Raw genomic sequence first — 288,358 nt, 5'->3', positions numbered from 1 at the left:
ATAAAGAGGGGATCGGTACCTTGAAATTCCACCTGGTCTACCGAGGGCTCAGATTCTGATGATTCGTGGCGGTGTAGACGAAATCGGTCTTTGACTGAGATGAAAGTAACAGTTTTAGTGGAGGTCAGTGGTTGGTGAAAAAAAAAAGGGGGCTGTGTGAGGACGAGACGTGGCCTGACTGGCGCAAACAGGCGGGAGACGTATGCGACAGACGTGGGCTGAGTGATGAAGGCAGGCGTGAGACGTAAATGACTGAGATGGCCTGAATAACGAAAACAGGTGAAGACGTGACTGATGGTGTGATCAGATCATAAAACAGGCGTGGTACATGACGGACGGACAGAAACATTGAAGACAGATGGGAGCTGGATGATGTGGAGCGTTGGCAGACGTAGGCAGAATGATGGCAACAAGCGGGAAACGTGAATGAAGGACGCGGCCTGAATGATGAAAACAGGCGTGAAACATAAAGACAGACGTGGCCTGAATAACGAAAACAGGCGTGGGACATGAAGACAGACGTGGCCTGAATAACGAAAAACAGGCGTAGGACGTGAAGACGGACGTGGCCTGAATAACGAAAATAGGCGTGGGACATGAAGACAGACTTGGCCTGAATAACGAAAACAGGCGTGGGACGTGAAGACAGACGTAGCCTGAATGACAAAAAACAGGCGTGAGACAAGAAGACAGACGCGGCCTGGGGTTGAAAACAGGCTAGGACAAGGGAGACGTGAAACCGGACGCGTATGACAAACAATGTTGTAACCATGAGATAGGCATGGATGTGGACGAGCAAACGTGAAATATCATAACAAACACGAAATACCAACCTGCAGAAGAGGAGTTGATGGACAAAAGAAAAAATGGGACAGGTAAATCCGTAAAAACGGTTGACTTATAATGGCTCTTGTCAGAAGGAACCGCAAGGTAGCTCTGTAACATGAAAGGGGTGGACAATATATATATGCTTTTTTTTGTTAGCAAATGTGTGGCGGTGTTTTTCTTTTTTTTTTTGCAAATGTGTGGCGGGTTTATAATACTTATTAATTTTTTATTTATTTAGTTTTTTGCAAATGTGTGGCGGGTTTATAATACTTATTACCCTTTTTTTTTTTTTTATTAATGTGTGGCGGGTTTATGTATATATTTTTTGCTGGTGGGGTAGAAAGACCGTATCTGTGACTTCCTCCAGCAGCCTGCTGGGGAGCATGCGCAGAGAGATCTTGCTGAGAGAAGGGGCGTGGATGAGGAGTAGCCGGCCCCGCCCCCCCCCCGCCGGGATTGCGAGGAAGCCGAACGGAGGGGGAACGTGAGGGAGGGAATGGAGGGGCGCTGTACTTGGGGTGGCTGGGTGTTGACGAGGAGCGGAGCTGTGTGAAGGAGGGCGGAGAGAAGGGGCGTGGATGAGGAGGAGCCGGCCCCGTCCCCCACCGGGACTGCGAGTAGAGTTGAGCGAACACCTGGATGTTCGGGTTCGAGAAGTTCGGCCGAACATCCCGGAAATGTTCGGGTTCGGGATCCGAACCCGATCCGAACTTCGTCCCGAACCCGAACCCCATTGAAGTCAATGGGGACCCGAACTTTTCGGCACTAAAAAGGCTGTAAAACAGCCCAGGAAAGAGCTAGAGGGCTGCAAAAGGCAGCAACATGTAGGTAAATCCCCTGCAAACAAATGTGGATAGGGAAATGAATTAAAATAAAAATTAAATAAATAAAAATTAACCAAAATCAATTGGAGAGAGGTTCCATAGCAGAGAATCTGGCTTCCCGTCACCCACCACTGGAACAGTCCATTCTCAGATATTTAGGCCCCGGCACCCAGGCAGAGGAGAGAGGTCCCGTAACAGAGAATCTGTCTTCATGTCAGCAGAGAATTAGTCTGCATGTCATAGCAGAGAATGAGGCTTCACGTCAGCCACCACTGCAACAGTCCATTGGCATATATTTAGGCCCAGCACCCAGGCAGAGGAGGGAGGTCCCGTAACAGAGAATCTGTCTTCATGTCAGCAGAGAATCAGTCTGCATGTCATAGCAGAGAATCAGGCTTCACGTCAGCCACCACTGCAACAGTCCATTGGCATATATTTAGGCCCAGCACCCAGGCAGAGGAGGGAGGTCCCGTAACAGAGAATCTGTCTTCATGTCAGCAGAGAATTAGTCTGCATGTCATAGCAGAGAATGAGGCTTCACGTCAGCCACCACTGCAACAGTCCATTGGCATATATTTAGGCCCAGCACACACACAGGCAGAGGAGAGAGGTCCCGTAACAGAGAATCTGGCTTCATGTCAGCAGAGAATCAGTCTGCATGTCATAGCAGAGAATGAGGCTTCACGTCAGCCACCACTGCAACAGTCCATTGGCATATATTTAGGCCCAGCACACACACAGGCAGACGAGAGAGGTCCCGTAACAGAGAATCTGGCTTCATGTCAGCAGAGAATCAGTCTGCATGTCATAGCAGAGAATCAGGCTTCACGTCAGCCACCACTGTAACAGTCCATTGTCATATATTTAGGCCCAGGCACCCAGGCAGAGGAGAGAGGTCCCGTAACAGACAATCTGGCTTCAAGTCAGCAGAGAATCAGTCTTCATATCATAGCAGAGAATCAGGCTTCACGTCAGCCACCAATGCAACAGTCCATTGTCAGATATTTAGGCCCAGCACCCAGGCAGAGGAGAGAGGTCCCGTAACAGACAATCAGGCTTCACGTCAGCCACCACTGCAACAGTCCATTGGCATATATTTAGGCCCAGCACCCAGGCAGAGGAGAGAGGTCCCGTAACAGAGAATCTGGCTTCATGTCAGCAGAGAATCAGTCTGCATGTCATAGCAGAGAATGAGGCTTCACGTCAGCCACCACTGCAACAGTCCATTGGCATATATTTAGGCCCAGCACACACACAGGCAGAGGAGAGAGGTCCCGTAACAGAGAATCTGGCTTCATGTCAGCAGAGAATCAGTCTGCATGTCATAGCAGAGAATGAGGCTTCACGTCAGCCACCACTGCAACAGTCCATTGGCATATATTTAGGCCCAGCACCCAGGCAGAGGAGGGAGGTCCCGTAACAGAGAATCTGGCTTCATGTCAGCAGAGAATCAGTCTGCATGTCATAGCAGAGAATGAGGCTTCACGTCAGCCACCACTGCAACAGTCCATTGGCATATATTTAGGCCCAGCACACACACAGGCAGAGGAGAGAGGTCCTGTAACAGAGAATCTGTCTTCATGTCAGCAGAGAATTAGTCTGCATGTCATAGCAGAGAATGAGGCTTCACGTCACCCACCACTGCAACAGTCCATTGGCATATATTTAGGCCTAGCACACAGGCAGAGGAGAGAGGTCCCGTAACAGACAATCTGGCTTCATGTCAGCAGAGAATCAGTCTGCATGTCATAGCAGAGAATGAGGCTTCACGTCACCCACCACTGCAACAGTCCATTGGCATATATTTAGGCCTAGCACACAGGCAGAGCAGAGAGGTCCCGTAACAGACGATCTGGCTTCATGTCAGCAGAGAATCAGTCTGCATGTCATAGCAGAGAATGAGGCTTCACGTCACCCACCACTGCAACAGTCCATTGGCATATATTTAGGCCTAGCACACAGGCAGAGCAGAGAGGTCCCGTAACAGACAATCTGGCTTCATGACAGCAGAGAATCAGTCTGCATGTCATAGCAGAGAATGAGGCTTCACGTCACCCACCACTGCAACAGTCCATTGGCATATATTTAGGCCTAGCACACAGGCAGAGCAGAGAGGTCCCGTAACAGACAATCTGGCTTCATGTCAGCAGAGAATCAGTCTGCATGTCATAGCAGAGAATGAGGCTTCACGTCAGCCACCACTGCAACAGTCCATTAGCATATATTTAGGCCCAGCACACACACAGGCAGAGGAGAGAGGTCCCGTAACAGAGAATCTGGCTTCATGTCAGCAGAGAATCAGTCTGCATGTCATAGCAGAGAATGAGGCTTCACGTCAACCACCACTGCAACAGTCCATTGGCATATATTTAGGCCTAGCACACAGGCAGAGCAGAGAGGTCCCGTAACAGACAATCTGGCTTCATGACAGCAGAGAATCAGTCTGCATGTCATAGCAGAGAATGAGGCTTCACGTCAGCCACCACTGCAACAGTCCATTGGCATATATTTAGGCCTAGCACACAGGCAGAGCAGAGAGGTCCCGTAACAGACAATCTGGCTTCATGACAGCAGAGAATCAGTCTGCATGTCATAGCAGAGAATGAGGCTTCACGTCACCCACCACTGCAACAGTCCATTGGCATATATTTAGGCCTTGCACACAGGCAGAGCAGAGAGGTCCCGTAACAGACAATCTGGCTTCATGTGAGCAGAGAATCAGTCTGCATGTCATAGCAGAGAATGAGGCTTCACGTCAGCCACCACTGCAACAGTCCATTGGCATATATTTAGGCCTAGCACACAGGCAGAGCAGAGAGGTCCCGTAACAGACAATCTGGCTTCATGTCAGCAGAGAATCAGTCTGCATGTCATAGCAGAGAATGAGGCTTCACGTCAGCCACCACTGCAACAGTCCATTGGCATATATTTAGGCCCAGCACACAGGCAGAGCAGAGAGGTCCCGTAACAGACAATCTGGCTTCATGTCAGCAGAGAATCAGTCTGCATGTCATAGCAGAGAATCAGGCTTCACGTCAGCCACCACTGCAACAGTCCATTGTCATAAATTTAGGCCCAGCACCCAGGCAGAGGAGAGAGGTCCCGTAACAGACAATCTGGCTTCATGTCAGCAGAGAATTAGTCTGCATGTCATAGCAGAGAATCAGGCTTCATGTCAGCCACCACTGCAACAGTCCATTGGCATATATTTAGGCCTAGCACACAGGCAGAGGAGAGGTTCATTCAACTTTGGGTAGCCTCGCAATATAATGGTAAAATGAAAATAAAAATAGGATTGAATGAGGAAGTGCCCTGGAGTCCAATAATATATGGTTATGGGGAGGTAGTTAATGTCTAATCTGGACAAGGGACGGACAGGTCCTGTGGGATCCATGCCTGGTTCATTTTTATGAACGTCAGCTTGTCCACATTGGCTGTAGACAGGCGGCTGCGTTTGTCTGTAATGACGCCCCCTGCCGTGCTGAATACACGTTCAGACAAAACGCTGGCTGCCGGGCAGGCCAGCACCTCCAAGGCATAAAAGGCTAGCTCTGGCCACGTGGACAATTTAGAGACCCAGAAGTTGAATGGGGCCGAACCATCAGTCAGTACGTGGAGGGGTGTGCACACGTACTGTTCCACCATGTTAGTGAAATGTTGCCTCCTGCTAACACGTTGCGTATCAGGTGGTGGTGCAGTTAGCTGTGGCGTGTTGACAAAAGTTTTCCACATCTCTGCCATGCTAACCCTGCCCTCAGAGGAGCTGGCCGTGACACAGCTGCCTTGGCGACCTCTTGCTCCTCCTCTGCCTTGGCCTTGGGCTTCCACTTGTTCCCCTGTGACATTTGGGAATGCTCTCAGTAGCGCGTCTACCAACGTGCGCTTGTACTCGCGCATCTTCCTATCACGCTCCAGTGCAGGAAGTAAGGTGGGCACATTGTCTTTGTAGCGTGGATCCAGCAGGGTGGCAACCCAGTAGTCCGCACAGGTTAAAATGTGGGCAACTCTGCTGTCGTTGCGCAGGCACTGCAGCATGTAGTCGCTCATGTGTGTCAGGCTGCCCAGGGATAAGGACAAGCTGTCCTCTGTGGGAGGCGTATCGTCATCGTCCTGCCTTTCCCCCCAGCCACGCACCAGTGATGGACCCGAGCTGCGTTGGGTGCCACCCCGCTGTGACCATGCTTCATCCTCATCCTCCTCCACCTCCTCCTCATCCTCGTCCTCCTCGTCCTCCAGTAGTGGGCCCTGGCTGGCCACATTTGTACCTGGCCTCTGCTGTTGCCAAAAACCTCCCTCTGAGTCACTTCGAAGAGACTGGCCTGAAAGTGCTAAAAATGACCCCTCTTCCTCCTCCTCCTCCTCCTCCTCCTCCTGGGCCACCTCCTCTTCCATCATCGCCCTAAGTGTTTTCTCAAGGAGACATAGAAGTGGTATTGTAACGCTGATAACGGTGTCATCGCCACTGGCCATGTTGGTGGAGTACTCGAAACAGCGCAACAGGGCACACAGGTCTCGCATGGAGGCCCAGTCATTGGTGGTGAAGTGGTGCTGTTCTGTAGTGCGACTGACCCGTGCGTGCTGCAGCTGAAACTCCACTATGGCCTGCTGCTGCTCGCACAGTCTGTCCAGCATGTGCAAGGTGGAGTTCCACCTGGTGGGCACGTCGCATATGAGGCGGTGAGCGGGAAGGCCGAAGTTACGCTGTAGCGCAGACAGGCGAGCAGCAGCAGGATGTGAACGCCGGAAGCGCGAACAGACGGCCCGCACTTTATGCAGCAGCTCTGACATGTCGGGGTAGTTGTGAATGAACTTCTGCACCACCAAATTCAGCACATGCGCCAAGCAAGGGATGTGCGTCAAATTGGCTAGTCCCAGAGCTGCAACGAGATTTCGCCCATTATCACACACCACCAGGCCGGGCTTGAGGCTCACCGGCAGCAACCACTCGTCGGTCTGTTGTTCTATACCCCGCCACAACTCCTGTGCGGTGTGGGGCCTGTCCCCCAAACATATGAGTTTCAGAATGGCCTGCTGACGTTTACCCCGGGCTGTGCTGAAGTTGGTGGTGAAGGTGTGTGGCTGACTGGATGAGCAGGTGGAAGAAGAGGAGGAGGAAGCCGAGAAGGAGGAGGTGGCAACAGGAGGCAAAGAATGTTGCCCTGCGATCCTTGGCGGCGGAAGGACGTGCGCCAAACAGCTCTCCGCCTGGGGCCCAGCTGCCACTACATTTACCCAGTGTGCAGTTAGGGAGATATAGCGTCCCTGGCCGTGCTTACTGGTCCACGTATCTGTGGTTAGGTGGACCTTGCCACAGATGGCGTTGCGCAGTGCACACTTGATTTTATCGGATACTTGGTTGTGCAGGGAAGGCACGGCTCTCTTGGAGAAGTAGTGCCGGCTGGGAACAACATACTGTGGGACAGCAAGCGACATGAGCTGTTTGAAGCTGTCTGTGTCCACCAGCCTAAATGACAGCATTTCATAGGCCAGTAGTTTAGAAATGCTGGCATTCAGGGCCAGGGATCGAGGGTGGCTAGGTGGGAATTTACGCTTTCTATCAAATGTTTGTGAGATGGAGAGCTGAACGCTGGCGTGTGACATGGTTGAGACGCTTGGTGACGGAGGTGGTGGTGGTGGTGTTGGTGGTACATCCCCTGTTTGCTGGGCGGCAGGTGCCAACGTTCCTCCAGAGGCGGAGGAAGAGGCCGAGGCGGCAGCAGCAGAATAGGCCGAGGCGGCAGCAGCAGAAGAGGTAGCAGGGGGAGCCTGAGTGACTTCCTTGGTTTTAAGGTGTTTACTCCACTGCAGTTCATGCTTTGCATGCAGGTGCCTGGTCATGCAGGTTGTGCTCAGGTTCAGAACGTTAATGCCTCGCTTCAGGCTCTGATGGCACAGCGTGCAAACCACTCGGGTCTTGTCGTCAGCACATTGTTTGAAGAAGTGCCATGCCAGGGAACTCCTTGAAGCTGCCTTTGGGGTGCTCGGTCCCAGATGGCGGCGGTCAGTAGCAGGCGGAGTCTCTTGGCGGCGGGTGTTCTGCTTTTGCCCACTGCTCCCTCTTTTGCTACGCTGTTGGCTCGGTCTCACCACTGCCTCTTCCTCCGAACTGTGAAAGTCAGTGGCACGACCTTCATTCCATGTGGGGTCTAGGACCTCATCGTCCCCTGCATCGTCTTCCACCCAGTCTTGATCCCTGACCTCCTGTTCAGTCTGCACACTGCAGAAAGACGCAGCAGTTGGCACCTGTGTTTCGTCATCATCAGAGACATGCTGAGGTGGTATTCCCATGTCCTCATCATCAGGAAACATAAGTGGTTGTGCGTCAGTGCATTCTATGTCTTTCACCGCTGGGGAAGGGCTAGGTGGATGCCCTTGGGAAACCCTGCCAGCGGAGTCTTCAAACAGCATAAGAGACTGCTGCATAACTTGAGGCTGAGACAGTTTCCCTGGTATGCATGGGGGTGATGTGACAGACTGATGGGGTTGGTTTTCAGGCGCCATCTGTGCGCTTTCTGCAGAAGACTGGGTGGGAGATAATGTGAACGTGCTGGATCCACTGTCGGCCACCCAATTGACTAATGCCTGTACCTGCTCAGGCCTTACCATCCTTAGAACGGCATTGGGCCCCACCATATATCGCTGTAAATTCTGGCGGCTACTGGGACCTGAGGTAGTTGGTACACTAGGACGTGTGGATGTGGCAGAACGACCACGTCCTCTCCCAGCACCAGAGGGTCCACTAACACCACCACGACCATGTCCACGTCCGCGTCCCTTACTAGATGTTTTTCTCATTGTTATGGTTCACCACAACAACAAATATATTATTTGGCCCAATGTATTGTATTCAAATTCAGCGGGATATAAATTTGAGGCCTAGTATTTAGGCGCTGGGTGACCGGTATGGATTTAGTGACAGAATTAGACTTGGAAATGCACAGAAGCGTGTGTGTGAAGTTATTCTGAATGACCCTATGTGCACCTTGAATATTATATACCCTTTTAGGGATAGATTTCAAATAGCTCTGATATAGCAGAAACCACTAAATTATGAAATTGCTAAATTGGGAATTGTATTTCAACCCAGAACAAGAAATGTGCTTGAACGGACACTAAATAACTCGCCCAGCTACAGCACTAAGGACAGATTTAGCTGGATATAAATTTGAGGCCTAGTATTTAGGCGCTGGGTGACCGGTATGGATTTAGTGACAGAATTAGACTTGGAAATGCACAGTAGCGGGTGTGTGTGAAGTTATTCTGAATGACCCTATGTGCACCTTGAATATTATATACCCTTTTAGGGATAGATTTCAAATAGCTCTGATATAGCAGAAACCACTAAATTATGAAATTGCTAAATTGGGAATTGTATTTCAACCCAAAACAAGAAATGTGCTTGAACGGACACTAAATAACTCGCCCAGCTACAGCACTAGGGACAGATTTAGCTGGATATAAATTTGAGGCCTAGTATTTAGGCGCTGGGTGACAGGTATGGGTTTAGTGACAGAATTAGACTTGGAAATACACAGTAGCGGGTGTGTGTGAAGTTATTCTGAATGACCCAATGTGCACCTTGAATATTATATACCCTTTTAGGGATAGATTTCAAATAGCTCTGATATAGCAGAAACCACTAAATTATGAAATTGCTAAATTGGGAATTGTATTTCAACCCAGAACAAGAAATGTGCTTGAACGGACACTAAATAACTCGCCCAGCTACAGCACTAAGGACAGATTTAGCTGGATATAAATTTGAGGCCTAGTATTTAGGCGCTGGGTGACAGGTATGGGTTTAGTGACAGAATTAGACTTGGAAATACACAGTAGCGGGTGTGTGTGAAGTTATTCTGAATGACCCAATGTGCACCTTGAATATTATATACCCTTTTAGGGATAGATTTCAAATAGCTCTGATATAGCAGAAACCACTAAATTATGAAATTGCTAAATTGGGAATTGTATTTCAACCCAGAACAAGAAATGTGCTTGAACGGACACTAAATAACTCGCCCAGCTACAGCACTAGGGACAGATTTAGCTGGATATAAATTTGAGGCCTAGTATTTAGGCGCTGGGTGACAGGTATGGGTTTAGTGACAGAATTAGACTTGGAAATACACAGTAGCGGGTGTGTGTGAAGTTATTCTGAATGACCCAATGTGCACCTTGAATATTATATACCCTTTTAGGGATAGATTTCAAATAGCTCTGATATAGCAGAAACCACTAAATTATGAAATTGCTAAATTGGGAATTGTATTTCAACCCAGAACAAGAAATGTGCTTGAACGGACACTAAATAACTCGCCCAGCTACAGCACTAAGGACAGATTTAGCTGGATATAAATTTGAGGCCTAGTATTTAGGCGCTGGGTGACAGGTATGGGTTTAGTGACAGAATTAGACTTAGAAATACACAGTAGCGGGTGTGTGTGAAGTTATTCTGAATGACCCAATGTGCACCTTGAATATTATATACCCTTTTAGGGATAGATTTCAAATAGCTCTGATATAGCAGAAACCACTAAATTATGAAATTGCTAAATTGGGAATTGTATTTCAACCCAGAACAAGAAATGTGCTTGAACGGACACTAAATAACTCGCCCAGCTACAGCACTAAGGACAGATTTAGCGGGATATAAATTTGAGGCCTAGTATTTAGGCGCTGGGTGACCGGTATGGATTTAGTGACAGAATTAGACTGGGATATGGCCAAAAAATAAACAGACTATTGCTGGTTAAATGCACTTGGTGTGACAGCTTCACCCTGATGTAGGCTTTAGCCAAAAAACAACAACACCATTGAGGGTTAAATGCACTTGGTGACAGGCGCAGCTTGCCCCTGATTTAGTATATGGCCAAAAAATGAACAGACTATTGCTGGTTAAATGCACTTGGTGTGACAGCTTCACCCTGATGTAGGCTTTAGCCAAAAAACAACCACACCATTGAGGGTTAAATGCACTTGGTCGCAGCTTGTGCTGGCGCACCACAAGACACAAAATGGCCGCCGATCACCCCAGAAAAATGTGACTGACAAACGGTCTGGGCAGCCTAAAAACAGTGAGCAATTGAGGATCAGCAGCTCAATGATCCACAGCTGCAGATCGATCAGTTAATCAAGTCCTTTGGAGGAGTTAATCTGCCTAATCTCGCCCTACTGTCGCAGCCGCAACCTCTCCCTACGCTAATCAGAGCAGAGTGACGGGCGGCGCTATGTGACTCCAGCTTAAATAGAGGCTGGGTCACATGGTGCTCTGGCCAATCACAGCCATGCCAATAGTAGGCATGGCTGTGATGGCCTCTTGGGGCAAGTAGTATGACGCTTGTTGATTGGCTGCTTTGCAGCCTTTCAAAAAGCGCCAAGAAAGCGTCACAAAAGCGCGAAGAAAGCGACGAACACCGAACCCGAACCCGGACTTTTACGAAAATGTCCGGGTTCGGGTCCGTGTCACGGACACCCCAAAATTCGGTACGAACCCGAACTATACAGTTCGAGTTCGCTCATCCCTAACTGCGAGGAAGCCGGACGGTAGAGAGGCCGACCGCGCCGTCTGCCGGGCGGCCCCTGGAGCGCTCCGGTCGAGGTGAGAGCTGAAGTGTGGAGGGGGGCCGGTGTGCTTAGGACAGGAGGCGCTGGGTGAAGGAGGGCGGGAGGAGGGTGGAAACGGGGGTCGGTGCCGGACCACTCTCCCCTGGAGACCGTGGAGCAGCAATGGCAGCGAGAATGAGGGTGGAAAGTGCCCGTGGCCGGCAGGAGGTGGCGGAAGCAGCCGGTAATGTTGTGAGGAGCGTGGGTGGCGCGAGTACTTGAGGTCGGACGGCCTACAGAATTAGCCGTGATGGCGAGTGGCGCGTGTGGGGTCCAAACATATTTACCTGGCCGGAGCAGCGATCGTACAGGACTGGCGAAACCAAAGTGGGAAGCATGAGATGACCCCAGCGTCGGATGACCGTGGGAGGGGGGCTTATAAAGCCTATGCCCCTCCCACAATCACAGGCTGCAACAGCCTTGATAAATATCATAGCCCTGTCTGTCTAGGAGGTTTATTACTGCCAGGATGTTGCCTGGCAGGAAGCTTATCTGGGTACACAACATCTCTCTGACCACACACCATCTGTCAGGTAGATCTTCTTTTGCGTCTTTATGTCTAAACCTAACAACCTTCCTTCTCTTAAAGGCCTGGCCTGTGTATCTGGTGTTGGACGGAAATGATAGCGAACCCTGACTTCAAGCATTCCTGGATGTCTGACCAGTACTGATGTCCTGCAGGGGGCGATGTGTGGCCTGCTGACCTCCCTTACTATGGGCCTCTGCTGCCTGTTGTGTAACTAAAGGGGGGAACTCCTCAGCCTGAGACGGCACTGCCCACTCCCCACCATCAGTACCAAGGTTCTCTATGTTGCCAGCTGCCATAGATGACTCCTCAGCTGGGACATTATCACTCACAGAGACATCAGCAACATCAGACATATCAGCAGAATTACAGTCCTCAGTATTAAACCCCTGTACATCACTGTCCTGAGGGTCCTGCTCATATACACCCTGAGGTGCTGTTACAGTGTTACCTGCAGGTGTCAGTCCACAGTCCTCCTGCAGTGCACTGCCTCCTGGGACTAGAGATGAGCGAACTTCTGTTTTAAAGGGAACCTGTCACCCAAAAATCGTCTATCAAGCTGTTTACAGTACCTTATAGTGCTGTGTCCTCGTTTCTTGATGCACTTTTTGTTAGTTTTGCAGCATGTCTGCTCATTCAGAAATCGTAGTTATATTCAGCTGCTGCCCCGTGCTTCAAGTCAGGCTTGAAGTCACGGGGGCAGCGGCCTCGGCGTCTTCCATGGCCCTCTCCCCGCCCCCTGCCTCTGTGACTGACACCCGAACATCCGAATCCGGGACCGCGCTCAACGGCCGCATGCGCAGTAAAGGGCGGCAGGAGCGCGGTCCCGGCTGCCGCGCGTACTACGCGCCGTCTTACTTTCGCCGCACTGCGCATGCGCCCGACATGCTGAATGCGCCCGACATGCGCGTTTGATTCAGCATGTCGGGCGCATGCGCAGTGCGGCGAAAGTAAGACGGCGCGTAGTACGCGCGGCAGCCGGGACCGCGCTCCTGCCGCCCTTTACTGCGCATGCGGCCGTTGAGCGCGGTCCCGGATTCGGATGTTCGGGTGTCAGTCACAGAGGCAGGGGGCGGGGAGAGGGCCATGGAAGACGCCGAGGCCGCTGCCCCCGTGACTTCAAGCCTGACTTGAAGCACGGGGCAGCAGCTGAATATAACTACGATTTCTGAATGAGCAGACATGCGGCAAAACGAACAAAAAGTGCATCAAGAAACGAGGACACAGCACTATAAGGTACTGTAAACAGCTTGATAGACGATTTTTGGGTGACAGGTTCCCTTTAAGTTCGGCGTCTAAAGTTCGGCTTCTGGTTAGCGGAGAATCCCGATCTGGATCCGGATATGGATTCCGACTTCCGTTGTGGTCTGTGGTAGCGGAATCAATAATGGCCGATTATTGATTCCGCTACCACGGACCACAACGGAAGTCGGAATCCATATCCGGATCCAGATCGGGATTCTCCGCTAACCGGAAGCCGAACTTTAGACGCCGAACTTAAAACAGAAGTTCGCTCATCTCTACCTGGGACTTGTGGTGTCTGTACTGCCACTTCACTGCTGTCATCAGGTAAGAGTCCACAGTTTACATTTTGTGCAGTACTTACTGCTAGGACTTGTAGTACCTCACCGAGGGGCTGATGCAGGACTTGGCTGTTGTTGCTCAGATGTTCTTTTCTTTTACAACTCTCTCTCCTCAAAACAAAGAGTTTCTGGATGTAATATAGGTCTTACGTGGGACTGCAGGGTTTCAGACCTAGATGTTGATGTAGTCTCAGAGCTCTTGTCATTCTCAAACCTCCGCTGGTTCCTGTATGTCTCTCCCACTGGTCCCATTTTCTCCAAGACAGAGTCAATCTCCTGCACATTGTCAGCAAGTTCCTTGGCCAGTGAGTCCAGCTTCTTGTCCAGTAAGACCTGCTGCCCTGGGTTTGGAGCCTTCAGTTTGTATGTGCATTTTAAGTTTCTTTAGTGTCTCCATTCTTCTCACCAGTATTGGGATCTGATCAGCCAGGTGGTGCTCAGGTGATTGCTTTGGAGCCCTCTGATTGCTGTTGGAGAGTTTTGCGGGCTGTTTGCTTACAGTACAGGTTCCTGTAGGTACATTTTCTCCATTCTTTCCTGGCACAAGACTCTGCATTTTTGGCGCAGAACCTTGCGCTCCCTGGAGTTTTGCGGCTGCTGTCACTGCTCTTGGGTCACAATCTCCTGATGGGAGACTCGATCCTGGATGTGTATGGTATTGCAATTTATGCGATTCTCATCTTCTTTATGTGGTGGCAAATCAGTTAGAAGTATAATTATGTACGTATCATACTGCTTTCATAATGAGACCAGACACACCAGTTGGTTTCATTGAAGCATCTTCTCATCATCCTGAGCCAGAACAAGAGACCTTTATTCAAGTTACATTGACTTAAATAGCAGACATGACATCACAAATGGGGTGTTCCTTAAGAAGAGACTATTGGCTCCTTAACCTGATAGGAGTGGTTCAGCAACTTCAACTCTGAGTTCATAGGTAGATTTGAAAACGGCAACCTAATCCTCCCTTCCCCCTCCCCAATTGACAATAAGACAAAGGAATGCACACATGGCTCATACATCTAGTTTGCTGCCATCTAGTGGACCAAAAATGTTTAGTATAGAATTTTCACATTACATAGAGAGAGAAATAAAATCTCTCACATGTAGCAGAAACGGCACTGGTGGCACCTTGAGGTCTTCCTCCATTGCTGCCTTTGATTTCCTCCACAGCAGGCATGCCCCCAGAAATTCTGAGCTCAGATTCTATCACCACACACTGCTGAAGAATCTCCTGGATGGTTTGCTTTTCCAGAGATGTCCTCCTCTGCCTTCCTGGGGTGGAGGTAGATTGTCCACCTGAGTCCGGTAATGGAGATTGTCTTATTTCCTGCACACTCTGCATGGTTCTTCCTTCTGGACTCTCCAACAGTTTAGTCTTGCATAGAGGTGACCCTTCATTCACATTGGCATGTGGTTTCACCAGGCACTTACTTCTTGTTTCTTCTGGTCTTACACTGTAACGGGTACTGCTGACATACTTCCCATACATAGAAACTTTGGGTTTTACATCCCCTGACTGAGTTGTCTGGGAATTGTTTCCCAGACTTGGCCTAGAAGCCTGGGCCTTTGTCACGACAGTGACTGATCCAGACAGGTCTGGGAGGAGAAGGTCGCAGCGACTTGCTACTCGCGATAGCTTGTGAGTTTGCTCCGTGGTTCAGGGTATGTCATCCGGGTTTTGCCTTGTGAACCTTTTTGTCCTGACTGGGAGTTTGTAGGCATCCTTCTCAGGTGAGTCCTGTCTGCCACTCCCAGCTACTATATTAGTTTCAGTTTCACTTGCAGTCATTGCCAGATATAGTCCTTACTTCCAGTGCTATTCTGACCTTTGAAGGAGATCGTTTGACGGTATCGCTGTGGAGCTCTTTCGTGGACTGTCGTTATTGGGATCACCTTCTCTGCTCGTGACTGGATAAGTCTATCTCTGTTATAGATTGTTTGTTGCTGTCTTCCCCTGTTGTTCTCCTAGACATGAGTGATGGTGACTAGTGCTCCCATCTGCCTTTCCCCAGTCTAGTCTTGCTAGGGTGACTGAGGGTTTAGGCATACTGCTCGCCGCACGGGTTCACACCCCGTCTAGGGTATCAGGGCAGACAGGTGCCAGCTTAGGGTTAGTCAGGGGTGGCCGTTCTATCTCCCATCCATAGATAAGGGTCCCCCTTCACCCCCGTCTGGTACGAAACGACTGCTGCTGGGATAGCGGTCGTGACAGCCTTGCTTGGGGAGCTTCCCCTCCCCGGGCTTTCTCCAGACATCTAAAGACTTAGGAGAGCTACATCTTAGCAAGGAAGCAGTGTTATAGTAGTTATATTCCTGTACATAGGATCAGTATTATAGTAATTATATTCTTGTACATAGGAGCAGTTTTATAGTAGTTATATTATTGTAAATAGGAGCAGTATTATAGTAGTTATATTCTTGTACATAGGAGCAGTATTATAGTAGTTATATTCTTGTATATAGGAGCAGTATTATAGTAGTTATATTCTTGTACATAGGAGGCAGTATAATAGTAGTTATATTCTTGTACATAGCAGGCAGTATTATAGTAGTTATATTCTTGTACATAGGAGACAGTATTATAGTAGTTATATTCTTGTACATAGGAGACAGTATTATTGTAGTTATATTCTTGTACATAGGAGCAGTATTATAGTAGTTATATTCTTTTATATAGGAGCAGTATTATAGTAGTTATATTCTTGTACATAGGAGCAGTATTATAGTAGTTATATTCTTGTACATAGGAACAGTATTATAGTAGTTATATTCTTGTACATAGGAGGCAGTATTATAGTAGTTATATTCTTGTACATAGGAGGCAGTATTAGAGTAGTTATATTCTTGTACATAGGAGCAGTATCATCATTGTCATATTCCTGTAAATAGAAGCAGTATTATAGCAGTTATATACTTGTACATAGGAGGCAGTATTCTAATAGTTTTGCTTCTGGTACATAAGAGGCAGCAGTAATTTTTCTTTTTGTACTGTACATAGGAGGCCGTATTATAGTATTTATATTCTAGAACATAGGAGACAGTATTATAGTAGTTATATTCTTGTACATAGAAGGCAGTATTACAGTAGTTATATTGTTGTGCATATGAGCAGTATTATGGTAGTTATACTCTTGTACATAGGAGGCAGTATTATAGTTGTCATATTCTTGTACATAGTAGCAGTATTATAGTAGTTATATTTTTGTACATAGGAGACTTTATAATAGTAGTTATATTCTTGTACATAGAGGCAGTATTATAGTAGTTATATTCTTGTACATAGGAGCAGTATTATAGTAGTTATATTCTTGAACATAGAGGCAGTATTATAGTAGTTATATTCTTGTACATTGGAGGCAGTTTATGTAGTAGTTATTTTCTTGTACATAGGAGGCAGTATCCCCCATTACATCCGATATATCAAGGCAAAGTCTAGAAAAGATATTAACATATCTCTATACATATCCATGGGTTATGTGAAATTATATCTTCCAATAGCTGATGTAATAGGTGTTATATGCTTTAACCACCTCCCCTAGCTTAAACCCCCTTAATGACCATACCACTTTTTACAATTCTGCACTACACTACTTTCACGGTTTATTGCTCGGTCATACAATTTACCACCCAAATGAATTTTACCTCCTTTTTTCTCACTAATAGAGCTTTCATTTGGTGGTATTTCATTGCTGCTGACATTTTTACTTTTTTTCATATTAATCGAAATTGACCAAAATGTTTGCAAAAAAACGTCATTTTTCACTTTCGGTTGTAAAATTTTTCAATTAAAATTACATTTCTATATAAATTCTTCTCTAACTTTGATGTTCTACATGTCTTTGATAAAAAAAATGCAATAAGTGTATATTTATTGGTTTGGATAAAGTTATAGCGTTTACAAACTATGGTGCAAAAATGCGAATTTCCGCATTTTGAAGCAGCTCTGACTTTCTGAGCACCTGTCATGTTTCCTGAGATTCTACAATGCCCAGACAGTAGAAAAACCCCACAAATGACTCCATTTCGGAAAGTAGAGACCCTAAGGTATTCGCTGATGGGTATAGTGAGTTCATGGAAGTTTTTATTTTTTGTCACAAGTTAGCGGAATATGATTATTTTTTTTTTTTTTTTTTTACAAAGTCTCATATTCCACTAACATGGCGAGTTCCTAGAATATTTTTTTTTTGGCACAAGTTAGGGGAAAATGATTATTTTTAATTTTTTTTCTCTTACAAAATCATTTTCCGCTAACTTGCGCCAAAAAAAAGAATATTCTAGGAACTCGCCATGCCCCTCATGGAATACCTTGGGGTGTCTTCTTTCCAAAATGGGGTCACTTGTGGGGTATTTATACTGCCCTGGCATTTTCGGGGCCCTAAAGCCTGAGATGTAGTTTGGAATCCAAATTCGTAAAAATGCCCTGTGAAATCCTGAAAGTACTCATTGGAAATTGGGCCCCTTTATGCATCTTGGCTGCAAAAAAGTGTCATACATGTGGTATCGCCGTACTCGGAAGAAGTAGGGCAATGTGTTTTGGGGTGTATTTTTACATATACCCATGCTGGGTGAGAGAAATATCTCTCTAAAATACAACTTTTCCCATTTTTTTATACAAAGTTGTCATTTGACAGAGATATTTCTCTCACCCAGCATGGGTATATGTAAAAATACACCCCAAAACACATTGCCCTACTTCTCCCCAGTACGGCGATACCACATGTGTGACACTTTTTTGCAGCCAAGATGCGCAAAGAGGCCCAAATTCCAATGAGTACCTTTTAGGAGGGCATTTTTAGGCATGTGGATTCCAGACTTCTTCTCACGCTTTAGGGCCCCTAAAATGCCAGGGCAGTATAAATACCCCACAAGTGACCCCATTTTGGAAAGAAGACACCCCAAGGTATTCCGTGAGGGGCATGGCGAGTTCCTAGAATATATTTTTTTTTTGGGCACAAGTTAGCGGAAAATGATTTTGTAAGAGAAAAAAAAAATAATAATAATTTTCCCCCAACTTGTGCGAAAAAAAAAAAATATTCTAGGAACTCACCATGCCCCTCACGGAATACCTTGGGGTGTCTTCTTTCCAAAATGGGGTCACTTGTGGGGTATTTAAACTGCCCTGGCATTTTAGGGGCCCTAAAGCGTGAGAAGAAGTCTGGAATATAAATGTCTAAAAATGTTTACGCATTTAGATTCCGTGAGGGGTATGGTGAGTTCATGTGAGATTTTATTTTTTGTCACATGTTAATGGAATATGAGACTTTGTAAGAAAAAAAAAAGAAAAAATTTCCGCTAACTTGTGCCATAAAAAAAATTCTTCTATGAACTCACCATGCCCCTCAAAAGTGATCTTTTTATAGCGCTGCAGCGATTTTACAGTGTTTTTGCAGTGATCAGAAAAAAAAATTCTGTCGGACTGAATGCAAGTGTGCGCACAAGATCAGGCCTAATCGGGCGAACATTGCGTTTTTTGTAGAGCCTATAGAACATGTCCTATTCTTGTCCGCAATTGCGGACAAGAAAAGGCATTTTCTATATAGTTCTGGCAATGTGCAGATCCGCAAAATGCAGAAAGCACATTGCCGGTGTCCGTGTTTTGCAGATCCGCGGTGTTCGTGTTTTGTGGATCCGCGGATCCGCAAAACACATACGGACGTCTGAATGGAGCCCTACAGGGGGGTGATTAATGACAGGGGGGTGATCAGGGAGTCTATATGGGGTGATCACCCCCTGTCATTGATCACCCCCCTGTAAGGCTCCATTCAGATGTCCGTATGTGTTTTGCGGATCCGTGGATCCGCAAAACACATACGGACGTCTGACTGTAGCTTTACAGAGGGGGGGTGATCAATGACAGGGGGGTGATCAGGGAGTCTATATGGGGTGATCAGGGGTTAATAAGGGGTTAATAAGTGACAGGGGGTGGGGTGTAGTGTAGTGGTGTTTGGTGCTACTTACAGAGATGCCTGTGTCCTCTGGTGGTCAATCCAAGCAAAAGGGACCACCAGAGGACCAGATAGTAGGTATATCAGACGCTGTTAATAAAACAGCGTCTGATATACCTTTCAAGGGTTAAAAAAATCGCATCTACAGCCTGCCAGCGAATGATCGCTACTGGCAGGCTGTAGATGCACTTGTTTACCTGCCGTTTCCTGTGAACGCGCGCTCCTGTGTGTGCGCGTTCACAGGAAATCTCGTGTCTCGCGAGATGACGCGCCCGCGCGTCGAAGAGGAATAAACCGGCCGCCTCCGGACCGCAATCCTGCGTTAGGCGGTCTGGAGGCCGTTAAAGAGGTTTTCCGATATTTTAATACTGATGACCTGTTCTTTGGATTAGTCATCAGTATCTGATCAGTGGGGGTCTGACACCAGGGACCTGTGATGATCAGCTCTTTGAGAAAGCACTAACGATCCTGTGACCACTGCAGCCTTCTCTCTGCTTTTCCTAGGTCGTGTGCCGACATGCTCATGTGTAACATGGCCTAGGAGCCACTCATATGAGCATGATACCAAACATAGCCACTATACAATGTATGACGCTGTGCTTGGTGTGCTTCTAGTAGGCAGCGTTGCTTATAGTGCATTGGTGCCTTATAAAAACATCTTATCAGTGGGGGTCATGGAGGTCGTGCCCCCACCAATCATACTGGCGTCCTATCCAGACAATAGATCATCAGTATAAAAATATTGGAAAACCCTTTTAATTCCTATAACTCTCTATTAACCCAGACCATTGTGTTAGCTTTTCCTGATGACTACAGAGATTGTTAGATAATTAAGAAAATGTAGCCCTTCAGAAGGTGGCATAAAGTCTTCAATACTTTATTCAAAAGACATCAGCACGGATACAATGTTGCATAACTTGCTTACACGTTTCAATCAGACATGATATTAATCATAGCATTTACTATGATAATGTCTGATCGAAACATGTCAACAAGTTGAATAAATCCATGCAAGATTGTACCTGTGTTGATTACTTTGGAATAAAGTATTGAAGATGTTAGACCACCTTCTAGATCACTGGATTTTCTTGATTATCTTCCAGCTTCTCTGTGCACTTCGTAAATCTTATACACTGGCGAATCAAAGGGTAAAAATGTTTTGCACTTTTGACTTTCAGGCTCCATATCTCACCATCCACTACAGCTTCGAACATGAGACTACCATCATTTTATAGACAATCATCTTGGCTATCTCTTATACTAATTGGACTTGCAGCTATTTAGAATATGATTAGTTATGTCGATTTGTGTTATGTTAACTGCATTGTTACTGTTTTGCTTCAAAAATTTTAAATGTTTATTTAATTGTTAGTATTTTGTAAAATTACCTTTGGCTTTCAAAACTGCCTGAATCATTCTGGTCGTGCTCTCCTTCAGATTCAAGGATGTTCCCAGGTCACTTCTACACGTTACCAATGTTGGTGCACACTGGTCGACTGACTTGGGTATGAATATAGCTTTTTTCATACCCAAGTGGTGGATTGGGTTGAGGTCTGGGGACTGTGGGGGGCAATCCAGCACCTCTGCTTCATTGTCATTGAATCATTTCTTCACCAATCTCAACCTATGCTTCGGGTCGTTGTCCTGCTGGAACACAGTGTCGTCCTTTTCGGATTTTTCCAGCTGTCATGGCACTCATATGATGCAGTTTGGCAATTTCCTTGGCCGAGATACCGCTATCGATGAGCTGGATGATACCGTTTCTCTTTTCTTGGGAAATCTTCTGCATTCGAACCAGTGACCTTTTGCTTGGGAATTAACCTCATAACACACTGAGCTATTAGGTAATATGAGAACAGGTTGCAATTTGTAGTAAACAAGAAGAAAAAGATTGTTCCACCACCAGGCGCAAAACAGTAACAATGCAGTTACACAAGAAGAATCTGCAGAACTAATCATATGCTAAATAGTGTAGCAATGTGAACATTGAAGTGTTTTCCCCAGGCTCCGGTCCGGGACTTAGGGCATGCTCATGTCCAGGGATCCTATTTAATCCTGCTACTTGTTCTTGGGTGTGTCTCACTCTGGAGAGTGTGCAGACAGAGGCCTGGTGAGGCTCTGTCAGTGTGGTCTCAGATAAGCCAGGCTGAGGGGCCACGAGGCTATGCAATAGCCTGGACTTTGGGGGACTTGCACACAGAAGGCTGGAGTGGCTCTGTGTGGTCTGAGCCAGAAGGGCTGAGAGACCACGATTCCCCAAGAGACACTGGTGTGGGAGCAGCCTGGAGGCTGCTGAAGGTTGGGCTGGGAAAGCCGCATCTCATCACGGGTGTGAACTGTGCTACGCTTTAGGTGAGTCAGGGAAACCTATGTGTTTAGTTAGGGCCCAGACGGGCAAGGTATTTTATTTTGGCTTTGTGTGTTTTTGCATTATGCCGTGTGCCACAATAAAGCACAGTTTGGCCCCTAAATCCTGGTTTCTGTGAAGAAGTGTGTGTTTGCAACCCCTGGAAAAGAGCTAATCCCCTACAATAGTTACAAGTAGAGTTGAGCGAACACCTGGATATTCGGGTTCGAGAAGTTCGGCCGAACTTCCCGGAAATGATCGGGTTCGGGATCCGAACCCGATCCGAACTTCGTCCCGAACCCGAACCCCATTGAAGTCAATGGGGACCCGAACTTTTCGGCACTAAAAAGGCTGTAAAACAGCCCAGGAAAGGGCTAGAGGGCTGCAAAAGGCAGCAACATGTAGGTAAATCCCCTGCAAACAAATGTGGATAGGGAAATGAATTAAAATAAAAATTAAATAAATAAAAATTAACCAAAATCAATTGGAGAGAGGTCCCATAGCAGAGAATCTGGCTTCACGTCACCCACCACTGTAACAGTCCATTCTCAGATATTTAGGCCCCGGCACCCAGGCAGAGGAGAGAGGTCCCGTAACAGAGAATCTGTCTTCATGTCAGCAGAGAATTAGTCTGCATGTCATAGCAGAGAATGAGGCTTCACGTCAGCCACCACTGCAACAGTCCATTGGCATATATTTAGGCCCAGCACACACACAGGCAGAGGAGAGAGGTCCCGTAACAGACAATCTGGCTTCATGTCAGCAGAGAATTAGTCTGCATGTCATAGCAGAGAATGAGGCTTCACGTCAGCCACCACTGCAACAGTCCATTGGCATATATTTAGGCCCAGCACACAGGCAGAGGAGAGAGGTCCCGTAACAGACAATCTGGCTTCATGTCAGCAGAGAATCAGTCTGCATGTCATAGCAGAGAATCAGGCTTCACGTCACCCACCACTGCAACAGTCCATTGTCATAAATTTAGGCCCAGCACCCAGGCAGAGGAGAGAGGTCCCGTAACAGACAATCTGGCTTCATGTCAGCAGAGAATCAGTCTGCATGTCATAGCAGAGAATCAGGCTTCACGTCACCCAACATTGGAACAGTCCATTGGCATATATTTAGGCCCCGGCACCCAGACAGAGGAGAGGTTCATTCAACTTTGGGTAGCCTCGCAATATAATGGTAAAATGAAAATAAAAATAGGATTGAATGAGGAAGTGCCCTGGAGTCCAATAATATATGGTTAAGGGGAGGTAGTTAATGTCTAATCTGGACAAGGGACGGACAGATCCTGTGGGATCCATGCCTGGTTCATTTTTATGAACGTCAGCTTGTCCACATTGGCTGTAGACAGGCGGCTGCGTTTGTCTGTAATGACGCCCCCTGCCGTGCTGAATACACGTTCAGACAAAACGCTGGCCGCCGGGCAGGCCAGCACCTCCAAGGCATAAAAGGCTAGCTCTGGCCACGTGGACAATTTAGAGACCCAGAAGTTGAATAGGGCCGAACCATCAGTCAGTACGTGGAGGGGTGTGCACATGTACTGTTCCACCATGTTAGTGAAATGTTGCCTCCTGCTAACACGTTGCGTATCAGGTGGTGGTGCAGTTAGCTGTGGCGTGTTGACAAAAGTTTTCCACATCTCTGCCATGCTAACCCTGCCCTCAAAGGAGCTGGCATTGACACAGCTGCCTTGGCGACCTCTTGCTCCTCCTCTGCCTTGGCCTTGGGCTTCCACTTGTTCCCCTGTGACATTTGGGAATGCTCTCAGTAGCGCGTCTACCAACGTGCGCTTGTACTCGCGCATCTTCCTATCACGCTCCAGTGCAGGAAGTAAGGTGGGCACATTGTCTTTGTAGCGTGGATCCAGCAGCGTGGCAACCCAGTAGTCCGCACAGGTTAAAATGTGGGCAACTCTGCTGTCGTTGCGCAGGCACTGCAGCATGTAGTCGCTCATGTGTGCCAGGCTGCCCAGGGGTAAGGACAAGCTGTCCTCTGTGGGAGGCGTATCGTCATCGTCCTGCCTTTCCCCCCAGCCACGCACCAGTGATGGACCCGAGCTGCGTTGGGTGCCACCCCGCTGTGACCATGCTTCATCCTCATCCTCCTCCACCTCCTCCTCATCCTCGTCCTCCTCGTCCTCCAGTAGTGGGCCCTGTCTGGCCACATTTGTACCTGGCCTCTGCTGTTGCCAAAAACCTCCCTCTGAGTCACTTCGAAGAGACTGGCCTGAAAGTGCTAAAAATGACCCCTCTTCCTCCTCCTCCTCCTCCTCCTCCTCCTGGGCCACCTCCTCTTGCATCATCGCCCTAAGTGTTTTCTCAAGGAGACATAGAAGTGGTATTGTAACGCTGATAACGGCGTCATCGCCACTGGCCATGTTGGTGGAGTACTCGAAACAGCGCAACAGGGCACACAGGTCTCGCATGGAGGCCCAGTCATTGGTGGTGAAGTGGTGCTGTTCTGTAGTGCGACTGACCCGTGCGTGCTGCAGCTGAAACTCCACTATGGCCTGCTGCTGCTCGCACAGTCTGTCCAGCATGTGCAAGGTGGAGTTCCACCTGGTGGGCACGTCGCATATGAGGCGGTGAGCGGGAAGGCCGAAGTTACGCTGTAGCGCAGACAGGCGAGCAGCAGCAGGATGTAAACGCCGGAAGCGCGAACAGACGGCCCGCACTTTATGCAGCAGCTCTGACATGTCGGGGTAGTTGTGAATGAACTTCTGCACCACCAAATTCAGCACATGCGCCAAGCAAGGGATGTGCGTCAAATTGGCTAGTCCCAGAGCTGCAACGAGATTTCGCCCATTATCACACACCACCAGGCCGGGCTTGAGGCTCACCGGCAGCAACCACTCGTCGGTCTGTTGTTCTATACCCCGCCACAACTCCTGTGCGGTGTGGGGCCTGTCCCCCAAACATATGAGTTTCAGAATGGCCTGCTGACGTTTACCCCGGGCTGTGCTGAAGTTGGTGGTGAAGGTGTGTGGCTGACTGGATGAGCAGGTGGAAGAAGAGGAGGAGGAAGCCGAGAAGGAGGAGGTGGCAACAGGAGGCAAAGAATGTTGCCCTGCGATCCTTGGCGGCGGAAGGACGTGCGCCAAACAGCTCTCCGCCTGGGGCCCAGCTGCCACTACATTTACCCAGTGTGCAGTTAGGGATATATAGCTTACCTGGCCGTGCTTACTGGTCCACGTATCTGTGGTTAGGTGGACCTTGCCACAGATGGCGTTGCGCAGTGCACACTTGATTTTATCGGATACTTGGTTGTGCAGGGAAGGCACGGCTCTCTTGGAGAAGTAGTGGCGGCTGGGAACAACATACTGTGGGACAGCAAGCGACATGAGCTGTTTGAAGCTGTCTGTGTCCACCAGCCTAAATGACAGCATTTCATAGGCCAGTAGTTTAGAAATGCTGGCATTCAGGGCCAGGGATCGAGGGTGGCTAGGTGGGAATTTACGCTTTCTCTCAAATGTTTGTGAGATGGAGAGCTGAACGCTGGCGTGTGACATGGTTGAGACACTTGGTGACGGAGGTGGTGGTGGTGGTGTTGGTGGTACATCCCCTGTTTGCTGGGCGGCAGGTGCCAACGTTCCTCCAGAGGCGGAGGAAGAGGCCGAGGCGGCAGCAGCAGAAGAGGCCGAGGCGGCAGCAGCATAAGAGGGAGCAGGGGGAGCCTGAGTGACTTCCTTGGTTTTAAGGTGTTTACTCCACTGCAGTTCATGCTTTGCATGCAGGTGCCTGGTCATGCAGGTTGTGCTCAGGTTCAGAACGTTAATGCCTCGCTTCAGGCTCTGATGGCACAGCGTGCAAACCACTCGGGTCTTGTCGTCAGCACATTGTTTGAAGAAGTGCCATGCCAGGGAACTCCTTGAAGCTGCCTTTGGGGTGCTCGGTCCCAGATGGCGGCGGTCAGTAGCAGACGGAGTCTCTTGGCGGCGGGTGTTCTGCTTTTGCCCACTGCTCCCTCTTTTGCTACGCTGTTGGCTCGGTCTCACCACTGCCTCTTCCTCCGAACTGTGAAAGTCAGTGGCACGACCTTCATTCCATGTGGGGTCTAGGACCTCATTGTCCCCTGCATCGTCTTCCACCCAGTCTTGATCTCTGACCTCCTGTTCAGTCTGCACACTGCAGAAAGACGCAGCAGTTGGCACCTGTGTTTCGTCATCATCAGAGACATGCTGAGGTGGTATTCCCATGTCCTCATCATCAGGAAACATAAGTGGTTGTGCGTCAGTGCATTCTATGTCTTTCACCGCTGGGGAAGGGCTAGGTGGATGCCCTTGGGAAACCCTGCCAGCGGAGTCTTCAAACAGCATAAGAGACTGCTGCATAACTTGAGGCTGAGACAGTTTCCCTGGTATGCATGGGGGTGATGTGACAGACTGATGGGGTTGGTTTTCAGGCGCCATCTGTGCGCTTTCTGCAGAAGACTGGGTGGGAGATAATGTGAACGTGCTGGATCCACTGTCGGCCACCCAATTGACTAATGCCTGTACCTGCTCAGGCCTTACCATCCTTAGAACGGCATTGGGCCCCACCATATATTGCTGTAAATTCTGGCGGCTACTGGGACCTGAGGTAGTTGGTACACTAGGACGTGTGGATGTGGCAGAACGGCCACGTCCTCTCCCAGCACCAGAGGGTCCACTAACACCACCACGACCATGTCCACGTCCGCGTCCCTTACTAGATATTTTCCTCATTGTTATCGTTCACCACAACAACAAAAATATTATTTGGCCCAATGTATTGTATTCAAATTCAGCGGGATATAAATTTGAGGCCTAGTATTTAGGCGCTGGGTGACCGGTATGGATTTAGTGACAGAATTAGACTGGGATATGCACAGTAGCGTGTGTGTGTGAAGTTATTCTGAATGACCCTATGTGCACCTTGAATATTATATACCCTTTTAGGGATAGATTTCAAATAGCTCTGATATAGCAGAAACCACTAAATTATGAAATTGCTAAATTGGGAATTGTATTTCAACCCAGAACAAAAAATGTGCTTTGGCGGACACTAAATAACTTGCCCATCCACAACAGGACAGCGGTAACGAGAGATTTAGCGGGATATAAATTTGAGGCCTAGTATTTAGGCGCTGGGTGACCGGTATGGATTTAGTGACAGAATTAGACTGGGATATGCACAGTAGCGTGTGTGTGAAGTTATTCTGAATGACCCTATGTGCACCTTGAATATTATATACCCTTTTAGGGATAGATTTCAAATAGCTCTGATATAGCAGAAACCACTAAATTATGAAATTGCTAAATTGGGAATTGTATTTCAACCCAGAACAAAAAATGTGCTTTGGCGGACACTAAATAACTTGCCCATCCACAACAGGACAGCGGTAACGAGAGATTTAGCGGGATATAAATTTGAGGCCTAGTATTTAGGCGCTGGGTGACAGGTATGGGTTTAGTGACAGAATTAGACTGGGATATGGCCAAAAAATAACCACACTATTGCTGGTTAAATGCACTTGGTGACGGGCGCAGCTTGCCCCTGATGTAGTATATGGCCAAAAAATGAACAGACTATTGCTGGTTAAATGCACTTGGTGTCACAGCTTGACCAACCACACTACTGAGGGTTAAATGCACTTGGTGACGGGCGCAGCTTGCCCCTGATGTAGTATATGGCCAAAAAATGAACAGACTATTGCTGGTTAAATGCACTTGGTGTGACAGCTTGACCAACCACACTACTGAGGGTTAAATGCACTTGGTGACGGGCGCAGCTTGCCCCTGATGTAGTATATGGCCAAAAAATGAACAGACTATTGCTGGTTAAATGCACTTGGTGACGGGCGCAGCTTGCCCCTGATGTAGTATATGGCCAAAAAATAAACAGACTATTGCTGGTTAAATGCACTTGGTGTGACAGCTTCACCCTGATGTAGGCTTTAGCCAAAAAACAAACGCACCATTGAGGGTTAAATGCACTTGGTGACAGGCGCAGCTTGCCCCTGATGTAGTATATGGCCAAAAAATAAACAGACTATTGCTGGTTAAATGCACTTGGTGTGACAGCTTCACCCTGATGTAGGCTTTAGCCAAAAAACAACCACACCATTGAGGGTTAATTGCACTTGGTCGCAGCTTGTGCTGGCGCACCACAAGACACAAAATGGCCGCCGATCACCCCAGAAAAATGTGACTGACAAACGGTCTGGGCAGCCTAAAAACAGTGAGCAATTGAGGATCAGCAGCTCAATGATCCACAGCTGCAGATCGATCAGTTAATCAAGTCCTTTGGAGGAGTTAATCTGCCTAATCTCGCCCTACTGTCGCAGCCGCAACCTCTCCCTACGCTAATCAGAGCAGAGTAACGGGCGGCGCTATGTGACTCCAGCTTAAATAGAGGCTGGGTCACATGGTACTCTGGCCAATCACAGCCATGCCAATAGTAGGCATGGCTGTGATGGCCTCTTGGGGCAAGTAGTATGACGCTTGTTGATTGGCTGCTTTGCAGCCTTTCAAAAAGCGCCAAGAAAGCGTCACAAAAGCGCCAAGAAAGCGACGAACACCGAACCCGAACCCGGACTTTTACGAAAATGTCCGGGTTCGGGTCCGTGTCACGGACACCCCAAAATTCGGTACGAACCCGAACTATACAGTTCGAGTTCGCTCATCCCTAGTTACAAGTCCAATTTATGTATGACATAGCCAAGACGATTGTCTATAGCATATTGGGAGTCTCATCTTTGAAGCTTTAGTGGACGGTGAGATATGGAGCCTGAAATTCAAATGTTCAATACATTGTTACCCTTTTTCTCATCAGTGTATATAGGAGTGGGTTAGTCAACAGTTATTTGTGTCTCTACAGAGATTGGTACTCTCAAATCTTTGACCCATCACTTCTGTACCTATCTACAGAATGTAAAACAATACAAGTTAACCAAGACTCCAGAGAACACTACCAGTCTACAGATCTGCTTGTCATTATTTGAGAATATTCCACAGAATGATTACCTGTGGTAAATTCTGATCACACTAATTATATCACCTGCTCAATAAAGAAATGTAGTCCACAGGTGGGAACCTAGGACTGGAGTTTGGACCAGATCTCAAAATTAATCCAGGTTCCAAACAATACCATTAAATAAATTAAAAAATGCCCCTTATTAATACAGACCTCAGACCAAACCATTGAATAAATTCAGATCCCCTTGAATTAATCTAGATCCAAGTTATGCTCATCACCACACACTACATCTTGACACCAAACAGAATTAGTTCAGCGGGAGCTTCTAGAACTGAAAAGACGTGATCTAAGAGCAAGGTGGGTATCTATCACTATTCAATTATCTATTAGATCATTCAAATTTCTCAGTTATATTGACATGAATGAGATGAATGTAAAGCTTTTAGACAGGTATGGCACTGGAAGAAGGCAGCCATGTCTATTAAACGAAGACATTCATTTTTTGCTATCTACCATATTTTCTAGCGCTCTCATTCCTAAGGTACCTGGTATATTGCATTTTGTATCTTTACTACAGTTTTTTCTGCTACTATGTGCTTTTGACTGGTACAACTAGCATCGTATATCATGGAGCATGATGCTGGCATCTACATCTTCTATAATTGTAATAATTTTTACCTAGATTTGTGTTAAAATTTATGTTAGATGTTCATTTTTGAATGATACCGAAAAATACAGCTTCCATCCTGGGAAACTTGTCATACTCAGATGATAAATTACAGTAGTCACTTTTTTCAGACTGAGCAGTACTGATGAGAGAACACCCTGAATAGTGGGAGGCGTAAAAGAACAATATCCTGCAAATTGGACTGATTCAACGTAGTCACGGCTCGAAAAATAGAACAGCGTCCTTGATGCTAAAAAAAATGCAGAAAGCAAGAAGAAAATAAAAAGATTAGAAATTCTTTCCGTGATTGTACTATTACTTTTGAAATTGATGCCGAATATTTTCTTTGGTTTAATTTATGCTCTTTGGATTTCCACACAAAAGAGCATTGTGAACATTTAAATAACTGCTAATGTTACGAGGAAGTGCTGTAGGTGGCTTCGTCTTACAAATTCAGACTCTTAATTAATAGTTTCCAAATTAGCAGGTTATTTGAAATCCGTTCCATGTCACTTGCCAAATCTTTAATGAATTTGAAAGGCATGAAGGTGTTAGGTGTCAGAAAATGTATATTTTCTTGTTATCTGCAATTATTCTGCTTTGCAGGTACAAACAACAGTGACAAAGAAAAAGAACAAAAGAAGTGAAGTATTATCAGATGTCGGTATTCAGAAAGACATACCATCGTGAATTGTAAAGTAAGTAAAATTGCATGTACTGAAGGCGCTATTGGATTTTGGCAATGGAATAATTAATGGTACGTCAGAAATGATTGACAATACTTCTTGCTATGGCACCTAACCAGTGCCAAAACAATTGTAGTCAACAGTCTATAACTCAACAATGGTGCTTAGAGGCCACAAGATCAACCAAAGGACTCAGAAGAAAGGGTCTGTAATTTTGCCCCCCCCCCCAAAAAAAAGGGAACAATGGCATGGAAGAACTGCTGCATCGACCTTGCCTGTAATAAGACATGTAAAAGACAAACAACAGACCGCGAGCACTTCCTTAGTGTCATATCTCGGGTACCAAAGTCAGACCTCTAAAGTGATAAACTCCTTACCCATTCCTGAGCACAACACCAGATAAAAGCATAAACCCGCTAGTTTGGAGGAAACCCAGCTGCTGCACCTCTCCCGCCAGACATGCCCTCAGGTGGAGTAGTCCTGCTGTGTAGGATGCAAGTGGAATACTGTAGTCTAATGTTTGTGTTACAATGCTCCTACCTTCAAGCTGTCGGTTCCTGGGGGTCAGTTAAAAATTGAGTTGGAAAATAAACTGAAGTCCAGACTTGGGAATGTTTCAATTGTGTTTACTTGAATAACTTGAACTTGACAATACAATGGGTTTAAAAGGGTTTAGTGCAATTATCCTTTACTTGGTTCCAGCAGGATGCAATATGGTGGCCGCCCTTAGTACTCTGCTCTCTTTGCTGTGCCAATCTCAGTCTTCAGGCTGGTTACTGGACTTTCTAGAGGTTCTGGTACTGTAGGGTGGGGTGCCTTTGGTCGTTGAGCCTCTCGTAATACTCAATGTATTAAATTTAAGAGGTCTCTGAGCTGCTTCCACTGAAAGACTCCTGCTGCAGGAGCGGAAAACACTCCCTCACTGTGCCATGTTGTCTGGTCTCATTCTAAGTCTAACTTCAACTGAATACGTTCTCAGTAACCCCTCCCTTGGTGGGAAGCAGGGCTGCCACTCCTGCACAAAGGGGGAAAAGAATGGAATGGTTAGTTCCATTTTTGTCAAAGGATCTGTCAGAGAATATGCCACCTGCTAGAAAACCGGGTACATTACATATCACAACAGTTGCATAAACACATCACCAAGGCAAAGTATGAGAGGACCTGAAAAATAATACAAAGATTAAATTCTCTACTAGACATTAGAGACAATAGTTAGGGGTAGAAATGGTAGTCCCCTACTCCAGGGTAGTACAGATCCACCAGAGACTGGAAGCAAACTTGAGACCAGAAGAGAGCGAAAATTGGGATAAATAGCACTGCACCAGAAATTCTTCCCAATTTTTATTTTAATTAAATAAATAAAAATGCTTTAAAAGGAGAACATTAAGCTAACATCTAACAGTAACATCCACCCATGTGTGCTAAATGAACTAAGTTGAATATGTTTAGGATGCAAGCAGAACTATCAGTTACAGTGCTGCCCATAATTATACATACCTGCTATGCCCAGCTCTGACTATGTGCGGAGGTCGGCCAGAATAGCAGCACGTGTTTAGTGTTTGTTTTGGAGTCGTGCTGGATCCGCCTCCCATCAGGTGCACTGGGTGGGGTCATTAGTTCAAATGGCTCTCAATTCCAGTGCTCTGAGCGGGTTATAGAAATCAGTTTGGCCTAGGAAGCAAGCAAGCAAGGAAGGAAGGTTTTCTGTCCCAGCTCTGATAAGTTAAGTGTGGTTTCTGTTCTTGTTGTTTGCTGTTTTAGTTGTGTTGGTATCTTCTCTCCCATCAAGGTTCTGTGCGAGCAGACTGCTCCTATTTCCCCTTTTCACCATCTCAGGGAATTTAGGGTTTATTAGCCCAGGCACGAGGACACAGCATTCCTACAACCAAGGTCTGCCTGTGGGCTGAGCAGTGCAGGGAGAGAGGTCAGGGATTAGCTAGGAGGTGACCCCTGCTTCTCGCTCAGAGCCTGGTTGTTGGTTTTTCTGTGTGTCTGAGTGCTTGTCCGCCGTGACAATACCCCTGTCAAATTTTGACTCAAAGTAACTTTTATTTAACCAGCAAGTAATTTTTTTAAGGGAAATTACATAGGTGTCTCCCAAAAGATAATAAGACGATGTACAAGAGGCATTATTGTAGGGGCAAAAAACATTTCTCAGCTTTTATTTACATTTGAGCAAAAAGTGTCCGGTCCAAAATTATTCATACCCCTCTCAATATTCAATAGAAAAGCCTTTATTGGCTATTACAGCAATCAAACGCTTAATATAATTGCAGACCAGCTTTTTGCATGTCTCCACAGGTATCTTTGCCCATTCATCTTTAGCAATGAGCTCCAAATCTTTCAAGTTGGAGGGTCTTCTTGCCATCACCCTGATCTTTAGCTCCCTCCACAGATTCTCAATTGGATTCAAGTCTGGACTCTGGCTGGGCCACTCCAAAACGTTAATGTTGTTGTCTGCTAACCATTTCTTCACCACTTTTGCTGTGTGTTTTGGGTCATTGTCATGCTGAAATGTCCACTGGTGTCCAAGGTCAAGTTTCTCTGCAGACTGCCTGATGTTGTCGTTGAGAATCCTCATGTATTGCTCTTTTTTCATGGAGCCATTTACTGTGATTAGGTTCCCTGGTCCAATGGCTGAAAAACCCCCCCAAAGCATTAGGTTCCCACCACCATGTTTGATAGTGGGGATGGTGTTCTTTGGGTTGAAGGCTTCTCCTTTTTTACACCAAATTAAGGAAACATCGTTGTAACCAAAGAATTCAATTTTTGTGTCATATGACCATAACACAGAAGACCAGAAGTCTTCTTCTTTGTCCAGATGAGCTTTTGCAAAGGCCAAGCAAGCTTTTGTGTGCCTTATCTGGAGAAGTGGCGTCCTCCTTGGTCTGCATTGTGCAATGTCCGTTGGATTGTCTGCCTTGAGACATTGCCACCAGCAGAGCCCAGATTCACCAGGACGGCCTTGGTGGTGATCCCTGGATTCTTTTCACCTCTCTAACTATCCTCCTGGCCAGCACAGGTGTCACCTTTGGCTTCCGACCACGTCCTCTGTGATTTTCCACAGTGCGCAACATCTTGTATTTTTTGCTCAAATGTAAATAAAAGCTGAGAAATTTATTTTTTCCACAATAATGCCTCTTGTACATCGTCTTATTATCTTTTGGGAGACACCTATGTCATTTCCTATCAAAAAATTACTTGCTGGTTAAATAAAAGTAACTTTAAGTCAAAATTTGCCAGGGGTATGAATAATTATGGGCAGCACTGTAAGTTGCATTTTTCCCTATCTGACATTTTCACAGCTTCCCGGCTAGACTATATCTACTGTATGTTTGTAGATGCAAACGCTTTCCTTCATTTAGAATTTTCTGTGAAACTCTGAAACTGAATTGAGATGAAGAGGACAATATACATTTATGATCCTTCTCTTGATCAGTGCAATATTAATAAAGCCTAGCTCAAGATTATATGTATAATGTAGATTTAGACAGCAAAATCTGTTCTGTTTACAGTGCAACAGACTGCGGTAATATCCTTCCTTCACTAGTTATTTTGCGCTGTCAGAGTCCGTCAAGGCTCCTTCATATGGCAGTGATCCGTAATAAAGCATAATTTTAAAGACAAAATATCCAGCTCTAAACTTTCCACAGGCGGTTTTAGTTGCCATGGAGCATATTAGCGCAATTTGTTTTGGAACGCTGAACAAAATGAGAATAGACTATTTGTCTAGCATAAGTTGAAAAAGGTGTGGGAAGATGGAAAGTAACGTCAACTACAGAAGAACACAGGGAAACATATGAGATGAGGAGACAGCTGTATAATGTTTAACCCATCCATGTCATTGTTATTATAAACGTAATGATGATAATTAATGCATTAACAAACCCGAATGTTTGGGCTTTAAGATCAAGCTCTTTTTTTTCCCCCCATTGTAGTATAAAATGTATCATAACACATTCCGTCAATGTAGCTCTGAGCATTGGATACCAAAAATCTTTCATTGTTTTTTGGTCCAATTTATAGTAGGCAGGATGAACACTGTAAGGCCCCCATCAGAATACCCCATAAAAATATCACAAGGATGAGAGAGGAAGATCCCTCCCTCTTTCTAATTATTTAGATGCCATTGAACAGATGGGATCAGAGTTATCTCCCATCCCGGCCTTTGCGGCAGCAGCTAAGATGTGCATCACAGCCCTACAGTCCTGCTGCTGATAAGGCAGGTAATGTAACTGTGCCATGTCTTGGAGCACTAAGCACACCTACCAGCATCAGGCAAGAAGGCTGCTGGTAATAGTAATTATTATATCTTCCCTCAAGTGCTTTATTCACATCTATACTGTACAGTACTCCTCTACAATATCCTTATATCCCAATATCCTATATGGTGCTTCTGAGTGATACATTATGAGAGATAGAGAGCAGAAACTTCTGCTTTCTCCGTGTTCTGTCGATGGGAGGCATCCTAGGAGTTAGTCTATACCCACTAACTCAGGGAGAGCTGGAAATTAGAGGCGTAGCCTGCAGAGGTAAAGTGGTAAACAACAGCGTGTTCCAGGGGAGTTCTAACAAGCCAATGCATTCCCAGACCTGTCATACAATGGATACCAACAGTGCCCAATGGAACCTTTTGCCCATTGTCTTTTAAAAAAAAACATGGTGGGTCATTTATCAAGCCGAAATATGCCTAAATTAGCCGTATTTTAGGCACAGATTGCGGCACAACGATTAGTTCTATAATTGTGGGCGGGGAAGGGGACGGGCCACCCGGCCCGTCTCATTCATAATTTTCTACGTAGAAAAAGGTCTAAATGTAAGACAGCTAGGAAGCAGTCTTACATTTAGAACTGGGGCTGAGATTTCTATTAGAGGCTCCGAAGACATGTGAAGAGAGCCTTAAGGGAGCTAGGGCACACCAAAAGTTCTAGCTTCAGTACCATATGTGATGTATTGTATCCCAAATTAATCTCAACTTGCACACTTTCACCGAGCCAGTTACAAAGTGAATAAAATAATATTATATTGTGTTCATGCTTTTATTGTTCTGTAAGGTTAGCCATTATATTTCAGAGGGAAAAAGTAAATTACATATTCCATGGTTCTCACTGTTTATTAGAATACACTCATACAAAAGAAAAGCAATGAATACAAAGAGCTCTCATACAACAAGGGAAAACGTCCCATTCTGCGTTGGTGATTATAATAGAAGGCTGTTCAATAAATAGGACTTTGTGTCAGAATGGGTTGGGAGTGACATATACGCATTAATGTTTGATTGGAAAAAAATAGCTGTACAGAATGTACAGCACTTAGGACTAATGAAATAGTTGACTGCTTATGAGCTAAACAGAAATGTCAAGGTTGCCCATACTGAGAGAAGCCTTTGTTGTTTAAGAGCTTTATATTGTAATTACTACTGTACTTCAGATAATGTATTACAGGTATAAATGAGGAAGTTGTAGCAACAGATTCATTTCAATATTGAAAATATGACAATCAAAGCTGCAGGAGGTCAATCGGTATAGGCAAATCACAACATGCAAATGAGCCTTATGGTGGCACCTGGGGCAAATTGCACTAAGTGCTCTAGCGGCCTCCACCACCCACTAAGTTAAGGCAGTTTGATGATCATATCAAGAAGACTACAAAAGGGTGGAAGAGTGGATTTGCAACTCCTACAGACTGCAGTGCAGCCACCATTCCAACCATGTCTTTGAAAGTTGCTGAAGGTCTACTGGCATGGGCTATCAACCGATCACACCATGGGAAAGTAACACCTCCGAAACTTTATGGTCGCAAACTGAGTCCTTACGAGACTGTAGGGGCTCAGTTTAGCGGTATGGTGGATGATCATCTTATAAGCACATGGAGCACAGATGTGTTCAACCTTAAATTGGATAGAGACTCCAATTTCTCATGAAAACACTTAAATACAACATTGCAATATACAAACCGGATTCCCAAAAAGTTGGGACACTATACAAATCGTGAATAAATACTGAATGCAATGATGTGGAGGTGCCAACTTCTAATATTTTATTCAGAATAGAACATAAATCACGGAACAAAAGTTTAAACTGAGAAAATGTACCATTTTAAGGGAAAAATATGTTGAATCAGAATTTCATGGTGTCAACAAATCCCCAAAAAGTTGGGACAAGGCCATTTTCACCACTGTGTGGCATCTCCCCTTCTTCTTACAACACTCAACAGACGTCTGGGGACCGAGGAGACCAGTTTCTCAAGTTTAGAAATAGGAATGCTCTCCCATTCTTGTCTAATACAGGCCTCTAACTGTTCAATCGTCTTGGGCCTTCTTTGTTGCACCTTCCTCTTTATGATGCGCCAAATGTTCTCTATAGGTGAAAGATCTGGACTGCAGACTGGCCATTTCAGTACCCGGATCCTTCTCCTACGCAGCCATGATGTTGTGATTGATGCAGAATGTGGTCTGGCATTATCTTGTTGAAAAATGCAGGGTCTTCCCTGAAAGAGATGACGTCTGGATGGGAGCATATGTTGTTCTAGAACCTGAATATATTTTTCTGCATTGATGGTGCCTTTCCAGACATGCAAGCTGCCCATGCCACACGCACTCATGCAACCCCATACCATCAGAGATGCAGGCTTCTGAACTGAGCGTTGATAACAACTTGGGTTGTCCTTGTCCTCTTTGGTCCGGATGACATGGCGTCCCAGATTTCCAAAAAGAACTTCGAATCGTGACTCGTCTGACCACAGAACAGTCTTCCATTTTGCCACACTCCATTTTAAATGATCCCTGGCCCAGTGAAAACGCCTGAGCTTGTGGATCTTGCTTAGAAATGGCTTCTTCTTTGCACTGTAGAGTTTCAGCTGGCAACGGCGGATGGCACGGTGGATTGTGTTCACTGACAATGGTTTCTGGAAGTATTCCTGAGCCCATTCTGTGATTTCCTTTACAGTAGCATTCCTGTTTGTGGTGCAGTGTCGTTTAAGGGCCCGGAGATCACGGGCATCCAGTATGGTTTTACGGCCTTGACCCTTACGCACAGAGATTGTTCCAGATTCTCTGAATCTTCGGATGATGTTATGCACAGTTGATGATGATAGATGCGAAAGTCTTTGCAATTTTTCGCTGGGTAACACCTTTCTGATATTGCTCCACTATCTTTCTGCGCAACATTGTGGGAATTGGTGATCCTCTACCCATCTTGGCTTCTGAGAGACACTGCCACTCTGAGAAGCTCTTTTTATACCCAATCATGTTGCCAATTGACCTAATTAGTGTTAATTGGTCTTCCAGCTCTTCGTTATGCTCAAATTACTTTTTCCAGCCTCTTATTGCTACTTGTCCCAACTTTTTGGGGATTTGTTGACACCGTGAAATTTTGAATCAATGTATTTTTCCTTTAAAATGATACATTTACTCGGATTAAACGTTTGATCTGTCATCTACGTTCTATTACAAATAAAATATTGACATTTGCCATCTCCACATCATTGCATTCAGTTTTTATTCACGATTTGTATAGTGTCCCAACTTTTTTGGAATCCGGTTTGTAGTAGCAATACGCTTGACGGGCTTAAATTCATAATACAACCACTGGTGGCGGCCTATAGACGCATATAGGATGGTTATCTTGTGACACACTATCGCAAAATCATATTCTTTCAAAATGCTGGTCATGACACATATATGAGGACCAGCAAATAGAAAATTGAAGGAAGGACACTTTTGTATTTGATCTGGGGCCTCAGCCACCTTTTGTGATTCTTCCATTATAATATCCAGAGTTTTAGGGTCCATTCACACATCTTTGCGGATCTGCAATACACCCGGCCAGCACCCCCCATAGAGCTGCCTATCCTTGTCCGCAATTGCGGACAAGAATAGGACATGTTCTATTTTTTTGCGCAGCGTCCCGGAAGTTCAAGGCCGAAGCCCGGAAGTTCGGGCCCGCACTCCGGAAATACGGATGCTGAGAGCACATTGTGTGCTCTCCGCATCGATTCCTTCCCCATTGAGAATGAATGGGTCCGCACCCGTTGCCGATATTGCGGAAAGGATGTGGACCCATTTGAGGACGTGTGAATGGACCCTTAGTGTTACTCTCCTGGTCCTCAGTTCAGAATCTGGAACAAACCCCCTGTTAGGACCGAAGGATGTAGATCTGCTGGGTCAGCGGACACCGGTGTCACCGGTCACCCAGAAAGCAGCTTACTGCAGGAGTGTGCACGGAGTCCAACAAAGGTAGAATAATGGATCAGATGATGGCAGAAGGAAGACAAAAGGTAAAATAAAGTTCAGAGCAATATGAGCAGTTTATGGGTCAGGTGGACTTGTAGTCAGGTAGTGGAAGGTCAGAAGTCCAGATGAACTTACAGATGACAGCAGGCAGAATCAAAGTCAGGCAATGCAGGGGTCAATAGTCCAGGTAATCCAAGTAGCAGATGGCAGGCATAATTGTAGTCAGGCAATGCAGGTGTCAAGGCTGGAGGCAGACAGGCAGAGAAGGTCCGCTACACAGCAGGGCAGAGCAGCACAGGTATTACCAACCACGCCCTAAATACCAATAACCCCACCTCTGGGCAGGGACAGTAATCAGGAAGGGTGCTCTCCTCTCATATAACTAAGGCCTCTTTCACACGACCGTTTTTTTTTTCCGTTTTGCGGGCCGTTTTTTGCGGTCCGTATACGGTCCGTATACGGAACCATTCATTTCAATGGTTCCGCAAAAAAAACGGAATGTACTCCGTGTGCATTCCGTTTCCGTATTTCCATTTTTCCGTTCCGTTTAAAGATAGAACATGTCCTATATTTGGCCGCAAATCACGTTCCGTGGCTCCATTAAAGTCTATGGGTCCGCAAAAAAACGGAATGCATACGGAAATGCATCCGTATGTCTTCCGTATCCGTTCCGTTTTTTGCGGAACCATCTATTGAAAAAGTTATGCCCAGCCCAATTTTTAATATGAAATTACTGTATACTGTATTTGCCATACGGAAAAACGGAACGGAACAACGGAACGGAAACGGAACCACAACGGAAGCAAAACACGGAACAACGGATCCGTGAAAAACGGACCGCAAAACACTGAAATGGACATACTGTCGTGTGAAAGAGGCCTAAGGGAGAGACGCACGCGCATGCACTATAGCGCACAAGGTGGGAGCTGGCAGTGAGAACGGGTGCGGCGGTATGCTGGCGGGCACCTGCCCTGCTGGCGAGGTAGGCCAGAGCTGGGAACCATAGCACATGATTTTTATATTTGCCTTTAATAAATATTAACATTTTATCAATATATTGAAATGATGATGTCTGCTTTCTGTTTATGGTTATTTCTGACTCATCTCATGACTTTTCTATTATGTTTTTGGTAATCACTTTCAGATAACCCCCCCCCCCCCCCCCATTGCACAGTTTGCCTATACTATACAGTTTTATATTTAGGGCTCATTCTGACGACCGAATATTTGTGTCCGCAATTTTGTTGAACGGATGCGGAGCCATTCAATTCAATGGGACTACAAAAGATGTACTTCCGTTCCCTCGGCCCCGCAAGAAAGATAGATATCTGTAAAGAATAAATCAAGGCCACTGGACGTACTGTAGATTTCTTGAAAACATTTCACTCGTTCTTCCAACGAACGAGGAGTGAAACGTTTTCAAGAAATCTACAGTACGTCCAGTTGCCTTGATTTATTCTCTACAGATATATACCATGACCTGGATAAATGAGAACCTTCACAGACAAGAAAGAGAGAGCACGTCCTATTCTTGTCTGTTTTTGTGGACAAGGATAGGCATATTCTGGCCATTCCATTCCGCAAAATGCAACACGCACACAGCTGGTATCCGTGTTTTGCAGATCCGCAATTTGCAGACCGCAAAATGGATACGGTCATCTGAATGACCCCTTATAGTGATCTCTCTTTGTTTTGGGATATTCTATATCTTTCTTAATTTCCATTATTAAAAGGATTTGTCCACTTTTTATATGTGTTTGGCAAAACTTTAGATGTAGTTGTAATAGATATACGGTATCTGCTTAGAGTAAATCAGTGGGAATTATTAAAGGGGTTATCAGAGACTAAAAAATGTCCCGCTCCTGGTCCCCACAACGCCGCTACAGCTTCTCCCCATGTGCGGATGAAAATATCCAGTGTCGGGGGGAGAAGCTTATGGCAGCCGGGGACGAGCATCGCTGGTGATGCTAGGGAGGCTTGTCCCCGACACCACCTGTCATTGGCTTCCCCCACAACACCAGATGAAACCGCACACGGGGAGAAGCTGCAGCAGCCGTGCGGGGACCAGGAGCGGCACAGGGAGCCAGGTAAGTATATTCAGTGTGAGGGGCCCGGGCATATGGGGGACATTTTTTTTGTCTCAGATAACCCCTTTAATATAGCTGCCATAACAGCTCCTATAGTCATAGAAATACTGCTACACCAGAATTGGAATATGTCCCAGACTGTTAGAATTTGATGCCACACAGATAGGCAGTTTTTCATATTTAAAGCGATCTTGTTTCTTACAGCTTCTTTTATTTGTGGTAGGAGCTAATCGAGGAACAGAGTAGGCATGCCTATGTACTGCCCTGAACCAACTGGCTGGAGTGTGCCTGGTGCCAGTGACGAGGTAAGGCCTAGATAAGTGGGCAAAGAGAACCGGCCCGGAGTAGGGTGCAATGTATTATTGGAGCATCATGGAACCCATAAAGCCCAAAGAACGAAAGGCTCTGACAATCTCAACTCGCGGATTGGGAATGTACCTAGCGTAGCTGTCACAACCAGACAGCTGAGAAGCTCTGACAGAGGCCTTTCAGAACCTCCCCCTTGAGTTCTGTGTTGTGGTATTCAGCTCCTCCTCTCATTAGCATCTCTCAGCTGTTATGTGTTGGACTAATTGTTTCCCTTTAAATTCTTTCCCAGAATGCTTTTCTGGGCGGCTTATATTTCTTCCTGGAGTATGTGTGCTTGCCCATCTGGTTCTCCTCTCCTCCACAAAGTTAAGTGTTACACTGTTATCTGTTATTTTCTGTTTGCTGGATCCCAGGTGACCCTGACTCCCTCCGTGTCTGGTGTAGGGAGCCGGTGGTCGTGTCCCCTCACTAATGTAGGGTGCTCAGGGCTTTATAGTCAAGGTTCGTGGATATGCATACCTCCACCATTTGGATCTATGCATAGGCTGAGCAGCCAGGGAAAGTGCCAGGTCTTCTACAGGGGTCTCCCTTTCGTTCCTTAGCTTTTGGATCCAGCGAGACATTTATGCATGTTGTTTTGCCTTGTTACCTGTACACATTCCGTGACAGTAGCAGGACGACCGCTAACGACCCACCTTGCGGATGACGTGTGCCGGTACCTGATGACTGGATGCTGCGGAAGCGGCCCCTACGTGAGAGGAGTGCCCGGATACCGTGCTAGGGTTGAACCCCAACCCAGCCGCCAGGGTGCGGATATTGGAGACAACTGGGCCGAAGAAGGGGGGCCTACCGTTAATCGGGAGCAACGGGTCGTCTAACGCAGGAGACTGGAGTGAGGCCAGAAGCTCTTGGAGCGCCTTGACGGGACACCAACAGTTGGCCGTAGGGAAGAACTCTACCTCGGTGGGAGGACCAGCCTGATTGGACTTGGTGGCTGGGATGGACAGTAAGGTGGACCGAATGCCAGGCGAGATGTCGCCCGAGCAGGGTCGCTCGGTTGACCGTGTCGCAGGTGAACTCCCCAGGTCTAAGAACTCATAGAACCCTAGGTACATGGCTGCTTTGGTGATGATGCTTGCTGAGTGCCCAAAAGGGAGACCGTCTAGGGCTACGGACAATCTGCGGAAAAGCTCGCCTGACACGGGTTGCCTACGCACCTGGACCGCCGCGCTAACCCTGAGGGTGGCTTTGAGGCCTGATGGCCTTGTCCACCTCCCCCCGAGAATGGGTGTTTTTTTTTGTTTTTTTGGAGACTGAGGAGCCGGGAAGTGACAGACCTGCCCTGGGCATGATCGTAAATGCACAGTTGAGGAACCCTAACAGGGACTGGAGCTCCCACTGGACAGGACCCTGGAAGAAGCCGCGGAAGAAACGGCGGCCTGGATCTTAGCCAGCTTGGCGGCCGCCACGGGGGCCTCAAGCCTGGCGAAAAGCTGGAGCAACTAGCCCAGCCCGAGGGGACGCCCTGAGGTCCCTTGATGACCAGGAATCAGGGTGCAGACTGCACAGGTGAGACTGAGCAAAACCATGACGTAGCAAAGAACAGGAGAATGCCGCTTGAGTGGGAGCAGAGTATAATACCTGATGTAACAACAATTGTCGAGATAATGGATGACCATGTCCAAACCCCCGTGATGCACCCGGATCCAATGCAATTAGGGATTCAAACATGCGGAACCCGAAGCGGGTAAACAGGAACCACTGGATACTGCTGGAAAAAAAAAAAACCTGAGCGTTTCAGGCAAATATAACAATGCCAGAGTGATTCAGGCAAATGTGTACCACCAGTGGGAAAAGACCTGAGCGATTCAGGCAAATGTGAACAACCTGTGGGAAAAAGACCTGAGCGATTCAGGCAAATGTGTACAACATGTGGGAAAAAGAACTGAGCGAATCAGGCAAATGCGAACAACCTGCGGGAAAAAGACCTGAGTGATTCAGGCAAATGCGAACAACCTGCGGGAAAAAGAGCTGAGCGATTCAGGGAATACGTAACCTGAGTGAATCAAGAAAATACACACAACCTGGAAATACCGGCAACCTGAAAGAGACAGGAAAATACAAAACCTGAGTGATTCAGGGAAATACGTAACCTGGGTGAATCAGGAAAAACATACCACCTGGAAATACCGGCAACCTGAAAGAGACAGGAAAATACTAAACCTGAGCGATTCAGGGAAATACCTGACCTGAGTGAATCAGGGAAAACGTAAACCTGAGTGACTTGGGCACCTACATAAACCTGAGCGATCCAGAAAACATGAACCCGGGCGATTTTCGAAACATAAAACCCGAGTGATTCAGGTAAATACATGAACCTGAGCGATTCATGGAAATGCATGTACCCGAGCGATCCAGGAAACATGTAAAACCCGCGCGACTCTGGGGAATTAGACCTGGGTGAATGGGTAAATACGTGATTTTTTTAGCTAATCCAGGAAATACATGAAAACTGAGAATCAGAAGGAAACAGGAATGAACATGGTATAGAAAGGATCGCAACCTAACCGAATCAACGGACAGCGCTGCCAACTCTCCGGCGATACTGAAGACCTAGGAATGGCGGCTCATGATGAACGAAGGAAGGCTCTGAGCTGCGGAGAAGCGTCACGCCGCTACTCGGCTGGAACTTACCTGAAACCCGGCCCCGTGGAGTGACCGGGCATGGAGGAGCCCTGCGACACAATTGAGGATGGATCAAAATTCCGGTGGCCTGAGGCCCTGCTTACATGAAAAATAAGCTTGCGTTAGTACGAGACCCGGAGACAGGTGCGATCTGGTGGCACTGGAAAGAGGCGACGGAGAACCGGGATGCAGCCTGGGCACCATGGCCAACTGCTGGGTGACCCTGGACAGCCAGAATAAGAGCCCGAAGTCGCGCCGCATGCAACAAACCTGCGGAAACAGGAATCCAGGGAACACACAAGACCTGAGCGATTCAGGAAACACACAAGACCCGAGCGATCCAGGGAACATTACCCCTAAGTGACTAAGGGGAGGCCTAACACAAGAGCAATCCAGGGGACCTGGCCCCCGAGTCACCTAGGGAAGACATGACACATGCAATTTTGGGAACATGACACCTGTGAATTGGAGAAAACATAACCCTGAGCGATTCAGGGAAGACATGACACATGCGATTCTTGGGTAAATGACACCTGCAATTTGGAGAAAACATAACCCTGAGCGATTATGGGAAGACATGACACATGCGATTTTTGGGAACATGACACCTGCGATTTGGAGAAAAACATGACGCCTGAGCGAATCAGGGAAGAAAACCACGCTACTGACTTCTGCAGTGAGATGAAGACCTATGAACGGGAGCTTGTGAAGACGAATACTTAACGCAGTGACAGGGTGTAACAGCAGCCTCGTGGCTGGATCTTACCTGGACAAGGAGGAAACTTTGGCGCAACGATAGTGGCTTGCTTGCAGCTCTGGTGGCCGAGGCCCTGTTTATGTGAAGAAATAGGCTGTGTTTGGACCGATACCCGGCGAGGGATGCGAACAGCTAGTCCCTCACGCAGCGAAAGGGTGCGTGACCCTGACCCATACGAACCTGGACCGGAACCGTGCCCGAGTGACTCAGGGAACACATGACACCCGGGTTTATACTGCACATGACACCTGACCAACACGGGGAACACATGACTCCTGAATGAACAGGGAACACATGACCCCCCGAACGCAACAGGAAACACCAGACTCCCGGCCAACCAAGGGGATCCATGATACTCGAGCGAACAGGGAACACATGTCCCCCGAATGAACAAGGGACACATGACCCCCGAGTGACCCAGTGAACACGTAACACCAACACGAAGCCGGGCGGACACCGCACCTGAATGACTTGAGGGATAACCTGATATCTGAGCGAATCAGGGCAGATACCACCTGAGTAAACCAGAGAAGACATTGCACCTGAGCGATTCAGGGAGACATTGCACCTGAGCGATTCAGTGAGACATTGCACCTGAGCGATTCAGTGAGACATTGCACCTGAGCGATTCAGTGAGACATTGCACCTGAGCGATTCAGGGAGACATTACACCTGAGCGATTCAGGGAGACATTACACCTGAGCGATTCAGGGAGACATTACACTTGAGCGAATCAGGGAGACATTACACCTGAGCGATTCAGGGAGACATTACACCTGAGCGATTCAGGGAGACATTGACGCCAGAGCGATTCAGGGAGACATTACACCTGAGCGATTCAAGGAGACATTACACCTGAGCGATTCAGGGAGACATTACACCTGAGCGATTCAAGGAGACATTACACTTGAGCGAATCAGGGAGACATTACACCTGAGCGATTCAGGAAAGACATTATACCTGAGCGATTCAAGGAAGACATTACAACTGAGCGATTCAGGGAAGACATTACACCTGAGCGATTCAGGAAAGACATTATACCTGAGCGATTCAAGGAAGACATTACAACTGAGCGATTCAGGGAAGACATTACACCTGAGCGATTCAGGGAAGACATTACACCTGAGCGATTCAGGAAAGACATTATATCTGAGCAATTCAGGGAAGACATCTACCAGTGAGAATCAGGAAGTCATTTCCACCTGAGCGTTTCAGGGGAGACCCTCACACCTGAGTACTTCGGTAAGACATTGTACCTGAGTGATTCAGGGAAGACATGACACCTGGGTGGTACAGGGAAAACATTGCAATAGAACGGTTTGGGGACCTCATTTCATTTGAGCGGATCAGCGAATACTTGCACCTGAGCGATTCAGGGAGTACATTATACCTGAGTGAATCGGGAACGACATTACACCTGAGCGATTCAGGGGACAAATGACACCTGGTGGTTGCAGGGATGACATGACAACTTGTGCGGACCGGGAAACACATGATACTTGGGCGGTACCACGAATGACGTTACCCTGAGCGATTCAGGGAAAGCGGGACCCCTGGGTGACCTAAGGGCAGCCGCACCGGACGCGAGGCCCAGGTACCAGACCCCTGACCTCAAGGAACGACTGCCCTCACTCACCCAGGGGGTGAAGATCAGTCAACGCAATGGCGTGGTTGGAAGGCGCCCAGCCTGGCAGTAAATCACGATTCCCCCCTTTTTTTTTATTTATTTTTTCACAGCAGTGCGGGGGTTAACGGGCAGCAGGCCAACAGCCAGTATTCAGCCGGCAATTCGTTCATAGGAGAACGGAGCCCCCCGGAGGCAGGGCTGCTGCGCTGCTAGTCCTGGCGCTCGGGACCCCCGCACTGGGAATATGGCAGGAAGACGGTATGGATGCCATGGTGCCGCTGCTAACATTAACTAAGTGGGAACACCCCCTGACTGGAATGAACCATGGCCCGATATGCAGCTGTGTGAGTCCCCCCCCTGCCCCCCTCTCTCTCAGTGAGGCGCGCCGCCCCAATTTGCGGCGCATGCGCCGGAGGGACCGGTACCTGGAGGCGGGGGAGGCGTCGCGATGTGCACGCACCGGCCGCAGTCGCGGTGGCGGGCAGTGCGGGGGTTAACTGGCAGCTGCTGCGCTGCTAATCCTGGACCCTACGGAGCTTCAGGCCGGCTTGAAACGGGGAACACGAGGTGCCGGTGGCAGGCGCGTCCGGCCGGGGCGCGAAGCGGTAATGCTTACAGGAGACGACGCGGCTGGCTGCACGAACCGGGATGCGGGGTGACGAAACGACGGAAGACGCGACCGGAAGTGACATCAGGCGCTGATGCTGCTGAGGCAAAGAACGGGCGCCCTCCTGCTTGTACCAGAGGGTTTAAATAGGGTAGGTCGCTCCACCCACAATTATAGGCTGCACGCAGCCTTAACTATTTGTTTTATACATTATTATTTTTTCATTATTTTGTAATTTATTGTTCTTTAGGCTACTTTCACACCTGCGTTTAGGTGCGGATTCGTCTGATATCTGCACAGACGGATCCGCACCTATAATGCAAACGCTGGTATCGGTTCAGAACGGATCCGTTTGCATTACTCGGTAAAAAAATAAAATCTAAGTGTAAGTCAAACGGATCCGTCCTGACTTACGTTGAAAGTCAACGGGGGACGAATCCGTTTACAATTGCACCATATTGTGTCAGTGGAAACGGATCCGTCCCCATTGACTTACATTGTAAGACAGGACAGATCCGTTTGGCTCCGCATCGCCAGGCGGACACCAAAACGCTGCAAGAGCGGAATGGAGGCAGAACGGAGGGAAACTGATGCATTCTGAACGGATGCTTATCCATTCAGAATGCATTGGGGCTAAACTGATCCGTTTTGGGCCGCTTGTGAGAGCCTTGAAACGGATTTCACAAGCGGACCCAGAAACGCCAGTGTGAAAGTAGCCTTACTAGGTTTACTTTAGTTTTTATATATTTGAGCTTACAAAGAAAACTGGACACTTTATTGACAATTGCTGCACCTAGCATTCCTTTAATCCTTTGTGTGTGGGGAACATTGATGTTTTTTTATCTAGCTGAATGACAAAGATACCTCATTGTGCAGTTACCTGTATGTTTACAAGATTTTCTTAAAATATTTAAATTTTTATATATTTAACAGATACTGTATATAAAATGACACATTTCTTTCTGCAGCTCATTTATAACTTTGCTGTGTAGACTGGGACAGTGTCAGCAGAGTCATCTTTGTCTTATTTGAGGAAGTGGGATTTTATGACAGTTCTATTGTGCAGTTGGAGGCCTAGATAAGCCAGGACAATAGTATGTTATACGATCTACATTTAATGGTCATCTGTCAGCACCTTTGTACCTATGACACTGGCTGACCTGTTACATGTGCGCTTGGCAGCTGAAGGCGTCTGTGTTGGTCCCATGTCCATATGTGCCGCATCGATGATAAATATGAAGTTTTAATATAAGCAAATGAGCCTCTAGGAGCAACGGGGGCGTTGTCGTTACACCTAGAGGCTAAGCTCTCTCTGCAACTGCCGCGCCCCCTGCATGAAGGGGATATATTCCATTACTTCCTGGTTTTAGTCTATGACCATCAAAGGTTGTGCTAAGTTTTTAACTTCTCATTTATCCATCAGATAGGCAATATGTGTTAACTCAGTGGGAGTGAGACCGCTGGGACCCCAAATTATTATGAGAAGGGGAGTTTCTGCCCCCCCCCCCCCCCAAATGAATGGAGAGGGGATTGAGCATAAGAGCTGCAGTTCCAGTCATCTATGTGAGTCTGCTGAAGATCTTCTGCAGTTTCCATTCATACACACTTATACAGGACCCCTGTTCTCGTGATCGGGGGAGGTTCCTGCAGTTGGCCCCTAACCAATCAGACACTTATCCTATATTCCTTTAACCCCATTAATTGCCACTGCAGTAAAGCACACACCTGGTTGCACTGTCTATACAGACAGTACAGGTAGGATATGCCTCCAATATGGCCGCCACAGGGAGGCTTTTTCTTAGAAATAAAAAGAAAAAAAAAACACAAAATTAAGTAAAAATTTTGAATGTATTTATTCTCTTCTACATACTAAAATACAATGATATTAAATAGGGATCGACCGATTATCGGAGTTACCGGGCGATATTCTTGATTTTCAAAGTTATCGGTATCGGCATCTAACCTTGCCGATAGGCGCGCTATCACAGAACAGGGTGCCGGCTGTGTGATTCTGCTGCTGACACACCCGCCTCCTGAATTAAACGTTAATTGTCATTGGTGGCGCAGTGCACCCTACCCCCAACCCCAGTATTAAAATCATTGGTGGCAGTGGCTCCCCTCCTCTTCATTGGTGGCAGTGGCAGCTTCTGATCGGAGCCCCAACAGTGTAATCTCGGGCTCCGATCGGTTACCATGGCTGCCAGGACGCCACTTGCCCTGGCTGCCATGTTGAGCTCCCTGCTGCTGTGTGTACAGGGCAGCAGGGAGACTGTAAAGTCCTATTCACCCTAATAGAGCTCTATCAGGGTGAATAGGACAAGGGATTAAGGCCCCTTTCACACGGGCGAGTATTCTGCACGGATGCAATGCGTGAGGTGAACACATTGCACCCGCACTGAATCCTGACCCATTTATTTCTATGGGGCTGTGCACATGAGCGGTGATTTTCACGCATCACTTGTGCGTTGCGTTAAAATCGCAGCATGCTCTATATTCTGCGTTTTTCACCAACGCAGGCCCCATAGAAGTGAATAGAGCTGCGTGAAAATCGCAAGCAAGTGCGGATGCGGTGCGATTTTCACGCATGGTTGCTAGGTGACGATCGGGCTGGGGACCCGATCTGTATTATTTTCCCTTATAACATGGTTATAAGGGAAAATAATAGCATTCTGAATACAGAATGCAAAGTAAAATAGTGATGGAGGGGTTAAAAATAAAAAAAATTAACTCACTGAGTCCACTTGATCGCGTAGTTGCGGATCTCTGTCTTCTTCTGTAATGTTGAGCTGCCGGCTAAGGACCTGTGGTGACGTCACATCACATGATCCAATCACATGGTCCCACACCATGGTGATGAACCATGTGATTGGACCATAGTGACGTCACCACAGGTCTTTTGCCAGGTCCTGAAGATAGAACAGAGACCAGCAGCTATGGAGCAGGTAAGTTAACTTTTTATTTTATTTTTTTAACCCCTCCATCCCTAATTTACTTTGCATTCTGTATTAAGAATGCTATTATTTCCTCTTATAACAATGTTATAAGGGAAAATAATAAAATCTACACAACACCTAACCCAAACCTGAACTTCAGTGATAAAGTCCGGGTTTGGGTCTGGGTACCAAACATGGCGATTTTTCTCACGCTCATTAAAACGCTTTGCACTCGCGTGAAAAAATAGCGCATTTTACCGCAACGCACCCGCATCTTATCGGGCCCTCACACGCCATGCTCATGTTAAAGATGCCTAAAAGATCCCAGGTTCTAGCCCCTAAGGGGGAAATAGTTATTAAATAAATAAAAAATAAAAAAAAGTAAAAAAAAAACACCAAAATACTAAGTATAAATCACGCGCTTTCCCAATATTACATATAAAGTATATAAACAATAAATACATAAATATATCACATATTGCCACGTCCGAAAAGTCCAAAAAATCAATATTGGTTGATCCCTATTAAATATAAGACATTCCAATTATTTTAAAATGTATTTTCTTTATTCTTTATGCTGAAAATGCTCCTCTTGATAAAACTGTGTGTCTCCTAAATTTTTAGCTTTCCTTAGAAAAAAAAAGTTAAATGAGCTTTTCTACTGTATGTCGCTAAGGCCGTTTTGTAAATTTATTTTCTTCAATCCGCACCTAAGATTGACTGAGAAAATCAATGGAGGTGCTCTGCCCGGACCGACTCATCAATATTCAAGATTTTCATAAGAAGGCTGTCAAATTTAGATCAGGCATCGGTCTACGTACAGGTCTCGTCTCATGAAGCCTCCATGTTGTGATTTCAGTAGTAATAAAATTAATGATTAGATGCGAGTGATTGATGTAAGGAGCTAAATGAGCAGTTTGATCAACGCAATTTGAGAAAAAGGCATTAAATGGGGCAGAAAAACAATTGAAGCTTTTAGATGGCAACAATTCTGCAATGAAAAATAACCCGTCAGTTCAGCGTGAGGCTGAATAATTCCTCCTAGTACAGGATTGTGTAGTTCAGGGTGTGATTATTTATGTTAATTGTTTTTCAGTTCATTTTCTGATCTCATATTATTTTTATTTTTCATCTCACCTTTTTCATTTTTTATTTTGCATTTTTCTATTCATTTTTTATTTGAATTTTTTACTTAATTTTTTTAGTCTAGCTTTTTATTTATGTCATCATTGTATTTACCTGTCCTCCTATTACTCCAAGGTGGAGTACAGGTGACAGTGTCCGTACTAGGAATACACTGGCAGACATTGACGTTGCTATTTTGTGGCCTGAGCCCCTATGAAAAGCAAGGAGTCGGTCCTCCGGTTGATTAGTCGTATCCGTTATGACATATGAATATGTTACCAGTCATTAGCTGCAGAAGCAGGTACCACTATCACCAACACTTGTCAACCTTTGCTTCAATTTTTTTTTATATAATATATATTTTATTTCCATCTGACATCGCGCTGTATGGGATTTATGAAAATTTCATGTATTCATTTACATGCACAAAAATTATTCTAGAAATGTTGTTGCATATTGGCCTTGCTGCCATGTCTTGATCGTCCTGAAACTATTAAAGGCGTTTAATCATTATTCCAATTTTATTTTTATTTTTTAAGTCACCAGCAATATTTCAGCAGGGCAAATTGTTCATCCCAGTTCAGTTGCATGAATACATTTTGTACCCTTTCACTATGGGCAGCTGTGTTGACCACAAGTCGAGAGAAGGCTGTTCTGTGTAGACAGGAGATCAGTCTCTCCTGTGCTGCCGACTTTCTGTAAACTACAGGATTGCATCCTGATCTATCCAATCAATCCTAGCAACTCTCAGACATGACACCTCCCCACCCAGCTCCACCCTGCTCTTTTCTCTTAGGCTGGGTTCACACCTGAGCGTATTCGATAAGCGCTGTTTACAGGCGTTTTTATCGGGCGTTTTTGAGGCATATTTAGGGGCGTTTTTGAGGCATATTTAGGGGCGTTTTTGTATTTTGGAAACGTGCGTCGTACGCACGTTCTTGCTATTGACCACAATGAAAAACAGAGGTGTTACGCGCGACAATATGCCCCAAAGAAGCTCCTGTACTTCTTTGGGCATATGGCATTTTACAGCGCGTTCGTACGCGCTGTAAAACGCTCAGGTGAGAACCATGCCCATAGGGAAACATTGGTTTTTGCCTGTTGAGCATTTTACAGGGTGTAGGAACACGCTGTAAAACGCTCAGGTGTGAACCCAGCCTTATGTCCCTGTAGGATTTAGCAGATATAATTTCTGCCCTTTGGGGGCTATTATCTAGATGAGTGTTCCTAGGAATGACTAATTGCCCCGTGTCAAGGTGTTGCTGATCACAAAGCAAATGAGCAAATTCTCATTTATTGGGTGATGAAATCTTTTACGTAAAATCATCACCATCATTCCCGGCATCATTACGGGAAATGTGCTGCCAGAAAACAATGCATCGGCTCATGTAAATGGACCTTAAAAGACCAGGAGACTCCTAGGACTCTCACATAAAAAATATTATCTCTATATACATATATCTATATATAAATACATATATAAATTTATCTTTGTCTCTCTCGAAAATTCTGATTCATCTAAAATCTTTACAAAATTCAGGTCGAATTTGATTAGTTTATAAGCGATTCTCTCTTAGGGGTGACTCTACTGAGCCCCTCTCCCCATTCAAGAATCACAAGTCAACGCTAGCCTTGCCCTCCATCTTTAACCCATTGTACATTTAAACCTGAATGTATAATGCCAAAAATAGAAAAGCAAACTAAATTTATAGAAAGATTTAAGAGGTTATCTAGGAATTTGATGTCGGTTGCCTGTTCTCAGGACAGGTCATCAAGATCAGATTGGCCAGGATTCGACCCCCGACAGTCAGCTGTTAGAGGAGGACTCAGCCTCCTGTGAGCACTTATGCCTCTTCCTAGGCCAGTGACGTCACCGAACATCGGTCACAGCTCAGGCCCATGAGCTACAATATCAATGTATGGCACTGTACTGGAATAACTATGAAGAGGCGGCAGCGTTCACTGGAGTGCCACAGCCACTTGAAGCAGCTGATTGGCGAGGGTGCCAGGAGTTGGGTAGTGATGAGCGGCAGGGGCAATATTCGAATTCGCGATATTTCGCGAATATTTGGGCGAATATTCGCTATATATTCGAGAATTCGCGAATTCATGATGTCCAGGTATTAGTTTCTTGATTGCGAAAATTTGCATAAAATTTGCATACAGTTTTTCGCATAAAAATTCGCATGAACTGGTATTTTCACAAAAAACGAATATTCGTAATTACGAATATATTTTGCGAAATTCGAAATATTCGTGAATTCTCGAAGTGCCGATATTCGCGATTAAAATTCGCAATTCGAATATTCGTGATCAACACTAGAGTTGGACCCCTACAGATCTATTATCTAATTTTCCACAAAAGATGGTGGAGACAGCACTCCAAATGAAGTTGCTATTGAAGTTTTATTCGTACAGTACTACACACGATTACATTTACGGCTAATGCAACGTTTCGGGTCCTAATGCGGTACACTTTGTCAAGCTATAAATGTAAAAATAATAATATTATATACTAGAAATAAATATCACAATACATAATTATCTCATGTTACAAAAACTTCATCATGAAAATAGTACATAAGGTACTAAAGTGAGTAAGCAAGAAAGTATACATACAGGACCAAAAAATAGAAAAAAAGGGTTAAATCAAGTCAGATAAACCAGGTCAGAGTACATCGAAAAAAGGGGCAGAAGAAAAGAAACACAATAGATAGATGTGAGTGTCCGATAGGTTCCACCAGCTACATCTTAAACATAAAGGTGACCAATTATAGCTAAGGGCTCTTTCACACTTGCGTTGTCTGGATCCGGCGTGCAGGGCCGGTGCAAGGATTTTTGCCAACACAAGCGAAGCTACATTTTGGCGCCCCGCGCGCACCGGTCCACTGGCCCATAAGACGCACCTAGGTTTTAGAGGAGGATAATATGAAAAAAATATATTCCATTACACCTCAGGTCAGACCAGCCAGCAATCAGACCCCCAATGTTAATCAGACCCCCAATGCCTCAGATCAGCCCCCCCATGTCAGCCATCAGCCCCCCATGTCAGCCATCAGCCCCCCATGTCACATTTCTCCCCCTCAAGGCCTCCATGTTAACACCTGAGTGGGGCTGTGACTGTCTGACTTCTGCTGCTGGCCGCGTCTTTAGTCTGGCTGACGACTGTGTCTGTTAGTCAGACGAGACACAAGTTATGGTACGTTCACTCTTGCCATATTGATTGCAACTCAGCTTTCCCAGGAACAGATATGCCTAGGTGAGGGCCCAATAGAATGAGAATAGAAGCAGAATAAAACAAATCAAGGAATCATTGTCATCTTCCGGTCTATTCTGAATCTTAAGAAGATGGCCGAGATGAGTTTCTCCGGGGTTGTATAGACCTCTAGCTGCCATCATAGACGCTCAGTATGATGATGTTTACTGATGACACTTATAAATGGACATTAGTGATCTCACCTTCCTCCCCCGTAAGTATAATCACTCATCCCACAACTCTGAATGCTTCCATATCTGCCTCTCCACACGGAGCGTGACTCAGACGGTCAAACCTTTCCCCTTAATTTAATTCCATTAATAAAGTACTAACCGCACCATGGGGCTGATGCAACAGATCATGAATATTCTCATCCCTGTTACAGGAAGATGAAATATTACATATTCATTTACAGCAATGAACCCAGAAAGCAACATTGCAATTATATCTCTACTCTTGACTCATTCGGTGTATGAAATAAGGGGCCACAAGGGACGTAACACGTGGCCTACTGTATAGCGTTCTCACATGAGGACCCCTCACAGTCACTAATTATCTGACGGGACCTCAAATGCATTACTGGGATTCTCCCCTGCAGGTGATGACTTCCTGCAGTGCTCAGCTCCTTTCTTAATGAACCCAGGACGCCGGACGGTGAGCGCAAACACAACACAGACACAGTCAGCTCGCCTCACCTCTAGTCCCTGCTTCAATGTCTTGGTCCCACACCTCGGATTCAATTTCTTGGCGGGCGCAGGCCGCGGCTGCCTGTGTCTACTCACGCCCCCCCTGTGCAGGTGACTTGTCAGTTGTCACTAGTGGCAGCCAGAGCGGCGCGCTGAGCCAATGAATGAATATGATTCATCTATCTATGATCATCTATCTCTGCCTAAGTGCCTAGCTAGCTATGTTGCCCTGACTACGAGTCCGGCCGGGCGGCCCGGCACACAGCCGCACACGCAGGCTCGGGGGGGGGGGGCGGGCCTTTGATATCTGTTGCCCTGAGTCCCTGACTACTCTAGACTAGACGATCGCCGCGGCTGGCACATGCAGGGCTGGCACGGCGGGTTCAATAAGTCAAGTAAAAAAAAAAAAAAAAGCATTCATTCATTCTTCCATTTTTCCGCCCTGCGCAGGGCGCGCCCTAAGGCGGCCGCTTGGTCTGCCTTATGGTAGCGCCGGCCTTGCCGGCGGGTGCTCCATTTTCCGGAATTACACGCCGGATCCGGAAAAACGCAAGTGAACTGAAAGCATTTGAATACGGATCCGTCTTCAAAATGCGTTCAGTGTTACTATGGCAGCCAGGACGCTATTAAAGTCCTGGTTGCCATAGTAGGAGCGGGGAGCAGTATACTTACAGTCCGCGCGGCTCCCGGGGCGGTCCAGAATGACGTCAGAGTGCCCCATGCGCATGGATGACGTGCCATGCGATCACGTGATCCATGCGCTTGGGGCGCCCTGACGTAAGTATGCTGCTCCCCGCTCCCCACTACACTTTACCATGGCTGCCAGGACTTTAGCGTCCCGGCAGCCATGGTAACCATTCAGAAAAAGCTAAACGTCGGATCCGGCAATGCGCCAAAACGACGTTTAGCTTAAGGCCGGATCCGGATCAATGCCTTTCAATGGGCATTAATTCCGGATCCAGCCTTGCGGCAAGTGTTCAGGATTTTTGGCCGGAGCAAAAAGCGCAGCATGCTGCGGTATTTTCTCTGGCCAAAAAACGTTCCGGTCCTGAACTGAAGACATCCTGATGCATCCTGAACGGATTTCTCTCCATTCAGAATGCATGGGGATAAAACTGATCAGGATTCTTCCGGCATAGAGCCCCGACGACGGAACTCTATGCCGGAAGAAAAGAACGCAAGTGTGAAAGAGCCCTAACAAGACTGCAATAATAGATGGACAGCAACACATAGAGCATAATAAGTACGTCCTGTGAACCAATTATGGAAGGAAAACCACAGGTGACATGTGCACTGTTAACCATAGACGAGATACAGTGTTGAATGGCAAATGTAAAAGATATACCTTAAGCCTGGGTTGTGACAGGTATGGCGTGGTGCAGTTTGGACGCTGTATGACCGCAATTTATAGCGTGCACTACATGAACTACATGGGCGTGACAGCGCCTTGAGGTGATGCGCTATTGGCTGATTGGGTTGCGTCATAGAAGGGCGTCTACAGCGCAGGACGCGTCCAATGAATAAGGACCTAGAAAGCGAGGGAGGCGTGGACCTTCCGTGCGTAAATATAAAAGCGCGCATGCGCCTATAACATCAAAGAGCGCACAATGATGACGACGTGCCTAAGTCATGTGACGGCTACGTCGCAACTGGGTGTAATGAAAAGGGCGCATGCGCACTAGGGAAAAAGGATACCAAAGCGCCATATTGAAAAACGGCACGGCAGGAGGGCAACTGGTTATTTAAATATATTTGAAACCATGTAGGTACAGCGACCACTAAGCCCACCTCTGGATTGCCGTGCTTCAGTCATAGAACAACTACATCTCAGCTAGACATGCGCACTAGGCAGTAAGTGTATTAAGGCGCCATTTTGGAAACCGGCAAGGAAACGTACATAGCAAGATAAATGGACCGCTAGTTATACAATAGGGACAGTCTATTGCGGACAACATACAAGGGGACAAAACTTCAGGATGACCAAGACACCAACGGAGACAATATAGACCCGGTGTGGAAGAACCAAAGATGAGATGACGGAAATAAGGATGAAGAGGTGGAAAATTCGGGAGACAATGGATTGCAGAACTGAGATCTATGAGAATCTAAAAAATAAATGAAATAAATAGGGTTAGAATCATAACGCCATACTTAGCAGAACAATGGGTACATATCTAAGCAAATATATAATCCTTATTGAGGCCACCAGGGCCATGTGTATCAAGACGGCAGATCCATTGCATTTCCCTACGGTGCAACAATTCTTCACGGTTGCCTCCTTGCCGCAATGGGGGCACCCAATCAATTATTTGAAATCTGAGTTGACTAGGAGTGTGTTTGAATTCCATGTAATGTTGGACCAACGGAGCCTCCTGTTTATTAGTTAATACGGTCTTTAATCTTTTGCTTAGTTTCGCCTACATAACCTAGGCCACATGGGCATTTGATCAATTAGATCACGAAGTTGGTAAGGCAAGAAAAATGTCCCCTTATGAAATATTTTTTGCCAGTCGAAGGGTGCGTAAAGGAGTTGCCTTTGGTGACATTGCCACATTGTGCGCAACTTAAGCAAGGATATGTGCCTGGGTTAGGTGAGCCTGTAATAGTATGTTGTGGGTCTTGTTTAGAAGTACCTAGGTCAGAATGGACAAAACCTTATGTACTATTTTCATGATGAATTTTTTGTAACATGAGATAATTATGTATCGTGATATTTATTTCTAGTATATAATATTATTATTTTTACATTTATAGCTTGACAAAGGGTACCGCATTAGGACCCGAAACATTGCATTAGCTGTAAATGTAATTGTGTGTACTACTGTACGAATAAAACTTCAATATCAACTTCATTTGGTGTGCTATCTCCACCATCTTTTGTGGAAAATTGTATACAAGACTCCTGGGGTGGAAGGAATCGATTGGAGACGGTCACCCACGAAAGCCCCATACACGAGTGCTGTGGTTACTTTTGATTGGAATATTACTGTATCCACCCGTCTACTCCTCTCAATGTCGCTTTTTAACTCTCAACGTGATAACAGTGGTACCTTTTTCTACACTGAAGAAGATGCAAGAAGGATCACTGCTACAGTGACGGCATCGAATGAATTCTTATCCAACACAGGATCTAACGTTTCTATTTCCACATTGGAGAAAATCTACAAGAAGGCTATTGCCTTAGAATTACACATTGTTACCTTAGCAGAATATTACAAGACCCGACGTATACCGAGGGGCTTATGGTGCAATTTGCGCCCCACATTATTCTTAGAAGACCCAGAGTTTTGTTAGAGCTTTGAGAAAATATTGAACAAGGCTTCGTTCGATATCATCCGTTTAGTACTAGAACGTGTGGATCGCGAAATTAAAAAGACCAAAGAGGAGATTTCTACATTGGAGAATAATCTCTTCAGTAACATTTCCTCTGAATAAATCAATACAATCAAAACCAACCTGACACAAAAAATATACTTTTTTAAAAGAAATTTGGAAGACAGAAAACGCATGAAATTTCTACGTGATATTCAGGATTACGAGTCAGGCTACGTTTACAGCACCCCACCGACTAACTCCTCAATCCGTCGACAGGCCTCCCCCAGGGCTTCTGGCTCATCTAGCACAAGTGATACAGATTTTTTTAGAAAATCCACGCCCTCGCAGAGGAAGACGCCGAGGAGGGCTGGGCGCAAACACCAGAAGAAATACTGCCACAATCTACAGATACAGGGATCCAATCCAAACCAGGTCAAGCAACAGGGGCAGATAAATATCCAAAATACTATGCCGATGATAGAGAAGAACCTTGTGGTGAATCTCTCACGTGTACAACTTGATAAATCATCAATCATTCTTCTAAATAAAGGTCTTGGTTTTGCCAGATTTCAAATAATTGATTGGGTGCCCCCATTGCGGTGAGGCCACCGTGAAGAATTGTTGCACCGTAGGGAAATGCAATGGATCCACCGTCTTGATACACATGGCCCTGGTGGCCTCAATAAGGATTATATATTTGCTTAGATATGTACCCATTGTTCTGCTAAGTAGGGCGTTATGATTCTAACCTTATTTATTTCATTTATTTTTTAGGTTCTCATAGATCTCAGTTCTGCAATCCATTGTCTCCCGAATTTTACATCTCTTCATCCTTATTTCCATCATCTCATCTTTGGTTCTTCCACACCGGGTCTATATTGTCTCCATTGGTGTCTTGGTCATCCTGGAGTTTTGTCCCCTTGTATGTTGTCCGCAATAGACTGTCCCTATTGTATGTTGTCCACAATAGACTACTCTTATTGTCATACCAGCTGCGAGATCAGTGTCCTACCTGTCATACACTACTTATATTAATACGCTTGGTGATTCAGAGGTGGGTATAGTGGTAGCTGTACCCACCTAATTCTGAATATACTTGTATAACTAGTTGTCCATTTGTCTTGCTATGTACATTTCCTTGCTGGTTTCCAAAATGGCGCCTTAATACACTTACTGCCTAGTGCTCATGTCTAGCTGAGATGTAGTTGTTCTATGACTGAAGCACGGCAATCCAGAGGTGGGCTTAGTGGTCGCTGTACCTACTTGGTTTCAAATATATTTGAATAACCAGTTGCCCTCCTGCCGTGCCGTTTTTCAATATGGCGCTTTGGTATCCTTTTTCCCTAGTGCGCATGCGCCCTTTTCATTACACCCAGTTTCTTTTCTTCTGCCCCTTTTTTCGATGTACTCTGACCTGGTTTATCTGACTTGATTTAACCCTTTTTTCAAATGTTTTCTATTTTTCGGTCCTGTATATATACTTTCTTGCCTACTCACTTTAGTACCTTATGTACTATTTTCATGATTAAGTTTTTGTAACATGAGATAATTATGTATCGTGATATTTATTTCTAGTATATAATATTATTATTTTTACATTTATAGCTTGACAAAGGGTACCGCATTAGGACCCGAAACGTTGCATTAGCCGCAAATGTAATCGTGTGTACTACTGTACGAATAAAACTTCAATATCAACTTCATTTGGTGTGCTGTCTCCACCATCTTTTGTGGAAAATTGTATACAAGACTCCTGGGGTGGAAGGAATCGATTGGAGACGGGCACCCACGAAAGCCCCATACACGAGTGCTATGGTTATTTTTAATTGGAATATTAATTATCTATCCTGAGGATATTCCATCATTATCAAATTTTTATAGAATCCCTTTAATTTACAGTCAATTGGGTAATACTAGTGCCATAATGGTTTTTCCCATGTATACATTTATGGCACAGTGACGGGGCTGAGCAGCCTTGTATATAGTTTTATGGGAAAAGACTCATCTATATCCTTGCTCTTTCTATGTGAGTCCGGTAGGTGGTTCTTTCAGTGACTGACATCTATCTTTGCGTGAACACTTATACAGGGAAGGTCAATCACTAACTAGGACTGCTACTGGACTCCTTACTCTAGAAAGATCAGGAATATACATTAATAAAGTACAAGTTATACAGAAACTTGCTCAGTTCCTCCTGCTCTATATCATGCTACCTGACTGCATGTGCAATGTGACAGGGTCCCTTTAAAGAGGGTTACATAGGTTCGGAACCCCTCACAATTATTAATTAGGAACCAGTTTGACTGAAATAACACAAGAGAAATTTGGGAGGATCATAACGTATAGGACAGGGGTAGGCAACCTCCGGCTCCCAGCTGTTGTGAAACTACAATTCCCAGCATGCTCCATTCATTTATATGAGAGTTCTTAGAAGAGCAGAGCAAGTATGCATACTGGGAGTTGTAGTTTCACAACAGCTGGGAGCCGGAGGTTGCCTACCCCTGGTATGGGAAATGCAAACCAGTCAATTGAATGTCCATATAGTGGTACTTAGGCTGACAGTATAGCCCCAGACAGAGGAGCAGGTGTATTGGCAGGGTACATGCTGGTGCCAGGTGAGTTCCAACAAGCCTTTGCTAGAATATTGAGATAAAAAAGTAGGGCTGTGTATTAAATATTTATCCTGAGTATAGGATGACCAAGCTACAGCTCCAGAATTGTCAAGGAACCATGAACCAGACGTACAACAAGAGATAAGTGGAAAAGAAGAAGGTTTTATTGAAGAGCAAGCCGTAAGCAAAGTCCAAACGGATGGCTAAACCGAAGCAGGGTCTTGCGGAGACAGAGGTCAGGAACCAGAAGGGTAGTCAGACGTAGCCAGGATCAGGAACCAACGGGGTAGTCAGACGAAGCCGGAATCAGGAACCAACGGGGTAGTCAGACGAGGCCAGGATCAGGAACCAACGGGGTAGTCAGACGAAGCCGGAATCAGGAACCAACGGGGTAGTCAGACGAGGCCAGGATCAGGAACCAGAAGCAGCAGCAGTCTTGGAAGCATGTGAACACAGGAGGACCAAGCAAGGAACTGAAGCCACAGACCTCCTATATATCTGAGCTAGGCATCCAGCTCCTCCCAGTGGGAAGGAGGAGCCACAGGGTGGGAGGCTACAAGAAAACCCAGAAACCAAGATGGCCGCCAGCACATGTCAAACGAAGGGAACAGCAAGGAGGTAAGACCATGACAGTACCTCCCCCTCAAGGGCCCCTCCTCCGCGGAGTAAGGAACGGTTTCTGAGGGAAGCGTGCGTGGAAGGCTCGGAGCAAGACAGGAGCATGGACATCTGCGGAGGGAACCCAGGAACGCTCCTCTGGACCATAACCACGCCAATGGACCAAAAACTGCACCCGGCCGCGGACCAGGCGTGAGTCCAGGATATTGCTCACCTCATACTCCTCACGATTGCCCACTTGGACCGGACGAGGCCGAGGAATCGAGGAAGTGAAACGATTACACACCAGTGGCTTCAACAGGGAGACATGAAACACGTTGGAGATCCGCATGCCAGGAGGAAGCGCAAGGGCATAGGCTACCGGGTTTACCCTGCGAAGCACTCGGAAGGGACCAACAAAGCGAGGCGCCAGCTTGGGAGTGGGCACTCGAAGGTTGAGGTTGCGGGTGGACAACCATACGCGGTCTCCGACCTGGTAGGAAGGAGCGGGCGCTCGTCTGCGATCAGCCTGGAGTTTCTGGCGCTGCGCAGAGACCTCAAGGGACCTCTGGATCTGTACCCAAGAAGCACGTAGGACGGAAAGGTGATCCTCCACAGCCGGAATATCCTGGGGAGAGAATACCTCCGGTAACACGGCAGGTTGGAACCCATAATTGGCCATGAAGGGAGACGTCCCAGAGGAAGAGTTCACCGCCGTGTTCCTGGCAAACTCAGCCCAAGGCAGGAGGTCAACCCAATTGTCTTGGTGATCGGAGACATAGCAACGAAGGAATTGCTCCAAGGCCTGATTGGATCGTTCTGCGGCCCCATTGGACTGAGGGTGGTAGGCCGAGGAGAAAGAGAGATGAATCCCCAACTGGGAGCAAAAGGCGCGCCAGAACCTGGACACAAACTGACTCCCCCGATCCGACACAATCTCCTTGGGCAAACCGTGCAACCGGAAGACCTCCCTGGCAAAAATCGAGGCCAACTCTTGTGCAGAGGGTAACTTCTTGAGAGGAACACAGTGGCACATTTTGGAAAACCGATCCACTATCATGAGAATGACCGTATGGCCTCGGGATGCAGGGAGGTCCACAATGAAATCCATCCCCAGGTGTGACCATGGACGCTCCCCGGTGGCTATGGGTTGCAAAAGGCCCAACGAAAGGTGCCGAGGGGACTTACTCTGGGCACAAACGGAGCATGCCGCTACATATGCGGCGATGTCGGAACGTAGGGAAGGCCACCAGAACAGACGTGAAACAGCCCAGGACAGCTGATTCTTTCCAGGATGCCCCGCGGCCTTGGAGTTATGGTAGGTTCGCAACAACCGAGTGCGCAACTTCTCAGGCACAAAACACCTGCCGTTGGGTCTCCCAGAGGGAGCACCAGATTGAGCCGCCAAAATCTGCTCACCCAGGGGAGAGGTCAGGCTGGTGCGAATGGCGGCCAGGATCTGATTCGGAGGTATGACCGAAGTCGGAATCGACTCCTCCCCGGACCGCTCGGAGTACTGCCGTGATAAGGCATCCGCTCTGATGTTCTTGGAACCGGGTAGGTAGGAGACCACGTACTTAAAACGTGACAAGAACAGAGCCCATCTGGCCTGACGTGGTGTCAATCTCTTGGCCTCAGAGAGGTAGGTCAGATTCTTGTGGTCCGTCAGGATGAGAACCGGAACCACCGATCCCTCGAGCAAGTGCCTCCATTCTTTAAGGGCCTGCACGATGGCCAATAACTCCCTGTCACCAATCTGATAGTTGCACTCCGCGGAAGACAGTTTCCGGGAGTAAAACCCACAAGGAAGCAGAGGACCCTCCGGTGTTCTACGCTGAGACAGGAGGGCGCCTACTCCCGTCTCAGACGCGTCCACCTCGAGGACAAACGGCAACCCAGGGTTGGGATGCGACAGAATCGGAGCCGACACAAATGCGGACTTTAGAGCCTCAAAAGCTCGGATGGCCTCGGGCGGCCAGACCTGGGGATTACTTCCCTTCCTGGTCAGATCCGTGAGAGGCTTGGCTAGCATGGAAAAGTCCCTGATGAACTTCCGATAATAATTGGCGAAGCCCAAAAAGCGCTGCAGGGCACGAAGACCACTGGGCTGGGGCCAATGTAAGACAGCCGAAACCTTCTCAGGATCCATGGAGAACCCCTCAGCGGAAATGATGTAACCTAAGAAGGTTACCTGGGATCGGTGAAATTCACATTTCTCAAGCTTACCGAACAGCTTGTTCTCTCGTAACCTTTGCAACACTCGTCTGACATCCAGAATGTGGGCCTCCATGGATTCAGAATATACCAAGATGTCATCCAAATAGACCACCACACACTGCTGCAACAGGTCACGGAAAACATCGTTGATGAATTCCTGGAAGACTGCGGGCGCATTGCACAACCCAAAGGGCATAACCAAGGATTCATAATGACCGGTCCTGGTGTTAAACGCGGTCTTCCACTCATCGCCCGCCTTGATCCTTACCAGGTTATATGCCGCCCTCAGGTCGAGTTTGGTAAAGACCGTGGCCCCTTTGAGGCGATCGAACAGCTCGGAAATCAAGGGTATCGGGTAAGCGTTCTTGATCGTGATGCGATTGAGACCCCTGTAATCGATGCAAGGCCTCAACTCACCGCCCTTTTTTTTCACAAAGAAAAATCCAGCCCCTGCCGGGGACGAGGATTTGCGAATGTGTCCGCGTGAAAGCGCCTCTCTCACGTACTCCTCCATGGCCTCATTCTCCGCTACCGACAGTGGATAGACTTTGCCACGAGGAGGAACGGCACCAGATTGTAACTCTATGGCACAATCGTATGGGCGGTGCGGAGGTAGGGCAACCGCACGCACCTTATCGAATACATCCCGGTACTCCTCGTATTCAGGAGGCAACAGAGAGTCCGAGGAAGTACTCAGCAACTTGACAGGCCCATGGATGCAACTAGCCCCACACTGCGGTGACCACGAGAGGATCTCGGCCGATTTCCAATCGAAAGTCGGATTATGCTTCTGGAGCCAGGGGTACCCCAAGACCACCGAGTAGTGTGGAGACGAAATCACCTGGAGACAGACCGACTCTCTGTGAACGGCACCAATGACCATCCCCACTGGAAGGGTCTCATGAGTCACGTGTGGCGGCAGAAGGGGTCTGCCGTCTATCGCCTCAAGAGCCAGTGGGGAACCTCGAGGCTGCAGAGGAATGGAATTGGCGGCAGCGAACACACTATCAATGAACAAACCACCAGCACCAGAGTCCACCAACGCCTGGGTCGTCACCGAGCCCCCGACCCAGGAGAGGACAACAGTAATCAGTGGTTTGTCAACACGGGAAACCGGGGACGAGGAGACTCCACCCAAGATCTGCCCCCGACAGGACCTCAGGTGCGAGCGTTCTCCCGGACGGTTCGGACATGCCAACCGAAAATGCCCACCGAGACCACAGTACATGCATCGGCCCTCGCGTCTCCGGAGTGCCCTCTCCCCCTCGGACAGGCGAGCAAACCCCCGCTGCATGGGTTCACCCCCAGACAAGTCATCCCCAGGAGGCGTGGGAGGAGAGGGAGGCACGGGTGGGACAGCAAACGTGGGCGCCAATCTGTTAGGAGACCTCCGCAGGCTCTCCTTAAAGGAAGGTCTCTCCCTGAGTCTGGTGTCAATCAAAATCAGGAAAGAAATAAGAGACTCGAGCTCCACTGGTAGGTCCTTAGCTGCAACCTCATCCTTCAAGGCATCCGAGAGACCATGAGAGAAAGCAGCGACCAGAGCCTCATTATTCCAGCCCACCTCTGCTGCCAGGGTACGAAACTCAATGGCGTATTCAGCTACGGATCGTGAACCCTGTCTGATGGACATAAGGAGCTTCGCAGCAGAGGCAGCACGAGCCGGCACATCGAATACCTTCCGAAGAGAAGCAACAAAACCGGAAAACTCGGCAACCACCGGATTGTTGTTCTCCCATAAAGGGCTGGCCCAGGCCAAGGCCTTGTCCGAGAGCAGCGAGATCAAGAAGCCCACCTTTGATCTCTCAGTAGGAAAGGCATGTGGCAGCAACTCGAAGTAAATGCCCACCTGGTTAAGGAAACCTCGGCACTGAGTTGGCTCTCCCCCAAAGCGCTGTGGAAGGGGGGCAGAACCGGTCATACCCCGAAACACCACAGGCGCAGCAACAGGTGTCGGGGTAGACTCTGGCGCAACAACCGGAGCGGCAGTAGGAGCGGGCCCAGGAGCGACAACCGACCCATCGGCAACGGAAGCTAAATGAGCCGTGCGTTCAAGCAGGGTTTTCAACGCCACAGCGAACCGACCCAACAGGTGATCCTGCTGATCAAGTCTGGCAACCAGCGTAGGTAGCGAGGGTGGCCCTGTACCGTCAGAACTCATGGCTTGGTCCTAATGTCAAGGAACCATGAACCAGACGTACAACAAGAGATAAGTGGAAAAGAAGAAGGTTTTATTGAAGAGCAAGCCGTAAGCAAAGTCCAAACGGATGGCTAAACCGAAGCAGGGTCTTGCGGAGACAGAGGTCAGGAACCAGAAGGGTAGTCAGACGTAGCCAGGATCAGGAACCAACGGGGTAGTCAGACGAAGCCGGAATCAGGAACCAACGGGGTAGTCAGACGAGGCCAGGATCAGGAACCAACGGGGTAGTCAGACGAAGCCGGAATCAGGAACCAACGGGGTAGTCAGACGAGGCCAGGATCAGGAACCAGAAGCAGCAGCAGTCTTGGAAGCATGTGAACACAGGAGGACCAAGCAAGGAACTGAAGCCACAGACCTCCTATATATCTGAGCTAGGCATCCAGCTCCTCCCAGTGGGAAGGAGGAGCCGCAGGGTGGGAGGCTACAAGAAAACCCAGAAACCAAGATGGCCGCCAGCACATGTCAAACGAAGGGAACAGCAAGGAGGTAAGACCATGACAAGAATATTATGCTTCCACTTCATATACCAGACACCTAAGATCACCATCAGGAGCACTGTCAGGAACCAAGCTAAAATGTGACAAAGGGCTGCCACTGTCACCGTTGCTGTCCACCGCCCTTTCTTCCATCCATCTACAACTAAGAAAAGTGAAAAAGGGCCCTGAGCAAAGTCTGGTCCCCCATGGAAGCAAGGTCAGGCTGCTCTTGGGTACAGGCAGTAGCTTCAGCTGAATGTTGATTTTTTTTGTTATGGTCCTCACTTCTGTTCCCCCTTAATCCACAATACCCCTACCACTTTGTGTCCTCCAAGCCCCCTCTAATTTCCACAGAGCCTCCATCACATTGTGTTCTCCTGATACTGTGCCTTCATAGATATTCTACCACCTTGTGTCTTTCCTCCTCCCATAAAAGAGCCCCTGACACCTTCTGTATCTCAGCCCCCTTCCCCAAAGAGTTCCTATACATTGTGACTAGTGTTGAGTGCGAATATTCGAATATCGAATTTTTTTCGCGAATATCGGCACTTCGCTAATTCGCGAATATTTCGAATATAGAGATATAAATTCGATATTTCGAATATTCTTTTTTTTTTTTTTTATTGTTATATTTTTTTCTTTCCCACTTCCCTAAAGTTGTTCTTACCTGTCCTTTTGGATTCCTGGCTTCCTGGCTGCTCCAGTCAGTGCCCGTTGCCGCTTCTGCCGACTTCCGTGCTCATGGAGCGTCCCCATCACCATGGGAACGTCTCCATATACTAGAATGTACTGTCGGATTTGAGAATTACGTTGAAATCGCAATTCGATTTTTTCAAGTTATAATAATCGAATTTCGATTTTAACTTAAAGGCTACTCTCCTATTGAAATAGCAATGCGATTAATTCGTTATAATAATCGAATTTCGATTTTAACTTAGCACTGCTATATTCCATATTCTAGCCTAATATGGAATATAGCAGTGCTAAGTTAAAATCGAAATTCGATTATTATAACTTGAATTAATCGCATTGCTATTTCAATAGGAGAGTAGCCTTTAAGTGAAAATCGAAATTCGATTATTATAACTTGAAATAATCGAATTGCGATTTCAACGTGGACCTGGTTTACTATGGTTGGCTTGGTAGAATTAGCGAATATGACTAGGGATGAGCGAACCCGAACTGTATAGTTCGGGTTCGTACCGAATTTTGGGGTGTCCGTGACACGGACCCGAACCCGGACATTTTCGTAAAAGTCCGGGTTCGGGTTCGGTGTTCGTCGCTTTCTTCGCGCTTTTGTGACGCTTTCTTGGCGCTTTTTGAAAGGCTGCAAAGCAGCCAATCAACAAGCGTCATACTACTTGCCCCAAGAGGCCATCACAGCCATGCCTACTATTGGCATGGCTGTGATTGGCCAGAGCACCATGTGACCCAGCCTCTATTTAAGCTGGAGTCACATAGCGCCGCCCGTCACTCTGCTCTGATTAGCGTAGGGAGAGGTTGCGGCTGCGACAGTAGGGCGAGATTAGGCAGATTAACTCCTCCAAAGGACTTGATTAACTGATCGATCTGCAGCTGTGGATCATTGAGCTGCTGATCCTCAATTGCTCACTGTTTTTAGGCTGCACAGACCGTTTGTCAGTCTCATTTTTCTGGGGTGATCGGCGGCCATTTTGTGTCTTGTGGTGCGCCAGCACAAGCTGCGACCAAGTGCATTTAACCCTCAATGGTGTGGTTGTTTTTTGGCTAAAGCCTACATCAGGGTGAAGCTGTGACACCAAGTGCATTTAACCAGCAATAGTCTGTTCATTTTTTGGCCATATACAAAATCAGGGGCAAGCTGCGCCTGTCACCAAGTGCATTTAACCCTCAATGGTGTGGTTGTTTTTTGGCTAAAGCCTACATCAGGGTGAAGCTGTCACACCAAGTGCATTTAACCAGCAATAGTCTGTTCATTTTTTGGCCATATACAAAATCAGGGGCAAGCTGCGCCTGTCACCAAGTGCATTTAACCCTCAATGGTGTGGTTGTTTTTTGGCTAAAGCCTACATCAGGGTGAAGCTGTCACACCAAGTGCATTTAACCAGCAATAGTCTGTTCATTTTTTGGCCATATACAAAATCAGGGGCAAGCTGCGCCTGTCACCAAGTGCATTTAACCCTCAATGGTGTGGTTGTTTTTTGGCTAAAGCCTACATCAGGGTGAAGCTGTCACACCAAGTGCATTTAACCAGCAATAGTCTGTTCATTTTTTGGCCATATCCCAGTCTAATTCTGTCACTAAATCCATACCGGTCACCCAGCGCCTAAATACTAGGCCTCAAATTTATATCCAGCTAAATCTGTCCCTAGTGCTGTAGCTGGGCGAGTTATTTAGTGTCCGTTCAAGCACATTTCTTGTTCTGGGTTGAAATACAATTCCCAATTTAGCAATTTCATAATTTAGTGGTTCCTGCTATATCAGAGCTCTTTGAAATCTATCCCAAAAAGGGTATATAATATTGAAGGTGCACATAGGGTCATTCAGAGTAACTTCACACACACCCGCTACTGTGTATTTCCAAGTCTAATTCTGTCACTAAATCCATACCGGTGACCCAGCGCCTAAATACTAGGCCTCAAATTTAATTCCCTCTAAATCTCTCGTTACCCACCGCTGTACTGTTGTTGCTGGGCAAGATATTTAGTGTCCGTCAAAGCACATTTTTTGTTCTGGGTTGAAGTACAATTCCCAATTTAGCAATTTCATAATTTAGTGGTTTCTGCTATATCAGAGCTATTTGAAATCTATCCCAAAAAGGGTATATAATATTGAAGGTGCACATAGGGTCATTCAGAATAACTTCACACACACCCGCTACTGTGTATTTCCAAGTCTAATTCTGTCACTAAACCCATACCTGTCACCCAGCGCCTAAATACTAGGCCTCAAATTTAAATCCCTCTAAATCTCTCGTTACCGTTGTCCTGTTGTAGCTGGGAAAGTTATTTAGTGCCCGTCAAAGCACATTTTTTGTTCTGGGTTGAAGTACAATTCCCAATTTAGCAATTTCATAATTTAGTGGTTCCTGCTATATCAGAGCTATTTGAAATCTATCCCAAAAAGGGTATATAATATTGAAGGTGCACATAGGGTCATTCAGAATAACTTCACACACACCCGCTACTGTGTATTTCCAAGTCTAATTCTGTCACTAAATCCATACCGGTGACCCAGCGCCTAAATACTAGGCCTCAAATTTAATTCCCTCTAAATCTCTCGTTACCCACCGCTGTACTGTTGTTGCTGGGCAAGATATTTAGTGTCCGTCAAAGCACATTTTTTGTTCTGGGTTGAAGTACAATTCCCAATTTAGCAATTTCATAATTTAGTGGTTTCTGCTATATCAGAGCTATTTGAAATCTATCCCTAAAAGGGTATATAATATTGAAGGTGCACATAGGGTCATTCAGAATAACTTCACACACACCCGCTACTGTGTATTTCCAAGTCTAATTCTGTCACTAAACCCATACCTGTCACCCAGCGCCTAAATACTAGGCCTCAAATTTATATCCAGCTAAATCTGTCCCTAGTGCTGTAGCTGGGCGAGTTATTTAGTGTCCGTTCAAGCACATTTCTTGTTCTGGGTTGAAATACAATTCCCAATTTAGCAATTTCATAATTTAGTGGTTCCTGCTATATCAGAGCTCTTTGAAATCTATCCCAAAAAGGGTATATAATATTGAAGGTGCACATAGGGTCATTCAGAGTAACTTCACACACACCCGCTACTGTGTATTTCCAAGTCTAATTCTGTCACTAAATCCATACCGGTGACCCAGCGCCTAAATACTAGGCCTCAAATTTAATTCCCTCTAAATCTCTCGTTACCCACCGGTGTACTGTTGTTGCTGGGCAAGATATTTAGTGTCCGTCAAAGCACATTTTTTGTTCTGGGTTGAAGTACAATTCCCAATTTAGCAATTTCATAATTTAGTGGTTTCTGCTATATCAGAGCTATTTGAAATCTATCCCTAAAAGGGTATATAATATTGAAGGTGCACATAGGGTCATTCAGAATAACTTCACACACACCCGCTACTGTGTATTTCCAAGTCTAATTCTGTCACTAAACCCATACCTGTCACCCAGCGCCTAAATACTAGGCCTCAAATTTAAATCCCTCTAAATCTCTCGTTACCGTTGTCCTGTTGTAGCTGGGAAAGTTATTTAGTGCCCGTCAAAGCACATTTTTGTTCTGGGTTGAAGTACAATTCCCAATTTAGCAATTTCATAATTTAGTGGTTCCTGCTATATCAGAGCTATTTGAAATCTATCCCAAAAAGGGTATATAATATTGAAGGTGCACATTGGGTCATTCAGAATAACTTCACACACACGCTTCTGTGCATTTCCAAGTCTAATTCTGTCACTAAATCCATACCGGTGACCCAGCGCCTAAATACTAGGCCTCAAATTTAATTCCCTCTAAATCTCTCGTTACCCACCGCTGTACTGTTGTTGCTGGGCAAGATATTTAGTGTCCGTCAAAGCACATTTTTTGTTCTGGGTTGAAGTACAATTCCCAATTTAGCAATTTCATAATTTAGTGGTTTCTGCTATATCAGAGCTATTTGAAATCTATCCCTAAAAGGGTATATAATATTCAAGGTGCACATTGGGTCATTCAGAATAACTTCACACACACACGCTTCTGTGCATTTCCAAGTCTAATTCTGTCACTAAATCCATACCGGTCACCCAGCGCCTAAATACTAGGCCTCAAATTTATATCCCGCTGAATTTGAATACAATACATTGGGCCAAATAATATATTTGTTGTTGTGGTGAACCATAACAATGAGAAAAACATCTAGTAAGGGACGCGGACGTGGACATGGTCGTGGTGGTGTTAGTGGACCCTCTGGTGCTGGGAGAGGACGTGGCCGTTCTGCCACATCCACACGTCCTAGTGTACCAACTACCTCAGGTCCCAGTAGCCGCCAGAATTTACAGCGATATATGGTGGGGCCCAATGCCGTTCTAAGGATGGTAAGGCCTGAGCAGGTACAGGCATTAGTCAATTGGGTGGCCGACAGTGGATCCAGCACGTTCACATTATCTCCCACCCAGTCTTCTGCAGAAAGCGCACAGATGGCGCCTGAAAACCAACCCCATCAGTCTGTCACATCACCCCCATGCATACCAGGGAAACTGTCTCAGCCTCAAGTTATGCAGCAGTCTCTTATGCTGTTTGAAGACTCCGCTGGCAGGGTTTCCCAAGGGCATCCACCTAGCCCTTCCCCAGCGGTGAAAGACATAGAATGCACTGACGCACAACCACTTATGTTTCCTGATGATGAGGACATGGGAATACCACCTCAGCATGTCTCTGATGATGACGAAACACAGGTGCCAACTGCTGCGTCTTTCTGCAGTGTGCAGACTGAACAGGAGGTCAGGGATCAAGACTGGGTGGAAGACGATGCAGGGGACGATGAGGTCCTAGACCCCACATGGAATGAAGGTCGTGCCACTGACTTTCACAGTTCGGAGGAAGAGGCAGTGGTGAGACCGAGCCAACAGCGTAGCAAAAGAGGGAGCAGTGGGCAAAAGCAGAACACCCGCCGCCAAGAGACTCCGCCTGCTACTGACCGCCGCCATCTGGGACCGAGCACCCCAAAGGCAGCTTCAAGGAGTTCCCTGGCATGGCACTTCTTCAAACAATGTGCTGACGACAAGACCCGAGTGGTTTGCACGCTGTGCCATCAGAGCCTGAAGCGAGGCATTAACGTTCTGAACCTGAGCACAACCTGCATGACCAGGCACCTGCATGCAAAGCATGAACTGCAGTGGAGTAAACACCTTAAAACCAAGGAAGTCACTCAGGCTCCCCCTGCTACCTCTTCTGCTGCTGCCGCCTCGGCCTATTCTGCTGCTGCCGCCTCGGCCTCTTCCTCCGCCTCTGGAGGAACGTTGGCACCTGCCGCCCAGCAAACAGGGGATGTACCACCAACACCACCACCACCACCTCCGTCACCAAGCGTCTCAACCATGTCACACGCCAGCGTTCAGCTCTCCATCTCACAAACATTTGATAGAAAGCGTAAATTCCCACCTAGCCACCCTCGATCCCTGGCCCTGAATGCCAGCATTTCTAAACTACTGGCCTATGAAATGCTGTCATTTAGGCTGGTGGACACAGACAGCTTCAAACAGCTCATGTCGCTTGCTGTCCCACAGTATGTTGTTCCCAGCCGGCACTACTTCTCCAAGAGAGCCGTGCCTTCCCTGCACAACCAAGTATCCGATAAAATCAAGTGTGCACTGCGCAACGCCATCTGTAGCAAGGTCCACCTAACCACAGATACGTGGACCAGTAAGCACGGCCAGGGACGCTATATCTCCCTAACTGCACACTGGGTAAATGTAGTGGCAGCTGGGCCCCAGGCGGAGAGCTGTTTGGCGCACGTCCTTCCGCCGCCAAGGATCGCAGGGCAACATTCTTTGCCTCCTGTTGCCACCTCCTCCTTCTCGGCTTCCTCCTCCTCTTCTTCCACCTGCTCATCCAGTCAGCCACACACCTTCACCACCAACTTCAGCACAGCCCGGGGTAAACGTCAGCAGGCCATTCTGAAACTCATATGTTTGGGGGACAGGCCCCACACCGCACAGGAGTTGTGGCGGGGTATAGAACAACAGACCGACGAGTGGTTGCTGCCGGTGAGCCTCAAGCCCGGCCTGGTGGTGTGTGATAATGGGCGAAATCTCGTTGCAGCTCTGGGACTAGCCAATTTGACGCACATCCCTTGCTTGGCGCATGTGCTGAATTTGGTGGTGCAGAAGTTCATTCACAACTACCCCGACATGTCAGAGCTGCTGCATAAAGTGCGGGCCGTCTGTTCGCGCTTCCGGCGTTCACATCCTGCTGCTGCTCGCCTGTCTGCGCTACAGCGTAACTTCGGCCTTCCCGCTCACCGCCTCATATGCGACGTGCCCACCAGGTGGAACTCCACCTTGCACATGCTGGACAGACTGTGCGAGCAGCAGCAGGCCATAGTGGAGTTTCAGCTGCAGCACGCACGGGTCAGTCGCACTACAGAACAGCACCACTTCACCACCAATGACTGGGCCTCCATGCGAGACCTGTGTGCCCTGTTGCGCTGTTTCGAGTACTCCACCAACATGGCCAGTGGCGATGACACCGTTATCAGCGTTACAATACCACTTCTATGTCTCCTTGAGAAAACACTTAGGGCGATGATGGAAGAGGAGGTGGCCCAGGAGGAGGAGGAGGAGGAGGAAGAGGGGTCATTTTTAGCACTTTCAGGCCAGTCTCTTCGAAGTGACTCAGAGGGAGGTTTTTGGCAACAGCAGAGGCCAGGTACAAATGTGGCCAGCCAGGGCCCACTACTGGAGGACGAGGAGGACGAGGATGAGGAGGAGGTGGAGGAGGATGAGGATGAAGCATGGTCACAGCGGGGTGGCACCCAACGCAGCTCGGGTCCATCACTGGTGCGTGGCTGGGGGGAAAGGCAGGACGATGACGATACGCCTCCCACAGAGGACAGCTTGTCCTTACCCCTGGGCAGCCTGGCACACATGAGCGACTACATGCTGCAGTGCCTGCGCAACGACAGCAGAGTTGCCCACATTTTAACCTGTGCGGACTACTGGGTTGCCACCCTGCTGGATCCACGCTACAAAGACAATGTGCCCACCTTACTTCCTGCACTGGAGCGTGATAGGAAGATGCGCGAGTACAAGCGCACGTTGGTAGACGCGCTACTGAGAGCATTCCCAAATGTCACAGGGGAACAAGTGGAAGCCCAAGGCCAAGGCAGAGGAGGAGCAAGAGGTCGCCAAGGCAGCTGTGTCACGGCCAGCTCCTCTGAGGGCAGGGTTAGCATGGCAGAGATGTGGAAAACTTTTGTCAACACGCCACAGCTAACTGCACCACCACCTGATACGCAACGTGTTAGCAGGAGGCAACATTTCACTAACATGGTGGAACAGTACGTGTGCACACCCCTCCACGTACTGACTGATGGTTCGGCCCCATTCAACTTCTGGGTCTCTAAATTGTCCACGTGGCCAGAGCTAGCCTTTTATGCCTTGGAGGTGCTGGCCTGCCCGGCGGCCAGCGTTTTGTCTGAACGTGTATTCAGCACGGCAGGGGGTGTCATTACAGACAAACGCAGCCGCCTGTCTACAGCCAATGTGGACAAGCTGACGTTCATAAAAATGAACCAGGCATGGATCCCACAGGACCTGTCCGTCCCTTGTCCGTCCCTTGTCCAGATTAGACATTAACTACCTCCCCTTAACCATATATTATTGGACTCCAGGGCACTTCCTCATTCAATCCTATTTTTATTTTCATTTTACCATTATATTGCGAGGCTACCCAAAGTTGAATGAACCTCTCCTCTGTCTGGGTGCCGGGGCCTAAATATATGCCAATGGACTGTTCCAATGTTGGGTGACGTGAAGCCTGATTCTCTGCTATGACATGCAGACTAATTCTCTGCTGACATGAAGACAGATCCTCTGTTACGGGACCTCTCTCCTCTGCCTGGGTGCTGGGCCTAAATATCTGACAATGGACTGTTGCAGTGGTGGCTGACGTGAAGCCTGATTTTCTGCTATGACATGCAGACTAATTCTCTGCTGACATGAAGCCAGATTGTCTGTTACTGGACCTCTCTCCTCTGCCTGGGTGCTGGGCCTAAATTTATGATAATGGACTGTTGCAGTGGTGGGTGACGTGAAGCCTGATTCTCTGCTATGACATGAAGACTGATTCTCTGCTGACATGAAGCCAGATTGTCTGTTAAGGGACCTCTCTCCTCTGCCTGGGTGCTGGGCCTAAATTTATGAAAATGGACTCTTACAGTGGTGGCTGACGTGAAGTCTGATTTTCTGCTATGACATGCAGACTGATTCTCTGCTGACATGAAGCCAGATCCTCTGTTACGGGACCTCTCTCCTCTGCCTGTGTGCTGGGCCTAAATATATGCCAATGGACTGTTGCACTGGTGGCTGACGTGAAGCCTGATTCTCTGCTATGATATGAAGACTGATTCTCTGCTGACATGAAGCCAGATTGTCTGTTACGGGACCTCTCTCCTCTGCCTGGGTGCCGGGGCCTAAATATCTGAGAATGGACTGTTCCAGTGGTGGGTGACGGGAAGCCAGATTCTCTGCTATGGGACCTCTCTCCAATTGATTTTGGTTAATTTTTATTTATTAAATTTTTATTTTAATTCATTTCCCTATCCACATTTGTTTGCAGGGGATTTACCTACATGTTGCTGCCTTTTGCAGCCCTCTAGCCCTTTCCTGGGCTGTTTTACAGCCGTTTTAGTGCCGAAAAGTTTGGGTCCCCATTGACTTCAATGGGGTTCGGGTTCGGGACGAAGTTCGGATCGGGTTCGGATCCCGAACCCGAACATTTCCGGGAAGTTCGGCCGAACTTCTCGAACCCGAACATCCAGGTGTTCGCTCAACTCTACTCATTTGCAATGGACTTGGTTAAAACAACTGAACTCAATTATTAAGAGGGCGTCCAAAGACTTTTGGCCATATGGTGTATCATCATATTTTATCCACTCTTTGGGAAATGTCACAAGTGTTTTAAAAAATGTCACTTGTGAGTTTTTAGTTTTTTTCACATTTAGTTATGTAGGGACTCATGACAAAGTGAAAACAAAATGTTTGGAATCTTGGCTAATTTTTCTGAAAAATAAAAATATTGTATTGACATTCCATACCGTATTTTTTGCTTTATAAGACGCATCAGATTATAAGACGCACCTCAGGTTTAGACAACAGAATATTCAAAAATATTCAAAAATATTTTCTAGGTCCTCTTTGAAAGGAATGTGGTTTACTGAAGTGGCAGGGTCAAGGTAAGTAACTTTAGGGTGTAGCGTGGAGGGAGGATAGTTTTGGTCAGCTCCTAGTACCCTAAGTGCATTATCTGCCGACCATTGTAAACACCAGCAATGGTGCATGTGGTCACCTCATTAAATGTACCTATTCAAATAACTATGTCTCCTGTCATTGCTTTGTTGTGTCCAGCCATGCTTCTTGTTCTGCTAGGTTATTTTAAGGTATTTGTCTGCGACGCACACACACACACACATACACACATAGTTCTGGTACACACAGAGCTCTGCTATATACACACATCGTTGACATACACACATATGCAGTGTCCCACATAGGTGTGAAAAAGGGACACTTCAAACATCTGAATATCTGTACTTATTGTAATTGTAATGTATAATATTCTTTATTTTCTGGCTGGCAATGTCATTTCATTCATTCGCCCCTAGGTGGTGCTGGCACCACATAGTATATATAGAGGGGGTATCTAGCTTAGCTCTGCTAGAGTAAAAAAGTTGTAGTCAGAGTAAGAAGCAAGGCCATGGAGGAAGGGGACAGGCCTAATTCACCATGTAGCTGATTCATTTTCCTCTGGGCCCTGATCAAGCCTGGAGAAAATATCTATGGAGGACCAGCACCAGACAGTGAGTCTATACACAGAGATACAAGGAGACTATTGAGGGTAACAGCTAACCAAGTATTGGTTAAACTGTATCAACTGTCCAGAGAATATTGATTCTTCAGTAAATGTTCAACTGGTTTACAATTACTGACTCCTCATTCTTACAACTACTACTCTCAACATTTACACCTAACGGTTCTGGCATCATGAACCAGGGGCCCAGCCACCACAAGCACCCTAAACATCACCACCATCAAGGGCACCTCAACCAACATCTGGCTGGTGTTCCCTGCAACATAGAGTGCCCCGGAGGATTTCGTGCTGTCTTCCCATCCACTGCACTGCTGGCCCAGGGAGGCATCTGCTAACCGTGAGTACATGAACTATTGCACCCATCGGCCCACCGCGAGCCTCAAGTGTTTTCCCCTGCGGTCCAGCACGCTGCACATACAGCTCTGCTACACACAGATATAGCTCTGCTATACATATACAGCCCTAATAGACACATACACAGCTCTGCTACACACATACAGTTCCATTATATACATACAGATCTGCTACACCAATACAGCTCTGTTACACACATACACAGCTATGCTACACACACATACAGTTCTGTTATATACATGCTCTGCTATACACATACAGCCCTGATACATCTATACAGTTCTAGTACACACAGTTCCAGTACATACAGCTCTTCTACCCCCATACATACAGCTCTGAAACACCCATACAGCCCTGCTACACCCATACAGCACTACTACACACATACAGCTCTGCTACCCCCATACATACTGCTCTGCTACACCCATACAGCTCTACTACACACATAGGGGCACATTTATTAAGACTGGTGTCTTAATAAACCTCTGTGCTGGTGGTGGTTCTGCTGAAGTTATGTAGAAGCGCCAGCCTTTTAATAACTTCAGCAGATCCCCTGCCAGTACTAAATGTAAGACAGCTTCCTTGCTGTCTTACATTTAGAACTTTTTCCACGCCTGAAATGGGCGCAGAAAATGGTGAACAAGATGGGCCTAACGGCCCCTCCCCTTCCACACCCACGCCATGCCCACTTATTTAGACCTGGCGTGAGCGTGGAGAAGTCAAGGAGACGTCGCTAATATGGGAATATTTCAGCATCATAAATGACCCCATAGTTTTTCCTTTTCAATAAATTATCTAAAATTTCTAAAATGTTGTTTTTACTTCTACTTTTTTTTATATTTTAGCACAAGGCCAAAAAATGTTTATATGACACTCTAAGGTCTCATAGGACTCTTAGTCTTACTTTTTTTTTTAAATGTTATGCTTTTTTTTTTCTCACTCTCTCTTTATCCCTGCCTCTCCCTCTCTGTTTCTCTCCAAATTTTTTCCAAATCAAATCACCAAAAATGTGGATTCAGATGCAGCTCAAATATTTACAAAAATGTCTTGAATTCAATTTGTGTTTAATTTATTCACTCATCTCTAGTCCCTATAATAATCTATGCAATGTATTATTTCTTTCATGAACCCAACAGAGAACATGGGGCCACTGCTTACTGTTAAAGGAAGTGCAACTCCAACACCAAATTTTAAAATATTACTGTTCATCAGTGGCATACATAGAGAAGTTAGAGCCCCATAGCAAGGATCAGACCAGGCCCTGCATACAGGACAGAAGGGTTTCTGCCTAAACCCTTTTCAATGGCCCTTGGGCCATTTTTCCACTGCTTCATTTGCTAAAAGTTGTTCCTTTAGAGGGTAGAGTGCTGACCAAGTTTTCACCTCCAGTAGAAGAGGATATAATACCAACTAAGACTGGGCCCCCTCCTGCCCTGGGCCCCATAGCAGTTGCATGGTCTGCCACTATGGTAGTTAGACCCCTGCTGTTCATGCTATAAAGTTATGGCACATGCTGCCGCAAGAGATGGTAATGGTTGAAAGTATGGATAGCTTTAAAGCATACCTGAGTTTTGAAAAACAAGTTTGCATAATGGCTGTGCTTTTTTCTACAATCATAACTGTTAAGGAAATTAGGTTTTTGGGCTCCCCTGAAATCTCTTTAAGACATACTATTCCCTGTTTCGGCTGCACAGCTAGATGCATTTCTCTCAGAAACAGAAGACATCTCACTTCTGCCAGTACTGTATGCAGTGACCTCACTTACCTTATTTATCACTATGTTTGTTTTCTTCTAGGGAGCTCAGAAAGCTGAAAAGGAGAGAGAGGGAGGCTCCTGTGATGTTCAGAAGCTGTTGTTTTATCAGGCTCAGGATCTCAGCTAGCTCTGATGCTTCCCCACTTCTTGATACCAAGGAAACATGCCTGACAACTAGAGATGAGCAAATTTCTCAAAAATTTGGTTCGCCGAATTTTCCGAAAAGATTTGATTGAATCCAAATTTATTTGTGGCGAATTGCATTAAAAAAACTGCTATTTCCTGGCTGCAGAGAGCCTTTATAGTGGTGTAGAACACTGTGCCTTGCAGAAACACACATAGGGAGTCTGCTGTGGTAGTAAAACAGTACTGTGAGTCAGTATGACATGCACATGACAGGCGTCGCTCTTAGAATCACTGCACACTTCACTTATTTGGGCAGTTATGTGGCTAAAACTGACCAAATAACTCAGCCTTTAGGTCAATGTTAGCACCAGGTATAAAGAATCATGCATAGGCCCAAGATCCTACTATACTGTGAAAGAGTGCACTCCTTTTACACCGTCGTCAGCTGATTCCACATAGATGTCTACAGAACCTGTTCTATTAAACGCTTATACAAGTAGAACCCCCCTGAGAGAGTCAAGAGGGTGTCAGTAGTAAGTTTGTGTTGACGTCACAAATTATTTTTCCCTTCCTCTGATCCGTCAGAACAATAACCCCCAAAAAACGTATCCTGTCTGTTGAGCATCTGCCTTCACTCGGTCAGCATTTGGTCAGTAATCCATCAGTATTGCTAAAGCCAAAACAGGAGTGGATCCAAAACAGAGGTGACACATGAATAGAATATTTGCATGTCTTCTGTGTTTTGTACCCACTCCTGCTTTTGGCTACCAAATCATAAGCCAATTCTGATGCAAAATAGGGACCATATCTCACAGGCCCTTCAGCTGCTACATAAACAGGATCCGTTGTGCGTCTCATTTTTCCTTCCAGTGACAGTGACATAGTGTTGATGTAGCAGCAGCATGAGGAGACCACAGAGTGGCCCATTGACAGAGTGGGGAGGTGGGGGCCAATACTAGTACCAGCTGAAGATGGTGGCTGGCAGTAGAAGCACCTGGCATCAGTTGTGGCCTCAGGCAGGTGGCAGCATCAGAATGGTAGTTGAAGAAGGTAGCCTTTGTCAAAGTGTAGGCGTGGCATCATGGATGATCTAGCCTGATGCATCAGGGACTGGTATTTGAAAATCCTGGCTGATCCTCGCCTGATTCATCTTCACAAAGGTCGGTTTCTTCACTTTTTAGGTGGACAGATGAGTTCTCCTTGAGGTAACTATAGCCCCCACTGCACTAAACACCCGCTCTGATGCAACACTGCTGGCTTGGCAGGAAAGGTTGCCCAAGGCAAACTCAGCCAGTTGCAGCCACAAATCAAGTTTGGCTGCCCAGTAGTCCAGGAAAGCTTTGATGTGGGTTGGCAGGGTGCTCTCCAAGTATGCCACAACCTGCTGGTTCAGGTTCTGCTCTATGTCTACCTGCTGCTGCTGGTGAGTAGTTTCTTCAGTAGGCGGGTGAAGAAAACTGCTCATCAACTACTTTAGACTTAAGTTGCTGCTGATGTAGCTGGTACTGCTCATGCCCCCCATCCCCCTTAGTGGAACAAGCGCAGAGGGCCCCACCGGGTAGACCTGCATGAGGATGGGCGATGGCGCACATAGGCAGCGCCCAACTGACTACATTGGATGTCTCGATAGTAGCTCAGTTTGTCATCCCTCTCAGCGGGTGTAAAAAAAAGGCCCCCATTTTGGAGCAATAGTGAGGGTCTAATATGGTGGAGAGACAGTAGTCATCCCTCTGGCAAATGGTGACAATTTGGCTGTCACTATGGAAGCAAGTAAGCATGCATCAGGCCATTTGTGCAAGTGACTCTGAGGGACTCCTTGCCTCCATCTCCACTGCATAGTGCCACGGTGTGTCTGGGCCCTCTGACTCATCTTCCTTAGCACCCTGTAGCATCTCTGGATGCTCCTTCTCCTCCTCTTGTGTCACCTGTGTGAAAAAAATAACATTTCTCTACACATTGCTTGTGCTTGAATGTTCCCCTCCTCTTCTTCTAGTTCAGCCCTCACAGGGCTCATGTGGCCGTGTGATGTAGTCGCCATGTCTCCAGTCCCCTAGCCAGCCAGATTTACCAGCATCTGTTCCAGGACATGAATCAGTAGAATGACGTTGTTTATCCCGAAGTCTTGGCGACTGACAAATAAAGTGGCCTCCTCCTCAATGGCCCCAAGCAAAAGGCAGGTGTCATGCATGAGCTGCCACTGACTAACATCGACATTACAAAGGGGAGTACCTCCGTCCGCTTAGATCATCAAGAAATCGTTTATGGCCTTTCTCTGTTCATATAATCGGTCCAACATATGTAGGGTGGAATTCCCCAGTTGGGCGTTGCCATTCTGACGCTGAAGCTTCAGGGGGTGTGCTTCGCGGTGTACAAGTGGCTGAAGTGCATGCAAAGTTTCCTGGCCATTTTCAGGATGTCTTGCAGATGGGCAGAAGACTTAAGGAACCGCTTTACAACCAGATTGAACACATGCGCCATGCAGGGAGCATGGCTCAGTCTCCTTGACACATAGCAAACCACCATGTTCGTCACGTAGTTGGTCACTATGGTTCCGATTTTGAGTTGTCGAAGAAAAAGGCAGTATTCGATTTCTTGATGAAGGACGTGGAGCAGTTGCTCCCCTGTGTGACTCCGTTCGCCCTGGCAAACTAGGTGCAGAACAGAGGGACACTGCCATGCCCTGCACATGTGGTATGCTGGAGGGGCACTGTGAATTGCCCCTGCAGTGGAGGCTGAGTACACGCTGGAGGATGAGGAGGCAGAGGCGGACATTGTTGCAGGACCAATGGCATGAGAACGCGGAGGTGGAAGCGGCGTCACCTGGCCAAGTTTCTGGTGTGGCTGGGCAGGAACCACATTTACCCAGTGGGCCATAAAGGACATACTGTATATTGTCCTTGACCGTAGTTACAGCTCCACACGTTGGCACTGCCGTGCACTTTGGCAGACACCGACAGGCTCGAAGACTGGCCCACCTTTTATTCTACATATGTGTGCAGGGCTGGTACTTCCGTTTTGGCTGCAGCACCAGAAACGTAGCCAGGAGCACGTTCAGCTTCTGAATCGTTGGATGAGTGCATGCATACTGTTGTCTCTTGGCAATCGCTTCGGTGATCCATTACTGGCGGAATGACTGATGAGGAGGAGCAGCAGGAGCATCAGGACCAGTAGATGATGGGAAGGAGAGACAGCTCCCTTCAGCTGAGGTGGTGGAGACTTGACTGCATGAAATTGGGTGTATGCCACTGGGTGATGCAGGGGTTGCTGCGGCAGGCTGGACCACGACATCGGAGTTACAGTTCTCCCAAATAAGACGTACTTTTTATACTATTAAAAAACACAAAAAAAGATGTGTAGAACACTTATACACCCCAAAAAAGGCTAAAGTACAATGTAACTGCACCACATAATGGCAAATAAGATGTACTGCTTTTACATTTATACACTTCAAAAAAGGCTTTAGTAGACTATAATTGCACCGCAGAACGGCAAAAAAGATGTCCTTTTTTTACACTAATACACAAAAAAAAAAGAGCTTTAGTACAATGTATCTGCGCTGCAGATCGGCAAATAAGATATATATTTTTTACACTTATACACCCCAAAAAAGGCTATAGTAAAATGTAACTGCACAGCAGAACGGCAAATAAGACATACTGCTTTTACATTTATACACTCCCAAAATAGCTTTAGTAGAATATAATTGCACCGCAGAACGGCAAATAAGATGTCCATTTTTTACACTAATACACCCAAAAAAAAGGGCTTTAATACAATGTAAATGCACCGCACAACGGCAAATAAGATGTACTTTTATTTACATTTATTCACCCCAAAAAAGGCTGTAATACAATGTATCTGCACCGCAGAAACGCAAATACAATGTCCTTTTTTTTTACACTTATACACCACAAAAAAGGCTGTAGTACAATGAAACTGCACCGCAGAACGGCAAATAAGAGGTCCTTTTTTTATACTAATACACCAAAAAAGGGCCTTAGTACAATGTATCTGCACCACAGAACGGCAATTAAGATAAAATAATTTTACACTTTTCCACCCCAAAAAAGGCTGTAGTAAAATGTAACTGCACCGCAGAATGGTAAATAAGATGTCCTTTTTTTTACACTTATACACCCCAAAAAAGGCTGTAGTACAATGTGAAACTGCATCGCAGAACGGCAAATACGATGTCCTTTTTTACACTAATACACCCATAGAAAAGGGCTATAGTACAATGTAAATACACCGCAGAACGGCAAATAAGATGTCCTTTTTTTATACTAATACACAAAAAAATGGCTTTAGTACAATGTATCTGCACCGCAGAACGGCAAATAAGATTATTTTTTTTACACTTATACACCCCAAAAAAGGCTATAGTAAAATGTAACTGCACCGCAGAATGGCAAATAAAATGTCCACGTTTTACACTAATACACCCCAAAAAAAGGCTGTAGTACAATGTATTTGAACCGCAGAATGGCAAATAAGATGTACTTTTCTTTATTTCACTTATACACCCTAAAAAGACTGTAATACAATGTAACTACACTGCAGAATTATGAATAAGATGTACTTTTTTTTACCCTAATACACACAAAAAAGGGCTTTAGTACAATGTAACTGCACTGCAGAACAGCAAGTAAGATGTGCTTTTTATACTATTAAAACACCCCCCAAAAAAGATGTGTAGAACAATGTAACTGCACCGCACAATGGTAAATAAGATGTACTTTTTTTATACTTATACACCCCAAAAAATCCTGCAATACAAAGTAACTGCACCGCAGAACGGCAAATAAAATGCGCTTTTTATACTATTAAAACACCACTAAAAAGTGTGCAGTACAAAGTAACTACACCGCAGAACTGTAAATTAAACGTCCTTTTTTTTTTACAATAATACAACACAAAAGAAACTGTAGAACAATTTAAATGCACCGCAGAACAGTTAATATGACGAACTTGTATTTCCTATAAAAATACACCCTGCAATACAGCACTTGCACCCCAATAACAAGCAAGGTTTGCTGGAATTACAGAGGTATCAGCTATTGCAAACCTAAAAGCAGCAGTGTAATAGCAATTTGGATCCCCAATTAGTGCAGCAAGTTGTAATAGGATTGTTCCTATTACCCAGACTGTACACTCTCCTATTGCACCCTGTTCTCCTTTTATAGTGTAGATGATGCCTCCCTGTCATTTCGCTACACCAGGAATGGCCAACCTGTGCCTCTCCAGCTGTTGCAAAACTACAACTCCCAGCATGCCTAGACTGCTTACAGCTTTCAGCCTACAGCAGGGCATGGTGAGAATTGTAGTTTTACAACAGCTGGAGAGCCGCAGGTTGGCCATCCCTGCCCTACACCTTGAATTATCTTTCCCTGAACTTGTAAATAGTTTTTTTCAGCACAATGAAGTCTTTCCTAGCACTGTCCCTAGCGCCTGCAGACGTCTCTCCCTGCACTAAGTACACTGAAAAATGGCAGAATCCAAAATGGCTGAGGGTATTTATAGGGCTGTGACATCACAGGGCTGGCTGGCTGCTGATTGGCTGCATGCATGGCATTTCCCAGAGTTCTTTGTTCCATGTCCTAACACGAGCAGCAGCCATTTTAGGAAAAAATGTGATTCGTTACCACGAAGCGTGAGAAAATTTGGATTCGGTGCGAATCAAATTTTTTCTGAAATTCGGATCAAATTCCACTTTGTCAACTTCAATTCGCTCATCTCTACTGACAACATGCAAGTTAGGTATAAGTGAGGCCCTTAAAGTCCATGACTTCACAGATTTTTTTTCATGTGGATGCAGGCAAATTTTTTTAATGAAGTAATTTAGAAATTTGCTAGTTACACCATTCTTTATTAAATTAAATTAAATTGTGTGAAATTACAGCGACTCTTTAAAAAGAGGTTAGATATCATTCTTGTAAAACACGTTACTGGTATTAAAATAGAATGTGAATCCAGGCACCTGTCCAATTTGCCATCGAGGGTCTCGAAGAAATATTTTCCACTGTATGACGATTTGGGTAGCTTTCATCTGGATCAGCTTGGGTTTGTAGACTAGGTATTAAACTCTTGAACTTGATGGACTTCCAGGTAGGTCTTTTTCAGCCCACATTATGTGAATCAAACATTCCTGAGAACTTTAATGCACAGTGTTATAATTAGGGATGAGCGAATCGACTTCAGATGAAACATCCAAAGTTGATTCGCATAATACTTTGTTTGAATACTATACGGAGTGAGTGCTCTGTACAGCATTAGAATGTATTGGCTCCTATGAGCCGAAGTTAGACGCGAAACTTTGGGTAATAACTTCATAAATTAATTTCTACTGTAAAAAAAAAACATTTCCCGAACTTGGGTTCGGTTCCAAGTGGTACCTTGGAATTGAACCCGAGTTCGAGAAATGTTTTTTTTACAGTGAAAATAAATTTATGAAGTTATTATGTGAAGTCTCGCAAGACTTCGCAAAGTAATAACTTCGGATCATAGGAGCCAATACATTCTAATACTGTATGAAGAGCTCGCTCCGTACAGTATTCAAACTAAGTATTATGCGAATTAACAGCCGATTCGCTCAACCCTAATTATAATGCCAGGAATTTATATTCTCATAATACATATGTCTCTGTTATTTGGTTTTCAAGGTCTCTAAAACTAAAAAGCTTCCACGATAATAGAGAATCAGGAAGCAAAGCTGAAGTGAGTACCTGTATTATATTCTTCCAATATCAACTACATTAACTTTAGTTCATATCTGAAGTACTTCAGAATTGATGCATTCTTAAGTGCCGCCACATACAGAGGATTTACTTGCAGAATGAAGTATTTACTTAATATTAAGAGGGATTGTCCATCTACATTTTAAGGTTAAGTAGTAAACATGATTCACAGCGTGTGTACTGTAATCTCAGGATTAATTGTATAAAGATGCCGGCACTGTGCCATCAGATCAAGTGGCATTATTTTATAGTCACTAGGGATACATGTAGGATTTTATGCATAGAGTTCTAGCATAAAGGTCCACTGCACAGTGCCAGCTCAGAGCCTTAATACAAGACGAGCATAGTGGTCCACTCTAACATGCCAGCTGAAAGAGTTTATACAGTACTACTTGGAGACCCCCCTTAAGCTTCAGTAGTAAGCTCCATATAGTACCAACTGCAGGGTGCCCTTATATAGTACCAGCCATGGAGCACCCATACAATGTCAGTTACAGAAAGCCCCAATACAGTGCCCTACACAAAAAGTGCTCATACAGTGCCACCCATGGAAACTCCTCACACAATGTCAGAGCACAGAGAGCGTCCATACAGTGCCAACACAGAGAGTGTCGATACAGTGCCAGTGCAGAGAGTGTCGATACAATGCCAGCACAGAGAGTGTCATTACAGTGCCAGTGCAGAGTGTCAATACAGTGCCAGCACAGAGAGTGTCGTTACGGTGCCAGTGCAGAGTGTCAATACAGTGCCAGCGCAGAGTGTCGTTACAGTGCCAGAGCAAATAGTGTTGTTAAAGTGACAGCACAGAGAGAGTCAATACAGTGCCAACACAGAGAGTGTCGATACAGTGTCAGCATAGAAAGTGTCGATACAGTGCCAGCGCAGAGAGTGTTGATACAGTGCCAGCGCAGAGAGCATCCATACAGTGCCAGCATAGAGAGTGCCAACACAGATAGTGGCGATACAATGCCAGCACAGAGAGTGTCGATACAATGCCAGCTCAAACAGTGTAGTTACAGTGCCAGCGCAGAGAGTGTCATTACAGTGAGAGGACAGAGAAATTCGATACAGTGTCAGCACAGAGAGAGTCGATACAGTGCCAGCGCAGAAAGTGTCGATACAGTGCCAGCGAAGAGAGTGTCGATACAGTGCCAGCGAAGAGAGTGTCGTTACTGTGCCAGCGCAGAGAGTGTCGATACAGTGCCAGCGCAGAGAGTGTCAATACAGTGCCAGCGCAGAGAGTGTCGATACAGTGCCTGCGCAGAGAGTGTTGATACAGTGCCAGCGTAGAGAGTGTCCATACAGTGCCAGCATAGAGAGTGCCAACACAGATAGTGTCGATACAGTGCCCAGACAGTGTCGATACAGTGCCAGCGCAGAGAGTGTCGATACAGTGCCAGCGCAGAGAGTGTCAATACAGTGCCAGCACAGAGAGTGTCCATACAGTCCCAGAGCAGAGAGCGTCCATACAGTGCCAGCATAGAGAGTGTCCATACAGTGTCAGCGCAGAAAGCGTCCATACAGTGCCAGCGCAGAGAGCATCCATACAGTGCCAGCGCAGAGGGGCGTCCATGCAGTGCCAGGGCAGAGAGTGCCCATACAGTGCCAGCACAAAGGAGCCCTGTTACAATGCTGGTGCTGTGGTGGAACCTCTAAGTCTTATGCCAATTGACACAAGCAGGGGGTGAAGGGGTAGCAGTCGCTACCGGGCCCACGAGCCTGAGGGGGCCCAAAGACCCTTGTGCCGCATAAGAAGACACTGGTATGATAGAAAGTGCATGCTGTTATGGTTCTGTTATAGATTTTGCACTTGGGCCCAGAATGTTTAAGTTAGGGTGGGTTCACATCTGCATTCTGGATTCTATTATGGCTTTCCGTTATAACATGGTTCTAACGGAAAATAACGGAATCCATAAGACGTCAGTCAAAACGGAAGCCTTTAACGGGGTATTCTCATCTTAATGATCACTGTTAAATCTGTTAATGATTTAACAGTGATCATTTTTCTAAATATATTTAATTAACTAATTCCCACCCCTTAGAACAAAGTAAACATATACTTACCTGACTATTGTCTTCCGTCTCCCCTGGTTACGGCCACTGCTCTTCTCAGGATTCGCGGTGGCCGCGCTTGCGCAGACGACTTCTTCTCTTCTCCCGGCCGGCCGCGCGCAGTCCCGAAAGCGCACGCCGAGGCCGCGCATGCGCTATGGTAATTTCTTCCTGGCCAGTATAGTATAATTGCCAGGAAGAAGTCACCAGGGCGCATGCGCGGCCTCGGCGTACGCGTTCAGTCCAACGCGTGGCCCGGCTGGGAGAAGACTTCAATCAAGATGGAGCCCGTCCCCTGCCGAGTGCCGAAACCAGGAAGTGGACAGCGCACCGGGAGCAGGTAGGTATTAAACGGCGTGTTGATAATACCCCTTTAAGAGGCATCCCCTTTTCATCTGTCTTAATAGAAGTCTATCTGCAATCATAACGGATCCGTCTGGTTCCCGTTATGTAAGACGGAAAACAAAGTCCTGTCGACAGGACTTTTTTCTCTGTTTTGCATAACGGAAACGGGAACCGTTATGATTCCTATAGACTACTATTAGGACGGAATGCCTTTTAAAGGCTTCTGTTTTGCATTTCGTCATAATACAAGTCTATGGGCAGCAGAACGAATCCGTCCTTCCATCCTATGGATTACGTTATTTTCCGTCATAACCATGTTATAACGGAAGCCACAAAAGGAATCCAGAACCCAGATGTGAACCCACTCTTAGTCCTCTTGTTCAAGGGGACAGGTTAGGTCAAGATTTTGGCATGGGTGGGTGTGCTGTTTCAATTTTGAGGGAAGGGGGGCCCAAACTAAACTCTTGCACTAGGGCCCATGAGCCTTTAGCTACGCCCCTGGACACAGACTAATTTGGGGTGTAAAGTCTAAGCAGTTGTGTGTTCTTCAATTTATTCCCCCATCAAGGAAGGATGAGGTATCCCAAAATAAATACACAGGTTACACTCACCACTCTTTTCTATCCTTTTCTATCCTTTTCAGACTATGCAGCAATTTCCTTTTATGTACCTGCTGATGTCATTTAATTATACATTCGCAATAGACGTTTTTTTATAATGCAGGTCATTGCCGCATAGTATATATATATATATATATATTTTTTTTTTTGTGCTGGAACTAATCTTTATTGTTCATGATCGGAGGTTCTACCTGTTTTGCTCCGTGTACGAGGGGTTACGAGTATAAGGTGAGCTGGATTTTCACACATGAATCTGACTCAACCAGAGTAGTCTCAGATTAATTCCCCTTTTTTCAGCATCCTCCCCAGTGAATCTCTGGATCTCCAGCTCTGGCGGGTAGGCAAGCAACAGCAAGCCTCGTGTTATCTACAGGCTGTTTTGGGTCACTGTGCACCCAGCACATAGATCCCTGGTGAGGGGCTCTCTCTTGATTTCCCCTTCACTACTGCTCTCCCAAACAATGGCAGAGGAAAATCCTCATACAGTGCCAGCCACAGCCCCTTATAATGCCAACTAGAGACGAGCGAATTTCATATTTTGAAATTCGTCTACGCATAGTTTGGTGGTAAAAGGTGAATTGCGTTGTGGATTCCGTTACCACGACAATTCTATGACGGAATGCATAACGGAATGCCTTTAGAGGCATTCCGTTATTCATTATGTCATAATAGAAGTCTATCCGTCCTGTTTCCGTTATGCAATGAAGACCTTTTACTCATAACAGAAACGGGACTGATCCGTTATGAAGACCATAGACTTCTATTATGATGGAATGAGGCATTCCGTTATGCATTCCATCATAGAATTGCGTTATGGTCCGTGGTAACGGAATCCATAACGCAATTCGCCTTTTAGCACCAAACGAAGCGTGAACGAATTTCAAAATATGAAATTCGCTCATTTCTAGTGCCAACCATAGAGACTCTGCACTGTGCCAGCCACACAGCCCTTCACACTGCATATTTTGGCGCTGATTTTGGTGCTTTTCCCCCCTCAAAATCAACTCTAAAAACCCTCAAAACACCCTCCTATTCATTTAAAAATCCACACTGAATCTGCCATTGAAATAGATGAGAAGCGTAAAAAAAACACTCCATACTTGTCCTAGCTGGAAATGAAGTTTTGTATTGAAGTAAACATCTCATAAAAAACATCTAAAAACAAACAGATTCCACTCTAAATTTTGCAGGTTGATTTTCAAAATCCATCTTGTGAACATACCCTTATAGTGCCAGCCACAGAGTCCTTTAACCGCTTAAGGACCTGCGCCGTACATGTACGGCACAACTGGATATGACTTAAAGGGAACCTGTCACCTCCAAAACACATTAAACCGACATCATTACCTTACAGTAGCCCCCAGTGTGTTCCTAATCATGCTTTTTATTCCTCCACTGGTTGTTGTATACTTTATAAAAACGCTGTTTTAATCTGTGTTTTCGCTATCCTCAGAGTCAACTTGAAGTCAAGGGAGCAGCGACCTCCTTGCTTCAAGTCAAGCTAAGCCGCCCCTTACCCGTCCTCCCTTCACTGTGATTGACATCCTGCTGTGAGGCCGGGATTGTGCAAGCCTCACGCATGCACGGTGAGCTCCTTGTCACTGCGCGATCCCGTCTCCTGCACTAAGCCGGCCGCTTACCTCTCTGCGCATGCGCCGGGTTTTTACATCGTGCACGCGCACCCGGCGCATGCGTAGAGAGAGTTAAGCAGACGGCTTAGTCCGGGAGCTGGAGACGGGATCGTGCAGTGACAAGGAGCTCACCGTGCATGCGGGAGACTTGCACGATCCCGGCCTCACAGCAGGATGTCAATCACAGTGAAGGGAGGACGGGTAAGGGGCGGCTTAGCTTGACTTGAAGCAAGGAGGTCGCTGCTCCCTTGACTTCAAGCGGACTCTGAGGATAGCGAAAACACCAATTATTTTATAAAGTATACAACAACCAGTGGAGGAATGAAAAACATGATTAGGAACCCACTGGGGGCTACTGTAAGGTAATGATGTCGGTTTAAAATGTGTTTTGGAGGTGACAGGTTCCCTTTAAGGACCAGCGCCATACATGTACGGCGCAAGGTCCGCCGGGTGCTGGGGGAGGATCGCAGGGGAATCGGTGCACCATGGCTGCTTTTAACATCAGGCATCCATGCCTGGTAAGGGTAGCATGGTGCAGCACCGCCCCCCTGAAGATCCAAGCGCTGCGATTGGCCTGTCAATGAAGACCGGCACATCGCAGCGCAGGAAGCGGAAAAAAGCTGCGGGCGGGTCAGGTGAGTGGGGAAAGGGGGGAGGTGAGGCAGGGGATACCAGTGTTTGGCGTCCCCTGCCAGCATTGCGATTGGCTGGAACAACGCTCCAGGGAATGGCAGTGCTATAACTGCACAGGAAAGGGCTGAACCTCCCTGCAAGCAGCCATTCTAGCTGGTGACTACATGCAGAGAGGTTCTGTGCTTTTCTGTGCTGCTTTTGGCTTGCTGACACTTTTGGTGCACCACCACTGCGATTTAACACTTTCCTGCTGAAGCAACAGAAAGACACAGGCAGTCACGTACCTCCAGAGCATTGAATAAGGAGAGGAGGTTAGAAATCCAGCAGCTGTGCCTACCAGGAGAAGAGGAATACTGACGGGCATGGACCACTGTCATCACAGGTTAGCAATGTGGCTGTACAGTGGCTTTACATTTCAGAGCCTCGATAAGACCATCTGAAGTATCTGACGCATGGGTCAAAGATGCAACAGATTTGTTAAGAGGCCCGGTTAAGTCTTTAGTGAATTACCCCCAATGTACCGTACAGAGGAGACATGCTGTTTTTCTTTAACATACAATTATACTTCCATTAAGTCGAGTGAGAACGCTAACGGAAATGGCTTCTATATTCAGAAAATAAAACCAACCAAAAGTAATCATTTTTATTCTTTCCAATTATCTAACTCAGATTCAAGACATAAACAATGGGGAAAAAAATCAGCAGGATGAACGCACTTTATTCTCACGGAGGAAATGTCTTTGTCAAACTGATCATTTTCCTCTAATTACTGAAAGTGGAAGCCATGAGCCAGCCATAACAATGAGCTTATGCTAAATATACAGTATTAATGCAACAGGGGCCTCCGCCCAGGGCCCTCTATATAACGCATTCCAGGTGTAGGAATGCCAGGTGTTATAATGTGGACTAAAATGTCTATTTATGTGTGTCATGGTGCTCCTACCTGGATACTGCTGAACCCCAGGCTTTGGCTCTGAAGCAATAAAAGAATAACTTGAGTCCAGACCTTGAGATTAAGTTTAATGGCAGCTTTACTTGAATAAACATTTCTTCAAACAGTTTTCAGGCTTTGTCTTGGCTCCAGCAGGCTTTAGCATGAAACTGGCAGGCAAACTTAACTCTGCTCAATCCTTCTCTCACTCTGCTGTACTGACAAGCTGACTTGGTAACTTGGCTTCTTCTTTACACTGCACTAGTTTGGTTTGACTTAACTTTAGCCAAGCAATAGGTTAGAATCCTGGCAGCTCCAACAGGGAGTCTCAACCAGCACAAACCAGAACTGCCCCACCTACTTCTGGTAGCAAGCAGGACTGGCCCACTTCTGACCGGGAAGGGGGGGATGGAATGGCGAGTTCCATTCTATCTAACTAGAGCTCTGCCATGTTTGCTGCACCTGCTGGTGAGCCAGGTAAATTACATTTATAACAGTTCAATAACAATATTATACATTGCGGTGAACCTGGAACAGAATACATAGATGACATTGTGTTAGCCCAATAAAGACAGTAGCAGGGTGCAGGAGTGGGAACACCACTCTGGGGTGTTACATTAATAGGACGGCGTTGATATTTACCAAGGAGTAAGCCTGAAAATGTAGAGAACTATCACCGAAAGATGACTTCCATGAAATTTCTAGTAAGCGAATGTCATGATATCAAATGTGTTCAGCTCGAGCATCGCGATGCTCGGCCAAATATTGCGTGTGCTCGAGCGCGATGCTCGAGTCAGTGTATTTAAATCAAATTTAGCCTCTATTTCTGAAAAGTTTCTGGTGGGATTCAAACTCACAACCTTCAACATTACAGGCAAGAATGTTAACCACTACACTATAGGGCTGCATGGCCAAGTACTAAAAAAAATAATAATAAGATTTCTGCTGTATAGGAATACATTTATATATATATTATTTTTTTGTAATTGTAAAAAATGTGTATATATATTGTAAGGGATCGCCTCTTATTCGGGGGTCATTCTCACAATGATCTTCATAACCACTGGGTTTCAGGTCCAAACAGTGCAATTTATTTTACACTCTTCATACACAACATGGCATAAAACAAAAGCCTGCCCGTCTGGGCTCTACCTAAACATAATAAATATTGTATCCCTAACTCGGCTATACGATAGCGTTCCCACATGGAACCAGGTGTGGCTTACGCCAGACAGACAGTCCACCAGCCCTCAGGCTGTAACAAATGCAGTACCTTTGGAGGGGGTTGTGGTCTAGCAGTCCTCCTGACTCTGACCTTTCAATGCTTGATCCCGGGTGTCGCTGAGTCCCCCAAAGTCCAGGATATTGCATAGCCTCATGGCCCCTCAGCCTTGCCTATCTGAGACCACACTGACAGAGCCTCACCAGGCCTCTGTCTGCACACTCTCCAGAGTGAGACACACCCAAGATCCAGTAGCAGGATTAAATAGGATCCCTGGACATGAGCATGCCCTAAGTCCCGGACTGAAACCTGGGGAAACAACACCTCAATGTTCACATTGCCACAATATACAGTACAGACCAAAAGTTTGGACACACCTTCTCATTTAAAGAGTTTTCTTTATTTTTATGACTATGAAAATTGTAGATTCACACTGAAGGCATCAAAACTATTAATTAACACATGTGGAATTATATACATAACAAAAAAGTGTAAAACAACTGAAAATATGTCATATTCTAGGTTCTTCAAAGTAGCGACCTTTTGCTTTGATTACTGCTTTGCACACTCTTGGCATTCTCTTGATGAGCTTCAAGAGGTAGTCACCTGAAATGGTTTTCACTTCACAGGTGTGCCCTGTCAGGTTTAATAAGTGGGATTTCTTGCCTTATAAATGGGGTTGGGACCATCAGTTGTGTTGTGGTGAAGTCAGGTGGATACACAGCTGATAGTCCTACTGAATAGACTGTTAGAATTTGTATTATGGCAAGAAAAAAGCAGCTAAGTAAAGAAAAACGAGTGGCCATCATTACTTTAAGAAATGAAGGTCAGTCAGTCCGAAAAATTGGGAAAACTTTGAAAGTGTCATAAGTTTATCCGAGTCACCAGCCTCAGAAATCGCAGGTTAACAGCAGCTCAGATTAGAGACCAGGTCAATGCCACACAGAGTTCTAGCAGCAGAAACATCTCTAGAACAACTGTTAAGAGGAGACTGTGTGAATCAGGCCTTCATGGTAGCAGGCAACAAGCAGAAGAGACTTGTTTGGGCTAAAGAACACAAGGAATGGACATTAGACCAGTGGAAATCTGTGCTTTGGTCTGATGAGTCCAAATTTGAGATCTTTGGTTCCAACCACCGTGTCTTTGTGCGACGCAGAAAAGGTGAACGGATGGACTCTACATGCCTGGTTCCCACCATTAAGCATGGAGGAGGAGGTGTGATGGTGTTAGGGTGCTTTGCTGGTGACACTGTTGGGGATTTATTCAAAATTGAAGGTATACTGAACCAGCATGGCTACCACAGCATCTTGCAGCGGCATGCTATTCCATCCGGTTTGCGTTTAGTTGGACCATCATTTATTTTTCAACAGGACAATGACCCCAAACACACCTCCAAGCTGTGTAAGGGCTATTTGACCATGAAGGAGAGTGATGGGGTGCTGCACCAGATGACCTGGCCTCCACAGTCACCGGACCTGAACCCAATCGAGATGGTTTGGGGTGAGCTGGACTGCAGAGTGAAGGCAAAAGGGCCAACAAGTGCTAAGCATCTCTGGGAACTCCTTCAAGACTGTTGGAAGACCATTTCAGGTGACTACCTCTTGAAGCTCATCAAGAGAATGCCAAGAGTGTGCAAAGCAGTAATCAAAGCAAAAGGTGGCTACTTTGAAGAACCTAGAATATGACATATTTTCAGTTGTTTCACACTTTTTTGTTAAGTATATAATTCCACGTGTGTTAATTCATAGTTTTGATGCCTTCAGTGTGAATCTACAATTTTCATAGTCATGAAAATAAAGAAAACTCTTTGAATGAGAAGGTGTGTCCAAACTTTTGGTCTGTACTGTACATATATATATATATATATATATATATATATAATCATACTTCTGATATATATGAGTGCATAATATGTGGGAAACTACTACTGATGTTTAGTGATGGACGAACATCGGCCGAGACAATTCGCAAACACAAACACGTGTCCACGATCAAATGTTCGCGAAGCGCGCGTTCGCGGCGGGCCCCAGTCACTTTAATGGCAGGCGAACCTGAAAAACCTTCAGGTAATATTTGCAGCCAGCAAACACTTACTAGAAGTACACGAATAGTCCCACAACATGGACAGTGATATACCAGAGGGGGATCATTGGCAAAAATTTCCACAAAAAATATGTATTTTAATCAGGGGCCATTTTTATGCGTCTTAACTGGAAACTCTCAAAATGTGCTCTGCTGGAGCTTATAAAAAAATAATTTTAGGCCACGGGTGTACGGGTTCCAAAAATTAGGCATTCACCTGACAGAAAAGAACTTGTGATGATGTGGCTGGAGGTACTTTAGACGGTCACTGGATAAAAATAGAACTGTAGGCCACTGGAGTAGAGGACCCATAAATTAGGCATTCACCTGACACAAAAGAACTTGTAATTCTGTGGCTGGAGGTATATTAGGTGGTCACTGGATAAAAATGTTAATGTAGGACACTGAAGTACAGGCCCCAAAAATTTTGCATTCACCGGACAGAAAATAAGTTTGGCTGATGTGGCTGGAGGTAGATTAGGCGTTCACTGGATAAAAATTTTACTGTAGGCCACTGGAGTACAGATCCCCAAAATTTGGCATTCACCGGACAGAAAAGAACTTGTGATTCTGTGGCTGAAGGTGTATTAGGGAGTCACTGGATAAAAATGTTACTATAGGCCACTGGAGTACTGGCCCCAAAAATTTGGCATTCATCGGACAGAAAAGTATTTTGGCTGATGTGGCTGGAGGTACATTAGGCGTTCACTGGATAAAAATTTTACTGTAGGCCACTGGAGTACAGATCCCCAAAGTTTGGCATTCACCGGACAGAAAAGAACTTGTGATTCTGTGGCTGAAGGTGTATTAGGGAGTCACTGGATAAAAATAGAACTGTAGACCACTAGAGTACAGGCCCCAAAAATTAGGCATTCACCTGACACAAAAGAACTTGTGATTCTGTGGCTGGGGGTACATTAGGCGGTCACTGGATACAATTTTTACTGTTGGCCAGTATAGGCCCCAAAAATTAGGCATTCACCTGACAGAAAAGGCCTTTTATGCCGCTGTATATACATAAGACAAGGACCATTCTTTGTTCTGTGTGGTGGCGGATATGTGTGGACTGGCATTAGGAAATTCAATTACACGTGGTCGTCACAGGTGTTGAATTCCTAAGAGATCCATGCCTGATTCATTTTTAGAAATGTGAGGTAGTCCACACTGTCGTGAGCTAGGCGAGTGCTGCGCTGAACGTCCTTTCGGACAGGACACTCGACGTGGGGCAAGCCAAGAGTTCCATGGCAAATTTTGCTAGCTCTGGCCTCAGGTCAAGCCTGCACACCCAGTAGTCCAGGGGTTCCTCGCGCTCAGAGTGTCCATCGGACACCTGTTTGTCTAGGTGTTCCCTGAGGCTGGATCCGGAGGGCGGCTGTTGATAGGTTGGCTGCAAGTAGTGATGAACAAACATCTGCCGGGACGGTTTGCGAACGTGATAGCGCAAACGCGATCAAATGTTTGCGAACCGCAAGTTCGTGGCGGATCCCATTCATTTTAATGGCAGGCGAACCTGAAAAACCTTCAGCTCATATTTGCAGCCAAGAAATAATTACTAGAAGTGCACAAATAATCCCACAACATGGACAGTGACATACAAGATGTATTATTCCACGGACACCGGCAATGTGCATTCCGCAATTTGTGGACCGCACTTCGCCGGCACTATAATGGAAAATGCCTAATCTTGTCTGCATCTTCGGACAAGAATAGGATATGTTCTATTTTTTTGCGGAAACGGAAGCACAGATGCGGAAGTGTGGATATCCGCAAATGCGGATGCGGACAGCACATTCCGGCCCCATTGAACATGAATGGGTCTGCACCCGTTCCGCAAAATTGCGGAACAGATGCGGACCCATTTTGCAGACGTCTGAATGGAAAAGATATCCCTTAAAATTAAAATAAATTAAATTATTAAAGTTAAAGGGGTTCTGCACTTTGTTTTAATTGATGATCTATCCTCTGGATAGATCATCAGCATCTGATCGGCGGGAGTCCGACACCCAGGCCCAGGACCCCGCCGATCAGCTGTTTGAGAAAGCATCGACGCTCCAGCAGTGGCGCTGCCTTCTCACTGTTTACCGCTGGTCCAGTGACATCACAACTAGTATCAACTAGCGTGGGCGTGGCTAAGGTCCATTCAAGTGAACAGAGCTTAGCCCCGCCCACGCTATATAGCTGCCATATCGCAGCAGAACCGCACAGAACTGCTGCACAGTTCAAATGCACTATATAGAAAGTATATTATAGGTATATCACACCCCTTCCCCAATCAGTTTTTTGGGGGTCTACAGGTATATTACACCCGTTGCAATTAGATACCATTTGAACCTCTATATAGCTATGGTATCACAGCAGAGCCGCACACAACTGCCACACAGTTCAAATGCACTATATAGAAAGTATATTATAGGTATATCACACCCCTGCCTCAATCAGTTTTTTTAGGAGGCAACTGGTATGTCACACCCGTTGCAGTTAGTTGTTCCAATAGCGATTGTCCCTCTATATAGCTGCGGTATCACAGCAGAACCGCACACAACTGCTGCACAGTACAAATGCACTATATAGAAAGTATATTATAGGTATATAACACCCCTGCCTCAATCAGTTTTTTGGGGGGGTAACTGGTATATGACACCCGTTGCAATTAGTTGTTCCAATAGTGTTTGTTCCTCTATATAGCTGCGGTATCGCAGCAGAACCGCACACAACTACTGCACAGTTCAAATGCACTATTTCGAAAGTATATTATAGGTATATCACACCCCTGCCTCAATCAATTTTTTGGGGGGGCAACTAGTATATCACACCCATTGCAATTAGTTGTTCCAATAGCGTTTGTCTCTCTATCTAGCTGCAGTATCGCAGCAGAACCGCACACAACTGCTGCACAATACAAATGCACTATAATATACTGTCTAACATAGAAATTATATTATAAGTATATCACACCCCTCTGTATATCACACCTATCGATAGCACACCTATACCAGTCCTTACAAGGAATTTTCTAGCCATATTAGCTAGCGTTTGATGTCCCTAACAGCCTGTCCCTGCTCCATACAGCAACCTCTCCCTACACCAACAAAATACAGAATGTAAAATGGCAGCCAGATTGGGTTCTGTTATAGGGTGGGGGTGTGTCTATGTGCTGAAACGTCTTAATTGGCTTTCCTGTCCCACCTGATGGATGTGTCATGGGTCAAAATTCGGCACAATGCAAAAGAACATGGTGCCCGCAAACATCGCCATATTTTCGCATGTTCGGCGGATCACGAACGCTCAAAGTTCGCCGCGAACTTTTTTTTTTTAAAGTAACTGGCCATGCAGCTCTATAGTGTAGTGTTTTAGTTTCTTGGTTGTAATGTAGAAGGTTGTGAGTTTGAATCCCGCCAGAAACTTTTCAGAAATAGAGGCTAAATTAGATTTAAATACACTGGGTCACCCCAAGCACTGACTCCATATATGGACATAGCTATATATGGAGTCAGAGCAGGAACTCCTATGCTGAACTAGAGTCTCGACACCCTCCCCTCTTCAGAGCAGGAGGTGCCTGATTTAATGCTCGGGTTCTCCCATTGACTTCCATTGTGCTCAGGTGCTCTGTAGAGCACCCGAGCATCGGGAAGTGTTCTACTCAAGCACCAGAGAATTTTGGTGCTTGACCAACACCTGCAAATACCTGTGTTACATTAGCCTAGACCAGCAATTAAAACGCAAAGCTCAGAAATTCCATAACCCTTTCACGGACTAGAGCGCTTCAGAACATTCTCATAGTGATTTTTTGCTCCGGTTGCTCCGTTCTCAATCGGCACTAATGATCCGAATATTTTGCCGCAATACGTGCGACTTCACATTTTAACAGGTCTGATTACTTATTAGGGATTGGGGCACTAAGTATTGTTGTGAACTTGTGACATCACAGCATTATGTACAGTGGATATAAAAAGTCTAGAGCGCTTCAGAACATTCTCATAGTGATGCCTCCAATTTTTCTACCAGATACCAAACAAATCCTATGTTCCATCACATCAAGTATGAAGAAGAAGAAGAAGAAGAAAATCCCTTTATTGTCCCCCAGTGGGGAAGTTTTGGCATAACAGCAGCAATCACATTCACAACCGGAGCAAAAATATGAGTAATTAGAAATTAAAGAGTAAAAATACAAAAACAACATAACACAGAATTTACTTAAGAAATTCACTACTGGGTTCCTGGTAACAGTGGTGGTTATAAATCCTAACCGCTGCTGGGAGAAAGGACCTACGATAAGTATGCAGCATCTTCTTAAGTATCTTCTTAAGGCCTTTTTCCCACGGGCGTGTGCGCCCCGTGGTTGTGCTGCGGCCCGCATTGCACGAGCACAGTGGGGCAGCCGCAGTGGATCGCGGACCCATTCACTTGAATGGGTCCGCAATACGGCCGTTCTGCAAAAAGATAGGACATGTTCTATCTTTTTGCGGAACGGAAGTACGGGACGAAACCCCACGGAAGCACTCCGTAGTGCTTCCGTAGAGTTCCGTTCCGTGCTTCTGTTCTGCACCATTCCGTATCTCCAGATTTGCAAACCCATGGAAGTGAATGGGTCCTCATCCGTGATGCGGAATGCCCACAGAACGGCACCCGTGTATTGCGTATCCGCAAATGCGGTCCGAAATACGGCAACGGGGCGCACACCCCCGTGAGAAAGAGGCCTAAGTATGCAGGGAGGTTTGAGAAGCTATTGCTTCTAGGGGACATGTTTCTATCATGCTGTGTCCTAAGAAGCCTGTACAGCAGTGCCTGGAGGTTGTGCAACTATTAGTGTTAAACAAATCGAAGTCGATCCGAATTTCAGGATAAATTTCATTTGTCGCAAAGCCGAATCTCCTCATCTTGCGCGGTAGCAAAAAAAATTACAGGCCGTGCGAGATTTCGCACAAGATCGTCATTCGAGATGGCATCGGTTGGCCCGTCGTGAGCAAATGGATGATGTAAGTATGATTTAATTTTTTCAATTAACACTCTTTTATTAATATCAGATGCCGCAATAAACGCGGCATCTGATGAGTACAATTACGGGGAGCCGCACCCACTATTTACAAAGAAATGTGCTACGTGACGAAGTAATTCATCACAAAGCAAATTTTGGGGGAAAATTTGTCAAAGCAGCAGAATCTAATTTTTCAGTGTTTTGCTCATCTCTAGCAACTATGTACTAATTTGTAGAAATTAGCGAATTATTTCTAACTAATCGAATTAGACCCAAATTTTTAAAAAATTCTGATCTAATCCAACTATTGGGAAATTCAGGTGAATGTCTCAAAATGACAACAGCCATTTTTAAGCTCGGAAGACAAGAAAGATGAAGAAGGTGGACCACATGGTCCCATGAGTGAACTGTGTGTGTTAGAGGCAAGCGAACTGATTCTAAACAAATCGAATTCATTGAGAATTTCGCTAAAATTCTGCCCTAAACCAATCCAATGTTTAGGTGTTTTGTTTCAGAGTAATCATGCAAAAAGGTGCCATTTTAGTGTGGAGGTTAGCAGGAAACGGGGCAGGATGGATGAAGATGGAGGAGGGAGGCTTGCCCTGATTGGCTCAGAGGATGACAGACAGTATGTGAGCCGATCCGGGGGCAGGATTTTGGCAGGTCCTTCACTCTCTGGTCTTGCTCAGAAGCCACTGACACCATTCTGAAGCTTAGCTTGTGAGAAGAAGACGTGTGTTGGATGTGTCTGGCAGAAAGCGATTACAGTCACAAGCCAGCATGCTTAAAGTGTTGTAGGGACAGTTTAGGGACATATTTATTTAGGTAGATTAAATCAATAGGTAGAAAAGGCAGCGTTTTATCAGCGAACTAATAGGGTTACTGTGTGTGTTTTATACTAAGGGCAGCTGCTGGCAAATGGAAAGCTTCATTAAATGCACTGCAAATACCAAAATCCTGCAACATAATTTTTTCAGCAGCCAGTATTTTTTTATATTTAATTGAAGTTTCTACAGGTCATAAGTGTTTTTTACGCGTATTCCCAGACCATCCTAGCACAATTCTTTAAAAAAAAAAAAAAAGCTGCAAAATTGCTACTGTTAAAAATTGTGCAGTTCAATGCATGGTACTGCTGGTCTAATGTACCAATTTAATCAAAAGAAAAAGGAAAAATTAGTGCTCTCATTAAGAGAAATAAAATAAGAGTCTGGCAGGTATGATACACATAATGGCTAATAAAAATAGATACAATGAAGCGGGCTTTCGAGACATCACCCTACAAGATTTAAAGAGTCTGCTATAGACACAGAGGGGGCACCAGGTCTCTGAGATAACATCAATTTACAGACTATAAAACTTTCGCACGGCTTATCTGTAAGGGTAAAAGCGTTAAAGCTTTCCGGTATTGAGTTCCGTTCAGTATGCTTCAGGATGTCTTCAGTTCAGTCACTCCTACAGTATTTGGATGGAGAAAATAGCGCAGCATGCTGCAGTATTTTTTCCGGCCAAAGTTCTGGAACACTTGCGGGAATGCCTGATCCGGTACCAAGTATTCAAAAAAAACGGATCCTGTTTCCCTGTCTGCGTTTTTCCGGATGACAACGGAGAGAAGGATTCGGTATTTCAATGCATTTGTCACATCAGGATCCAGAATCAAATGCTATCCGTTTGCATACAGATTTCTGTATCCAGCAGGCAGTTCTGGCGACGGAACTGCCTGCCGGAATCCTCCAATCCTTTAGGGTGTGAAAGTACCCTAAAATAAGTAACCATTCATTCTTAAGAAGATTTTTGATATTCTGTTGTTTTTCAATAGTGATGAGCGGCAGGGGCAATATTCGAATTTGCACTATTTTGCGAATACTTGGTAGAATATTCGTCATATATTCGCGAATTTGCGAATTCGAGATTATGTTCTCGATTGCGAAAAATCGGCAATGTAATATTCACGTAATGCGTGCGAAATACAGCTACATTTCAAGCTGCTAGAAGTTTCCTGAGATTGGAGAAAATGGTTGGCCCGGCAGAACATTACAATAGCTTCATATGCAAATAGAGTGCTCCAATATATTCGCAATTGCGAAATCGGCACTAATGATCCGAATATTTTGCCGCAATACGTGCGACTTCACATTTTAACAGGTCTGACTACTTATTAGGGATTGGGGCACTAAGTATTGTTGTGAACTTGTGACATCACAGCACTATGTACAGTAAATATAAAAAGTCTACACACCCCTGGTAAAATGTCAGGTTTCTGTGATTTTTCCACCTTTACTTTAATGTGACCTATAAACTGTACAACTCAATTGAAAAACAAACTGAAATCTTTTAGGTAGAGGGAGGAAAAAATATAAAAATAAAATAATGTGGTTGCATAAGTGTGCACACCCTTAAACTAATACTTTGTTGAAGCACCTTTTGATTTTATTACAGCACTCAGTCTTTTTGGGTAGGAGTCTATCAGCATGGCACATTTTGACTTGGCAAGATTTGCCCAGTCTTCTTTGCAAAAACACTCCAAATCTGTCAGATTGCGAGGGCATCTCCTGGGCACAGCCCTCTTCAGATCACCCCACAGATTTTCAATCGGATTCAGGTCTGGGCTCTGGCTGGGCCATTCCAAATCGTTAACCTTCTTCTGCTGAAGCCATTCCTTTGTTGATTTGGATGTATGCTTTGGGTCGTTGTCATGCTGAAAGATGAAGTTCCTCTTCATGTTCAGCTTTCTAGCAGAAGCCTGAAGGTTTTGTGCCAATATTGACTGGTATTTGGAACTCTTCATAATTCCCTCTAGCTTAAAGGGCTTCTGTCACCCCACTAAACCGTTTATTTTTTTTTGTTTACTTATAATCCCTATAGTGCGATTTCTGCATACATAAGCTAAATAATCATTTTGGTTCAGTAGAATTAGTTAAAAATGTAATTTTAAAATATGCAAATTACCTTGCTACCAGCAAGTAGGACGGCTACTTGCTGGTATCAGCCGCATCCTCAGATCTTAAAGACGCCCCCTCCGCATGTTGATTGACAGGGCCAGGGAACGGGATCGTTCTCTGCTGGCCCTGTTTGAATTCAAAATCTTGCGCCTGCGCCGTACCTGTCTTTAATCGGAGCAGGTGCACTGAGAGGCGGCCGCTCGCTCGTCCGCTCCATCCTCAATGCGCCTGCGCCGGGTGTAGATGTGGCGCCTGCGCCGATTGAAGACAGGTACGGCGCAGGCGCGAGATTTTGAATTCAAACAGGGCCAGCAGAGAACGATCCCGTTCCCTGGCCCTGTCAATCAACATGCGGAGGGGGCGTCTTTAGGATCGGAGGATGCGGCTGCTACCAGCAAGTAGCCGCCCTACTTGCTGGTAGCAAGGTAATTTGCATATTTTAAAATTACGTTTTTAACTAATTCTACTAAACTGAAATGATTATTTAGCTTATGTATGCAGAAATCGCACTATAGGGATTATAAGTAAACAAAAAAAAAAAAATGGTTTAGTGGGGTGACAGAAGCCCTTTAACTAAGGCCCCAGTTCCAGCTGAAGAAAAAAAGCCCCTTGGCATGATGCTGCCACCATACTTCACTGTGGGTATAGTGTTCTTTTGGTGATGTGCAGTGCTGTTTTTGCTCCAAACATATCTTTTGGAATTATGGCCAACAAGTTCAACCATGGTTTTATCAGACCATAACACCTTTTCCCACATGCTTTTGGGAGACTTCAGATGTGTTTTTGAGAAAATGTAACCTGGCTAGGATGTATTTCTTCGTAAGAAAAGGCTTTCGTCTTGCCACTCTACCCCATAGCCCAGAAATATGAAAAATACAGGAAATTGTTGTCACATGTACCACACAGCCAGTACTTGCCAGATATTCCTGCAGCTCCTTTAATGTTGCTGTAGGCCTCTTGGTAGCCTCCCAGACCAGTTTTCTTCTCGTCTTTTCATAAATTTTGGAGAGACGTCCAGTTCTTGGTGATGTCACTGTTGTGCCATATTTTCTCCACTTGATGACTGTCTTCACTGTGTTCCATGGTATATCTAATGCCTTGGAAATTATTTTGTACCCTTCTCCTGACTGATACCTTTTAACAATGAGATCCCTCTGATGCTTTGGAAGCTCTCTGTGGACCATGGGTTTTGCTGTGGGATGCGACTAAGAAAGTTTCAGGAAAGACCAACTAGAGCAGCTGAACTTTATTTGGGGTTAATCAGAGCCACTTTAAATTATGGCAGGTGTATGCTGACTCTTATTTAACATGATTTTGAATGTGATTGCTTACTTTTGAACACAGCTACATTCCCAGTTATAAGAGGGCGTGTACACTTATGCAACCACATTGTTTTCTTCCCTCCACCCGAAAGATTTCAGTTTGTTTTTCAATTGAGTGGTACAGTTTATATGTCACATTAAAGGTGGAAAAAGTTCTGAAACGATTTATCTTTGTCTCATTATTTTACATCAAAGAAACTTGACATTTTCAGAGGGGTGTGTAGACTTTTTATATCCACTGTATGTATGTATGTATGGACAGCAGAACCTAACACCCTGTACAGCAATAACACTGCTCTCTCTCTCTCTCTCTTTCAGATCTGCAAAATACTACATACAAGGGCTGATGGGGAGGTTCTTATACAGTAAGGGGCAGGCAACTTTCCTATTGGTTGCTAGGGATGTTCCTAAGCTCAGACAAAGACATTGCAGGAAGGGAGGTTACTGATAATAAAAAAAAATCTAGAATATTCGAAATTACGAGCATATCACTATATTCTAAATATTTGCGAATTCTCGAAGTGCCGATATTGGCGATTAGGGTTGAGCGAACCCGAACTGTAAAGTTCGGGCTCGTACCGAACTTTAGAATTTTTGGACCCCAGACCCGAACCCGAACATTTTTGTAAAAGTTCGGGTTCGGTGTTCGACACTTTCTTGGCGCTTTTTGAAAGGTTGCAGAGCAGCCAATTAACAAGCATTTAACTGTGTGCCCTCAGAAGCCATCACAGCCATGCCTACTAATGGTATGGCTGTGATTGGCCAGTGCAGCATGTGACCCAGCCTCTATATAAGCTGGAGTCACGTAGCACTGCATGTCACTCTGCTGTTACTAGTGTAGGGAGAGGATGCGGCTGGTGATTTCAGGGAGAGAATAGGAGAGAATCTTTGTTCAGAACTGGAATCTAACTCAGTGATCGACATACATTTAGTTGTGTGGGTGCAGTGCACAATCTTTTTACCCTGCCCTGAGCCCAGTGACCGAAAAAAATTACTTTTATCCGTCTGTTAGTTAGGTGGGTGGCGGCGGCGGCCATTTTATGCAAGCTCAGTGCGCCAGAACTGCATCTGAGCTTTTGTGACATTGAAATCCAATCTTGGAAAACTGCACTAATAATCTGGTTGTAAAAAAATCACCCTTTTTTGGCAATATACAACATCTGGTGCATTTGCAGGATTAGTCAGTGTGCAATTTAAGCTAGAAATACAGCCATAATTTTCATTTTTTTTTAAAACACCCTTTTTGTGCAAAATACACTATTTTACATCCCTAGCTGCATCTGAACGTGTGAAATTCAAACGTTATATACAGCTTTCATATTCTGTTAGTAAAAAAAACACCTTTCTTTGGCAATATACAACATCTGGATTAGTCAGTGTGCAATTTAAGCTAGAAATACAGCCATCATTTTCTGGGTTTTTAAAAACACACTTTTTTTGCCAAAATACACTATTTTACAGATCTGCAAGTGTGAAATTCAAGTTCAATATATACAGCTTTCATATTCTGTTAATAAAAAAAAACACTCTTTTGGCAATATACAACATCTGGATTAGTCAGTGTGCAATTTAAGCTAGAAATACAGCCATAATTTTCTGGTTTTTTAAAAACACACTTTTTTACCAAAATACACAATTTTTCCGCCCTTGCAGCATCAAGAAGTTTGAAATTCCAGGGTTATATACTGCTGTCATATTCAGTTATTAAACAAACACCCATTTGGGCAAAAAATAATTATTTGGCAGCCTTTGCTACAGATGTCATTGTGAGATACACCCTTTATATACAGGGGTTATATTCAGTTAATTGAAATACAGCCACTTTGGGCATAAATCTTTAATTGCGGCCTATCTGGATCAGGGCGTGTGAGATACACCCTTTATATACAGGGGTTCTTTTCAGGTATTTGAAAGGAAGCCATTTTTAGCAAATTTAATTGAGGCTTAGTCTGGTTCAGGGCGTGTGAGATACACCCTGTACATACTGTCGTTCTATACTACCTTTAATTAAACACCCATTTAGGGCAAGATCCTAAATTCGAGAAATATGAGGAGAGCGTCAAATAAGGGACGTGGCCCAGGTCGTGGTGCTGCTGGTGGAGCTCCTGTTGCAGGGAGAGGACGTGGTCGATCTGTGACAGCTACATGCACAAGTGAAACCCCTTCCTCAGGTGCGAGTAGGCGACAGAACCTGCAGCGGTATTTTGTCGGGCCTAATGCTTCTCTACGAATGGTGAGGCCTGAACAAGTACAGGCGATAGTAAATTGGGTTGCTGACAGTGCCTCCAGTTCCTTCACATTGTCTCCTACCCAGTCTCCTGCTGAAAGATCACCTGCAGCCCATGTCCATCATTCTTTCACCCCTTGCAAATCAGCCAAGCAGTCTGAGCCCCAAGTCATGCTGGGTCTCTTCTGCTTTTTGATGACTCTGATAGCAGGGTTTCCCAGGGCCATCCACCTAGCCCTGCCCCAGAAGTGGAAGAGATTGAGTGCACCGATGCCCAACCACTTATGTTTAAGGATGAGTACATGGGAGGACCATCGCAGCACGTCTCGGATAATGATGAAACACAGTGGGGCAGGGGTGAAGATTGGGTGGAAGATGATGTGGAGGACGATGAGATCCTCGACCCCACATGGAATCAAGGTCATGCGAGTGAGCTATGTAGTTCGGAGGAAGAGCACAGAGCCACCAGCACAGCAAAAGAGGGAGAAGGGTGCAAAAGCGTAGCGGCCATCCTCTCGACAGAATGCCTGCTACTGCCCACCGCAGCAAGGGACCGAACACACCAAAGCCAGCTCCAAGGAGTTCCCTGGCGTGGCAATTCTTCAGACAATATGCTGACGACAAGACACGAGTGGTTTACACGCTGTGCAATCAGAGCCTGAAGCGAGGCATTAACGTTCTGAACCTGAGCACAACAGTGCCCCCTGCCACCCCGCAAACAGTGGATCTTCCAGCAACACCACCCCCTGGGTCACCAAGCATCTCCATAATGTCCCACGGAAGCATTAAGCTCTCCATCTCCCAAACACTGGAGAGGAAGTGCCCCCCTGCCCACCCGCGATCCCTAGCCCTGAATGCCAGCATTTCTAAATTACTGGCCTTTGAAATGCTGTCATTCCGTCTGGTGGAGACGGATAGTTTTAAAGGCCTTATGGCGGTGGCTGTCCCACAGTACGTCGTGCCCAGCCGCCACTACTTTTCCAGGCGAGCCATTCCTTCCCTGCACAACCAAGTAGGGGACAAAATCAGGTGTGGCAAGGTGCGCCATCTGTGGCAAGGTGCACCTCACTACGAATACGTGGACCAGTAAGCCTGGTCAGGGCCGTTATATCTCCATAACAGCACACTGGGTAATTACAGTGGTGGCTGGGCCTGAGGCGGATAGCAGTTTGGCGCATGTCCTTCCACCACTGAGGATTGCAGGGCGCTTCAGTTTGCCTCCTGTTGCTTCCTCCTCCTACTCTGCTTCCTCATCCTCTACCGGCTTCAGCACAGCCAGGGGTAAACAACAGCAGGCAAACCCCACACCACGCAGGAGCTTTGGACGGGCCTTGAACAACAGACCGATGAGTGGTTGTTGCCAGTGAGCCTCAAGCCCGGTCTGGTGGTGTGCAATAATGGGCGAAATCTCGTAGCAGCTCTGGAACTAGCCGGTTTGATGCACATCCCTTGCCTGGCGTATATGCTGAATTTGGTAGTGCAAAGATTCCTTAAAAATGACCCCGATATGTCAGAGCTGCTGCATAAAGAGCGGGCTGTCTGTGCGTGCTTTCGGCGTTCTCACCCTGCTGCTGCTCGCCTGTCAGCGCTGCAGCGTAACTTCCCGCTCACCGCCTCATATGCGACGTGCCCACAAGTTGGAACTCCACCTTGCACATGCTGGCTAGACTGTGTGAGCAGCAGCAGGCGATAGTGGAGTTTCAGCTGCAGCACGCACGGGTGAGTCGCTCTGCAGAACAGCACCACTTCACCACCAATGACTGAGCCTCCATGCGAGACCTGTGTTCCTTGTTGTGCTGTTTCGAGTACTCCACCAACATGGCCAGTGCCGATAATGCTGTTCTCAGCGTACCTATCTAACTTCTATGCCTCTATGAAAAAACGCTGCTGGCGATGATGGAAGAGGATGTGGCACAGGAGGAGGAGGAGGAAGAGGGATCATTTCGTAGGGTTTCCGGGCAGTCATTCACAAGTGGACGCCAGGTACACTTTTGTCCAGCCAGGGCACAGTTCCGGAGGATGACGAGGTGGAGGATGAGGAGAAGGAGATGGAGGAGGAGGAACCATGTTCTCAGCAGGGTGGCACCCAGACCAGCTCATGGGCATCACTGGTGCGTGGCTGGGGGGATACAGAGGACACAGATGATACACCTCCCACAGAGGACAGCTTTTAGTTGCCTCTAGGCAGCCTGGCACATATGAGCGATTACATGCTGCAGTGTCTCCGCAACGACCGCCGAGTTGCCCACATTATAACTTGTGCTGATTACTGGGTGGCCACGCTGCTGGATCCCTGTTACAAGGACAACGTACCGTCCTTAATTCCCTCACTGGAGCGTGATCGTAAGATGCGCGAGTACAAGCACATGCTGGTAGACGCGCTGCTGGTGGCATTCCCACCTGACAGCGGGGGCACAGTGGAAGCACAAGGCGAAGGCAGAGGAAGAGGTCGCCAACGCAGCTGGGCACCGCCAGCACCACAGAAGGCTTAGCATGGCCGAAATGTGGAAAATCTTTGTCAGCACACCACAACAACAAGCACCACCAGCTGATATGGAACGTCTTAGCAGGAGGCAGCATTTCAGCAACATGGTGGAGCAGTATGTGTGCACACGCCTACACGTACTGACTGATGGGTCTGCCCCCTTCAACTTCTGGGTCTCCAAATTGGGCACATGGCCTGAGCTTGCCCTTTACGCCTTGGAGGTGCTGGCCTGCCCTGCAGCCAGTGTATTATCTGAACGTGTGTTTAGCACGGCAGGGGGCGTCATCACAGACAAGCGCAGCCGCCTGTCCACAGCCAAAGTGGAGAAGCTCACGTTCATTAAAATGAGGCATGGATCCCACAGGACTTGTTCGTACCTTGTGCAGAATAGACATGTATACCTGTGCTAACCAGCTATTGTCATACTGCAGCACAATTGCTCATTGTTGTATTTTGGATATTTCACACTCTTTTGGAGTGTACCCTAGTTAAAAAAAAATATATATTAAAACCAAAAAACAGTGTTGGCTACCTCGTCCTCCTGCACCCCCGCTTCCACCTAAGTCCACCGCCTCCTCAAACTCCTACTCCATATGGAACTCCACCTCATAAATCAAATTTTAATTTTTTTATTTGAACCTATTTTATTTTATGTCATTTCACTACTTTGTCAGTTACATTTTATGGTGAAATTCACCAATTTTTGGGTGTGAAGTACCACTGTTATACCTAGTAGACAGGTTAAAAAAATAAAATTTCATTTTCGGTTGAAATTAATTTTTTTTTTAGTCACATACAGTAAATCCAAGTAATAACTCCACAAGAAGACCACACATCCCGACGCGCGTATCGGTAGAAACCTTCCTCTGGGTGAAGAGGAAGGTTTCCACCGAAACGCGCGTCGGGGTGTGAGGTCTTTCTGTGGAGTTATTACTTTGATTTACGGTATGTGACTATTTACATTTACATTGAGTCTACAATATATATTACTCATGAGCCTTCGAGCAGGATAGTGCTATGATTCTTGCTATTTACATGTGGCTTGCGCATGCATTTCATTATGGCACTTTTGCACATTGATTAGATGTCTACTTAATAGATGTATTTGCGAGCTCTGTAGTAGGGCAGAGCCGTGACTTTCTTTGCCGCTTATCTGTGGTCTGCACTTGCACTTTACATATATGGTATCTCTTGTATTTCACTGATTAGATGCCTACTTTTTAGATTCATCTGTATTCTACCCTCAGGCTTTGTTTTATGTCACACCTCTTACCAATTTCTCCCAGGGTTGTACCGCACCTTTGATATTGATTTGTTTGTCATCTCCCATTGTATGCTTTAATTATGTATTTCAATAAAAAAAAATTTTATAGCTTATCAATCTCAGTGTTCGATTATAGGTTTTCACTGCTATACCTAGTAGACAGGTAAAAAATAAATAAATTGTCAGTTACATTTTTGGTGTGAAATTTACCAATTTTTGGGTGTGAAGTACCACTGCTATACCTAGAAGACAGGTAAAAAAAAAAATTGTCAGTTACATTTTCGGTTGAAATTAAAAAAAATTTGGGTGTGATGTACCACTGCTATACCTAGTAGACAGGTAAAAAAATAAATATATTGTCAGTTACATTTTCTGGTGAAATTCACCAATTTTTGGGTGTGATGTACCACTACTATACCTATTTTACCGGTAAAAAAAAGAAATTGTCAGTTACATTTTCTGGTGAAATTCACAATTTTTTATGTATGATGTACCACTGCTATATTACACTGGTAAAAATAAATAAATAATTGTCAGTTACATTTTCGGTTGAAATTAAACAATTTTTGGGTGTGATGTACCACTGCTATACCTATTAGACCGGTAAAAAAGAAATTATCAGTTACATTCTCTGGTAAAATTCACCAATTTTTGGGTGTGAAGTGCCACTGCTATACCTAGTAGACAGGTAAAAAAAAAAATTGTCAGTTTCATTTTCTGGTGAAATTCACCAATTTGTATGTGTGATGTACCACTGCTATACCTATTAGACCGGTAAAAAATAAAAAATAAAATTGTCAGTTACATTTTCGGTTGAAATTAAACAACTTTTGGGTGTGAAGTACCACTGCTATACCTAGTAGATAGGTTAAAAAATTATAAAATTGTCAGTTACATTTTCTGGTGAAATTAACCAATTTTTGGGTGTGATGTACCACTGCTATACCTATTAGACCGGTAAAAAAAGAAATTCACAAAATTTTGGGTGTAATATACCTCTCCTCTACCTAGTTGACAGCTTAATAAATTTAAATAATTTTTCTTTTACATTTTCGGGTGACAATAAACAATTGTTTTCTGTCATAGACCCCTGCTCTAACAAGTAGACAGGTTAATACATTTCTGTAATTTTTCTGTTACATTTTTGGGTTGACATTTTACAATTTTAGACGTGACAGGGAATACATTTTCAGGAATTCTTCTGTAATTGATGCGTGCCACCTCCTTTCATTCAATGCTTAAACTTTAACAAGTTGTCCCACATTTGCGCTTCAATAATTTGTCCCACATTTCCGCTTTACTAATTTGTACAACATTTGAGCTTCAATAACTTTTCCCACATTTGCGCTTCTGTGGGAAAAGTTACATAGGTGACAGGAACATAAATTTTAAAAAATCGTCAATTACATTGTCAGGTGACATTTTTAAAATTTTGCCAGATAGAAACCCCTGCTCTGCATAGTTGACAGGGAATAAAATGTAATAAATTCTTCATTAATTGATGCACGCCACATCCTTTCATTCAATGCTTAAACTTTAAAAAGTTGTCCCACTTTTACGCTTTAATAATTTGTCCCATATTTCCGCTCTATCATTTTAAATTTGAAAAAATGAATCCTCCCTTGGATGTGGTCTCTCTTTCTCATGCTCCCTCTCCGGCGTGGAACCCTGATTCGCCGATAACCGTGATCAGCATGGTAGGCTCAAAAAAGAACATCGAAAGTTGATAGAGAAGGTATCCAAATGGATGGTGGACGTCACGGGGACGTGCGATCAGGCAGAAGTTATCTAGAGTCAACAAAGCGGCAGCAGGGCCTCTCCTGGCTAACGTTTACAAATCCAAAATACCACAGTGACATTCCCGAGAATTTTTTATTAATCATTCCAATAACAGTTCGGGTCCCGAGCTCAAACTTTTTTGTGAAGTTTGGCCGAACCCGTCAAACTCTATTCGCGATTAATATTCGCTATTTGAATATTCGCACCAACACTATTTTTCAAATGTCCATTTATCACACCAAGACCTTGCTCTTTTTGTATATAAATATTACTGTTTCTTTATATATTCTTGTAGTAAGCCTGACGAAGAGACTGAAGTTGTCTCGAAAGCTCACTAGATAGCATCATTGCATCTATTTTTATTAGCCATTATATGTATCATACCTGAAAGACTCTTATTTTGCTTCTCTTAATGAGAGCACTATACTAGTTAAATGTAATGCATTATACTGTGGCGTGAATAAAGCCGTTTTTTGAGTGCTATGACCATAGGCGTGCGCACGGGGTGTGCCGGGTGTGCCTGGGCACACCCTAATCAAGCCGACTTGAGGTTTGCAATGTGCGCTGAGCCGCCGATTTCACTGTTCATTAGCACATTGAGCGCTGTGAACGGCACTGCAGGCAGCAGAGCAATACAGCTGATGCCTGAAATCTCCAATAACAGAGCTCTGTACATTACAGAGCTTTGTTATTAGGGAGGAGGCTGCTGATTGGCCAGTATTAGCTGGCTGCCCTGCCATTGGCTGATCCTCTCACACCCCCTTCTCATGGGAGCTGAACACAGCAGCAGCAGTAGCTTCCTTTTCAGTTATGAAAACAGGAAGCGCGCCACCTCTGCTGCTGAAGTGCCAGGGACAGCATAAGAATGGAGCCATCACCATGTGCCCAGGTGATGTGACAAGGTGAAGTGTCCTGCAGGCTTCTATCTACTGCTGGGTGGGAGCTCAATGTGGAGCTTTATGAATGGAAAAACTAATAGCCAAGACAGAGGCAAAAAAAAACCTGCTTCTGACCCTTATGTTAAAACATAACTTTCATTTGATTGCCTAAAGGAAAAAAAAATATTTAAAAAACCTGCTGTTTCTCTAGATGACCTTAAAGTAGTGGTAATAGAGTCTCAAGGGTCTATAAAAACAGCTACACTATTTTTACAGACCTTTGAGACTCTATTAACACTACATAAGGTCATCTAGAGAAAAAGCAGGTTTTTTTAAATTCTTTATTTTTCCTTTAGTTGTTTAGGTGTTAGAGCAATTTAATGAAAGTTATGTTTTAACATAAGGGTCAGAAACAGAGCTTTGTTTAGCCTCTTGGTTATTAGTTTTTCTATGTAAGATATGTATATTGTACGGGATGGTGCAGGTGTTATACTGTATTATATGGGATGGCGCAGTGGTTTGTATGCTCTTTGTTGTGACAATTATCTTAGGTTTTCCTATCACCCACCTTTGATGGCGCTGTGCCCAGCTCTGAGCCGATCCCGCTCAGCAGCTGCCAAGGCTTAGAGGGAACACTGGTTCTGCCAACCCTGTGCTGCACTGATTAGTACCAGAGGGCCAGGAAGCGCTGAAAGCGCTATACTCACCTCTTCCTGGTCCTCATGTGCTCCACTGTGAAGGCTGCGCAAAGTGTGAGGCCGCGCTGTGACCTCACACTGTGCACGCCCACACAGCAGACTGTACAAGAGAATTACCGAGCGCGGGCGGTGAGGAGCGGCAGCGTCTGGAGCAGGAAAGGTGTTTTTTTTTATTTTATATGGGGGCACGGGGGGTTGATATGAGGCACTAGGGGCTGATATGAGGCACTAGGGGCTCTTATCTGAGGTCTGATTGGGGGTCATTTAAATTGGGGTCTGATCTGAGGTCTTCCTGCCTGGTTCCTTATCTGTTCATCTGCCTATGCTCCATGTTTTCTGCCATGCCTGTGTCTCTGGTGTATTTACAGGTGTCTCGGACCTCAGTAAGTCAGCTTCCAAGTACACTAAGGCCACCCCAGGAGGTAGAGGTCTGAGGTCTGATAGCTAACCTGCAGTGAAGTCCACATCCCTGTACAGGAGTTAAAGGGCACCTGTCAGCAGATTTGTACCTATGACACTGGCTGACCTGTTCCATGTACTCTTGGAAGAAACAGATTCCTTCAGCTGCCAAGTGCACATAATCAACAAGTCAGACAGTTTCATAGGTACAAATCTGCTGACAGGTGCCCTTTAAACCCTTAAGGACCCGCGCCGTACATGTACTGCGCAACTGGACGTGACTTAAGGACCAGCGCCAAACATGTATGGCGCAAGGTCCGCCGTGTGCTGGGGGAGGATCTCGAGGAAATCGGGGCACCATGGCTGCTTTTACCGGCAGGCATCCATGCCGGGTAAGGGCAGCATGGTGCAGCACCGCCCCCCTGCAGCTCCAAGCACTGGGATTGGCCGGTCAATGAAAACCGGCACATTGCAGAGCCGAAAACTGAAAAAAGCTGCGGGGTGGGTCGGGATTTGGTGACCGGTGCTAAACTGAACTCCTCAGAGGTGAGGCAGGGGACACCGGTGTTTGGCGTCCCCTGCGAGTGCTGCGATTGTCTGGAACAATGCTCCAGCCAATGGCAGTTCTATAGCTGCACAGGAAAGGGCTAAACCTCCCTGCATGCAACCATTCTAGCTGGTAACTGCATGCAGAGAGGTTCTGTGCTTCTCAGTGCTGCTTGTTGGCTTGCTGGGACTTGTGGTGCACCACCACTACGATTTAACACTTTCCTGCTGTAAAAAAAACGGATGAGACCCGTATGCCATGCGTTTTTTTGCGGATCCATTGTAACAATGTCTAAAACGGACAAGAATAGGACATGTTCTATTTTTTTTTGCGGGGCTACGGAACGGACATACTGATGCGGACAGCAAACGGTGTGCTGTCCGTATTTTTTACGGATCCATTGAAATGAATGGGTCCGCATCGTATCCGCAAAAAAAATGGAACGGACACGGAAACAAACAACGTTCGTGTGCATGTAGCCATCTGCATATGTGCATTTTGCAGCCACTGAGCACCGATCAGTAGTGGTTATTACTGATCGCGTCTTCTCTGGGGTTTTTTTGTGCAGAAATTTTTTATTTTTGCCGAAAATACTTTTTTTTATTTACAGAAAATACATTCTTTTTACAATTTTTTTTCCTCCTTTTTTTTCTTCTAAATTTAATTTCAAATTTATTACAAGCCCCTTCAAGAGTGAAATCGCAACATACATACCTCTCAAATGAAATTAAGGTTTACACATTTCACACCCCAATAAATAAAAAATGGCCTATTCATCCCAACGAGTATACTCAGGTGAAGAGGCATACGCCATGCTTGACTCCAATACTGAGTCTGCCAGTAAGGGAGAAGAGGATGCCACTTTCCTCTAGTCTTCTACCCCCTCAACATCATCATTATCCGCTGATCAGGGACCCTCCAGAAGGTGCCTCAGGGTAGCAGCGGAGTGAACCCTTATGGAACCCACCCCCTGACGATTATCAGCCCCAAATTCCGGATTTTGAGGGCAGGTCCTAGATACAGATAGATAGTGCGGGCCTCACTGAACAAGATTTTTTCAAAATCTTCTTCTCTGAAGATTTTGTAAATTTTATGGTGGCCCAAACCAATTTATACGCCCAACAATTCATTAATCAGAACCCTACATCGGCATACACTAGACCCCTAGGTTGGACCCCAGTAAGTGCAGCAGAGATGATGAAGTTTGGGGGACTCGTGCTGCATATGGGCATTGTAAAGAAGCCAAACTTTAGACATATTGGAGTTCGGACATTTTCTACCAGACTCCAATTTACAGTGAGACCATGGCCCGGAAACTATTTGAGTCAATTAGGAAATTCCTACACTACAACGACAATGGACAGTGCCCACCCCAAAACGACATGACATTTGACCGTCTGCTTCAAGGTTAGGCCTGTCCTTGACCACTTTAACACCAAGTTTGCTGAGGTGTACAACCCAGATAACAATGTATGTGTAGATGAGTCCCTATTACTTTTCAAAGAGAGGATTAGATTCCGCCAGTACCTGCCTAGCAAACTGGCAAGGTACGGCATAAAGATATACAAACTTTGTGAGAGTAGCTCCGGGCACACCCACAAGTTCTGCATTTACGAAGGGAAAAATTCCCGGATAGAACCCCCAGAATGCCCCCCTATCCAAAAAGTTAGTGGGAAGATCGTCTGGGAATTACTGCACCCACTGCTGGATAAGTGTTACCACCTCTATGTGGTAACCCTTATACCAGCATACCCCTATTTATGTCCCTAACTGCCAAAGGTACTGTGGCTTGCGGCACAGTGCGCAAAAACCAGAGAGGCCTCCCTAGATCCCTGATAGGGCAACAACTGAGAATGGGTGAAAGTAGGGCTCTCCTCCATGAGAAAATGTGGTGGTTAAGTACAAGGACAAGAGGGACGTCCTTATACTGACCACCATTCACACTAACGCCATCTCCCCTGCTCCTGTACAAGGTACCACAACCACTACCCGCAAACCAGTTTGTATCCTGAGCTACAACAGACACATGGGAGGGATGGATCTTTTAGATCAACTTCTGAAGCCCTACAGTGTCACACGAAAAACAAAAGTGTGGTACAAAAAGCTGGCCATACACATTGTACAGATGCCAATGTGCAATGCATACGTGCTACTTCAATCTGCAGGCCACACAGGAACTTTCCTTTAGTTCCAAGAAGGTGGTTATCAAGACCCTAATATTTCAAAGCCAGGCCAGAAAGGGTCCCAGTACTTCTGGAAGTCATGGTGCCCACAGGGCCGGCGCTTTCCATAGAGGCAAGGGGGGCAATTGCCCCCGGGCCCCCGACTCCTTAGGGGCCCCCAGCGCCGGCCCGGCCGCAACTACTACTATCTATATTTCTATTCTGTGTGTGTACCTGTGGCCGGGTGGCTCCGGCGGTCCGGTCTGGTGACGGCGCCGTAATGTAATTAAAACTGGACTGAATGGAGTGGAGGGGCCCCCCGCCGGGCGCCAGCGGCCTCTGTGCCTGAGCTGCGCTGCTTGTCTCTTTAAGAGATTCGAGAATGGAGCAGCGGCATGCACGGCACAGGCAGGCACGTCTAGCGTCTGGCTGACTGTTGCCACAGGCTCCGCCCCCCCTGCCCAGAGCAGAAACTTGGTCTTGATTGAAGAAGGAGCAAGCGCCATTGGCAGCCAGCCAGCCAGCCACAGCCCAGTCTGACTCTGTCAACGCCAGGGTAGGCCCGCGGCCCACCGCCCACAGTCAGAAGGCAGCTAGCCAAGTTCCACTGAAATTCCAAGAATCCAAGTGTACAGTCTACAGAACACAGTCAGTCACAGACCAGTTACAGTGGTAGGTTGGTTATATTGTTGTTAATTAAACTGGATCGGATCCATGATCCCTCCATTCCCATTTTTCCACTCACTGACTTACTTTGTCCCAGGCACAATCTTACCCGTCCGGGCCGTCCCAGTGTACTACTAGCCCACCCTGCAGCCCTGGTTCTGTTTGTTCTGGAGAAATGTGCATGCCCCCCCCCCCCCCCCCCAATGCACATTTCTCCAGTCCAACTGTCCAAACAGAACCAGAACCAGGGCGGGCTAGTATACTGGCACTGGGACGGGTGAGATGGTGCCTGGGATGGATCCGATCCAGTTTAATCAACCAACCTACCAGTAACTGGTTGGTTGATTAAACTGGATCAGGATCCATCCCAGTCTGGTAGGTTGGTTGATTAAACTGGATCGGATCCATCCCAGGCACCATCTCACCCATCCCAGTGCCAGTATACTAGCCCGCCCTGGTTCTGTTTGGACAGTTGGACTGGAGAAATGTGCATTTGAGGGGGAGGGGGCCAGTTACTGGTAGATTGTTTGCTTAAACTGGGTCGGATCCACCCCAGGCACCATCTCACCCATCCCAGTGCCAGTATACTAGCTCGCCCTGGTTCTGTTTGGACAGTTGGACTGTGCATTTGGGGGAGAAGGGGGGGGGTGAGGGTGGGAAGTGTGCTGCCATGATCGAGGCGGGGGGATAATGTGACGCGAATGGGGTTATGACGTGACATGGAGGGGGAGAAATGTGACATTGAGGCTCGGGGGGCATCATTGGGGGCACTTTTTACTGGCACATTATTAGGTTGCACTATAGGGGCACTTTTTACTGGCACATTATTGGGGGCATCTATGAGGGAACTTACTACTGGCACAATTTTGGGGGCAATTTTTAGTGGCACATTATTAGGTGGCACTATGGGGGCACTTGCTGGCACATTATTGGTGGGCACTTTTGGGGCATCTACTGGGGCTACAAAGAAGTGGTATGTTATATGGAGGGCTCTGTACAGTGGAATTTTATACTGGGACACATTATGGTGGGTACTATGGGGAAGGGGGGAGAGGAATACTATGGGGTCATCTATGGGGGGCACTAAGAAAGGGTATTTTATGGGGGACACTGAGGGCATCTACTGGGGCACTATATAGGGGCATTTTATACTGGTACATTATGGGGGCACTAGGAGGAAGGGGGGAGAGGAGCACTATGCAGCATTTACTGGGGGCACTATATAGGGGTATTTTGTACTGGCACATTATGGGGGCACTATGGGAACATTAGCTCAACTGGGGGCATTACAAGGGGGTATTTGTTGCACTGTCACATTATAAGGATAATTATTTCTACTGGGGGGCATTATGGTGGGCTTTATTACTCCCCCATGGTATGAGCCCCCTAGTAGCAGCACCAGCCTCTCCCTGCTCTGCTATCCCTCTGCCCTTTCTCCAAATCCTTATTATGAAATCTTTCTCATTAGGATAAAACACAACATCAGCTCCGCCGAGCCCTCGGCCAAAGTGTTGAAGTGGCGTCCGAGATCCCCAAGGGCCAAGCCAAGTAATTGTAAGTTTTCATATGAAATATGTTTATGTTATACACATATAGCATACACTGTGCCCCACAATATACAGTTTCTTCTGTAAAAGTCATTGTGTCATGGGGGGGAGGGGCCCCTTATTGTTTTTCGCCCCAGGGCCCCATTTCACCTAGAACCGGCCCTGGGTGCCCATGTTGTACCAGGGCAGCATTTTCCTGGTCAAGTCCCCCAGACAGCAAGGAAGGGAAGGACCCAAAAAAAGATACAGGGTGTGTTCCAAAAGGAGGATAAGGAAAGACACCATTTCCCACAGCAAAACCTGCCCTGAAAAACCTGGCCTGTGCATGCAGGAGTGTTTTAAAATCCACCACTCATCCATGGAGTTTTAATTAAATTTTATCCATGATGTACCCTGTAGTTTTACCACCTTATATCTCTGATTTAGTCTGCATAGCTTACAGATCCGCTTTTCACCAACCACTACATATTCATTTCTCGGAAACACCTGTTAGGTCAAAAGTGCCCTTTCCACCCCTTAAAATTATTGTACGGGGGTGCTCTTTCCAAAATGAAGTCACTTCTTGGGGTTTTTAATTTCTGGGGACTTCAAGAATATTTTAAATGCGACATGGCACCTAAAATCCATGTCTGCCAAATCAGGCCTGCTGTCACGATCATGTTTATGGCCGTGACTCCTTGGGAGCCGCATACAGTTGCCCGCGGTTTGGTTTGTTGTGTCAACCGCAGCTGGGGGCACTTTGCTGTCTGCCTCAAGTGCGGTTGCCGCGGACAACAGGTATGTGTGCGGTTGCCTTTGGTTTGTGTGGGTGTATGTATGCACTCTGAATGTCTGGTGTGCACTCTGTTTTATGTTTGGTGTGCACTCTGACGTTTTCCTTTCATCTGTGGCTGCCCGTGGCAACGTTTGGTGTTAGTACATGTGGTGGCAGTGTCTCGGCCTTTTGGCCGGCTCCCAGGACACGTTTGCCACACATGTCGTTGTCAACGGTAACAGCTGCAGTGAGTATTTGTGTGTATTTCCCTTTATGTGGTCTCACTACACTTCCTGGTGTTGGAAGGGTTAATTCCCTTCTGTGTGTGTGAACACTGGGTGTGTCTGTGTGGGTGTGACTACTTGGGCCTATAAAGCCTCAGTGTTTATCTCCAGTCTGAGGGGCACTTCAGCCATGGCTAGCTGGAGTAGCCTCCTGTGTTATATCACCTGCCAGTGGGGGCCACCCTTGTGGTCATAAGTTTAAGTTTGTGTGATGTTCAGTTTATGTTTTCCTTTGTTTTTTGGTGCAGCTATGGATCTGGGTTCCTGTGTGTGTGCTGACTTCTGTTTGTATTGTTGTGGACTTCAGCTTGCCTACACACGTATCCAGTCAGCAAGGCTGTGGCAGGTGGCTGGAACTAGTGCAGTTCACCTGCCATATCCATAGGCCTGTTTCTGTTCCCCTTTTTCCTGCAGCTTGGCCAGTGAGACTCCTGTTCCTCCGTGTCCAGAAGGAACAGGTCGTCTTACCCTTCACTCCTAGTTCAGGGACCGGCGGAGGGTGAGTAGGGATCCGAGGTTCCTGAGCATGGGCCCTCCTACCTTCAAGGTCGGCCCATGCAGCTAGGAGTTAGGGACGGATTAGGGATGCGTTAGGAGGTGACCTGCTCCCTAATTCTCTCGTCCTGGTCGAGCAGTGGTTTACATCTTCTGGCATCTCACAGCTGAGGATTTTCCCCATCCTCAGCCGTGACACCTGCCAGCAAAATCAATATTTTGCTGTTTGCCTGCTGTGTGCCAATACAGCAGGCTAAAAGCACATATGGGGTATTTCCTGAATGGGGAGAAAATGGGGAATACATACTGGGGTGCATTTTCTCATTTAACCGTTTGTGAAAGAGATAAATTTGGGTCTGCTAGTAATTTTTCATTTTCACAAATGTGTGCTTTAAAATCCTTTAACAAGTGTTTCTGCCTTCTGTGAGACACCTGTTTGCTGAAAAGAACCCTTTCCACCACTTAAAATGTTCATACGGGGGTGCTCTTTTCAAAATGGGGTCAATTCATGTTTTTTTTAATTTCTGGGGACCTCAGGAATCTTTTAAATGCGACATGGCACCAAAAATCTATGTCTGCCAATTCAGGTCAGCAAAATCCATATTTTGCTGGATTTGACTCTAGAGCCCTGCTGTGCCCCCATACATCATTTTTGAGCACATATGGGGTGTTGCTGTATTCAGGGGGGGGGGGGAATCAGGAACAAAATGTGTGGTGCATTTTGTCCTGTTACCCTTTGGGAAAGTGAAAAATGTGGGTGCAAAGCAACTTTTTTGTGGAAAAAAATGCACTTTTTCTTTTTCACTGCCAAGTGTTTCCCAATTCTAGTGCTCACTACACACCTTCAAAGATTCATTGAGTGGTGTAGTTTCCAAAATGCAATCACTTTTTCGGGGTTTCCACTGTATGGCCACCTCAGGGTGTCTTCATATGCGACATAGCTCCCAATTACCATTCCAACTAAATCCGCTCTCTGAAAGCTATATGGTGCTCCTTCCACTCTGAAGCCTGCTGTGCATCCATACAACATTTTTTGAACACATATAGGGTTTTACTGTATTCGGGGGGAAATGGGGAACAAAATGTGGGGTGTTATTTGTCCTGTTATCTTTTGGAAAAGTGAAAAATGTGGGTATAAAGCAACTTTTTGTGAAAACATTCTAGGAAACACCTTTGAGATTAAAGTGCTCACTACACACCTTGAAAGATTTCTTGAGGGGTGTAGTTTCCAAAATAGGGTCACTTTTTGGGGGATTTCTACTGTATGGCCACCTCAGGGTGTCTTCATATGCGACATAGCTCCCAATTACCACTCCAGCTAAATCCGCTCTCCAAAAGCCATATGGTGCTCCTTCCACTCTGAAGCCTGTTTTGCGCACATACATTAGTTTTTGAGCACATATAGGGTGTTGCCGTATTCGGGGGGAAATGGTAAACAAAATGTTGTGTGCATTTTGTCCTGTTGCTCTTTGGGAAAGTGGAAAGTGAAAAATGTGGGTGTAAAGCAACTTTTTTGTGAAAAAAATGCAATTTTTCTTTTTCACTGCCAAGTGTTTACTTTTTCTAGGAAACACCTTTGAGGTAAAAGTGCTCACTTCACACCTTGAAAGATTCCTTAAGGGGAGTATTTTACAAAATGGGGACTACATTTTGGAGGTTTCCACTGTAGGGCCACCTCATGGTGTCTTCATGTGCGACATAGCTCCCAATTACCATTCCAGCTAAATCCGCTCTCCAAAATCCATGTGGTGCTCCTTCCACTCTGAAGCGTACTGTGCAGCCATACGTCATTTTTTGAGCACACATGGGGTGTTGCCGTATTCGGGGGGAAATTGGGAACAAAATGTGGTGTGCATTTGATCCTGTTACCCTTTGGGAAAGTGAAAAATGTGGGTATAAAGGAACTTTTTGTGGAAAAAAATGCAATTTTCTTTTTTACTGCCAAGTGTTTCCTAATTCTAGGAAACACCTTTGAGGTCAAAGTGCTCACTACACACCTTCAAATAATCCTTGATGGGTTTAGTTTCCAAAATGGGATTACCTTTTGGGGGTTTCCACTGTAGGGACACTTCAGGGTGTCTTAATATGTGACATAGCTCCCAATTACCATTCCAGCTAAATCCGCTCTCCGAAAGCCATAGGCCCCTTTCACACGGGGGTGCAATGCGTGAGGTGAACGCATTGCACCTGCACTGAATCTGGACCCATTCATTTCTATAGGGCTGTGCACATGAAGCTGTGATTTTCACACATCACTTGTGCGTTGCGTGAAAATCGCATCACGCTCTATATTCTGCGTTTTTCACGCAACACAGGCCCCATAGAAGTGAATTGGGCCGCGTGAAAATCGCAAGCATCCGCAAGCAAGTGCGGATGCGGTGGGATTTTCACGCATGGTTGCTAGGTGACGATGGGGCTGGGGAGCCGATCTGTATTATTTTCCCTTATAACATGGTTATAAGGGAAAATAATAGCATTCTGAATACAGAATGCAAAGTAAAATAGTGATGGAGGGGTTAAAAATAAAAATAAATTAACTAACCGAGTCCACTTGATCGCGTAGTTGCGGATCTCTGTCTTCTTCTGTAATGTTGAGCTGCCGGCTAATGGACCTGTGGTGACGTCACATCACATGATCCAATCACATGGTCCCTCACCATGGTGATGAACCATTTGATTGGACGATGTGATGAGCACAGTGACGTCATCAAAGGTCCTATTCCTGTGCACAGCAAAGAAGAAGACAGAAGAGATGCCGGCTGCGCGATCAAGTGGATTAAGGTGAGTTAATTTTTTTTTTAACCCCTCCAGCCCTATTTTACTAAGCATTCTGTATTAAGAATGCTATTATTATCCCTTATAACCATGTTATAAGGGAAAATAATACAATCTACAGAACACCTAACCCAAACCCGAACTTCTGTGAAGAAGTTCCGGTTTGGGTACCAAACATGCCGATTTTTCTCACGCGCATGCAAAACGCATTACAATGCTTTGCACTCGTGCGGAAAAATCGCGCATTTTCCCACAACGCACCCGCATCTTATCCAGGCAAAAAACATGACGCCCGTGTGAAAGAGGCCATATGGTGCTCCTTCCACTCTGAAGCCTGCTGTGCCTCCATACAACATTTTTTTAGCAAATATGGGGTGTTTCTGTAAACTCCATATTCAGGGTAATAGATTTTGAGTTTTGTTTGGCTGTTAACCCTTGATGTGTTGCAAAAAAATAGATTAAAATTCAAAATATGCAAAAAAAAAATGAAATTTTGAATTTTCTCTCCCATTTTCCTCCCCGCTCCCTGCTCAGACATTTCCACTGCGCCTGCGCCGGATGCCGCCGAATGCAGAGACGAACGGCGCAGGCGCGAGATTTCGGCCGCCAGAAGCAGGGGGAGGATCGATTTCACTAGGAGATGGGCGTGCTGGAGCGAGGAGCTGGGCGGCAGTTTATGAAGGTAGACGGAGCCTCTAGGTGCTGAAAAGACGCCCGCATAGCACCTAGAGGCTCATTTGCATAAATATAAAAGTGCTTTTTTAAACAAAACGGCAGAACGGAGGAATATAATACTTAGCTTGTATGGTACATCAGACACTAGCGGATCGCTAGTGTCTGAAAACGAAATGTGTGCAAAGCAAGTGGTAGAAACCCTTTAATTCTTGTGGAACACCTAAAGGGTTAACAGAGTTTGTAAAATCAGTTTTGAATACCTTAAGGGGTGTAGTTTCTAAAATGGGGTCATTTTTGGGTGGTTTCAATTATGTAAGCCTCACAAAGTGACTTCAGACCTGAACTCGTCCTTAAAAAGTGAGTTTTGGAAATTTTCTGAAAAATTTCAAGATTTGCTTCTATATTTCTAAGCCTTCTAACGTCCCCAAAAATAAATGGCATTCACAAAATGATCCAAACATGAAGTAGACATATGGGGAATGTAAAATAATAACTATTTTTGGAGGTATTGCTATCTTTTATAAAAGTAGAGAAATTGACATTTGGAAATTTTCTAATTTTTCAAAATTGTGGGTAAAATTGGCTATTTTTTTTACTAAATTTTACCACTGTCATGAAGTACAATATGTGATGAGAAAACAGTCACAGGATGGCCTGGATAAGTAAAAGCATTTTAAAGTTATCACCACATAAAGTGACACATGTCAGATTTGCAAAAAATTGCCTGGTTCTTAAGGTGAAAAATGGCAGGGTCCTGAAAGGGTTAAATCTGCAGCTCAACTATTGACCGTTTTTGTTTTTTTGCAACCTGGTGCTCTCTCCTGGTGAGATTAAATTTTGATCTCTTCTTTCTGATCCGGCTTTGACTTTGATCATACTTCTGGATTACCCTCTAATGCCTGAACTGTGTTTGATCCTGAACTGTCTGACTATCCATTTGCCTGGAACTTGTAGTATTACTGCTGGATTTTGACTTCGCTGTGCCTCTGACCCTAATTATCTGTTACTTTGACATTTCTCTCTGATAATTTGGCATTGACCCCCGGTTTGTTTATTGAGACATGATTGTGACACCAGTTAGCAACTCTGCAACCAGAGAAGTCCAAGCAATGGAGACTGCATCACAGACTACATAGTCCTTAAACAGGTTGTCCAGGAATTTACTATTGATGTCCTATCCTCAGGATAGGCAGTCAATATCTGAATGGCAGGGTTCTGACACCCCTCAGATCAGCTGTCCTGTAGTAGATCTGGAGGTCAGCGTCGGAACTATAAAGCTTGACCCATTGTGTCTAGTGGTCGGTACTGCATTCACTTCCATGGGAGCAGCGATGCAGTTACAAACTCTGTCCTCTACACAACGGACGGAGCTGTGTAGTTCTGGCACCAGAGCTACCCGGAAACAGCAGACCATCAGGGGTTAGACCGCTGCCAATCTGATATTGACCTTGCGTGAGCAAAATCCTGGACAAGCCCCTTAATACATACTATGTTCGCTTTTCGAAAGCTTCTACCATTTTACTTCCAGCCCCAGCCAAGCACATACACATGCATGCATATGCTGTCCTAATTCAACCCCTTCTGTCCCACTCATCATCTCATCGCTCTATGTCAAAGTAAACATAAATATTATGCTGACCACTTAGGTTGAAACCGTTTTAATGGCCGTCAAACACACATTGTGTATGGACACAATTACATTTCTGGCCACTTCTATCTAACTCCTATTTATTTACATTTGAAAGCAACCTGCAATGCTTTCTGAGCCCATGAATGATGCCTCTTGTGCAGGCAGAAAATGGCTAACCTCCAAAGAGAGATCACATTTCACAGTTGCCAGCTGAGAAAAAAAAGCACTCAAATCAATTGCTCTTCCTTTTGGTGGACAGAAAGTGCATTCAATTCCGAGTTCTTTTCTAGCAATTATATCATGAAACAAACAAAAACCCTCAAAGGCCTCCATTTGTGAGGTTATCTCTCTGAAACAGTGTTGGTTTATGGTTGCCTCTAAATGCTATGTGTTATTTTGTTGTTGTTGTTGTTTTTTCACTCTTGTCTTTGGTAGGTCTTCCAGCCGACACCATTCATAACATTGCATTACCCAGAGGTTCTCTTTTTAAGGCTTTCTTGATTAATTACACACCGCAGAACCTTAGATCTTTTTTTCTTCCGGACCGTTATATTTCACCAAACAACGTTAGGCCCTCTTTTAGAGGCTTCTACATTTTGTTTGCAGTTAATAACCTTTGCTACATTTACAGCAGAAAGCCTCACGTATTAGTGAAAGATCAATATCCCTGCTAATAGCCTAAGATATATAAAACAAGCTCAAAAAGTAACAAGGAGGAAATGAGAATGTTGTCGGAAAGAAGAACGAGCACGAGCCCCTGGACAAATGTCTTTAGCGATTTCTCCAGAGTTTTTAGTAAACAGAGAGCAGACGAGTCCTTCTTCCTTTACGTTGTTCCCACAGAGGAGAATGGCATTGTTATTTTGTGAGCATCCTATACCACTGACAGCAACGAGCTTCTGTGAATCATGCTGAGCGGTTCAGGGTAAAGGGAGAAAAAAAAAGAACATTCAGTCTATTTAGCCATAAAACTTTTTGGTTGCTGCAAATTTTTGTTATTTATACGCTGTGTTGAATGCATTTTGTCCTAGCGAGAGGCAAAGTTCTATAAAATAAAATGGTCAGCAAGCAATTTAGGTTGATTAAATTAAAAGAATGATGTTCTTTCCAGGATTAGAAAATGATATGGGCAAATGCCAGAGTGTTTAAATCACTTCTACAAGCACAAGATGTTTTCCAGCTAAAGAGAATTGAATAGCGTCGTGTGAATAATTTTTGCTATTGATCCAAGCAACCTTACAGCTACGGGCTTTTGAGAATATCGATAGCATTGATATACAGTAATCAAATAAGTAACTAAGAAGTGTCACTTTCTCACGAAGAAAACATTAAGGAATTCTTCTTTCCTTGTCACAAGATGGTTGTTCTTGAGTTTCGACTCCCATGGTGTTCATCTAGATTCTATGTAGATATCCTCGCTTGGCTATAAATTCAAATACTGGATGTCAACTCGATGGGGAGCTTTATATCATGCAACCAAAAAGTTCACAAATACAGAAGAAGAAGGTAATTTTTTTTTTATATATATCGTACACATGGGTCTAAGTTCTAAAGTTTGGAGTTGTATTGTTGCCAGACTATCTGAGGAAGCCAAGACCTAGGTCAAGAGAAGGAACTACAGCCATTGTGTTGTAAGATGTTTCATTATTAAGCAGGGCCATTTTAACACATTGGTTGTCCTATTGCAACGATCTCATGAGTGGGCACTCTTACTGTTAACCCCCCCCCCCCCCTTCCCTTCTTAACACTGTTGATTACCTTCCAATGTCTTCATCACAGTCAATTAAACAGGTAGTGCCCCAGTAGATAATAAGCTCCAAAATGGGACCCTTTACAGTGAAACAGCCCTCTTCTCTGCTCCACACAGCAATAATACCCCTTTCAGACATGCACAGACCAATAGTGCCTCTAGACCCCACACTCTAAAAGTATTCATCTTTGTAATATTGTCTCCTTTGTGTCCCAGATAATTGTGTCTACAAAAACCATCACAAGATGCTTGAATGACATCGGGCTACAAGACAGATGTCCAGCTACTGGTGTTCCACTTGAGTTCCACTGACCTCACGCCACTGCTCCCAAAGACATTCATGGTACACAGCAAGATGTCAGAGTAGGTTGGAATGGAGATCTATCCTCTTCAGCGATGAACACGAGATGAGCTAATCGAAGCTGATGAAGTGGAATTCGATCTGAATTTTCAGGAAAAATTTGATTCGAACCGAAGTCGAATTTCCTCACGCTTCGTGGTAACAAATCAAATTTTTTCCTAAAATGGCTGCTGCACATGTTAGGACATGGAGTAAGAAACTCTGGGAAGGCGGGATCACCCATAATGCCATGTATGCAGACAATCAGAAGCCAGCCAGCCCTTTGATGTCACAGCCCTATAAATAGTGTCAACCATCTTAGATTCTGCCATTTACCAGCGTACTTAGTGCAGGGAGAGACGCCTGCAGGCGCTAGGGACAGTGCTAGGTTGATTGTGGTGAAATTTTTTTTTATAAGTGCAGGGAAAGGATAGGGAGGAATCGTTCCACAGCATTTATGTAGAACAGGGTTCAGTAGGGGAGGTTACAGACTGGGTAATAGGAACAATACTGTTGCCTCTTGCTGCACTGACTGGGGATCCAAATTGCCAATATACAGCTCTGTCATTCTAGCAAACCGTTCTTGTTATTGGGGTGCAAGTGCTGTTTAATACAGCCATTACCAGGGTTTATTACAAGGAAATATTTCTACAGTACGTCTTATTTGCCCTTATGCAGTGCAGTTATATGTTGTAAAGCCCTTTTTGCCGTGTATTAGTGGCAAAAGAAAAATATATTTGCCCTTGTGCGGTGCAGTGATATATTCTAAAGCTTTGTTTGCTGTGTATTAGTGGCAAAATAAAAAAATATTTGCTGTTCAGCGTTGCACTTATCTGTTGAAAAGCCTTTTGTGTAGTGGAAAACTGGAAAAAATTAGGGCCCTATTGCCATTAGGCGGTGATATATTCTAAAGCCCTGTTTGCTGTGTATTAGTGGCAAAATAAAAAATATTTGATCTAACATTTGATTATTTCTTATATCTAACAGTATGCCAGACAGAGAAGTTCCAGGCTCTGCACAGGGGAGTGGCAGAGGCCTAAATGTTTATTGCGCAGGCAGAGGTCGCAGCAGAGTAAGGGGCCATGGCAGAAGGGGTCACTTCGAGAGGCCTGAGCTCCCAGTGTCATCTAGCGGTCGTGTCGTGACCAGCAACACAGCGGTTCGTGAATGGTTGACTCGATCTTCGACTTCGTCGCAAGTGACATCAGACACCCCAAGCCAAGAGTCAGTGGGTTCGTCAGACACAACCCTTAGTTGTGCCCTCACCTGTCCTTAACATGCTTCTGTCCTTTTCTGTTCCCTCAGCCAGAGAAGTATTGTATGTTGTGGGCTCAGCTCCACTATACAGTGAGGACGAGCTACTAGAAGACAGTCAGCAGCTACTGGCAAGCCAAGATGTGGAGGAGACATCCGCCGCTTCCTCCACTAGGTGGGCAAGTAGTGATGAGGATAGTGGCGTAGGAGCTGGTATTGCGAGCGGTCTGACGCAGAGATGGTTGAGGAGGACATCAATGACGTGCAGACAGTACTTGATGATGATTATGTAGCTGATCGCACTTGGGAGCCGGTGACAAAGGGGCTTCATTTTTTTCTTTTTTTCTTTTTTTCTTTATATAATAATGTAATATTATAAAATCTGGTGTCTCCATGATAAATCTTCAGCGTTGGGGCCCTGTGTGGCTTCTACACACTTTCAAAATAATCCTTCAGCGGGTTGAATAGATGCCAGATGATCGGGACGCTCCATGACATTCCCAGGAGCTTCTTTCGGGAGCAGGTGTTCATTTCTGAGTCGTCTGGATAGTATGGGGGGAATCCAAAGACCCTCTCCATCTCTGTGCACCACAGGATGTCCTCCTTCCCATCCATGATGACTGGGAACTCAGAATTTTTTCGCTGACGAAGAGACCAGGGGCAGGTAGTTATGGTTTGAATCTTGATGAACTTTGCGACTTTTCCGTGCTCCAAGCAATCTTGAAGCTTTGTCTTCTCATTGTCTGTAGCTACCAGAGGCCTGTTCATGCCAGGCAGGTTCCCCCAGAAGTATCTGGCTTGATGAGCATCCGATACTGCACTTGCATCAATCTTGAAAGGATTCCTCTCCAGGTGGAGAGAAATAGTTTTTTGGAACGCTTTCTCTATCGCAACCAGGTTCTGGAATAACCAGAAGACTGCCCGATTCTCTACTGTCTTAGGCTTAATTGAGTAATTGCAGAAAGTAAAAAAACAGTTGTCCACTGCCCCCATAAAGGCCTTTCCCTTGCGGGTTAACCACAGATAAGCCATTACAAGGACTGTGTCACAACCAGACAGCTGAGAAGCTCTGACAGAGGCCTTTCAGAACCTCCTCCTTGAATTTCTGTGTTGTGGTATTCAGCTCCTCCTCTCGTCAGCCTCTCTCAGCTGTCATGTCTTAATTGCTTCCCTTTAAATGCCTCCTCAGAATGCTTTTCTGAGCGGCTTATATTTCCTCCTGGAGTGTGTGTGCACGCTGATCTGTCCTCCTCTTTGCTTCAAAGCTAAGTGTACTTTTATATGTTTATATCTGTTTGCTGGATCCCAGATGACCCTGACTCCCTCCGTGTCTTGTGTAGGGAGCCGGTGGTCGTGTCCCCTCACTATTGTAGGGTGCTCAGGGCTTTATAGTCAAGGTTCGTGGATATGCAAACCTCCACCATTAGGATCTTTGCATAGGCTGAGCAGCCAGGGAAAGTGCCAGGTCTTCTGCAGGGGTCTCCCTTGGTTCCTTAGTTTTTGGATCCAGCGAGTCGTTTATACATGTTGCTTTGCCTTGTTACCTGTACACATTCCGTGACATTATAAGCCGCCAAAACCGTCTTAAGCATGGATCCGGTTTCACTTTTGGCTGAACGCTTCCAGGGTCTTTCATTGGAGGTAGCTGACCTCCGTAAGACTTTGTCTCAGCTTCAAGTGACCGGTTCAGCTTGCGTTCATGGAGCTTGTTCTGAGCCTAAGATCTCGCTCCCGGATACGTTCTCCGGGGGTAGTGAGAATTTTGTGCGTTTTAGAGAGGCTTGCAAACTCCATTTTCGCCTTCTTCCCCATTCTTCTGGTGATGAGGAACGGAGGGTGGGGATCATTATATCGCTGCTCAGGGGTAACGCTCAGTCCTGGGCCTTTTCGCTGCCGGAGGGGGCACGGCCCCTCCGTTCAGTGGATGAATTCTTTTTAGCCCTGGGTCAGATATATGATGATCCGGATCGTATTGCTCTGGCGGAGTCTAGACTACGTCTCCTATGCCAGGGTAAACAATCCGCAGAAATATACTGCTCAGAATTTCGGAGTTGGGCAGCTGATACTGGTTGGAATGATGCTGCACTCCGAAGTCAATTTTGCCATGGTCTTTCAGAGGGATTGAAAGATGCATTTGCCTTTCATGAAAGGCCTATTTCTTTGGACTCTGCTATGTCTCAGGCCGTTCGTATTGACAGGCGTCTTAGAGAGAGAGGAGAGATCTCTCCTTCCTGTCATACTTGGTCCCAGGACTGTGCAGCGGTCCCATTCTCTGCGCAGGGGTCTCAGTCGCTGTCAGCCCCTTCTGAGCAGGAGCCCATGCAGCTGGGGTTGATTGCTTCTGACAATAGAAGATTCAGCCCGCATGAGAGGGTTTGTTTTTGTTGTGGAGGTATTAATCATTTGGCAAATATTTGTCCCTCTAGGAGATTCAGGCAGTTCTCTGGGTATAATAAAGAAACAAAGAGGAAAAAATCTTTGAAAAATGTTCCGTCTGTTACTATTGGCAGGATTGAGGCGGAAATTGAAGATTTTCCGTTTGCTTGTAGTTCCCGTTTTGTCCTGCCGGCTAGGGTGGCGCTAGAGAGCAAGAACATTTTTTGTGAGATTTTTGTGGATAGTGGAGCAGCGGTTAATCTCATTGATAATCACTTTGCGATAACTCATGGTTTCCAGGTGTGCGCTTTGAGAAAGGATATTCCTGTGTTTTCTATCGATTCCGCTCCACTTTCTCAGAAGTCATTAAAGGGCATAGTTCACAATATCCGTTTAATTGTGAGTGATGCTCATGTTGAGGATGTGTCATGTTTCGTCCTTAGCGGTTTGCCGACTCCTCTAGTGTTGGGGCTACCCTGGCTCACTAAACATAACCCCACCATTGATTGGCAAGCAAGGCAAATAAATGGTTGGAGTGACTTTTGCAGAGAGAATTGCCTCACGACATCTGTTTCTGAGGTTGCTACTAAGACTGTACCATCTTTTCTCTCTGAATTTTCGGATGTCTTCTCTGAGAGTGGAGTTCAGGATTTGCCCCCGCACAGGGAGTACGATTGCCCTATTAATCTCATCCCAGACGCCAAGCTGCCTAAATCTCGTTTATACAATCTTTCCCAACCTGAGAGGATCGCTATGCGTACTTATATCTCTGAGAGTCTGAGAAAGGGACACATACGACCCTCAAAGTCACCTGTTGCCGCTGGTTTTTTCTTTGTTAAGAAAAAAGATGGTTCTTTAAGACCTTGTCTGGATTTCAGGGAGCTGAACAATATCACAATTCGTGACCCTTATCCGCTTCCTCTGATCCCGGACCTGTTTAACCAGGTTGTTGGGGCTAAAGTCTTTTCCAAATTAGATTTAAGAGGGGCATACAACCTGGTCAGGGTCAGAGAAGGGGACGAATGGAAGACGGCCTTCAATACCCCTGAGGGCCATTTTGAGAATTTGGTTATGCCTTTTGGGTTGATGAATGCCCCAGCCGTTTTTCAGCATTTCGTGAACAGCATTTTTTATCATTTGATGGGAAAATTTGTATTGGTGTATTTGGATGACATTTTGATTTTTTCTCCCGATTTCAAAACTCATAAGGAACATTTACGTCAGGTCTTGCTCATCCTGTGGGAGAATAAATTATATGCGAAACTGGAAAAATGTGTGTTTGCGGTTCCAGAAATTCAATTTCTGGGGTTTCTTCTCTCCGCTTCTGGTTTTCGCATGGACCCCGAGAAGGTCCGCGCTGTGCTTGAGTGGGAGCTTCCTGAGAATCAAAAGGCGCTGATGCGTTTTTTGGGCTTTGCCAATTATTACAGGAAGTTCATTTTGAATTATTCTTCTATTGTTAAACCACTCACTGATATGACCAGAAAGGGGGTAGATTTTTCTTCTTGGTCAGTAGAGGCGCGTAAGGCCTTTTCTGATATCAAGGAGAGTTTTGCTTCCGCTCCCATCTTGGTGCAACCTGATGTTTCATTACCCTTCATAGTTGAGGTTGATGCTTCTGAGGTGGGTGTGGGGGCGGTCTTGTCTCAGGGTTCCTCTCCTGCCAATTGGCGACCGTGTGCCTTTTTCTCAAGAAAACTCTCCTCCGCAGAGAGAAATTACGATGTGGGAGATAGGGAATTGTTGGCCATCAAGTTGGCTTTTGAGGAATGGCGCCATTGGCTAGAGGGGGCCAGACACCCTATTACCGTATTTACTGACCATAAAAATCTGGCCTACTTGGAGTCAGCCAAGCGTCTGAACCCGAGACAGGCCAGATGGTCGTTGTTCTTTTCTAGGTTTAATTTTGTTGTCACGTTCCGCCCTGGAGTTAAGAATGTGAAGGCAGATGCCCTGTCACGTTGTTTTCCGGGAGGCGGGAATTTTGAAGACCCGGGTCCCATTTTGGCTGAAGGTGTGGTGGTCTCTGCTCTTTTTCCTGAATTGGAGGCAGAGGTGCAGGCAGCCTAGTCAGAGGCTCCTGATCTTTGTCCTCCTGGGAGGTTGTTTGTGCCTCTCGCTTTAAGACACAAGATTTTTAAAGAACACCACGATACGGTCCTTGCTGGGCACCCGGGGGTAAGAGCCACACTGGATCTCATCGCTCGGAGATTCTGGTGGCCTGCGCTTCGTAAGTCGGTTGAGGGTTTTGTGGCAGCCTGCGAGACTTGCGCTCGTGCCAAGGTCCCTCATTCACGGCCATCAGGTCCTCTCCTTCCCTTACCCATTCCTTCCCGTCCTTGGACACATCTGTCCATGGACTTTATCACGGACCTGCCTCGTTCCTCGGGGAAGACTGTGATTCTGGTGGTGGTGGACCGTTTTAGCAAAATGGTGCATTTCATCCCTTTTCCTGGTTTGCCCAATGCTAAGACGCTGGCGCAGGCATTTGTTGATCACATTGTCAAGTTGCACGGTATTCCTTCAGACATAGTCTCTGATAGGGGCACGCAGTTTGTTTCCAGATTCTGGAAGGCTTTCTGTTCTCGCTTGGGGGTTCGGTTGTCATTCTCTTCTGCTTTCCACCCGCAGTCGAATGGCCAGACAGAGCGCGTCAATCAGAATCTGGAGACATATCTGCGTTGTTTTGTGGCGGAGAATCAAGAGGATTGGTGTTCTTTTTTGTCCCTTGCTGAGTTTGCTTTAAATAACCGTCGTCAGGAGTCCTCTGATAAGTCACCATTTTTCGGTGCATATGGGTTTCATCCACAGTTTGGGACTTTCTCGGGAGAGGGGTCTTCTGGTTTACCTGATGAGGACAGATTCTCCTCGTCTTTGTCATCTATTTGGCAAAAGATTCAAGAGAATCTAAAGAGCATGAGTGAGAGATATAAGCGTGTGGCTGATAAGAGACGTGTGCTTGGTCCGGACCTGAATGTTGGTGATCTGGTGTGGTTGTCTACCAAGAATATCAAATTGAAGGTTCCCTCCTGGAAGTTGGGTCCTAGGTTTATTGGGCCTTACAAAATCCTGTCTGTCATCAATCCTGTTGCATACCGTCTTGATCTTCCTCAGACTTGGAAGATCCATAATGTTTTTCATAAGTCCTTATTGAAACCTTATGTTCAACCCATTGTACCCTCGCCTTTGCCTCCTCCTCCGATTATGGTTGATGGGAATCTTGAATTCCAGGTCTCTAGGATTGTGGATTCTCGTCTTGTCCGCGGTTCTCTTCAGTACCTTGTTCAGTGGGAGGGGTATGGTCCTGAGGAGAGGATGTGGGTCCCAGTGACGGACATTAAGGCCTCTCGTCTCATCAGGGCATTCCATAGGTCCCATCCTGAGAAGGTGGGCTCTGAGTGTCCGGAGTCCACTCGTAGAGGGAGGGGTACTGTCACAACCAGACAGCTGAGAAGCTCTGACAGAGGCCTTTCAGAACCTCCTCCTTGAATTTCTGTGTTGTGGTATTCAGCTCCTCCTCTCGTCAGCCTCTCTCAGCTGTCATGTCTTAATTGCTTCCCTTTAAATGCCTCCTCAGAATGCTTTTCTGAGCGGCTTATATTTCCTCCTGGAGTGTGTGTGCACGCTGATCTGTCCTCCTCTTTGCTTCAAAGCTAAGTGTACTTTTATATGTTTATATCTGTTTGCTGGATCCCAGATGACCCTGACTCCCTCCGTGTCTTGTGTAGGGAGCCGGTGGTCGTGTCCCCTCACTATTGTAGGGTGCTCAGGGCTTTATAGTCAAGGTTCGTGGATATGCAAACCTCCACCATTAGGATCTTTGCATAGGCTGAGCAGCCAGGGAAAGTGCCAGGTCTTCTGCAGGGGTCTCCCTTGGTTCCTTAGTTTTTGGATCCAGCGAGTCGTTTATACATGTTGCTTTGCCTTGTTACCTGTACACATTCCGTGACAGACTGACACCATTTAGTAGACCAAATTGTCCCCATTCTTCAATCTGTTAAATTTAAATTAAAAATATTAAATTGAACCAAAACTTGATTTAAATTTTGAGAAACTAAACTTAAATACGAAATAAGGAAAAAATATAGGGGCTCATCCCTCTGTTGCTATAGATGTGGTATTCTTGTCTAGTTGACTCACCTGTCAATGTCAAGTATATGGATTTATATTTGAGACAGGCACTGTATTAAACTTAAATTTGCCAATATTATCCCAATCTTCAAGGGAAATTCCCAGACAACAAATTTGCCAAGCCTTTTGTCCCGGAGAACGTGTATTATTAAATTGTGTTTTAAGCAACACTTTATAAAGTTGAGAAATTTTAACCTTCTGTCCCATATTCCCTATAAATGAAAATGAAAGGGGAGATCGAGAAAACTATTACATAGGGCTTGGGGGAGGAAGGGTCAAACATGGAGGCAGAGAAGGACATGAAGCAACATACACTTAACAAAAATATAAACGCAACAAAATTTCAATTTTCTACATACACAAAAGACCCATTGCTCTCAAATATTGTTAAAAAATCTGTCTAAATCTGTGTTAGTAAGTACTTCTCCTTTGCCGAGATAATCCATCCCACCTCACAGGTGTGGCTTATCAAGGTGCTGATTAGACAGCATGAAAATTGCACAGGTGTGCCTTAGATTGCCCACAATAAGGCCTCATGCAGATGACCGTTGTTTTATTCAGTGTCAATGGGACCGCAAAAAAACGCGGAGGCACACAAGATTGTCATCCGCGTCCGTGTCAGTTTTTTTCCTATCATTTGCATGGCAAACCTGACTTAGACTTGGTCCTCCAAAAATAAAGGAAGACACACGGAAACAAAAACAGAAACGGATCACGGAACAACAGAACCCCTTTTTGCGGACTGCAAAAAAATACTGTCGTGTGCATGAGGCCTAAAAAAAATGTGCAGATTGATCACACAGCACAATGCAACAGATGTCGCAACGTTTGAGGGAGCGTGCAATTGGCATGCTGACTGCAGGAATGTCTACCGGAGCTGTTGCCCGTGCAATGAATGTTCATTTTTCCACTATAAGCCGTCTCCAAAGGCGCTTTAGAGAATTTGGCAGTACATTCAACCGGCCTCACAACCGCAGATCACGTGTAACCACAGCAGCCCAAGACCTCCATATCCAGCATGTTCACCTCCATGATCGTCTGAGACCAGCCACCCGGACAGCTACAGCAACAATCGGTTTGGATAACCAAAGAATTTCTGCGCAGACTGTCAGAAACTGTCTCAGGGAAGCTCATCCGCATGCTCGTCATCCTCATCAGGGTCTGGACCTGACTGCAGTTCGTCGTCTTAACCGACTTGAGTGGGAAAATGCTCACATTCGATGGCATCTGGTACATTGGAGAGGCGTTCTGTTCACGAATGAGTCCTGTTTTCACTGTTCAGGGCAGATGGCAGACTGAGTGTGTGGCGTCGGGTGAGCAGTTTGCTGACGTCAACGTTGTGGATCGAGTCGCCCGTGGTGGCAGTGGGGTTATGGTATGGGCAGGCGTATGTTATGGACAACAAACACAGGTGCATTTTATTGATGGCATTTTAAATGCACAGAGATACCGTGATGAGATCCTGAGGCCCATTGTTGTGCCATTCATCCACGACCATCACCTCATGTTGCAGCATGATAATGCACGGCCCCACATTGCAAGGATCTGTACACAATTCCTGAAAACATCTCAGTTCTTGTATGGCCAGCATACTAACCGGACATGTCACCCATTGAGCATGTTTGGGATGCTCTGGATCAGCGTATACGACAGCGTGTTCCAGTTCCTTCCAATATTCTGCAACTTCGCACAGCTATTGAAGAGGAGTGGACCAACATTCCACAGGCCACAATTAACAATCTGATCAACTCTATGCGACGGAGATGTGTTGCACTGCCTGAGGCAAATGGTGGCCACACCAGATACTGACTGGTTTTCTGAACCCCCAGTAGGGCAAAACTGCACATTTCAGAGTGGTCTTTTATTGTGGGCAGTATAAGGCACACCTGTGCAATATTCATGTTGTCTAATCAGCACCTTGATTTGCTACAACTGTGAGGTGGGATGGATTATCTCGGCAAAGGAGAAGTGCTCACTAACACAGATTTAGACAGATTTGTGAACAATATTTGAGAGTAATGGGTCTTTTGTGTCTGTAGAAAATGTTTCAGATCTTTGAGTTCAGCTTATGCAAAATGGGATCAAAACCGAAAGTGTTACATTTATATTTTTGCTCAGTGTATATTCGATGCTTCAAATTTCACACCTGTAACCAGGTCCCAGCCAACACCAAAGATCCAAGAAGGGGTGGCGTCAAGAAGCAGCGGAGACCGAAACATCAGAAGGAGGGTGACCGCTCCGTCTGCGAGAGAGGCAGCAAGCAGACACTGCCAGACAAGGTGGACAAATGCAGGGCATCCGCCGAGGGTCTGGTCCAGCAGAATGCAAAGGGCCCAGAGGTGGGGGTGTCCCGCAGTTCAGATAGAGAGGCTCATGTCTTGCATAGTGCGGCGGGATATAGCGGTTGGAGGGAGGAGCGACGTAGCAAACCTATGTCATCACGTCTTCACCCTCTCTGATGAAGGGGCTTCATCATCAGAAGAAGAGGGTGGCAGCTTGCCTGTGAGGCAGCGGCGGAGCCAGCAAATCGCTAGCATGGCCGGGAGTCAGCAGGGTGGCAGCAGTGGGAGGTCAGGAGCTAAACATGCTCAGGGTAGACCACCTGTTTTGCAGGAGCCTACCTGCCTGGGAAGTAGCGGTGCACGGGTTCACGGAGGCAGAAGCTGTAGCAGTCAGTCAGTGTGTAGTGTTGGGGGGTAAAATCGTCTACTCTGCGGTGTGGCAGTTTTTTGTTAAGCCGCCAGAAGAGGTGAACATGGCCAGTGAATCTGTGGGCAGAAGGTGAAGCGTGGCCAGGGTGCCAATGTTGGCACCATGGCCCTGTGTCAACATATGCAGCATCACCATAAAGTGGACTGGGAGAACCGTGGCTCCGATGTGGTGGTCCAGCCTGCCGTAGCAACCGCTGCATCACCCAGTGGCACGCAGCCGATTTCAGGCAGTCAAGGCTCCACCACCTTAGCCGAATGTAGCTCTCTGTCCTTCCCTTCTGCACCTCGTTTGCTCCACAGACACTATCCCTTTTTTGGGGGTTATTGTTCTGATGGATCAGCGGAAGTGCAAAATAATCAGTTACGTCAACACAAACTTACTGCTGACACTCTCCCCACTCTGTTGGGGGGCTCTACTTGTATAAGACATCGATGTGGAATCAGCTGACGACGGTGTAAAAGGAGTGCGCTTCTTCTGGGTGCTAACATCGACCTGTAAGGCTGAGTTCATACTTAAGTTATTAGGTCAATTTTGGCCCTGTAACTGCCCAAATAAGTAAAGTCTGCAGTGATTCTAAGAGCGACGCCTGTCATCTGCATGTCATATGGACTCACAGCATTATTTCACTACCACAGCAGACTCCCTATGCGTGTTACTGCAAGGCACAGCATTCTACACCACTATAAAGGCTCTCTGCAGCCAGGATATCGCAGTTTTTCAACTAAATTCGCCCTGAATAAATTTGTATCGAACCAAATTTTTCCCCAAAAATTTGGTGAACCTGCAAATCGAACCTCCCTCTCTTTCTCTCTCTACTCCCTTCTCTTTGTGTTTTTCTACCTTCTCTTTTCTTTTTATTTGTTTTTTTTCCTCTTGTTATTTCTTCTTCCGTTTCTCTTTTTCCATTCATCTTACTTTGCCATCTTTCTACTTCCACTTCTTCATCATTTCCTATTTCCTTTTCTTTTCTTTATTTCTTTAAGGCACCATGGTTGCTCAGGGGCAGAAGCGTACGTAAAAATCATTTTAGTAAGAATCTAAATTGAGCCCCCATGTCCGGTTCCTAGTCCCTTCCACTACCCATTCCTGTCCCTTCCCACTATATGCCCTGGTTTCTTTTCTTCCCCACCACGTGCAGTGGTGTTATGTCTGGCTAAATGTAGTTACTCACACCAGAACTCAACTGACATATTTAATTGAATGGGATTAGGAGGGTGCCCACAGTGCTTGGCACATGCAGTTTTGGCCAGTCAATTCCTGTATTCTGTTCGTATTCTGCGACAGAATACCAGAATGGGATTCCAAGTTTACGCCTAGCCTTACCAGGGAAACTATCTATGCTGCTTTTTATATAGTGTGCCACCCTGCCACCCCCTTATGAACTGTGTCTGCTGCCGAAACTTATATGGTGTGCCATCCTTCCCCCATGAACTGTGCCTGCTGCTGTTTATTACATAGTATGCCATCCTGCCAACCTTCATGAACTGTGTTGCTGTTGTTTTTTTATATAATGTGCCATCCTACGAGCCCCCACCCAATGAATTGTGTCGGTTGCTGTTTTTTATATAGTGTGCTGTCCTGCTCCACTGCCATGAACTGTGCCCGGTGTCTACTGTGCTGCTTATTATATAATATGCCACTAACATAGCCCCTCATGAACACTACTTGCTGCTACTATATAGATAGTGTGACCCATGAACTTTTTTTTAGACTTCAGTGCACACTGGACAGTGCTGCTGACTTACCGTTATGTAGAGCTTCCTGTCACTGTGGCCGGGCAAATCTTCACAAGCAGCGCTGGACTGGAGAGGTATCACTTGTCTCTTGGACTGGTGTCCGGTGATGATGGTCACCTCCTCAGTCAGTTCATAGGCAGGGCCAGTGCCAGCAGCAGGAATCATATCCTGTAACATCGGCCCGATCAGCTCTGTTTGCTGGGTGCTAGACAAGCCAACCAGCAGCAGGTTCTGCTAGCACTGCAAAATGCTGATTGCCCAGTCCAGCACCCAGTAGACAGACAGAGTGCTCTAAAAGACTGCAAGCAGGGAGGGACTGTGACTGCAGGGGAGAATACAAACTGTCTAAGCAGGAGAAGGGCCCTCCCCAGCTGAGCAAAACTAGCAGGGAACCCAAAGGAAAGGCACAAGCCCTAGACAGGGACTCAGGACGGAACCATCGCAACCACTGTATTCAGTGTAATTAGAGGGTGGTGCCTTCTATTCCTTGCCTGGGCCCTCTTCCTTGGTGGGACCCATAGCAGCTGCATGGTCTGCCTCTATTGGAGGTACACCACTGTTAAGAGGTTGTTTCTATTCTCTTGCAGCACAGGGAACCATGGTTCAAATGCAACCAAGGGCAAATTGGTAGGAGTTAGTATGTGGAGGTCCTCTGGTTTCCACCCACACTCCATAAATATACTAACAGGAAACTGACTTTCTATGAAATTGAACCTAGTAGGTGTTGGGGATGAGTGCTTATCTGCCAGCCACTGAAGTCCCTGTGCCACAAACATCCATGCACTTTAAGTCCTTTGGGTGAAAAAAAAACATTACAAACGTTTGTAATTATATTTTCTTTTTATTTCCATGTTTCTGTCCTTCACTTTGTTCCTCCTTCTTCTTCTTGTTTTCTCCTTCATTTCCTTTCCATTTTCCTTTTTATCCTTCACCCTTTTCTACCTTCCTTTTTTCTGTCCTTCCATTCTTTTTGTCTGTTCTTCCATTCTCCCTTCTATTTATAATCCATTCTCTCTTTCTTCCCTCCTTCATCCAACCAACCATTGCAACATTACCTTCCCTGCTAAATCTAAGGACATGGTACTATACATCTCACACTACATAGCATTGCTGTGGAATACATATGAAATGCAGCAATTACAGATACAATAGTAGTAACCCTGGGTCTGGGGTACAAAACATGTGCATTCATCTTAGTACGATCACAAGATAACCTGCACATAATAAAAAAATAATAACATTTATTTATATAGCGCCACCATATTCCGCAGCGCTTTACTAATTCATAAGGTTAATGTACGAAACAAAAGTAACTAGCTAATATGCAACTGAAACACTAGGAGTCAGGGCCCTGCTCACAAGAGCTTACAATCTATGAGCCTATTGTCCTTATTTTCTTCATTACATCGTTATTTCTGTTCTTCCATTCTCGCTTCTTTTTATTTTTCATTCTCTCTCCTCCTTCCCTCTTCCATCCATCTTTCCCACTATTCATCCCTTCCAACCTTCTTTCAGTATGTCCATCATTCCATACTCTCTTAATTTCTCCCTCCCTTCTCTTAATATTACTTTCTCTCTTTCTCTTTGTTCCCTCCATCCATCTCTCTCACCTTCCCTTTCTTCCTTCCATCCTTCCTTCCTTCTCCTCACATTCCTATTCCATCCTTCCTCTTCTTCCTTCTATCCCTCTCCTTCAGTTGCTCTCTCTTTCTTCCATTCGTTTTTCACTTTCTCTCTCTTCCTTCCTTCTATATATTGTTCTTCTTCTTTTTCCTCATTATTTCTTTGATTTACTTTACTGTCACTGTGCAAAGTTTTTAGACTAAAAGTCTCAATAGTTAAAATTTACAGGGCTGCCCATAATTATTCATACCCCTGGCAAATTTTGACTTAATGTTACTTTTATTCAACCAAGTAATTTTTTGACGGGGAATGACATAGGTGTCTCCCAAAAGATAATAAGACGATGTACAAGACGCATTATTGTGGAGAAAAAACATTTCTCAGCTTTTATTTACAATTGAGCAAAAAGTGTCCAGTCCAAAATTATTCATACCCTTCTCAATAATCAATAGAAAAGCCTTTATTGGCTATTACAGCAATCAGACGCTTCCTGTAATTGCAGACCAGCTTTTTGCAGGTCTCCACAGGTATTTTTGCCCATTCATCTTTAGCTTTGAGCTCAAAATCTTTCAGGTTGGAGGGTCTTCTTGCCATCACCCTGATCTTTAGCTCCCTCCACAGATTCTCAATTGGATTCAAGTCTGTACTCTGGCTGGGCCACTCCAAAACGTTAATGTTGTTGTCTGCTAACCATTTCTTCACCACTTTTGCTGTGAGTTTTGGGTCATTGTCATGCTGAAATGTCCACTGGTGCCCAAGGCCAAGTTTCCCTTCAGACGCCTGATGTTGTCCTTGAGAATCCTCATGTATTGCTCTTTTTTCATGGTGCCGTTTACTGTAATTAGGTTCCCTGGTCCATTGGCTTAAAAACACCCCCAAAGCATTAGGTTCCAACCACCATGTTTGACAGTGGGGATGGTGTTCTTTGGGTTGAAGGCTTCTCCTTTTTTACGCCAAATGAAGGAAACATCACTGTGACCAAACAATAAAATTTTTGTTTTATCTGACCATAACACAGAAGACCAGAAGTCTTCTTCTTTGTCCAGATGAGCTTTTGCAAAGGCCAAGCGAGCTTTTGTGTGCCTTATCTGGAGAAGTGGAACACAGCAGAGCCCAGTTTAACCAGGATGGCCTTGGTGGTAATTCTTGGATTATTTTTCACCTCTCTAACTATCCTCCTGGCCAGCACAGGTGTCACTTTTGGCTTCCGACCACATCCTCTGAGATTTTCCACAGTGCGGAACATCTTGTATTTTTTGCTCAAATGTAAATAAAAGCTGAGAAAATGGTTTTTTTTCCACAATAATGCCTCTTGTACATCATCTTATTATCTTTTGGGAGACACCTATGTAATTTTGCCGTCCAAAAATTACTTGCTGGTTGAATAAAAGTAACTTTAAGTCAAAATTTGCCTGGGGTATGAATAATTAGGGGCAGCACTGTATATGTATTCTGCAGCAGAACGATGACATCAAACATATAGTCAACATAATTAAAACCATCTTAAAAATAAAGAAGAACAAAGAGTTTTGATATGACCCCCACAGATCCCTAATCTCAACAGCATCGAGTCTGTCTGGGATTACATGAACAGACAGGATTTAAGCAAGCCTACATCCACAGAAGATCAATGTTTTTTTCTCCAAGATGTTTGGAACAAACAACCGAGTGCCTTCAAAAACAGTGTGGAATGTACCTAGAAAAACAAATGTTGAAGGCAAAGGGTGGTCATCCCAAATATTGATTAGATTAAGATTTCTCTTTTATTAATTCACTTAAAATTCTGTTAATTGATAAAAGTAAACTATTAACACTTCTATTTTTAAAAGCAGTCTTACTTTGCAGTATTTTGCACCGTACTGTATGTGTAGCGAGCCCCAGTGGAAGCTGGTGTAGAGGATGGGAGTAATATTAGCAGTGATGTAGAGTTGTAGTCTCACAGTGTCCTACCTCAGGCTGTTACAGTAAAAGTTATAGTACTGAAGGATGAGCCCAGAGTTTAACATTTTTACTATATGCAACGTAGAACTTGAAATACATACAGTAGCAGCATGCTTTAGCGCAATTCTTCTCTGGCACCAGCTGAGGAGGTATGATGGCAGGTTGGATGGTTGCAGGTTTGCACTGTCTCTAGTGTCAAGGCTTCACCTTGAATCTTTCCTTCAGTTTTGGAGAGTGGGTGCTTTACGAGCTACTTCCCAACTCTCTGACGGGAGAGAGGTATCTGGATCCTGACTTTCAGAAGTGGTTCCTCAGAGTGGGTGTTCTATGAGCTGTCTTCCAACTTCCCTCCGCTATCAGGACCGGACCTCTCTCATCCCTTCTTCACCCTGCACTTTCCTTTAGACTGCACTAAACTAGCTCTTGACTTCCCCCTTCTGGCAGGAAGTCAGATCAGCCCACTCCACCAGGAGGGGTGGAACAGCGTGGAAGCCCTGTTACAATCAACCATTGCCAACCATTACATCCCCCGCTGAATCAAATTACATGGTACTTCTCACATTACATACAGTAGCATTGCATTGAATTACATATGAAATGCAGTAATAGTAGTAACCCCAGGTCTGAGGTACAAAACATGCATTCATCTTGGTACGATCATAAGGTAGCCTGCACATACTTCCTATTGTCCATCCTTCATTCCTGTCATCCTTCGTTCCTTCCTTCTTTTTCCTCTTTATTTCTCCCACTTATGTGCTGTTATTTTCTCTTGATATGGCCTCAGAAAATAACTTGCACAGAGAGCAATAAAAGCTAATAAATATTTTAAAGGTTGTTGTGCAGAGTGAGAAAAGGTTAGAAAAAGTATAACTGCTTCACTTGTCCATATGTTCACGTAACATATCAGCTCCATCTACTTCAAACAGAATGAAGTGTAATGAGTGGCACTGTTTTTGAAAGAAAGCAGCATATTTTTTTAAATCATTTCATTTTCGAACATGTCTCATAATATCTACCTTAATAGAAGATCAGTGTACAAGGAATGATCAGAAATTGATAAAATTGTGAGGTTGCGAAAGTGTTAATATCATGACACATAATAAGCCTTTGTTAGAAATGTTCTCCAGAGGGTTTTTTGTCCTTTACCTTACTAGCATTTATTCTTCTGTATCTCAAATCTAAAAAAAATAAAGAAATCAATAAAAGATAAGTTTTCTATGCCGTCTGTTATTCATGTTTTTTCTTCCTTTTAATGGAATTCTATACCGCTAGGTTATTCTGGGTCATCCTCCATACGGAATACAAACTATAAATGTAAATTCTTCAAAATGTCATATAAAGTAATTGCGTTCACGTCGGCAAAGTACAAAATTTATAGCGCGCTATACCTCAAGAGTTTGTTGTGTCACATCGAATTTTGAAAAATAACAGATGGCCGTATTAATATTGGCTAGGAAACTTAGAATCAGAAGGTCAATAAAACTGAATTGGAAAGAAAGTAATAATTGAAAACAAAAAATATATATACCGGATGACTATAAATATGGGGCCGTTATCATGGCAATATTGTGGACATTTTTGACATGTTTGACATTTTGGTTCAGTAATTTTATTTAGTGCATCTTTATTAAATGTTCATCCTGGATAGAAAAGACAAAAAAGTGATGGAATGTAATTAAAATTTGTTTCTAAATATTTTTAAATGGGTTTCCCAGTAATACTTATTGTTTAGCAAGTGCCCAAAGTCTGCTCCCTGAAGCAGAAGATTCAGGCTTACCTGTTCCACGCCGCTATGATACTCCATTCTTTCTCTGCTTTCTCCATCTTTCGGTCCCCGCACTGTTTACATCTGGCAGTGCATGGCCATGGTCACATGCATCACTCCAGCCAGTATGTCACCTCTGAGGCCAGTCATTAGCTGGACCATGCCCATAGCACATGAAAATAGAAAATGCAGTGGCAGCATGGAGCACCGTAGCGGCGTGGAGCAGGTAAGTATGAATCTTCAGGGGCACACTGCAGGCACTTGACAAAAAATAAATCTTACCAGAAAACCCCTAAAAGACTTTGTCCAAGAAATAAAAATTGCTTCTAAACCATCTCACAATGGCGTACAAAAAAAAAGTATACAGTAGACATAGTATACAGTATACTCGACTACTCCCATTCCAACATTTCCTGGTTTCCATTTCCTGTTCTACTCAACACGCTAGAAATTTCCTAGAAATAACAGCTTATCACTCACTGAGGAAAGTCACCACTGTGAAAAGCTAATTGGCATTTCCTGTGTGTCGGGAGAGAGCAGGAAGGAGAGAATATGGAGGAACCTGATCAGCCTCTGAACGGGAGTGGTGGAGGATTGATGACGTGAGGATGCTTTTTTAAAATGTATGACTTTTTTAATTTCTTTTTCACTGTATAACCTCTGAATGTCTTTGTTTTATTTCAGTTCTCTAGTTTTTTAATTGTTTGAGCATAAGAACAACAGTATCAGTAGTGACAAAAAAAGTCTAAAGTTCTAAGCCTTCTAATGTCCTAAAAAAGCAAAATGACTTTTACAAAATGATGCCAACATAAAGTAGACATAGGGGGAATGTTAAGTAACAACTATTTTATGAGGTATTACTATTTGTTTTAAAAGCAGAGAATTTAAATTTTTAAAAATGCTAATTTTTCTAAATTTTGGGTAAATTATGGATATTTTTTAAATATAAATAAAGGTGAGATATATTGACTCATTTACATAGGGGGGAGAAACAGAACTGGATCGCAGATCCACAATGCCATGCTTTGATCTAACTCGCTTATCAGCGCTATATTAAAGTGTACAGCCCCCCATACTGCATGCTGTACAAGAGGCATTAGTGTACATTTTGATCAAAAGGCATAAGCCCACCAGTAAAGAAAAAACCAGGGCAGTACCGCTTTGTCACCGCACTGCGCTGCGCCTTTTTGTCAGAGTAGGTCCCACTCAAAAGAGGTGACCTTGGCGTGGTGAGTGGGCTTATGCCTTTTGATCAAAATGTACACTAATGCCTCTTGTACAGCATGCAGTATGGGGGGCTGTACACTTTAATATAGCGCTGATAAGCGAGTTAGATAAAAGCATAGCTTTGTGGATGTGCGATCCAGTTCTGTTTTTCCCCCCCATGTATATTAATGGTCTATTTTTTTCTTTACTGGTATCAGCACTCCTCCCATTCGGCACAGGTGGTTTTAATCACACAAGTCTGCATATATTGGTCATTGACCTGCAGCTCCTGATAGCAATTGACATGTTGTGTTAGACAACTGTTCACATGGTGCAGTACTGCGGCCTTTGTTTTTGTGGTGCTGTTCTGGTGGGTTGGTGGGACCCAGTGCCATGGGTGGCATTGTCAGACAGCAGGGTTGCTGTTTTGACTCCTGGGTCCCGCCGCCTACCAGGGCAGTGCCGCTTTGTCACCGCACTGCGCCCTTTTTGTCATAGTAGGTCCCATTCATAAGAGGCAACCTTGGCGTGGTAAGTGGGCTTATGCCTTTTGATCAAAATGTACACCAATTCCACTTGTACAGCGTGAAGTATGGGGGGCCGTACACTTTAATATAGCGCTGATAAGCGAGTTAGATAAAAGCATAGCATTGTGGATGTGCGATCCAGTTCTGTTTCTCCCCCCCCCCATGTATATATTGACTTATTTACCACTGTAGTGAATTACAATGTGTCACAGGAAAACAATCTTAGATTGGCTTGTATAAGTAAAAGCATTCCAAAGTTATTACCACATGACACGTCAGATTTGCAAAAAATGGCCACTGAAAATTTTCTTTGAGGCTGGAGGAGCAAAAGGAATGGCCTATGACCCCTGGCTCCATGGCACAGTGTCAGACTCTGAAGTCACCTCCACGTCATTCTGCTGTGACTGAGAGGAGAAGTCAGCCATCCAATCCACAATCTCGTTCTCTTTCTCCTCAACTATAATGTTGCTGCTACTACACACATTTTGGCTCTGGATCTTTCATTTGGAACCCCTCTGTAGTGCGGAAATTTTTTGGCCTCTCAGATAAAGTTGTGCACTACCCTGTCTATTGGTGTAGTAGTTAGTTATATATGTTGCTTGTTTGAATATAATCAACAATCCCCTTCCCAATTTCTTTTTTAAACATATGAAATAGGGAAACTGATTTGGGCCTAAATTTATCACTTCTGTGTGCTACCCTGTCTACTGATGTAGTAATTACATATATGCTGCTAGTTTGAATATAATCAGTTCCCATAAAAATAAAAATAAAAAAAATGATTGTAAACATGTTTGTGAACACAGAACTAAAGGGACACTGATTTAGGCCTAAATTCGTTATCCCTCACAGATACTTTTGTTTGCTGGCCTGTGTATTGATGTTGATCACCTATATGAGGGTTTAATTAAATTAAACAACTCCCAAAAAACATTTAAATTACAACTGTGGGGAAATAGAATTAACGCAAATGGATAATTAAGACCTGACACTCAATTACTCGTTACAGCCCTACCTTGCATCTTGTAGTAATCACATATATATGCTGGTTTACCTATATTTAACAATCCCCCAAAAAAAATTAAATTCCAACTGTCTGAAAACTCAAAATATGTAAGCGAGTGACTGAGGCTTGATGCTTAATTTCAACTTAACACACACAGGTAGATTCCTGCTATACCTTGAGTCTTGTAGTAATCACATATATATGCTGGTTTAATTACATTTAGCAATCCCGGAAAACATTTCAATTCTAACTGTGTGGAAACAAAAAATACTGGCTTGACACTCAATTTCAACTTAATACATACAGGTAGATTGCTGCCACACTGTGGGGATTGCTGCAGTAATCGCGTATATATGCAGCTTAATTAAATTGAACCCCTCCCCAAAAAAAAAAATTCAATTGCAACCATGTACAGTAGAAACTAAAAATGATTATACAGATACCTTGTGTATATGTGTGCCTAATTATATTGAACTGTAGTCTACAGAGCCCATTGCTGAACTTTGACAGTTAAAGTTCAAGCCTACATAACCCCTTGCATTAATTGATACTGATTGTTTCAGCTGTAATAACATTGTTATAGGCTGTAACATATACAAGCCCTTACTTTTGTCGAGGCACATTTTTGTCTTTATTTATTTCTTATTTTTACAAGTAAAGAGCAAAAAAAAGAAATTTTTTCATATTTAGCTAATAACTTTGTATACGAGAATTAAAAAAATTTATTATTTAGCACGTTGTTGTTCTTTGAGTATAATATCTGTTTTTTAACAGCATATTAAAATTTTAATGAGATGATGCAAAGTTAATGTATTATAGACTGTTGATTTGAAATTCTTTTATTAGTGCATAAAATGAATATCGGATAAACATACAAAATGAAGCTTATGAATAATTCTATCAGCAGTAACATTTGCCAAAATACACATAATCACCACCCATCATCTCCACTAATCTGTTACCCTGATTCATTTGACTGTAGAAAAGCAAAGTTATTGTAGAGAAGTGAGAAACAAAGAAATTGCACATTTCTCCTCCGCCGTATTGTAACTAATTATGTTTATTGTCCTATTTGTAGGATGTTGTTTTTTCTTTGTATTAATGTGGTGGATCCGAGCATAGTATAGAAACGATCTGCAGTTTATGGATTCTATTACAACTCTATATCTCATCATGACATTACTTACACAGAAATCTATTTATTCTAATCCCAGGTAGAAGTGTTGCTTCCCTCTAGAGATTCAGCATGTTATAATATAACATGTTATATACTGTACACATAATAGAACCGTTATTATTGGATTGTCTATTTTATGGCTTTTGGTAAATGTTTGTTAAAATTATCTTCTCTGGTAAAAAATGGCATGATATTCATAAAGTTATGTTACTTTTGCAAGTGTACCTAACCTGTGAGAAGATAGCATCCTTGAGGGTCCATTGGTTGAAACCCCCCTGGATCTACGGTACAGATACCCATGTTCCACCATCTTCAAGGGCTTCCCACAAGACTTATATGTCCGATAGGTGGAGGTCCCACCTTTGGAATCCTCACCTGTCAAAAGAACAGGAGATCCCTGGCTACTAGTGTCTGAGGAAACAAATAGAAGGAGATGAGTAGAGAAGCTTGCAAATTTTGATTTAAAAAACTCTACCATTTTTAGTATGCAGTTCCTAATCAGAACCATGTGTTTCTGTAGTTATAGAACTAATAGAGAACAAAGGGCAGATCATGTCCCTTCCATATGGTCGTATTGTGGCCATGTGAAAAAAAGAACAGTACCTTAATAATGTAGGTTCTCATTTCTGCCAATGATAAACTGGTAGTCTGTTCCGGAAGAGGAACAGACTACCGGACTTGCTGTATTCGTCGTAGTGGGATACCGCCAGCTGGTGGTTTTACGACATTTAGAGAACTTGCAGTGTGCAGTGATATCTGGCTATGTTGGATATTGTAACTACAGTAGTCTGTTCCTCTGCCAGGACAGAAAACCTGATTACCTTCACCGGCAAACTATGTTCGCAATACTTTCAGTTTGTACATTTGGCATATGCATTGGGAAATGTACCAGCCAAGATGTTCCCTGGACCCCGTGGGCCTGACGAATGCCATAAGAGTGTTCTTTTGGCCTCTGTGGGGAAGAAACATAATCCTGTACATTTTCCTTAATGTTGGTCACTGGCAAAATTGCATGTTATACATGTACAGTACAGACCAAAAGTTTGGACACACCTTCTCATTCAAAGAGTTTTCTTTATTTTCATGACTATGAAAATTTTAGATTCACACTGAAGGCATCAAAACTATGAATTAATACATGTGGAATTATATACTTATCAAAAAAGTATGAAACTACTGAAAATATGTCATATTCTAGGTTCTTCAAAGTAGCCACCTTTTGCTTTGATTACTGCTTTGCACACTCTTGGCATTCTCTTGATGAGCTTCAAGAGGTAGTCACCTGAAATGGTCTTCCAACAGTCTTGAAGGAGTTCCCAGAGATGCTTAGCACTTGTTGGCCCTTTTGCCTTCACTCTGCGGTCCAGCTCACCCCAAACCATCTCCATTGGGTTCAGGTCTGGTGACTGTGGAGGCCAGGTCATCTGGCGCAGCACCCCATCACTCTCCTTCATGGTCAAATAGCCCTTACACAGCCTGGAGGTGTGTTTGGGGTCATTGTCCTGTTGAAAAATAAATGATGGTTCAACTAAACGCAAACTGGATGGAATAGCATGCCGCTTCAAGATGCTGTGGTAGCCATGCTGGTTCAGTATGCCTTCAATTTTGAATAAATCTCCAACAGTGTCACCAGCAAAGCACCCCCACACCATCACACCTCCTCCTCCATGCTTCACGGTGGGAACCAAGCATGTAGAGTCCATCCGTTCACCTTTTCTGCGTCACACAAAGACACGGTGGTTGGAACCAAAGATCTCAAATTTGGACTCATCAGACCAAAGCACAGATTTCCACTGGTCTAATGTCCATCCCTTGTGTTCTTTAGCCCAAACAAGTCTCTTCTGCTTGTTGCCTGTCTTTAGCAGTGGTTTCCTAGCAGATATTCTACCATGAAGGCCTGATTCACACAGTTGTTCTAGAGATGTGTCTGCTGCTAGAACTCTGTGTGGCATTGACCTAGTCTCTAATCTGAGCTGCTGTTAACCTGCGATTTCTGAGGCTGGTGACTCGGATGAACTTATCCTCCGCAGCAGAGGTGACTCTTGGTCTTCCTTTCCTGGGGTGGTCCGCATGTGAGCCAGTTTCTTTGTAGCGCCTGATGGTTTTTGTGACTGCACTTGGGGACACTTTCAAAGTTTTCCCAATTTTTCGGACTGACTGACCTTCATTTCTTAAAGTAATGATGGCCACTCGTTTTTCTTTACTTTTTCTTTTTTCTTGCCATAATACAAATTCTAACAGTCTATTCAGTAGGACTATCAGCTGTGTATCCACCTGACTTCTCCACAACACAACTGATGGTCCCAACCCCATTTATAAGGCAAGAAATCCCACTTATTAAACCTGACAGGGCACACCTGTGAAGTGAAGACCATTTCAGGTGACTACCTCTTGAAGCTCATCAAAAGAATGCCAAGAGTGTGCAAAGCAGTAATCAAAGCAAAAGGTGGCTACTTTGAAGAACCTAGAATATGACATATTTTCAGTTGTTTCATACTTTTTTGATAAGTATATAATTCCACATGTGTTAATTCATAGTTTTGATGCCTTCAGTGTGAATCTACAATTTTCATAGTCATGAAAATAAAGAAAACTCTTTGAATGAGAAGGTGTGTCCAAACTTTTGGTCTGTACTGTATTTCACAATAGGAACCTACCTAAGTATATGCAACTGAATGCTATATAGTCACATACATCAGGCCTTTATATTTAGCACGTATTCCAGGAGATTTTATTAAAGTACAGATGTCTGCTTCCTTATATCGCAAGATGAGTGTCACAAGATGACCAGCTTTAAAAAAAAAGAAAAAAGAAAATTATAGGATATATACACACATATATATATATATATATATATAGCAGAAAAGGAGATTTGGCGGCACCAGCTGTTGGCTCAGGTGCTAGGTCCAAAGGAATGAGCTTTCCACCTTCTAATATATGCAGAGAATCGGACAGCACTCCAAGACTTGAAAAAAGTAGAAATCTTTATTCACCCATGTGAAAAATAGTATGCGACGTTTCAGCTCACAATCGAGCCTTTCTCAAGCAATGAAACACAAGACTGTGCATGTCTTATACAGCTTTTTCAAAAATCAAACAACCAATGAATTTTACAAATCAAGACATGTGACTGGCAAACATGTGAAAATAGTTCACCTCATTAGATCATGTGAACAATTACTTATGCAAAGTACCATACTGCTGGATACACAAGGACGTGTCCATTAGTGTTGCATCCAAGCTTGTAACATTTAAATAATGTATACTACAAAGTGCATATGTGCATAAATAAAGTGCATGAAGATACAAAAGAATCAAATCATATATTAATGTTTAAAATCATACATCACAGAGGCTGAGGGAAAACAGCGAAGGTCTGATCATGTTCGACAAAACCGCATGTTCATGTGAATACTGGCCAAAAAAAGCCCTGTTAACTAATACTGTCAAAACCACAGCATGTCAAAGACAAACCTCGAACCACAGTGTGCGCTCGCAACTGCACTCCAATATATCCTAGGCAGCCAGATATCATGCTATTGCCGTGTGGGGGCTGTTGCATACGCACAATGTGACATTATTAAAGGCATCGTCTTTGTAGCAAAGCGCTTGGCACTGTATATGCTTCACTGTCAGGACCAATCGGAGAGGGATCCAACCTCCCGGGTAGATCAACCCCTCCAAAATTATGTTCAGGTAAGGGGGACACCACATGCAAATGTAGTGCACCCCGAACCGTCCCATTATAACGGTCCAAAGACAGTGTAATGGGGATCTCCCATATGAATCACTTGATAGCAGGAAATTGATTTTGACACATCGTGGATACAGTAACAGAAAAAATTTTTTTATCCAGTTAAATTCATACACAAAGAACATCGCGAGCTGTCGTATGTGTCCAGACTTCTATGTTCGCTGTTTCCGCATCAGTCTGTGTGGTGTCTAAAAAACAAATAAGAGAAAATTACTCATATGCTTGTGAATCTTATCTAAATTCCATCATCACAACAGGGATCATGCCAGAAAGCATAAATGGTGGGGTATCAGGCAAACAGTAATCTAGAGACATCCAGGATAGTATTCCACATTTAACCCTTTAGGTTTTAGGCTGTCTAAAGTGTATATCCACCACATTTCTTTGTTTTTCAATATTTTTATTCGATTGCCCCCTCTCCTGGGGGGAGGTACATGATCTACAATCCAGCATGTTAATTCACGTTCTGAATGTTTCTGCTCAGAAAAATGCTTCGGTACTGGTAAATCATGTCGTTTTTGGCGAATTGAAAATCTATGGTTATTCAACCTGGTTTTCAAATCAGTGGAGGTTTCTCCCACATACAGAATTTTACATGGGCAGGTTAACACATAGATTACAAAATTAGAATTGCACGTCAAATGAAAATTAATAGGATAAGTTTTACCAGTGGCAGGATGTATAAAGCTGCGTCCCTTGCCTATGTATTTGCAATTTACGCAGCTTAAACATGGGAAGCTGCCCAATCCATATTTCGACAATTTCATTTGACGTGCTCGCTGCCTTGAGCCACAATCTGCTCTAACCAATTGGTCTTTCAGACTGCTAGCTCTCCGGTATGAAAACAGGGGAGGCAGTCTGAATTCTTGGATATCACTGAAAGTATTGCCCAGTATACTCCAGTGTTTTCTAATAATCTTGCTGATAGCTGCACTTTCCTCCGTATGAGTAGAGATAAAAGGAATCCGACGTTGGGGATTTTCCCTATCTTTCCTCACTAAGGTCAACTCTCTGTCCATCTCCAGAGCCTTATTTTTATGTGTCTGTAGCAACTTTGGCGGATAACCCCTGTCTTCAAACTTCCTTGACATATCCTCAAGGGCCTCCGTCAAATTGCTCTCCTCTGATGTTATTCTACGCACCCGCAAAAATTGCGAGTACGGTAAATGCCTAACCATATTTTTCGGGTGATTGCTATCATACCTTAATATGGTGTTCTTGTCAGTAGGTTTAGTGTATAGTTTAGTAAGGAACTTTTCCCCAGACCAGACAACCGTGGTATCAAGGAACTGTACCTCAGTGTGTGAAAAAATCAAAGTGAATTGGAGATCACTATCAATGCTATTTAAATACATATGGAAGTCAATTAATTCCTTCTCCGTGCCAGTCCAAATGAGGAAGACGTCATCGATATAACGCCACCACCGCAGAACTTGTCTGAAGTGGTGTGAAACATAGATGACGTCTTCCTCAAATTTTCGCATAAAAATATTTGCGAACGTTGGGGCCACATTCGACCCCATCGCCACTCCCCTTAATTGCTTATAAAAGGAATCTTGAAACAGAAAATAGTTCCAATGTAGAACAATGCGCAAAAGAGATAAAATGAAATGTATAGCTGATTCAGTCATTGAGGAGAGTGTCAACATACATTCGACAGCCGTTATGCCCAACGTGTGGTCAATTGAGGTGTAGAGAGAGACTACATCGAAAGATGCAAGAATATATGTCTGCTCTCTATCCACCTCAATTGCGTTGAGTTTACACAAAAAATCAGTCGTGTCTTGAATGTATGAGACCGCCCCTGTCGCAAAATTGCGAAGAATCTTATCCAAAAAAATTGCAATATTGCTGAATATTGACTCAGAGCCAGACACTATCGGCCGGCCAGGGGGATCAACCAGAGATTTGTGGACCTTGGGAAGCACATACATCACTGGTGTGACTGGATGTGTCACCACAAGGTACTCACAAAGATCCCGGTCGATCACCCCTGCCGCCAATGCATCAGTAAGACACTGTCCAATAATCCTGGCAATCTCAAATTTTGGGTCATAATTAATCAACAAATACACATTTGTGTCACCAAGCTGACGTACGTCAGCTTGGTGACACAAATGTGTATTTGTTGATTAATTATGACCCAAAATTTGAGATTGCCAGGATTATTGGACAGTGTCTTACTGATGCATTGGCGGCAGGGGTGATCGACCGGGATCTTTGTGAGTACCTTGTGGTGACACATCCAGTCACACCAGTGATGTATGTGCTTCCCAAGGTCCACAAATCTCTGGTTGATCCCCCTGGCCGGCCGATAGTGTCTGGCTCTGAGTCAATATTCAGCAATATTGCAATTTTTTTGGATAAGATTCTTCGCAATTTTGCGACAGGGGCGGTCTCATACATTCAAGACACGACTGATTTTTTGTGTAAACTCAACGCAATTGAGGTGGATAGAGAGCAGACATATATTCTTGCATCTTTCGATGTAGTCTCTCTCTACACCTCAATTGACCACACGTTGGGCATAACGGCTGTCGAATGTATGTTGACACTCTCCTCAATGACTGAATCAGCTATACATTTCATTTTATCTCTTTTGCGCATTGTTCTACATTGGAACTATTTTCTGTTTCAAGATTCCTTTTATAAGCAATTAAGGGGAGTGGCGATGGGGTCGAATGTGGCCCCAACGTTCGCAAATATTTTTATGCGAAAATTTGAGGAAGACGTCATCTATGTTTCACACCACTTCAGACAAGTTCTGCGGTGGTGGCGTTATATCGATGACGTCTTCCTCATTTGGACTGGCACGGAGAAGGAATTAATTGACTTCCATATGTATTTAAATAGCATTGATAGTGATCTCCAATTCACTTTGATTTTTTCACACACTGAGGTACAGTTCCTTGATACCACGGTTGTCTGGTCTGGGGAAAAGTTCCTTACTAAACTATACACTAAACCTACTGACAAGAACACCATATTAAGGTATGATAGCAATCACCCGAAAAATATGGTTAGGCATTTACCGTACTCGCAATTTTTGCGGGTGCGTAGAATAACATCAGAGGAGAGCAATTTGACGGAGGCCCTTGAGGATATGTCAAGGAAGTTTGAAGACAGGGGTTATCCGCCAAAGTTGCTACAGACACATAAAAATAAGGCTCTGGAGATGGACAGAGAGTTGACCTTAGTGAGGAAAGATAGGGAAAATCCCCAACGTCGGATTCCTTTTATCTCTACTCATACGGAGGAAAGTGCAGCTATCAGCAAGATTATTAGAAAACACTGGAGTATACTGGGCAATACTTTCAGTGATATCCAAGAATTCAGACTGCCTCCCCTGTTTTCATACCGGAGAGCTAGCAGTCTGAAAGACCAATTGGTTAGAGCAGATTGTGGCTCAAGGCAGCGAGCACGTCAAATGAAATTGTCGAAATATGGATTGGGCAGCTTCCCATGTTTAAGCTGCGTAAATTGCAAATACATAGGCAAGGGACGCAGCTTTATACATCCTGCCACTGGTAAAACTTATCCTATTAATTTTCATTTGACGTGCAATTCTAATTTTGTAATCTATGTGTTAACCTGCCCATGTAAAATTCTGTATGTGGGAGAAACCTCCACTGATTTGAAAACCAGGTTGAATAACCATAGATTTTCAATTCGCCAAAAACGACATGATTTACCAGTACCGAAGCATTTTTCTGAGCAGAAACATTCAGAACGTGAATTAACATGCTGGATTGTAGATCATGTACCTCCCCCCCTAGGAGAGGGGGCAATCGAATAAAAATATTGAAAAACTAAAGAAATGTGGTGGATCTACACTTTAGATAGCCTAAAACCTAAAGGGTTAAATGTGGAATACTATCCTGGATGTCTCTAGATGACTGTTTGCCTGATACCCCACCATTTATGCTTTCTGACATGATCCCTGTTGTGATGATGGAATTTAGATAAGATTCACAAGCATATGAGTAATTTTCTCTTATTGTTTTTTAGACACCATGCAGACTGATGCGGAAACAGTGAACATAGAAGTCTGGACACATGTGACAGCTCGCGATGTTCTATGTGTATGAATTTAACTGGATAGAATTTTCCTCTGTTACTGTATCCACGATGTGTCAAAATCAATTTCTGCTATCAAGTGATTTATATGGGAGATCCCCATTACACTGTCTATGGACCGTTATAATGGGACGGTTCGGGGTGCACTACATTTGCATGTGGTGTCCCCCTTACCTGAACATAATTTTGGAGGGGTTGATCTACCCGGGAGGTTGGATCCCTCTCCGATTGGTCCTGACAGTGAAGCATATACAGTGCCAAGCGCTTTGCTACAAAGACGATGCCTTTAATAATGTCACATTGTGCGTATGCAACAGCCCCCACACGGCAATAGCATGATATCTGGCTGCCTAGGATATATTGGAGTGCAGTTGCGAGCGCACACTGTGGTTCGAGGTTTGTCTTTGACATGCTGTGGTTTTGACAGTATTAGTTAACAGGGCTTTTTTGGCCAGTATTCACATGAACATGCGGTTTTGTCGAACATGATCAGACCTTCGCTGTTTTCCCTCAGCCTCTGTGATGTATGATTTTAAACATTAATATATGATTTGATTCTTTTGTATCTTCATGCACTTTATTTATGCACATATGCACTTTGTAGTATACATTATTTAAATGTTACAAGCTTGGATGCAACACTAATGGACACGTCCTTGTGTATCCAGCAGTATGGTACTTTGCATAAGTAATTGTTCACATGATCTAATGAGGTGAACTATTTTCACATGTTTGCCAGTCACATGTCTTGATTTGTAAAATTCATTGGTTGTTTGATTTTTGAAAAAGCTGTATAAGACATGCACAGTCTTGTGTTTTATTGCTTGAGAAAGGCTCGATTGTGAGCTGAAACGTCGCATATTATTTTTCACATGGGTGAATAAAGATTTCTACTTTTTTCAAGTCTTGGAGTGCTGTCCGATTCTCTGCATATATATATATATATATATATATATATATACACAGGTCCTTCTCAAAAAATTAGCATATTGTGATAAAGTTCATTATTTTCTGTAATGTACTGATAAACATTAGACTTTCATATATTTTAGATTCATTACACACCAACTGAAGTAGTTCAAGCCTTTTATTGTTTTAATATTGATGATTTTGGCATACAGCTCATGAAAACCCAAAATTCCTATCTCAAAAAATTAGCATATTTCATCCGACCAATAAAAGAAAAGTGTATTTAATACAAAAAAAGTCAACCTTCAAATAATTATGTTCAGTTATGCACTCAATACTTGGTCGGGAATCCTTTTGCAGAAATGACTGCTTCAATGCGGCGTGGCATGGAGGCCATCAGCCTGTGGCACTGCTGAGGTGTTATGGAGGCCCAGGATGCTTCGATAGCGGCCCTAAGCTCATCCAGAGTGTTGGGTCTTGCGTCTCTCAACTTTCTCTTCCCAATATCCCACAGATTCTCTATGGGGTTCAGGTCAGGAGAGTTGGCAGGCCAATTGAGCACAGTAATACCATGGTCAAAAAACCATTTACCAGTGGTTTTGGCACTGTGAGCAGGTGCCAGGTCGTGCTGAAAAATGACATCTTCATCTCCATAAAGCTTTTCAGCAGATGGAAGCATGAAGTGCTCCAAAATCTCCTGATAGCTAGCTGCATTGACCCTGCTCTTGATAAAACACAGTGGACCAACACCAGCAGCTGACATGGCACCCCAGTCCATCACTGACTGTGGGTACTTGACACTGGACTTCAGGCATTTTGTCATTTCCCTCTCCCCAGTCTTCCTCCAGACTCTGGCACCTTGATTTCCGAATGACATGCAACAGTCCAGTTCTGCTTCTCTGTAGCCCAGGTCAGGCGCTTCTGACGCTGTTTCTGGTTTAAAAGTGGCTTGACCTGGGGAATGCGGCACCTGTAGCCCATTTCCTGCACACGCCTGTACACGGTGGCTCTGGATCTTTCTACTCCAGACTCAGTCCACTGCTTCCGCAGGTCCCCCAAGGTCTGGAATCGGTCCTTTTCCACAATCTTCCTCAGGGTCCGGTCACCTCTTCTCGTTGTGCAGCGTTTTCTGCCACACTTTTTCCTTCCCACAGACTTCCCACTGAGGTGCCTTGATACAGCACTCTGGGAACAGCCTATTCGTTCAGAAATTTCTTTCTGTGTCTTACCCTCTTGCTTGAGGGTGTCAATGATGGCCTTCTGGACAGCAGTCAGGTCGGCAGTCTTACCCATGATTGCGGTTTTGAGTAATGAACCAGGCTGAGAGTTTTTAAAAGCCTCAGGAATCTTTTTCAGGTGTTTAGAGTTAATTAGTTGATTCAGATGATTAGGTTAATAGCTCGTTTAGAGAACCTTTTCATGATATGCTAATTTTTTTAGATAGGAATTTTGGGTTTTCATGAGCTGTATGCCAAAATCATCAATATTAAAACAATAAAAGGCTTGAACTACTTCAGTTGGTGTGTAATGAATCTAAAATATATGAAAGTCTAATGTTTATCAGTACATTACAGAAAATAATGAACTTTATCACAATATGCTAATTTTTTTAGAAGGACCTGTATATATATATATATATAGCAAACAAAAAACAGTAGCAGCACACCACTATATGCGCTAAGACTAAGTGAACAGGTAAATGTGTGAACAGGGTCAAATACATGACGCCATATAGTTTCTGCAAAGCAGTGGAGAAGCGACCTTGCCGTCTGGTAGGTGGGCCCGACATATTTTTGATCAATAATATGCGCTAAGAGCTTCTCCACTGCTTTGCAGTAACTATATGGCGTCATGTATTTGACCCTGTTCACACATTTACCTGTTCACTTAGTCTTAGCGCATATAGTGGTGTGCTGCTACTGTTTTTTGTTTGCTGTATTATGCCGGGTAGCCTGCACCTGCGATTTGTCTCAGGAGGTGCTGTTCCGTTTTTTGATATATATATATATATATATATTTCCTGATACTCTGTCACAAGATGTTTATCCTGTATGTGCCTATATGTGGCCACCTAGTGGTTGTAATATGAATTGTGTCTTATGAAAGCTTTGCACTTTAAAGGGATTGTCCAGTCTCTAGGACTTTTTTTTACGTCAGTGTGTTGTGCCTGTTGAAAAAAACCATACACACCTCTTCCTCAAAACTCAATTCCGACTATCTTACTCCCTTCCATGGTCTTCTGATCCCTGTCCTGTAAATTTCTGAATGGACAGGGTCACATGAACCACTGCAACCAATGGCTGGCCTCAGCTGTAATGTATCCCCAAGCTGCACATGACCCAGTGGTGGTGTGTCCTCAAGAGGCCAGTCATTGGATGCCGCGGTGCACATGACCTTTCCCATCCAGAAGTTTGCAGGACCGGTACAGATGGACTGTTGAAGGGAGCCAGGAAGCTGGAACACAGTGGCTGGTGCCCACAGTAAAAAAAATATAATATTTTACCTACTAAAAATATAAGATTTTGTACATTCTCCTGTACATATATGGCAGAGCTTAAAATATAGAATCATCAAAACCTGACCCATTTAGATATACAGTGATATTAAAATCACCAAAAATCTATTTTTGCTAATAAGATCATTTTTGAAACATTTTACATATACCTAATTATGGCTTCTATCTGACGATGCTTTTCTCGCCACACTTTTCTCACATCTTGTGAAGCAGTCCCTCCAATTACCTTCCTCTGTTTGGACAGTTCAGCAATACAGTCACTAATGAGAATTTACTGAACTAACCGAAACAGAAATTATGGACAATTCCAAAGAGGAAAGTTCTTCCAGCCTCTGATTCAAATACCAATAACCAAATAACCTGCAGCACTCAGCAAATGCACAAAGTAGATGATGGATTCATTTACAGTGTGTGCTTCACTTTAGACACTTTACATCGTACAGTAGTTTTCCACTTAAAAAGATAGGTAACTTTTTATATACGTTTTTTCCTGTTTGTTTGTTTTTTCACACTGGTCCCTATGACACCGGCTGACCTGTTACATGTGCGCTCGGCAGCTGAAGGCATCTGTGTTGGTCCCATGTTCATATGTGCCCGCATCGATGAGAAAACGTATGTTTAAATGTTTGCAAATGAAAATCTAGGTGCAACTGGGACATTACCATTACACCTAGATGCTCTGCTCTCTCTACAACTGCCGGTGCGGCAGGGTGCCTCTGCACTTTGATTGAAGAGACCAGGCAGTGAAAACTTCATCACAACTGCCTAGTCCTGTCAGTCTAAGTGCAGAGGATGCTCTAGTTTCAGAGAGAGCTGAGCCTCTTCTATATCGGGGGCACATATAAACATGGGACCAACACAGATGCCTTCAGCTCCCAAGTGCACATGCAACAGGTCAGCTGGTGTCATAGGTTCAAAACTGCTGACAGATGCCCTTTAAATGATAGTTTGCAAGCTGCTCTGTATATTACGGGCCCTTAAAAGGGTTGTCCCGTGTCACACTTTCATGCCCAAGATGGAAATAACCCACAGTAAGTTCCGGCCTTGTGGTCGGTGGATTTATGGAAACATTCGAGTGGCCAGTGCTCTGCTTTCTCCATAACTCACATAGCAAACATAGCTATGCATACAGCGTAACAGAGCAAGCTACACAGCGGAGCGCCTGCAGATGAACTGTCTCTGTAACTCCCCTTTCCCAAGTCACTGTTTACTGTGGGTTATTCCTATCTCAGACATGAAAGGCCAACATGGTGCAACCCCTTTAAATGGGTTGTCCAGCCAAGGAGCTGACCCGCCCAATCCTCAGAAACTGTGCCCAATTAAAAAGAATCACCAGTTTGCAGTCCTTCCGTCTCCACACCCTGACCCAGTTCCTGGCTGTTTTAGGTCCCTGATAGACTGGAAGTAGTAGGTCTCAATCACCGGCCTCGGTGGTTACATGTACTAGAACGGCACATCGCTCCTAGTAACATGCTAGTGACATTCTAGCACAAGTGACTGCTGAGGGCAGTGATTGCAGTCACGGGACAAAACCACTTCTGGTCCAGCAGTGACCTGAAGCAACCGGGAGAAGGGTTGTGGAGTAGAAATGCTGGGACTAAGGATACGTGAGTATTTTTTATTTTATTTTTTAATTAGTCACAGGTTCCAAGGATTGGGTTAGTCAGCTCCCAGGCCAGACACCTCAGAAAATGACAAAATGGCCATATGTTACTGGACTATACAGGAGAAATTGCCCATTCGCTGACATCACTTCCTGCCCTACCGCTGTTGGATGAGACTGCCCTTACAGGCCTCCTGCCCTCTCCACCGCCTGTACTCAGCATATAATTTTGGTAATACTATCAACTCTTTACTCCATTTTGGCTGCTAAATTTGGACCAGAAAGCAGAGAAAATTACCTGAAAAGGAGCGGAAAACTCACAATAATTTTCATATTGTATACAGAGTACATGCAGCGGGCATGCAGAGTGGGAAGTCTATTCAGAAGCTTAAAAAGGTTATTAACCGAATAGACAATTACCATCTTCTCCATTTTTGACGAAAGTCAATCGGAGCCCATCACTGGCACTTTCACAAGTAAGCCTGGAACAGTAGAGGTGACTAGACCTGAACTTCTTACAAAGTGTAAAAACAGTCTTTCCCCCCAAAAAGTAAATTTTTCCATTTCTCCCTTTAAATGAAGTAATAAAAGTCAATTAATGATGATACAGGGGCATGCAAAAGTTTGGTCACCCCTGGTCAAAAATACTGTTACTGTGAACAGTTCTGCAAGTTGAAGATAAGATGATCTCCAAAAGGCATATAACAGTTTTCAGCATTTTAAGCAATATCAGGGTATTATTTAGGTTTTGTACAATTTTAGAGTGAAAAAAAAGAAAGGAGCACCTTGAAAGATATTTGAGCACTTAGATAACTTTAATTGCGGTCTCAGACCTTAAATAGCCTGTTAGGGTTAAGTCTTGTTCACAATCATAGTTAGGAAAGGTCCGGTGATGCAAATTTCAAAGGTTAGAGTCCTCTAACCTTGTCCCAAATAACAGCAGCCATGGGTTCATCTAAGCAGCTGCCTAACACTCTGAAAATTAAAAGGGTTGGGGCTCACAATGCAGGAGAAGGCTATAAGAAGATAGCAAAATTCAGCCTCAGAAATTTGCAAAAGAACATCTGAACAAGCCTGATGCATTTTGGAAACAAATCCTGTGGACCGATGAGGTTAAAATAGAGCTCTTTGGCCACAATGAGTAAAGGTATGTTTTGAGAAAAAAAGAGCACAGCAATTCATAAAAAGAACACATCTCCAACCATTAAGCATGGGGGTGGATCAATCATGTTTTGGGGTTGTGTTGTAGCCAATGGCACGGGGATTATTTCACTGGTAGAGGGAAGAATGGATTCAATAAAATTTCAGCAAATTCTGGAAGCAAACATAACACCAGCTGTAAAAATTTGAAGTTGAAAAAAGGATGTCTTCTACAAATGGATAATGATGATCCTAAACACACCTCAAAATGCACAATAGACTACCTCAAAAGGAGAAAGCTGAAGGTGTACAATGGACCTCACAGTTCCCTGATCTGAACATTATTAAAAATCTGTGGATAGACCTCAAAAGAGCATTGCATGCAAGACGCCCAGGAAACTCACAGAACTGGAAGCCGTCTGCAAGGAAGAATGGATGAAAATCCCTCAAACAAGAACTGAAAGACTCCTTGCCGACTACAAAAATCAATTGCAAGCTGTGATACTTTCCAGAGCCGAGTGCTATTAGGTACTAACCATGCAGGGTGCCCAAAGTTTTGATTCGGACCCTTTTCCTTTTTTTTATAATTTTGAAAATGTTAAATATGAAAATAAAACAGGAAAATATAATCTTTATCTTTATTCCTTTTGGAGATCATTTCATCTTCAACTTTTTAATGTGTTCACAGTAACAGTAATTTTGACCAGAGGTGCCCAAATGTTTGCATGCCACTGTATATGCCAATGAAAAAAAAGTGTTTCACAAAAAAATAAAAGACCACGTTAATGAAAAAATCTAACAGTTACATTTTGCAGGATGCAACGACTTTTTTTAAACTAAAATTATTCATAGCTGGTCCAGTATAAATTGACCATCTCTTAGGATGCATCAATGAATAAAAAGCTTGGTCCAGAAGGCTCAAAATAGGAAGGACCTTAAAGGGACACTGACAGGCCCAATAAGCATATTTAGGTATATATATATGACTGTACAGGTCTTCTAAAGTGTATTAAAATCATATAAGTATACCCCCTGTCCACCTTATAAATACAGTAAACTGAAGTTTTATAACCTGGGTGAAGCGTCTTCATTCTGCCCAAGGGGCGGCGTTTCATCTTCACTTGCGCCCAGCCAGCCTCGCCCCAACTTCCGTTTTGAAGCGCCGCCCAGCTCATCAATATTCACTTTGCTGGGCGGCTACTACTGTCCCCGACTTGACAAGACTCTGAAGCGCTCCTCTGAACAGTGCCCGGCGCATGCGCATAACGCAGAGGCTGAAGCGGCCTCTAAGATGCAGACTGTACGCAGGCGCGATGTGATCCCGGCCAGTGATGCGCTGAAGATGAGACGGAGGCCGATGCCCATAGGATTGTATTGGGCATGCGCTGGATCTTGCGTCAGGGACAGTAGTAGCCGCCCAGAGAATTGAATATTGATGAGCTGGGCGGCGCTTCAAAACGGCAGTTGGGGCGAGTCTGGCTGGGCGCAAGTGGAGATGAAACGCCGCCCCTTGTGCAGAATGAAGACGATTCTACCAGGTTATAAAACTTCAGTTTACTGTATTTAAAAGGTGGACAGGGGGTATACTTATATGATCTTAATACACTTTAGAAGACCTGTACAGTCATATATATATACCTAAATATGCTTATTGGACCTGTCAGTGTCCCTTTAAAGAGGTTTTCCAGAATACAGCAACCAGCTCTCATTAACTCCAATGTACAGACATGTTCTACTTTGTAACAGACATTTCCCATTGCTGCCCCTATTGCTGCCCCTATTGCCTGATCCAGAATGCATTCATATGGCCCCACCCATTCTCCTGTCTCCAACTTCCTCTGACGTCACATCAATTTGCTAGCAGTCAGGTCTTCTTGTCTGTGTTCTGTTGTGGAGCATGAAATCCCATCTGATTTGCATGGGATGGGTGCAGATGTGTCCCTCCAGTCACAGGAAACACAGGGGATCGGAGAGACATGTCTACTCCCCACCCCTGATTATAAGATGTCTGTTCATGCCCTGAAAAACAACACAAAGGAAAAGACCTGACTGCTAGCAAATGGATGTGATGTCAGAGGAAGTTGGAGAGAGAAGAATGGATGGGAATCACTTGAGTCCATTCCCGGAATGAGATATATATTGGCAAAAAATGGTAAATACAGTACATTAGCTGCACATTAGCATTAATGAGAATGGGTTTGTCATGGCGCGAGTGAGGGGAACCCCCCACCGTGCGGTGTCAAAGGGTAAAAGGGGATCAGTCTGGCCAAAAAGGAGTAATAAGGGAGCAGGTCACCTCCTACAGCGTCCCTAATCCTCTCCCTGACTCCTCACCGTATGAGCGGACCCCGATGGTAGGACGACTCATACTCTGGATACCTAGAGACCCTAAGTCGCCCTGGTAATCCCTCACCAAGGAGCAGGGAAGAGACAACCTGTTCATCCCAGTAATGGAGGAACAGGAGTCTCTATCTGAGGCCAGGCTGCAAGGAGAGGGGAACACATACAGCAAAAGAAGATGGCAGGTAAGCAAAACCAATAACACACTTACCTGCCACAGACACACTGACTGGAACCCGTGCACTAGTGCTGCTGTCCACACCAACATTAAAGGACACAGCGCACACCACAAACCACACAGGAACCCAGGACACCATAGCTGCAATAACATGAGACAGGGGAATGTCTAGTAAACATGACACCAAACACCACCAGACATGTAACACCAAACTAGACATACAAACACCCTGAATATAACCTACTCCATACAAATAGGGGCAGAAAGGGAAGGAGACACCGGAATTACATTGGTGGCCACAAGGGTGGACCTTATTGGACATGGTAAAAGCCAGGAACACAGAACGACCAGCCTACACCAAGGCTAGAGGAACCCCCAGCTTCAGGCATCCAGCAGAGGCTAAATAGCCCAGGCAGCCACACTCACACACACACAGACCCAGTGTTCACAAAACACTAGGAAGGGAGTTAACCCTTCCAACACCAGACAAAGGAAGGAAGCCACTTAAAGGGGAAGTACACACACAAGCATGCCAAACCAGACGTTACCACTGGCAACAGCCTGCGTGGCAACCATGTCACGGCAATCACCCAGAAGGCCAAGACACTGCCACCGCATGCTCTCACAGCAACACGTTGCCGCGGGCAACCGCAAGTGTGGCAACAGTGTCACAGCGCAAACCAAAGGCTGTGACAGAGTTGCTGCATCCCAGAAAACCCCTTCAAGATTGTTAATAGGTCCAAGGTGTAGGAAGGGGTGCTTCTAGGTTTATTGCATCTTTTGTTGGAGTAAATGCTCCTCCCAAATTACATATGGAGAAGATGTCTATATGGACTGTATAGTTGCAAAAATGGTGCCACCTAAAAAATAATGAAGTAGAGAGGTGATCTCAGGGGCGGATTGGCAATAGACCATACAGGGAAATTTTGCGGTGGGCCAATGCCCAGGGGGCCACCTGAGCCCTCTTCACGGCTGGCCAGTGAAAGTTTTTGGTGATGTATTTTTGTGCTGCTGGCAGTATTTTGTGATTGACTGTGGTATTTGGCTTTGTTGGGTGGTATAATGTGGTATTAATACATACACTCACCTAAAGAATTATTAGGAACACCATACTAATACGGTGTTAGACCCCCTTTTGCCTTCAGAACTGCCTTAATTCTATGTGGCATTAATTCAACAAGGTGCTGATAGCATTCTTTAGAAATGTTGGCCCATATTGATAGGATAGCATCTTGCAGTTGATGGAGATTTGAGGGATGCACATCCAGGGCACGAAGCTCCCATTCCACCACATCCCAAAGATGCTCTATTGGGTTGAGATCTGGTGACTGTGGGGCCATTTTAGTACAGTGAACTCATTGTCATATTCAAGAAACCAATTTGAAATGATTCAAGCTTTGTGACATGGTGCATTATCCTGCTGGAAGTAGCCATCAGAGGATGGGTACATGGTGGTCATGAAGGGATGGACATGGTCAGAAACAATGCTCAGGTAGCCCGTGGCATTTAAACAATGGCCAATTGGCACTAAGGGGCCTAAAGTGTGCCCATAAAACATCCCCCACACCATTTCACCACCACCACCAGCCTGCACAGTGGTAACAAGGCATGATGGATACATGTTCTCATTCTGTTTACGCCAAATTCAGACTCTACCATTTGAATGTCTCAACAGAAATCGAGACTCATCAGACCAGGCAACATTTTTCCAGTCTTCAACAGTCCAATTTTGGTGAGCTTGTGCAAATTGTAGCCTCTTTTTCCTATTTGTAGTGGAGATGAGTGGTACCCGGTGGGGTCTTCTGCTGTTGTAGCCCACCTATCTTTCCCATTCTGACATTCAGTTTGGAGTTCAGGAGATTGTCTTGACCAGGACCACAACCCTACATGCATTGAAGCAACTGCCATGTGATTGGTTGACTAGATAATTGCATTAATGAGAAATAGAACAGGTGTTCCTAATGATCTTTAGGTGAGTGTATTTGTGTAGGTATTATAAACTGTAATTCACTGAAAAATTAACCTACTTAAAACTTAAGTTTTATATTAGATATTTACTAAAATAGGTCCCACAATAAGATAAATATTGTAATTGACTGCAATTATCTATATGGCTAATACACATGCATCAGGTATACATAACACCACGTTCACCATATGTAAGCGTAACTCAAGCACTGAATTTTGTTATAACCACTCACGGTTTGATGCACAAATACTCCAGGCTAGTGTGGTGGGTCTAGGTTCTGATGGGTGGATCCAAAGGATCTTGTGGTAGAATCGTCCACTGTAAAAAGGATCCAAAAATGTTTAAGCGGTGTTATCTTTTTTCCCCTTTTCCAATTAAAATAGGGGAATAGGAGTGGGAGATATGTCCCTAGAGATTCTAACAGGCCCTGCCTGAAAGCGAAGAGGTCTACCGCCTAAGTGCGGAAGAAATACTACCTAGAGAGTGACCCCACTTATCGGTGGCTGACCCTATAAACAACTTGCCCTATAACTCCCAGTTCATGTATTCCAGATTTCCAGATATTTCAAAGTCCTGACGCGTTTCCTCTGTCAGTGTAATATTGGCAGATTCATCAGGGGATGAAGGTGGTAAAGATACAGCTCTATGGCTGTTAGCTAGATAGCTCTTGCTGGTGTTCAAGCTGGTAATGTGCAGTCCAGTCTGGTATAATGTGCCACAATATAGTATTGCATCTTTCGCGGCCTCATTGAAGTGAATGGGTCCGCATCCAAGCCGCAAAAACTGCGCCTTGGATGCGGACCAAAACAATGGTCGTGTGCATGAGGCCTAAAGTTAATTTGGGAAATTCTAACTTTTCGGGTCCCAAAAAAAAGGAGCAGTACTTATGGGAGTCACCATGACCTAAATGTGTTAAGCTGCCAGACCGAGACAAAATACAAATGTACCTAATTACATTTTCAGGTGAACATTTCCACACATTTAGAATACATATTCGAGGATTTCTTTCCTCAAGAAGAATGTTAATATGTGGAGATTCGCATTGAGATCTGTGACCTTATATTATGAGGGTCACCTTCCTGCAGGCTAATAAATCCACAGACAGATATGTGACAGGTGTCTAACATTTTTTGCAAGGCAAATGCCTACAAGATATTATCATTTCCTCAACCTACACCAGCAATATTTCCAGTATATTAAGAAAATTCAAAAGGCTTTTTCCAGTTTAATAAAAGTTTGTATATGTTAATGGGGGAAGAAGAGTGAAGATTGGTTGGGTCCCTTTTCCAGGACTACCCCATTGTTTTAAGTAAAAAAGACCATCAGAGACTCTTAGTTAATGGGTTTCAGGTCTTGGTTGGCCACTGGTCGCTACTCCTCTGTAGCTCTCCACCTTGTGCAAAACTACAACTCCCATACAATACAGACATGCTGGGAGTTGTACTTTTGCCAATAGCTTGACAGATACTGTACATCATCATCTTGACACAATTGCATATTCACATATACCCTATGGATTCTGCTGATAATGGAAGCAACAATGTTGTGCCGTATCCTTCATATAATAGGGTCCAACTTTGCCCAATGGACCCTAATCATCTATAATAGGGTCTTTTGGGGTTCTATCATGGTTTTGATTTTTTTATAGTAAGAATTACAATATGTGCTCCTCTATTGCCAGGTTTCAGGTAGAGCCTCCAACCCAAATGTGAACATGGATATAGGAGATGTTATAGGCAAAGCAGAAAGCCAATAGATAAATAATCTCTCCTTCTGAACAAACTAGAGCATTTCAGTGGACAGTAGATCACTGCTAAGTTCATCTTGGTGGACCATTTGTGGTAGAATTTTTTTAAACTGGACAGCTCCATAAAATGAGTTCTTCCCCCAATAAAATAAATCCAGTAGAGTGTGTAAAAACTTTAGATAATATTGGAGGTACCACCTTTTATTACTTGTTCTTTAGGGTTGATTTGAGTCCCACATTGTTCTTTAGGATTGATCGGAGATTTCCTGCTGCCAATGGCAACTCCACTTGCTGCCTCCATCCTCATACAAGACTTGACTCTTAACCAATTCGATGTCAAATAAGTAACCCAGCATATCATATCTGCAAGGAGAACATATATGAAAATTAATTGGGGACCCGTTCTTTTGCCCAATCGTACTTACCACTATTAAGACACCATTCTAATGTGTCCTTCCTATTGGTTCCACATATCCGAAGTTGTCTGGTTTGAGATGACAAGTTTTTTTGTACTCTGTCAGGAGTTTTTTATGCTATATGTGTCTACTTAAAAGTGGACACACTCTCCTATAAATATTTAATATGGCCAGAAGGACTAGTCAGATGTGTGTCCTAGTACAAGCTATTGAGCTCCTTAGGGGATATTCACACATGATAGATTTGTTGTAGAAACATATGCGAAAGTTTGTTAAATTAATCAAAATAGGGTTGTTTAGGTGGCAAGCACGTGGATATCTGCAAACCACATTTGGATGAATAGCACAAAATGTCCGTGAGAAATCTGCTGCTTGTGAATTCACCCTTATCATTATTATCACTAAAGTGAAATTAAATAGGGACAGTCCTGTAAGATTACACTCTATAGACACTGCATGTGCTTCCAGTGATGAATTCCTCGCTGGTACCATATGTAATAGCTCAAGAAAAACCAGGCTTCTCCCAATATGACATCAGATAGTATGCATGACAAAAGCATAGACTGAAGCTGATGGACAATGCCCCCAAATAGTGAACAAATCACTGACACTCACATTGGGAAGTCTACATTGTACATCTGCTAAAAATACAATATTTTATACATCTAAATATTAAGCATAAAACTTGAAAGTGCAAAAAAAAGTCAGACCCAAGGAAAAGAAAATGCTGAATTAGCTTTCTCATCTGTAGAAATGTTGGAAAAAGAGTGGGGAAGCAATAAATCATCCTTCACTTTATTCAGCAAGTCATTAGGGCTGCATTTTCAGATAAGGAGAAGTTGGCAGCCAATCAAGGTCACCTATGGACAGGCATTCTCCGAGGGTGAAGTTATTGCCGTACTCTAATTATTGGTGCAATCCAAATACATTTAGGCAGCAGGGACAAGCCATTAATACAGCAGAAAAATATAGACATAGAATCAAGAGACGTTCCTCATCAATTTAATAACCAGCCAGCAATTACAATACTGGACATTGTTCTATTAAATCCTATTTAACTCAATGGCTTACCCATTTCCATATCCATTCAACAGCTGCAATTCTAGTAGAAGAAAATTTAGAGGAAATACAGCAAGGCAAGGAGACAACGTTTTAACTTTATGAAGTGCTCCTTCTATAATCTTCAAGGTAAAAATTGGTCTACTCTATTCCCTTTTGTTAATGAAAAAGGGATAATAATGGTGATATATAGCCAAAGCTGGCAATAGCACAAGGCAAATTTGCAGAAATGTCATGGCCCAATGGGAGCCATGAAGGTCAAAATTTACATTAGAGATTTAGAGATTACCAAATTTCTTAAAATTCAGTTTGAGTCCTATTCGGCCAAATGGACCACCTGACGTTATTCAGCTCAAATTGTGAGTCATCTGATCTTCTGAAAAACTCGCTCGCTCTCTGTCCCCTTGATTCTCCTAAATTAAATTACACAAAATCAGAATTATTTGAAAAATTTGTCTTGAATATCCAAATTTCAAAATCTATTTTCTCCTCTCTAGTTGATGTTAATAGAGATCCCATTGTGACTACGGTCACATACAGCCCATCACGTAGCAATGCTCACCATTAGAGAAGAGTGAATATCAAATCTAAACAAAAAATTATTCTGAACAAATCCAAAATTTTGGCAATTCATCTTGCAAATTAGCACCCAGAATTTTACATTTAGAATTCAGTACAATAGTGAGGGAAACAGGATGGGAAAGGAAAAGATGGAGGAGGGCCCTGGCCTACATTCTTGCTCATAATGCTTTGCATTTAGCCTGACAGTCAATCAGGCTCTGAAGCACAGAAACCATTGTGAGCTCAACCACTGATGTGATAGTTCATGTTTGTTGTGTCTCCGACAGATTTAGCAATCAGACACACAAGACATTTTAGGGTCTTGCAGGGAAACTTTAGGGAATGTCATGGATCAGCAAGTGTGAACCTACTGTGCCAACTAACTAGTTTGGCATAGGTCAAACCCTAATGATATAATTCTGGCGCTTCCTTGGTATTCACCCTTTAATCCCTATACAGATATTTGGACTTCCAGACCCCTACCTCCTGGAATAGTCCCAGTGTAGATGACAGCTGACTGTCAAGACCAGTGGGTGTGAACCCACTGTGCCATATGACCAACCTCCTCTAAGGGCATTTTGTAAGTGAACCCTTCGTTCATCACAGTATCTCTAATGGGGGGGGGACAGGCTTTCCTAGGGGGAACACCAGGTTGCTATCTCTTAAGGTGGATTGATACACGAAGCAGCTAGTCCACGCGGACCAGGGGGTACCTTGTCGTATGTCGTAACCAGGATCAACAGTGCAGAATGGAAGGATGAGGCAGAGATGAAGTCGAACAAGCAAAAAGTCAGCTCAGGTACAGGTCAGGCAATCCGGGTCAGCAGGAGATACGAGAAAGGGCAGATAAGGATCAAATAGGAAGAAAGTCCATAATTCAAGCACTGGTCAGGAATGCAGGAACACAAGCACAAACGACGGCAACCTTTGCAGGACACAAGGACCTATGACGCTCAGGCACCTGAGAAGAGGGCTGAACCACTTATATAGGTGCAGGATGGCTGGGATTGGTCACTCAGGTCACATGTGCGAAACCTTTAAATTACAGCTTCAGTCGATAACGAGGTGCTAGAGGGAACAGGCTGTGTTCAGGGCTGGAAGGAAACCATCCCAAATGAATAAGGCATGGATACATGGGGATTTTCAACCACCTCCAGCTGATGCCAGTGAATGTATCTGTCATTGCTGATGGAGGCTGTTTATTGACAGCCAATCATGCCACTGCCACTGTCTGCCTGTCCATCATTTTCCATACTGTATTGCCACTGCTGCCGTCTCAGCAGCTGCTCCTCCTATTCTGTCCGCTCAGGATTATGATCTGTTATGGATTTTATCCATGCAAATCTGCAGGTAGCCTCCGCAGTAGATCTGTCCTGTATGTACTCACTTCTGGAGTCACTGCTTCTGTAAATCGTCCAAAGGTTTACAATTCAACTGTCCAAAGTAAGAACAGTCATATACATTAGATAGCTCTTTCTCAACCACTCCATACACATGCACGCTTGGCTTGGAGCCTGCATAGATCCTGAGTGGGCGGGTGCAGAGTTTTGTCTCCCTAAGAAAAAAAAGATTGGGCATTTCAAATCTATCACCCAATTCGTATCTCTACAGACATGCCTTTTGCTATACACATTGGATGGTTGGCTATTCCCGCAATGCCAAGTTTGGGCAACATTCATCTAATGTGTCACCACATACCTCAGTTGGAAAACAACAGAGGTGTTATGGTCTCTGGCATTCCAGAAAAATCTTAGATTATGTGATATACAAATGAGCTGTTTGGTGTAATGAGGGTGTTGCTTTTGCGCCTCATTGTACCAACAGCACAGTTCCTCATAACTGTCATTCCCACCCCACTGCTTAAGTGGGAGGGCTAGGCAGTAGTGATGTAATCTAGCCTGTAAACAAGCAGTGCAGCCCTGATGCTTCTCAGGGTTGCTCAATACAGATTTCTTCATCCCTGACAAGCATCAGAGCTTTACTACCCATGCACCGATTGCTGAAGCAACGGCTCATGTGCAAGAACCCAGGGCCAGATGATATTACATTGCCACTGCCTGGCTTTGGGGTGGGCAGGTGTGATAAGAAGAGAAGCTTTTGGTGCAACAAGATACAATGGTGACATCCTCGCTACACTAAAAAGCGAATTTTCATGTCGCTAAATCTAAGATTTCTCTGGAATGCAGGCACCGATCTGGATGGGGAAAAAAAAACATTGGACCGTAATGCAACTAACACTGCACATGGTTTAATATTGAGGGATATCGTGACAGATTCCATTAAACGTGATGCTGAGGCTTGAGCTAGTTGTCCCTCTCTCTCTCAGAAGGCTGGCATCCTGGTCAAGGGCCCACGGTCTGTAGCTCAGTAGTCTTGGTCATAGGCTTGGCGACCCATGGTCTGTGCCTCAGTGTCCCCATCTCAGCGTCTTCTTCTTCTCACTCATGCAGGCTGGCATAAGTCTCCCCTCCAAGCACTGGTCCCTAACTGCAGCACACTAGGGGCTCTGACTGCTCTCCTTATATACAGTATTTGCTAGACTGGAACCTTCTAGTGGGAGGGGTGGAGAAACACAGCACAAACAGATACATTGTTTCAGCTCCCGTCTGGTATAGACTTACATTAGAGTTTTAATGATACTCAATGGTAATGACACAGCAGGTTTTCCAGACCAAAACAAGTTTCCAGACATAACAACATAGCTAAAACCAGACATTTAAAAGGTCAGTCTGTCTGCATTTGGTGGTAAACAAGTCTGGGTTTTTTCCCTCCAAAACACGGTATTCTTTAAATCCTACCAGCTTCTCAATCAAAACCCTAACAGTCTCTCAGTATTCATTAACCCTTTCCATAGAGCCAGCACATATGTGATTACTGCAAGACAGGGCAGCAATCTACCTGTCAGTGATAACAAGAAATTGAGCGTCAAGCCTCAATTTTCTGTTTCCGTGAATTCTATTTACACACAGTCATAATTTTTATTTTTTGGGGAAATTGTTCAATTTAATCAAACCAGTATATAGGTGTTCAACAGCAATACACAGGCCAGCACACAAAAGTATATGTGCGTAAGAGGGTTAGACATGTCTGTGGTAAATACCACAGCCTGTCTTATTATGTGTATTTCCTGTGTTTCACTGTTTACTATGTTTGATATGTAATGGAGGTTAGTTTAAAGTCATGGATCTATCTATGTAGAAAGAATATATTATTATATGTGACTGAATGTACTGAGCATGCTCAGACAGCCTGAGTCAGACATTGTAGAAAGGGCTGGAAAGGAAAGGGCGGAGCTCAGTGCTGACAGGATGTAGGGCTGTGAGAAACTGTTATGGAGAGTGATGAGAGGAGAGTCTGAAAAGATTGTAGAGGCCCCTGATAAGAGAGTCATCAAGAAGAGTGCCATCTAGAGAGAGATGAGACAACTGAGGCCAGGGTTAAAGACAACACAGCGACATGAGAAAGGCTGAGAGTGGCTGGGACTGTTGTCATTGAGAGGGGCAGTTGAAGACTAAGGGGAGACTAGTGTCAGTTGTCTGTGGAGGTGCCAGAATAATATATTTCCTTACTGAAGTAAAGTTGTGTCAAATATTCCACCCGCCTGGTTCCTGTGATTGTATACCACACTGGTTGTGCCACCCTTACATTTTGGCGTCACGAACAGGATATAAGCAATTACATGCAAATATGAAGGCAAGACCATATACATCTACAATGTTATTCCTTATGATGACAAGTACAGGAATAATACCCAAATACAATGGCTCAAACATGTCACTGACAGAATGGGAAGAAATACTAAAATGTGCAGCTCGCTTATATGGGGTCCCACAGGCTAATGAAGTGGATCTAGCCATACTGTTCCTGGAAGGAGAATCTCAGAGAGCTGTGCTGCTGGCTCCTGAAGAATAAAGAAAAGCCTGAGTGATGTGGTAGATTATTTAGACTGCTTCTATGGAGACCGCTCATCTGCCCCCTTACCGAGGAGGAAATTCTTCACCAGGTGTCAGTATGATGGAGAAACTTTACTGCAGTTTGCTCTGGCACTGCAGAAGTTAATGCAGAGAATGCAGAAGAAGGACACCATTAGTCTTGAGCCTGTTGATGAGTTGCTGTGTGGCCAATTTATTTTGGGACTAAAGTGTATTCGTTTAAAACAGTTTTTTAGGAAAAGAAATAAGTCTTACCCAGATTTTACTTTTCTAAAGTTACTCACAGAGGCAATGGAGTATAGCAAAGAGGAGGAGATTCAGAATGAACATGGGGGGGCAAGGAGAAGCCACAGAGCCACCCAAACCGTCTATTGAGTCCTCAAGTACAGAGAAGAAATCAATCGCTTGAAGAATTAATGACTTCTCTTGCCAGCCTCATAAATCAGATTGCTAACCTGAAGGAAGGAGCAGTTGTGCCAAAGGATAGCCCCAGGCCATCATTGTGTGTGTCTAAGCATTATGCTGTTGGTGGGCAGAGTTGCCTTCCTAAATATATGGGATCTATTTTGCAAGCTAGCTCAAAGAATATGAAAGGTGGATCTGTCATATTTACCACTGACCAGAACATGGTGGGAACAAGTACACAGACCGCTTGCACTGTGAGAGGAACTACTGCCAAGCCAAGGACATCTCCAGTGTCTGAGAAACGTGCCAACAATAAAGGTTTCAGGGACTGTGCAGTGGTTCAGTATACGCAAAGGTTATGGCCTCATTAAGAGACATGATACCATCAGAAACATGTATGTGCATTGTAAGGATGTGGGGCAAGGGACTTTAAAGGAAACCTGTCATCACTTTCTAAACCTATTTATCCACTCACTTTTCTCTAAATACTTTTTAATACATTAATAATTATATTAAAATCAATTCTGAACAAACTATCAGTTCAGCGAAAACCTAAAATAAATGTTCCAGCCATATATGTAAATGCACCTTAGATGAGTCCTGTCTCCTCCATGCTTCAGAGTCCAGCATTTTCTGACTCTTGGAGTGCAGCCATGCCCTAAAATGAATAAGACAAACCCTCGATGATTGCTCATCTCCACCCCTTCTCTTCCAAGTCTCGCAGCTGTGCAGTATACATTATATGATCAGTAGTAGTGATGATCGCGAATATCGGCACTTCGAGAATTTGCGAAGATCTAGAATATAGTGCTATATCTTTGTAATCACGAATATTGTAGATTTTTTTTCATCAGTGAGTGAGGTGACTGGTTCTGCAAATGTGCGGGATTTGGGACGTGAGTTTGGGAGGAGGGGAAGATCTTTAGATTCTGTCACTCATGTAACGGGAAGTGGGGTTAGGAATGGGAAGTGATGAGGTAAGCATTTAATATACATAACTTGAAAAAAGTGAAAGTGGACTGTAAAAGAAGTACTTGGAGGTGTTCAAATAATAAAAAAAAAACCTAGGATGATTAGGATGGGGGAGAACTATCTCAGGATGCCGATGATTCTTATGGTTAAAAACCGGTGACAGGTTCCCTTTAAATGCATTACTCTGCAGGTGTAATACACCTACGGAGAAACGACCAGTACTGGCAGCCTTAAGTCCCATTTCTTCACTCACTTCCATCATGAAGATGAGACTATTCCCCAGTTTGCCAACGCCCTCCAGAAGATCTGGCCAATGGTGCTAACATTATTGGAAATGGAGATCAAATCTTCTGGGACCAGTTCGTACTTGGATTTCGTAGCCCTCCTCTTTGCCAGGCTCTCAGCGAACATATCCTGGTGGATGCTACATTGCAGTTTCAGAAGATACAAGTAGAGGCTGTGGCCTGAGACAAGGAAGAGGCGTATGGGGCTTACACTATAAGGATGCAGGCTGCAAGAATTCAAAGAACTCCCTCTGATGGAGAGGATCTGCAAGAGGCAGTGAAGGCACTGAGTGTATCCCTGGGGGAAATTCAGAGGCAATTGGCACAGTTACAGGCTCCATCGATGGCCCCGGTTCAGTCTAATTACTGGAAAAGGGGTGCTGCCCCCATGGGTTCCCCTCTATGTCGAGCAATTCCAGAGGCTGGAGTGAGAGACTCTCCCAGGCACTGAGCTGATCCATCACCACCTACAGATGCACAGACGTGTTGTCCTCCAAAAGACCGGAAAACAAGGGGCCACAGTGTTGGATTTTCCGAGAAAGAGGGCATATCTCCCGTCAATGCCCACAAAAGGCCCTGAATGCAGAACAGCCGCCGTTAGATGGGATCCCCTCGCGGTAGTCTGGCACTTAACGACCTCCGGGACTTGGTGACCGAAAGTCCCTACCTACAGGTTCAGATTGAAGAACAGATGGTGGAATGTCTTGTAGACACAGGGTCGGAAGTAATCACGATGCCAGTGAAATTCTTTGAGAGATACCTCAGCCACCTCATAAAGCCTGACAAGGGCACCTTGATCAAGTTGACAGCGGTAAATCAGACTGCTATACCTGTGTTTGGAGTGGCTTGGATGAGAATGACGCTATGCGGACAAGATGTCGGCAAAAAGGGAGTGGTGCTTGTAGAGCAACCAGCTCGGGACAGAGCTCCCGTTGTATTGGGAATGAACGTTCTGTGGGAATTGGATCAGCTCATGTTTGCAAAGGAGGGCCCGAGTTATTGGAGGAAGACGACTTCCCACAAACCTACCCAGAGAGCATTTCATAGGTTGATCTGGACATGCAGTATCTGCAAAAGCACTCCTGAGTATAAGCCGGTTGCATCCTGAGTGTATGCCCCATATGAAAGAGCCTGCACCGTACCTCCGCAACAGGAGAAAATTATGCGAATGCCTGTCGGAAGCCAGCGGAAAATTAATGGGATAGATGTCCGAAGCCAGCCGGAGCCCAGTGGTCGGCAGGACCATCGTCACAGTCACAGAGTGGCAACGTACACGATCATGAAGTTACCTTCCATGCTGGAGAGAAAGTTGTATGTGCTGCAAGGAGAACCACTCGCAGGTAGTCAGTTCGCCCTATGGGCTGTTGAGAATGATGCGTGGACTTTGACAGTGGAAAGGAATTCTGTGAGGGACCCACGCCTGAGTGGAACGGCCTGTGGATCTTATAACAAATGGAGATGGATGCGAACTAGTGTTGATCGAGCACCAAAGTGCTAGGGATGCTCGGGTGCTCGATAGAAGTCAATTTAGAACCTGAGCTTTAAACTAGGCACCCCATGCTCTGAAGAGGGGAGGGTGTCTGGTTCACATGAAAAGGTCAGAAATTGATGGAAACACCACTGAAATGGTTCGGGAACAGCATGGGGAGTATGTCTGGATGCATCTTGGACTCCCAGGTCGCTGCTGGGAATGATGTTGTCTGAGTAGTACGCCACTTTTATAGACTGACAATAATAAGCACAAAACCGAAGATAAAATCGATTTTAGAGGAAACATTGTTAGGAAACATTCTTTCCTGTATATTTACTTGTATATAAAGTGCAAGTGCTGACAAAAATTACAAGGAAGAGGCACTCCGATACAACCTGTATATCACATAAAGGAGGGCCTCATTCACATTGTGATACAATTCTTTCCTGTATATTTACTTGTATATAAAGTGAAAGGGATGCCAAAAAATTACAACGAACTGGCACTCCAAAACACCCTTTATTACACATAAAGGAGGGCATCATACACACCCTTGAAAAATTATAATTGATGGCCTGCTGGTGACCCTCAAAAACATTAGGAGCAAGGGCCTGCTGGTGACCCTCTAAAACATTAGGGGCGAGGGCCTGCTGCTGATCTGACCATCTAAAAAATTAGGCGTGAGGGTCTGCTGCTGAGCTGAACATCTAAAACATTAGAGGTGAGGGCCTGCTGCGTAGCTGACCATTCTAAAAATTAAGGTTGAGGGTCTGCTGGTGAGCTGACTCTCTAAAACATTAGGGGTGAGGGTCTGCTGCTGAGCTGACTCTCTAAAACATTAGCAGCTAGTGCCTGCTGCTGATCTGACCATCGAAAACATTATGGTTGAGGGCCTGCTGCTAAGCTGACCATTGACAAAATTATGGTTGAAGGCCTGCTGCTGAGCTGACCCTCTAAAACATTAGGCGTGAGGGCAGCCTAAAAGGCATGTTGATATGATGGAGGAGGAGGACTCGAAAAGGTAGGGGTGTATTCAATACACCATAAAAGCCACATTTAAAGTGCCTTTATGTTCAGCCGCTTTCCTCTGGTGGAGTAGAGCTGTCACCAGCGGCTAACGTTATACAGGAGATGTAGCGCAGATAATGTCGCTGTCTGCAGTGGCCAAACAAGGTTGCACTAAAATATATATTGCTGCCAAATACAACAATAGTTCTTAAAATGACTTTTAGGTCTCTACAATTGCATGCAATTTAGCGCAGGTTGCGCTAAAAATATATATAGCTGCCAGACACAATAGTCCTTAAAAGGACTTTTGGGTCTCTAACTCCAACCCTGCATAACAAAAAAGTCAATTCAATTGAATCAATTCCCTACACTATCTGTCCCTTCTGCTGCAGCTCTCCCTGACTAAGACTGAGCCGAACCACGTGTCATTGGGTGCTATATATTTGATTCTGGGTGAATCAGTTGTTTGATTTGATTCAGGTCTGAATAAAGTCAACCCAAATCGCAAGTGTTCTCTCAAACTCTAAGGGGTACGAGTAACTCCCATATCAGAGATGACCAGGAAAGCTTCTTTGATGCTGCTGTCCCAGACAAATAGAAAAGGAGAAAGGTTCCACTTTCCCCTCTTGATGACATCAGATGAGATGGCTACCACAACAACAGCTACCGTAGCTCTGAAATGGAGCATTGCAGGTAAAGTCTTCCTCGCCACTGGATGGCCAGATGAGAAAACCAGGTCCATTTGGTCGAAGAAGCAGCAGAAATGTAGATTTGGTGGTGCTGGATCATAGATGAGCATGTGCCTTGGCCCATAAGCTCCTGAGATAGTCTCTTGATTGTGATTTGGATATTGAATTACTTTGTAAGCTCTTTAATCTTGCAGCAGCCAAGTGGGGAGGCAGAGAGGATGGGAGTGGTGGCTGCAGATATGAGTGGTTGGAGTATTCGCTGTTGCTGTGGTCCTCCCTGGGGCTCCCCTCCCTGCACAGTGAATGGAGGGGTACACCCGTTCACCCCCTTGGGGCATACCAGGTGATGATTTCCTACCTGGTGCCCATGGTGTTGGCAAGTAGGGGTGTGCAAGGCAGTTAGACAGGACTGGCGGTGAGAGGCAATGTGGTACTGTAGCAATGCAGGTGTTGGGGCATGAGGCAAGATTTGTAATAAACAACAGTTTGCTGAAGGTGTCAGCAAAATGCAAATACAGATACTCATAGAAGTTGTCGCAGTTTGGATGATGCATGAAATGGCAGATCTTATATACAGTATCTTAGTTTCCACAGTTTTCACAGTTCTATAGGCTGCAAAGATAGGGTTAACAGGCTGAAGTGTTTCCTCTCTGAGTCAATCTTCCAGTATTTGTACTTTCTATTTCAACCATAGGGGTGAAATATTTCTTGCAGCTTTCTGCACTACACACTTTCTCTCTACAGCCATGGGGCGCTCCCCGCTCTGACAGACTCATTTCTGTTCCTTTTTCAGGTTTTTGTACTCGCAGTAAATGGTTCTACAGTCTTTGTCTGTGGGATGTAGTTTATTCATACAAATGGCCAGTCCGTCTCACAAGTGTGCCAGGGTTCCAGTTCTCCCAGGCAAGCTGCTATACAGTCTAGCAGCTGGATGCAGGTTATCTCCACAGTATTTAATCACGCACCTCTTCTCACACAGGCTGATACACTCCAAAATGACTCAATTGCTTCCTGGGAGGACCATTTTTAAGTTGCTTGTATTGGCCACTTGGGAAACCAGCCACATGATGCTGTTCTTCTAAAAATCCTGCAGACATCATGTCCTTTACCAGATTTTGGGTCTGGTCTATAGACGGGACTTCACCTGCAGCCCATCATTGGGGGGAAGGGGGGCAGGACAGAACTATTTAACTCCCTGGCACATGTGCAGATGAGGTGTTTGCGCATGCACCAGGAAGATGAGTCGTTTTGGTCCTAACCACAGCGAATATGCAGTACGCAGCCCTGCAGGGTGAGGCAAATGGTGAGGTCACAGGGGTAGTTACTAACCGAGGGTGTTTTTGGTACTCACAGTTTATATACACTCACCTAAAGAATTATTAGGAACACCATACTAATACGGTGTTGGACCCCCTTTTGCCTTCAGAACTGCCTTATGTGGCATTGATTTAACAAGATGCTGATAGCATTCTTTAGAAATGTTGGCCCATATTGATAGGATAGCATCTTGCAGTTGATGGAGATTTGAAGGATGCACATCCAGAGCACGAAGCTCCCGTTCCACCACATCCCAAAGATGCTCTATTGGGTTGAGATCTGATGACTGTGGGGGCCATTTTAGTACAGTGAACTCATTGTCATGTTCAAGAAACCATTTTTCCAGTCTTCAACAGTCCAATTTTGGTGAGCGCGTGCAAATTGTAGCCTCTTTTTCCTATTTGTAGTAGAGATGAGTGGTACCCGGTGGGGTCTTCTGCTGTTGTAGCCCATCCGCCTCAAGGTTGTGCGTGTTGTGGCTTCACAAATGCTTTGCTGCAGACCTCGGTTGTAACGAGTGGTTATTTCAGTCAACGTTGCTCTTCTATCAGCTTGAATCAGTCGGCCCATTCTCCTCTGACCTCTAGCATCAACAAGGCATTTTTGCCCACAGGACTGCCGCATACTGGATGTTTTTCCCTTTTCACACCGTTCTTTGTAAACCCTAGAAATGGTTGTGCGTGAAAATCCCAGTAACTGAGCAGATTGTGAAATACTCAGACCGGCCCGTCTGGCACCAACAACCATGCCACGCTCAAAATTGCTTAAATCACCTTTCTTTCCCATTCTGACATTCAGTTTGGAGTTCAGGAGATTGTCTTGACCAGGACCACAACCCTACATGCATTGAAGCAACTGCCATGTGATTGGTTGACTAGATAATCGCATTATTGAGAAATAGAACAGGTGTTCCTAATAATTCTTTAGGTAAGTGTATACCCTGGGCAGGCGTACAGCAGTGATAGAGAGGCTGGCGCATGGATCCTCTAGGGCAGCGGTCCCCAACCGCCGGGCCGCGGCCCAGGACCGGGCCGAGGAGGATTGTTAGCCGGGCCGCGGCGATCATGGCAGTCTTTAACTCTGTACTAATGAAGCGCTTCCATTATGGAAGCGCTTCATTAGTACAGAAGGACCAGGAAGCGGTGAAGGATCTGTACTCACCACTTCCTGGTCCACGGCTCGGCTATCGGCTGTGCAGGGCTGCGCACAGCGTGAGGTCTCTCTGTGACCTCACGCTGTGCGCCGCTATACACAGCCGACAGCAGAATGAAGAGGATCGCGATGGTGACCAGGAGCAGGAGAGGTAAGAGATTATTTTATTTTATTTTATTTGCGCTAGGGGCTGATATGAGGGACATGGGGCTGACATGAAGGACATGGGGCTGACATGAGGGACATGGGGCTGACATGAGGGACATGGGGCTGACATGAGGGACATGGGGCTGACATGAGGGACATGGGGCTGACATGAGGGACATGCTAATGGCTGACATGTGGGGCTAATGGATGACATGTGGGGCTAATGGATGACATGTGGGGCTAATGGCTGACATGAGGGGCTAATGGCTGACATGAGGGGCTAATGGCTGACATGAGGGGCTAATGGCTGACATGAGGGGCTAATGGCTGACATGAGGGGCTAATGGCTGACATGAGGGGCTAATGGCTGACATGGGGGGCTTATGGCTGACATGAGGGGCTAATGGGGGGCTTATGGCTGACATGAGGGGCTAATGGGGGGCTTATGGCTGACATGAGGGGGTAATGGGGGGCTTATGGCTGACATGAGGGGGCAATGGGGAGCTTATGGCTGACGAGGGGCTAATAGGGGGCTTATGGCTGACATTGGGGGGCTTATGGCTGACATTGGGGGGGGTTTATGGCTGACATTGGGGGGGGGGTTATGGCTGACATTGGGGGGGTTTATGGCTGACATTGGGGGCTGATAGATAGCTAAAGGTTTGGGGGTCTGATCTAAGGTGTAATGAATTTTTTCTTTTCTTATTGTTCTCCTCTAAAACTAGGTGCATCTTATAGGGCGAAAAATATGGTACAGTGCAGCAGAGACCAGTGCAGCAGAGACCAGTGCAGCAGAGACCAGTGCAGCAGAGACCAGTGCAGCAGAGACCAGTGCAGCAGAGACCATAGTCAGTTTATATAGTCATTATATAGTGTTATATATTTTAATATGCACCTTGTGTTTTGTTATGTGCGTGAATCAGTCAGCCCCGCCCACCCCCTAAGCCCCGCCCCAGAACCCCCGCCCCCTTTCTCCCCCTACCCGGTCCCTGGGAAAATTGTCTCGCATGAAACCGGTCCTTGGTGCAAAAAAGGTTGGGGACCACTGCTCTAGGGCACTCTCTGTATATAGGGACCAGGCCAGGTGGTAGGTGAGGTGCCCTTGATGTTGCAGGTTTTTAATGTGCCGGTGGCAAGATCCCTTAAAGTTTGTGACGCCAGTGCCGGTAACGGTGGCACACCGATTTATTGTAGTAATAATTAAGGAACACAAGTTGCAGTAAACCATAACTTCCTTTTACTGAAACAGTTCAACTATTTACAGTCTTTAGTTGGTTCCATATGTAAAAAGGTTGAATACAGGCAGGCTTTATATAAAACAGCAGGCAAAGTCCTTGCAAGATACTCAGAGGGCAAAAACACTTACAGATCAGGCTGCACTTTTCCTCAGATCCTGTCTGGCTTACTCCAAGGCCCGTATGCCCTATTGCTGGCTTTATCCTTGGGTAGGGAAACCTTCCTCTGGTATATGTCTCCTTGCTGTAGAATAGACTTATGCCCTTCAGCTCTCTGTTTGGCTGGAAAATGAACTTGGCTCTGCACTGCACCTTTAAAGGAACTTGGTTTCTCAGGAGGCAAACTCTTCCCCTGAATGGCAGCTTCTGAGCTTCTTTTCTCAGGAAAACTCAGGCAGGCTAGACTGCACTAACTAGCCTCCTGGACTATACTGCACTGACTCTTTCCTGTCTGGGCCTAACTATATATACTAGGGGCTGCCTAGCTCCCTCTACTGCCTAGGGGGAGGAACTACCCCTAACAGGCCTGATACAAGAGATTACAGGAAAAACACATAAAAACATCATATAAAATACAATGACCATGTTCCACAGGAGGTGGAGAATAACATGGCCATATTGACCCTTGTGTAGTGCCCACATTTACCTAGTGGGACACTACAGAAGTGATGTCCCATCCATAGAGCAGACCCGTAATCTGGTAAAGGACGTCATGTTGGCAGATGCAGGATTTTCTGACGAGGACTTTATCGTGGTCAGCGCTGTTCAGGGTCCTCAAATTAGTATTTTCTGAGTCCCTCTGTGTATGTACGTACTTGCTTTTAATTGGCTAATGTATCAGTGTTGGTGAGTTGTTTCTTTTTTGTGTGCATGTTGGTAGTTGCTTTACACATTTTTAGCACCCTGTCTTGATATCTTCTTATTGACATAATAAATCCCTTTAAGTGGAAAAAAAAAAGCTTGCTGGACGGGGTAAGCTCATTGCAGCACCTTCAATATTGTTATAATTCATCCTTCCTTTTGTTATTTCCAAAACTCTGTGCTGATTCATTTTATAATATATCTTTATAAAGAGAAGCTATTGTTCTGACTTGATAAAATCGTGCTTGCATGCAGCCAACACTAGGGGGAGCTCACTGCATACAGATTTATATAGCTAGTATTAAACTCATTTGGAGTCGTATAAATCTGTATGCAGTGAATTCTCCCTAGAGGAAGCTTCAGGTAGTCACTGTGATAGGGGAAGCAGTTCGTAGTATGACTGTCTCTAAGTTTGGTGGGTACACCACAGCCTAAAGTGCAAAAAATCTGTTTCATATATTTAACAATGGCCGAAAGTCATATAGTAACTGCTGTAGATACCTTATAGTACATTACTGAAAACATTTCTGCTATTTTCTAGGCACTATTATGTGCAGGTCTTTGGTAACCTATTTGGATGTATGTAAATCAGGACACCGAACTGGCATCTGAGCCTTGACAAGTAGGAAGATTATCAGAAAATCCAGTCTTTATGCCTTACAAATCAAGTCTCTGTCCGCAGCAAATACATATTCAGTACATTAAGGTAATTGCTGCACATAAATCTACGACCAATATGTAGCTGCTTTGGTGTCAGAAAGAGCAAGAGTTGTACATCGCTTCTGAGGCATCAAGGATGTATAATTAATATGTCTAAACATTTTTTTTGCACTGAATGCTGTGAAATATGCAAATAATGCCATCTGATTCCACAGAGCACCTGTATGGGTCAATGCGTTTCTCAACCTAAGTAGCAGACCTTTAATCGTAGCGGACAATCTTCATCCACATTTCTAATAGAAAAAACTGATGTAAACAATTTTTTTTTATTGAATTTTACTCATTTTGGGCTAAGAATTATCATTTTAGTTTTTTTCATTTAGTCTTTGTTAAAAAAAAAATCTGACATTTTTGTGATACAGGGCTTAAAAAGCAGTCTGTTTGCAGAGTATCACTTCTCAGTCCTGTCAGCTGAATGCTTAAGTGCAGACTTATCTGATCTCCTGAACTCATAAACACCATACTCTCATCAGTTTACCTATAATAAGTGTTTATAAGGTCAGGAGATCAGATATAAGTCTTCACATGAACGTTCAGAGAAGTGATACTCTGCAAACAGATTTTTAACCCTGTATCACAAAAATGGCTGAAAATTTCAATTAGGATAACCCAAAATAAAAAGATTTTTAGCCCAAAACAAGTAAAATGAACTCACAAAAATATATTGCCCCGAAGATACCCATGGCCTTTAAGACTGCGTGCACACAACTGTGTCTGTTTTGTGGTCCGCAGATCCACAAAATATGCATGCCGTCTGTGTGCCAACTGCATTTTTTGCGGACCCATTAACTTCACGGGGTCCATGGGCCACATTTTGCATACCAGAATAGGGCCTGTTCTGTAAATTGCGGAGTTGACATAAGGATGTGGACAGCACACGGATGATATTTTCTACCCATGTGGAATAAGTATTAACCCTAGTTGTGTTCCATGTTTCCAATGAGATTCGCAGAATTTTTTGAAACAAAAATTCTAATTCGATACAAATCGATTCTACCCAAAACAAAAATGCTATTAAAGAGAGAGATCGAGAGAGAAAGAGAATACTTCACTGGAAAAGAGATGTACAAGCCAGTTCTCCTTCCAAAAGGACAAGACTGCTACATGTCCCCATAATACGCTTCTCTGAATGAGACATGCACATCTTTTGGAAGGAGAAGTGGACAAGAAATTTATGTCTCAAAAGAAAAAAAAAGTGATTGAAAAGTTTGAGGCTCCCACCAGGGGCAAAATCGTATTATGTAAAAGTACTGATTGAACAGCTTGAAGCTACCACCAGCAAAAAAAAAATCTTAATATGACACAGCGCCGATTGAACAGTTGTAGGTTACCACCCGACTTTCTCCTGGTGGTAGCCTCAAACTGTTCAATCAGTTCAATCAGTTTTCTTTCATAATAAGATAATACACAGTTTGGCCCTAGCCACATACATGTAGGTATAAACTTCTCCTCTCTGGTGTATCTAAATAGAAGTGAAATAGACTTCCATCTTCCTGAGAGGTAGGAGTCCTGAAAGCTGTGCCATAAACGTGTCTTTAAGGGTCCATTCACACGTCTGTTGTTTCTTTCCTGATCTGTTCCGTTTTTTGCGGAACAGATCTGGACCAGATCTGGACCCATTCATTTTCAATGGGTCCTGAAAAAAAAAAATCAGACATTGTGCTGTCCGATTTTTTTCAGGACCCATTGAAAATGAATGGGTCCAGATCTGGTCCAGATCTGTTCCGCAAAAAACTGAACAGATCAGGAAAGAAACAACAGACGTGTGAATGGACCCTTAATGTTATTGGAGCCCTTGGGAGCATTTCATGCTGGCTTTTCGACCCTTGGATCTGAAATGGTTGTGCGCTCGTGTAACTCTGGTATGGTAAAATTTATATGAATAGTACAGTAGCATTCCATTGGTCTAACCTATGTGACACCAAGCAAGAATGTTTTCTGGAGTACTGATACAAAAAATAAACTAAAATATTTTCAAAAAGTTTTTCATTCGCTCAATAAAGATGTAACTTTTGTGAACTTTCTTCTACAATCTTAGTTATGTCTTGCTGTGAAGGATACGGCAGCACAGCCTCTATATCTTCTCTAATTAATTGGCAGTACTATTCAGAGCTATCGGAGCAGGAGACATCTCAAACAAGGCAGACCATAATGCAGAAGTAACACACCGAATCAATAACATCTACAAAAATACACTGAGAGAATGTTTTCTATAGAACTAGAATAGCATCCCTAATTATTATAATGGATTCTTTCAAAGGAAAACTCCACTTAGGCTAGTTTCACACTGGCGGCAAGGAACTCCGGCAGGCTGTTCCGGCGGGTGAACAGCCTGTCGGATCCGTGCTGCCGCTAGTGCACGCTTGCCCCTGGATTACCGCTCTGGCCCCATTGAGTATAATGGGGGAGGGCCGGAGTTCCGGCGGCAGCATGGCAAACATCCGCATTCACAGATCCCCCCATAAGAGTGTCATCCACAGATCCCCCATAAAAGTGTCATCCACAGATCCCCCCATAACAGTGTCATCCACAGATGCCCCCATAACAGTTTCATCCACAGATATCCCCATAACAATGTCATCCACAGATACCCCCATAACAGCACATAATCCACAGATGCCCTCATAACAGTGCGTCATCCACAGATGCCCCCATAACAGTGCCATCCGTAGATCCCCATAACAGTGTCATCCACAGATCCCCATAACTATCATCCACAGATCCCCAATAACAGTGCGTCATCCACAGATCCCCCATCACAGTGTCATCCACAGATTTCCATAACAGCGTCATCCACAGATCCCCCATAACAGCGTCATCCACAGATGCACCCATAACAGTGCGTCATCCACAGATGCACCCATAACAGCGTCATCCACAGATGCACCCATAACAGTGCGTCATCCCCAGATCCTCAATAACAGTACGTCATCCACAGATCCCTCATAACAGTGTGTCATCCACAGATCCCCCATAATAGTGTAATCCACAGACCACCATTAGTTCAAAACCCACCAAAAGCACACCTTTTGGTTCAAAATATATTTTTTCTTATTTTCCTCCTCAAAAACCTAAGTGCATCTTATCATCAGGTGCGTCTTATAAAGCGAAAAACAAGGTAATTGAACCTAGACATAAGATGTTCTGGACAGATGGAGGATGGCCTTAAAAAAACACCTTCTCTGGTGGATTCAAGGAACCTCAATCCAACACTGCAAGAATGCCATTTACAAGATTTCTTGGAACATCTCTTCAAATTGAAGAACCTATATCCTCCAGCACTAGCGTCTGAATTTCACATCAAGACGAATGCCGTTCCTCGGGTCAAGAAGATAAATGAGTTCATATTTTCATCTCCTCCACAACGAAGGAAGCTCCTCCACCTTTCATGCATATCCCCCTGACAATGTTGTATCTGGTTAAGTTGTCTTGACATGTTTTTCATATTTTCCTCTTAAATGATTTTTTCTGGATCCCTCCTTGCTTTATATAGCACCAATGAAAATAACAGCTGTGTCAAATTAGAAGGAAGTAATACGGACGCACGGGTAGTGGAGAGTCTGCCAGTTATTACACACCACAACTGCGGCTCACGCTGTGCCTGTCTGGAAAATCTTTTTCCTCGCTGTTGTTACATACATCATCTTTTGTCACCTCCAAGTTTGTGGATAATTATTGAGCCTTTTGTTTCTCACTAGGAATAGCATTGACATTTGCAAAAGAATTAGAAATTGCATCCACTAAAGCCATAAAAAAATCATTGTTCCCGGGCGGCTGGCGGCTGCAGCCATTACAATTTTTTTTTTTCTCAACTGCTCTTTTCTGTGATTATTTGTCACTGTTTAGCAATTAAACCTGCATTTAATACCATTATCGCAATGGAGAAAGGAACGGAGTACTGATGGTAACATCACCGGACACACTTCACTAGAACGCAGCTGCCATCCCCGCATTAGTACAGTAAACCCCATGAAGACTTGGAAAATGTATGGATTAATATATATGTTTCCAAAATGAGGGGTTGTGCAACACTGAAGGGGGAAGTTGGCAATACCCCTCTCCCTGCTTTACTGGACCTATTAAGGAAAGATGACTTACTTGCTTCCTGGCACCAGCTTTCTGCTGCTGCTTCTTCTTCTCCAGGCCTCTAATGCTCCGTTGGGCTTCCTTGATGTTAACATCTGGTTTGACATCGCCGCAGAGACCAGATCTCCAATTTGCCATGACTTATGGAGGAGCTGGTCAACACTGCAACCTGTGACAGGCTGCGGTGATGTCAAACCGAACGTTGACATTGAGGGAGCCCAGAGGAGCATTGCAGGCCTGGAGAAGGAGCGGGGAGCTGGCATTGGCAAATGGGCAAGTCCAGCGGCGTCGCCAAGGGGGGGCCAGAGGGGGCGGCGGCCGCAGGGCACAGGGAGATGAGCGCTTCCATTGCACTCATCTCCATAGTCATCTGTATCGCCGTCCTCAGGACACCGATACAGATGCCTGTGCTAGTGCGGCGGGACAGGGAGGGAGAGGCATGTCCCTTCCTCCGATAGGCTGCAGGCAGTAGGCCATCACGCCGCCTGAGCCATACAGCGCGGGACACAGACCGGAAGAGGCCTGCATCACATCGCTGACATGGAGGTAAGTATAAGTGTTTTTTTTTATATATATATGTACAATAGTTTTACAGGCACATTATGGGCCCCTTGTTACTGGCACATTGGGGGGGGGCCTTGTTACTGGCACATTGGGGGGGCTCTTGTTACTGGCACATGATGGGGGATCAAACTGGCACATGGGGGCTCTTGTTACTGGCACATGGAGGGGCTCTTGTTACTGGCACATGGAGGGGCTCTTGTTACTGGCACATGGAGGGGCTCTTGTTACTGGCACATGGAGGGGCTCTTGTTACTGGCACATGGAGGGGCTCTTGTTACTGGCACATGATGGGGGGCTTATTACTGGCACATGATGGGGGGCCTATTACTGGCACATGATGGGGGGCCTATTACTGGCACATGATGGTGGGGCCTATTACTGGCACATGATGGGGGGCTCTTATTACTGGCACATGATGGGGGGCTCTTATTACTGGCACATGATGGGGGGCTCTTATTACTGGCACATGATGGGGGGCTATTATTACTGGCACATGATGGGGGGCTCTTATTACTGGCACATGATGGGGGGCTCTTATTACTGGCACATGATGGGGGGCTCTTATTACTGACACATGATGGGGGCTCTTATTACTGACACATGATGGGGGCTCTTATTACTGGCACATGATGGGGGGCTCTTATTACTGGCACATGATGGGGGGCTCTTATTACTGGCACATGATGGGGGGCTCTTATAACTGGCACATGATGGGGGCTCTTATTAATGGCACATGATGGGGGGCTCTTATTAATGGCACATGATGGGGGGCTCTTATTACTGGCACATGATGGGGGGCTCTTACTGGCACATGGGAGGCTCTTGTTACTGGCACATGATGGGGGGATTATTACTGGCACATGATGGGGGGGCTCTTGTTACTGGCACATTTGGGGGCTCTTGTTACTGGCACATTATGGGGGGCTTATTACTGGCACATGATGGGGGGCTCTTGTTACTGGCACATGATGGGGGCTCTTGTTACTGGCACGCGATGGGGGGGCTCTTGTTACTGGCACGCGATGGGGGGGCTCTTGTTACTGGCACATTATTGGTGGGCACTATAGGGTCATCTACTGAGTCCACAAAGAAGGGGTATTTTATATGGGGGGGCTCTGTACAGTAGCATTTTATACTGGGATACATTATGGTGGGTACTATGGGGATGGGGGGGAGAGGAATACTATGGGGTCATCTACGGGGGGCACTAAGAAGGGGTATTTTTTACTTGCAAATTATGGGGGACACTTAGGGCATCTACTGGGGCACTATATATGGGGCATTTTATACTGGTACAGTATGGGGGGCACTAGGAGGAAGGGGTGAGAGGAGCACTATGGGGGTATTTACAGGGGGCAGACAGAAAATAATCTGGAAGTGCCCCACCCGAGACCAGGCTCTGGATCTGCCACTGATCTGGACCACTAACAGGAGTGTACATTTCTTGCAAACTGTAATCCGTATCCTCTCACCTGCAGAAATCAGCGCTCGCTCAGTAACAATTAACAGGCAGTGCCTCTAGGCTGTAGCCTGGCCCTGTTACTGAAGCTAGCTGAGTGGTGTAAGGTTAAGGTACTAGTAGAAATGAGCGGCCGCTGAATCCTGATTTAAAGTTACTGCAGGATATGGATTACAGTTTAGAAATGTCAAATGTACACTCCTGTGAGAGTCGGGGAGGGAGATCTGTGGATGACACTGCTATAGGGAGGGAGATCTGTGGATGACACTGCTATAGGGAGGGAGATCTGTGGATGACACTGCTATAGGGAGGGAGATCTGTGGATGACACTGCTATAGGGAGGGAGATCTGTGGATGACACTGCTATAGGGAGGGAGATCTGTGGATGACACTGCTATAGGGAGGGGGATCTGTGGATGACACTGCTATAGGGAGGGGGATCTGTGGATGACACTGCTATAGGGAGGGGGATCTGTGGATGACACTGCTATAGGGAGGGGGATCTGTGGATGACACTGCTATAGGGAGGGGGATCTGTGGATGACACTGCTATAGGGAGGGGGATCTGTGGATGACACTGCTATAGGGAGGGGGATCTGTGGATGACACTGTTATAGGGAGGGGGATCTGTGGATGACACTGTTATAGGGAGGGGGATCTGTGGATGACACTGTTATAGGGAGGGGGATCTGTGGATGACACTGTTATAGGGAGGGGGATCTGTGGATGACACTGTTATAGGGAGGGGGATCTGGGGATGACACTGTTATAGGGAGGGGGATCTGGGGATGACACTGTTATAGGGAGGGGGATCTGGGGATGACACTGTTATAGGGAGGGGTGTAAAGTTAAGGTACTAGTAGAAATGAGCGGCCGCTGAATTCTGATTTAAAGTTACTGCAGGATATGGATTACAGTTTAGAAATGTCAAATGTACACTCCTGTGAGAGTCGGGGAGGGAGATCTGTGGATGGCATTGCTATAGGGAGGGAGATCTGTGGATGACACTGCTATAGGGAGGGAGATCTGTGGATGACACTGCTATAGGGAGGGAGATCTGTGGATGACATTGCTATAGGGAGGGAGATCTGTGGATGACACTGCTATAGGGAGGGAGATCTGTGGATGACACTGCTATAGGGAGGGAGATCTGTGGATGACACTGCTATAGGGAGGGAGATCTGTGGATGACACTGCTATAGGGAGGGAGATCTGTGGATGACACTGCTATAGGGAGGGGGATCTGGGGATGACACTGCTATAGGGAGGGGGATCTGTGGATGACACTGCTATAGGGAGGGGGATCTGTGGATGACACTGCTATAGGGAGGGGGATCTGTGGATGACACTGTTATAGGGAGGGGGATCTGTGGATGACACTGCTATAGGGAGGGGGATCTGTGGATGACACTGCTATAGGGAGGGAGATCTGTGGATGACACTGCTATAGGGAGGGGGATCTGTGGATGACACTGCTATAGGGAGGTGGATCTGTGGATGACACTGTTATAGGGAGGGGGATCTGGGGATGACACTGTTATAGGGAGGGGGATCTGGGGATGACACTGTTATAGGGAGGGGTGTAAGGTTAAGGTACTAGTAGAAATGAGCGGCCGCTGAATTCTGATTTAAAGTTACTGCAGGATATGGATTACAGTTTAGAAATGTCAAATGTACACTCCTGTTAGAGTCGGGGAGGGAGATCTGTGGATGACATTGCTATAGGGAGGGAGATCTGTGGATGATACTGCTATAGGGAGGGAGATCTGTGGATGACACTGCTATAGGGAGGGAGATCTGTGGATGACACTGCTATAGGGAGGGAGATCTGTGGATGACACTGCTATAGGGAGGGAGATCTGTGGATGACACTGCTATAGGGAGGGAGATCTGTGGATGACACTGCTATAGGGAGGGGGATCTGTGGATGACACTGTTATAGGGAGGGGGATCTGTGGATGACACTGTCATGGGGTGGATCTGTGGATTACACATATAGCATAAGATGCTATATACGGTATGTGTCATCCACAGATCCCCCCCATAGCAGTGTCATCCACAGATCCCCCTCCCAATAACTGTTTCATCGACAGGCAACTAGGACATGTTGAAATCTGAGTGATGTATTATTTTTTAAACACAGACAGCAGGACTTTTCTTCTTTTCTGTGTTGCGGTTTTAGGTATTGGGTAAAGTATCGCAGCATTTCTAAGCATACTTTTGTAAATGTATCGTTGTTATAGCTGCCCCCCCTCCTTTTACAAGCAGGAAGGATGGAGGGTTTGCCCCCCCCCCCCCCACACACACACACATAGAACCTGTTTAGTTGGTACAAGATTCTTTTGTATTTGAGCGCTTCTTGGGGTAGTAAAGTCTAATTACTCACTGTGCCTTCCTAAGACCTGATGCTCACGAACCGCGGACCTGCAAAAAACGGAAGCCGTCCGTGTGCTTTCTGCTATTTGCGGAAAGGAACGGGCGTCCCATTGTAGAAATGCCTATTCTTGTCCACAAAACGGACAAGACTAGGACATGCTATATTTTTTTTGTGGGGCCACAGAACTGAGCAATGGATGCGGATAGCACATGGAGTGCTGTCCGCATCTTTTGCGGCCCCATTGAAGTGAATGGGTCCGCATCTGAGCCGCGAAAAATGCGGCTCAGATGCGGACCACAATAACGGTCGTGTGCATGAGGCCTAAGTGTGGAATTACCTAAGTATGGATCTTTGACAAAAGCCCATCTTTATTATAAAAAGCTCCAGCAATGTTGTTTTTACTGGTGGAACAGGGTTCAAGGGGTACAGTTGGGAGGACTAAGATCATGCAGAAAGCAAGAGACCCATTTAGCTAAAATGTTCTCATCTCTTAATGTGGCATTGAACCCTGGTTGTGCACTGGTTGGGAGTTAACATCTTGTAGTATTTCATCGGTGCTTACAAATATTGGGGTACAACTCCTCCGTGTTTTTTATTTTTTTTCACCATAAGGCCTCATGCACACGACAGTGTTTTTTCATTTCTTTATCTTTCAGTGGCTCCAGGAGACTATAGGATATATTCAGGGGCGTAGCTATAGGGGGTGCAGAGGTAGCAGTCGCCCAAAAACCCTTGTGCCACATAAGACACTGGTATTATAGAAAGTGCATACTGGTCAATTTACACCTCTGGCTGGAGGGAAGGGGTTAGGTCCAGAATTTGGCATGAGGGGGTGCCCTACTGCCCTTTCAATGTTTGCCTCTGGCAGCAGGAAGGCTTTGTGCTCCCCTGCCCCTTGCCAACAAGCACTAAGGGAATGGGGGCTCAAGCTGAACTCTTGCACCAGGGCCCGTGAGCCTTTAGCTACACCCCTGGATATATTCCACATACAGCTTTATGTATACAGTATGCATGTATACCAAGTTGTATCACATAATGTAATTAATGTGGATGTGATTCCAGGTATTATTTTCTGTATATCATCTAGATTTTATCTCGATTGATGATGTCCTTTATAGAAAAGTAAAAAGTATATATATATATATATATATATATATATATATATACACACACACACACATACACACACAGTACAGACCAAAAGTTTGGACATACCTTGGATCCCTTGATCAAGAGAATTGGCATTCTCTTGATGAGCTTCAAGAGGTAGTCACCTGAAATGGTCTTCCAACAGTCTTGAAGGAGTTCCCAGAGATGTTTAGCACTTGTTGGCCCCTTTGCCTTCACTCTGCGGTCCAGCTCACCCCAAACCATCTCGATTGGGTTCAGGTCTGGTGACTGTGGAGGCCAGGTCATCTGGCGCAGCACCCCATCACTCTCCTTCATGGTCAAATAGCCCTTACACAGCCTTGAGGTGTGTTTGGGGTCATTGTCCTGTTGAAAAATAAATGATGGTTCAACTAAACGCAAACTGGATGGAATAGCATGCCGCTGCAAGATGCTGTGGTAGCCATGCTGGTTCAGTATGCCTTCAATTTTGAATAAATCTCCAACAGTGTCACCAGCAAAGCACCCCCACACCATCACTCCAGTGGCGTAGGGATAGCCATAGCAGCCATAGCAATGGCTATGGGGCCCTACGCCACTCGGGGCCCGCCGCCGACTGAGGATTAAAAAATAAAAAATAATAATGTGGCGAGTGGGCCGGGCGTGGGTGGCGCTGTGACAGGGGGCGGTTGGACTCAGAGCCGGAGGGCGGAGGTAGAGAGGCAGTCTGGGCGGCGGTTCGCTGGAAGTGGAGGAGGCGGAGTCGCAGACTAGGAGAGGCACATACAAGGAAGCTGCTGGAGTGTGGGTGGCTGGCTCGGCGCGCGCGCGCAGTACAGGTACGGTTCAGTCAAGTCAAGTGTCGGTCGGTTCAACTTCAAGTGGCTGAGGTGAGGGCTGGCTGGGGAGTGGAGTGGGACTGAGTCTGTCACTGTCTGAGTCTGTCCGACCGAAGCGGCAGGCGGCAGCCGGCAGTGTCAGTCAGGGGAGACTCAGAGAGAACACACTACCCGAGAATGATTATGGAAGAAGTTCCTCCACATATGAACTGGAGATGGTGTAAGGACAAGTGTAAGGCTCAGAGTGGCATTGAGAAAGGGCCAAATTGTGATGGCTAGATGCCTGGGTCAGAGCCTCTCCAAAATGGCAGCTCTTAAGGTCTTAGATTCCTGATATGCAAAGGTTAGCACCTACCAAAAGTGGTCCACAGAGGGAAGACCACTGAGGGGGAGATCTGTGGACGACACTGAGGGGGAGATCTGTGGACGACACTGAGGGGGAGATCTGTGGACGACACTGAGGGGGAGATCTGTGGACGACACTGAGGGGGAGATCTGTGGACGACACTGAGGGGGAGATCTGTGGACGACACTGAGGGGAGATCTGTGGACGACACTGAGGGGGAGATCTGTGGACCACACTGAGGGGGAGATCTGTGGACGACACTGAGGGGGAGATCTGTGGACGACACTGAGGGGGAGATCTGTGGACGACACTGAGGGGGAGATCTGTGGACGACACTGAGGGGGAAATCTGTGGACGACACTGAGGGGGAGATCTGTGGACGACACTGAGGGGTAGATCTGTGGACGACACTGAGGGGTAGATCTGTGGACGACACTGAGGGGGAGATCTGTGGACAACACTGAGGGGGAGATCTGTGGACAACACTGAGGGGGAGATCTGTGGACGACATTGGGGGGAAGTTTTGTGGACGACATTGGGGGGAAGTTTTGTGGACGACATTGGGGGGAAGTTTTGTGGACGACACTGAGGGGGAAATCTGTGGACCACACTGAGGGGGAGATCTGTGGACAACACTGAGGGGGGAGATCTGTGGACGACACTGAGAGGGAGATCTGTGGACGACACTGAGGGGAAGATCTGTGGACGACACTGAGGGGAAGATCTGTGGACGACACTGAGGGGAAGATCTGTGGACGACACTGAGGGGGGGATCTGTGGACGACACTGAGGGGGGGGGGATCTGTGGACGACACTGAGGGGGGGATCTGTGGACGACACTGAGGGGGGGATCTGTGGATGACACTGAGGGGGGGATCTGTGGACGACACTGAGGGGGGGGATCTGTGGACGACACTGAGGGGGGATCTGTGGATGACACTGAGGGGGGATCTGTGGACGACACTGAGGGGGGATCTGTGGATGACACCGAGGGGGGGATCTGTGGATGACACCGAGGGGGGGATCTGTGGACGACACCGAGGGGGGGATCTGTGGACGACACTGAGGGGGGGATCTATGGATGAATGTGGAGATGTTGGGGTGGGAGGTCCTGGAGGGATGTTTGGGTGGGTGCTCTGGAAGGGGTGGGAGGTCCAATAGGCATGTGGGAGTGGGAGATCTGGGAGGGGGGCCCATAAATTTTTTTGCTATGGGGCCCAGTGATTTCTAGCTACGCCCCTGCATCACTCCTCCTCCTTCATGCTTCACGGTGGGAACCAGGCATGTAGAGTCCATCCGTTCACCTTTTCTGCATCGCACAAAGACACGGTGGAACCAAAGATCTCAAATTTGGACTCATCAGACCAAAGCACAGATTTCCACTGGTCTAATGTCCATTCCTTGTGTTCTTTAGCCCAAACAAGTCTCTTCTGCTTGTTGCCTGTCCTTAGCAGTGGTTTCCTAGCAGATATTCTACCATGAAGGCCTGATTCACACAGTCTCCTCTTAACAGTTGTTCTAGAGATGTGTCTGCTGCTAGAACTCTGTGTGGCATTGACCTGGTCTCTAATCTGAGCTGCTGTTAACCTGCGATTTCTGAGGCTGGTGACTCGGATGAACTTATCCTCCACAGCAGAGGTGACTCTTGGTCTTCCTTTCCTGGGGCGGTCTGCACGTGAGCCAGTTTCTTTGTAGCGCTTGATGGTTTTTGTGACTGCACTTGGGGACACTTTCAAAGTTTTCCCAATTTTTCAGACTGACTGACCTTAATTTCTTAAAGTAAAGATGGCCACTCGTTTTTCTTTACTTAGAATTTGTATTATGGCAAGAAAAAAGCAGCTAACAGTCTATTCAGAGGGACTATCAGTTGTGTATCCACCTGACTTCTCCACAACGCAACTGATGGTCCCAACCCCATTTATAAGGCAAGAAATCCCACTAAACCTGACAGGGCACACCTGTGAAGTGAAAACCATTTCAGGTGACTACCTCTTGAAGCTCATCAAGAGAATGCCAAGAGTGTGCAAAGCAGTAATCAAAGCAAAAAGGTGGCTACTTTGAAGAACCTAGAATATGACATATTTTCAGTTGTTTCACACTTTTTTGTTATGTATATAATTCCATATGTGATAATTCATAGTTTTGATGCCTTCAGTGTGAATCTACAATTTTCATAGTCATGAAAATAAAGAAAACTCTTTGAATCAGAAGGGGTGTCCAAACTTTTGGTCTGTACTGTATATATATATATATATATATATATATATATATATATATATCTATCCGGATAGATATATATATATATATATATATATAAAAAACTTTGCAAATTTTTTGCCCTTTATTCCCTTTTGTGATACTATAGATACAGATTTAATGTATATTTGACTTGATTTTGATGTGCATACTATGAGATATGTATTTTCTTTAATTTTTCCTTTTTTTCTTTTTTTGCCTTAACTTTCGGATCACAGGGATGTTTATATGACCTTGATCACAGAATTCCGGTAAGAAATACACCGGAAACGATCTTGTAACCTTGTATTAAGTCTAAACGTGAAACCACTGACCATGTAATCTACGTATTTGGATATAAGTTGTAAGCTGTTTTTGTGTCTGTATATTACAGTCTGATGAAGGCCTATGTATATGGCCAAAACGTCACATGTAAAATTGCACCAACTTCAATTAAAAATTATTCCTTTTGCACCGCATTTTACTGGAGTTCTCTATCATTGATACAACGGGGTGGGAACCCGACATCCAGTAACGCCAAAACTAAGCAGGGTGCCACGACGTTATCTTGTATACAGTGTTTTTTTACTGTCAGTGATTTGGCTTCAGTGGTCCGTGTCCGATTTTGCTTCAGTTGTGTTTCCTTGTGGTCTTCCTTTTTTTTTGTCTGACAAGTGGAAAAAACAACATTGCTTACCGGTAATCGTTTTTCTCGATACCCATGACGGCACCCTGTGCGACTCAGGACCTCCCATCAGGACAGGAAACCTGAGAAGATAAAAAGGACACACCTCCACCCAACACCAGTGGAAGAAATAAATTGTTCTCCGGAGAGAAGTGACAAAGGGTTAAAGACCCCCTATTTTTTATTTTTTTATATTTTTTTAACTTATATCTATATTACTTCATATAGACCTGGCAAAAATGCTATATATATATCTACATGGGGAGGGAAATATCGGGTGCCGTCATGGGTATCGAGAAAAACGATTACCGGTAAGCAATGTTGTTTTCCCCTCACCCATGACGGCACCCTGTGCGAGATAAACTATAAGTAGAACCTAGGGGGGGGCAACAGCCTGAAGGACTTTTTCCCCAAAAAAGGCATCAGAATGGAGCTGTAATCTGTAATGTTTAAGAACGGTATGCGGGGAGCTCCAGGTAGCCGCCCTGCAAATCTGGGCTAAAGATACATCAGCTCTCTCAGCCCACGAGGTAGACACTGCCCTAGTAGTATGGGCCCCAAAACCTGAAGGAGGGGGGAGACCCAGGGAAATATAAGCTCTAGCTATGGCCTTCTTCACCCATCTAGCAATAACCCCGCGGGATGCTTTTTTCCCCTTATTTCCTCCTAAAAACTGGACCAGGAGGTTCCCGTCCTTTCTCCAAGGAGCCGTAACATCTAAGTAGACTAACAAGCATCTCTTAACGTCCAGGCAATGAAACTTTTCCTCCAAGCTATTGGAGGGGTTAGGAAAAAAGGAAGGCAACACAATGTCTTGGCTCCTATGAAAATCGGAGACAACCTTGGGAAGGAAAGAAGGCAGGGGCCTGATAACTATTTGGTTATCCTGGATGATCGTATAGGGCGGATATGCCGAGAAGGCCTGGATCTCCGAGATCCTCCTAGCAGAGGTAATAGCCAGGAGGAAAGCCATTTTAATGGATAATATGTCAATTGGGACTTCTAATAAGGGCTCAAAGGGTCTATCGGTTAGGGCCGTCAAGACCCTGTTCAGGTCCCAAGGAGGGGAAAGAGGTCTAACAGAAGGACAGATTCTGGCAGCGGCAGAAAGGAAACGCTTGACCCACGGGTGGATTGCTAATTGGAAGTAAAAAAAGTAGCTCAAGGCCGACACCTGGACTTTTAAGGTGGAGGCCTTGAGCCCTTTGTCTAACCCTGCTTGTAAAAAGTCTAAAATCTTAGGGATTTCTGGAGGACTAAATGGATCAGGGCTAGAACCTAGAAAGGAAGAAAAGACATTCCAAACCCTATTATACTTCCTAGCTGTTGAAGTTTTTTTACTACCTAGAAGGGTGGAAACAACTTTGCTAGAAAGTCCTCTCCTAAACCAGATGTCCCTGTCAATCTCCATACTGCCAATTGAAGAATCCCCGGATTGGGATGCCATACGGGCCCCTGGGAGAGTAGATCCTCCCTTGGAGGGATCACCCAGGGAGGGCTTCTGGCTAGACTTAAGAGGGTGGAGTACCAGACTCTCTTGGGCCACTTTGGGGCTACCATGATTATGGTGGCTCCCTCCCTCCGCACTTTCTTCAGAACCTGCAGAATTAGTTCCTGGCTCCAATCCTGAGACAGACTGTCTACCGCTGTAGGATTCTCTGTGTAATTTAGGGAGAAGAATCTCTTTGTCTTCCTGTTCTTCCGGGTGGCAAAGAGGTCTATAGTTGGGGTCCCAAACTTTGTTACAATCTGGGAAAAAATCTCCTCGTTCAGACTCCACTCTGCCTGACTGAGCTCTATTCGGCTTAGAAAGTCGGCCACCGTATTCTCTTTCCCTTTCAAATGTATTGCGGATAAGGCCAGGTTCCTGTCTTCCGCTATTTTGAAAATTTCCCGGCAGAGGAAAATTAGGGATGGTACTTTTGTTCCGCCCTGATGATTTATATAGGCTACTGTCGTTGAATTGTCCGAGTAAAAGACCAACTTTCTGTTGGAGACATCTGGAACTGCCACCTTTAGTACTCTTTCTACTGCCTTGAGCTCCTTGTAATTTGACGTGCAGCCCCGGGTTCTTAAATCCCATCTTCCCTGCCGGTATTTTCCCCCTGAATGAGCTCCCCAACCCCACGGACTGGGGTCTGTCGTTATCAGCATGGGTTCCATGAAGGACCAAGGCATTCCTACCGAGAGGTTCTTCTCGGATGTCCACCACAGAAGGGAGTACCTTGCTCTGGAGGAGAGATTAAATTTTTCCTCAAGTGTTTGTGGAAGACCATTTCAATTCTTCAAGATGTCCGACTGTAACAGTCTTGTGTGGATTTGTGCGAATGGTACGGCTGGAATTGTAGCCGTCAGGTGCCCCAGTACTGCCATCGCCTCTCTGATGGAACATCGGAAGGACCGGAAAAGGAACCACACATGCTCTATTGTTGAGGAAACTTTCTTCTGAGGGAGGAATGTCTTCTGAGCCGTGGAATCTAGCTGCATTCCTAAAAAGGTGCAAATTTGAGAAGGGGTTAGACAAGACTTCTCCTGATTCATCTTCCACCCCAGATCCTTCAACAGAGAGCACACCAGGACGAGCTCGGTTTGTAACTGCTCCCTTGTTTGGGCTACGAACAAAAAAATCGTCCAGATAGGGTACTACTACTATCCCAGACGATCGAAGGAATGCCACCATCTCCGCCACGACCTTGGTGAAAATTCTCGGGGCTTGAGAGACCCAAACGGAAGTGCCCTGTATTGCAGGTGTAGAAGTTGGCCCCTTACTTGAACAGCAGTCCTTAAATACTTTTGGGAGGAAGAGTGAATTTGGATGTGATAATAGGCATCCTCTAAGTCTATACTTGCCATCCAGCAACCTTGGTATAACAGGTCTAAGGTCGACTTTATAGTTTCCATCCGGAACTTCTTGTATCTCAAGAATTTGATTAGCCATTTTAGGTTCAGAATCATCCGAAAATAACCATTGGGTTTCTTTATTAAAAAGAGTGGGAAGTAGAACCCCCTGCCCTCCTCCTTCTTTGGGACTTGGCAAACAACCCCTTTGTCCAACAATAACTGAACCTCTCTCTCCAGAACTGTGGACATTAGAGGATCCTTTGGAGTTGGAGTATGGGTGAAAAAGACTTGGGGATAAGAGCGGAACTCCAACCTGAATCCCTCCGCTATCCCCCCCCAAAACCTACTTGTTCTGGGTGACGTTCGCCCAAGACGGGAGAAAGGCAGAGAGAGTCTTCCCGCAACCTGGAGTCTGGCGTCATTGCTTGTCCTTTGGTTTGCTATCCTGGGATTTAAAAAGGAAGCCGCTAGTTTTTCTTGGAAATCTATCCCTTTCCTTCCTATCGTATGGCTTACCCCTCTGTTTTCTAAAGCCCTGCTGGGGTTTCCCAAAAAAAAGGGAGTCTTCTGAGGGACCTTTTTTCTTGTCGGATGCCTTCTCCAAGATGTCATCCAGGGAGGACCCAAACAATCTATCGCCCTCACATGGAAGGGCACAGAGTCTGGCCTTAGACCCCTGGTCACCCTTACATGATCTAAGCCAAATGGCTCTTCTTGCCGCATTCGTCATAGCTGAGGATTTGGCGGAAAAGCGCATTACATCCGTAGAAGCATCCGTTAGAAAATCCGCCGCTTTAGCAAAGGTGGGAAGAGAAGCTAAGATTTCCTCCCTAGGCTTCTTCTCTTTAAGATGTGCCTCTAGTTGTTCAATCCACAATCTTAAGGACCGGGATACCCAAGTGACTGCAAGTGCGGGTCTAAGACAAGTAGCGGAAGTTTCCCACGCCCGTTTTAGGTAAATATCTGCTTTCTTATCTAACGGGTCCGAAAGGCAACCCAGATCATCAAAGGGGAGGGCAGATCTCTTAGCTGTCTTAGCGACTGGAGCATCTACCGTAGGGGCCCTATCCCAGCTGGAGGAAACTTTTTCTTCATAAGGATACTTCCTTTTCACCGAGGAGGGTAAGAAAAATTTTCTGTCAGGATTTTTCCATTCCCTATTAATGATCGCTTGCATGTTTTCATGAATAGGGAAGACCCTATGTTTTTTAGGGCCTAATGCCTGAAAGGCCTGGTCCGCAACTGATCTGGTCTGCTTAACGGCTTTTACTGAATGCTTTAAAGGATGCCTTGATAATAGACTTCATGGACTTAGTAAGGGTCTGCGATTGCTCTGCTACCAGTTTATCTATACACGCTGAGCATAACGCCTTCTGATAAGATGCAGATAGGGATGTTTTACATTCCGCACATTCCTTGTGTTTTGTCTTGGAAGACGATTTTTTAGGTGGCTTAGGGATCTAAAAGGAGACAATCATCTGAAACACCACATTAGAAATAAAAAGGAACGCTCTCACCCATTGAAGCTTTTTCCTTTTTTCCCCATCCTCAGACCAATACCGGACTTGCAGGCCTCAAGGGTTCCTGGGGTTCAGCGCGTCCTTCTGTAGGCTCCGACATGATGCAACCAGGATCGCTACACGGCACATCCAAATTGTGCCCCAGCTGGCTGCCTGAACCTGCCGCCGTATTTGTATTTTAAAAGACGCGCTCCGGCCTCTACTTCCGGGTCCTGCCCCCCCCCCCCCCGACGTCATCTTCAGGAGACGGCCCCGCGCATGCGCATAAGCGCACGGACGCGCGGGCGCCATCTTGGAACCGGGGAGAGCGAGGAAGAGCATGGGGAGCCGCCTGAACACGGCCACAGCGGCTCCCCGCAGGGCCGGAGAGAGGGCAGGCGCAGGCAGACTTATGGGGAGCGGCTTCCGGCACAGCAACAGAACTAACGCTCCCCAGGGATAGGACTTCCTACGGCATACAGCCACAGACCTTCCCCAGCTCCGGTGTCTTGGAGGTACGTCTTCAGCAGTGACTTGTGCTGCTTCTCAGGATCTCCCATCTGGAGGACAGGAAACCTGAACTGGTGTTGGGTGGAGGTGTGTCCTTTTTATCTTCTCAGGTTTCCTGTCCTGATGGGAGGTCCTGAGTCGCACAGGGTGCCGTCATGGTGGAGGGGAAAAAAAGGAAGGTTAATGAAAAGTGTAATTTTATTGCACCAAGGTCTTGTAGAAAAAAAACGGACACGGATGACATACCAGTTGTGCATCCAATTTTTTGGACGGACCCATTGACTTGAATGGGTCCGTCCTCCGTTTTCCACTGACAAGAATAGGACAGGTTATTTTTTTTGGACAGACTGGAATCACGGATCACGGACGCGGAGAAAAAACGGAGGACTATCATTTTTTTTTTTTACAGCTCCATAGAAATGAATGGGACCTCCGCTAAACTGTGAAAAATGACAGAAAGGACGCGGATGCACACAAGAAACTCAAATATACTGTATTCGTAAAAATATAATACATAGAACACAAAGGGAAATATTGTATATCAAAACACACAATCCACCGAGAATGTCCACAAACAGTATAAACAGCAGTACAAATACGGTAGATTGTTTCTACAATTAACTCAGGATCAGTACAGGATAAGTAATGTATGTACACAGTGACTCCACCAGCAGAACAGTGAGTGCAGCTCTGGAGTATAATACAGGATGTAACTCAGGATCAGTACAGGATAAGTAATGTAATGTATGTACACAGTGACTGCACCAGCAGAATAGTGAGTGCAGCTCTGGAGTATAATACAGGATGTAACTCAGGATCAGTACAGGATAAGTAATGTAATGTATGTACACAGTGACTGCACCAGCAGAATAGTGAGTGCAACTCTGGAGTATAATACAGGATGTAACTCAGGATCAGTACAGGATAAGTAATGTAATGTATGTACACAGTGACTCCCCCAGCAGAATAGTGAGTGCAGCTCTGGAGTAGAATACAGGATGTAACTCAGGATCAGTACAGGATAAGTAATGTATGTACACAGTGACTCCCCCAGCAGAATAGTGAGTGCAGCTCTGGAGTATAATACAGGATGTAACTAGGTGATTTTCCTAGTCTATGACGGAAAGTCATGGTTTTATTAAAGACATGGAGGCGAGTATTGCTATCTCCTTCTTTACTGTCCACCAATAGCAGCAAAGAAAAATTTTTACATCACATAACGTAACCATAGTAACATCACCCTCCCCTCACAGTCCATATAACAGACGGCTCCTCCTCTCAATCCTCCTCTTTCTTTACGAGCCTGACACCATGACCGGAACCACCGAACACGAAACCGGAACCGGGAAACGACCAGCACGGAACCACCGGAACATCCCAACGAAAACCAGCAACTCGGAGCACCGGATCCTCTTTTCAACAAAAGCCAACATGGCTAGAACTGGAACAAGTCAATGGAGACCCGGAGCAAATCAACTTCCTCCTGAAAGCAATAAACAGGTTAAGTAATGGGCAGAATAAAACATCGCAAGTCAAACGCGATCCTGCCAGAGTAAACATTCCGAGTCGACACAGCATACATAGCATGCAAATCATACTGCAAACCACAGAAATACATAGTAAGGGAGGGAAACCCAGGGCGGGCAATACTCGCCTCCGTGTCTTTAATAAAACCATGACTTTCCGTCATAGACTAGGAAAATCACCTAGTTTTACAGCAAGACACGGAGGCTCCTATTGCTAAGTTTAAAGTTGAGCAATAACAGCAGAAAACAAATGAGGAGGCGGTCTAAAATAATACTCCCTGAATGTTGACGCCGAAGACCAGTCCGCCAGACGTAGGATATCCTCCAAACGAGCACCCGAAACAGCCAAAGCGGTAGCCGACGTGCCTCTAGCGGAATGAGCAGTAAATATGGAAGTATCAATTCCTGCCAACGACATAACCCACTTCATCCAGCGAGCCAAAGTAGGGCTGGAGACAGGACCAAACGGATGCCGAATGGACAAGAAAAGCTGAGGAACCGAAGACGCCCGGTAAGCACGCGTCCTGGACTCGTACTCCTTCAAACAAGCCACCGGGCAAAGAGCCGGCGAAGAAGGAAAAGACGGATAAGACACCGACCTAATGTTGGTCTTCGTACGTCTGGAAATATTGAAGGTGACCCCCTCCGGAGTAAAGGACCTGGCGTCGTGATCAAGTGCTCGAACATCGGAAACCCGCTTGCAGGAAATAAGGCAAAAAAGAACCAATAACTTGGCCGACAACTGCCTCAAAGTGAGATCAGGGTTACCAGGCCAGTCGGACAAAAAGGACAAGACGACCGACACGTCCCAGGTCGTGGTGAAGCGAGGCCGGGGAGGACGAGACATGCGGGAACCGCGAAGCAAACGGCACACAGAAGGATGCTGTCCCGCAGGGACGCCCTCAAAACCCTGATGCGTGGACGAAATCGCGGACCTGAACAAATTAATCGTCGAAAAGAGAAGTAAGAAAATCCAAAAGATGAATCACAGGGGCCGAAACGGGATCCAAGTCCCGTTCCACGCACCAAACAGCCCAAGATCGCCAGGCTGCCCAATAAGATTTTCTGGTGCCGGGAGCCCACGCGTTGTCCAAAAGGCGTCTAGTTGCTTCAGAAATATCGACGACCTCTCCAGGCGTCCTGAGATTCGGCATGCCACCAGGCGCAGGGACCCGTCCGACAGAAGAGGGTGGTGAAAACCCTGAGGGTCCTGGAGGAGATCCGCCCGAGTCGGAAGGAGAAGAGGAACATCGATCAGGAGACCCAGGAGAGACGGGAACCAAGCCTGAGTCCCCCAAAAGGGGACCACCACCACCAACTCGGCCAACTGACGACGCACCTGCAACAGCATCCTCGGGATCATCGCGAACGGGGGAAATGCGTACATCAGGAACCCGGACCAGGACTGGAGAAACGCGTCCACTGCCTCCGCCGCCGGATCCGGACGCCAGCTGAAAAAACGCGGGAGTTGGGTATTGAGGCGTGAGGCAAACAGATCGATCCCAAACGGACCCCAGTATCCGGACAACATGGAGAAGGTCCCTGGTGCCAGCATCCAATCGCTGCTGTCCCTCAGGTAGCGAGAGCCCCAATCGGCTCGGCCGTTGTGAAGGCCAGGGAGATATTCCGCCTGAAACATGACCTCCCGAGAGAGACAAAACGACCAGAAGTCCTTCGCCAACCGGGCCAAAGCCGCCGAGCGTGTTCCTCCCAATCGGTTGATGTATCGCACTGCAGAGACATTGTCCATCCGCAAACGAATGCACGCGTGAGCCATACCACTGGTGAAACTCCGAATGGCAAACGACCCGGCCAGGAGCTCCAACGCGTTGATATGCATCCGAGTCTCGTCCACAGACCACCGACCGCCTGTGGAGATTCCATTGCAGTGGGCCCCCCAGCCGTGGAGACTGGCGTCCGATTCGATCGTGAGTTCTGGCTGGAGACCGAAAATCGCCCTGCCGTTCCACGCCCTCAGGTTGTCGATCCACCACACGAGCTCCTCCCTTGATTCTGGGTCCAGGATCAGAGTGTCTGCAAAGGAAGCGCCAGCACGGAGGTGCGCGATCTTCAACCGTTGAAGAGCCCTGTAATGAAGAGGGGCCGGAAACACCGCTTGGATCGAGGAGGCAAGGAGGCCGATGATCCTGGCCAAATGGCGGAGGGATAATTGCGGTATGGCGAGGGCACGTCTGAGTTCCTTGCGAATGGATACCAATTTCGACGTGGGTAGAGAGAGGGAGGTCAGTACGGAGTCCACCGTAAAGCCCAAGAACTCCATCCTCTGAGACGGGGTCAAACATGATTTCCCGTGGTTGATCAGGAACCCAAGACGGGAGAGCAGGTCCGTCGTCCAGCGCAGGTGGACCAGTAAGGTCGGGGCCGATTGATGCATGAGAAGCATGTCGTCCAGGTAGATTATGAGGCGGACCCCGCGACTGCGGAGCCATGCCACTACTGGACGCATCAACTTTGTGAAACACCACGGGGCCGAGGACAGGCCAAACGGGAGACACGTGAATCGCCAGATCTCCCCGTTCCACAGGAAACGCAGTAAGTCCCTGGAAGGAGCGGCAATAGGAACCGTCAAGTAAGCGTCCTTGAGGTCCAGCTTCACAAACCAGTCGTCCGGCAGGAGAAGATCCCGAAGTAGATGGATGCCCTCCATCTTGAAGTGGCGATATCGGACAATCGCATTCAGAGCCCGCAGGTTGATGACCGGGCGCATCTGACCCCCCTTCTTCTGGACCAAGAACATGGAACTGAGCACCCCCCGTGAACCCCGCGGGGCCCTTTCTATGGCCTGCTTGTGGTAGAGGGAAAAGAGCTCCAGATCCAACTGGGCAGAGCCGGGGTGGGAGAAACGGGAGGTGGGAGGTGGGGCAATGAGGTCTGGAGAGCCCACCAGTTCCACGTGGAAACCTTCCACCGTGGACAACACCCAGGGGTCGGACGTTATCTCCGCCCAAGCGGGGGAAAAACGACGGAGTCTGCCCCCTATGCAATGATCCAAAGAATCCCCCGAGGGGGGAGGACTTACCGTAAGGGCGTCGTGAAGATTGATTTCCTCGATAGGACCTGCCACGCCATTGTCCACCTCTGGCCGGGAAGAAGGGGGATGGGAACTTCTGTTCCTGAAATGCGGGACGTTGATGGTAGGAGCCTCTGCCCGCATTACGGGCTTGGAAATTGGAACGGCCGGACAGACGGCCCCTAGTACTGCCGGCCCTGGTGGAGACCCGTCCCTGAAACACTCTCCTAATGGAGGACTGGGCCTTATCTAGGGCCGTAAAAGCCCCTACGAAGCGGCTCAGGTCCTTAATAAAGGAGTCGCCGAACAGATGACCCTGGGCGTCTGCGCCGGACTCAGTAAGAGCCAGGTTGGCCAATTTGGGATCCACCTTAAAAAGGATGGACTTGCGCCTCTCTATTGATAGAGATGTGTTGGTATTCCCAGCGATGCAGATCGCACGCTGAACCCAGCCCCTCATCTCTTCCGGGTCAATCTGGGACCCATCCGATCTGGCGCTCTCCGCCAATTCAAACAACTTGGCCAGGGGACCAAAGATATCCAGGAGCTTATCCTGGCAGCTACGGAGAGCTGAGTCCAGACCCTTGCGGGGGTTCCAGCCCGACTTGGCCAGAAATTGGGTGACTTTGGGGTCAACCACGGGTGTGTCACACACCTTGTTAGGCACAATAGGCCTGGGGCATTCAGCCCTCATTTTATTGCGCGCCTCCTTACTAAGGGGGCGGCGGACCCAATACTCCAGATATTTCCCCACATGATCTGCAGGAAGCCATTCCGCCGATCTGGGATGGTGGAGGACGTCAGGGTCAAACATGGGTTCTCCCAACGGGTCAATAAGGGAAGATGCAGGAACGGCCACAGAAGAGGCATCCTTCACTTGGGAAGTAGAAGGGGTAGGGCAAGGGGCGTTACTGGGCCCCGAATGAGCCTCTTCCTCTGAACCTGCACTGGCTCCAGCAAAAGCCTCCTCATCTGACCCAAGTTCGGCGTCAGAATCACTAATCAATTGCGCTCTAGCGCTTTTCCAAGACCGCGCCCGTTCTGCCTGGCGTGGATAGGCCCTTTTACGCGATCTATGCGCGTGTTCATGGGTGGCCGGAGGCGCACCAGTCAATTGGTCCTGTGGCACAGGAGGGTTCATAACTGGAGGTTGCTGAGCCAAAGGAGCCGCAGGCAGCACAGGCCCTGAAGCAGGGTGGCCAGCCAGTGCCTGTGCTATCGACTGCGACAGCACAGAGGACATTGAGTCCATCGCAGCAGAAATTGCGGCAGAGACAGAGCGCTGCAGCGCTACTGCCTGGGTGTCATCCATAATCTGAATATCCCTCACAGGGGATGAAGGAGCTGCAGCCTCAGGGGTAGGGTCTGAGAGCGGCATGGTAGGATGTAGTAATATAAGGGTAACTGCAGGGACCGCTAACTAGCCTCAGGGTCTAGGAGGGAGCAGGGGCGAGAAGCTGAGTGTAGGCAAGCTAATGGGCCGACAGCAGGGCAAGGAAGTAGGGTTAGTCACCCTTCAAACCGGAGCTCCGGAACGATGCGACCGCACAGCCGGAGGAATGCGATGGAAGAAAATGGCCGCCGAAGTCTCACGAGACCCGGCGGCAAGCACTGACTAAAACCAAAATGGCCGCCGAAATCCCGCAAGAACAAGCGGGAGGCGGCCGAAAAGGGGTACCAAGATGGCCGTCGAGATCTCGCGAGATCTCGCGGCCATAGAGAAGACGGTAGTGCGGGAACGATGCGCCCGAACAGGTAAAAAATCCACTGGAAGGGGAACAGAGGGAGAACCGGAGACACCGCAAGCGGCACAAAAGAGGCGGAGACCAAAGGATCAATCCATAAACGATAAATAGGATAAATACCCCCAGAAATAAAAACGGCCCCAGGGTAAGAAAACCCTCAAGAGGCCACAACACAATAACTGCACAGGGAACGTGCAGAAAATCCCAAACACGTTAAAATAAGCCAAATCTATAGAACAGGCACAATTAGATTAAACATAAATGAGCTGCCATAAAAAACATGTACTTATCTTGGTGGCAGCAGCAAAGAAAGAGGAGGATTGAGAGGAGGAGCCGTCTGTTATATGGACTGTGAGGGGAGGGTGATGTTACTATGGTTACGTTATGTGATGTAAAAAAATTTCTTTGCTGCTATTGGTGGACAGTAAAGAAGGAGATAGCAATAGGAGCCTCCGTGTCTTGCTGTAAAACTCAGGATCAGTACAGGATAAGTAATGTAATGTATGTACACAGTGACTGCACCAGCAGAATAGTGAGTGCAGCTCTGGAGGATAATACAGGATGTAACTCAGGATCAGTACAGGATAAGTAATGTAATGTATGTACACAGTGACTGCACCAGCAGAATAGTGAGTGCAGCTCTGGAGTATAATACAGGATGTAACTCAGGATCAGTACAGGATAAGTAATGTAATGTATGTACACAGTGACTGCACCAGCAGAATAGTGAGTGCAGCTCTGGAGGATAATACAGGATGTAACTCAGGATCAGTACAGGATAAGTAATGTAATGTATGTACACAGTGACTGCACTAGCAGAATAATGAGTGCAGCTCTGGAGTATCCTTGCTCATTTTTTGCTGCTGATGTGAAGGGAAGATAATGATCATTTATGGTTGGGGTATGAAGGGTATTTAGAGTTTTGTTTCAGAAACATGAATCTCTAAGATTACAACAAAGATATTTTAACAAATAGTCAGCACGGAAATGTAAGATTTATAAAAGTCAGTGCACCGCTGTACAAGACTATTACTTATAAAGGTGCTTGGATCCTGTCCTTCTAGCCCATCTGCCTCGACAGACACGGCATTAGCGAGTCCTGAACTCCTCCCGGGACGTTCAGCCATCGCCTAATGACTAAAACACTGCCAGGTGTTCCTTCGGATCTATATTTGGCAGTGATTACCTATTACAGATGACTGTGGCTAATTACTCTGATGTTATAGTGAGATGGTGAGGATTTCCCGCAGGCTGCTTATCTGGAGAGAGGCGCTCACTGGAGACAAGATATACGGCATAGAAACAATTAGCTGCTAATTACAGCCATATTCTGCTAACAGCTCAATTTGTATTATAGTGAATTTGTGACAAAAAAAATTACAGGTATTTTTTAATTTTGGGATATAATTCATGTATTTTGCCCTGCAACTACAGTATGTCAGTGTGAGACACAATAGGGGTCATTGTAATAAAGAAATAATAAATCAATAAAAATCAATAACATAACACGACTTGTAAAAATGTCTCTGTTCTCTTAAACGGGTTGTCTCATCTCAAACCTTTGAGGCATATTGCTACAATATGTCACCAATGTCAGAAACATGCAGGTCCCACCTAGGAAAGACTTTAAAACTTGTATTTTGCTGTATAGAAGATTAGGGACAGGATAGGGAGTAGTGTTGAGCGATGCTGCTGCTGCCGTAAAGCAAAAGTTAAGTGTTTATTCGCGAGAAAGGAAAAAAGTAAAACAAACACTTTGCAGAGTCCTGGTGTTAATTCCCACAGCACAAAGTCCACAGAAAAAACATGTCACCTGGCCGGCTGATTTATCCACGGCAGTCCACAGCCGTCCACAGCAGGCTTTAGGGCGCCTGATTCCCAGCGTGTGGCTCTCCAAACATTTAGGTCCAAAAGTAGAGCCTGACAGAGCTCCACTGTCAGATGGAGGAAAAAATTCCACACAGCTGAGACTGCTGGCTGGATTTTTATAGCCCAGCCCAAAACCTGGCCTGGATCATGGGGAACAGCCACCCACCCTGCTCTTTGGCTGCTCCCAATAAGAACCGGCCCGGATCGGCTTTACAGCCGTACTAAGTAAAACAACTGTGTCAGCGAGCACTAGCTTCTGCTGACACACAAAATTTGCGGTTCTTATCTTACCGAGACCAGGAATCGCAGCGACACGTACCTTCTGTCAATGACGAACCCTTGCGCCCTCCTACAGAAGTCAGTTGGCCGCTGCCTATCTGCGCCATCATACATCCTCTCGCAGGTCTGACCGGGGGTGCCCTCTGTGCTCACGTTCCTCTGCCATGGCTGTTGTGGCAGGGTGGGCGGGTAGGAGCAGTTCCAGCTCCATCAGCAGCAGCAACTTGAGTCTAGAGTCGCTGAAGAGCAGCTTTCTTCTTTCCGCCTAGTGAAGAAACTACTCACCAGCAGCAGCAGCTAGACCTGGAGCAGGACCTGAACCAGCAGGTGGTGGCATACTTGGACAGCACCCTGCCACCCCACATTGAAGATCCGCTGGACTACTGAGCAGCTATATTGGATTTGTGGCTGCAACTGGCAGAGTTTGCCCTGGAAAATCTGTCTTGCCCGGCCAGTAGTTTAGCATCAGAGCGGGTGTTTAGTGCGGCGGGGGCCATAGTAACCCCAAGAATAAGGCTACTTTCACACTGGCGTTTCTGGGTCCCCTTGTGAAATCCGTTTCAGGGCTCTCACAAGCAGCCCAAAACGGATCAGTTCAGCCCCAATGCATTCTGAATGGATAAGGATCCGTTCAGAATGCATCAATTTGGCTGCGTTTGGTCTCCGTTGCATTTTTTAGAAGGTCACTAAAACGCAGCTTGCAGAGTTTTGGTGACCGTTTGACAATACGGAGCCAAACGGATCCGTCCTGACTTAAAATGTAAGTCAATGGGGACGGATCCGTTTTACACTGACACAATATGGTGCAATTGAAAACGGATCCGTCCCTCATTGACTTTCAATGTAAGTCAAGACAGATCAGTTTTGACTTAGACTTTTTTTTCAATGAATAATGCAAACAGATCCATTATGAACGGATACAAGCGTTTGCATTATCGGTGCGGATCCGTCTGTGCAGATACAAGACGAATCCGCACCAAACGCGAGTGTGAAAGTAGCCTAACTCACCTGTCCACCCAAAATGTGGAGAGACTGACCTTTGTCAAGATGAATCAGGCATGGATCAGCCAGGATTTCACCCACCAATGCCTGATGCATCAGACTAGATCATCCATGGTGCCACACCAACACTTTGAAAAAAGAGACCGGTTTCTTCTGGCTACCTGCCACAGCTACTATTCTGATGCTGCCACCTGCCTGATGCCAAACATCTGATGCCAAGTGCTCCTTCTTTCACCAACTATCCTCAGCTGGTACTGGTATTGCCACCCACCTCCCCACTCTGTCAATGGGTCACACTGTGGTCTCCTGATGCTGCTGCCACCTCCACACTATGTCACCTTGCCACTCTGTGGTCTCCTGATGCTGCTGCCACCTCCACACTATGTCGCCTTGCCAATCTTTGGTCTTCTGATGCTGCTGCCTCCTCCACACTATGTCACCTTGCCACTCTGTGGTCTCCTCATGCAGCTGCTACCTCAACAATATGTCACCTTGCCACTCTGTGGCCTCCTGATGCTGCTGCCACCTCCACACTGTCATTGTGCCACCCTGTGGCCTCCTCCTGATGCTGCTGCCGTTACCTCCACACTTTGTCATTGTGCCACTCTGTGGACTCCTGATGCTGCTGCTGACACCTCCACACTCTGTCATTATGCCACTCTGTGGTCTCCTCATGCTGCTGCTGCCACCTCCACACTTTGTCATTGTGCCACTCTGTGGCCTCCTGATTCTGCTGCCACCTTCACACTGTCATTGTGGCACCCTGTGGCCTCCTCCTGATGCTGCTGCTGCCATCACCTCCACACTCTGTCATTTGTCATTGTGCCACTCTGTGGCCTCCTGATGCTGCTGCTGCCACCTCCACACTATTATTTTGCCACTCTGTGGCCTCCTCCTGATGCAACTGCTGCCACCCCCACACCCTGTCATTGTGTCACTCTGTGGTCTCCTGATCCTCCCACCACCTCCACACTGTCATTGTGCCACACTGTGGCCTCCTTCACACTCTGTCATTGTGCCACTCTGTGGCCTCCTGATGCTGCCACCTCCACACTGTAATTGTGCCACTCTCTGGCCTCCTCCTGATGCTGCTGCTGCCGCCACCTCCACACTCTGCCATTGTGCCACTCTGTGGCATCCTGATGCTGCTGCCACCTCCACACTGTCATTGTGCCACTCTGTGGCCTCCTCCTGATACAGCTGCCACCTCTAGACTCTGTCATTGGACCACTCTGTGGCCTCCTGATGCTGCTTTGACCTCACCATTATGCCATAGGGCCACTTTGTGGACTTCTCATGCTGTTCCCACTTTCCCCACTTCATGACTGGGCCACTATTTTGCTTTTCGGCCTGACTGACATCATCATTTATTTGACCCTTCTTCTGATCTGTCAGAAGGAAGGAAAAATTTGACGCACAATGGATCCTGTCTATGTAACAGCTGTAAGGCCTGCATGACATGGTCCCTATTCTGCATCAGAATTGGCTTACTGTATGATTTGGTAGCCAAAAGCAGGAGTGGGTACAAAACAAAGAAGACATGGAAATATTCCATTCGCGTGTCATCACTGTTTTGGATCCACTCCTGTTTTTTTGGGCTTTAGCAATACTGATGGATTACTGACCAAATGCTACAGAGTGAAGGCGGATGCTCCACATGCAGGATAATTTTTTTTGGGGTTATTGTTCTGATGGATCAGAGGAAGGGCAAAATGATCAGTGACATCAACACAAACTTACTGCTGACATCCTCTCCACTCTGTCGGGGGGCTATACTTGTATAAGCGTTTAATAGAACAGGTTCTGTAGACATCTATGTGGAATCGGTGTTAAAGGAGTGTGCCTCTTCTTGGCGCTAACATCAACCTGTAAGGCTGAGTTCACACTTGAATTATTTGGTCAGTTTTGGCCCCGTAACTGCCCAAATAAGTGAAATTTGCAGAGATTCTGCCTGTCATCTGCATGTCAAATAGACTCACAGTATTATTTCACTACGAAAGCAGACTCCCTATGCATGTTACTGCAAGGCAAGGGTGTTCTACACCACTATAAAGGCTTTCTGCAGCCAGGAAATAGCAATTTTTAACGCGATTCGCTACAAAGAAATTTGGATCAAACCAAATTTTTTCGAAAAAACTCGGTGGACCAACTGAATTGGATTTTTGAGAAATTCTCTTAAAGTTTTGAGAATGACACAAATATTCGTTTTCACAAAGTTTGCTGCTAAACTGCTTTTAGATCTTTGTTTCAGTTGTTTCTGTGATGTAGTGAAATATAATTACACGCACTTCATACGTTTCAAAGGCTTTTATCGACAATTACATGACATTTATGCAGAGTCAGTATTTGCAGTGTTGGCCCTTCTTTTTCAGGACCCCTGCAATTCGACTGGGCATGCTCTCAATCAATTTCTGGGGCAATTCCTGACTGATAGCAACCCATTCTTTCATAATCACTTCTTGGAGTTTGTCAGAATTAGTGGGTTTTTGTTTGTCCACCCGCCTCTTGAGGATTGACCACAAGTTCTCAATGGGATTAAGATCTGGGGAGTTTCCAGGCCATGGACCCAAAATGTCAATGTTTTGGTCCCCGAGCCACTTAGTTATCACTTTTGCCTTATAGCACGGTGCTCCATCGTGCTGGAAAATGCATTGTTCTTCACCAAACTGTTGTTGGATTGTTGGAAGCAGTTGCTGTCGGAGGGTGTTTTGGTACCATTCTTTATTCATGGCTGTGTTTTGGGGCAAAATTGGTATATTGTTTTTTTTGGGGATTAAATTAATTTTCATGGCAAAGAAGGACTATGCAATTCATCTGATCACTCTTCATAACATTCTGGAGTATATGCAAATTGCTAGTATAAAAACTTAAGCAGCGACTTTTCCCATTTCCAATATTTATGTAATTCTAAAAACTTTTGGCCACGACTGTAGAGACTGGTGCATGTCCCAGTATCAAGCTGACAGCTCAAAGGGAGTGTCTTTTCTGCTGCAACTAAGGAGGCGTGGCTCATCTCTCCCTATGACAGCTCAGGAGGCAGTGAGCTGGACAAAGAAATGAGAAACAAATCAAACAGCAGGTGGAGCTATACAGATACATTTTATTGAATAGCTCAGTGGCTATGCAAAATTTTTAATTAGCAGCAATTACAAAAGTACTCAGATCCATGGACTGGTTTGAAAACTGTTGAATATTTTTCGGTGGACAACCCCTTTTTAATGGCGGGCCACACAAATGACCTAAAAAGATAATTAGCAAGTGACAGGGATGTCAACATGAGATGAAAATGCATTCCCTCAGGATGATGAATGAACTGACTATCAGAAACCGAGGATCAAAAATAAAGAGAATAAAAACAGCAGAGCATGCAAAGATAAAATCTAATGAGGAGAGCAAACAGAGTCTTGATCGCGGCGGGTTGTTCATTATCTGTAAAGTGCGGCACATTATCAGGTATAAATCAGGAATCAGCGTGGCTCCCGCCAGCAATACAGAGTCCTGGCGCTGCTGCTCTTAATGGGCCTGTGCCTGGTAATGTAATATTACCTTGTTTCCATGCCAATAGTCATTTGTGACTAAAAGTATTTATGATTGAGAAATTCATTTTCCTATCATAACATGGCATAAAACTCCCCCGTAATGAGAGAAGCTCCGAGAACCGGCATTTCCTTCCTATAGGCTTCAGAAGTCTCTGGGGCAAGGTATGCAGAATATAGCTTGATTTCTGGACACAGTTTCTTCTATGTTTTTTTAAAGGACACCTTCCAGCAGGATCAAACCCTTTAAATCAGGTAGACTGTCTGGTAGAGTTTATCCTACAGATTAAAATGATACCTGCCTTATGAAAATTGGTTATGGCGTTCTCAAGAAAAATACTTTTATTCTTTATGCACATGAGATTTTTATTGCTCTGAGGGGCGTGGCCAACACTGAGGAGCTGGGATGCAAAAAGAAGATAGGTCCCGCCCCTTGGTGTGCTAAAGCCCTCACATGCATGAAGAATAATGTATTTTTTTTCTGAGGAACACCAAAACCGATTTTTACAAGACAGGTACCATTTTAATCAGCCAACTCAACCCTGCCAGGAAATGTGCTCGGTTTAATAGAGGCTGATGGGTGCCCTTTAAAAGGGATTGTCCTGTCTTATGTAAGTAAAGCTTCTGTATTGCACAATGACTTGTGGCTCTGCTATTTGGCGCAACTCATTTTAGATATAAATAATAGACAATTCAGAGGAGCTCACCAGCAACCTACTGGAGCCCAGTCTTTCAGATACCAGCTGAAAACCCAAAAATACTGAAACACAATTAGACTGGCTCACAGTATTTTTGCATTTATTGCACTTAATAAAAATCACAATTATTTACTGTTGTAATTGTAAAATAATAAAATTAATAAAATTAATTGCCCACTAAATATAAAACATATCCTAGTAGTATATCAAAATAGCATAAATATATGGGTATCTTTAATGCGGAGCTCACGCATATACCCAACTAACAGGAGTACTCCAAAGGGATAATAGGACCACTTGATTATGTTGTGTGGTGTCGGTCAATAGCGCATTGAATCCATACTTTGACACTGTTCAGATAGTTATAAAATGACTTGCCAAATGTTCAACATACCAATCGGTAAGAAGATATCCACCCTGCGGTCCACGGAATGTTCTTATAATATCCGGGGGGTACTTTGTACTTGTTCTCGTAGCGGTATCTGCTGACTACCTCCTGCCACGAGCTCCGCATTAAAGATACCCATATATTTATGCTATTTTGATATACTACTAGGATATGTTTTATATTTAGTGGGCAATTAATTTTATTAATTTTATTATTTTACAATTACAACAGTAAATAATTGTCATTTTAGATATAGTTATAAAGCAAGTAAACCAAACAGAACAATCCACTGAGCCTTGTCCACCAGGGGGCGTGGATTTACAGAAGAGAGGTGTGGCTTCTCAAAAGTGTCACACAATGTATGCTCCAGCTTAAGTGGCTGTGATAAGCCTGGTCTAACCTTACACTGTTATTCAGGCAATGTACAGAAGTATTATCAGGACACTATGTGGCATTATTATTAAGAAGTCATATAGTTCTGTTAATTGGACATTGTGGTGGAAACGTTACTTAGGCCTCTTGCACACGACCGTATGGCTTTTTCAGTGTTTTGCTGTCCGTTTTAACCGGATCCGTTTTTTCGTTTTTTGTTTCAGTCGTTTTTCTGTTTCCATTCCGCTTCCATTCCGTTTTGCCATTCCCTTTTTTCCGTTTTGCTTCCATTTTTTGCGGATCGCAAACGGAAACGGAAGCATAGCATATACAGTATACAGTAAATACATAGAAAAATTGGGCTGGGCATAACATTTTCAATAGATGGTTCCGCAAAAAAGGAACAGATACGGAAGACATACAGATGCATTCTGTATCCGTTCTGTTTTTTTTTTACAGCCCCATTGACTTGTATAGAGCCACGGAACGTGATTTGCGGGCAATAATAGGATATAATAGGAAGAATAGAAATACGGAAAAGGAATGCATACGGAGTACATTCCGTTTTTCTTTTGCGGACCCATTGAAATGAATATACGGAACGTAAAAAACAGAACGTAAACGGAAAAAAAAACATTTGTGTGCAAGAGTCCTTAGTCAGTTTATCACGGTATTAGGGCTCATGCACACGAACGTATTTTCTTTCCATGTCCAATCCATTTTTTTTGCTGACTGTATACAGAACCAGTCATTTCAATGGTTCTGCAAAAAAAACTGAAGTTACTCCGTGTGCATTCCGTTTCCGTATGTCCGTATTTCCGTTCCGTAAAAAAATAGAACATGTCCTACTATTGTCCACATTACGGACAAGGATAGTACTGTTCTATTAGGGGCCAGCTGTTCCGTTCCGCAAAATACGGAATGCACTCGGACGTTATCCGTATTTTTTGCGGATCCATTTTTTGCTGACCGCAAAATACATACGGTCGTGTGCATGAGCCCTTATTAGTACACTGCCATTATTAATTACATGTTATATAGCTATCTTAAATGGGCACTGTCTGACATTATTTTAAAGGCTATGTACACCATCGAGAGCAATAGTTTTATGATCGCATTTTACTCATTTTGGGCTAAAAATTATTTTTTCAATTGGTCTTCATTAAAAATATTCAGCTTTTCTGTCACAAAGGGTTAACTGTTTGTCTAAGGGCTTGTTCACACGATCCTATGTGTTCCGTTTCCGTATTGCGGACCGAATATGCGGATCCGCAATACATGGACATCGTTCCGCTTGCATTCCGCATCACGGATGCAGACCCATTCACTTCAATGGCTCCGCAAATCCAGAGATGCGGAACGGTGTGGAACAGAAGCATGGAACGCTACGGAAGCACTTCGGAGTGCTTCCATTTGGTTCCATTCCATATTTTCATTTCGCAAAAAGATAGAACTTGCTCTATCTTTTTGCGGAACAGAAGGATGCGGACCCATTAAAGTTGAATTTAATGGGTCTGGATCCGTCCCAGAGCCTGCACGAACTTTCTCTGTGCATTGTGGACCGCAAATTGTGGTGCCCAATGCACAGAACGGAACACATACGTTTGTGTGAACAAGCTCTAACTGTGTCTATCCTACTTTCACTTTGTGCCTCTAATAAACCCTTATTAGTGTTGGGCGAGCATGCTTGGCCGAACACCATTTTCACTCGAGCATCGCGATGCTCGGCACATCGCTGTGTTCGGCCGAACATCGCGTGTGCTCGAGCTCGATGCTCGAGTCTCCTCCCCGCACATTTGTTGGCTGCTATGGGACCAGGTGGTCGTTGGATTGCAGCAGATAATGCTTCCAGTCGGTTAAGCACCACTCTGTCTTCCACAAAGTCCAGTCTCAGTAGTCAAGAGTATGGTCAACAGAATCCTCACCCTGATCCTTCTTTCTCCCACCATGCAGAGTCTTGGCAAACAAGTGATCCCACATTTGGATATTCCGAGGAGCTCTTTTCATCACCATTCCTTGATTTGGTCCTCTCGCCAAGCCCGCTTGAAGAGGGACATGAGGAGATCTTGAGCATCCACAGTCACAAGAAAATGACAGTGGGGAAAGGCAATTAGTGTTTCATGAGGTGGATGATGATGATGGGACACAGTTGCCAATAAGTCAATGGCAATTAGTGTCTCAAGAGGTTGATGATGAGGATGAGACACAGTTGTCAATAAGTGAGGTTGTTGTTAGGTGCACAAGTCGAGTGAGGAAGTGGAAGAGGAGGTGGTAGACAATTAAATCACTGACCCAACCTGGGAAGGGGGCAAGCCAAGCAAGGACAGCAGTACAGAGGGGAAGGGATCTGCAGCACCGCAACAGGCTGGAAGAGGCAGTGGGGTGGCAAAAGGGAGAAGATGGGCCACACCAAAAAGGCGCGCAACTGTTTCCCGGAGCACCCCCTTGTGGCAATCTCCCTTGCCAAGGGCTGGCGCTTTTTTGAGGAAAGTGCGGACGATAAAAGAATTGTCATTTGCAACCTGTGCCATACCAAAATGAGCAGGGGCGTAAACACTAGCAACCTCACCACCACCAGCATGATCCGCCACATGTCATCAAAGCACCCTAATAGGTGGGCAGAACGCCTGGGTCCACAATCAGTGTCTTCGGGTCACACCACTGCCTCCTCTTCCCCTGTGTTACGTGTTGGCCCATCCCCTGTCCAAGACGCAGGCCCGGATGCCTCCCGCTCTGCACCTGGACCTTCGCAAGCACCATCAGCTAGCACATCCACTTCTGTGTTCCATCACCTGTGCCCTGACCAACGCAGTTATTGGGAAGGTCCACTTAACGAATTACACATGGACAAGTGCTTTTGGCCAGGGACGCTACATTTCCCTGACGGCACACTGGGTGAACGTTATGGAGGCCAGGAGCAAGTCGTACCCTGGGATGGCACAGGTGCTACCGACGCCAAGGATTGCGGGCCCTACTTCCACCAGGATTTCCGCCACCACCTACATTAAAGGCTGCAATCCCCCTTTTCCTCCTCCACTTCCACCTCTGAATTCTCATCTTGCAGCACCAGTCAGCCATCAGTCAGTAGCTGGAAGCAGTGTAGCACTGCAGTGGGGAAGCGGCAACAGGCCGGGCTTAAACTAATATGTTTAGGTGACAAAAATCACACTGCCGCAGAGCTGTTGCAGGGTATAAGGGACCAGACTGAGCTGTCGCTCTCGCCACTTAACCTACAACCAGGCATGGTTGTGTCTGATAATGGCCGTAACTTAGTGGCGGCTTTGGAGCTCGGCAAGCTCACACACATACCATGTCTAGCCCACGTGTTCAACTTCGTGGTTCAGAGGTTTCTCAAAACCTGCCCCAAGTTGCCTGAGCTACTGGTGAAGGTGCGCCGCGTGTGTGCCCATTTCCAACAGTCATCTACAGCTGCCGCTGGTCTGGCAACGCTGCAGCAACCCTTGCAATTGCCATCTCACCAACTATTGTGCCACGTGAGCACGCGCTGGAACTCCACATTCCACATGTTGGCCAGGATTTGTGAGCAGCAGAGGGCAGTAGTGGAATACCAGCTGCAATATGGTAGTCGCCTTTCTAGTCAGCTTCCACTCTATACGAGCGACGAGTGGGCATGGATGTCTGACCTTTGTGAGTTTTTTTACGCAACTTTGAGGAATCAACACAAATGGTGAGCGGCGATACTACTATTATCAGCGTAACCATCCCACTTCTGTGTCTACTGAAACACTTGCTGCTCGCAATGAAGGAGGACGATTTGTGGAAGAGGTGGAAATGGGGGGAGACAGTACACAGGATGATAACCAGACCACCCTCCGTTCGTCTTGTTAGCGTGAATTGGATTATGATGAGGAGCAGGAGGCAGTTGCCTCTGCTACAGAGGGTAGTACACACAGCAGGTTTATTCCATGTGTTCAGCGTGGATGAGCCAAAGAGGAGGAAGAGGATGAGGAGATTGAGAGTCATCCTCCTGATGAAGACAGCGAAGTCTTGTCTGTTGGGACTCTGGCACACATGGCTGACTCTATGTTAGGCTTCCTTTCCCGTGACCCTCGCTTTATTTGCATTTTTGCCAACACCGATTACTGGTTGTTCACCCTTCTCGACCCCCGCTACAAAGAGAACTTCTCATCTCTCATTCCTGTGGTGGAGAGGACTAGCAAAATAGTGTAATACCAGAAGGTCCTTGTGGAAAAGTTGCTCCAAATATTTCCAGCTGACAACGCTGGCAGCAGAGTACGTGGTTCTTTGGTCAACCGAGGAGGGGAGATATGGGGAACAAACAGCAGTTCCAACAGAGGCAGGGCAACACTCTCCAAAGCCTGGGACAAATCCTGATGCATGGCCTAGTGTCACAAGGAGAGAAAAGTATTGGAAGATGGAGGATGTGCATTACAACTATTGGGTGTCCAAGCTGGACACATGGCACGAACTGGCGTTCTACGCCTTGGAGGTGCTGGCCTACCCTGCTGCCACCGTTTTGTCAGAGCAGGTATTTATTGCTGCTGGGGGCATAATAACTGATAAGCGCATCCGACTGTCAACTGAAAATGCTGACAGGTTGACTTTTATCAAAATGAACAAGGCCTGAATTTCCCTTGATTTCTCTACTCCACCAGAGGAAAGCGGCTGAAAATAAAGGCACTTTAAATGTGGCTGTTATGGTGTATTGAATACACTGTATTCCCATGCACCCCTTCTACCACAAAAAAGGTATATGGTTCAATCTTAACAATTTTTCCTCTAAAATCGATTTTATCTTCAGTTTTGTGCATATTATTGTCAGTCTGTAATATTGACGTACTACTCGGACAACATCGTTCCCAGCAGTGGACTGGGAGTCCAAGATGCATCCAGACATCCTCCCCATGCTGTTCCCGAACCATTTCAGTATTGTTTCCATCAATCTCTGACCTTTTTATGTGAACCAGACACCCTCTCCTTTTCAGAGCAGGGGGGGCCTGGTTTAATGCTCGGGTTCTCCCATTGGCTTCCATTGAGCATCCCAAAGTGTTCGACTTGAGCACCAGAGCACCTGAGCACTTTGGTGCTCGATCAACACTAACCCTTATCTCTAAATTACTAAAAGGTCATAAACACTTATTAAAGGATAGGTCATCAATATCAGATCGGCGGGGGTCCGACACCCGGTACCCCCGCTGATTAGCTGTTTGAAGAGAAGGCACACGCCGTGCCAGCGCTGCCTCCTCTTCACTGTTTACCTTCTCGCCGTTGCATCTGCAGTGGTGAGCAGGTGTAATTACACTCAAGCCATCCTATTGAAATGAATAGGAAGGCTTGGGTGTAATTACACCTGCTCACCACTGCAGATGCAACGGCGAGAAAGTAAACAGTGAAGAGGAGGCAGTGCTGGCACGGCGCACGCCTTCTCTTCTAACAGCTGATTGGCGGGGGTGCAGGGTGTCGGACCCCAGCCAATCTGATATTGATGACCTATGCTGAGGATAGGTCATCAATAAATATAACTTGGACAACCCCTTTAAGCCACATTCTTATCAATAAGATATCTAAAAACTGAGCAATAATTAGTGTTTATAATGTCAGAGATTAGAGATAAGGAGCCCATCAGCTGAGCTGTCTGACAGGAAACTGTACAGAGAAAGGGGTTAAAAATGTTTAATATAGACCAATTGAAAATAAATGAGTTTTAGCTCAAAATGAGTACAATGCAATAACAAAAAATGCTCCCAAAAAGAAGTACATAGCCTTTAACACGTTCAGGACCTATGATGAGTATACTCGTCATGGAGCACTGCTACTTAGCGCTCCATGACGAGTACACTCGTCATGGCATTAAACTGTCACCATGTCTGCAGACATGGTGACAGCGCTGAGACCCCGGCTGTTACACACAGCCAGGCACCCAGGGTCAATGCCGAGGGGGGTCCTGTGACCCCCCCGTATCGGCGATCGCTGCAAACCGCAGGTCAATTCAGACCTGCGGTTTGCAGCGCTTTCTTCAGTTTCTGATCCCCGCGGTCCCTGACCGTGGGGATCAGAAACTTTAAAATGCCCAACATAAAATATTTTTTCACTCCCCCTGCACCCCTGAATGATTTTATGCCGGCGGGTGGTGCAGGGGGGGTTGTGGGCGGTGCGGGCGCTGCGGCACGCGGGATCGCGACACCTCGCCCGCCTCCTCTTGAATATTCATTGGTGTCCAGTGGGTATACCAGAGTGTCAGCACATTGCTGACACTCTGGTATAAACGGCTGACATCTGTGCTGTGATGTCAGCCGTTTAACCCTTTCCATACCGCGGTCCGTATGGACCGCTGTATGGAAAAGGTTAACAGTCAGGGAGCTCCCTCCCTCTACCATTGGGGGGCTGTTGTGCCTTTGCAGCCCCCAAACAGGATGGTGTCACAGAGGGAGGGAGTCCCCCTCCTTCCCCTTCCCCGTCTGCTCAGTTGTGGCAGACGGGGAAGGTTCCCATGGCAACAGGACGCCTTCTCAGGCATCCTGCTGTCCATGGTGCTGAACAGATCTGTGCTAAAGGCATAGATCTGTTCAGACAAAGTGTAAGTAAAATACAGTACAATACACTATATAGTGTACTGTACTGTATTATACAGATATCAGACCCACTGGATCTTCAAGAACCTAGTGGGTCTGGGTCAATTTCTTTTTTTTTTAAGTTAAAAAAGTAAAGATAAAAAAAACACATTTATCACTGAATAAAAATGTAAAAAATAAAATACACTACACATATTAGGTATTGCCGCGTCCTTAACGACCTGATCTATAAAACGGTCATGTTACTTTCCCCACACGGTGAACGCCATAAAAATAAAAAAATAAAAACTATGAGGAAATTGAAATTTTGACCACCTTACTTCCAAAAAAAGGTAATAAAAGTGATAAAAAAGTTGCATGTACGCCAAAATAGTACCAATCAAACCGTCACCTCATCCCGCAAAAAATGAGCTCCTACATGAGACAATGGCCCAAAAAATACAAAAACTATGGGTCTCAGACTATGAAAATTTGTCACCTTACATCACAAAAAGTGTAATAGCAAGCGATCAAAAAGTCATATGCACCCCAAAATAGCGCCAATCAAACCGTCAAAAATCATACCCTACCCAAGATAATCGCCCAAAAACTGAAAAACTATGGCTCTTAGACTATGGAGACACTAAAACATGATTATTTTTGTCTTAAAAATGAAATCATTGTGTAAAACTTACATAAATAAAAAAAAGGATACATATTAGGTATCGCCACGTCCGTATCGACCGGCTCTATAAAAATATCACATGATCTAATCCCTTAGGTGAACACCGTAAAAAAATAAATAAAAAAAAAAGATGTAAAAAAAGCAATTTTTTATCTTCTTACTAGGGATGAGCGAACTCGAACTGTATAGTTCGGGTTCGTACCGAATTTTGGGGTGTCCGTGACACGGAACCGAACCCGGACATTTTCGTAAAAGTCCGGGTTCGGGTTCGGTGTTCGTCGCTTTCTTGGCGCTTTTGTGACGCTTTCTTGGCGCTTTTTGAAAGGCTGCAAAGCAGCCAATCAACAAGCGTCATACTACTTGCCCCAAGAGGCCATCACAGCCATGCCTACTATTGGCATGGCTGTGATTGGCCAGAGCACCATGTGACCCAGCCTCTATTTAAGCTGGAGTCACATAGCGCCGCCCGTCACTCTGCTCTGATTAGCGTAGGGAGAGGTTGCGGCTGCGACAGTAGGGCGAGATTAGGCAGATTAACTCCTCCAAAGGACTTGATTAACTGATCGATCTGCAGCTGTGGATCATTGAGCTGCTGATCCTCAATTGCTCACTGTTTTTAGGCTGCACAGACCGTTTGTCAGTCACATTTTTCTGGGGTGATCGGCGGCCATTTTGTGTCTTGTGGTGCGCCAGCACAAGCTGCGACCAAGTGCATTTAACCCTCAATGGTGTGGTTGTTTTTTGGCTAAAGCCTACATCAGGGTGAAGCTGTCACACCAAGTGCATTTAACCAGCAATAGTCTGTTCATTTTTTGGCCATATACTAAATCAGGGGCAAGCTGCGCCTGTCACCAAGTGCATTTAACCCTCAATGGTGTGGTTGTTTTTTGGCTAAAGCCTACATCAGGGTGAAGCTGTCACACCAAGTGCATTTAACCAGCAATAGTCTGTTTATTTTTTGGCCATATCCCAGTCTAATTCTGTCACTAAACCCATACCTGTCACCCAGCGCCTAAATACTAGGCCTCAAATTTATATCCCGCTAAATCTGTCCTTAGTGCTGTAGCTGGGCGAGTTATTTAGTGTCCGTTCAAGCACATTTCTTGTTCTGGGTTGAAATACAATTCCCAATTTAGTAATTTCATAATTTAGTGGTTTCTGCTATATCAGAGCTATTTGAAATCTATCCCTAAAAGGGTATATAATATTCAAGGTGCACATTGGGTCATTCAGAATAACTTCACACACACCCGCTACTGTGTATTTCCAAGTCTAATTCTGTCACTAAACCCATACCTGTCACCCAGCGCCTAAATACTAGGCCTCAAATTTATATCCAGCTAAATCTGTCCTTAGTGCTGTAGCTGGGCGAGTTATTTAGTGTCCGTTCAAGCACATTTCTTGTTCTGGGTTGAAATACAATTCCCAATTTAGCAATTTCATAATTTAGTGGTTTCTGCTGTATCAGAGCTATTTGAAATCTATCCCTAAAAGGGTATATAATATTCAAGGTGCACATTGGGTCATTCAGAATAACTTCACACACACCCGCTACTGTGTATTTCCAAGTCTAATTCTGTCACTAAACCCATACCTGTCACGCAGCGCCTAAATACTAGGCCTCAAATTTATATCCAGCTAAATCTGTCCCTAGTGCTGTAGCTGGGCGAGTTATTTAGTGTCCGTTCAAGCACATTTCTTGTTCTGGGTTGAAATACAATTCCCAATTTAGCAATTTCATAATTTAGTGGTTTCTGCTATATCAGAGCTATTTGAAATCTATCCCTAAAAGGGTATATAATATTCAAGGTGCACATTGGGTCATTCAGAATAACTTCACACACACCCGCTACTGTGTATTTCCAAGTCTAATTCTGTCACTAAACCCATATCTGTCACGCAGCGCCTAAATACTAGGCCTCAAATTTATATCCAGCTAAATCTGTCCCTAGTGCTGTAGCTGGGCGAGTTATTTAGTGTCCGTTCAATCAGATTTCTTGTTCTGGGTTGAAATACAATTCCCAATTTAGCAATTTCATAATTTAGTGGTTTCTGCTATATCAGAGCTATTTGAAATCTATCCCTAAAAGGGTATATAATATTCAAGGTGCACATAGGGTCATTCAGAATAACTTCACACACACCCGCTACTGTGTATTTCCAAGTCTAATTCTGTCACTAAACCCATACCTGTCACGCAGCGCCTAAATACTAGGCCTCAAATTTATATCCAGCTAAATCTGTCCTTAGTGCTGTAGCTGGGCGAGTTATTTAGTGTCCGTTCAAGCACATTTCTTGTTCTGGGTTGAAATACAATTCCCAATTTAGCAATTTCATAATTTAGTGGTTTCTGCTATATCAGAGCTATTTGAAATCTATCCCTAAAAGGGTATATAATATTCAAGGTGCACATTGGGTCATTCAGAATAACTTCACACACACCCGCTACTGTGTATTTCCAAGTCTAATTCTGTCACTAAACCCATACCTGTCACCCAGCGCCTAAATACTAGGCCTCAAATTTATATCCAGCTAAATCTGTCCTTAGTGCTGTAGCTGGGCGAGTTATTTAGTGTCCGTTCAAGCACATTTCTTGTTCTGGGTTGAAATACAATTCCCAATTTAGCAATTTCATAATTTAGTGGTTTCTGCTATATCAGAGCTATTTGAAATCTATCCCTAAAAGGGTATATAATATTCAAGGTGCACATAGGGTCATTCAGAATAACTTCACACACACGCTTCTGTGCATTTCCAAGTCTAATTCTGTCACTAAATCCATACCGGTCACCCAGCGCCTAAATACTAGGCCTCAAATTTATATCCCGCTGAATTTGAATACAATACATTGGGCCAAATAATATATTTGTTGTTGTGGTGAACCATAACAATGAGAAAAACATCTAGTAAGGGACGCGGACGTGGACATGGTCGTGGTGGTGTTAGTGGACCCTCTGGTGCTGGGAGAGGACGTGGCCGTTCTGCCACATCCACACGTCCTAGTGTACCAACTACCTCAGGTCCCAGTAGCCGCCAGAATTTACAGCGATATATGGTGGGGCCCAATGCCGTTCTAAGGATGGTAAGGCCTGAGCAGGTACAGGCATTAGTCAATTGGGTGGCCGACAGTGGATCCAGCACGTTCACATTATCTCCCACCCAGTCTTCTGCAGAAAGCGCACAGATGGCGCCTGAAAACCAACCCCATCAGTCTGTCACATCACCCCCATGCATACCAGGGAAACTGTCTCAGCCTCAAGTTATGCAGCAGTCTCTTATGCTGTTTGAAGACTCCGCTGGCAGGGTTTCCCAAGGGCATCCACCTAGCCCTTCCCCAGCGGTGAAAGACATAGAATGCACTGACGCACAACCACTTATGTTTCCTGATGATGAGGACATGGGAATACCACCTCAGCATGTCTCTGATGATGACGAAACACAGGTGCCAACTGCTGCGTCTTTCTGCAGTGTGCAGACTGAACAGGAGGTCAGGGATCAAGACTGGGTGGAAGACGATGCAGGGGACGATGAGGTCCTAGACCCCACATGGAATGAAGGTCGTGCCACTGACTTTCACAGTTCGGAGGAAGAGGCAGTGGTGAGACCGAGCCAACAGCGTAGCAAAAGAGGGAGCAGTGGGCAAAAGCAGAACACCCGCCGCCAAGAGACTCCGCCTGCTACTGACCGCCGCCATCTGGGACCGAGCACCCCAAAGGCAGCTTCAAGGAGTTCCCTGGCATGGCACTTCTTCAAACAATGTGCTGACGACAAGACCCGAGTGGTTTGCACGCTGTGCCATCAGAGCCTGAAGCGAGGCATTAACGTTCTGAACCTGAGCACAACCTGCATGACCAGGCACCTGCATGCAAAGCATGAACTGCAGTGGAGTAAACACCTTAAAACCAAGGAAGTCACTCAGGCTCCCCCTGCTACCTCTTCTGCTGCTGCCGCCTCTGCCTATTCTGCTGCTGCCGCCTCGGCCTCTTCCTCCGCCTCTGGAGGAACGTTGGCACCTGCCGCCCAGCAAACAGGGGATGTACCACCAACACCACCACCACCACCTCCGTCACCAAGCGTCTCAACCATGTCACACGCCAGCGTTCAGCTCTCCATCTCACAAACATTTGATAGAAAGCGTAAATTCCCACCTAGCCACCCTCGATCCCTGGCCCTGAATGCCAGCATTTCTAAACTACTGGCCTATGAAATGCTGTCATTTAGGCTGGTGGACACAGACAGCTTCAAACAGCTCATGTCGCTTGCTGTCCCACAGTATGTTGTTCCCAGCCGGCACTACTTCTCCAAGAGAGCCGTGCCTTCCCTGCACAACCAAGTATCCGATAAAATCAAGTGTGCACTGCGCAACGCCATCTGTGGCAAGGTCCACCTAACCACAGATACGTGGACCAGTAAGCACGGCCAGGGACGCTATATCTCCCTAACTGCACACTGGGTAAATGTAGTGGCAGCTGGGCCCCAGGCGGAGAGCTGTTTGGCGCACGTCCTTCCGCCGCCAAGGATCGCAGGGCAACATTCTTTGCCTCCTGTTGCCACCTCCTCCTTCTCGGCTTCCTCCTCCTCTTCTTCCACCTGCTCATCCAGTCAGCCACACACCTTCACCACCAACTTCAGCACAGCCCGGGGTAAACGTCAGCAGGCCATTCTGAAACTCATATGTTTGGGGGACAGGCCCCACACCGCACAGGAGTTGTGGCGGGGTATAGAACAACAGACCGACGAGTGGTTGCTGCCGGTGAGCCTCAAGCCCGGCCTGGTGGTGTGTGATAATGGGCGAAATCTCGTTGCAGCTCTGGGACTAGCCAATTTGACGCACATCCCTTGCTTGGCGCATGTGCTGAATTTGGTGGTGCAGAAGTTCATTCACAACTACCCCGACATGTCAGAGCTGCTGCATAAAGTGCGGGCCGTCTGTTCGCGCTTCCGGCGTTCACATCCTGCTGCTGCTCGCCTGTCTGCGCTACAGCGTAACTTCGGCCTTCCCGCTCACCGCCTCATATGCGACGTGCCCACCAGGTGGAACTCCACCTTGCACATGCTGGACAGACTGTGCGAGCAGCAGCAGGCCATAGTGGAGTTTCAGCTGCAGCACGCACGGGTCAGTCGCACTACAGAACAGCACCACTTCACCACCAATGACTGGGCCTCCATGCGAGACCTGTGTGCCCTGTTGCGCTGTTTCGAGTACTCCACCAACATGGCCAGTGGCGATGACACCGTTATCAGCGTTACAATACCACTTCTATGTCTCCTTGAGAAAACACTTAGGGCGATGATGGAAGAGGAGGTGGCCCAGGAGGAGGAGGAGGAGGAGGAGGAAGAGGGGTCATTTTTAGCACTTTCAGGCCAGTCTCTTCGAAGTGACTCAGAGGGAGGTTTTTGGCAACAGCAGAGGCCAGGTACAAATGTGGCCAGCCAGGGCCCACTACTGGAGGACGAGGAGGACGAGGATGAGGAGGAGGTGGAGGAGGATGAGGATGAAGCATGGTCACAGCGGGGTGGCACCCAACGCAGCTCGGGTCCATCACTGGTGCGTGGCTGGGGGGAAAGGCAGGACGATGACGATACGCCTCCCACAGAGGACAGCTTGTCCTTATCCCTGGGCAGCCTGGCACACATGAGCGACTACATGCTGCAGTGCCTTGCGCAACGACAGCAGAGTTGCCCACATTTTAACCTGTGCGGACTACTGGGTTGCCACCCTGCTGGATCCACGCTACAAAGACAATGTGCCCACCTTACTTCCTGCACTGGAGCGTGATAGGAAGATGCGCGAGTACAAGCGCACGTTGGTAGACGCGCTACTGAGAGCATTCCCAAATGTCACAGGGGAACAAGTGGAAGCCCAAGGCCAAGGCAGAGGAGGAGCAAGAGGTCGCCAAGGCAGCTGTGTCATGGCCAGCTCCTCTGAGGGCAGGGTTAGCATGGCAGAGATGTGGAAAACTTTTGTCAACACGCCACAGCTAACTGCACCACCACCTGATACGCAACGTGTTAGCAGGAGGCAACATTTCACTAACATGGTGGAACAGTACGTGTGCACACCCCTCCACGTACTGACTGATGGTTCGGCCCCATTCAACTTCTGGGTCTCTAAATTGTCCACGTGGCCAGAGCTAGCCTTTTATGCCTTGGAGGTGCTGGCCTGCCCGGCAGCCAGCGTTTTGTCTGAACGTGTATTCAGCACGGCAGGGGGCGTCATTACAGACAAACGCAGCCGCCTGTCTACAGCCAATGTGGACAAGCTGACGTTCATAAAAATGAACCAGGCATGGATCCCACAGGACCTGTCCGTCCCTTGTCCAGATTAGACATTAACTACCTCCCCATAACCATATATTATTGGACTCCAGGGCACTTCCTCATTCAATCCTATTTTTATTTTCATTTTACCATTATATTGCGAGGCTACCCAAAGTTGAATGAACCTCTCCTCTGCCTGTGTGCTAGGCCTAAATATATGCCAATGGACTGTTGCAGTGGTGGCTGACATGAAGCCTGATTCTCTGCTATGACATGCAGACTAATTCTCTGCTGACATGAAGCCAGATTGTCTGTTACGGGACCTCTCTCCTCTGCCTGGGTGCTGGGCCTAAATTTATGACAATGGACTGTTGCAGTGGTGGCTGACGTGAAGCCTGATTCTCTGCTATGACATGCAGACTGATTCTCTGCTGACATGAAGCCAGATTGTCTGTTACGGGACCTCTCTGCTCTGCCTGTGTGCTAGGCCTAAATATATGCCAATGGACTGTTGCAGTGGTGGCTGACGTGAAGCCTCATTCTCTGCTATGACATGCAGACTGATTCTCTGCTGTCATGAAGCCAGATTGTCTGTTACGGGACCTCTCTGCTCTGCCTGTGTGCTAGGCCTAAATATATGCCAATGGACTGTTGCAGTGGTGGGTGACGTGAAGCCTCATTCTCTGCTATGACATGCAGACTGATTCTCTGCTGACATGAAGCCAGATTGTCTGTTACGGGACCTCTCTCCTCTGCCTGTGTGCTAGGCCTAAATATATGCCAATGGACTGTTGCAGTGGTGGCTGACGTGAAGCCTGATTCTCTGCTATGACATGCAGACTGATTCTCTGCTGACATGAAGCCAGATTGTCTGTTACGGGACCTCTCTGCTCTGCCTGTGTGCTAGGCCTAAATATATGCCAATGGACTGTTGCAGTGGTGGGTGACGTGAAGCCTCATTCTCTGCTATGACATGCAGACTGATTCTCTGCTGTCATGAAGCCAGATTGTCTGTTACGGGACCTCTCTGCTCTGCCTGTGTGCTAGGCCTAAATATATGCCAATGGACTGTTGCAGTGGTGGGTGACGTGAAGCCTCATTCTCTGCTATGACATGCAGACTGATTCTCTGCTGACATGAAGCCAGATTGTCTGTTACGGGACCTCTCTCCTCTGCCTGTGTGCTAGGCCTAAATATATGCCAATGGACTGTTGCAGTGGTGGCTGACGTGAAGCCTCATTCTCTGCTATGACATGCAGACTAATTCTCTGCTGACATGAAGCCAGATTGTCTGTTACGGGACCTCTCTCCTCTGCCTGGGTGCTGGGCCTAAATTTATGACAATGGACTGTTGCAGTGGTGGCTGACGTGAAGCCTGATTCTCTGCTATGACATGCAGACTGATTCTCTGCTGTCATGAAGCCAGATTGTCTGCTACGGGACCTCTCTGCTCTGCCTGTGTGCTAGGCCTAAATATATGCCAATGGACTGTTGCAGTGGTGGGTGACGTGAAGCCTGATTCTCTGCTATGATATGAAGACTGATTCTCTGCTGACATGAAGCCAGATTCTCTGTTACGGGACCTCTATCCTCTGCCTGGGTGCTGGGCCTAAATTTATGACAATGGACTGTTGCAGTGGTGGCTGACGTGAAGCCTGATTCTCTGCTATGACATGCAGACTGATTCTCTGCTGACATGAAGCCAGATCCTCTGTTACGGGACCTCTCTCCTCTGCCTGTGTGTGTGCTGGGCCTAAATATATGCCAATGGACTGTTGCAGTGGTGGCTGACGTGAAGCCTCATTCTCTGCTATGACATGCAGACTGATTCTCTGCTGACATGAAGCCAGATTCTCTGTTACGGGACCTCTCTCCTCTGCCTGTGTGTGTGCTGGGCCTAAATATATGCCAATGGACTGTTGCAGTGGTGGCTGACGTGAAGCCTCATTCTCTGCTATGACATGCAGACTAATTCTCTGCTGACATGAAGACAGATTCTCTGTTACGGGACCTCCCTCCTCTGCCTGGGTGCTGGGCCTAAATATATGCCAATGGACTGTTGCAGTGGTGGCTGACGTGAAGCCTCATTCTCTGCTATGACATGCAGACTAATTCTCTGCTGACATGAAGACAGATTCTCTGTTACGGGACCTCCCTCCTCTGCCTGGGTGCTGGGCCTAAATATATGCCAATGGACTGTTGCAGTGGTGGCTGACGTGAAGCCTCATTCTCTGCTATGACATGCAGACTGATTCTCTGCTGACATGAAGCCAGATTCTCTGTTACGGGACCTCTCTCCTCTGCCTGTGTGTGTGCTGGGCCTAAATATATGCCAATGGACTGTTGCAGTGGTGGCTGACGTGAAGCCTCATTCTCTGCTATGACATGCAGACTAATTCTCTGCTGACATGAAGCCAGATTCTCTGTTACGGGACCTCTCTCCTCTGCCTGTGTGTGTGCTGGGCCTAAATATATGCCAATGGACTGTTGCAGTGGTGGCTGACGTGAAGCCTCATTCTCTGCTATGACATGCAGACTAATTCTCTGCTGACATGAAGACAGATTCTCTGTTACGGGACCTCCCTCCTCTGCCTGGGTGCTGGGCCTAAATATATGCCAATGGACTGTTGCAGTGGTGGCTGACGTGAAGCCTCATTCTCTGCTATGACATGCAGACTGATTCTCTGCTGACATGAAGCCAGATTGTCTGTTACGGGACCTCTCTCCTCTGCCTGGGTGCTGGGTAGTGTTGAGCGCGAATATTCGAAAAGCAATTTTTTTTCGCGAATATCGCAACTTCGCGATTTCGCGAATATTTCGAATATAGTGCTATATATTCGTAAAAACGAATATTCGTTTTTTGTTTTTTTCCCCCCCCCCACAAAATTACAGTACACATATAATTGATTGTTTCCCAAAGGTCCAACAGCTCAGATCTTACTCACATTGCCTAGAAAGTGATTGAGGCGCGAATCTTCGTAAGGCGATTTTATTAGCGCACATGCGAATATCGGCACGTCCCAGAACAGAGGCAAAGGGCTTTGCATTCATACATTAGTGAATTGAGTTGCGAATCTTCGTAAGGCGACTTTATTAGCGCACATGCGAATATCTACACTTGTCCCAGAACAGAGGCAAAGGGCTTTGCATTCATACATTAGTGATTGAATTGAGCTGCGAATCTTCGTAAGGCGATTTTATTAACGCAAATGCAAATATCTACACTTGTCCCCAGAACAGAGAGGCAAAGGCCTGTGCATTCATATAGTATAGCACCATATTCGCGAATACGTAGAACTTCGTAAAATTCGATTAACGAAAATTCGTATTTTTTATTTTACTTTCCACCTTACAGATTACATTGATCTGTACTCTGTCAACTACTGTCATCACCCCCCACTGTATCTCGATTGATTCCCAAAAGTCTCACATTCCCTAGAAAGTGATTGAGGTGCGAATCTTCGTAAGGCGATTTTATTAGCGCACATGCGAATATCTACACTTGTCCCAGAACAGAGGCAAAGGGCATTGCATTCATACATTAGTGATTGAATTGAGTTGCGAATCTTCGTAAGGCGATTTCATTAGCGCACATGTGAATTTTGCATAGCATATGTATTATGCGATGCGAAAATTCGAATTATCGCATATGCGAAATAATAACGAATTTGAATAATCGCGAATATTTTACGAATATTCTTTCGAATATTCACAAAATTTCGCGAATTCGAATATGGGACATGCCGCTCAACACTAGTGCTGGGCCTAAATTTATGACAATGGACTGTTGCAGTGGTGGGTGACGTGAAGCCTGATTCTCTGCTATGACATGCAGACTGATTCTCTGCTGACATGAAGCCAGATTGTCTGTTACGGGACCTCTCTCCTCTGCCTGGGTGCTGGGCCTAAATATATGCCAATGGACTGTTGCAGTGGTGGCTGACGTGAAGCCTCATTCTCTGCTATGACATGCAGACTAATTCTCTGCTGACATGAAGACAGATTCTCTGTTACGGGACCTCTCTCCTCTGCCTGGGTGCCGGGGCCTAAATATCTGAGAATGGACTGTTCCAGTGGTGGGTGACGGGAAGCCAGATTCTCTGCTATGGAACCTCTCTCCAATTGATTTTGGTTAATTTTTATTTATTTAATTTTTATTTTAATTCATTTCCCTATCCACATTTGTTTGCAGGGGATTTACCTACATGTTGCTGCCTTTTGCAGCCCTCTAGCTCTTTCCTGGGCTGTTTTACAGCCTTTTTAGTGCCGAAAAGTTCGGGTCCCCATTGACTTCAATGGGGTTCGGGTTCGGGACGAAGTTCGGGTCGGGTTCGGATCCCGAACCCGAACATTTCCGGGATGTTCGGCCGAACTTCTCGAACCCGAACATCCAGGTGTTCGCTCAACTCTACTTCTTACATCACAAAATGTGTAATAGCAAGCGATCAAAAAGTCATATGCACCCCAAAATAGTGCCAATCAAACCGTCATCTCATCCCACAAAAAATGAGACCCTACCTAAGATAATCGCCCCAAAACTGAAAAAACTATGGCTCTCAGACTATGGAGACACTAAAACATTATTTTTTTTGTTTCAAAAATGAAATTATTGTGTAAAACTTACATAAATAACAAAATTGTATACAAATTAGGTATCGCCGCGTCCGTGACAACCTGCTCTATAAAAATACCACATGATCTAACCTGTCAGATGAATATTGTAAATAAACACAAAAAAACGGTGCCAAAAAAGCTATTTCTTGTTACCTTGCCTCACAAAAAGTGTAATATAGAGCAACCAAAAATCATATGTAACCTAAACTACTACCAACAAAACTTCCACCCTATCCCGTTGTTTCTAAAATCGGGTCACTTTTTTGGAGTTTCTTCTCTAGGGGTGCATCAGGGGGGCTTCAAATGGGACATAGTGTCCAAAAAAACTGTCTAGCAAAATCTGCCTTCCAAAAACCGTATGGCATTCCTTTCCTTCTGCGCCCTGCCATGTGCCCGTACAGCAGTTTTTGACCACATATGGGGTGTTTCTGTAAACTACAGAATCAGGGCCATAAATAATGAGTTTTGTTTGGCTGTTAACCCTTGCTTTGTAACTGGAAAGAAAATATTAAAATGGAAAATCTGCCCAAAAAGTGAAATTTTTAAATTGTATCTCTATTTTCCATTAATTCTTGTGGAACACCTAAATCGTTAACGTTTATAAAATCAGTTTTAAATACCTTGAGGGGTGTAGTTTCTTAGATGGGGTCACTTTTTGGAGTTTCTACTCTAGGGTGCATCAGGGGGGCTTCAAATGGGACATGGTGTCAAAAAAACAGTCCAGCAAAATCTGCCTCCAAAAACCGTATGGCATTCCTTTCCTTCTGCGTCCTGCCGTGTGCCCGTACAGCAGTTTACGACCACATATGGGGTGTTTCTGTAAACTACAGAATCAGAGCCATTTTCCAATAATTCTTGTGGAACACCTAAAGGGTTAACAAAGTTTGTAAAAATCAGTTTTGAATACCTTGAGGGGTGTAGTTTCTATTTTGTAAGCCTCACAAAGTGACTTCAGACCTGAACTGGTCCTTGAAAAGTGGGTTTTTGAAAATTTCCTAAAAATTTCAAGATTTGCTTCTAAACTTCTAAGCCTTGTAACATCCCCACAAAATAAAATGTCATTCCCAAAATGATCCAAACATGAAGTAGACATATTGGGAATGTAAAGTAATAACTATTTTTGTAGTTATTACTATGTATTATAGAAGTAGAGAAATTGAAACTTGGAAATTTGCAATTGTTTACAAATTTTTGGTAAATTTGGTATTTTTTTTATAAATAAAAATAATTTTTTTTACTTCATTTTACCAGTGTCATGAAGTACAATATGTGACGTAAAAACAATCTCAGAATGGCCTGGATAAGTCAAAGCGTTTTAAAGTTATCACCACATAAAGTGACACTGGTCAGATTTGCAAAAAATTGCCTTTTCCTGAAGGTGAAAATGAGCCCGGTCCTTAAGGGGTTAAAGGGGTATTCTGGTTACTATAAATATAACTTATATTGTAGACTAATAAATCATCAATAATTTCCTAATATAATGTCAATTTCATCCATGTTCACCGTTCAGTAGTTATAAATTTCTTCCCCTGCTACCCACTGTGCTTCCTCATAAATTACTATGCCAGTGACCTGTAGTTCTGAGCCTTTGTCAGGTCGAGCATGCTCAGTGTGTTGCCATCAGTTCTCTGCCTAAATGTCTTCTGAAACAAAGGCATGTGTTAGTGTGCTTGTGATTACTGAGAAGAGGGGCGTGACTGGACTGTATATGTAGTGTTTGAAGTTTTGTGAGGGAGGATCAGGCGCCATGATACTCTGTATGTTGCAGGCTCACACAGGAGCTAGACAAATGGATTGCAAGGTAAATTGAAACTCTGGTTATATGTGTAGGTATGGGTTCTGGTTATTTGTGTAGGTATGGGTTCTGGTTATATGTGTAGGTATGGGTTCTGGTTATACGTGTAGGTATGGGTTCTGGTTATATGTGTAGGTAGAGGTTCTGGTTATATGTGTAGGTATGGGTTCTGGTTATATGTGTAGGTATGGGTTCTGGTTATATGTGTGGGTATGGGTTCTGATTATTTGTGTAGGTATGGGTTCTGGTTATATGTGTAGGTATGGGTTCTGGTTATATGTGTAGGTATGGGTTCTGGTTATAGGTATGGGTTCTGGTTGTAGGTATGGGATCTGGTTATATGTGTAGGTATGGGTTCTGGTTATATGTGTAGGTATGGGTTCTGGTTATATGTGTAGGTATGGGTTCTGGTTATATGTGTAGGTTTGGGTTCTGGTTATAGGTATGGGTTCTGGTTATTTGTGTAGGTATGGGTTCTGGTTATAGGTATGGGTTCTGGTTGTAGGTATGGGATCTGGTTATATGTGTAGGTATGGGTTCTGGTTATATGTGTAGGTATGGGATCTGGTTATATGTGTAGGTATGGGTTCTGGTTATATGTGTAGGTTTGGGTTCTGGTTATAGGTATGGGTTCTGGTTATTTGTGTAGGTATGGGTTCTGGTTATAGGTATGGGTTCTGGTTGTAGGTATGGGATCTGGTTATATGTGTAGGTATGGGTTCTGGTTATATGTGTAGGTATGGGTTCTGGTTATATGTGTAGGTATGGGTTCTGGTTATATGTGTAGGTAGAGATTCTGGTTATATGTGGACATATGGGTTCTGGTTGGGTTACAGCTTGCCGCCTTGCAGTTTTTCAAAAATTAAGTTACTTTACCGGAATACCCGTTTAAGTGCTATGCAGTTTTGTTATTGGTGCAATAAAGTTGGCGCTGCCGTTTAGACACTACATGGCGAAAACTATTAGGGCACTGCATGGCAATTTTATTTAGGCATTATTTACTTGTTATTTGGGCATAATGGTGGCAATCAGTTTTATCCTAAATTGGAGAGAAATCCGTTCAGGATGCATCAGGATGTCTTCGTCCTGGAACGTTTTTTGGCCGGAGAAAATACCGCAGCATGCTGCGCTTTTTGCTCCGGCCAAACATCCTGAACACTTGCCGCAAGGCCGGATCCGGAATTAATGCCCATTGAAAGGCATTGATCCGGATCCGGCCTTAAGCTAAACGTCGTTTCAGCGCATTGCCGGATCCGACGTTTAGCTTTTTCTGAATGGTTACCATGGCTGCCGAGACGCTAAAGTCCTGGCAGCCATGGTAAAGTGTAGCGGGGAGCAGGGGAGCAGTATACTTACCATCGGTGCGGCTCCCGGGGCGCTCCAGAGTGACGTCATTCTGGAGCGCCCCGGGAGCCGCACGGACTGTAAGTATACCGCTCCTCCGCTCCCCACTACTACTATGGCAACCAGGACTTTAATATTGTCCTTGGTGCCATAGTAACACTGAACGCATATTGAAGACGGATCCGTCTTCAAATGCTTTCAGTTCACTTGCGTTTTTCCGGATCCGGCGTGTAATTCCGGCAAGTGGAGTACACGCCGGATCCGGACAACGCAAGTGTGAAAGAGGCCTTATTTAGGCCGTTTATGTCAGTATTAGGGCACTGTAGGGCATTGTTATTTAAAGGGACACTGACAGGTCCAATAAGCACATTTAGCTATATATATGACTGCACAGGTCTTCTAATAAAATCATATAAGTATACCCCCTGTCCACCTTATAAATACAGTAAACTCATGTTTTATAACCTGATAGAATCGTCTTCTTTCTGCCCAAGGGGCGGCGTTTCAGCTTCACCTGCGCCCAGCCAGCCTCGCCCCAACCGCCATTTTGAAGCGCCGCCCAGCTCATCAATATTCACTTTGCTGGGCGGCTTCTGTTGTCCCCGACATTCCGAGATCCCATAGCTTTCTACTGGGCATGCGCGGGATCTCGGAACGTCGGGGACAGCAGAAGCCGCCCAGCGAAGTGAATATTGATGAGCTGAGCGGCGCATTTAAAATGGCGGTTGGGGCGAGGCTGGCTGGGCGCAAGTGGAGGTGAAACGCCGCCCCTTGGGCAGAAAGAAGACGATTCTATCAGGTTATAAAACATGAGTTTACTGTATTTATAAGGTGGACAGGGGGTATACTTATATGATTTTAATACACATTAGAAGACCTGTGCAGTCATATATATAGCTAAATGTGCTTATTGGGCCTGTCAGTGTCCCTTTAAGCATTATACAGTTCTATTTTTTGGGTATTATGGTAGCATTGTTATTTATACAGTACATGGCAATATTAATAGGACACGTCATGGCTTTATTATCTAAGCATTATATAGTTCTGTGATTTGCACATTGGCGTGGCACATTTAGGCACTATATGGTGACACTATCAGAACAATGTATGGCAATATCATTTAGACATCTAATAGTTCTAATTTTTGGCATAGATTTAGCACTGTTATTTAGGCACTCTATGGCAGTATTATTAAAACAATGTATGGCAATAACATTTAGACATTATATCTTATAGATCTATCATATAGACATAGTTTTAGCACTGTAGTTTAGGCACTATATGGTGGTATTAGTAGAACAATGTATGGCAATAATTTGAGAAGAGTGAAGTTTAAAAAAATTTGAATCGGCAAATTCACCGAAGTTAGCCAAGAAATTTGATTAGTTACAATCTAATTTGTCACGATTCGCTATAAATCAGGTATACCCAGGCTGCTCTGCCTTAGCGTACAGCCACATGGAGCGGCTGTGCAGAGGGCGGGTTGCTGCCATGCTGCGGTGAAGAACCGCTTGGCCAATTAGCCTGCAGCTGCTTTCATTTAATAATAAAAACCACATTATATAGTCCTTCTTCATTGTTAATGGCTGCATAGCACCTTTAATCTACCTTTAAACAGGGGCTGTACCCACTAATCCAACCCCAGCACTCTCCTGTTCTACAGGTGGGAGTCCTTCTTCTGCCAATATCATCTAATATCGATGAGAATATGTCATCAGGAACAACCAGGTCCTCCAGCTCATCTTGCTGACTTTTCTAGGGCATAGAGACTTTGAAGGATGATTTGAAAGAAGTAAAGCCAGCAAAATATCAGGATGGTCATCATTAAGACCTGTCTCCCCTAAGGGGTGCAGACTGGATGGTATTGGTTGGCACGCTGGCCCTGGAATAAAAAAGGGTCCCTCTTATTGGTATTGAATTACATTTATAGCTCCTGTAGGAATAAATAAGTAAAACTGATGCAGAATAAGTCTTCCTGTACTCTCCCTGCAGTCTCCCTCCACTCTCCCTGCACTCTCCCTGTACTGTCCCTGCAGTCTGCCTGCACTCTCCCTGCACTCTCCCTGTACTGTCCCTGCAGTCTGCCTGCACTCTCCCTGTACTGTCCCTGCAGTCTGCCTGCACTCTCTCTGTACTCTTCCTGTACTCTCCCTGTACTCTCCCTGCACTCTCCCTGTACTGTCCCTGCAGTCTGCCTGCACTCTCCCTGTACTCTTCCTGTACTCTCCCTCCACTGTCCCTGTACTGTCCCTGCAGTCTGCCTGCACTCTCCCTGCAATCTCCCTGTACTGTCCCTGCAGTCTGCCTGCACTCTCCCTGTACTCTTCCTGTACTCTCCCTGTACTCTCCCTGTACTCTCCCTGTACTGTCCCTGCAGTCTGCCTGCACTCTCCCTGTACTCTCCCTGTACTCTACCTGTACTCTCCCTGCAGTCTCCCTGTACTCTTCCTGTACTCTCCCTGTACTCTTCCTATACTCTCCCTGCACTCTCCCTGCACTCTCCCTCTCAATTATTCTTCTATTAATTGTTTTCAGCAACATTGTCCCTTGCGCATGAAAGCTTGTCACGTCTATGCTCAGCTCACAGGACAATTGCGGAGACCGCGCAGTACGAGGGTTTTATAGGGTTGTGACATCACAGGGAATGGCTCTCTGCGGATTGGCTGTCTGCATGGCATTACGGGTGATCTCGTGTTCTCTGGCTTTTTGCTTTCACTTTCTAACAAGTGCAGTGAGGACATTCAGATTTGTAGTTTTTCTAAACTTTGGACCAAATTCCGCTTCAAATGCTCAACACTAGCAATAATCATCATAGAATCAGACAGTATATAGTTCAGTATATAGTATTATTAGGATACTGTATGGTAATGCTCTGTAACATTATTTGGACACAGTATAGAGTTATTATGGATGCTGAATAAAAATATTATGTGCAGAATTTGTAGTAGCTATTGTGTATGTGCTCCTGTTGTAATATTTTTAATATATTTTAGTGGTGTAATTTTAACTTGCAGTCAGTTGAAATGAGTTAGTAGTTCTTTTTTTTTCCTTTCAAAAAATGGAGATGCCTTCCACCACACATTGTGTGGCCCAGGGGCCTTCGCAGGCCTCGCTCCTGCCCTGCTGACCCCAATACAATGAATGTGTGAATAGAATTTGTCTTGACTTTGCAGTTTTTTTTGCAAATGGCTCCATCACACTTTGTGTCATTTATCTCCTTCTATCCCCTGAAAATTTGCAGGACGTTTCTTCAAAATGGCTAGAATTTGTTGTACAATGTCCCGGCCAGACGTCTGAGCCTGCAACGAATCCTGTTCACTGATGACTGCAATCTGAAAAAACATTCAATACATAAGTCAACCCCTGACCTGAAACTGTAATAGTCCATTGGCTTTCAAGGCGAGATTTCTCATACAACCTGCGCTCGTTCCCTTCATTTATTTTGTTGCATTGCTTCATTGACTCCGGCCATTTACACAAGAAATAACTTTGATTTGTTGTTTTTTTTGTGCAACGATATTATATTTTCTGTCGTTACATCTTATTATGCACAGCATTTTCTGTAGAACATTTTTGAATAGGATTTTATTTTTTAATTGCCTATTTACGCTTTTATGAATACCTTTAAAGCATTCTTATGTTTTCTATATTAGTGGCATTCAATATTCCCTATTGAATATATAAAAATAAATAAATGAATAAATAAATAAAAATAAATAAATATATAAAAATAAGTACAATTGGTATATGATATCTGAAAATGCTGAACTATTAAAATGTAAATATATTCCATTTCCGTATTTCCGTTTCCGTATTTCCGTTTTTCCGTTCCGTTCAAAGATAGAACATGTCCTATTATTGTCCGCATAACGGACAAGGATAGTACTGTTATATCAGGGACCAGCTGTTCCGTAAAAAACGGAATGCACACGGACGTCATTCGTATTTTTTTGCGGATTTGATTTTTGCAGAATGCAAAAAACTTAAAATGCCATACGGTCGTGTGCAAGAGGCCTAAGTGTCAGGCGATGGCAATGCAAATAATTATTTTTGAAAAACATTTTTTACTTGTTTAAAAGTAGTAAATCGTAATAAAAACGATATCAATTTGGTATCACAGAATAAGTCATCATTTCATTTTTAACAGTGAACTCCATAAAAACAAAAACTAAAAATAATGTGAGAATTGCATTTTTTTCCAGTTTCAGCTGTCCAATGCAAGATATGGTAAATTTAATGGTGTCGTAAAAAAAAAATACAACTTGTCCCACAAAAATGTGAACTCTGTGTGACTATTTGATCATAAATGTAAAAAACCTATTGCTCCTGTAAGAGGAGGAAAAAAAATAAAAGCAAAAAAAATAAAAATAGGCTGTGTCCTGACAGGGTTAAACTGATGTGTGTATAAAGTAGCTGAATTTTGTCTGGTCCTGAATACAGAAATGAATCTTGTTCTAAATCTGTTAAAGGAACATTCCTTACAAGCTGATACTATGTGTTATACCTGGTACTGGGCCTAAGGGGGTGGAGCATGACACAAGACTTCTGTCGTTATGGTGTTGTTTGAAACCATTGTTATGCAGTACCACTGCTTAAAGGGAACCTGTCACCAAAAAATTGCTTACTAAACTGTTAATAGTACCTTATAGTGCTGCATAGTAGTGTCCTAATGCACTTTTTCTTCGTTTAGCCGCATTTAGCCTCCTTGAGAAATCGATGTTTTAGTCAGCCGCTGCCCCCTGGTTCAAGTCAGGTTTGAAGTCAAGGGGGCAGCAGCCTAGGCGTCTCCAATCCTGCTCTCCCCGCCTCCCGCCGCCTTTATTGACACGCCGGATCTCAGTGCCGGGACCGCGCTCCCAGCCCGCATGCGCAGAAAAGGGCTGCTGTAGCGCAAAATCGGCTCCGGCTCGTACACTCAGCCGGCTTTGGTAATAAATTACCAAACACAGATGTGACCCCACTCCACCTGCGACTCCAGTCTGAAGGGTGATTATTCCTTTATTTTTCCATGTTTCTGGCTTAGAACCAGGAAGGAGTGAACCTAGAAAAAGTGCAAACTCATGTCATATACGGTATTCGCCAAAAGATTGAACATATCTACTCATTTGGGGATTTTTTTTAACTGAAATTCATGTATTTAGAAAAAAATAGTTTTTGTAATTGAATTTTATTAAAAATGTTCAGCTGCTTGTCTTCTGCAACCTGCATATTTTATCATACATTGCAGGCTGCTAAGGCTACTTTCACACTAGCGTTTCTATTTTCCGGTATTGACATTGTCAATGGGGACAAAACGTAACGGAACAGAACGGAGTGCACCAGAATACATTTCGTTCTGTTTGGTTGCATTCTTATACCGGATAGCAAACCGCAGCATGCTGCTGTGTTCTTTTAGTCAAGGGATACGGAGCAAGACGGATCCGTCATGACCCACAATGCAAGTCAATGGGTACGTTTTCTCTGACACAATAGAACACGGATCCGTCCCCCATTGACTTTTAATAGAGTTCATGACGGATCCGTCTTGACTATGTAAAAGATAATACAACCGGATACGATCATAACTGACGCAGACGGTTGTATTATTAGTAACGGAAGCGTTTTTGCTGAACCATGAAGGATCCAGCAAAAATGCTAGTGGGAAAGTAGCCTAAGTCCCATTCTGTGGGAAATCCGACAGACAAGCTCTATGAAGGCTCCGTTTGTAGACCTTTTCTCTGCTCTACTGAATGCTCAGTAGGCTGATGTCTCTTTTCCTTGAAGTTAATTTTATTTGGTATCTCGGCGTAGCTCGGTATTCAGGACAGCAGAGAGAGAGAGGCTACTATCTGAGAACCCCGAGCAGTGTCACATAAAAAAAAAAATTACAGGACTGATTTTTATTTTTTTTGCCATTTCACCCTAAAAAATAAAAGTCAAACAATAAATGATATGTGAGTCAAGTCAGAAAACAACGTAGTGAATAGACCGCGCTGACTGTCCAGTGTAAAATTGTGGCTAATGATTAATATCTTAATACGTAGCACATTAGGTGATGTTCGCTACTATGTCCACCTTAATTCATTAAAGGGATTCTGTCACCAGTTTTTACCCCCTCCAGATAAAAATATGGTTATGTTCATGGAGCTTTAGTGATTCCTAATGTGGTTTTATAACTGAAATCTGTAGGCTCATTTTGCCTAAAAAACGCTATTACTAACCTGTCATTCATAAAAATAAGGTGCCCAAGGGGATGTAAATGGCTCCAAGCTGCCGCCCGCACCCGCCGCCGTTCGTGCCCTGCTCCTCCTTTCCTGACATCAGCGCCGCCTCAGAATCCTGTGTGACGCTTCCGGCTCTCCCTCCCTCCCCCCTCCTTCTGCTCTAACATCTTGCGTGTGCGCACAGGCCTCTGCCTGATGCGCACTTCTCCGTTCGGCTTCATGGAGCGAGTGTGCAGGTCATCGGGAGGTTGAGCGAAGTGCCGGCGCATGCGCACTTCGCTCCATGAAGCCGAACTGAGAAGTCTGCACGGGCGCATCAGGCAGAGGCCTGTGCGCAGGCGCGAGATGTTAGAGCAGAAGGAGGGGGGAGTGAGGGATAGCCGGAGGCGTCACACAGGATTCTGAGGCAGCGCTGATGTCAGGAAAGGAGGAGCAGGGCACGAACGGCGGCGGGTGCGGGCGGAAGCTTGTAGCCATTTACATCCCCTTGGGCACCTTATTTTTATGAATGACAGGTTAGTAATAGTGTTTTTTAGGCAAAATGAGCCTACAGATTTCAGTTATAAGACCACATTAGGAATCACTAAAGCTCCATGAACATAAGCATATTTTTATCTGGAGGGGGTAAAAACTGGTGACAGAATCCCTTTAAAGTAGTATCTGGAGTTACTGCCAGTTGGTTGTCCCAATAAATGATCAACTTGTATAGATGAAGAGAAAGAATATGTATATATAATGACTTTCCTGTATTGCGTTGGCTTTCGGAATCCTTCCTAATCTTCCTGGTACTTGTACTGGAGGGTAGTTGTGACGGCTGTATCTTAAGGTTTCCTCTTACAAGCGCGCACGGTGACTCGTGCACGCGAGGGAAACCCAGGCTAATGATCTACGAGGACGCTGCTTCCGTGTGACGTCACACTGAGGATGGATGCTTTCTCAGACCAAAACACTTCCTAAACACCAAGTATTTTAGGTACAGTATATAGTATCTTGTATTTTAGGTACAGTATATAGTATCTGATCCTGCAGTGCCCCTCATCTGTCCCAATTTCTAATTCCTGTACAGAGGCATAACTTGAAGCTTCTGGGCCTCAATGCAAGCCCCCCACGTAGAGTTTCTCCTTACCTTTGAAAAAACGGCACCAAGATTCCCTTATCTCAAAATTACTAAGCAGATGAACAATTAACTAGAGAGTCATAGTAAGGAACAAGTACAGTAGCATCATGGTTAAGCCCCTCATTCTTGATACATTAAAGACAAGGGGCCCAATATACTATCTTTGCACAGGGGCCCTCTGCTGTCCGTGTCCACCCCTGCCTTGGACGCTCACTGGGACCCAGCATGAAAGAACCTCACTGATTTGACTTCAATGTACAAGAATAGTCAGTTGGCTATACAGCTTCCCCTAGTGGTGGTGGCTGGAAGAGAAAATTTTATCATTTATCACTGTGTTCAGATAGGGAATTTAGAGCTCTGTGTCTGAAAAACAAACCGCTGACTTCTAGAAAGGTATTTAAAAAAAAAAAAGAGTCAGTACAGCCTTTTGGATCGATTTAAAATGAAAAAACAAAATGTTGTCCCTCAAGAAACATCTATGGAACCAGTACCTCGCACACCACAAACTTGTAAATTGTTTGCTTAGAAATTAAATGGTCTTGCTGCAATTTTTTGGCCTTGGGTGGTCATTTTATGTTTGCTAATTATCTATGAATGTAGGCTGGGAAGAAAAATGATCCAACACATTTATACCACGATGATGGCTAGATAGTAATTCTCGAGAAATCGTATATGACCCGTGAAATTGCGCTCTATGAACTGTCTATTCATTTCCTAATGAACTGTTACATTTATCACATAGGAACCAGCCATGAATATTAATTGTGTATTTTCCATATTTTACTCTCCATAATGATCTTAACCCCAGTTTTCTCCAGTTTAGATTAGGTTTTTATTTCCTTCTTTTACGCTTTACGATGGTGTAAATAATAATGTGTTAAAGTTGATTTTCTTAGTAGTTGATGACAACAGCTTTTATTTCTATAAAGATCTGATTATATTTTCCTCAGTTTGACCTCAAAGTTGAGCAAACATCAAAGTTGAGCAAACTATAAGCGTAATTAATATTTTCTTAACGGTCATGGGGATAGACTCCATAAGACCTAATGGTGGAAGACAAACATAAATTTTGAACCACTGTGAAGCACCCATGGATAAGACAGTGGGAGGTGGATCTGAATAAGCCTTCAAGCCTGGATGAGTTCCAGCCTGCGGCACTGTCTCTACTCTTGACCTACAGTCTGTTTTATAAAGAAGAAATCAAAGACTAAAACTTGATAGGTAGATGAAGCCATGGGAGTTGATGAGGTATCCAGTCATAAATTTGTTTACTCTTTACGCTGCTATGAAAGGATCAAAAATGTTTCATGTTTTGTCTATGGAATGATTAAAGGTAAGTATTTAACAATACTACTTCATAGTTCTGCCCAGAACAATACAGCATCTAATTTAGTGTTTTGTTCCGAAGTTGGTCATCAGATGATATAACTGTTCCCCTTCCATTTGACAAAAGTGCCCCATATTTATTAAAAGCTGAATTCATGTTGGCGATCCTAAGTTATACGTCTGAAGAAACAATAAGGTATACTGGTGTAGGGGGGCTGAATACACCCACCCTGCCAAAACTGATAACATGGACAATGTGCTCTTTAGGATATGTTCTGAAGATGCTGATATATGTTTTTTCTTCAAAATGTGGACATTTATTCTGTTGCAAATGATATCTCGATGAGTTTGATTCACCTTCTTTCAGCTCTAAGGCCTCATGCACACGAACGTGTGCCGGCCGTTCCGTGCATTGGGGACCATATTATGCAGTCCCCAATGCATGGGCTCCATCCATGCGTTTTCCGCAGATGGATGCAGACCCATTCATCTTGAATGGGTCTGTAATCCATCCACTCCTCAAAAAAATAGAACATGTTCTATTGAAGCACTCCATAATGTTTCTGTGAGCTTCCATGCCTCCATTCTGCACCACTCCAGTTGAGATTCGTTTTGGGTCTGGTTCGCCGAATTTTTAAAAAAGTTATTCTCGGACCCAAATCGTTAGGGCTGAACTGAAGTTTCACCGCCAGCAAGGTGAGATCTATTTATCGGAATCAGCCTGAGCTGTGATAAAATTACGGTATCAATACAGTAATCACATACATTTATGCTGCTTAATGAAATTTAACCCCTCCAAAAATAAAAAAAAATTCAAGTGTGTGGAAAATGAATACACATAAACGGAGGCATTAGTGGCATAATGCAGGCAGCAGCAGCAGACCTACAGAACGTGATGGTAGGCAGACAGACAGACAGCAATAGTGGCAAGATGGGGCACCACCAGAAAGTGAAATCGATTCACTGGAATCAGCTGGAAGTGTGTGAAAATCCTCCTGAATACAGGCTTGGTTTATTATGACAAAAGTGAAGTTTTGGACACTGGTGGAGGAAAACTTGGTCCATTTGGATGTCACCACCCCCCCAGCAGCGCTGAAAACCCTCTCCGAGAGGACACTGGAGGCAGGGTAAGAGAGAAGATACATAGAGGGCTGTGCCAGTTCAGGCCAATGTTCCAGTCTGCCTGCCCAGAAATCCATGGGGTTAGGGAACTGGATATGGGACAGACATTGGCCATAGTTTAGGTATGCCTGAACCTGGGCGTTGAGGCGGGTGCTGTTGGCTTGCTCACTGGCCTCAGCTTGGCATGGCACATGAAAAACCTGCTCCATAATGTTGAGGAGACTGAAATGGGTGCTGCTACAGCTGCTGCAGCTTCTGCTTCTGGTGGTGGCGGAGGGAGGGTTAACTCTATGGGGTTGGAGAGAAGCCTCCCTTTCAGACACGCCGGCTGCAGGCGTCTGCTCGCTGTAAGTTGCGGCACGCTACGTACACAGTGTTTCCTAGTAGTAATGTAATTTGTTCTCCCTTTCTGCCACAGAAAAACATTCCCCCATGTTATCTTGGTAGCGAGGGTCTAAATGTATGGCTATCCAGTAATCATCAGACTGCTTGATGTCAATGATACGCCTGTCACTGCGTAAGCAAGCAAGCATACAGCTTGCAATTCTGGCCAGCATGCCCGAGGAGCCAGTTCTTTCTGGCTCCGCCCCCCCCCCCACACACACACACACTCAGACGATTGGGTGTCTTGGCTGGTGCCATCCTCATCATTGTCCTCTTGTTCTCGCACCTCCTATTCTTCCTCCTCTTGCAGTGGTAGCTCCTCATCCTCATTCTCGTCTTCGTCATCCTCCTCCTCCATGGCAGATTCCCTTTGTGTGTCCCCGACAGCAAAATGCTGATATTCTTCCATGTTTGTCCCCTGCTTCATTAGCGACTGCTCTCACACAAGTCGTCAACAGGGAGACTTTCTTGACTATATGCTGTGGGGCATGGTGGGGTTTTATTAACACTTCTTAGGAAAAAATAAGGTGCCTCTCTAGGAAGGTGCAGAGAAGACAGAGGACTCCACTGAAAGCCTTATCTGGGGCTGTAAGGAAGAGGAGCTGGAGGCATGCTGTGACCCCTGGCTCCATGACACAGTATCAGACTCTAAAGTCACTTCCACATCATCCTGCCATCACTGAGAGGAGGAGTGAGCCATCCAATCCACAATATAATCTTCTTTCTCCTCAAATATAGTGTTGTATCTTTCCAAAGCCAGCAGGGACAACTGCGGCCTACTGCTACTAAAACTACTACTACTTCTGGTTGGATAGTTGGTGGTGCTACTACCCACATTCTGGTGCTGGGTCTTTCATTTGGAACCCTTTCATAGCCCGGACATTTTCGGGCCCCTCCGATGTGCTTATGTACTACCCTGTCTATTGTTTAGTAATCAGGTATATATACTGCTATTTTGAATATAATCAACAAAATCCCCCAGCCCCCAAAAAAACTTAAGTGTTTGTGAACACAGAAATAAAGGGAAACTGATTTAAGCATAAATTCATTATCCCTCACATGTAAGGGTGGCAAAACCAGTGTGGTATATGAGCACAGGAACCAGCCAGGTAGAAGATTTTACACAACTTTACTTCAGTAATGAAATACAGTCAGGTACATAAATATTGGGACATCGACACAATTCTAACATTTTTGGCTCTATACACCACCACAATGGATTTGAAAAGAAACAAACTAGATGTGCTTTACCTGCAGACTGTCAGCTTTAATTTGAGGGTATTTACATCCAAATCAGGTGAACGGTGCAGGAATTACAGCAGTTTGCATATGTGGCTCCCACATAGCAATGGGACATAATATTAATCATAAATCAAACTTTCACTTTTTATTACTTGGTTGCAAATCCTTTGCAGTCAATTACAACCTGAAGTCTGGAACGCACAGACATCACCAGACGCTGGGTCTCATCCCTGGTGATGCTCTGCCAGGCCTCTACTGCAACTGTCTTCAGTTCCTGATTGTTCTTGGGGTATTTACCCTTCAGTTTTGTCTTCAGCAAGTGAAATGCAGCTCAATCGGATTCAGGTCTGGTGATTGACTTGGCCATTGCATAACATTCCACTTCTTTCCCTTAAAAAACTCTTTGGTTGCTTTTGCAGTATGCATTGGGTCATTGTCCATCTGCACTGTGAAGCGCCGTCCAATGAGTTCTGAAGCATTTGGCTGAATATGAGCAGATAATATTGCCCCAAACACTTCAGAATTCATCCAGTTCCATTGGCAGAACATACATGGCCACGCCATACTCTTCTCTTCCCATCACTCTGGTACAAGTTGATGTTGGTCTTATCTGTTATCTGTCGGTTATTGGCATTACAGTGATTGGCTTGCTGGAACGCGTCATCGGGTGCTATAAAGCACCCGATGACACGTGGTTCGGCCAGTCTTAGTCAGGGAGAGCTGTGCTGTAGAAGGGACAGATAGTGTAGGGAATTGAATTTTATTTTTTGGTTAGGCATGGTTGGTGTTAGAGACCCAAAAGTCCTTTTAAGGACTATTGTGTCTGGCAGGAATATATATTTTTAGCACAACCTGCGCTAAATTGCGTGCGATTAGAGACCCAAAAGTCCTTTTAAGGACTATTGTTGTATCTGGCAGCAATATATTTTTTTTGCGCAACCTGTGGTAAATAGCTTGCAATTGTTTGGCCGCTGAAGACAGCGACATTATCTGCGCTACATCTCCTGTGTAACGTGTGCGCAGTCTAAAAATATCTGTGACATCCAGTGTACTTTTTCTGTAGACAGTGTCCGCTGTGGACAGTTACATTACATGCGCTTCCTCTCCTGTATAACGTTTGCGCATCCTAAAAATATCTGTGACATCCAGTGTACTTTTTACGTAGACGCTGCGGACAGCGACATTATCTGCACTACATCTCCTGTTTAACGTTTGCTCATCATGAATATCAGTGACATTCGGTGTAATTTTTTCTTAGCAGCTGGTGACAGCGACATTACCTGCGCTACATCTCCTGTATAACGTTTGTACATCCTAAATATAAATGACATTCAGTTAAATTTATTTGCGCATACACTTACAAAACTTGCGCTACTGTACGAGTGACATACTTTCAAGCATATACAGTATGCCATTTAATATACAGAAGGCGAGCAGTAAGGGACGGGGAAGTGGCCGGTGCATGCAGAGGCTGTGGCCCTGGGCGTGTTAAAACTGTGAAAATAGAATGATCGGCACTCACAATTATATGGGTCACACAGGATATTTATAATTAGATGAAAATTTATTCACATTAATAACAGAAACAGAAAACATGTTAAAATGTACGTATTGGCCAATACTACAAGATTGCTGAGGATATTAGACCAGGTAAGTATGGGCTGGAGCAATTACCCAAATCAATAGGACTCACATAAGAAAAACACCAATTATTAGAAATAAACATGTATATAGTGATGAGCGGGAGGTGCCATATTCGATTTCGCAATATTTTCGAAATCGAATATTCGTAATTATTCCAATTATCGCGTATAATATGCGATATAATTAATCGTGTATTGCGATTTTTCTTTTGATTGTATAAGGCAACGTTCCTATGACTAATTGACTATGGCTAGGCTAATATGTGTATTTTACGAAATTTCGTAATATTGCTCTAACTTCGTCTTTTAGAATATTACGAATATTCTAAAAGACGAAGTTAGAGCAATATTACGAAATTTCGTAAAATACACATATAGATTGTAATTTAGCTAATATAGTGCTATAATCCTTTTTTTTCTCTAATTTTTTTGCCTCTTCTGAACTTAAGTTTTGTAAAATATGTACACTATTAAAATAATTACTATAGCAGTATATTAGCTAAATTACAATCTATGTGTATTTTACGAAATTTCGTAATATTGCTCTAACTTTGTCTTTTAGAATATTCGTGATATTGCTCTAACTTTGTCTTTTAGAATATTCGTTATATTGCTCTAACTTCGTCTTTTAGAATATTACGAATATTCTAAAAGATGAAGTTAGAGCAATATTAAGAATATACGTAAAAGTTGAAATCGCAATGCGATTAATATAACTCGAAGTAATCGCATGGCGATTTCAACTTAGCACTGCTATATTCCATATTAGGCTAGAATTAACGAATATGGAATATAGCAGTGTTAAGTTAAAATCGCAATTCGATTATTATTAACTTGAATTAATCGAATTGCGATTTCAACGTAATTCTCAAATCCGAAAGTACATTCTAGTATATGGAGACGTTCCCATGGTGATGGGGACGCTCCATGAGCACAGAAGTCAGCAGAAGCAGCAACGGGCACTAACTGGAGCAGACAGGAAGCCAGGAATCCAAAGGACAGGTGAGACCAACTTTAGGGAAGTGGGAAAGAAAAAAATATAACAATTAAAAAAATAAATAAAAAAAAAACTAATATTCGATTTTCACTCTATATACCCAGGTGCAAGATAGCTGAAAAATTTCCAAACTCTTGTATATATTCGCAGTCAAACCTTAATAGAGCGATAGTTCACTACAAAATTAGATGGAAAGAAAGTTCGATATGACCGCATAATTGAAGTCGGCACTGATGTCTCAATCTATATTCAGGTTGAATATTATTGCAGATCGGTGTTATAAGGTGAGAGTTGTTGAGGTACTCACGGTATTCCAGTCATAGCTCTCAGTCCGTTGGTCACGGAGTTCAATCTGCCACCTGTTACTAGCATGTATCACGCTTGTTTCCAACAGTCCTGTGGCGTCTTTATCCAAGTCTCGCTACCTTGTTACTGTCTTATCGCGAGTATACCTCCGTCTCTCCGTTCTTTACAGCTGGCTGCTCTTAGCAATTCTTAGGCAATTGATTCCTATGCTGAATCGATTCTTTGTTGAAAATATTTACTAAATTGACCAAACACATTTCGGAGTATAATTGGGGTCTTACTCCTTTCTCAATTGGGGTCTTACTCCTTCCTCAGTAACACGCCCTCCCTGGGCATGTTAAAACTGTGCCTGCTGTCAGAGCACAGGAAACTGTCACGGAAGGTGTACAGAAAACTAGAAGACACAAAATGAAGATCCGACTGACTGGATCCAAAACTAAGGAACAAAAGGGAGAGCCCTGCATCAGACCTGGCTTTCTCCCTAACTGCTCAGCCTATGCGAAAATCTCAATGGTAGATGATCGCATATCCTCGTACCTCGACTGTATAACACCTGAACACCCTATAATAGTGAGGGGACACGACCACCGGCTCCCTACACTTGATACGGAGGGAGTCAGGGTCACCTGGGATCCAGCAAACAGGAAAAAACAAATTAACGAACAAAACTTATCTGTAGAAGACTCAGTAGTAGGATCAGCATGCACACACTCCAGGAAGTAATATAAACCGCAAAGTGATGCAGTATGGGAAGGGATTTAAAGGGATGCAATCAGTGCAACTACATGACAGCTGAGAGGCTAACGAGATGAGAAAATGAAAGCGAAACAAAAGGAACCTCAAGGAGGAAGTTCTGAAAGACGTCTGTCAGAGCTTCTCAGAAGTCTGGTGGTGACAGAAACACACTCATCCATGATACCTAGCTTCATGCCCCAGTTTACAGGGCGGAGCAGGACACTACTCTCGAAGTCACAGCAGTGCGACGAGGTGGTCGGTTGGATTGCAGCAGATAATGCTTCCAGTCAGTTAAGCACCACCTTGTCTTCCACAAAGTCCAATCTCAGTAGCTAAGAGTCTGGTCAACAGAATCCTCACCCTCCTTCCTCCCACCATGGAGAGTCTTGGCAAACAAGTGATCCCACACTCGGATATTCCGAGGAGCTCTTTTCACCCTGATGCGTGGTCTAGTGTCACAAGGAGAGAAAAGTTTTGGAAGATGGTGAAGGAGTACGTAGCAGAAAGTGTCAGCGTCCTCAATGATCCCTCTGTGCCTTACAACTATTGGGTGTCCAAGCTGGACACATGGCACGAACTGGCGCTCTACGCCTTGGAGGTGCTGGCCTGCCCTGCCGCCAGCGTTTTGTCAGAGCGGGTATTTAGTGCTGCTGGGGGCATAGTAACTGATAAGCGCATCTGACTGTCAACTGAAGATGCTGACAGGTTGACTCTTATCATAATGAACAAGGCCTGGATTGCCCCTGACTTCTCTACTCCACCAGAGCAAAGCGGCTGAACACAAAGGCACTTTAAATGTGGCTTTTATGGTGTATTGAATACACTGTAATCCCATGCACCCCTTCCACCTCAAAAAAGGGTATATGGTTCAATCTTCCTTTTCTACTCCTCCTTCTCCTCCATCAACATGCTTATTAGGCTGCCCTCGTTCCTAATATTTTAGAGGGTCAGCTCAGCAGCAGACCCTCAACCATAATTTTTTCGATTGTCAGCTCAGCAGCAGGCCCTCGCCCATAATGTTTCCCATGGTCAGATCAGCAGCAGGCACTTGCCCCTAGTGTTTTAGAGAGTCAGCTTAGCAGATAACCCTCACCCCTAATGTTTTAGATGGTCAGCTCAGCAGCAGGCCCTCGCCCATAATGTTTTAGATGGTCAGCTCTGCAGCAGGCCCTTGTCCATAATGTTTTAGATGGTCAGCTCGGCAGCAGGCTCTCGCCCATAATGTTTTAGATGGTCAGCTCGGCAGCAGGCCATCACCCATAATTTTTTCCATGGTCAGATCAGCAGCAGGCTATCTCCCATAATTTTTTCCATGTTCAGATCAGCAGCAGGCCCTCGCCCCTAATGTTTTAGATGGTCAGCTCAGCAGCAGGCCCTCACCCATATTGTTTTTGATGGTCAGATCAGCAGAAGGCACTCGCTCCTAATGTTTCAGAGAGTCAGCTCAGCAGCAGACCCTCACCCCTAATGTTTTAGATGGTCATCTCAGCAGCAGACCCTCACCCATAAAGCTTTAGATGGCCAGCTCATAAGCAGACCCTCACCCCTAATGTTTTAGATGGTAGGATCAGCAGCAGGCCCTCGCCCCTAATGTTTTAGAGGGTCACCAGCAGGCCCTTGCTCCTAATGTTTTAGAGGGTCACCAGCAGGCCATCAATCATAATTTTCTTAAGGGTGTGTATTTTTTCCATCCTTTATGTGTGCAGGGCCGTCTTTACCAAGAGGCAAAAGGGGCAGCTGCCCTGGGCCCAGTTGCTCCTGGGGGGCCCAAGGCAGCTGCCTCTTGAGCCCTGCTAGCCACTGCCCCGGGTGTCAGGCTGTCAGCTTCACAGCATCGTACTGTGTTAGAGCTGTGAATATGATCTAGGACCTTAATGACATCATCACCATGTGACCAGTAACCTAGCAATATTACTGGTCACATGGCTATGAGGTCGTCACAGGTCCTACCAGGAGTGTTGCAGGTGAAGTTTGCCTTAACTGTGGAGCTTTTTTTTGTGAAGATTATATCAGAAAAAGGTGACACTCAGGGGCTGTTATGCTAATATACTGTAAACTACTGTATAGTGGGGTGCTGTATACTGTGTGGGGGGGCTGTATACTGTGTGGGGGGAATGTATACTGTGTGGTGGGCTGTATACTGTGTGGGGGGCTGTATATTGTTTTCTAACAATTTTTCCTCTAAAATCGATTTTATCTTCAGTTTTGTGCGTATTAGGCTACATTCACACGTCAGTATTTTTCTATATCCCGAATTTCGGTCCGTTTTTTGCGGATCCGTTGATCCTGAAAATGTTTCCGTATGTCATTCGTTTTGCGGATCCGCAAAAAACGGAAACCTGTATAAATTTCAATAAAAATAAAAAAAATTGAAAAAAAAAAAGTTTCTGTGGGCAGGATTTAATTTCCAGGAACGGAATCCGCATAAGGCCTCATGCACACGACAGTATTTTTTCACTGTCCGCAAAACGGGGTTCCGTTGGTCCGTGATCCGTGACAATTTTTTCGTCCGTGGGTCTTCCTTGTTTTTTGGAGGATCCACGGACATGAAAAATGAAAAAAAAATCTAAGTCAAGTTTGCCATTGAAATGATAGGAAAAAACGGACACGGATCACGGACATGGATCACGGACACGGATGACAATCTTGTGTGCATCCGTGATTTTCACGGACCCATTGACTTGAATGGGTCCGTGAACCGTTGGCCGTGAAAAAAATAGGACAGGTCATATTTTTTTCACGGCCAGGAAAAACGGATCACGGATGCGGCTGCCAAACAGTGCAGTTTCCGATTTTTCCACGGACCCATTGAAAGTCAATGGGTCCGCGAAAAAAAACGGGAAACGGCACAACGGCCACGGATGCACACAACGGTCGTGTGCATGAGGCCAAAAACGGATGACATACGTAATGACATACGAATGTCTTCCGTTTTTTGCGGATCCATTGACTTTGTATTGTACCAGGATCCGATTTTTGCGGAAAAGAATAGGACAAGTTTTATATTTTTTCGGACATGCGGAACGGAATAACGGAAACGGACAGCACACATTGTGCTGTCCGTTTTTTTCCAGGACCCATTAAAAAATGAATGGGTACAGAACTGGTCCAGATCTGTTCCGCATAAAACGGAACAGATCAGGAAAGAAAAAACTGACGTGTGAATGGACCCTTATTGTCAGTCTGTAAAAGTGGAGTACTACTCGGACAAAATCGTTCCCAGCAGTGACCTGGGAGTCCAAGATGCATCCAGACATCTTCCCCATGCTGTTCCTGAACCATTTTAGTGGTGTTTCCATCAATTTCTAACCTTTTCATGTGAACCAGACATCCTCCCCTTTTCAGTGCAGGGGGTGCCTGGTTTAATGCTCAGGTTCTCCCATTGACTTCCATTGTGCTCGGGTGCTTGATAGTAACAATGTATTTCGACTCCTGCCCTTTCATCTTATTGTTTATTTTACAGTAAATGGCATTGTCCTTAAGCCTTCTTCCATCATAAATGTTAATTAATCCCTAACATTTCTCCAAAGCACATTCAACGTGGAGCATATGAATGAGTCATATATTCCGATTTACCCTTAATAACAACGACTGCGTTGGCTTCTTTGTAAACTCCTTCCCATTTGCATCAGTAATTTGCTCTAAACCTTTATACATGAATTTATTGCTTTTGTCTCATTAAAATCACAGAGTCGGTGCCTTATTTTCATCCTTGCTCCTCCGTCTAGGAGCTATTACCTAATGGTTTGACTTAAAGGTCAATGAGTAAGGACCGGGGAAAGTTAATCATAAGTAAAATTAATTATCCTGATCAATCTTTTGCATTTTAAATGTCACACTATACCCTTGCAGCCAAATCCCCATTCATTTCAGAACTGTTCTTCATTGGCAAGTGTTTGCATTTTAACAATTGTATTAGCAAACATCTCTTATTATTTAAAGGGGGTTTATTATTATAAAATGAGGAAAGAAGTCAGAAAATAAGCTTTACTCACCTGCCCGAACCCCGGCCAAGCCAACATTCCTTCTTCGTTGCTCCCACAGTCTTTGGGAGCAACTATGGAACAATGAAATGCACACCTAATCCACATGACTGGTCCCAATGCAGCAACCTGACCACCCCACATGAATGCTGAGGCCTGTGATTGGTTGCAAAGGTCCCGTGGACCAAGTGGACACATAATAAATGCAGTGCCAAAATCAAGGACCATGTGAGTGGTGTTGTTGAAAGGATATTGGAGTGAACAGGTGGGATAGGCTTCTTTTAAAAAAAAAAATTATAACATTGTTGGCCATCAACCCATTTTTTTTTTTTGAGGGGTTCTTGGAAAATCCCTTTGATATCTACAATATTTACTAGATAAATTGGTTGTACCCTGAGATGAAACAGATGACATTAGGTCCAGCAGCTGGGATTCCACTTCTCCTTGATCGGCTGTTACCATTGGGTCAACTAATAGGATACATTTTTGGGCTCCCACAAATTTCAAGAATAACATGGCTCTGAAATTTTGATAATATAGGGGAGTTCGGATCTAAGGGGGTATGACCTCAACGTGATCTTCCAGGACATGTTAAAAGGAGTCATCTACACCAGGGGTAATTTTGGTGCATATGGATAGGCTTCTATCATGCCATACACATATTTGTAGCACCAACACACTATAAATACATATCTCACAACTTTTAACCACTTGATGACACAAGAACTCAAATCCATATGTAGTCTTGAGCAGTTAGAAAAGAATACAGTACTCATGAGGATGATCATATGGCCATTGAAAGTGTGTCTGTGGGATCTGGAGAAGGACAAAAGCTGTAATACGCAGCCACAGCCCTGCTCTAATGGAGATGACTGGAACCTCACATATCTCAGAGTACCTGGGTTCCTGAGTCTCTAAGGTCTCAGGGTATACTGTACAAATGGGTGAGGTCACAGATGGTAAACACAAGTGGAGCTCATATATTTTTTGGGGCACAGAGGTTGGAATTCCTAGGTTTTCAGATATCTTGGGGTACACAAGTCTGCACTGGGTAGATCTGAAAACTCAGGGTGCACAATACACAATAATCCCTCCAGGTTTTAAAGGATCAAGATGCACACCTATTGCTGGCCATATTAGGGTATTTTACTCGAAGGAGCCTGAGCCTTACGCTCAAGTAAGCTGGTGTCCTGTGAATGTGCATTGTTCATGTTTTTTGACTGTCCATGTATCGACCCCTGCCTAATTTCTATATTTGACCCTTTTCTCCAGAAATGACCTCCACTTGTTCGTCATACTGACCCAGAGCTGCCTGTCCTAACCATCAAAATTGATTTTGGATTGGATTGCAGGAATACAGCCTGCCCTGACCTCGGCCTTTTTCCTGCCTACAGTAAGCACAGTGGATCTGCTATCTGCAACTGGTATACAATCCAATAATTTTATTTCAGACACGTTTCCAGTGTACAGCACGCTTTTAGTCATGCTCTGCATCCTCTGGCACTTCCTACTATCTGCTTCTTATGTAGGTTTATATATGGTCAGCAGATGGTGTGGGGCCATGTATATATACATGGATAGGATGGCTATGTAAAATATGATGCGCATTGACTAGAGATAAGCAAAACGATTCTATCAAAATATGATCGAAGTTTTCCCAAAAATTTCGATTCATGAGAATTACTTCCAGAAAAATTCAGGTGAATTAAGAAAGAGGGAGAGAAAAAGAGATTAGAGATATTTTGTGATCCTCCAACAGATCCTCCAACTGTCTATATGTCTACCTATGCCCTCACTATCTCTGCTAAAATAAAAAAACTCAAAGGCTGCCCCCCCCCCCCCCCCCCGACATGTTTCGCCGAGCGGATACCCTGAAGAACGGCGAACGCTCGCAAAACATGTCGTGGGGCAGCCTTTGAGCTTTTTATTTTAGCACAGATAGTGAGGGCATAGGTAGATATAGACAGTAGTAGGAAGGAGAGAATATAGAAAGCGGAAGTGTCGGTGGCGGCGCGCAGCCACCGACAATATACAAACTATTCAGGAGAAATAAGGCTACCTAAAGCTGTACAGTCTAGAGACAATATAGACTATGCGGTGCTCAGACTGATGGTTTTAAGTAAATATATCTCTACTGGAAACTCTTAATTTGTAGATTAATAAAAGTGAAGTTTTAAGTATGATCTAATGGCACAGGTGACAAAAAGGCGTATTTCCAGTCCTAGGACATGTGTATACATTTAATAGTGTTGACAAACGCCAGCACCTGGGTGTTTTTAGGGTCCTTTGAACTAAGCCATACTTTACTATCCTCTATATTGAGTGCTGTACCATACCCCAGAATTAATAGACTTTACTTTTTATTTTTTCTCCCACATCATGAGCTCTTTTTGCTCAGTAGCCCTGATGTAGCCAGGCAAAGTGATGACATCACCAAGGGAAGAAAGAGCGCTGCATGGTGGAAGGTTGGTTCTGTGATCCCACTGTCATTCTATCAACCAGATTGAAAGGACTGGGCCGCGTTAGTCCTGTGGCTCTCCAGCCATTGTAAAACTACAACCCCCAGAGTACTCTAACAGCCCAGGCAGCAGCTGGAGGGAAGAAGACTGAAGACCACTGGACTAGCTTGGGATGTAAACTTGTACAGTACTTGTAGTTTGTAGTAGACTCTAACTTCAGACGTCATCTACAGCAATTATATCCCCTTCAGGACCCTGCCATTTTTTGCATCTCAGACATGTGTCACTTTATGTGGTGATAACTTTAAAATGCTTTTACTTAGCCAAGCCATTCTGAGAATGTTTTCTCGTCACATATTGTACTTCATTACAGTGTTAACTTTGAGTCAAAATATTTCATTTTTATTTATAAAAAATACAAAATTACCCCACATTTTGAAAAATTTGCAATTTTCTAAATTTTAATTTCTCTGCTTTTAAACACATAGTGATACCTCTTAAAATAGTTATTACTTTGCACATCCCATATCTCTACTTCATGTTTGGATCATTTTGTAAATAACATTTTAATTTTTGGGGGATGTTAGAAGGCTTAGAAGTTTAGAAGCAAATCTTGAAATTTTTAAGAAAATTTCCAAAACCCAATTTTAAGGACCAGTTCAGGTCTGAGGTCACTTTGTGGGGCTTACATGATGGAAACCACCCATAAATGACCCAATTTTAGAAACTCCACCCCTCAAGGTATTCAAAACTGATTTTACAAACTTTGTTAACCCTTTAGGTGTTCTACAAGAATTAAAGGAAAATGGAGATGCAATTTCAGAATTTCACTTTCTTGGCAGATTTTCCATTTTAATCCATTTATTCCAGTAACAAAGCAAGGGTTACCAGCCAAACAAAACTCTATATTTATTTCTCTGATTATGTGGTTTACAGACACACCCCTATATGTGGTTGTAAACTGCTGTACGCACAGCAGATTTTACTGGGATAATTTTAAGTTGCCATGTCACATTTGAAGACCATCTAAAGCACCCCTAGAGTAGAAACTCCAAAAAAGTGACCCCATTTTGGAAACTACGGGATAAGGTGGCATTTTTGTTGGTACTATTTTAGGGTACTGTCACGGGCGGTGTACAGAAAACAAGACAAAGCAACATGCATATATGACTCACTGGATCTAGAGTTAAGGAACCAAAAGGGAGACCCCTGCACAAGACCTTTCCCTGGCTGCTCAGCCTATGCAAAGATCCCAGAGGTGGATGGTTGCATATCCACGTACCTCGACTGTATAACCCCTGAACACCCTACAATAGTGAGGGGACACGACCACCGGCTCCCTACACCAGACACGGAGGGAGTCAGGGTCACCTGGGATCCAGCAAACAGAAAATAACAGATAAATGTTCAGCACTTAACTTTGTAGCAGACTGCAAAACAGGACCAGCATGCACACACACTCCAGGAAGTAGTATAAGCCGCCCAGTGATGCATTATGGGGTGGAATTTAAAGGGATGCAATCAGTCCAACTACATGACAGCTGAGAGAGGCTAACGAGATGAGGAACTGAACATCACAACAAAGAAACTCAAGGAGGAGGTTCTGAAAGGCTTCTGTCAGAGCTTCTCAGCTGTCTGGTTGTGACAGTACCCCTCCCTCTATGAGTGGACTCCGGACACTCAGAGCTCACCTTCTCAGGATGGGACCTATGGAAAGCCCTGATGAGACAAGAGGCCTTAATGTCCGTCACTGGGCCCCACATCCTCTCCTCAGGACCATAACCCTCCCAATGAACAAGGTACTGGAGAGAACCGCGGACAAGCCGAGAATCCACAATCCTAGAGACCTGAAATTCAAGATTCCCATCAACCATAATCGGAGGAGGAGGCAAAGGCGAGGGTACAATGGGTTGAACATAAGGTTTCAATAAGGACTTATGAAAAACATTATGGATCTTCCAAGTCTGAGGAAGATCAAGGCGGTAGGCAACAGGATTGATGACAGACAGGATTTTGTAAGGGCCAATAAACCAAGGACCCAACTTCCAGGAGGGAACCTTCAATTTGATATTCTTGGTAGACAACCACACCAGATCGCCAACATTCAGGTCCGGACCAAGCACCGGTCTCTTATCTGCCACACGCTTATATATCTCACTCATGCTCTTTAGATTATCCTGAATCTTTTGCCAAATAGATGACAAAGACGAGGAGAATCTGTCCTCATCAGGTAAACCAGAAGACCCCTCTCCCGAGAAAGTCCCAAACTGCGGATGAAACCCATATGCACCAAAAAATGGTGACTTATCAGAGGACTCCTGACGACGGTTATTTAAAGCAAACTCAGCAAGGGACAAAAAAGAACACCAATCCTCCTGATTCTCCGCCACAAAACAACGCAGATATGTCTCCAGATTCTGATTGACGCGCTCTGTCTGGCCATTCGACTGCGGGTGGAAAGCAGAAGAGAATGACAACCGAACCCCCAAGCGAGAACAGAAGGCCTTCCAGAATCTGGAAACAAACTGCGTGCCCCTATCAGAGACTATGTCTGAAGGCATACCGTGCAATTTGACAATGTGGTCAATAAATGCCTGCGCCAGCGTCTTAGCATTGGGCAAACCAGGAAAAGGGATGAAATGCACCATTTTGCTAAAACGGTCCACCACCACCAGAATCACAGTCTTCCCCGAGGAACGAGGCAGGTCCGTTATGAAGTCCATGGACAGATGTGTCCAAGGACGGGAAGGAATGGGTAAGAGAACCTGACGGCCGTGAATGAGGGACTTTGGCACGAGCGCAAGTCTCGCAGGCTGCCACAAAACCCTCAACCGACTTACGAAGCGCAGGCCACCAGAATCTCCGAGCGATGAGATCCAGTGTGGCTCTTGCCCCCGGGTGCCCAGCAAGGACCGTATCGTGGTGTTCCTTAAAAATCTTGTGTCTTAAAGCGAGAGGCACAAACAACCTCCCAGGAGGACAAAGATCAGGAGCCTCTGACTGGGCTGCCTGCACCTCTGCCTCCAATTCAGAAAAAAGAGCAGAGACCACCACACCTTCGGCCAAAATGGGACGCGGGTCTTCAAAATTCCCGCCTCCCGGAAAACAACGTGACAGGGCATCTGCCTTCACATTCTTAACGCCAGGGCGGAACGTGACAATAAAATTTAATCTTGAAAAGAACAAAGACCATCTGGCCTGTCTGGGGTTCAGACGCTTGGCTGACTCCAAGTAGGCCAGATTTTTATGGTCAGTAAACACGGTAATAGGGTGTCTGGCTCCCTCTAGCCAATGGCGCCATTCCTCAAAAGCCAACTTGATGGCCGACAATTCCCTATCTCCCACATCGTAATTTCTCTCTGCGGAGGAGAGTTTATTTGAGAAAAAGGCACACGGTCGCCATTTGGCAGGAGAGGAACCCTGAGACAAGACCGCACCCACACCCACCTCAGAAGCATCAACCTCAACTATGAAGGGTAAAGAAATATCAGGTTGCACCAAGATGGGAGCGGAAGCAAAACTCTCCTTGATATTAGAAAAAGCCTTACGCGCCTCTACCGACCAAGAAGAAAAATCTACCCCCTTTCTGGTCATATCAGTGAGTGGTTTAACAATAGAAGAATAATTCAAAATTAACTTCCTGTAATAATTGGCAAAGCCCAAAAAACGCATCAGCGCCTTCTGATTCTCAGGAAGCTCCCACTCAAGCACAGCGCGGACCTTCTCGGGGTCCATGCGAAAACCAGAAGCGGAGAGAAGAAACCCCAGAAATTGAATTTCTGGAACCGCAAACACACATTTTTCCAGTTTCACATATAATTTATTCTCCCGCAGGATGAGCAAGACCGGACGTAAATGTTCCTTATGAGTATTGAAATCAGGAGAAAAAATCTAAATGTCATCCAAATACACTAATACAAATTTTCCCATCAAATGATAAAAAATGCTGTTCACGAAATGCTGAAAAACGGCTGGGGCATTAATCAAACCAAAAGGCATAACCAAATTCTCAAAATGGCCCTCAGGGGTATTGAAGGCCGTCTTCCATTCGTCCCCTTCTCTGACCCTGACCAGGTTGTATGCCCCTCTTAGATCTAATTTGGAAAAGACTTTAGCCCCAACAACCTGGTTAAACAGGTCCGGGATCAGAGGAAGCGGCGGATAAGGGTCACGAATAGTGATACTGTTCAGCTCCCTGAAATCCAGACAAGGTCTTAAAAAACCATCTTTTTTCTTAACAAAGAAAAAACCAGCGGCAACAGGCGACTTCGAGGGTCGTATGTGTCCTTTTCTCAGACTCTCGGAGATATAAGCACGCATAGCGATCCTTTCAGGTTGGGAAAGATTGTATAAACGAGATTTAGGCAGCTTGGTGCCTGGGATGAGATTAATAGGGCAATCGTACTCCCGGTGTGGGGGAAAATCCTGAACTCCACTCTCAGAGAAGACATCTGAAAATTCAGAGAGAAAAGATGGTACAGTCTTAGTAGCAACCTCAGAAACCGATGTCGTGAGGCAATTCTCTCTGCAAAAGTCACTCCAACCATTTATTTGCCTCGCTTGCCAATCAATGGTGGGATTATGTTTAGTGAGCCAGGGTAGCCCCAACACTAGAGGAGTAGGCAAACCGCTAAGGACGAAACATGACACATCCTCAACATGAGCATCACTCACAATTAAACGGATATTGTGAACTATGCCCTTTAATGATTTCTGAGAAAGTGGAGCGGAATCAATAGCAAAAACAGGAATATCCTCTCCCAAAGTGCACACCTGGAAACCATGAGTTATTGCAAATTGATTATCAATGAGATTGACAGCTGCTCCACTATCCACAAAAATCTCACAAAAAAAGTTCTTGCTCTCTAGCGCCATCCTAGCAGGCAGGACAAAACGGGAACTACAAGCAAACGGAAAACCTTCAATTTCCGCCTCAACCCTGCCAATAGTAACAGACGGAACATTTTTTAAAGATTTTTTCCTCTTTGTTTCTTTATTACTCCCAGAGAGCTGCCTGAATCTCCTAGAGGGGCAGACATTTGCCAAATGATTTATACCTCCACAACAAAAGCAACCCTGCGGGCTGAATCTTCTATTGTCAGAAGCAATCAACCCCAGCTGCATGGGCTCCTGCTCAGAAGGGGCTGACAGCGACTGAGACCCCTGCGCACAGAATATGACCGCTGCAGTGTCCTGGGACTGAGTATTACAGGAAGGAGAGATCTCTCCTCTCTCTCTAAGATGCCTGTCAATACGAACGGCCTGAGACATAGCAGAGTCCAAGGAAATAGGCCTTTCATGAAAGGAAAATGCATCTTTCAATCCCTCTGAAAGACCATGGGAAAATTGACGTCGGAGTGCAGCATCATTCCAACCAGTATCAGCTGCCCATCTCCGAAATTCTGAGCAGTATATCTCTGCGGATTGTTTACCCTGGCATAATAGACATAGTCTAGACTCAGCCAGAGCAACACGATCCGGATCATCATATATCTGACCCAGGGCTAAAAAGAATTCATCCACTGAACGGAGAGGCCGTGCCCCCTCCGGCAGCGAAAAGGCCCAGGACTGAGCGTTACCCCTGAGCAGCGATATAATGATCCCCACCCTCCGTTCCTCATCACCAGAGGAATGGGGAAGAAGGCGAAAATGGAGTTTGCAAGCCTCTTTAAAACGCACAAAATTCTCACTACCCCCGGAGAACGTATCCGGGAGCGAGATCTTAGGCTCAGAACAAACTCCATGAATGCCAGCTGAACCGGTCACTTGAAGCTGAGAAAAAGTCCTGCGGAGATCAGTTACCTCCAATGAAAGACCCTGAAGACGTTCAGCCAAAAGTGAAACCGGATCCATGCTTGAGACGGTTTTGGCGGCTTATAATGTCATGGGCGGTGTACAGAAAACAAGACAAAGCAACATGCATATATGACTCACTGGATCCAGAGCTAAGGAACCAAAAGGGAGACCCCTGCACAAGACCTGAGACTTTCCCTGGCTGCTCAGCCTATGCAAAGATCCCAGAGGTGGATGGTTGCATATCCACGTACCTCGACTGTATAACCCCTGAACACCCTACAATAGTGAGGGGACACGACCACCGGCTCCGTACACCAGACACGGAGGGAGTCAGGGTCACCTGGGATCCAGCAAACAGAAAATAACAGATAAATGTTCAGCACTTAACTTTGTAGCAGACTGCAAAACAGGACCAGCATGCACACACACTCCAGGAAGTAGTATAAGCCGCCCAGTGATGCATTATGGGGTGGAATTTAAAGGGATGCAATCAGTCCAACTACATGACAGCTGAGAGAGGCTAACGAGATGAGGAACTGAACATCACAACAAAGAAACTCAAGGAGGAGGTTCTGAAAGGTATCTGTCAGAGCTTCTCAGCTGCCTGGTTGTGACAGGTACATATGATTTTTGGTTACTCTATATTACACTTTTTGTGAGGTAAGCTGTTTTGGCACCATTTTTATTTTTATTTTTTTACAATTTTCATCTGACAGGTTAGATCATGTGCTATTTTTATACAGCAGGTTGTTATGGACGCGACAATATCAAATATGATATTTTGATCGCTTGGAATTACACTTTTTCTGATGTAAGGTGACAAAAAATAGCTTTTTTTGACACCGTTTTTATGTTTTTTACCCGAGGGGTTAAGTCATGTGATATTTTTATACAGCGGGTTGTTATGGACAAGGAAATGCTTAATATGTATACTTTTTTTTATTTATTTAAGTTTTACACAATAAATGCGTTTTTGAAACCAAAAGAAAATCATATTTTTGTGTCTCCATAGTCTGAGAGCCATAGCTTTTTTATTTTTTCAGCAATTGTCTTAGGTAGGATCTCATTTTATGCGGGATGAGATGACGGTTTGATTGGTTCTATTTTTGAGTGCGTATGACTTTTTGATCGCTTGGAAATACACTTTTTGTGATGTAAGGTGACAAAAAATTGCTTTTTGACACAGTTTTTCTTCTATTTATTTTTTTACGGTGCTCACCTGAGAGGTTAGGTCATGTAATATTTTAATAGATCTGGTTGTTACGGACACAGAGATACCTAATATGTCTAGTTTTTGATTTTTGTTTTTACTTTTATCACAATAAAAGCAATTTTGAAACAAAAAAATCATGCTTTAGTGTCTCCATATTCAAAGAGCCATAGTTTTTTTTATTTTTTGCCCGATGTAGGGGCTCATTTTTTGCAGGATGAGGTGATGGTTTGATTGGTACTATTTTGGGGGGCATACCCCTTTTTTGATCGCTTGGTGTTGCACTTTTTGTGATTTAAGGTGACAAAAAAATGGTTGTTTTAGCACAGTTTCTATTTTATTTTTTCTACGGCATTCAGGTGAGGGGATGCATCATGTGATATTTTTATAGAGCCGGTCATCACGGATGCGGCAATACCCAATATGTCTGTTTTTCTTTCTATTTTTTTCACAATTTTATGTGTTTTATTTGGGAAACATTTTTTTATTTTTTACTTGAAACATTATTTTTTTTAATTATGAATAACACTTTTTTTCAACTTTTTATTTTTGTCCCACTATGGGACTTCAACTTCTGGGGTCCGATTTTTTCTGCAATGCATTACAATACTACCTGTATTGTAATGCATTGGCTGTCAGCTTTTATGCTGACAGCCTGCCTGTGAGACCCAGCATAAGGGCTGGATCTCACAGGCTTCCGTAGGAAGCAATCTCCGATGCCTATGGAAGGCATCGGGCTTGCATTCTCTGCCAGTGTGGGGACCGGATGGAGATGGGGAGGGCACCCGTACCCTCCGCAAACCCTCTGTATGTGTATTCACCGATGCCGGCTTATGCAGCAGGGACCTTGCTCTCAGTGACTGCCGGATCCATGCCGCTGATCGGGTGGGCGCAGCTCCTGCACCCGCTCGATCAGCCCACCGTACATGTACAGTACGTCCCTGGTCCTTAAGTCAGCTGCGACATACATGTACGGCAAGGGTCCTTAAGGGGATATAGAGGGAGAAGATATGTGCTGTATACTTCTGCATATAGAAAACTATAGGAAATGTGACATGAATCCAAGGCACTGGCATTCCTATGATGCTTCCTAAGATGCTTCTGAATTTCCCATAAAATATTTATAAAGATTGAAGAATTATTTATTGCTGCCAAATCTTCTGGAATAATTACTGATCTCCCAGCTGAAAACTGAGACAGAGATCTGCTGTTATCAGAGGAGAATGCTTCTCATAGCCAGAGCACAGCGATGGAGGCCACCACAGGGATTGCGGGATGGGGCAATGCCTAGACTCTAACATGGCCAAAATAACGTGAAAACTCCTCATCATTAGAGGGTTAAAGAATTCCTGTAATGTATACACAATATATAGAACTATATAGTCTAATAAAGGGCCCAACTGATGCCTCCTTTGCAAAAACAGGCTTCGGGCCGCCTTCCGCCAGAATACCTGCAACTTACATCCTCACATATTCAAAATAATGATGTTAAAAGTTGCTGTTATTTCTCTAAATCCCTCCCGGGATGGGTGACATCCATGGTGGTTTAGGGTACTGCAAAATCCATACTGACCTTGGGTAGAGTTTTACCTTTTAACCCCTTAGTGACCAGCCTGTTTTGGACCTTACTAAGGCCTCATGCACACAAAAGTATTTTTTCACGGTCCGCAAAACGGGGTTCTGTTGTTCCGTGATCCGTGTCCGTTTTTGTTTCCGTGTGACTTCCTTGATTTTTGGAGGATCACCAGACATAAAGGAATTTGAAAAAAAATCTAAGTCAAGTTTGCCTTGCAAATGATAGAAAAAAAAACGGACACGGATCACGGTGGCAGATGACAATCTTGTGTGCCTCCGTGTTTTTTCACGGATCCATTGACTTGAATGGGCCCGCGAACCGTTGTCCGTAAAAAAAAAAAGGACAGGTCCTATTTTTTTCACGGACTGGAAACACGGATCACGGACGCGGATGACAAACGGTGCATTTTCCGAATTTTCCACGGACCCATTGAAAGTCAATGGGTCCGCAGAAAATCACGGAAAACGGAACAACGGACACGGGACACAACAACGGTCGTGTGCATGAGGCCTAACCAAGTGTTTTTCTTCCTTTTTTCATCGTCGCCTTCCAAGAGCTATAACTTTCTTATTTTTCCATCTATATAGCTTTATAAGGGCTTTATTTTTTGCGGGACAAGTTGTAGTTTTTAATGGCGCCATTTTGGGTTACACATACCTTTCCGATTAACTTTTATTAACTCTTTCTGGGAGGGAGATGGGGAAAAACAGCAATACGGCCAGTAAGTTTTTATGTTTTGTTAATTTTACAGCGTTCATTTTTCTTTATTTCTTTCATAATATCTTTATTCTCTGGGTCAGTACGATTACAGCGATACCAAATACATATAGTTTTTTTTCTGTTTTACTACTTTTGTTCAATTAACTGCTGTCTATGCAGGAGTTTTGGAACTCTGTATCAGAAAAACAAAGATCTGACCTCTATAATGACAGGTCAAAAAATGTATTAGCAAAGAATATTGGACCTAAAAATGTGTTGATACAAAGTTAACAACTAAAGATGAGCAAAGTCCGTAATAATTTGATTCGGCTGCTTCGCTGAATTTTACCAAAAAATTCACTTTGTGACAAATTACTTCATTATGAAGCGCATTTCTTTGTAAGTAGTGGTTGCAAAGACAAGGAATGGCGATTGCACCCCCCCTTCCTCATTGAACCCCTCAGAAGTTGCGCTCATTGCTGATATAAAATAAAAATTAGGGCTTTCAGGGCTTATCCATTTGAGAGCGAAGAGGTGGCCACGGCCATCTTGCTTGAAGGTCCATCTTGCTGGGTGGCGTGGTGACGTCATATGTCACCACGTGCCAGATTTCACGCTAGGACCTTCAACCAAGATGGCCGTGGTGGCCTCTTCGCGCTCAAATGAATGAAGTAAGTATGATTTTTTATTTTTTTTACACTATTTCATGGAAAATTGATTTGTTACCATGAAGCACGAGGAAATTTGGCTTAGTGGCAAACTGAATTTTCCCTGAAATTCAGATGAAAGTCCACTTCGGATACTTCAATTTGCTCAACACTAATAACAACCTGTACTTTCAAACAAATCTATAATTGTTGAAAAAATCTAACAAACGCAGAATTCCTGTTTTATGACCACCATGCTTCCAAAACCATAGAGTAAAAGTGATGTGTAACCATTCAGGCCAACCTCAAAAGACGGACTTAAAAACCCCGCCCCGAGGTCCCGCTAAGCCACGCAGCCCAACCTGGTTAGGTCATGCCCCCTCCCACTCCACAGCCAACAAGGATTAAAATGAAGGTAAAAATCAACTTCTGTCATGGGTGGGAGGGGGGTAACTTTCTCCCTGCATCTCACGCTCAAACAGCACAGTGCTGCTGTCTGAGAGTGAGCTGTTTAAAAGGACATCCCTGTGTCATCCTGCGTCGGACGGATGACAGTTACAACGGGCCCACCGGGAGCGTCACTTGGTTCCAGTACCCTAATCCCAGCATCTGGGGTATCCCTTGCCCCTTAGGAGGTTTCTACGAAATATGTCCCTCTTATAGAGCAAGTAGCCATGACGCCAGTTGCAGTTAAGCAACGAGGACATGGAATCCCCTTTGTAGATGGTAGTGTGGGTACTCAGGTGTAGGATTGCCAGAGTGGTGTAGAGTGGCCTACAGTCTCTCTGAAGGTGTTATAGGCACGTGTCATGGTGCTCCTACCTGGATATCCTTGGATCCCAGACTTGGTGGTCCGCAGTGCAAAAAGGGGATAAATAACTTGGATGATGAAGGGAGTAGAACAAATGGAGTCCAGACTTTGTATTAATGTAGAACACAACTTTACTTGGCATAAATGGTAATCCAAACAGTTTCCAAATGGTATCTTGCTCATCAGCAGGTATTAACTCAACTCTGGCACTTCTGCAACAATCTCAGCTCTGCTATGCTGTAGCTTTCTCAGCTCTGCTATGTTATCTGGAGTAAATAGGAACTTTTCCTCTTCTGATGGAACTTAGTTTTCAGTAGTCTGTCTCTTACTGTATCTTTAGTACTAGAAACTTGTTCCTGGCATCAAGCTCTCTTAGCTTGGAGTTTAAGGCAATGCAAGCCCATGAGGGGACAAGCAACCATGGAGAACAATGCTCCGCTGGCCGACATCCAACCTCTCCCTCAGGAGGGTAGACTAGACACTAACTCACTAACACTAAACTCCTCCCTCTCTAGAGAGGGCTGGAAGGAACTGGAAGGTTCCTCTCCAGTGAAACTATCACACTGCCAATGTTGCTGCCACCTGCTGGTGAACCAGGCAATTGAACAGTTTCATAGAATAAATATGCACATTATTCAGGGATGACATAAAATTCATTTGGATGACATAAGTTAGCATAGTAGAGACAGAAGCAAGGTGCAAAAGAGTGGTAATGGCACTCTGGGTCATTACGTAGGGAGTCTGAAAGCCGGACTGTCCGGCCTATAACTGAACATCTGGCCACCCTAGGGGCAGTCTGCTGTGGAGGTCACTGTTGAAAGGATGGTCCGCTGTGGAGGTCAGTGTTAGGCCTCATGCACACAATCTTTCTGTTTTTTGTGATCCGCAAACCGTGGATTCACAAAAAACGGAAGCCGCAATTTGCGGAACGGTCGGCCCATTGTAGACATGCCTATTCTTGTCTGCAAAACAAACAAGAATAGGACATGTTATATTTTTTGCGGGTCCACGGAATGGAGCAACGGATGCGGACAGCACACGGCTCGGATGCGGACCCGAACAACGGTCGTGTGCATGAGACCTTAAGGGGCAGATTGCTGTATAGGACACTGTTAAGGGGACGGGGTGTTGTGGAAGACACTGTTAAAGAGATGGGGTACTGTGGAGGTCACTAATAAAGAGTAGGCCGCTGTGGGGGTCGCTGTTAAAGGTGTGGGCTCCTGTGGAGGTCACTGTTAAGGGGGCAGGATGCTGTGGATGTGACTGTTAAATAAGCGGGATCCTATGGAGGTCACTGTTAAAGGGGCAGGGAACAGTGGAGGTCACTGTTAAAGGGGCGATGGCTGTGGAGGTCTCTGTTAAAGGGGCAGGGAATGATGGAGATAACATTTAAAGGGACGGTCCACTATGGAGGTCAGTGTCAAGGGGTGGGGTGCTGTAGAGGGCACTGTTAAGGGGCGGGGTGTGGTGGAGGTCACATTTTAAGGGAACAGAGCTCTGTGGAGGTCACTGTTAAGGGGAAGGGTTATTGTGCAAATAACTGTTAATGAGACGGGGTACTGTGGAGGTCACTAATAAAGGGAAGGGCGCTGTGGATGTTACTGTTAAGGGGCAGACCGCTGTGGAGGTCACTGTTAAAGGGGCGGGGTACTGTAGATGTCACTGTTATAGTGGATACTGTTGATATCTTTTAATGACACACACAAACATTAAATGAAATAGATAAAGTATACCCTTGCGAAGCCAGGTCCTTCGGCTAGTCGAATATATAAAGCTGAGTGTATGTATGTGTGTGTCCGCTAAAGGAATCTGCACCGTCGCATTTACAATCGCAAAATTTGGCACACAGGTACATCAGGTGTTCAGGAAGGTTTTAGATCGTTCCTGAGATATTCCCAAAAATGCAAATATGGCACATCACATGAACTACATTAGCCAATAGAAGCTTGCAGGTCTTCCTCCTCATATCCCAACTGCCATACACACAGTCACATGACCCTTATCAGCCAATAGAAGCTCGCAGGCCCTTAGTCTCCACATGCCCACAGTTTTACACTAGGTTTCCATAACAACCCAGCCATTTTTTTTCACTGCTGTAGGTTAGCTATAAAGGGGGCAGGGCGCTGTGGATGACACTGTTAAGGGAGCGGAGTGCAGTGGATGTCACAGTTAAGGGAGCAGGTTGGGTGGCCATTCAAGCCACCCTCAAAAGATGGACTTAAAAACCCAGCCCGAAGTCCCACTAAGCCACACACCCTACACGGTTAGTCAACGCCTACTTCGCAGCTAAAGGGGATTGAAAAAATTAAGGTCAAAATCAACTTCTGTCAGCTGCAGGGGTGGGAGGGAGGGTGACTTTCTCCCTGCAGCGCACACAGACAGCACAGTGCTGCTGTCTGAGAGTGAGCTGTTCAAAAGGACTTCCCTGTGTCCATCCAGGCCTTGCACTGGACGGAGGACAGGGAGTCTGAAAGCCAGACTGTCCGGCATAAAACCGGACATCTGGCCACCCTAAGGGCAGGCTGCTGGAGAGGTTACAGTTAAGGGGATGGTCTGCTATGGAGGTCAGTGTTAGGGGCAGATTGCTGTAGAGGCCACTGTTAAGGGGAAGGGGTGTTGTGGAAATCACTGTTAAGGAGATGGGCTACTGTGGAGGTCACTAATAATGGGCCGGCCACTGTGGACATCACTGTTAAGGGGGCGGGAGACTGTGGAAGTCACTATTAAAGGGGCAGCTGCTGTGGAGGTCATTGTTAAGGGACAAACACTGGCCGCATGGCCCAATAAAACCCCAAGAAAATGCACATCCACTAAGTATGAAAGCGATACAAAAGTTTTATTAGGCTACAAAAGACACACAAACATAATTAAAAATTGTATACAATGTAATATAACATATGCTGGTACAGAATGAGACCAGACATCTACCCAGCTCCCACCAAAAGCCACAAATATGGGCAAAATGTATGTAGTCCAAAATAGCAGCATGGAATCATGTACAACAAACAGATACTAACAATTGCACAATAGATGCATGATCAATAATGATGTGGCATCAAAAATCTTATACCTGACCAAAGTAAGCATACAAGGACTACCTAGGTGGGCCTGAGTGAAGAAAATAACGCCCCACGCATATTGCCGGTAGAATCCGGCTTCCTCAGGGGTAAGTGTCTAATATGCACTAAGATTCTGTATACAGTACAGACCAAAAGTTTGGACACACCTTCTCATTCAAAGAGTTTTCTTTATTTTCATGACTATGAAAATTGTAGATTCACACTGAAGGCATCAAAACTATGAATTAACACATGTGGAATTATATACATAACAAAAAAGTGTGAAACAACTGAAAATATGTCATATTCTAGGTTCTTCAAAGTAACCACCTTTTGCTTTGATTACTGCTTTGCACACTCTTGGCATTCTCTTGATGAGCTTAAAGAGGTAGTCACCTCAAATGGTCTTCCAACAGTCTTGAAGGAGTTCCCAGAGATGCTTATCACTTGTTGGCCCTTTTGCCTTCACTCTGCGGTCCAGCTCACCCCAAACCATCTTGATTCGGTTCAGGTCCGGTCACTGTGGAGGCCAGGTCATCTGGCGCAGCACCCCATCACTCTCCTTCATGGTCAAATAGCCCTTACACAGCCTGAAGGTGTGTTTGGGGTCATTGTCCTGTTAAAAAATAAATGATGGTCCAACTAAACGCAAACCGGATGGAATAGCATGCCGCTGCAAGATGCTGTGGTAGCCATGCTGGTTCAGCATGCCTTCTATTTTGAATAAATCCCCAACAGTGTCACCAGCAAAGCACCCCCACACCGTCACACCTCCTCCTCCATGCTTCACGGTGGGAACCAGGCATGTAGAGTCCACCTTTTCTGCGTCGCACAAAGACACAGTGGTTGGAACCAAAGATCTCAAATTTGGACTCATCAGACCAAAGCACAGATTTCCACTGGTCTAATGTCCATTCCTTGTGTTCTTTAGCCCAAACAAGTCTCTTCTGCTTGTTGCCTGTCCTTAGCAGTGGTTTCCTAGCAGATATTCTACCATGAAGGCCTGATTCACACAGTCTCCTCTTAACAGTTGTTCTAGAGATGTGTCTGCTGCTAGAACTCTGTGTGGCATTGACCTGGTCTCTTATCTGAGCTGCTGTTAACCTGCGATTTCTGAGGCTGGTGACTCGGATGAACTTATCCTCCGCAGCAGAGGTGACTCTTGGTCTTCCTTTCCTGGGGCGGTCCGCATGTGAGCCAGTTTCTTTGTAGCGCTTGATTGTTTTTGTGACTGCACTTGGGGACACTTTCAAAGTTTTCCCAATTTTTCGGACTGACTGACTTTCTTTTCTTAAAGTAATGATGGCCACTCGTTTTTCTTTACTTAGCTGCTTTTTTCTTGCCATAATACAAATTCTAACAGTCTATTCAGTAGGACTATCAGCTGTGTATCCACCTGACTTCTCCACAACGCAACTGATGGTCACAACCCCATTTATAAGGCAAGAAATCCCACTTATTAAACCTGACAGGGCACACCTGTGAAGTGAAAACCATTTCAGGTGACTACCTCTTGAAGCTCATCAAGAGAATGCCAAGAGTGTGCAAAGCAGTAATCAAAGCAAAAGGTGGCTACTTTGAAGAACTTTGAAGAACCTAGAATATGACATATTTTCAGTTGTTTCACACTTTTTTGTTATGCATATAATTCCACATGTGTTAATTCATAGTTTTGATACCTTCAGTGTGAATCTACAATTTTCATAGTCATGAAAATAAAGAAAACTCTTGAAACTCTCTCTGAATGAGAAGGTGTGTCCAAACTTTTGGTCTGTACTGTATGTGCTTAAGTAATAAGTCATAATTAATAATACACAAGAGTCACCTGAGTGCAATGGGAGGAGAAAGAGAAAGTCTGTTGTGCCACTGGCGTCATAGATGGCTCACCGCGCATGCGCCGGTGGCGAATCTGAAAAGATGTGAAGTGATCAGGTGATTAAGATCACGCGCAATGCGTGCCCCTTCCGGCAGTGGAATGCAGATGAGGTCCACAAACCAGGACATAGGTGCGCAAGTTCGGGTTTTTTGTCCCGATGGTCAGTGTTAAGGGGCGGGTGCTGTAGAGGTCACTGTTAAGGGGGCAGGCCCCTGTGGAGGTCACCGTCAAGGGGGTGGGGTGCTGTGGAACTCACTGTTAAAGGGCAGACTGCTGTGAAGGTCAAAGTTAAGGGGGTAGGCTGCTGTGGAGGTCCCATTTTAAGGAGACGGGACACTGTGGGGGGTCTGTATTAAGGGGTGGCAGTACTGTAGATGTCACTGTTATGGGGGATACTGTCAATATTTTTTAACGACACACACAATAATTAAATAAAATAGATAAAATATACCTGTGAGAATCTGGGTCCTTTTGCTAGTCTAATATAATTCTGAGTGTATGTAAGTACAGTCAGGTCTATAAATATTGGGACATCGACACAATTCTAACATTTTTGGCTCTATACACCACCACAATGGATTTGAAATAAAACAAACAAAATGTGCTTTAACTGCAGACTGTCAGCTTTAATTTGAGGGTATTTACATCCAGATCAGGTGAACGGTGCAGGAATTACAGCAGTTTGCATATGTGCCTCCCACTTGTTAAGAGACCAAAAGTAATGGGACAGATTAATAATCATAAATAAAACTTTCACTTTTTAATACTTGGTTGCAAATCCTTTGCAGTCAATTACAGCCTGAAGTCTGGAACGCATAGACATCACCAGACGCTGGGTTTCATCCCTGGTGAAGCTCTGCCAGGCCTCTACTGCAACTGTCTTCAGTTCCTGCTTGTTCTTGGGGCATTTTCCCTTCAGTTTTTTCTTCAGCAAGTGAAATGCAGCTCAATCGGATTCAGGTCCGGTGATTGACTTGGCCATTGCATAACATTCTACTTCTTTCCGTTAAAAAACTCGTTGGTTGCTTTTGCAGTATGCTTTGGGTCATTGTCCATCTGCACTGTGAAGCGCCGGTGTCACGGCCACGGTTATGGCCGTGACTCCTTGGGAGCCGCATACAGTTGCCCGCGGTTTGGGTTGTCGTGTCAACCGCAGCTGAGGCATAATGTAGTTAGCCTCAGTGCGGTTGCCGCGGACAACAGCTATGTGTGCGGTTCCCTTGGAGTTGTGTGCTTGTGTGTATGCACTTTTTGTATGTCTGTGTGCACTGTGTTGTTTTGGTGTGCACTGACATCATTCCCCGCACTGTGGTTGCCCGTGGCAACGTTTGGTTGTAGTGTGTACATGTGGTGGCACTGTCCCGGCCCTCGGGCTGACTCCCAGGACATAGTTGCCACCCATGTCGTTGCCGGCGGCCACAGCCACAGTGTGTGCTGGATTTGGACACTTCCCCTTTATGTTGTGTTTTCCCTTCTGTGGTATTGGAAGGGTTAACTCCCTTTCTGTGTGTGTGAGTCACGGGGTGTGTCTGATTGTTGGGTGTGGCCTCTGGACCCTATATAGCCTCTGTGTTTGCTATGGCTCAGTGGGTTGCTTCAGCCATGCTTGCTGGAGCAGCCTCCTGTCTCCTCCATCTGCCAAGTGGGGGCCATCCTTCTGGTCATAGCAAAATATATGTCCTTTGGTGTTTGGAAGATGTGTGTCTCTTTATTGCAGTTTGTGGATCTAGGTTCCTGTGCGTGGACGTGTGCCTGCTGGGTTCATCTCAGGTTGTGTCGTCATCAGCCTGCCAGCACAGGGATCCAGTCAGCAAGGCTGTGGCAGGTAGGTGGAACTAGTTAGTTCACCTGCCATATCCATAAGACTATTGGTGTTTCCCCTTCCCTTGCAGCTTGGCCAGTGAGACCCCTGTTCCTCCGTGTCTAGAAGGAACAGGCTGTCTTACCCTGACTCCTAGCCCAGGGACCGGACGGAGGGTGAGTTAAGGATCCGAGGTTCCTGAGCATGAGTCCTCCTACCTTAAAGGTCGGCCCATGCAGCTAGGAGTTAGGGTCAGGTTAGGGACGCGATAGGAGGTGACCTGCTCCCTAATCCTGTTGTCCTGGTCAAGCAGCGACCATCTTCCTTCCTCGCACGGCTGAGGGTTTCCCCTATCCTCAGCCGTGACAGCCGGCCAATGACTTCTGAAGCATTTGGCTGAATGTGAGCAGATAATATTGCCCGAAACACTTCAGAATTCATCCTGCTGCTTTTGTCAGCAGTCACATCATCAATAAATACAAGAGAACCAGTCCCATTGGCAGCCATACATGCCCACGCCATGACACTATCACCACCATGCTTCACTGTTGAGGTGGTACTCTTAGGATCATGAGCAGTTCCTTTCCTTCTCCATACTCTTCTTTTCCCATCACTCTGGTACAAGTTGATCTTGGTCTCATCTGTCCATAGGATGTTGTTCCAGAACTGTGAAGGCTTTTTTAGATGTTGTTTGGCAAACTCTAATCTGGCCTTCCTGTTTTAGAGGCTCACCAATGGTTTCCATCTTGTGGTGAACCCTCTGTATTCACTCTAGTGAAGTCTTCTCTTGATTGTTGACTTTGACACACATACACCTACCTCCTGGAGAGTGTTATTGATCTGGCCAACTGTTGTGAAGGGTGTTTTCTTCACCAGGGAAATAATTCTTTGGTCATCCACCATAGTGGTTTTCCGTGGTCTTCCGGGTCTTTTGGTGTTGCTGAGCTCACCAGCGCGTTCCTTCTTTTTAAGAATGTTCCAAACAGTTGTTTTGGCCACGCCTAATGTTTTTGCTATCTCTCTGATGGGTTTGTTTTGTTTTTCAAGCCTAATGGTGGCTTGCTTCACTGATAGTGACAGCCCTTTGGATCTCATCTTGAGAGTTGACAGCAACAGATTCCAAATGCAAATAGCACACTTGAAATTAACTCTGGACCTTTTATCTGCTCATTGTAATTGGGATAATGAGGGAATAACACAAACCTGGCCATGGAACAGCTGAGAAGCCAATTGTCCCATTACTTTTGGTCCCTTAACAAGTGGGAGGCACATATGCAAACTGTTGTAATTCCTGCACCGTTCACCTGATTTGGATGTAAATACCCTCAAATTAAAGCTGACAGTCTGCAGGTAAAGCATATCTTGTTAGTTTAATTTCAAATCCATTGTGGTGATGTATAGAGCCAAAAATGTTAGAATTGTGTCGATGTCCCAATATTTATGGACCTGGCTGTATGTCCGCTAATGGACTCCGCACTATCACATTTACAATCACAACATTTTGCACAGCCACCTCCTGAGACTCAGGGAACATCATAAACTATGTTTTGAGCGGAAATTTTCACCCCGCGCTTTCCAATTATTTGCCAAAAAGTACGCTTAGTAACCTAACCGCCAAACTCCAAGAGCCATTGTCTGTTGTGGCAGTTAGCCTGGATATTCATCAGGTTGCATATAGCAACCAATTGCAGCTCAGCTTCTATTTTGCTACAGGTCATTAATATGAGCTCTGATTGGTTGCTATAGGCAACAAAGGACATTCTTAGTATAAGACAGCTTATGTGTGAGTTAATATGATTTCGATTGATTTGATTTCACTGTTAATGGGACAGGGTGCTGTAGAGGTCACTGTTATGGGGGATACTGTCAATATTTTTTAACAACACAGAGAAACATTAAATGAAATAGATGAAATATACCCATGCAAAGCTGAGTCATCCTGCTAGTATATACAGTGAATATAAAAAGTCTACACACCCCTGTTAAAATATCAGGTTTCTGTGATGTAAAAACATGAGACAAAGGTAAATCATTTCAGAACTTTTTCCACCTTTAATGTGACCTATAAACTGTACAACTCAATTGAAAACAAAATGAAATCTTTTAGGTAGAGAGAAGAAAAAATATAAAAATAAAATAATATGGTTGCATAAGTGTGCACACCCTTAAACTAATACTTTGTTGAAGCACCTTTTTGTTTTATTACAGCACTTAGTCTTTTTGGGTATGAGTCTATCAGCATGGCACATTTTGACTTGGCAAGATTTGCCCAGTATTCTTTGCAAAAACACTCTACCTATCAGATTGCGAGGCCATATCCTGGGCACAGCCTTCTTCAGATCACCCCACAGATTTTCAATCGGATTCAGGTCTGGGCTCTGGCTGGGCCATTCCAAAACTTTAATCTTCTTCTGGTGAAGCCATTCCTTTGTTGATTTGAATGTATGCTTTGGGTCGTTGTCATGCTGAAAGATGAAGTTCCTCTTCATGTTCAGCTTTCTAGCAGAAGCCTGAAGCTTTTGTGCCAATATTGACTAGTATTTGGAACTGTTCATAATTCCCTTTAGCTTAACTAAGGCCCCAGTTCCAGCTAAAGAAAAACAGCCCCTTGGCATGATGCTGCCACCACCATGCTTCAATGTGGGAATGGTGTTCTTTTGGTGATGTGCAGTGTTGTTTTTGCGCCAAACATATCTTTTGGAATTATGGCCAAAAAGTTCAACCTTTGATTTCATCAGACCAAAACACCTATTCCCACATGCTTTTGCAGATGTGTTTTTGCAAAATGTAGCCTGGCTTGGATGTTTTTCTTCTTAGAAAAGGCTTTAGTCTTGCTCCTCTACCTCATAGCCCAGACATATGAAGAATACGGGAGATTGTTGTCACATGTACCACACAGCCAGTACTTGCCAGATATTCCTGCAGCTCCATTAATGTTGCTGTAGGCCTCTTGGTAGCCTCCCAGACCAGTTTTCGTCTCGTCTTTTCATCAATTATGGAGGGACGTCCAGTTCTTGGTAATGTCCCTGTTGTGCCATATTTTCTCCACTTGATGATGACTGTCTTCACTGTGTTCCATGGTATATCTAATGCCTTGGAAATTATTTTGTACCCTTCTCCTGACTGATACATTTTAACAATGAGATCCCTCTGATGCTTTGGAAGCTCTCTGTGGACCATGACTTTTGCTGTGAGATGCGACTAAGAAAATTTCAGGAAAGACCAACTAGAGCAGCTGAACTTTATTTGGGGTTAATCAGAGGCACTTTAACCCCTTAAGGATCCATGACGTACATGTAAGTCATTTCTTTGCGGGACTTAAAGACCCGTGACGTACTTGTACTTCATGGGGATCGGGCGGGTGCAGGAGCTGCGCCTGCCCAATCCGCAGCAGGGGTTCGGCAGTCAATGATAGCCGGACCCCTGCTGCATGCGCCAGCATCAGTAAAATCACTGATGCCAGAGCATTAACCCTTCATGTGCCGCGGTCAGCGCTGACAGCGGCACGTGCGAAGTCGTCAGGGATCAGCGCTGCCATCAGATCCCCATGCATTGGGGCTGCCTTCCGGTGATTGCTTAATTCTGAAAACAGCTACATCCCCAGTTATAAGAGGGTGTGCACACTTATGCAACCACAATTTTTATTTTATTTTTTTTGTTTTCTTCCCTCTACCTAAAATATTTCAGTTTGTTTTTCAATTGAGTTGTACAGTTTATAGGTCACATTAAAGGTGGAAAAAGTTCTGAAATGATTTATCTTTCTCTCATTTGTTTTACAGCACAAAAACCTGACATTTTAACATGGGTGTGTAGACTTTTTATATCCACTGTATGTGTGTGTGTATGTATATATATATTAAACAAAAATATAAACGTAACACTTTCGGTTTTGCTCCCATTTTGCCTGAGCTGAACTCAAAGATCTGAAACATTTTCTACATACACAAAAGACCCATTACTCTCAAATATTGTTCACAAATCTGTCTAAATCTGTGTTAGTGAGCACTTCTCCTTTGCCGAGATAATCCATCCCACCTCACAGGTGTGGCATATCAAGGTGCTGATTAGACAGCATGAATATTGCACAGGTTTTTATTTTTTTACTGTGTTCACCTGAGGGGTTAAGTCATGTGATATTTTTATAGAGCAGGTTGTTAAGGACACGGCAATACCTAATATATCTACATTTTTTATTTCACTTACCCTGGGTTCACACCTGAGCGTTCTGAAACGAGCGCTCTGTATGCGCGATTGTACGGGCGTTTACAATCGCGCATACAGAGACAGGCGTGCACACATTGTCGCGCGTTCCCGAATATCTATGTGCGGGAACGCACGACAAACGCCCCAAAAAAAGCTCAAGAACTTGTTTGAGCGTCGGGCGTTTTACAGCGCGATCGTACGCGCTGTAAAACGCCCAGGTGAGAACCATTCCCATAGGGAATCATTGGTTTCTCCGTGTTGAGCGTTTTACAGCGCGTAGGAACGCGCTGTAAAACGCTCAGGTGTGAACCCAGGGTCAAGGTAAGATCTTACCTGTGCATCGCCGGAAGGGTGAGTCTACCTTATTAAAGATGGCAGCCTGCATGTGTTCGCTGGCGAACACTGTGAACTGACCATCACTGATTTTGGGGGTCTTATGCCTTTTAAATGTTTGCTCTTGCAAATTTTGTTATGCAAGGTGACAAAAAATATATTTTTTGGGCACTGTTTTTATTTTTTACGATGTTAACCTGAGGGGTTAGGTCATGTGATATTTTTATAGAGATGGTTGTTACGGATGCGGCAATACCTAATATGTATACTTTTTTTTCACTTTAACACAATAATAGCATTTTTTAAGAAAAAAAATGATATTTTAATGTCTCCATGTTCTGAGAGCTATAGTTTTTTTTGTTTTTTTTTTAGCAATTTTCTTATGTAGGGGCTCATTTTTTTGCGGTATGAGGTGACAGTTTTATTGGTACCATTTTGTGGGTCACACGCCTTTTTGATCACTTGGTGTTGCAATTTTTGTGATGTACGGTGACAAAAATGGCTTTTTTGACACAGCTTTTATTTTATTTTTTATGGTGCTTATCAGACGGGGTAGATCATGTGATATATTTATAGAGCCTGCCGTTACGGATGCGGCAATACCAAATATGTCTATTTTATTTTATTTTTTATATTTTTTTTAAAAAAATTATTACTTAATTTGGGGAAACATAATTTTTCTTTTTTTTTTAAACACTTTATTTTTATTTTTTTTATTTTACACTTTGCGTCCCCCATAAGAGACATTTAACTTCACTTTTTTTTTTTTTTCACTATTGATTTCTCCTGTAACTGGGGCTGACATAGTAGCCCCAGTTACAGGGGAAATACACACCCCAGAGAGGCTGTACAGCAGTGTACAGCACTGTACAGCCTCAGTGCAGGGCTGATCGAGGTCAGTGGAAGACCCGACAGGTCCTGCACTCTCCCAACCCTATGCGCTTCCTGGTCTGTATACACAGCGCTCATTGAGTTGCTGTGTATACAGCGATCTAGAAGGCAGGGACACCTGTCCCTGCCTCCTCTCTTTGGTACGCTGCTGTCACTGCCAACTCTGAATGGACGTTCTAAAAGGGCTATTCAGAGTTAAACAACCGCCCATAGGACGTTTATAGTCTATGGCCGGTCGTGAGGTGGTTAAACAGCCCTTGTTATAATAAAGAGTTTCCTCTCCCCACAGTGACAGTAACACCGAAAGATGTTAAATAAAAGTCACTTTTTAAGCCGCAGCCAGAACGCGTTGTCTTTTCTGACTTCTGACGGCCAAGAACAAAGTCAAACAACTAAAGAGTTTCACAAAATAATAAGTACAATAGCTGGAGCTGAAATTCATCCAGAAATCACTCAGACTTCAAAAGAAGAGAGAAAGGGGCAATGTGTCGAGGTTACAATCTGCAGCGAGTTCAGGGCGGTGGCTCAGGGCTCATGCAATTCATGAAAAAGTTGATGTTAAAGCGAGGGACAATGTGCCTGGCACATTGATGACATCACTCACTTTATTTCCAGACTCTCCAGTTATAGATCATTGAGCTGTAAGATCATCTTCATCGTCTTCACTCTAACGCCGTATAACAATGACATTTGTGATACATGTTACAAATAGCGTTTAAAGAGCAGAATCAACCCCATTAAACCAGGAATACTACGACGCTTAGTAGGATTGAGCCTGCTGGTCAAAGTGAAACCTATTTTGTGAAAATCTGTAGCACCGTTCCTTAAGAATAATTTTTTTTATAATTGGTATGCAAATTAGGGCTTTAGTGCACCCAGGAGCGATACCTAACATCTCAGTGCACCTCAGCTCCTTTGTTTCCAGTATTGGACTCTCCCATCCTCTGCTTAACTGACAAAACCAGACATTATCATTGTACTCTTACCTGGAGCTACAATCCTGCGCATGCGCCATAGATTCAATGTTCAGCTCATGAGCAGTGCACCTCCTTCAGCGTGTCCTGCTGCTTGGACTTGGTCAGTCTGCAAAGCCACACATCTCCTCTTCCTGGTGGAGGGTGACGTCATCACGCTCACCGCAGGTCCTTTGGCGGGTTTTCTTCAATCAAGAAAGGAGCAGACGGCCTCTCCGCAATCAAGTGCATGAGGTGAGTATCATTTGTTTAACCCCTGAAAGGCTGAATGTACTATAAGTCACAGATGCCGTGATCAGTGTTGAATGCGGCATCTGAGGGGTTTAAATGACAGGGGGCGGGATTGCTGTTCCTCGTAATTGGGCCCATTCCATACAATGTAAAGTGATTCATGACAAAGTAATTTGTAACTAATTGAATTTCTTGTCAAAGTTCAGCAAAGCAGCCAAATCTAATTTTTCTAATCATCAATCTTATATCGAATTATATATAATATATGTATGCGCCTTATCATCCATGGTCAACTTCACCAAGAGTTATTTCCTGGAAACTCCTCCTTGGTAGAGGGACACACACAGCCTTAAGGTTTTTTGTTTGTTTGTTTTTTCATCACAGACAACCCCTTTTATCTGTAAACCACAGCTTAGGACCTCCCTTTATGAACCTGGCAAACTTTCACTCTCTCTCTGACAGGCATGAGCAAAACATGGATAGCTTCATCATCCCTCACCATGTTTGCCATGGAAGGATGAAGCCATCCATGTAGGGCTCAATGCCACCGTAATCGGAGCGGCTTATTGTCAGCAGCTCTCTGTTCTAGGTCATGGGGAAGTCCCAAGTGAGAACCACCCTCTATAATGTCTACATACTCTAACAGGGCATACAGACAAGATGGTCTGGTGAGACAATCGCTTTAAAGGCTATGTACACCTTTGGGGCATTTTTTTATGATTGCATCCTTAAAAATAATTTTAGGGATTTAGGTCACAAGCTTAGGGCAAGGACCTTAAAGGTAGTGTTTTCTGAAATTTTAGGGATTTAGGTCACAAGCTTAGGGCAAGGACCTTAAAGGTAGTGTTTTCTGAAATACTACCTGTACCACGAGCCACACAAGAAAAGCAGCGGGAGATTAGGGAGGTTAACAAGTGGCTCAAGAACTGGTGCAGGAAGGAGGGAGTTTGGGTTCCTGGAGAATTGGACGACTTCTCTGTCAGCTACAGGCTCTATTGTAGGGATGGGCTGGAGACTAGAGGGTTGGAAGAGTGTTTAAACTAGGGTATTTACGTTATAGGATGAGAATGTGCAGATAGAGACTGGGGGCAAGGTAATGGGGCTGGGGGAGGAATGGTAGGAGCGACTAAAACAGTTCATAAGGAAAGGTGCAGGGTAAAAAATATATAAAATCTCTTAATTGTATATATTGTGACACAGTGAGGGGTTGTTTCTGGCAAGGCAGGTATTTTCCTCCCAGCATATGCAGCTGGGTTGATTTTCAGCCAGGTGAGGTCAAATACCGGACCAGAGTTTAAGTGCCGGTCCGAGCTTTGGCTGCACCTGGCTGTCCTTAAATAGGGAGCTGAGCTCAGCAGAGATGTCTCTGTATTTGGGATCTGAGGCTTTGTGATGTGCTAGGGGGCTGAGAGCCGCACGCTGGGAAAACAGGCCCCCTAGGCTACATGCACACGATCAGGATTCATGTGCGGAGAATCCGCACTGAAATCCGCAGGTGTTCACAGGCAAATTCGTGCGGTCAATCCGCATTAATTGATTTGCGTGCGGATTTGCGTGCGGATTTGCATGCGGATTTTCTCAACATCTCTCTAGAACAAAAATAGACCCTTTTTTAACATGATTTCCTGTGACATCATTTGAGAATCGGATTTGAGAATTACTGTATGTTGAAATTGCGATGCGATTAATTTAACACGAAATAATCGCATGGCGATTTCAACTTAGTACTGCTATATTCCATATTCGCCAAATATGGAATATAGCAGTACTAATGGAGCGTTCCCATCACCATGGGAACGTCTCCATATACTAGAGTGTACTGTCGGATTTGAGAATTACGTTGAAATCGCAATTCGATTAATTCAAGTTATAATAATCGAATTGCGATTTCAACTTAAGCACTGTTATGTTCCATATTCGTTAATTCTAGCCTACTATGGAATATAGCAGTGCTAAGTAGAAATCGCCATGCGATTATTTCGTGTTAAATTAATCGCATCGCGATTTCAACGTTATTCTCAAATCCGACAGTACATTCTAGTATATGGAGACGTTCCCATGGTGATCGGGACGCTCCATTAGTACTGCTATATTCCATATTCGGCGAATATGGAATATAGCAGTACTAAGTTGAAATCGCCATGCGATTATTTCGTGTTAAATTAATCGCATCGCGATTTCAACGTACAGTAATTCTCAAATCCGACAGTACATTCTAGTATATGGAGATGTATATTGCGTCTCCATATACTATATGTAGTATATTGCTTCCTTCTCTTGCTGCAATGAACAGACACAAAATGGTGGCTGATTCTCCTCCCCTTATTTCCCCTTCCTATTACATACATGCGGATTTTGATGCGGATCCGCATCAAAATCCGCACTGTGTGCGTGTACCATCCGGATTTTAGCCTCTCCATTGAAGTGAATGGAGAAAATCCGCAAGATATCCGGACAGGAAAAAAAAAATTAATTGACATGTCGCGGATTTTAAAATCCGCACCGCAGGTCAAGATCCGCACGCGAAAAATCCGCATCGTGTGCATTGAGAATTTCAAATTCTCATAGAATACAATGGACATGACCTACGGTGCGGATTTTCCGCACGCAAATCCGCGCGGAAAATCCGCACGCAATCCTGATCGTGTGCAGGGGGCCCTAAAGCCTGCTGTGGACTACTGGAGGCAGAATTGTCAGCAAGGTGACTTGTGTTATATGAACTTTCCATTGTGTGTGAATTAACACCAAGACTGCAAAGTTACGTGCTGTTTTGTGCAATTGTCTCAAGTGTGAATAAAAACTGGCGTTTTGAGTTAAGAACTTGTATTTTGCCTCTGTACTGCGCCCGCTTGCCCTATCTACCAGAGCGAAACCCCACAGTATACTAATGCCAGAAGCCTGACTAATAAAACTGGTGAACTGGAATTAGTGATGTGTGAGGAGGACTATGACGTAGTGGGAATAACTGAGACATGGCTGGATGAAAGCTATGACTGGGCAGTTAATGTACAGGGTTACAGTCTGTTTAGAAAAGATCACCAAAACCAGAGAGGGGTCTTGCTTTATGTAAAGTCCTGTCTAAAGCCTACAGTCCGAGAAGATATAAGTGAGGGACATGAACATGTGGAGTAACTGTGGGTAGAAATACATGGAGGCAAAAACAATAATGAAATACTAAAAGGAGTTTATTATAAGCCTAATATACCACCTAATATACCAGAGTCCACAGAAAATCTACTACAAATGAGAAAGACGAGGCGGCAGATCATAATGAGGTCGTTATTATGGGCGACTTCAACTACCCGGGTACAGA

Source organism: Bufo gargarizans, chromosome 5, assembly GCF_014858855.1.
Source record: "Bufo gargarizans isolate SCDJY-AF-19 chromosome 5, ASM1485885v1, whole genome shotgun sequence".
Lineage (NCBI taxonomy): Eukaryota > Metazoa > Chordata > Amphibia > Anura > Bufonidae > Bufo > Bufo gargarizans.
This window is presented reverse-complemented; position numbering follows the sequence as displayed.